At 45.2% G+C, this 206209-nt stretch overlaps 18 protein-coding genes, 2 long non-coding RNA genes and 3 other non-coding genes across 42 annotated transcripts; 14 read left to right on the top strand and 9 right to left on the bottom strand.

The window, feature by feature from the left end:
* The first annotated feature begins 2008 nt into the window (after positions 1 to 2008).
* Positions 2009 to 7332, top strand: LOC100120647 (tubulin polymerization-promoting protein homolog). 5 transcript variants are annotated; one of them, XM_001604213.6, is made up of 4 exons: positions 2009 to 2471; positions 5025 to 5383; positions 5539 to 5671; positions 6230 to 7332. In XM_001604213.6, the coding sequence occupies exons 2-4, from the start codon at positions 5055 to 5057 to the stop codon at positions 6407 to 6409; spliced, it is 642 nt and encodes a 213-aa protein (XP_001604263.2). In that variant the 5' UTR covers positions 2009 to 2471; positions 5025 to 5054; the 3' UTR covers positions 6410 to 7332. The 5 variants fall into 5 exon arrangements, with proteins under 5 accessions (XP_001604263.2, XP_032453570.1, XP_032453569.1 ...); XM_032597679.1 differs by lacking the exon at positions 2009 to 2471 and adding an exon at positions 2579 to 2997; XM_032597678.1 differs by lacking the exon at positions 2009 to 2471 and adding an exon at positions 3182 to 3359.
* Positions 7333 to 7420: 88 nt separating this feature from the next.
* Positions 7421 to 66035, bottom strand: LOC100120672 (protein TANC2). 6 transcript variants are annotated; one of them, XM_032597676.1, is made up of 20 exons: positions 65925 to 66035; positions 64230 to 64601; positions 63649 to 63749; positions 63259 to 63518; positions 60568 to 63187; positions 53080 to 53274; positions 16554 to 16936; positions 16170 to 16263; positions 15945 to 16088; positions 15508 to 15648; positions 14242 to 14625; positions 13702 to 13974; positions 12337 to 12695; positions 11969 to 12247; positions 11223 to 11879; positions 10575 to 11137; positions 10037 to 10491; positions 9662 to 9963; positions 9155 to 9580; positions 7421 to 9064 (listed from the first exon to the last, which is right to left on the bottom strand). In XM_032597676.1, exons 6-20 carry the CDS (start codon positions 53174 to 53176, stop codon positions 8753 to 8755), a joined length of 4869 nt encoding a protein of 1622 aa, XP_032453567.1. In that variant the 5' UTR covers positions 53177 to 53274; positions 60568 to 63187; positions 63259 to 63518; positions 63649 to 63749; positions 64230 to 64601; positions 65925 to 66035; the 3' UTR covers positions 7421 to 8752. The 6 variants fall into 6 exon arrangements, with proteins under 6 accessions (XP_032453567.1, XP_031779287.1, XP_031779289.1 ...); XM_031923427.2 differs by lacking the exon at positions 65925 to 66035 and having other exon boundaries at positions 60568 to 60766; positions 60948 to 63187; positions 64230 to 64596; XM_031923429.2 differs by lacking the exons at positions 15508 to 15648; positions 65925 to 66035 and having other exon boundaries at positions 64230 to 64596.
* On the top strand, positions 18708 to 69798 carry LOC100120699 (nucleoporin GLE1). 3 transcript variants are annotated; one of them, XM_001604257.6, is made up of 2 exons: positions 18708 to 19766; positions 21349 to 24892. In XM_001604257.6, exons 1-2 carry the CDS (start codon positions 19268 to 19270, stop codon positions 22515 to 22517), a joined length of 1668 nt encoding a protein of 555 aa, XP_001604307.2. In that variant the 5' UTR covers positions 18708 to 19267; the 3' UTR covers positions 22518 to 24892. The 3 variants fall into 3 exon arrangements, with proteins under 3 accessions (XP_001604307.2, XP_031779292.1, XP_031779291.1); XM_031923432.1 differs by lacking the exon at positions 21349 to 24892 and adding an exon at positions 68753 to 69798 and having other exon boundaries at positions 18734 to 19766; XM_031923431.2 differs by lacking the exon at positions 18708 to 19766 and adding an exon at positions 19844 to 21270 and having other exon boundaries at positions 21349 to 24902.
* LOC107981372 lies at positions 66067 to 66952 on the top strand. Its single transcript, XR_001729365.3, has 2 exons — positions 66067 to 66578; positions 66672 to 66952. It is a non-coding gene; the product is annotated as an uncharacterized LOC107981372 (long non-coding RNA).
* On the bottom strand, positions 67645 to 69562 carry LOC100120755 (DDRGK domain-containing protein 1). The gene is made up of 3 exons (XM_001604626.6): positions 69367 to 69562; positions 68455 to 68703; positions 67645 to 68276 (listed from the first exon to the last, which is right to left on the bottom strand). Exons 1-3 carry the CDS (start codon positions 69449 to 69451, stop codon positions 67744 to 67746), a joined length of 867 nt encoding a protein of 288 aa, XP_001604676.1. The 5' UTR covers positions 69452 to 69562; the 3' UTR covers positions 67645 to 67743.
* On the top strand, positions 69384 to 71828 carry LOC100118018 (transmembrane emp24 domain-containing protein eca). 2 transcript variants are annotated; one of them, XM_031923435.2, is made up of 5 exons: positions 69384 to 69672; positions 69772 to 69930; positions 70013 to 70233; positions 70723 to 70869; positions 70955 to 71823. In XM_031923435.2, the coding sequence occupies exons 2-5, from the start codon at positions 69795 to 69797 to the stop codon at positions 71102 to 71104; spliced, it is 654 nt and encodes a 217-aa protein (XP_031779295.1). In that variant the 5' UTR covers positions 69384 to 69672; positions 69772 to 69794; the 3' UTR covers positions 71105 to 71823. The 2 variants fall into 2 exon arrangements, with proteins under 2 accessions (XP_031779295.1, XP_001604751.2); XM_001604701.6 differs by having other exon boundaries at positions 69623 to 69930; positions 70955 to 71828.
* A 406-nt stretch (positions 71829 to 72234) lies between these two features.
* On the top strand, positions 72235 to 75786 carry LOC100120778 (eukaryotic translation initiation factor 4E type 3). Its single transcript, XM_031923433.2, has 6 exons — positions 72235 to 72553; positions 73164 to 73284; positions 74012 to 74119; positions 74217 to 74339; positions 74495 to 74594; positions 74661 to 75786. Exons 1-6 carry the CDS (start codon positions 72264 to 72266, stop codon positions 74693 to 74695), a joined length of 777 nt encoding a protein of 258 aa, XP_031779293.2. The 5' UTR covers positions 72235 to 72263; the 3' UTR covers positions 74696 to 75786.
* Positions 75787 to 75900: 114 nt separating this feature from the next.
* On the top strand, positions 75901 to 93083 carry LOC100120802 (rhythmically expressed gene 5 protein). Of its 2 annotated transcripts, none has more exons than XM_031923434.1 (4): positions 75901 to 76024; positions 87347 to 87518; positions 87905 to 87994; positions 91294 to 93083. In XM_031923434.1, the coding sequence occupies exons 2-4, from the start codon at positions 87347 to 87349 to the stop codon at positions 91668 to 91670; spliced, it is 639 nt and encodes a 212-aa protein (XP_031779294.1). In that variant the 5' UTR covers positions 75901 to 76024; the 3' UTR covers positions 91671 to 93083. The 2 variants fall into 2 exon arrangements, with proteins under 2 accessions (XP_031779294.1, XP_001604403.1); XM_001604353.6 differs by lacking the exon at positions 75901 to 76024 and adding an exon at positions 83686 to 85541.
* A 6267-nt stretch (positions 93084 to 99350) lies between these two features.
* On the top strand, positions 99351 to 117385 carry LOC100120822 (hemicentin-2). Of its 3 annotated transcripts, none has more exons than XM_031922908.1 (7): positions 99351 to 101122; positions 106593 to 106722; positions 111447 to 111646; positions 111929 to 112252; positions 113750 to 114262; positions 115230 to 115696; positions 115789 to 117385. In XM_031922908.1, exons 1-7 carry the CDS (start codon positions 100759 to 100761, stop codon positions 116092 to 116094), a joined length of 2304 nt encoding a protein of 767 aa, XP_031778768.1. In that variant the 5' UTR covers positions 99351 to 100758; the 3' UTR covers positions 116095 to 117385. The 3 variants fall into 3 exon arrangements, with proteins under 3 accessions (XP_031778768.1, XP_031778769.1, XP_031778767.1); XM_031922909.1 differs by having other exon boundaries at positions 115792 to 117385; XM_031922907.2 differs by having other exon boundaries at positions 99352 to 101122; positions 115786 to 117385.
* Positions 117386 to 118431: 1046 nt separating this feature from the next.
* On the top strand, positions 118432 to 119513 carry LOC100118051 (signal recognition particle 9 kDa protein). The gene is made up of 3 exons (XM_001604870.6): positions 118432 to 118696; positions 118774 to 118842; positions 119125 to 119513. Exons 1-3 carry the CDS (start codon positions 118625 to 118627, stop codon positions 119218 to 119220), a joined length of 237 nt encoding a protein of 78 aa, XP_001604920.1. The 5' UTR covers positions 118432 to 118624; the 3' UTR covers positions 119221 to 119513.
* A 276-nt stretch (positions 119514 to 119789) lies between these two features.
* LOC100120845 (band 4.1-like protein 4) lies at positions 119790 to 149186 on the bottom strand. Of its 2 annotated transcripts, none has more exons than XM_008203983.3 (17): positions 148761 to 149186; positions 143178 to 143404; positions 128752 to 128856; positions 128376 to 128515; positions 126112 to 126209; positions 124973 to 125093; positions 124780 to 124867; positions 124509 to 124625; positions 123976 to 124212; positions 123592 to 123897; positions 123291 to 123502; positions 123133 to 123211; positions 122924 to 123009; positions 122334 to 122726; positions 120602 to 120920; positions 120299 to 120414; positions 119790 to 119946 (listed from the first exon to the last, which is right to left on the bottom strand). In XM_008203983.3, the coding sequence occupies exons 2-17, from the start codon at positions 143289 to 143291 to the stop codon at positions 119910 to 119912; spliced, it is 2568 nt and encodes an 855-aa protein (XP_008202205.1). In that variant the 5' UTR covers positions 143292 to 143404; positions 148761 to 149186; the 3' UTR covers positions 119790 to 119909. The 2 variants fall into 2 exon arrangements, with proteins under 2 accessions (XP_008202205.1, XP_008202206.1); XM_008203984.4 differs by lacking the exon at positions 148761 to 149186 and adding an exon at positions 148673 to 148697 and having other exon boundaries at positions 119802 to 119946.
* A 1896-nt stretch (positions 149187 to 151082) lies between these two features.
* LOC100120872 (thyroid receptor-interacting protein 11) lies at positions 151083 to 175457 on the top strand. Of its 3 annotated transcripts, XM_001604415.6 has the most exons (13): positions 151083 to 151429; positions 151816 to 151895; positions 153983 to 154057; positions 167483 to 167653; positions 167735 to 167854; positions 167922 to 168258; positions 168335 to 171406; positions 171480 to 171583; positions 171679 to 171778; positions 174243 to 174324; positions 174408 to 174597; positions 174931 to 175026; positions 175110 to 175457. In XM_001604415.6, the coding sequence occupies exons 1-13, from the start codon at positions 151327 to 151329 to the stop codon at positions 175260 to 175262; spliced, it is 4683 nt and encodes a 1560-aa protein (XP_001604465.2). In that variant the 5' UTR covers positions 151083 to 151326; the 3' UTR covers positions 175263 to 175457. The 3 variants fall into 3 exon arrangements, with proteins under 3 accessions (XP_001604465.2, XP_031778415.1, XP_031778416.1); XM_031922555.1 differs by lacking the exon at positions 153983 to 154057 and having other exon boundaries at positions 151121 to 151429; XM_031922556.2 differs by lacking the exons at positions 151083 to 151429; positions 151816 to 151895; positions 153983 to 154057 and adding an exon at positions 157803 to 158131.
* On the top strand, positions 172479 to 172580 carry Mir283 (microRNA mir-283). The gene has a single exon (NR_039013.1). It is a non-coding gene; the product is annotated as a microRNA mir-283 (primary transcript).
* Mir3477 (microRNA mir-3477) lies at positions 173174 to 173265 on the top strand. Its single transcript, NR_039050.1, has one exon. It is a non-coding gene; the product is annotated as a microRNA mir-3477 (primary transcript).
* Mir12 (microRNA mir-12) lies at positions 173786 to 173869 on the top strand. Its single transcript, NR_039014.1, has one exon. It is a non-coding gene; the product is annotated as a microRNA mir-12 (primary transcript).
* Positions 175458 to 175698: 241 nt separating the features above from the next.
* LOC100118094 (protein lethal(2)essential for life-like) lies at positions 175699 to 177507 on the bottom strand. 2 transcript variants are annotated; one of them, XM_001604935.4, is made up of 3 exons: positions 177098 to 177507; positions 176357 to 176708; positions 175699 to 176171 (listed from the first exon to the last, which is right to left on the bottom strand). In XM_001604935.4, the coding sequence occupies exons 2-3, from the start codon at positions 176688 to 176690 to the stop codon at positions 175906 to 175908; spliced, it is 600 nt and encodes a 199-aa protein (XP_001604985.1). In that variant the 5' UTR covers positions 176691 to 176708; positions 177098 to 177507; the 3' UTR covers positions 175699 to 175905. The 2 variants fall into 2 exon arrangements, with proteins under 2 accessions (XP_001604985.1, XP_032453005.1); XM_032597114.1 differs by lacking the exon at positions 177098 to 177507 and adding an exon at positions 176930 to 176965.
* Positions 177508 to 179910: 2403 nt separating this feature from the next.
* On the bottom strand, positions 179911 to 181628 carry LOC100120896 (protein lethal(2)essential for life). The gene is made up of 2 exons (XM_008203989.2): positions 181374 to 181628; positions 179911 to 180964 (listed from the first exon to the last, which is right to left on the bottom strand). Exon 2 carries the CDS (start codon positions 180949 to 180951, stop codon positions 180298 to 180300), a length of 654 nt encoding a protein of 217 aa, XP_008202211.1. The 5' UTR covers positions 180952 to 180964; positions 181374 to 181628; the 3' UTR covers positions 179911 to 180297.
* A 423-nt stretch (positions 181629 to 182051) lies between these two features.
* On the bottom strand, positions 182052 to 183776 carry LOC100118132 (protein lethal(2)essential for life). The gene is made up of 2 exons (XM_001605098.6): positions 183031 to 183776; positions 182052 to 182626 (listed from the first exon to the last, which is right to left on the bottom strand). Exons 1-2 carry the CDS (start codon positions 183367 to 183369, stop codon positions 182339 to 182341), a joined length of 627 nt encoding a protein of 208 aa, XP_001605148.1. The 5' UTR covers positions 183370 to 183776; the 3' UTR covers positions 182052 to 182338.
* A 650-nt stretch (positions 183777 to 184426) lies between these two features.
* On the bottom strand, positions 184427 to 185860 carry LOC100120922 (protein lethal(2)essential for life). Its single transcript, XM_003425322.5, has one exon. The coding sequence runs from the start codon at positions 185433 to 185435 to the stop codon at positions 184803 to 184805; it is 633 nt and encodes a 210-aa protein (XP_003425370.1). The 5' UTR covers positions 185436 to 185860; the 3' UTR covers positions 184427 to 184802.
* Positions 185861 to 187430: 1570 nt separating this feature from the next.
* On the top strand, positions 187431 to 188688 carry LOC100120946 (protein lethal(2)essential for life). The gene is made up of 2 exons (XM_001604488.5): positions 187431 to 187889; positions 188163 to 188688. The coding sequence occupies exons 1-2, from the start codon at positions 187574 to 187576 to the stop codon at positions 188432 to 188434; spliced, it is 588 nt and encodes a 195-aa protein (XP_001604538.2). The 5' UTR covers positions 187431 to 187573; the 3' UTR covers positions 188435 to 188688.
* A 1068-nt stretch (positions 188689 to 189756) lies between these two features.
* On the bottom strand, positions 189757 to 190772 carry LOC100120971 (protein lethal(2)essential for life). The gene has a single exon (XM_003425323.2). The coding sequence runs from the start codon at positions 190609 to 190611 to the stop codon at positions 190036 to 190038; it is 576 nt and encodes a 191-aa protein (XP_003425371.1). The 5' UTR covers positions 190612 to 190772; the 3' UTR covers positions 189757 to 190035.
* Positions 190773 to 199370: 8598 nt separating this feature from the next.
* On the bottom strand, positions 199371 to 200301 carry LOC100120995 (probable salivary secreted peptide). Its single transcript, XM_016987133.2, has 2 exons — positions 200222 to 200301; positions 199371 to 199767 (listed from the first exon to the last, which is right to left on the bottom strand). The coding sequence occupies exon 2, from the start codon at positions 199758 to 199760 to the stop codon at positions 199371 to 199373; it is 390 nt and encodes a 129-aa protein (XP_016842622.1). The 5' UTR covers positions 199761 to 199767; positions 200222 to 200301.
* A 4272-nt stretch (positions 200302 to 204573) lies between these two features.
* On the top strand, positions 204574 to 205427 carry LOC103315394. The gene is made up of 3 exons (XR_511887.4): positions 204574 to 204931; positions 205048 to 205198; positions 205277 to 205427. It is a non-coding gene; the product is annotated as an uncharacterized LOC103315394 (long non-coding RNA).
* The last annotated feature ends 782 nt before the right edge of the window (positions 205428 to 206209 follow it).

The following is a 206209-nucleotide window of genomic DNA, read 5'->3' on the forward strand; positions in this document are numbered from 1 at the left end:
GCATTGCCTCAAGTAAGAGAAAAATGATTTTTTCAATGAGTTTGTCGATTTATCATTTATATGAATGTATGTTTTCAATTTATCGTTCAAATATAGGCAGTAGTGAATTCGTATAAAAATACGTATAGAGCTTATTTTCCAATAAATGAAAACCGAAGCTTTGATCTGCGGGATCCAATACTTCATTATAAAAAAGTATAGTTTTCTGAACATCCTTTGTTATCCGTGCAAAAATTACAATCTCTAAATACTTTGGATTCACGTACGCGAAATAAGAAAATCATATAAGCGCAAACGCCAACTGATTCCTCTTACAAAATGAAAAGAGCACTTGACATTAATATAGCAATAATCGATGCCGTCGCCTGTGTGCATATTTCACACAATGTTTGTATTGGACGACCGTCAGCGCTAATTTACCAACCCTCGCTTGTCACAAAGTCGATGAGCTTGCACGCTCAACGAGCGGCGGGGGTATCGTACGTCCTTGACCGATTTACCGGACAACAAGCTGATGTGTTTAGGGTGGCTCAACATAACACGACCCTTTGCACGCGCCTTTTGCACAACAAAGGAGGAGAATGTGTGATGGAAAAGCAAGTACTGTAAAATCGAGGCCTTCGGCATATAGAGATAAGAAAAAAAAGCGACAGGCAAATTTGAATGCGTTGTGTGAATATGGCTCAAATATAATCAACTCGTGGATATGATCTTTTGCGTGAAAATGAGTATCATTCCAAGAGAAAAGTACTTTTATTATCGGTTGACACGCAAAAGCGTAATAAAATAAAGTAGCCGATGACTAGTAGAAATTTCGAACGAAAACATCTGTAGGTATTTTTGGCCTGACGAAGAATACTGTTGTAACGCTGCACCTTATATTTGCGTGGCTGTTAAAATTTACAAAAATTAATGGTTTATCTCTAAAACGCATGAAAAGTATACGCCTGAAAAAATGTAAGAGTATAATTTGAAGTTAGGTAGAAAATCGGATAGTAGTGTGATAAAATACCATATATAGTTCAAGTGCCAAGTAGTCGTAAGCAAGTGCGAAGTTGACGCGAAGAGGGAGCGCTTTGTGCATAGTTTCAAGCACAAGCGAACCTCGTTCGGCGTACTAACCAACTGCCGAATAATCGATCGACCAGTCGCCCCCGCGAGAAATAGGCGCGGGTGCAATAATCGACTCACCCCGTTCTGCTTTTCTTACCTGAGGACTCTCTAATATAAGACCATAATATTTTGTTTCACGTTTTTGTCGCCTACATAATCAAAGCGTTATTGGCTTTAAGTTCAAGCTATACAATTGCAATTGTTTTTACCCACTCCAACAGAGGGGATAACATTTATCGATTTATTTCCACGAAGAAACGAAAAGAAAGTTTGTGAACAATTACTTCATCGCTCGTTTCTAGCTTTTATACAGTGTTATGTCACGAACGTCATATCAATTAGAAGTATAGGGCTATAAATTAAAGCTCTATACAACGTAAAAGCGCGGCACCCAACGATTATTGACCAGATTCTCAAGGCTCGCGGGTAAAGCTCGGCTTTCATGGCCACATCGGTTAACAAGCGCGACATCAGTCGTCATGATGCATTGTATACTTAGTCTAATTCTTCGCGCAATGAAGCGGCTGACTTTGAGTCAGGGCTACTACCTATACATGCCAGCTGCACGATCAACGTGTAAAGTTAAGCTGTGATGTACTCCAAATCACGTACAAGCCTCGATTCGAAAAATAAAGCACCGTCGCATAATCGACTGGTCCGTGAAGCGAAACTAAATTTCGCGTAACGAGGCGTTGGGTTTTATTAATGCCTCATTGTTTCCGGCTGCACGTAACTCGAGAACGAGAATCAACGCTGCTACCGCAGTTCGATAGAGCAGCAAAAATTAAAAAAAAAACATCGAAGAAGCCGCATGCTGATCGACGCGTAAAATTGCGCATCTCAGCGCCGGCACTTGAACCGTCCACTTATCATCGTGTACAGGCGCAGACAGCATAAGTACATCATCTATCGCGATGAGCGACACGCATCATTTCGTGCCACCGGTAAATAAAGCGCGACTGAAGCTCGGTGATGCATATAGAAAGCGAGTGCAACAGATGAGGGCCCCTCATCGATCGAAAATCAAAACGCATCGCGCAGACATTATCAGGACGCAGGAAAGACTCTCGTATACGTATATGAAAGGTGGGGGAGGAACTCGGTCTCGCAGCTGCTCTGTCGGAAGCGTCAGTCAGTCTATCCGAAGTCCACCGCCCAGGTGGTTGCACACGCGCACATACACAGGCCATCTCACTTTGCAGCTGCTCAGACCACATTTACGCGAGCGAATCGAGTTTGGTTGAGGAAGGCCTTTTTCGTGGGATCGAATTTGTGCAGTGACCTGTGTGTGTGGGTGTACTTGTTGTTAGACAACTTTTCCACAGAAGTGTGGAGCGACTTTTGCTGCAGGGCAACAGGTGATAAGTGCTTTATTTACTTTCCAATAACAGTCGAGTTATACCTCCGCTCATAGCTCTTTCTTCTTATCGTCTTCTCGTTTGTATGATGTAGAGTATAGCGAGTAGCTATTGTTCGCTCGGTGGTAATAAGCGCCTTTACGTGATCCGGTTAAAATAGCGTATACGCGAGGCTTGCGGTTCCGCTGTCTATAATACGCATGACATCATTTCTAAAAGCTTGCGATCCGTACGTCTCTGAGTTTCTCTACGACTCTGGATCTGTATGTGCAATGAAAAACGTTGATTTCGAGAAAACCGCGCAGTAGAAGCAGAAAGTATCCTCTTGACCTAAAAACGCGTTATCGGGGCGTTCTATACACATCCCTGCTGCGAGCGTTCTTCCGGAAATATTATATCACCGCTCATTAGCATGAGAAAACAGCTCGGATTTATGCCCTCTAGTTCCTTTCGGCGATATCGCGCAGTGTGTGTGTGTGTGTGTGCGACGAGACAAAAGCGCGGGCCCCTCTCGGAAGGAAAAAAGGTAAACACGCGGAGCCATTCGAAAGCTCATCTGCATTCAGCTCGCGAGGCTCGTCGCACTTTTGTCCCTGATGTGCCCGCACATGCATCATACACGCGTGTAAGGGAAGCACCAAGTATCAAACCTAAAAGCTAAGAGACGGTGGACGCGGCGCGATAGAGTGAAAATTGAATGAGGCCATTTCTCGCGGAGACGCGGGCACGCGCGCGCGCGCGCACGTGCGAGGGGTGCGAGCTTTGTCCGAAAGCTCCGAGAGAGCGGCGGAAGAGGAGATCGATAGAGGACCTGCGCGCTCTGCCCGAGATTCCTATCCACGCAGTTTCCGGAGAGCGCGCAGCGACTTCGCTCAACCACGGCACACAGTGCGGCGCAGCTTTTCCAGCTCTCTTTCTCTCTCGCTCTCTCTCCCTCTCTCTCTCTCTCAGCTCTCTCTCTCTCTCTCTCTCTCTCTCTCAGCTCTCTCTCTTTCTCTCTCGAGTGGTGGGCGTCCTGGTTTATTCGCCCGCGCTCGCGCATGTGCTGACGCGAATCGTCTCTTTCGTTCGGGACTCGCTGTTTACTGTGTAGTGTGTGTGCTCTGTTTTTTTCCCAATAACATAACCAGAGTGGACTGAGCTTGCGAGAGACTCGTCTATAACGACGGCTATTTCTAGATCTTCGACAGAGTGTGGGATTTGTGCGGATAGGATAAATTATACAGTGTGTTTTTTATTAATACTGTTATAGTCGCTGTGATTGGCGTAGATTATTTCGGTCTGTGCTCGAGACGTGAGTGGCGTTGAGGCACATGCATAGCGTTTGATTAGATTTTAATTAAAAAATTTCATTACATCGCATCGCGTACAAGACCGGTCTAACTACAAAACACCTCATTACTATACCCGACTCGGCGAAGTCGTCATTTCGCACGAGCGCGTTTTTTTTCGCGCGAACGTCGTCGCCGCGAGCTAGCATCACCGCACGATAAGGGGCATCGGTAATCTCTATTTTTAGGCGAGCGACAAATCCGACTTTCCCTCCTGTCCACGAGCGCGCGATATGGGTCGTCGGTCAACGGCGATTTATTATACCGCATGATATAACCCGCAGCCTCCTTTTCCTTCCGGTTTCCAGTCGAAGTTCAAGGGAGGGAAGTGTATAACCTTTCCACCTTTTCTCCCGTTCGCTGCGCTCGTGCTATACACATCATGCTGACTACAGCGAGATTACGCGTGAGAACTGTGTCGCGCCTTTTAAACTTTTCATCAGCTGCATGACAATAAAGCGCTGTAAGGATTATAAGTATGCACGAGCGAGGCTTTGTGCACACACGCGGAGAAGCGCCGCAGCAACGGTTTATAAACTTAAATGGAGATCCTTACGGCATTTTGTTAACGCGTATATTCTACCCCGGCAATTGGAATATTTATGCGTACGCGCGCGTGCGTCTAGCTGAAAGAATAAGGCGTTAATTAAGTTTCGCGTTTTTTCTTTCCGGATTAAATATAACCGTTAGGTCAATTAACGTTTCTTTTCCCCTCGACTCGGCGCTGTCTGGTGCGCGTATTCAAATCGTGATACCTGCCCCCGGATAAATATTCATGCGATATTAATTGCAAGTGCAGGTGCTTTTTTATTGTCAGCCTATTTTTCTCCGGTAATAAGAGGTGAACGGTTGTCTGAGATGCAATACGATAATCGTTGAGACTTCTCGTATCGTGAGATTAGATAATAATAAATACACACCGTATTTTTATAGATAAGTGTTTAAATAAATGTTAGCCGTCAGCCATCGCCGTTGAGCACATATTGAGCAACGCATATACTAAAAAGCTTCGATGTTAATAAGTCATCTATTATGCCAGAGAGAGTTGCCACTTTCACACCTGACGTGCTAAAACTCATTCGCCTTTAACGAGCACTCACAGCAAACACCTTATCTCTGACCGACGAATTTAAAACACCTACGATCCTAAAAATAGCCACCGGACATAACTCCTCTTTGCAATCTAATCGTCGGCAATAATAGACTCGTTATCATTTTCCAGCGAGAGCTTTAATCGTTAACAGCACAAAACATGGAGCAGAACAACGAGAAAAAGCAGGAATCAGCAGTGACCAAGGAGGAGACTGCGAAGAACCTGGCGAACGACGTGGCGAACCTGAAGGTCAGCGATGGCGAACAACGTCCTGGAAGTGTGAGCCCCTCTACCGGAGGCACAGGTGGCGGTGCCGGTACCGGTTCCTTCATAGCCAGCTTCAAAGCTTTCTCCAAGTTTGGCGACACCAAAAGCGACGGCAAACACATCACCCTAAGCCAGAGTGACAAGTGGATGAAGCAGGCCAAGGTCATCGATGGCAAAAAGATCACAACGACCGATACCGGAATTTACTTCAAAAAGCAGAAGTGAGTACTGGAATTCAATTTTAGATCAATTAACTTGAATTATAGAGTACTGAGAATCAGACTCGATACATGCTCGTATTGAAAAGATTGTTTGGTATATCGTTCAGCGATTCAAATGCATCGTATTCTATACAATATTCATTCTTTCACAACAGATCGATGAAGCTCAGTCTGGAACAGTACAAAGCCTTCCTCGGCGAGTTAGCTAAAAGCAAGAAAGTCGAGCTTGCTGAAATCAAAAGTAAAATGGCCAATTGTGGTCCACCTGGGGTATCTGGAGCTCCTGTGGTAAATATTCTGTTATATAAATAGTTTCCAACGTATTCTTTGAATTCGCGTTCTTTTTCTGGAAAAAGCTTTTAGCACGGGACATTTGAAAACATTCTAAACTATTCTAAAAATATTTTCAAATATTCTTCGTATAATTATACATTTTTTTAAGTGCATCGTTTACATGTACAACATTAATATATTTCGAATGAGTATAGCCTTGATGAGCTGTTTATTTTTCTGTCTACGTTGCTCGTATGACGATAAATATATGTACACATAGCTCGATACCTTGTAAATACACCTGATTCAGCTCATCAAAAGACGAGGAAATGGATTAACTAATCCATGATGTAATTCCTTTTTTGGTCGAAGCGTCATTTCACTACAGATTGAATAATAAAAGAGTAGGCGTGTATATCATAAAATTTCCAATTACATTCGCTAACAGATTCGATTTCGCCTATTCATTTTACTGCTCATGAATCATTTTTGTTTTACCTTTATAATATAATATCTTCCATACAGATATTCATTCTCACATTATGTAACATTCCACTTTGTATTTTGCATCAGGGAGGAAAGGCAGCATCGACCGTCGACAGGTTAACAGACGTATCCAAGTACACGGGCTCGCACAAGCAGCGTTTCGACGAGACGGGCAAGGGCAAAGGCATAGCCGGCAGAAAGGATCTGCCCGACCAATCTGGCTACGTCCAGGGCTATCAGAACAAGGACAGCTACAAGGGCCAGTAAGAGCTTTCGCGAACCGACGGCGCGATCACCTCGTCCTCTTCTACGGATGCTCAAAAACCAGAGAATTTTTATGAAACAAAAAATCAATCGCTGTCCACGTTTCCCTCCGTCGCATCTTTGCACGAGTCGTGGAAACTGGGGAAAAGAGAGCGAGCATATTAAAAGAACGTTCGCGTGTATACACGCGCGCGTTAAAGAAATATAAATTATGCTATTTGGTGAATTAAAAAAAATATGTATATTTATTTACTGCAACGATTCGTATTTGACGTTTATTTGACGAATTAATAGCGGAGGAAATGATTTTGAAAACGAATTACGCCTTTGCATAAAACTGTGTAGCGACAAATCATACGTAATAGCAATATGTGTTATATGATGCGATGTATTTCGCTCGAGCTGAATAACGAACATCTTTCCAATCGAGAAGAAGATGGAATGCAAACGAGTTTTTTTCTATGATTGTTAGTTTTTGTTGAAATGTTCATATAGTTTATCCGAGTGATTGTTCGTTTACAATGTTGGTTTACGTTTACAGCTCTAAATCTTAGTGCTAGGTATATAGTCGCAATTTATTTTTCATGGATTTTTTGGTTATTAGCTGGTGCAACAGACATTTTTCAATTTTCTACGAATCGATATAATTTTATGGTACTCAATATTTATAATAACACATTTCTCTGAGATTAAAGATAATAATTATAGTTAAGAAAGAGCTCTTCGATTTCGTCTTCTGAGTCTCGGTCGAATTTCACTTTTCAATCACCTAGCTTCAACTCCATTGCGTACTTTTATGTACTTTTACAACGTATACCGTACTTTTTAAATTAAAAATGAACGTATATATTGCAGAGTCAGATCTGCACTTTACCTGAAATGTTGTATAAACCAAAAGAGAAAAATAAAAGTCTAACATAAGTGTACTTATTTATAATCATTCGACGGGACACCTACTGCCACAAGGATGGGAACAATAAGACAGTAGCATAGACAAACAAAGGCTGCAGCCAATTAAAATTCGAAAGTCGTTTATTCGATTCACCGACGAGTGAGGTCGGTAGAACGTAACATTTAATTATATTCGGCAAGACGTTGCACATTCAAGTAGGCACGTAATTTATTATAAACTGCAGTCGGACAGTCGGTCAGTGAAGATTTATGTAGTATAACGTAAACGCAAACTCGTCGTTCACGCTTCGCAGATAAATTTGTAACGACTCTTCCAGATAAAATCAAATACGTGTGAATCGACGTGATTTTGTCGACGCATTATACAATTTCTGAAAATTCGAATTTCACCCATACAGTGTTAAAAATACAATTTCTAAATGCCTAATGATAATTTAAATAAAAATGTACAAAAAATTTCGTATACTTCATTTCTTCGTGACAACATAATAAACTTCGCACGATTACACATAATTTAAGTATTTATAAATGAAAGAACTCTGATGTAAGCCTAATTAAAGCTTGGACGAATCGGAGGTATTAGTGCTCCAATCCGGATCCAAATAGTGCTAAATATTTTTCGAATCTCATTGTTTTTCCCGTAAACAAACGCTCTTCTAACGTTCGTCATCGTCGCAGTATACGCGTGCAGTGGTGTGCGAAGCGCCAAAAGACAGTATACAGAATGAGGATATGATAGAGCGAGTGCTTGTTAAATGGAAAATACTGCGCCGAAATGAGGAGAGTACGTTAAATAAAATTGAATACATATTACAACAACGCGATAGAAGCCGTATCCTATGCTCGTTTAACGCAATATAATAATATATTATACAAGAATACGCGAGATATGCACGCAAATAGATATATTAAACTCTGAGTTCGATTCTCAATCGAAGCTAAAAATGTCACGCGCGCTTTTCGCGTCGTTTCGCTAAATAAAAACAATCTCGTTACATTCGTCTCTCTTTCCGTTTCGTTTGAACGCGGACAAAAGGAATATTTCAAAATTCATATCGCTCGTTATTCGAAAAGGTTCTACGAACTGGGTCTTTCGAAAGTGGCGTTTGCATAAATAATAAAGTAATAATAATAATAATAATAATAATACAGTACTAGCAGAAAATAATAATAATAGCAATAAACGTGTGAGAAACTTCTTCTCTGCTGAAAAGCATCAAGGCACATCTTTGTTTTCGCACAATAAATCTGTCTCGTCTCGAAATTTTTTCATTTGGTAAATTTTGATTTCTCCGAGAGGTGAATAAGTAGCATAGAGTTAACGTCTAAATTATAGCAGTCTCAAAATATCCTAAACTTAGGCCCGTCTTTGATGCTTTTCAGTGATTAGTCGATAATATCGAGTATGTGCGTGAGTGTAAGATGACATCGGAACTAGAGTTCGGTGAGCGTGTCGACAGAGGCGCGTATCCTCGTCTTGGAGCTGCAGCTCCCGAAGCCGGATTTGCTGCTGCCGATCCCAGTGCCCTCGATCCTCGAGATGATCTCGTCGCGCAGCGACGCGAGGACCCTTCGATCCTGACGATTCTGCGGCGGAGCCACGCGCAGACCCTCCTGGATGTCGTCGAGGGCCTCGTCCAGTCGATCGGCGTCCAGCTTTGCCTTGGCTCGGGCGTAGAAAGCCTCGTAGGAGAGCGGCCGGATTTTCAGAGCCTCGTCCGCCAGTTCTATCGCTTCTTCGCATTCCTGGAGGTCGAACGTCGTTGTTAAGTATACAAGCTGTTTCGTATAGACAGGGCCAAGAGTTACCGCGTGTACAATAGTAGTAGAGCTTACCTCCATCTTGCGCTTGCAGCGGCTGAGGTTCAGCAGAAAGTTCATCTTGAGCTGGGCGAAGGACTGGATGTGGGCGAGCACGTGGTTCTGGTCCTCGTGCTCGGGACCCTGGCTCTGCTCGGGCGAGGTCGGGAACTTCCTGAGCGCGTACGAGTAGCGGTGCGAAGCCTCCTTCAGTCGAGCCTTCCTGTAGAGCACGTTGCCGTCCTCCAGCAGCTTGTTCAGCAGTATGAGGAGGATATCTGGCTTGCCAGCAGCCATGGCCCAGGTGGCCGGTCCGAGCTTCGCTCCTCTGCGTAGGAAACACTGCACCACCGGAATGTTGCGGCAGCCGATCGCCCGGTCGAGCGGTCGCATGCCGTGGAGATCGACGTGCTCGATCGCCGCGCCCCGCTCCAGCAGCAGTTGGACGAGTTTTGGATTACCCTGGGAGAGCAGTAAACGAGACGTTGATCAGAACCGGTTTGATTTTCACGCGAGATCGGTAATCCAGAGTCGCTGGCTTACCTGAAATGCGGCCAAATCGAGAGGCGTCCTTCCAGTCTTGTCGCACGCGTTGACGTCGGCGCCTCGTTCGATGAGAGACTGGGCCGCGTTCAGCCTGCCGCGGACGCAAGCCCAGGCGAGAGCGGTGAGGCCCTCCTTGTCGGTGTCCTCGAGCACGGCGCCCTTGTCCAGCAGAAGATCTATCAGATTCGTGTGGCCCTCCGAAGCTGCCAGCGACAGAGCCGATCGACCCACTGGGTCTCTTTGTTTCAGCAGGTGCGTCGTCACCTCGACGTCCTCCTCCTTGTTCCTCGAGAGCGAGCCTGCGATTCGAGTCGTCGCGTTGTAATACAATCACTATAATACAAAAGTGAATTTAAAGTGTAAAACACGTACCTTCGAGCAGTCTTTCAGCGGTGCCCCAGTGACCCTCCCTGCCGGCGAGCATCAGGGCCGAGAAGCCCTTGGCGTTGAGGGTCGCCGGATCGGCACCTCGGGCGAGCAGTGCCGAGACGGTGGAGGTCGAGCCGTTGGCCGCGGCGATCGTCAGCGCGGTCTCGCCGATCAGGGTGTCCGGTTTGTCGACGACCACCTCCAACATATCCAGCAGATACTCGACGATGGACTCGTGTCCCTGAGCCGCTGCGGCGACGACGGCCTGCTGAGCCGCCTCTTCTCTGCCGATGTCAGGTGTCGTGTTCTCGGCTGCACCTTCGTCGCTGCTGGGCACGACCCAGTCGCAGGCCAGCAGGTAGCCGACGACCGACAGGTGTCCGTGACGCGCGGCGTGTACGAGGGAGCACTGTCCGGCCATGTCCGCGTGACCTAGCGACGCTCCAGCAGCAGCCAGTCTGCGCAAACGACCGATCAGGGATAATTTTTTTGACACGCTATCATTATTTCATAAAAGCTAACTTCAATCATCATAACATACCTTCGAACGACGTCGCAGTGGCCCCGAGCGGCCGCCAGGGTGAGAGCTGTGCAGCCCTGGCTGTTGCTGAGCTCGACGTCGGCTCCGAACTCCAGCAGGAGCGAGACCATCTCGACGGATCCCTCGTGGGCGTACATGCAGAGAGCCGGCGCGTTGCCCAAGTATTCGGTGATGAAGTTCGGCGAGGCTCCGGAGAGTAGCAGCAGTCGCGAGACCTTGACGTTGGGACTGTAGACGTTGCGCAGAGTGCAGAGCGCCGAGGAGACGCACTCGGACGAGGAGGCCAACCAGGCGGCCTGCAGGTCGCGCGAAGGCCAGCAGGGCGTGGCTCCCCTGTAGACGTGGGCCTTGAGGATGTGGTGCCCGAGCTCGAGAGCGCGTTCGCCGTCCAGAGGAGCCTCGAGACGGGAGAGGCGGAAGGCTATCGCCGCGTGACCGAGTCGTAGGTCGCAGAGGAACTTGGTCGATTCGCCCTCGTCGCGACGCATCAGCCATTCCCTGAACGATGGGTGGAAGAACATGTAGGTGTTGTCGAGGCGCTTCACGAGGAAGCCGGAGAGCATCTGTAAGAGTCGAAAGGCGCGTTATCATCGCGGTTGCAATTTAAAGTGTGATATAATAAAGTGAATTTCATTAAGGGATAAATACCTTGAACCTCTGCAGAAAGTCTTCCCAGGAGACGACAAAGTTGTTGTTCAGCGAGTTGACGGAGTAGAAAATTTCCGGCAGAGTCAGCGGGTAGAGCGCAGCGAGACACACGCCCAGCAGAGGCTGCACCTTGTCGAACGAGGCCGCGGTTGGGAAGCGCAGGTTGAAGTGCAGCAAGTAGATCTGCGCCAGTGAGACTGGCAGAACCTTGTAGCTGGCGGACTTGGCGACGAGGTGGCCGCTTTCGAGCAGGTCGAGGGTGAGCTTGGCGAAGAGGAAGCTGCCGTTGGCCAGAGACAGCAGGTGCGAGGCGAACCTGGTCTGGGTGGCGGAACAGGAGGACTCGGCCTTGCCGTTGACGACCGCCGTCACGTTGGCCTGTATCGCCGAGCTCTGAGCCAGCCTATAGTTGATGTAGTCGGCCAGGTCTCTGCTGACGTTGACGCCGGTCGCGTCGTTGTGGTTGATGCTCTTGTCGAGGCATATCCTCGTGTAGGGCAGCTGCTTCGTGCAGTCGGCCAACTGGCTGCGAACCGTGATGACGAGCTTCAGCCAGCTGGGGAAGTTTGGCGCGTGACGAGTCAGGAAGGAGGCTATTGTGTCGCCTCGGTCCGGCCTGTGGTACTCGGCTTCGCACACCGAGTCGATCAGTATGACCTGCGATTCGTCGAATGTAGTTAATAAGTGATCTGTCGTGTCGGTTATTCGGTAATCATCAGAGAAAATAAATTAAAAACGATCCTCACCATATTCGTTTCGGGCAATCGTCCGGCTTTTCGAAGACTGAAGAGGGGCTCGATGATCCCTCGGAGAAGGGCAAGATCCGGGTCGACGGTGCACTCCTTCTGCGACAGAGATCCCTGGAGGTGGGGCTCGGAGAGGAGGTACTCGCGGTACGAGGCAAGTTGGGGCGCTTGGCAGAGCTGGGCGGCCAGGGAATGAATAAGATCAGGAACAAGGCACGTGCTGTTGTTGTCCGCTTGGCAAAAGTGATAGGCCACCACGTGCGAGGCCAATTCGCGAATCTGGAGAACGAAAAATCGGTTTTATTGGTATGCTATGCAGCATAACGGAGATTTAATCGTTGTAATAGAGGAAGAAAAGATCGACAAACCTTCTCGTTGGTCTGCTGAATGCTCATACGAGCAGTACCGGCGGAGGCGTTGATCTCGAGTTCGTGGTCCTCGTCGATCTCTCGCGTCTCGATTTTTCCGTTACCGCCGATTCTGGACGGGGCTCGTTGGTCCCTCTTCCGACCGAAGCAGCTGTGGTCGACGAGCTGGAGGATGAGGGCGGTTTTGCCGGCGCCAGGTGAGCCCGAGATCAACGCACCCGGACTCGAACCGTCCACCAGACTCTTCAGCTCCTGAAGCAGCCAGTGACGACCGGTGAACAGGGGATCGCTCTCGAGGAGCGGTACCTCGAAGAACAGCGGTTTCAGCATCAGCTGGGCGTGTTGCTGCAGGAATCGTACTGGAAAAGTTCAAATGGCGATGTTATGATTATGCTGTCTGTATTTCGATGCAAAGTGTATATGGCGAGAAATCGAAGAATAAAAGTATACACCCATAAAGTGTAACTATGAATGCAGATCGTGGGCAGAAAACTGCGGCATTGTTGTTCTGCCCCATCGATTGCCTAAGTCGATAATCGATACCAGTAGCCGGCGATTGCATAATTACAAGCCAGGACGTGTCGGAAATTTTATTTTCATTCCTCCTAACAGTCGCTTAAGAATATATATTCAACGCAAAGAAAGTCGTTTGCTCGTTCGAAAAAAGATCAAAATAATAATAGACGTTCGTCTCGCCTGCGCACGGTCATTAATAACCTCGAGTACATAGCGGTCGCTCCCGTTAATAAAAGCTGATATCGAACGTAATAAAAGTCAAATTTGCAAAAGCCGCTCGAGCGCGTCGTATAAAAGTCGTGCGCGCATAAAGGCTCGAGCGTTGCATAAACAATGTGATTTGGCGCTAGCGGTGCACGACTTGTACAACATGCACGCGTGACGTGTAGTCGGGATGAAAAATGATCCTACGCGTCGTCGCGATATTCGGAGGTCCACTTTCACAATGCTCGCGCGTCGAGCCGAGTGAAACTTAAGAGGATAATTTATCGGCGAAGCTCTTAAATTATAATTACGCGACTACCGTAAATTAAGCCTCGGGAAAACAATTAAGAACGAGTTTTTGCGCCGCGGACCGCCGCGGAGAGAAGGAGAGAAAAAAGATTGGTATTATATGGGGAGGGGGATTCGTTTTGTGCTTTTTGCTCGCGATCCTTAAACTGTTTTGCCATTTTTTAGTGACTAAGGCGAACGTCGCCGCAACTTTCTTGCGAGTGAAGTGCATAAACTGATGCTGCAGTTTTATTTGGAAACGAGGCTTCGGTAGTTAACCCCTCACTTCGTACAACGTTATGATCAGAGCTTATGGCATCTTGTCAAAATAAATCACAATCATTGAAATAAACTTACTCCTCGAATCGGCAGCCGAACCTTTAAAGTTGGAAGTTCTGGCGGAGCGTCTTGCGCAGGTGCGCCGATTTTTGAAGGCGTTCTCGTCGATCTGACCGGGCTGAGAGGTCGTGACGGAATGTCTCCTGGAAGTCATGGGGCTGGCGCTTCCGTTTGACAAGCCGGAAACCGAGACCGACATGGACATGGACATGGACGTCGAGGCGGACGTCGAGATCGATGCCAAGCTACCCGCGCTGTCGCAGTCCCGTGATTTCTTGCCCTTGCCCTTGCCTGTTGGGATTTGAGATGCATTATTTTCAAGGGTTATTCTGATTAACTGTAAAATACACTGCATAACATTGTTTTTCAGATAAATGCTATGATACTACTAACGTAGTCAGTGATCATTTTTAAAAACTTTTAAAAAAGCTTATCTTATCAATGCAGATAAGATGCATCGAGATGCGGAGAATAAGTAAACCGCGTCACAATCTTATCCTCCAAACTTCACAGATAAAGAATAGTTCCCAGCTGCTCGATTAAAAATTGCTTCATTACCTTTAGATTTCAGAGGACTGCGCAGCGCAACCGCGGCGACCTCGGCTTCGCTGGAGGTCCCGGTGAGGGTGGACACGGGGCTGGTGTTGGTGGAAGCATGAGTCCTGGCCTCCAGACTCGCAAGGCTGGCAATAGAGACGGCCGAGACATCGTGATGGTGGTGAGTCTGCAGATGTTGAGCCGAGGCTGGTCTCGAAGGTGGAGGCCGCTGAGCTAAACTGACGGAGGATGCCAGATCGCCGCCACTCGCCGAGGACGAAGGCCGAGGGTGACCCAGGAGAAGACCCAGACGCATGTACAGGTCGGAGTTGCCGGATCTGCGGCCGCTACTTTTCGGGGGTAGCGCACTCTCAGTCAAAGGTTTCGGGGACACGCTCTCGTCGTCTGTAAGGAAGATTAAGGCATTGTTATTTCAAGTGCTAGATTTTTTTATAAACTTCGTTTGAGAAATTTGATCGAAATGGCGTTTATTTATTTAGAGTGAATAAGTTATTAATGTCAGATATCATTTCCCTTCTTACTTATAATTGTAATACATTTCGTTAAATTTCTGATGATATAAACTCAAATATGAGACTTTTTCAGTTGAGGCTTTTTTCAGTTTACTAAAACCCCACTAGGTATAAATAAGTCGACTGAACTACAAACGACAAACAAACGAAGAAAAAGTGACACTCTTCAACAACATTAAACGTGCTATAAACTAAAAAAAAAATAAAGAATTGTTAAAAAAAATTCGAAAACTTGTTCCAAACATCGAGAAAACAAACATGAAACACACAGCAAAACACATATAATAAGTACAAGGAGGATTGCGATTCATTGACTGAAATATCCGTTGAAAGTGCGTTACTGGAAAGGCGGGATCGGCAAACTGAAGCTTTCTCAAAAAAGTTCAATACTCATTTGAGAGATCCAATCTCTACGAATAAATCCAGGCAAACGCTGATGAACCAAGCCGCTCAGCACTGAAAGCGTTAATAATCGCATTGAAAAACTAGACACGCGGATAATTTATTCTTATGTGCGTGTATAGGTGTACACAACGTGGTGGACATACTCAAATTACGAAACTCGCATAAACTTTAACGAACGCGCCTACGTGCGTGCCATTCGCTCGATGATAATCGCGAAAGAAAAGAAAAAAAGTCATGGAAAAAAGCAAAGGAAAAATAAAACTTCAGTGCTAAGCATGTCTTTCTGGCGCGACAACAACAACTACCACTACTACTCTTGCAAACAGTTCTCGGTAAAACGTGTTCCTGCCTGGGAGTTTGTCCGACGCGTCGATAAGCTGATTCAGGCCGTCGCTCGTCGATCCCTGGCTACTGCTCCAAAGCGATCGGATCTTGCCGAGCACGAGACCCGGCCACTGCGACTTTCCTTCCCAGGAAGCTGTCATCCAGGCTGCGCATGTTCCCGCAAACAGGATATTTTTTTTTACATTATACACGTTCTCAATGGGCTTCGGCTTTTTTGATCCGCAATCGTTACGACGAGGATTTATCGACCGACAGGGCGACCAATGATTTTATTCCTCGCTCTTTTCATTCATTCGGACTAATTTCAATGCGAACGACGTGTTAAACGGCTATCGTTTTATTTTTCAGTTTTTTAACAAATCATTGGTTGCCCTGCACGATCGGTATATTATATACTTTTTATGAAATGATCGTACGACGAACATTGAGTCAGTAACTCACCGGAAAGAGCGGACGGATTTTCCGTCAGGTTTTGTTCGGAAGCTGGAGCCTCTCGCTTCGACAGACGACTGGATCCGAAGGGACTCCTCAACGCTTTTGCATTCAGGAAGAACTTTTTTCGTTGCGCTGGCGGAGTTGGACAACCTGAAAAGTGCATTAATTTGTTGTATATTATAGATATTTGAGCGCTTATTGCCGTCGATTTGGGATTATTTATGAACTTACTTTGTGCCATTCCTTGAGCTTTGTGACGAGACGCAGCGGATTCTGGAAGTATGGGTGGCTTTCCCTTCGGGCATTTTCCTTCGTCGTTCAGTTCCTTTAAACAAATCGAGTTGAAATGTGAAAGTTTTGTAGTTTCTGAACCGCGACATATTCAAATTTATACATCTCGAAGAAAGATTAACCATATAATGCAATTGATATAAGAAGTTGATGCCCTTTATTCAATTAATTGAACTATTTAGAAAAAACTCAATTTTAAAAAAAATCTTCAGGTGAACACCTTAATTTGAACAAGTCTAATAATCCGCAGCTAATAAATTCAGAATCGAATCGCTCTCACGAGAATACTATACAGCCCACTCTAAGATAATCTCGAAAACAAACCTGCGATCTTTGGGTGGGCGTGTGGGTTCTGCCGGCGAATTTGAGCCTGGGCCTGGGACTGCCGCAGAGCGAGTTGACGGTCGACGAGTTCTCGAGCCAGTCGATGCAGTGGTTGGCGTTGAAGTAGTTGAGGTGCTGGAAATCGGTAGCGTCATCGTCGGGCTCGTCGTCGTCGTTATCGTGGAGTCGGCTGCGGCGCGCCTCATGCGCACAGAGCGGACAGGCTTCGCTGCGGAACAGACAGGAGTAGCAGCGCTCGTGGCCGCAAGAGTCGATCAGCCGGCGCTTCTTGCCCTTGTCGAAGGGCATCTCGCAGGATGGGCATATCGAACCGCCGTTCAAAGCGCCTGTTGATTCCACCAGCGCTCGGATTTGCGCCAGATCTGTAATCATGGATTGAAAGATCTGTTTGTTAATTTTTTGGTTTGCAATTAGTTGAATTATATTTAACTTATAAAATATTATAGACGCTTAAAAATGAAATCGGTAATGATTTCGAGCCGATTCTTTTTAATGTATACGGGTAAAACTGCGAAGACTTTGGAAGCGCTTTAAAATGCTAGCAAAGGAGGTCCACTATCGGTTAAAAAATGATAGTCCTCTGGCTTCTTTGTTGGATATCTTGAAGAAAAAATCGCTTACTATTGAAATTAACTGCTCATTGGATAAAATATAAGAAAATGTAACAAATCGTACCATTTTGTACGTTTTTGTTGGATTTGGGACCTTTTTTACGTTTTATTACAGTTTGCTACATTTTATTACATTTTGTACGTTTTATTACAATTTATTACAAATCCATTGATCCAGGATTTTATGGGGGTATCTTCTTTGAAATGACAAATGTAACAATACGTAAAAAAGTATAACAAAATGTAAAAAATTGTCTGCAAGCGTAATATTATATAAGAAAATGGCGACTTTTTTATTTTCTTACTTCTGCTTACATTCTTTTACTTTTTCTTACAATTTCTTATGCATTGTTACATTTTATTATAAAATTAATAATTAAAAAAATATATTGACTATATAAGGCGGTAAAATAACATATATAATAAAATATAATAAAATGTAATAAAATATAAAAAAAAGTTAACAAATCTGAAAATGTAAGAAAGTGTACAAAAACGTATGAGAAAAAGGTCCGAAATCCAACAAAAAAGGTACAGTATCTTACATTTTTTTACGTTTTATTACAATTTATTACAATTTATTACATTTTTTCCACTAGGATAGTAGCAGCTAAAAGGTAAAAAATGTTGATAAACGATTGCAAAAAATTGAGCATATAATTTGAAGATTAAAGAACACGTAGGTGCAAGAATTTTTATAACTTTTTAATTTATAGGTATAGCTTTATCAATTCACTGCAGTAGTAATTATTAATAATTATTTATTTATATTTCTAGCACATCATGAGAAAAATGATAAAGCCCTATATACTATCTCCTACATACTAGTTGAAATCGAGCTAATTAATTTCGGGGAAGCACATATGCTGGTTATAGCGTTGGTTGTATACCTGACTTATTATACTTAGTGTATAGAACTCAATATTGTGTGAATACGATTATCTTGCAACTTACAAAAAGTTCACGAAATTTCTATGCTCAAAGCTTTTACAAGAAAAATACAGGCGCATGCAATTTTTGTGGCCAAAATAGCTTGTACAAACTTTCTATGATAAAAATAATTATTTGCAAACATGGAAAACGTTCAAAATCAACATGATTTTTCTCAGCGCTCGATATTCTATGAGACTTTCTCTCATCAATTTTAATGCGAGGCTCTAATTATTTGACGAACGCGCAGATTAAATGAAATCGCTCGGTAGCAGAAGCTTTCAGTGGCACACGCTACTCGCTTCACTCTAACCTCCAAGCCGAGCGATTTCGTCATAAACATTAATAATCGTAGGTATCCCCAGGATCCCCGGCAAATTTTTTCCGCAAAAGCCAGGAAAGCGTGAAACCACAGGCTTGCTCATCGAGTGCGCAAAAGCTGTCATTGTAAACAAAGCCCTACAACTGCAGCCCACTGGCTGCAGTGGAACCTCCCCCATCGCTCGGGCGCGTCAGGCGTGTCTTTCGATCGCTCGGCGGCAGGCGTCTCGAGCGATGCGAGCGCCGCCAACGTTCTATATATGCATACTCCATCGCTCTCCCGCAATGAGCTCCGCCGCTGCAGTTTGCAAACTCGGCACGCAAAGAAAACACGCACCGACGCGGCTCCCCCGGCTCGATCTCGACCAGCAGCATAGGACTGAAATAGCCAACCGGGCTCGCTTTACGATACCGCAGAGCGTGAAAGTATAGGTACGTACGTGAGATAAAAACAGAGCGAGAGTAGGCTGAGAGAAAGAGAGAGAGAGAGAGAATTCGCGCGCCGCTCTATCGAGCGCAGGGCGCGCTCAGTCGGCAGTTTCACGAAGCGCTCGCCGGTGCGTAGACCAGGCCTGAGACCACGCTTCGACAGCCCGGCGGCGGGCCGTAAGTGCAGAGCGTGCGCCAGTGTTGTTGTGTGTCGTCGCTGCGGTGGCAGGCGTCCGAGCGTTGTCGCAGCACTGCTCGTCGCATCGTTTAATCGCGTCGGTGTACATGTGCATACGTGCAGAAAAAACGGAGAATTAACGAAGTAGAGCGGCCGAGGCTGTCGTGGGTGAAAAAGTCGAGGAAGCGAAGCGACGGAGTGCGGGAGGAGCTGCCGCAGCAGCTATGGCGTCGCTCGACGGCTCGCTCTCGGTGGCGCGCGCGCGTCGTCGCCCGGCCCGGTATTCTCCCGAGCTAAGCGCCGCCGCCGCACTTCAACAGCAGCAGCAGCATCAGTCTCAGTCTGCGACTGAAATGTGCATAAGCGAGCTGCTCGCCAACGGCACGCCGGAGAGCGTCGCGGCAGCAACCTTAGCCCAGAGACTGCAGGAGCAGTTGCAGCAGGAGCGGGAGAACGCCGAGGAGGCGATCGAGAACGAGGAAATGGCGCCGGCCAAGCGGGGCAAGCATAAAGCCAAGAAGCGCTCCAGCAAGAAGCGCAGCAACCTCAACGAGGATGGCAGCAAGAGGCCGAGGGTCGCCAACGTATTGCTCGAGAACGAGATGCTCATCGACGAGATTCGCGCGAGGAAGGCCCTCTGGATGAGGACGCACGAGCATCACCACTCTGGCGTGCTCACGGCCCCGCTCTGGGAAGAAATCGCCAAGGCCCTCGACACCACGCGTAAGTATATATAGCTTTTGATTTTACTTTCAACTTTTTCACTTTACTTTACTTTGCTCTGCGTAGCTCCGCTTTATTTTTTTGTTTTCGTTATCTCTTTCCGCAAATGCGCGCCGAACGCTACGTAGCTGTCGTTTCGGCTGCGAAATTTTGAGGTTAGGGCGGCGTACGCTTGTCAAATTTGGAGCGACTAATGTACACACACACACACACACACATATATATATATATATATATATATATATATATGTGTGTGTGTGTGTGTTGTAGTTGACGCAGACTGCTATCTCTGCGTCGCACGCCATATAGAAAAGTGTAGCACTGTATCTTATAAGAGCCTCTGTTTTGGTTTTGCTATGCCGCTTATGCGTTGCCGGACATAATGTGCATCGGCTGTTTATGAGCACGAGGACAATGCTATATATACCTACCTATACCTATACATTGCGATGTGTTTACTTACTGCCACGCTGCTGATCAGTAATGCATGCAACAGATTCCTATCTTTGAACTGTGTTACTGACATCAGAAAGTTTAAACATTTTAACGAGATAAATTTAAATGATCATTACGAATTATTTAATTTTTTTTTATTTGAATAAAACGTGCGATTCAGGTAAAGATTGCGTCACGATTTGCTGATGCCTGTTGCGAAAATACCTTTACATAGCTATTGTCACTTACGTAATTTTGCTTCTGACCAGAAATAGATCAATAAAATAAATAATAATAATAATATCGCTTGTTGCACTATGGCTTATCGCCGCGCTAAAAATAAGTTTTTGGAGCTGAAAATTCTTGAGTAATCTTCAAGTTGTTAGACATGACAAACGTTATCACAAAAATGCTCCCTTTGCACTATCACGCCGAGGCCTTAAACATACATACTCTTGATAACTTTTTTCCATAGAGCCTCGCGTATTTTTCGTATCTTGAATTTATCGACTTGCGCGTGGAAGCACGTGTTTTACTTAGCGTTACAAACGTAAGATGTGCATAGGGTTCGTAATTTTTTATCAGCAACTCATTCATATTTTTTTTATCTTTCCGCCGATTGTGTAATTTTTCTCCCGCTCAAAGTAGGCCTAGCGCGTTTCGTTCGCGACGGGGAGGAGCTTTTTTCTATTAACAAAATCGCTGCTTGCCTAAGCGACAGCGCTGTTACGCAGTGGCTATGAGCTAATGGCATACGCAGAAAGTGCCTCGACGCAACTGAGAATATTCATGACTTGCACGGGCACGTATATAGATGTGTCAGCGTACAGGCCAATACTATAGTACTTAGCGAGCGCATTTTGAATTTTATTCGCGCGCACTAGTGCTAACCAACTTAACAGCTTTCCCGCTTATCACCGAAACGCAAATTACGCTACGGCTATGTTCAATTACGACTTCCTGCTGGCTCGATTCATGCGAGTTCCAAATCGCAACTGCTAAAAGCACTTAGCTCGAGTCATCGCGCGCAAGTAGTTCTCTCGTTCTCACAGCTGGAAGAAATGAACAAGTACGCTATAGTCGCACGTTATTATTTATATATGTATCGAAGTCTTTGCTCGTTATTAACTTGATTGCTTGTTTGCAGAGGAAAACATTCGCAAAAGATGGAAGAGCTTGAAGGACCACTACAGGCGCGAGCTCAAAAAGTCCATGACAGACGCTACGGCTCCGCCCTCGATCTGGCCGTACTACAAGAAAATGCGCTTCATGAAGAGCCAGATGTTCGTCTCTCTGCGTCGCAAAAACGGCGAGGATCACTTGGAAATCCTCAGCGACGACGAGGAGGACGTGAACAATCAGTGGAACGGCCATGAGATTCGCGGCAAGCAGGAGTGCGGCTCTGACACCATGGACGACTACGAGCTGTCCGAGGAGTACAATGAGATGGTCAAGTACGAGCAGCAGATGCAACAAATGAACCAGGAAGAGATGGACGGTACTCAGGAGGAGGAAGAGGAGGAGGAAGAAGACCAGCAGCAGCAGGACGACGAGGAGCAAGAGGAACAAATGCAGGAGCAGGGAGAGCTGTCTCCCGCACAATCGATGCAGGACCAGGAAGAGATGTCTGCTCTGCAACAGCAGCAGGCCGAACTCTCCGAGTTGTCGAACATGTCAGGAATGCAGGGTCAACAGCAGAACGTCATCACAGCAAACATTTCGACGATAGCCGAGATGGTCGGCATACCCACGATCGTCACTACCACTGCGAGTTCCCTCAGCGAGAGGTTGTCCGACATGCAGCAGCACGGAGATCTGCAACAGCAAGCTCCGGACATGACGGACATGAACGGGGACATCGGCGGAATGCAGCAATCCGGTCGAATCTCTGCGATGCAACAGTCGCGAGATATCAACGGCGACCTGGCACAACAACTGAATGCAAGGCACACGGTGCTGCAGCAGAGAGCCGAGGTCAACGGCAGACTCTCGGCCATTCAGAGGAACGCGGGGATAACCGTCAGACAGCAGAGGGCGAATATCGTGGCGATGCACGAGCATGCCGATATGACGGCAATGCAGCAGAGAGAAAGATCTGAGATGCAGCGAAGAAACGGAATGGTGGACAATGACTCGAACGTGTCGCCTATTACTGGCGATGGTGGCATTTCGGATGACTACCATTTCTTCATGAGTCTCATGCCCCATGTGAAAAACTTCACATCCTTGCAGAAACTCAAAGTTAGACAGCGCATACAACAGATCATCATCGAAGAAGCATCTAATTGCCAGTACGATCCATTGGAAAACTGTTGAGACTAGTGCGTAGTGACAGCAAGTGTTTCTAAGTGAGTATGAGTGACAAGGTGCGTTTATGTTTCTACAGAGAATGTAGGTTGTAAAATAGCAGTTACATTTAATATGTAATATGTACTTGTATATTGAATTTTCACTTGATTTTGAATGCTTCTCAGTTCAGTGAAATTAATTTTTAGCGATAAGACCAGCCATTGGGTTTATCAAAAGAAAGATGTAAAGATGTGTGCGATCTTTGTAGGTTATATTCGATCAGGTTATAAATTGAACATAGCTTTAAATTCCAAACAGAAAATCTATTTCATTAAAATAGTTTTACCAAAAATGACATGTACATAATATAATAGATTTTATGTATATGTTTGACGAGTAAATAACCTTAATTCAGTTGAACCAAGCGTTTTCATAGTTTTTATGGATCGTACGCTAGCTAAGTTTATCCAAAACAAGCTGTCATGAAGAAAAAATTTGTTTTACTGTACAAAACCTTGTTAATACTTAAAAAGTGACAGACTTGTGCAAAAGAAAGCAGAAGATAGAAAAGCAACCGAGATTCTGTAAATTTCCGTTCACGATATTATTGTTATGAGTATGCAATAGCTTTGTGAACCGCAAACTCGATTTTCACCGTTGTTTCTTTAAAATCGCCCACCCTCCGACTACTTTCTAATAAAACGCCGGCCAATCTCCGCTTCGCTTCCTCTCTCTGAGATCACGAGCTCGTAGATCATCGGCATCGCTCACCGAAAATTACACTGCGCGCGCCGAGAGCTATCCTGAAATATTGCCGATAAAACGTCCGAGTTCATTTTCTTCGTGAGGAGCGAGCAGCTCGCCGGCTCGAAAAGACTTAGAAAGCGAGGTCAAGACGAAGCGAAAACCCAAATGAATGACCAGCGTCTTTTCGACGATTAGCCGCGCCAATTCGTTTCGAGAGATGACAAGTGGAAGACAAACGCTCGATGATGAGCGATTCGAATATAATACAAGTGCGTTACAATGTGGAGATATGACAAATGATCCAAAGTGCCGTTGCGAATCCTTAGGTTGAAGAATTGCATGCTTACTTTTTAATAGCTTTAAAATCACGGCTGAAATTTCGCAGTATTAGCTGTCTGTTAATGCTTAAGTTTGATCGGATTGCACACACTGGATGAATAAACGTTTATTTGAAAAAAAAAAATTGTTAAAAAAAAAACATTTTATATTTTTGTACCCGAATGTTACGACATGCGTATTAATTATTTTTTGTTTCGACGAACTATAAACTATATTTTCAAAAGTGCTCACATGGAGTATATATTATTGAATAATAAATTTGTATGCAACATTGATTAAAATGTTTTCTTCGAAAATTAAAACGTCCTAATCTTTATTAGTAAACGTAAGAGTTTGCATATAGATTGTTGGGTGATGTGCGAAATTAAATATTGAGATCTATAGCGAGTAAGAACTACAGCTACGTTGTAAATAAAAAAAATGTTCCAGCAGCTTGCGAGTCTGTATACATTATTACGTTATATTATAATACGGATACTACAAAATTTTAGTTTTCTGTGCAAGTGTCGATTCTCGCGAGAAAGAAAGGAAAAACAAACAATGAGACCATGGGGCAAAGCACTAGCTGTATGCACCCATACGCGACACGCGAGAAAAGCTATTAGGCCGGAAAGGAAGAGGCAATTCCGGTCTCGCCTGACTCTGACCTTATCCGTAGCTCTACGCGACGCCGGGTTCATACGTCAGGTGCAGCCGCCGCAGCCGCAGCAGCAGTAGGCAGCTTGTATTGCTCGCGATGATACCGTAAGAGCATTAGGTCAACGCACCGAGACAAACCTCTGCTGCAATTTTGCACGTCTCGCTTCGTCTTTCCTTCCTTTTTTCTCTCTCTCTCTCTCTCTCTCTCTCTCTTTCTCTCTTGCAACGCGAATATTGTATTTTATATTGTTCTTAATTCGTACACCGTATGATTTTTAAGTATATGGAGCGCTCAGATGTTTATTCGATGTTATTTCACCGGCGCGACGCATGCAAAATAACGGCGATTTATTTTTCGCGACTTTTAATGCGGTGTGTTATTATTTTAATAAATTATACGCTCGACGCTGCAGGTCGAGCGAGCGAGTACCTCCTCCTTACGATTTTTCGTTTTACGTTCCATTTTTTTACCATTTGCGCACGGTCGTGTCCCGCACACGAAACTCATGTACAGAAGAAGAAAATAGCGTGTATAGCGTTTGGTTTTTTGTTTGTGCCAAAAAAAAAATGTCCACGATTCTCAACAAGTTTTGTCATGCGATCACTACCGATGTCCATCACGCACACGATATCCGATTTTATATTTTATAAATAAGAATAAAGAATTTCAACACAGAGTAAAAAAAACCACCTGCATTACTTTCATTGCCGTCCATCTCGCGCGTCGATAAGGCGAAAAGGCCGCCGAGCAAAGAAAGCTCTCCGTCTATATACCCATCGGGGAAACAAAAAGTCGTGAAGCGTTCAGCGACGGCGCACCTGTCAGTCCTCCATCTCCCAGGTGGGTTTCCGTTCGATCTCGCGCTCCGCTTTCCACGAGATCGGCGACGACCCAAATCGAAAAACTCGAGAGAGCGCGGCGCGCGATTCTCTCCCGGAGGCGTCGGCCGCGAGGGGAGAGCTGCGCGTCATTATCGTTGCGTTACGCTGGCTTCTGTCGTACGGGCTGTAACTTTGATAAATTCAATTCGAGTTTTAACTTTTCTACGGCGCGGAGTTTAACGTTCGCTTCTTGTTCTTTTGTTGGATTTTGACAGCTGAGAGTTAGTTGCTGCGCCGAGAGGCTTTACCGTTACGCCGGTAATGAGCGATAAACCATCGGACGCTATTATTCCTTTTTCAGTCCGCGTTTATATGTATAACAGACGTACGGCTCGATCCTTTTGTTGCGCGCGCCTGACGATTTCCACTTTCCGCCGTTGGAAAAATAGCAATCGCACTCGCTTATTTACATCGACGCTCAATCCCAGAGTAGTTTATATTCATACTCGGCTGCTCCAGCGCATATCGAGCTTTAACGATCGCGATATTTCTCCGGCTTTATTAGTTTAGTGCATCAGCCGTCGCTGAGGGACGGGAGAGGAGTGTATAACAGTACAAGTTTGCCGATTTTTTGCTCCACTTTCGCGCAAGAGGAGCCGATTTTATCCATCAATTAGCTTATCATGCGCAGAATGTATATTGCGGGCTCCGTTTAGGCGCGACTCTGCTAATAAGTAATTTCAGCCATTAGGACTATATCGCTTCATACAAACCATCAATTGCAGAAACAAGATTCACGTGCCTGTACATACGTATATATAGACTTTTTCCGGCGGCGCTTTAATCACGCGAGTTTATGAAACTCGTGCGAGCGCGAGCCTTTCGGCGTAAAAATTCAAGCCCATGCCGTCAAGAGGCGTATACACGTACAGAATGTCGAGTATAAATTTAATTAAAAGCGCGCGTAAAAACCATCCGCGAGAGATTCCCGGAATGCGACGCTCTATCAATGATATCTTAACGGAAGAGATTCCTTATAGATCGGCTGGAAAAATATCAACGGCGTAGTACATATAATTCACCGTGTTATTGCGTTGCACATACACACACGCATACGAGTGCATAGGGGTTCGAAAAAAAGCCGAGCCTTATGTTTTCGATTTTTTTTACGAAAGACACACGCGGATAAGTCCGAGTCCCTCTCGATAATTATATCCCCTTCAACAGCCGTGTTCTTACATGCTCGAATTTCATAATGCCGCACTGACGAGGTGAAAAACTGAAAACTGGTCGGGTAAAAAGAGCGCAGTGCATTGCCTGAAGGCAGCTCTCGAGGGATTATAAAATTCCAATAAATTCAAGAGATATCCTTTCTCAAAACTCCCCCCGCACGTTTTACCGTAAATCGCAGTGTATAGTAGGCATAGTAGTCTGATGATTCTCTCACTGCAGCGAGTAATCCCCGCTGCTGACGGGGAGACGAATCTCGCGCGGTTTATCTCGCGCTTATCGCCTCGGCTTATCTCTCGCACCAGCCGCACACGCGAGGATACGGGAAGCTTAGAGCGGCCGCCGCCGCTTGTTTCTTTCCTTACTATACAATACAACAAGGCTCGACGTATACGTTATATAAGGAGTGCATAGTCTTATGATTCGGTAACAACGCCGCGATTATAAGTCTAATTGATGATCGGCGCGCTATTCATTCTTTGACATTACGGCTCTGAGAGAAAACAGGTTATTCCAGTGCGCGCGGGAATCGTCATCGCGATTGCTTTATATTACGTACGAATCGGCAGCTCTTTGTCGAGAGCTGCCTCCCCGTAATTTGTCTTATTTATTTCTTGCGCGTCTCAATTTCACCTGCCCTCCGGTTATTAATCACGCGAACGTATATACTGAGAGTCGTTTCACAATGCGACTAATGAAATCGCACCTATGCTCTCGTAATTACGGAGTGAGAGAATCGAATGTAGATCAGTCGACTACTAATCATGTGCGTGTATCGTGGGACTCGCGCGCAGCAACAGAGCCAATATCGTTATGTTCGTCGGTGCGTACAAATTTTGGCGCGATTTTCAAAATTAATTACATCCGAGAGTGAGTAAACCCACTTTCAAGCTTTACAAGTTCAAGCGCAAGGTGGAGAGTGTGCCGCGCGGCGGAGAAAAATCGAGAGAGATTTTATAGCGAAATTTATGATGCTCGGTTTGGACCTCTCGCCTTAGCGCGGTCGTGTATATATTATGCGTTGTATGTATCGAACGGCGCTCGATTTACGCGCGCGAGCACTTGCACCGGTACATTTACCGGGGCGAGTGTGCAATCGTTATCGAGACTATGGGGCTTTGAAAAAAGTCTATTTTCACTCTCTCCTCTGCAGTGTACTCAGCCTCATTGTTGTCTGGGTTCCGTCGGCCGTAACGATGGTCAATAGTGATTCAAAGGTCAGAGAAACGAATTCCGCCACCGCCGCGGAAAGTTTTCCTCGAAAAACGATAATATAAAACAGTCCATATAAGATAACATGTAAATGATCCTCGAGAGCGATAAAGTCATTTCCTCGGCATAATAATCCAGCAGACCGCTGTGGATCTTCTCTTTTGTCCGAGGAGCGAAAACGACTCCAACATCGGTATACAATCTGCATATCTCCACGTCTCTTCCTCATCCACGCGCGCGCATCATTGTCCGCTTTCCCCTGTCTTATTCCTGCGATCGGCCCTCCTGCACACATTTATACACATATAAGAGCGCGAAGCGTGAGAGATGTATAAGAACGCGGCGACTTTAAATACCGACGCAGCGGGATTACTTTCTCTCTTGTCGTGTGCTGCAGCTGCGGAGTGCCGGAATAACCGTTCATTACACACTGACGCGGTGCGGATGAAACGAGAGGAAAAAAGCGCAACATCCCTGCGTCGATCCATTATAGCTCTTATTCCTTCTCTCGCGAAATTTCGATTATGTATGAAAATTCACGGGGAAAACGAGACGATTGCCAGATAAGCCTTGGATTTATGCTCGTGTTACGGATAACGCTTTTCAGGCGTAAATCGATCGCGCGCCGCTCGATCCTACTATTGCAAATCGGCTGCAATACGTATAGCTGCGGTGTAACGTACACCGGACTAATGCGCGAATAATACGGGGATTTTCAATTATGCTGTCGCTGTTAGAAAGGATCGTACCTCATCGGCTTGCGAAATCTCGCGGTATGCGTGTATAGACGTAAGTACGGTAGCGCGTTCGAGAAACCGCTGCAGTGCGGCCACAGATATGAAATTGATAAAAAGGGGGGGAGGATCGTTGCGCGATCGGCATAAGCGATGCCTACTTTAGATTTCACGCGGTACCTATTCGCGAACTGCGTGGGAAAGTTTCATATCGAGTTATATCAACACGACGTGACTTACCGCCTTGCGCGTTTTCGTTTGTTTAACGAAAGCTGCATATGCGGGTCAGCCGTTTCGGCTGTCGACACTCGTCGCTATATATGCGATCGGACTGCCGGTCAGCTGGCCGAGGGAAAATCACATGCGACTTGATTGAAACGTAAATTGCAGGCGATATCCCGCGACTTTATTGTAATACTGCGTATATCAATCTTTCCGGAACATCGAATCCGTTAACATACCGAGAACTGCGCTCTGTGTACACGCACAAGTGTGCTCGAACGTCAGTCCGATTTCCCCCTCGCGCCGGCGTATACGACTCGACAATAAAAGGCGGTAAAAGAATCGTGTGCGTCGCGGCAGCCCGCCGTAAAATCCTTAATCAAACTGCGATGAAAAACCGTTGCAAGTGCGGTCGCCGCGCGGCGGTGCAGAAGAAAAGAGAGGATTCGTACACACACGCGCGCAGGAGAGTAGCGCGAAGGCTTTTAAAATCTTTTTCTCTGTGCAGCGCGCGGTGCGCAGCAGCCGCTAATTTTAATTAATGTGGGCCACGCGGAAGAGGGTCAGGCACGACGGAGAAAAAAGGGTATAAATAAACCCATCAGTGTACACAATGATTCTTCCCCGAAAGTGCGGAAGGTTATCCAATTTGCCATCTCTCTCTCTCTCTCTCTCTCTCTCTCTCTCTCTCTCTCTCTCTCTCTCTCTTACTCCAGGCGTAATGAAGCAGAGAACGAGGCGGAAGATCGCCATCAATTTGCCGCGAGAAATCGGCCGCCGATCTTACATTCGCTGCGCTAATTTCATTCTTTGTACACGTATACTCTCTCGCGGCGAGCTTAATTTATAGGGCACGTTTACACCGGCCGCGTGGAAAAAACATCGTTATATTATTATACCGTCGTCGTTTATAATTAGCCCGGCGTATCGCGAGGAGGAGATCGGCGTGAAGACCGATCTCCCGAAAAATAGACCCATAAAGTCGCGCGCATCCCTGGAACAAAGAGCGAAAAAGTGGTCGTGCATAGAGTATATACGTATAGGCTTACACATATGTATAAACGTACTGCAGACTGGCCTCTGAAACGATCTGAGCGTCCCGAGAGAGAGAGTTGCTTCTCTCTCGACGCGAAATGATGAACGCCAAGCGCGAGGAGTTAACGAACTTGTGGTTGTGCGTGCGACGAGAGCAGCGCAGCAGCAGAGCAGCAATAAAAGGAGAAGAGGCTGTAGAAGAAGAAGAAGAAGAAGCAGCAGGCCGGGGTATAAACCGGGCGACGCTGCGCACAGACTGCTCTCTCGCAAAAGCAGACTCGAGAAAGAGAGAGAGAGAGAGAGAGAGAGAGAGAGAGAGAGAGAGAGAAGCTGTTGCTGCTGCTGCGCAGAGCTGAGAATCGAGAAGCGCATCGGCCTGGGATCAACTTGGCAGGTTTCTCAGAACAGCGCCCCGACTATACGCTATACTCTCGGGGGCTCGAGCGAAAGAGAGAGACTTGTAGGACTGGTGATATCGTCCCTCTCTCTCTCTTTCTCTACTCCGCTTCCTCCTTCACTCCTTCGCGTGTTGTAAATACACCTGAGGCTGTAGTCCCTCCTCGTAGGTGTATACCAGCGACTAACCCGTGTTGTGTGTACCTGTGTGCGATGCAGCTCTCTCTCTCTCCCTAAACGCCGCGGACGTAACACTATACATATAGCTCCCTCCCCCCTCCCCCCCCCCTCTCTCTGTATGGGCACAATGCGCTCGATTGCTCTCTCGGAGCTTCTTTCTCTCTCTCTCTCTCTCTCTCTCTCAACTTGCGTCTCGCGGTAACCATACGTATATACTGCGAAGGAGAGCCCTGGGAATCGTAGCATACACGCCTCGGAGCACACGGAGAACGAGATCGGTAATGCGTGTATAACCCGCGGGGCTTCGGGTAATTCAGGGCTAAGGAGACCCTCCTTTTAGGCTATTGTATCGCGCGTGTACTCTGGGATGCTGGGGCGCCTGCGAGTCACGGCCATCCTTTTTTTTCGTGCGTGTTCGATTCCGATCGTACAGATCCACGGACGATTACTCTCCTATGTATAAGAGTCGGAGCTGTGTGTATAATCTACTCGGAAGGTGAGAGAGTTTTCGAAGATGAGGCGCAGTGAGAAAGAGAGAGAATTCGCAGGCGAGTCTCTCGCAGGGCAGAAACCTTAGCTGCGCGCGCACAGGAAGTATGACCACCGCGGTAACATTCTTACGCCGCGCTGTGTGTGAAACTTTGCATCTGCGCGGAATGCTATCCGTTGCCGCCGTGAAACAAAGAGTTTTTTGTCCGCAGGATCCGTTGCACTGCGTAAGAGAGTTGTTTTTCGTTCAAGATTTTTTCATTTTTCTCTATACTGCGCGTTCAGATTAATTTTATGCGACTATTCGAAAACCATATATTTTACCTCAAAATATCGTTTAGTAAGAATATTGGCTATGTCTATGTAAAAAATTGCTTGATATACGCGAAGCCCGATTTTAATAGCTCTGTCCGAAGTTTTATTTACAGCCTTTTGAATATTCCCTCGCGCCTTTCCATTAGTTTCTAAAACCATAGCGAAAACAATCACATAACTCGCAACTATCCTTCTATTTTCGACTTCGCAATAACGCTCGCTTGTGCGTATATAACATAACTCCACGCTCATATCGCACGTATTTCGAGAAGAAAATCTCCAACAAGTGTATCGCGTCACACATTCGCGCATATATTACACACACACACACACACACGAGAGCTTTGCAATTTATTCGCACGTACATGCGCGCACAGCTCGTCCTTTTATAAAACCACCCCGACGCAGCTCTACAACGTCTTCTCTCTCGCGTTAATATTTCGTGAGCCGAGAGAAAAAGAAAGAGAAGCGCACCAGCAGCTTCAGGGGGGGTTAGTTTTACGACCGAGAGACCTACTGATGCGGCTGCGGCGGCCCGATGCTTTACGAGCCGGACGTGATGCTCGCGCTCGCGCGCGCGCGGCACAGGTTCGTATCTTAGCTCCGCCTGCAGAGGAATTCGACGCACCTTGAGCTAGTATATAGGTTTGAAGGTCCGAGGCTGCGCACACAATGGACGCACCTGAGGGGAAAATCTTGTTCTGTGGGCCTCGGGATCTGAGGGACACGCGATTAGCATTACAAGCTGCATAATGACAGATAGACACGGGGAGGTCTCTCTGCTTTGGGTTGTGTGAGTGTATTTTGAATTGTTTTTCGTCGCCCGGGCTGGAAAATTTCCCGGCGGACGGTAATTTACGAGATGTGGCCTGGCGGCCGTGTAATGACGCGCGAGAGAGAGCTTGTTTTCTAATTCTTGCCGAGCCTTTTCTAACTCTCGTTCATGGGAACGAAAACTGCCTTCCGAATTTCATTCGCTGTGTTTGTATGTGAGCAAAACTAATATTGAATTCTGAATACAAATTGTCGAAGATGTGGGCTAATTGATCGCGCACGTTCGCGTGTACTGTATACATAGGAGAGAAATTGGAAACTCGTAATAACTCTCGCTCTGCGCCTTTCAATATGCATGAAATTATCGGCGGCTTTGTTCGTGTATCCGGCACATTAGCTGATAGAAAATCAGGCGTGAAATCTTTAATAAGTCAGGCTTCCAAAACTAGTTTTTCGGTGCGCGACCATTAAAGCCTTTTTTCTTGCCTCTATATGCACCCGCTGCGCGAGTGAACAGTCCTAGCCGCGCGCACCAAAACAGTCGATTAATTATCGAAGATTAGACGGACATTATGCTCGAAAGATATTTACAGCCAGAAAACGTCTGTAAATCACGTTAGCAGCATTTTCCCCGCGACGCATTAGGGAAAAAATCGTCCTTTCCTTCTTCTATATGTTTCGGAAAAGAACTTTAAATGATTCATCAAACACGTAACCCACTGCTCGCAGCCGAATTTAATCGCGCCCTATATAAATGGTCATCTCAGCAGCGTCGGGTGTCGATCCACCGCTTGTTTCGCAACGACTCGGAGCACCGTTCGCGAATTGCAAAAAAAGAAAGAGCCGCTCGTGTATCGAATCTTACGCATCAGCTCGCGACACGTACACTCGCGTGGACTATTGCCAAACCTTCTTTTTCGGCAAGGAGCGAATTTCAGGTGCCGCATGCACACGCCTGGCGTCGCTCGTCGTTCGGATACACACACATACTCGGGGAGTTAATTTAAGGCCGCAGTTGTTTTCCGAGTCCCTCGCACTTTATTTTCAAGAGAGGGACTGCTGCTATTTCACGCGAGGGACAGGGGAAGAAAAAGCCGAGCACTTTCTGGTGTACCGATGTCGCCAGCTCGCTTTTATTTTTACCCCCGAACCGTCTCCTCTCGCGGCGACGATGAGAGAGCAATGTTTTTCGAGCAACGGTAAATACGGTTATTACGCACGCGATTGCAGGGAGGGGAGAAAAAAAGAATTACTATTAACGACTGCGTGCGCCCGAGGTGAACGCACTGCGGTGGAAATGACTTTTTAATTTTTCGAGTGTACGCGTGGGTAAAGGTCGAGATTCGGAGAAAACTCTTGGGTTTTATTAGCATAGAAGACCGCCTGTGTGTGTGTGTATCCAGGAAATCACAGTTATAATTGCGCGTATAATCGCGGAGCGAGCGGTGCATATAATTAAATCCAATTAGAGTATACCGCCCGTTATCAGGCGGGTCTTGATCAAATAGAGAGAGGCTAGACCATACAATGAATGGGCTTTTGTATAATCATCGCCGCGGAAAGTCGCTGCCCCGCGCGCGTCATAATTAATTTCAGAAAGTTCCTGCCTCACACTAGTACAATGTGCTATTACGGCGTTAGATTGGAGAAAAAAGCAGATGCCTCTACAGACTCTTATGAGCACAGGCATCGCTGTGATGGAAAATTAAAAAGAAAGGTTCCCATCATCTAAATATAATCGCCCTACGCGTACGAGCCGACCCCGATAAATGCATTATTAATTAGCGAGATCGGCTCATTGTCTCGCATTCGGTCGCAACGATCACAGATTTCGTAATAGACCGGCGCCTGGCAGTGTCTCCTGCTCTGATATGACGGAGCCACAGGACAATGAGATTCATCTCACGACTCTCGCTCTCGAGGCTGTTACATAGAGTCGTAATATTACGCGCGTGTGTCTTTCGAAGAAAACTTTTTCTCTTAAATTTTTTTCCCCCAAACGACTGTGGGTTTTCCACTTGCTTACTGTGTGTACAACACCGCGGATCGGCAAACAAAAATCGTTATCTCCCGCTGTCGTACATACACCGCGCCTTCCGTGACTTAATCGCGACGCGGTACCTGATTTCGTTTCGATAGATATATAATATAGCTGCAGTGTCCATTGACTCCTGGAGAGAAAAATGCAGTGTTTCTAATTACGGTGTTACGCAACGTTTAACTTTCTCAGCATCGGCGCGGACTCGCGTAATTATTCGAAACTCGCGCCGAGAGTTCTTGTGTGACAAAGGGGCGGCTGCAATTACGAGATCGGTAATTGTTGTTACGAAGGTGCGAAGAGTAAAAAGCGTTGTTTATTGATCTTGCGAAATATTTTAGAGGGGAGTATGCGTATGGAAGACTGATCGATGGTGCTATAGAATAGGATTGCTGGCCTGATTTCGAAGAGTACACAGTACGATGTGTACGTATCGCCGTGATGAATTGGGCAAGTGTTTCTAAACAAAGAATGCTCTAAAGCGAGTCCGATCTAGAGAGCGAAAATTCTATCATTCACTTTCTGTATAAAGAAGATCGTCTGTACTCGCGTACAATATTTTCCGTTGCACGCATTCTTTGCGCTTGTCTTGACGAGTCGTTACAGCAGTGTCTAACAGCGATAAAATATACAAGTGTCATGTTATTATTAAGATTGACTCGAGTTACACTCAGCTCCGATATACACAATGAGGCCTTTGATACGCCTTATTATTTACGGTATTACGATCAGACGCGCATACATATAGCCTCGACGCATCACTTCTTCTTTTTATTGTTATTATTTCTTTTTCCTCAAGCACACTCGGCACAGAGGGCTTTGTAATCGTACACCCGCGCGCGCGCGCGCGCGCGATGTGTGTTCAATGGAACTTTGTCGAAGCGAAGCGTCCATTCACGCGCGTATTAGTGATAAGAGCAGCTGCGTTTTAGATGCATGCGCGTGGAATAAGTGACGAGCAAATTAATAACGCGGCCGTTTTTCAAGCACAGAAATAGTTGAAACGTTTCCCACACGATAAGCGCGGTATATACTATATTTTCTGTTCCCAGAATGGAATACTAATTGCGATCGGCAGTAGAGGGCTAATGAATTAATAAAACTCGCGACGCATCGATCGACGAATGACTAAATTGAGATGGAATGCGAGCATAGCGTCGCAGAGATCGTCGCGACGACGTCTCTCGGACATATTGAGACCATATGACACTGTACGCGCCGTTGATTTATATTCATGACATTCAAATTTATTCCAACGGGTTTTTCACACCGTTTTGCACTTGTCGCGCGCACTCGCGATCCCTTTATATACAACACATCGGACACACACGCGAGAGTACATACATTTGCAGCCGAATTTCAGGCGAGAGCTGACTTTCGAATCAAACTGCGCATCGGAGATCGAGGGAGAGAGGCGAAAGAGCCGCGCAGAAACATCGCATGTGCCACATGCGAATTGTGATTCATCGAGCCGTAAATACCGCGTGACGTCGAGTTATCTTTATTAAGAGCCGGCGGTGCGTGCGGGGGCTACTGGACAAATTAATTTTTCGGTCGTACGTTATATACGTACGATTCCCGATATCCCATTTTGATAAGCCGAAATTTTATGCGTTAAATTTAAATTCGACGCCCATACGTGTCTGTGTGTCTGCGCGGATATTTCGCATTAACATGTAAATTTAATTTTGAAAAAGGTCCGACGTTTACAACGCGCTCTCGTTTCGCGCATGCAAAAACAATAACGCGTACGCTGTATAACGGTGAAGCTCGCTCGCACAATGTTTCGCTCGCGCACACGTCAACCCCGAAAGAGAAATACAAGCGCTGTAAAAAGGCCGGGGCTAATTAAAAAAGCGCAAATATAAGCCGCAAAATCCCCATAAAACCGCGGCGAAAATATCGCCTACAAGGCTAAGCCTGGGCTGCAGCAGCTCTTAAAATCAAGATAAACCCGTCAATATAATAAGCCGCGCTCCGTCCGCTTATCATCTCCGCTCGCGTCAAGCAGCAGCAGCAGCAGCAGAAGCCAAATTGACAAGACCGACGTCAGGCCAACACAATGAACTCGCTCTGCAGCAAGACACACATCGGACATCCGCGGATTTCTTCAGCGCCGTCGTAAAATTAGTTATTAATTTTTTTACCCAGCAATAACTTGAGCCGAGCGAGTGTAGCCCCCTCCGAAAAAAGAGCAGTCGATGAAGCGAGCGGTTATAAGCAGGCGCTTTAAATTCAGCTCGGCCTCGCGTCGTCGCGACCGGTCTCCTTCCTTCTCTCCTTGTTCAGGCTGCTGCTGCTAAACTCCGCCGACGCGTCGGTCCGGCGATGATTCATACCTGCAAATGCGCGTGTTGAGTCGTCGGGAGTATAGAGGAGACGCGTAATTGAGGCGAGGAATCGGCAGCGGTGTATACGAGACCGAGGCAAAAAATGGGCGCAGACGCCTGGTCGAGCGAAGAAAAAAAGAGAGGAAGTCGGGGAACACAGCTCTCGCGTGTGCGAGCTGCGATGTGTAATTCGCAGGGCTTTTTCGAGAGAGACGCCGCGAGAAGTGTCAATATTTGCGCGCGATTTTTCGCTGCTGAATCGGTTCGGCGCGCATAACGATTTTTAGCGCCGAGCGAGAGCGAATCGTCGTATTTCTTTTTGCTAATATGCAGAGAATTGTTATCGCGGAGGGAGAATCGAGCACGTAGACGCGATCCAGCCGAGATAAAGCGCGTCAATGTCTCGCGTAGAATGAATTTAATGAAAGCGTGCGATATAATGCGAGGATGAAATATTTCGCCAATTAAAAACTCTCTCTATCTCCGGAGAGATGAAATTTGTTCTCTACGCCGCGTGGTTTGCGGTACGGAATCGAGGTTATATTATGTACCGAGACTTTTGCATGCGCGCTCGTATGCTTCTCGTAATCTTCGAAATAAATTTTTCACGTTAAGTTTCAAGTCAGCTCTCGCCGCTTTCTCAACCTCACCGCGCAACCAAAACACATGCGATAGTTACAATTTACTTTTCATCCCCGTCGAGATTTACAACACGTCTATTCTCCTCGAGCCAGAAAAAGCGTACGTGCATCGACGGTGTATACCCACAGAGCACAAAGAACCCGGAACAGGGCAATTGAGTAGAGAGCCGAAAAACCAAAAAGGAAAAAAGTCTCAGTCGAGAGAAAGAGGCAGCATAGAGCAGCTAGTCCGAAATTATTTATTCAAAGCGCATGACTTGTAAATCCACGCGCGGATGTGTATCGCGACATCGGCGAATTTATTACACCCGCGCCAGGCACACGGCTCGCTGCATTGTATAATATCGGCCGAGAAAGGCACACTGTGCAGTGTACACGAGCGATCTATCCTAACGATTCCATTGACGCGACCGGCGCTGGTGCAGAATTTCTCTCGAACCAGTTTTCTCTCTCTTTCACTCGCGCAGACACTATACATGTATACGTATATAGAAGCCAAAGCGTCGATCGCGGGTCAGACGGCGGAGAGGGTGCGATGAAAAAAAGGAAGCCGAGGAAGGAAAATAATAATTACACGGCCGCAGTCTGGCCGTCCGTTTGGCCTTTTTGTTTAGAGCGCGTGTTCTATACCGGCAACGACTCCCGCGTCGTCACGCTCCGAAAAGCAGGGGTTCGCGCGCAACAGGTGTCCTCGAGCGAGTGCGCAGCGCGACGCCGAGTTGTCTGGTCGCAGGACTTTTCTGCCCGGCTTATATTGGCTATATGTATATCGCTCGATTTAGTCGCGCTAGACTGGCGGGAGTGATTGCGCCGCGCGAGCGAGAGTTTTATTAATTAGCCGCCGCTGTAAGGACTTTGTGCGGGTTCTGTTGTGTCTGGACCCTACGCTTGCTTTTTGAATACGTACGCTTTTCCGTAGTTACGGAAAATTGGAAAGTTCCGGCCTCGTTGCTTCGAGAATAACGTCCTTCTGTGACTCAGGGCATAATGGTCGTTACGAGAGAGAAACCGACGATTAACGTACGAGCCCGAAGGAAACTAACTTCTGAAAATAAGAGAGAACTCGCTCTTCGATTTCCCCGACACCTACGGCAAATTTACAAGCTTTCGTAACGTTCCTCCGCGCTGCAGTTTTGCGATCCGTAAAAAGCCCGTAAACAAGGCTAAAATGCCCTGCTGCGAGATCTCCTCTGATCTTAATGAAGCCCGAAGCCTTTTAAACTAGAATGAGGTCAAGCCCATAGTCCACAAATCACCCACACATACACGTTGCTCGAGGATCATTCCAAATCTTGGGACGCGCGCGAAATTTAAAGCTCCTAAAGCATCAGGACCGTTCTCCTCTCTCTCTCTCTCTCTCTCTCTCTCTCTCTCTCTCTCTCTCTCTCTCTCTCTCTCTCTCTCTCTCTCTCTCTCTCTCTCTCTCTCTCTCTCTCTCTTACTTGCATAACTCAAAAACCCACGCTCTCGCCGCTGCTCACAGCCCTCCGAAGTGCACAGTCCCGCCTCGGCGTTGTTTCCGCGCTGTAAATTACATATACACACACGGGCTGAAAAAAGCCGAGTAGATTTTCGTGGATAATCGGATGCACGCACTGGCCGCGCCAAGATTGAGAGGTGTACGCTACGCCGACAGGCCTGTGAGATTCGTTTTTAAAACGGAGTCCCTGCACACACACACACATACACGCACAGGCACACAAGCGCGATGATGATGCTCCCGGAAGATACGCGATCGCACGTACCGATTGACCCGGCTCCGCGGACTCGACCACCCGAAAATCACCTCGCGGTGCTTTACGACGCTCGCTCGCGGCTTTTGTTTCTCTCTTTGTTTTTTGCTGCTCGGGCCTCTTTTCGGGAGGAGGCAAGCCTTTGTTTGGACCGGTTCCATTATTGAGATTAGCCGCGAACGGGCCACTTGCTTTATTATTACACGCTTCTTCGATCTTCCCTTGAGATCGGTATGCTTTTCATGCGCGGGGTAATTAGATCGTAAAAAGGAGCTTTTGATCTCGAGGCTTTTTTACATTGTCGCGGAGTTTTTTCGCGCGAGAGAGGGTATGGAATAATTAGGTATTGCGCGGTGGGTTATATGACTTTAGGGAAACTATTTTTAACCGTATTTAGTTCATTTCGACGTTTACGCTCCGCGTATAGGAAAACCGTTCATTTGTCGAATAATGACTCCGCGATGATACAGAGCCTACGCTCTGTCAACCACTATTCTGCATGAAAAGTACAAGCGCACTCGCGCGCGGAGTTCGTTATTGATATTTTAACGACTAATGATTAAATTTCTCCTACGGCCGCGCTAGTAAAGCTCCTTTATGCGTCCGCCGTGTGCGCAAATCTAGGTGTTTTCGCTCATTAAGCCACTTTAATGATTGCTTTATAGCATCGGGACTTTAGAAATTAGTATAAGCGTTCCAGTTTACGAGAAAAATGAATAATCTTAAAATTTCGGTTCTCATGCGCGTATACAACACGTTTTAATTGGGCTTTCTATGCTACTCGAGCCCGTAAATTTCAGCCGAGATATTTTTGATCGGCCGAGATACATAGTGTGTAATGTGGAAATCCTGATAGATCGAATCGCGAATATACTGCTTTTCCATTTCTTGGTATAAATTAGAATATGCGTTTAATTAAGAGACTCAAACACTTCGGAGCAATTTGCTGGTTGATTGATTTGAGGAAAAAAAGTACAGAGCGAGTGTACCTCAGAGAAAAAATTCGCGCGTGTGTACTGTGTGCTTTATGTATTAAAATGTAAATCAGCGTTATAAATAAGTGCAATTTTTCAAAATAACAAATGAGCTCAGGAAGTCGTTATCGTTTATAATTTACCCAATACTTACGGCGATTTACAGTATCTGAAAAAACGTATCTTATCGATACGGTTTACATAACTCTCGGCATATGCGGCTTACGTAATCTTACACGAAATGTCTCAAAATTTCATTCATTCATAACGAAAATAAGGTTCCAACCTTAGTTTTCCTGGAAAAGGGCTCGCCTCCGAGCGAAAATCACACCAAGGATGTGACTCGATGATCTCGAAAACCTTCGACCCACGTCCGCGTATACGAAAGTGTGTAATCTCTGCCCAAATACGTCGCGGATCCGAGCGCATTGTCAAAAGCCGGAGCCAAATACGTTTCGACATGGAATCGCAGAATTCATCCCGGAGCGTGACGAACTCTCGCTGTCAAAACTCACGAACGTACACACCACGCGGCAGTATGTACGTATACGTACATACAGTAAGTAACCGGCATGCAAACTCACGTCGAAAAACGCCTGGCTAACGTAACTTCCAGAGGAGAAGAAAAAGACAAGATAAACATACGTATACGAGAACATGTGTCACGCTTGTCGGCTACTCTCTCGACGTGACGTCACCGGCCTGTCATTCCTCAGGTGCCATATAGCGCCAGCAGTGTACACCGCAGATCGCATCTCGCGCACGTTTTCAGAGGAGCACCTATAGTGTACGCGCAAAGCGAAATAGCACGAGACTCACCCAAAACGGAGTGGCTGATGCCATGCTGTTGTCCCGCCGATCTGAGCCTGTCGGGAGGCGCCATGCCCGGCCTTTAAATCGTTAGCAGTTGCGAACCGGTGATCGGCATGTGCTGTCGAGATAGCCGATGACTTCCTGCACACCTGTTTGCTGCAGTGCAAGCGTTGCTTGGATCTCGATCCACTGTGTTAAGCACTGATCGGTATGCACTCGCGACAGAATCGCGCACACGAGGGGATTATTACTGTCACCCGAAGATCCGATGCCGATCCAGACTGCTCACTCGAGGCCATCGCCTATACAGTCTATGCGATGCGATAATCCCACGATCGTCTCGTGTACCGTGCTCGAACTCACTCCGTCTTAAAAAGCGTCGTCGTTTCACACAAACAATCCTCGAAAAAAAGGAAAAAAAAATAGTCGCTGTCGTAGTAGTCGATTTCGCAGGGAGGGAAGCTTCGCGCCACTCGAGATCGGTAAGTGATGAAAATTCACATGGGCCAGATGATGGGAGGGAGAGAGGAAAGTATACGGGAGAAAAATAAATAAAACGATCGCGGAGTAAAGCGCGTCGTCGGCGTGCAGCTCGGAGGAGCAGCTCGCAGCCTACTACTGATTGAGTTTGAGCGGCCGTGGCTGCGGCTACGGAGGAGTCGAGCCGCTCGCCTCTTGCGCGCGCTATGCCGGCCGTCCCATTGGCTCTCGGAATGTAGTCGCCGACTATAGTGTATACCAGAGAGCGCGCGCTCGGAGCGCAGGTACGGAGCCGGAGAACGAGGCGCCCCCGGCGCGACGCCGCTTTGTCGTTTCATTTTTTTCTTTTTCTTTTTCTTTTTGTTTCTCCCTCTCTACCTCTCCTTTTTGCCCTCGTGTGTCGCTGACTTCTCGAGCGCGACGAGGCTTTTAAAGATAGATAGGAGTCGGTCAATCGATTTTTTTTTCGTTCGGTCTATTTTAGGGGGACAGCATCGGTAGATGCATAATAGGCCTAGGAATTAACGTTCGATTACAACTCGTGTATCGGCGATGTAAATTGTCACTTCTCGGTGTTATTAATCACGTATACGAAAACGAGACAGACGCGAAAGAATACATCGTATCTCTGCGTATAATGTCACAATGGCGAATCATTTATCTCAACTAACGCGAGAGTTTTAATTTCACGGCAAACTCGCTGCGCGAGGAGAAGAAAGGCACTGCGATAACGGATGAGCGCGCGCCAACAAATAACCCACTTTTATAACGGATTAATCTCGGCTGAATTAATTGACTCAGATACGTAAGTGCTTTATCAAAGGGAGCGCAATAAATACACAGTGCGCGCCATTCAGTAAAATTTCCGAAGATAGCATAGAAAATGAGATAGCATTATGCGCTGGTGGGAATACGTATATAACAGCGAAAATTTTCGCGCCACTAATTGAAATCTGCATCGCGGGCACCGCACCGGCTGATAAATTCCAATTAACACTCTCCACCGTCGATATCATTGTGTGAACCAGACGTGCAGCTATATAATATAACGAAAGGTGTACATGCCACAAGGCTAATTTTGGATTCCCGTCACGTATGCGGCGAATACACGCGTAAGACGTGTTTATACGACGGGCTGCAAAATTTTCCCGCGAAACGCAATATTTCTCTCATTCAGGTGCTAATGCACGACTCCTACTCTCAGCTCTTATAGAACCTGTGCGCAGCAGGAAAAAAAAGCCGCGTCTATGGATCCGATAACGAAGAGCATGTAAATTCAGCGGAGCGCAAACTCGCGCGCTCGCGCTTCCTTCGAAATATGGAGCGGCGTGTTATACGTGAACAATGCGCCGACCGAGGATTTCCAGTCGGAGAGAAAGGGTTGCGGTGAGAAAACGACCGCGACGTAAAAAGAAGGAAGACGCGGCGGCGGCGGCGGCGGCGCTGCGGAGATGTAAAGGAAGAGGGAAAGAAAGGAAACCGCATCATCGTCGTGACGGGAACACGCGCTCCGAATTCGCCGAGTGCATCGTGATCGTCTCGCTCTCTCGAGGGACGAGCTTACACGCGTCTCTCTCTCTCTCCGAAATGTATATAAGGCGAAAGGGACTCGCACGCACTCGGTTATTTCGTCACACACACGCACGTAGGTATATATGAATTGTTTCACGTCAGGTGAAGAAACGCTTTGGACGGGAACCGCGCGCAGCTTTTTTGTAATCCGATTTTACGATTTCACATTTTTCGGGAGGTCTTTTCTTCCGACTGTAGGATTTTCAGTGTTGAATATTATATCGCATAGCCGTGGAAAAAATACACGAAGGTGCGCGCAGGATCCGTTCCGATTCGAGAGCACCAGCGAGAAACTCGACGAGTTGCTGTTACACATCGTTCGCTTCCTTTTTTTACTTACCCCGTTTCCCGTGCGCGCTCTCACTCGCGCGCGCGCGCGAGGATGTATTAATCAGAGATGAAATACGGCGTGAATAATGAATTTATCGACGCCAAACATTCGCCGAATAAATTACGGAGATTAAGGGAAACGATCGCTGCGCGCGGCTTCTCGCAACGCGCGGACGTATATACCTTCTCTTCTCTCGTTCTCGGTGCGCGAGTGAAAGAAGTTTTTCTTTATAAGCCCCTCTTCGAAAGTACGTATGTTAAGCGCCTGTACACCTTCGTAGCAGCATCAGCAGCTGCTGCAGCTGGCCGAGAATAATGTTCAATCAGGAGGATTATTTATCAATTTGATACTCTCCGCTATACGCCGACGCGTGATTAATGCCGCGTTGTAGGGTTCCACGCTGCTTGTGCACGAATTTATACAATAATACCCGCGAATGTGCTTATGTTATAGGCGCGAAATTGAGCCGTGAGCATGTTATTGCATAAAATAAGAAAGTAGAAGCTTACGCAATTCGACGTACGCTGCACACACACACACACACACACACACATGCGCGGCGTACAGTCCAATTTTTCGATGATTGTTTAAAATTAATATAGGGACGACGACGGCGAATAATGATTGATTTTTCGAAATGACATTACGCAAGTAATCGAGCGCAAATAACGTATTATTATATTGTACACTTGCTGATATCTCTCGCGCGCGAGCGACGGGGCTATCATTATTTAAAGAGAAGGATAATCGCGCACGAAAAGCGCCGGCGTGTCCGCGGTTATTAATGGAACTTTTAAAAATGTATTAATTCCAAATTGTTTAATGCAATAACGTTCCAATATCGTATACACCTCTCCAATAATAATCTCTGGACACACACAATGTGTTGACGTTCGTCAAGCCCTTATTATCTCGGACCGCTGCAATATTATACGGGGTTACGCAAGTCGAAAATCGAAACATAACGTTATTGCCCAAAAACCGAGGTGCGTTTTCATTCCCTCGTAGCTCGAGTCGAGTCGCAAAAGAAGTTCAGAGAAACCCGAACACCTTCGATTTCGTTCGCTGCATTCGACGCCTCGTTCGCATCGAGTCGATTTCTTTACTCGGCCGCACAAAATAGCGCGACGAGCCCCCGCAAAATGAAAATCCGATTTCGGAAGTTCGCGCTCCCACCGCGTCCCTCGATCGCCGCATGCAAATATTATCCGTATGCACTGCGCGTTTCGCGGCCGGGAAACGAACGGATGCTCGTGGGCGAACCGGGCGTTTGTCGCGCGGCTCGCCTGGGCCCACTCGCTTTATTATACATATATACATGTATATAATATACACGCCCCTGTACACGCTGCTCGATGCAGTTAATCCAGTAATTAGAGGCTGCGAATATTGGTGAATGACTTTTCGCGCACTTGTGCAACGCGCCGGCGAGGGCATACGCGCTTTTGACTTTTCTTATATTCGATCGAGAGAGTCTGGAGTGTGTTTTTTTTGCTGCTGTATGGCCTCCTTCCGCGCGCAAGCGCTTGCGGAGCAATTACGCTGAGCGATCGATTTTACTCGATGATATTAAATTATGAATTATTCAGTTACACAAAACGGTATAGGCGCGTCGTGTATTTTTCCCGCCAGAGCTGCCGTTGTCCAACGAGAGAGAGAGAGAGAGAGAGAGAGAGAGAGAGAGAGAGAGAGAGAGAGAGAGAGAGAGAGAGGAGTTTGCAGCGCTGAAATGGATGAATATTAACACTTTCTTCTTATCTCGCGATCTCTCTCGCTCGTCGATGTTATTATGTGTGCGCAGCGCGCGCGAAATCGGCGTGGTCGCTTTATTTTTTGTCGGATATTATTATTCTTTACTTTCGCGGCTTTATTTATCGGAGCATTATATAAATTAAATTGATGATTGCGCCGCGCGCGTGCTGATGATTTTACATAAAAAGGGCATATTTTATTGTGAATTTTCGGGACGAAATTTATGTTGCTCAATCGCCATCGCTTCTCAGGCAGAGGGTATGTACATGCATAATTGTAGATCTTGCGCCTCGGAAAAACATCTTATTCAATGTTGCGCTCGCGATAATGACGGTCTTCAATTCTGCGCACGAGACTTTTCGTAACAATAAAGTAGGCTACTTTATTCGCCCGGAGATCGAAGATGAATTCCGGAGATAAATAATCCACGCGCGCGAATTATAGTTTATTACAGCGAGATATTACGCGGCGTTGATAAACATTATATGTTGGTCTGTCGCTCGCGCGCACGGGGAGCATCGGCTTTATCCAATGTAAAATTTAATTAACGCCTATACTTCGTCGCCTGATGGATAAAATCTAGAAACTTTACGTTCGTATACTCCGCCGAACCTAATACTTAGTCCGAGTGTTTTTATCGAAAGTGAAAAAATGTTTCCAGCGTACGTACTAATTAAATTTACTGTTCCCCGACTGCAATAAGTAATCCCCACATGAGCTATATGCGTATACTCGTTCTCACAATATTTGTTTTTTCAATAGCTGTTCGAACCGCTAATTAGCCATTCTCTTCGCGTCTCTCGGAACGTGAAGCGAGGTGCAGGAAAAATCAAGGGGTTTCGATCTAATTGACGAAAATTGCGATATTTGCATTGGAGAGTTAGAGATCTCTCGTGTCTAGAGAGAGAGAGCGAGAGAGGCCGCGCGCAGCGTTTGCGCAACGAGTAAGTATGCACGCACGCGTCCTTAAATTGGATCAGCGCAGCGCGATATGCGCGAAATGACACCTGGCTATTACCGAGACTGTAATTTGGACTGATTTCTACCGACGAGACGAGATTGTCTCTTGTTACGATTCTTCTTTTTTCTTTCCTTCTCTCTCTCTCTCGTCTCGTTCGCTCAATTGGCGAATGTCACTCGAAGGCTATGCAGCAGTATACGTATAACGTTACAGACCCGACCCCCCACGCGAACATTCAAACGATGTGCAGTTTTTTCTCGTATACACAAAAAGGACAATGCACGGAGGAAGAAACTCTATCCTCTTTTTAAACACAGCCGACGAGTGCATAAATAAATTCATAATACGCGAATTCACGCAACGCCCGATTGAAATCCATACTATGTTATATTGGCCAACAACCACGGAGCGAGAGTTGGGACACAGCTCTGGCTCGCGCGAAATCGCGCCGAGTATTCATTAGAAACGTATTATGATACAAGCTATAAGCGACCGGGAAACCTAACTCTATAATGGACGAATCACACTGGATCCTCCGCTTGGCGCACGCGATCCTCCAAATTGCGGGGTCGCGCAAGAGCGAGCGGATCCGTTTCCGATCGTCCTACAGCGATTAACCGTTAGACGCTTCTACCGATGACAGTGTAATTAAAGCCGATTTCCAATCGGCGCCGCGTATAACAACGTCGTTATTGCTTTCCCGGCGCGTCTCTCGGTCTCGCGAGCTACTTTATCGCCTTGTTAAAGCGCGCCTTGAAGAATCGCGGCTTTGCATGCGCACGGCGTTTCTTTTTTCTCCGCTTCTTTCTTATAAGTATATTCTTCGCTCGGATATCGCGCGCTACAGCGTTCGGCTTTAACGACGCTCTAAACATACATTACACGACTATATCCCCCTGAGTGATTTTCCCTCTTGAAAAGCCGACGGATTATTTTCAAATTTTTTCCTAATTTCCTCGCGCGACGACAATGACGACGTCGTTATTTTCGTAAAAATTCTCGCTTTCATGAATTTCAATGAGAGACATCTCGCGCACGCGTGAGAGATGGCTTCGCCGATGCGATGCGCTATGGTGTCTGTCTTGTTCGATTTCGCGCGTTACCGTTGAGGTGTCGGGGGCTATAAATGGCCGATTTTACGAGCCTCGCGTTAACTACCGGTCATCGGAAAGTCGTACTAGTAATAAGACGCTGTTTTACGGTTACAAGCAGCTGTTGTATGTTATAATGCCGCGGATAGTATCGTGGAAATCGGTAATAAACACACGACGATGCAGGAACAAAACGGTGTCTACAGCAGACGAAGCCGACAACGAATCCGATGAAGTGATACACGAGGCATATTACATTGTTACAAGCGATTCATGCGTTGTTGCGAACAGCATCGCTGAATACAACCTGCGTGTGTACACACACACACACACACACGCGTGCGCGCGCGCGCATACACCTACGCAATAATAAAGCGCGTCCGGAAAACCAGGTCGCCGCGATAGATCCTGCGGCACATATGCGCATACTGCAGTCGTTAGCAATTCCCACAGCGAGAGAATCGTTATATCAATCGAGTTTTCCAAGCGGCAGCTGCAGACACTCCGGCGCGCTTGTATCTACATGCATAATACGTGGGTCGCGAGAAGTCGCGCGAAGAAAGTCCGGTACAACTGCGCGTATTAGCCTGTGTGCGACGAGGAGAGATGTCGAGTTCGCACAGGGCTCTAGATTGCTCGCCCACTGCGCGGAGATGTTTATAAATTTCAATTTCCTGCCATCATCATCCTTTTGTCGTCGACGCGCGGACCTACTGTCATTATGCGCATTCCGCATCGGCTCTTTGTCCGAGAAGCTCTTAAGTACAATTCAGCGCAACGTGGAATTTTAATGGAACGTCTCCATTTCGCGAATTCTCCGGCTATGATTGTTTTTTTCGCGTGTTTTACGACTCCAACTTCGCCGACTGAGTAAAACGATCGCTTAATAACTCGCCGATAAGATATGTATAAATATGTGCGTGTAAAACGCTAAAAGCTCGCGTGGATTGTGCGCCGCACGCATACGAGTTTCTCGGGTGAAAAATTCGAGTACGCACGAGAGCGCGTACATTTTTTTGGCTTTTCCTCGAGGCCGTTCGCTCGGCATAATGTGTGCAAGCTTCTTGGCCGAGTGTTAATTTTACGATTTCGGGATATTTTCACCACTGACTGGCATTTAAATGAATCAGACGCGAGATTACGTTGCGCGGGAAAAATGCACAGGTATAATCGATCGATTTTCAGTCGTTCGCCTTAAGTACGCTTTTAGAGAGAGGCTTGTATTAAGGGTTTCGAATAACAGGTTATAGGCCGAGCGTAGAAAAATTACACTTTCGTGGAATGAGACTCGCTGAGCTGATGTTATAGGCGCTTAAACGCTCGAGATTCGAGTCCGATAATCGACGGATGAGATCGGATACACAGCGCATAAGTCATATGAGAATGGAGGTATTATGCACGGCGGTAAATGGCGCTCCATCAATTCAATTGCCGCTGTGTGACATCACGCGTGTGCATTATACGATGTTCAGCTCTCCGTTCCACATTTCTCAGCGTGTCATATGGATTATCAATTGTTCTCCTCTCGGTGGATGCTAATATGACTTTCATTCGATGAGCTTTGAAAGGCCGTAACTCGCACTATGACAAAGAGAGCATAATACGGGATATCGAAAACAAGAAATATCTATATCGTCGCTTTTAAGTTACGTGCTTTCCCATTCAAACATAGAAAAACATAAAGCGACTTTCACTCCATCCGGCGCCGTGATTTGTCGCTCCATACGCGCAGTGCACTTTTCTCTCTCTCTCTCTCCCTCTCGGCGGCGGCTTTCCAAAAGAGCGCGAAATTCAATCTTCTCTCCCACACCGCTCGTAAATCGAAATCAACGCGCCGCGCGTCAATGATTATCGCAATTAAGACTTTGCTCCCCCCAAGGCGTGTACTAACGCAAAAGCGAATGTCGCGCGCGCGTGGGGCGACTTTTTTCCACTCGAATACACGTCTCGCCGGCGTACGTGTAAGCTCCGGTTTTCTCTCTAGCGTATAAGCGGCGCGGCATAAATAAATCGAAGGCTCGCGTAACGCGCTCTCCAACGGCTAATGTCAGTCCTCTTTTTTCTACAGCTATATATGTGTGCGCGTACACGAGCTCGACGCACAAGTGCAAAGTGCTGCTTGAATGGAGCGCGTGGGCCGCCGGGAACGGGCTCCGTATACGAGAAGGATACGCGTGTGCGTCTTTTTGGAAAAAGGAAGTGTGTATGAGTTATACCGTGTGGCTGGGCTTCGACAAAAGTCGCGATCGGGAGACTTTATAGGTGAGGTAAAGCTGCGCGCGATTCTCAAGTGGGATGCGTGCGCGTAAGGCTTATTAATAGAATATTCCATATTGGAGGAGTTCTCTTGAATAGGTTTCGGTGAAAGCCGTTGGATAATCTAGTTTCCTGTGTTGAGTTTTACACGCGATTAGACGGACGTTTAGTTACGGCGAAATGATATTAGAACAATGGGAATGTATAGTGCTGAAAAGTAAAAAACTTTTCCGCTGGCATATACACGCATTACACGCATTACACGCTTGACCGCTCGAGAGCTACTGTACACATTGTTATTCAGCACACACAGCGCAGACAATAGTCATTCGTTACAGCATCAAAGAGAGAGAGAGAGAGAGAGAGAGAGACAAAGTGTATGCGCGCGGCAGTCATTGTCTCGAATCACAGTGATTATCCGGTGCACTTAAGACTGATTGCGGATCCTTGTCAATGCTGTGTCGCCTTAACTGTAACACACAGTGTCCGCCGGTGTCTACGAGAACAGTTTCTCTCAACCTCCGCGTCTACGCTATATTATCTACCGTAATCACACCTCCGAGTACAAGATGGATAAAAAAACCAGCGCTAATTAGCTCGCGGACACGAACAAACACCGAAAGGGACCGAATTCCGGCACAGTTGCACCCGAATTTTTCACACCGAGATAATCAGATAAGCCGGCGAGGGTTTATTCTCTTTGATGCCGGCGATTCTTCCACTCGTCGGGGGGGAGATGCTCGTGTAACGGCACATTCGTGGTCGGAGCGTAATAATATAACGCGATATCTCCCGCGCAGCTCTCTCGAGAATTTATGCGTACCGAGTCGGTAATTATTATCGGCTATTTTTTCCATCCCGATGCACAGCGCGGATTTAGAACTTTATGCCTCGCGTTCGATTAATTTTCGATTTTTAGCCAGAGCTCCCGTATATGCTAATGAATTTATCTGTGCTCGCCGCCGCCGCTGGCTTATCTTGATACGCCATCGCGCGACAATAAATTTCACTGCTCAACGTGGAGAGAACCTTCGGCTAATTAATCTTGTTCGCCTATATTCACGGGGAGAACGTGCATTATGTACGCCGGCCGATGTATGAATAGAAATCGGAAATTTTCGCCTGCTTATATTTTTCCCTAATTGATCCGAGTTGTCAGTTTACTCGAGAGTATATACTTTCCCCATAGTGATGGATATCGCAACGATGTTTATCCGCAAAAGTGCCTGTATATACACCGATCGCGTTTCGCGGATTATGCATGTCTGCCGCGCAGCTGCGCCGAAGACCGATATCTAACGACATTTTATTCATGAAATAATAATCAGCTCTCGGGCGAAGTAATGAATTTCAATAAAACTACACGATATGAAAACATATTTGATATCGCGTAAATCAACACGTGCACTGGGGACAACGTTTCGCATACCTACTACTGCTATAATAAGTATAACTCAAATTTCGCAAGCCTAATCGTCGGCGCTCTTTCTCTCGTAGATTCCGAACGGCCGCTCTCCCGCAGTGATAAAGAATTAAGTTACGACAAATTCCGGCCGATTAGATTCACTAATACACTCGCTTGTATATTGTAGGTCACTGGGTTAAGGCCATTTAGACATCGTGGCGCACGATAGGTGTAAAATAGCGGAAAAGATAGCAGCCGCGCGCGGCTAAATTAGCCGATTGATCGTAGAGCTAATATAATGTATACCGGTCGAGCTTCCAATACAGGCGAGAAACTCGCGCGCTTCCGATATAAACTGCAGCCACCTACGTGAAAATTGTTCTCCCCCGGAGCAGTGCGAGGAGAGATAACGGTATAGATCGCAGTATACCGAGAGTCAAAGTTCAGCAATCGTCAAAACCCTCCTTCTCTCTCCCTCTCTCGGAATCTCGTTCTCACGGATGATATCTTCGCTCGAGACAAGTGCATGCGGGGCTCGGTGCGCGCGCGCAGGCGAAATGACATTTTACACGCATGCGAGAGAGCCGCTCGCTCGCCCACGCTCGCTCCCACGTCGCTCTCTCGCGAGAGATTACATTTCCCCTGTAGCTTTCGTTCTCTCTTTCTCTTATACACTTGCATAGCGGTTTCTCCGTCGCTTTTTTCAATTTCGATCGCGCGCCTTTATCATCTCTGCTCCTAAGGCTGCGCGGTTTATACATATAGCTTTATTTTTCGCAAATTCACACGCGCTCGGTCTCGGCTTCTTATTTGTCCCTCGTATTTCACATCGCGCTCCCTCGCCCGCGGTTTTTTTTCTCCTTCGATTTTATTCCTACGCTCTCCCTCGTTTATTTATACACCGTATACGCTTTTCGTTCGGTTCCTATTACGACGGCCGGCGCGCGTCTCTTATAGCGAGCGCGTATATGCGTCGTTTCTTTAAATTACACACTCCGCGCCGGCAGACTCTTGATTATCTCCTCAGCGGCGGCTCCTCGTCAGCTTTTCTTCAATTTACCATCGGGAGTCTCTCGTCTCTCCTCGTTTTCTCCGCATGGCTAGCGGAGATATTGTTTTTCGCTGCAGCGCGCGCGAATTAGAGAAATGCAATTTGGAGAGAAAGCCGCAAAAAGATCGTTATGCCATCATCATCATCGTCGTCTTAGCAATTTCGACGGAGTTATAACTCATCAGCGTCGCCAAGCGAACTCATTACAAGACGCATACCCCCGAAATGCGCGCGCCCACGCTCCACTTGCTTAATTCTCTATTATACACAGCGCACTCGTTTTCGCTCATTGACACACTCTCTCTCCGATGTGCCTCTCTCTTTTACGCGTACCGGACAGTCGGGCTAGTGTGTAGGTTATACACCTTATACGAGAAGCTGTGGCTTTCATTCATCGCGCAGTTTTCTCCCCCCAACAAGCGCCATTCAAGCGCCGGATACGGCCGGATGCAGCGGCCGACGACGATGACGATGATCCGAACCGAGAGACCGGCCCTTGCGCAAGCGAATTTCCGATATGCAGATACGCGTGTGCGTATGCGTAAAGGCGGCGGAATTCATTTTATGGCCGGTGCAGCGAATTTATTGTTATTCGAGTTTGCCGTACGAATTAAGGTCGGCGATTAAAGGCGCTGCTCGTACGATCGTCGCTGGGACATGTCAGTTGGATATACGCGTGTGTTGTACCTCGCGGTGTTTAAATTCATATGTAGCCGGGAGATCGATCGTATCTCGATCCCGTGATTGATCGGTCAGGATGATTCAATTATTATACGAGAGAGGATGGCCGTCAGAGCTGCCGCGCAATGTGTGTGAAGCGGTGCTTATCGAATCGAAAAAAAGAGCGCGCAAAGCACTACCGAAATTCTTCGTACGGACACGCGACGTCGATTATTCTTTCTTTCCTTGATTTTTTTTGCACCGACAGCCGTGTCGGCCAACAAATTGATAGACACCGCAGGTCTATAACGTGCTCGAGCGAGCCGATATATCGTTGCGGTTTGTGTTCGTTGAATAATAATGTATCGCTACCGCGTTACTTAATTGCGATTTATTATATCGACGCGCTAGAATAATATATCCCTCTTACGAGTCGATTAGAACTCTCTTATGTCTCCGGCGATACTTTTCTCCCGACGAACGAACGCCATTACCGCGGTAAAGGAGAAATAACTTTCCATATCCGCAGCGCACACTCATCCTTAGAAAACCACAGAGATCATTGATCCAAGTGTCCGGATCGACCGACTGGCGTCGAGTGCGAGAGCGCAAGGCCGTGAAAAAAATCGATAGGAAACAATAATACGATAAACAAGCGTCGAAGCGAGCTATACAGCGGCGCCGGACATCGGAGTGATAAAACCCGCGATAAACCTTCATCACACTCGGCCGACGACGGCAGCCGAGAAAGAGAAGAGGATACTGTTGCTCTCGCGAGCGTAAACCCGAGCATTATCTCCCGCGTTTTATGACGACGAGCCGTACAACTCGCATCAATTTACGGCCCCGACGCGCTAAAGGTCACGCGCCCGCGCATTTACGTATACTCTTTAAAATCCCATCTTCAGGGCTCTCTCCAGGCGTTTCGCCGATTTTTATCCTCCTCGCCCACTCCGCTCGCACGATGCTTTTTTAATATCGCGCACGAGGAAAAAAAATTATTGATGGCTTCCGGAAACCGCGGTTATCTAATAGCGCTTACGCGAGCTCTGTTATTGCGTAAAAATGTTAATAACAATGGGGGGAACGCTTCCGTTTCGCAATCGCGTGTAAACTATATAAGTAAATAACACACTCGATACGCAGACACACGTATGTTCTCAAACGTAGCTGTACAGCGAAACTTTCTCAGCCGAACAGATCCAGCCGGGCAAAACCAGGTTGCAGCTCGCAGTCGAAGGCCATGGCGTAAATATATGTCTTCAATGCAAATGCGCTCGGCGCTTTCATTCCGACGCGACGTACGCTCACGTCTATGCATGTGTACGTTTAAAGTATATGTATACGCGAATACACATGCCACTCACCGTTTATGTAGACTTCCGCATTGACCAGAGTTTCCTCGTCGTCGGTGTCCGGTCCGAGCGAGACCGGAGTGTAGACCATCGAGTCCCTTGACCTCATCTCCGGACGACTATTTTATACACAGCGAAGAGGGAGCGACGACGAGACGCTTTAAAAATAAGCCGCCATCCGTGCACACGCTACACAACTTCGGCCAGCTGAAAAATAAGAAAAAGCCGGTGATTCGGAGATTCGTGATCCGCTCGTGTCCTGCGATTCATCTCGTGTGTCGCCTGCATACACGTGTGTGCTAAATAGCCTTGGTAAAATTGCGCGCTTGCGCGGCGACTTTCTTTTTCTCCGTCTTATGTACGAGGGGCGATCTTGGAAACGGCACGTAACGCATGGCGCTTTATGCAATTTTAATTAAAATATTAAATCACGCGCGCCGAGCTGAGCTTTAATATGCGCAGTGAAATAGCGGAAAACTGCTGCTTGTTATGTATCGTAATCTTAGATAGCGAGATCATAATGCTCATCGATCGGCTTCTTTTTTCCGTAAGGCGCAAATCTTCATTGCCGTGAATCACCGGCGTTAATCTGTTACGAGAACGAATTTTAAATCAATTTTTTGCCCGCTGTTCACGAGCTGCAATCAATTTTGTTTTAACAACACGCGCGGCTTTGCGTAACTCGAAAGTAATTAAATCGTTATATTCCTCGGTCTGTTTCATACTCGCAGTTCGCGCATCAACGATCGGGGAAAACCGCAGCGACTAATCAATTTTATTGTGCTCTTATAAAACGCGTGATAATTGCACTCGATTAGTAGTTATTTTTAGCAAAAAAAAAGCTTTTAGCGAGTTATTGCTTATACGACCGCCTATTAAATGCTTGCAATTCGCGTAAAAAGCACACGAAGAACAAAACATTCCCACGTACAAGCGATCGCGTGCATACCGAGCATCGGCGGGGATCGCGAATGACGTACGAGCGACATTGGTAAAAATGCGCCGTATAACCTTCGAACGTCGAGCCTAAAAAGGGATAAGCTCCTCCTTGCGCTTGAAATTCGCAGCTGAGATTACACAGCCACGCACATCCCCGCGGTGTGCGTATACGAGAATCGCCGCATAGTAGACTGTGCGTGACTCAGAGCGCCAAATATAGAGATCGCTTGCGCCGATTTTCGCTTCCACAGCTGCGACACGTCGCGCGACGATCGGTTACTGTCGTATCGACCGAGACACCTTTACCTTGGGAGTACATAGTTGTAGTGTAAATTCTCGTTTCACGCGGCGGCTTTGATCTCTCGTGGCGCTGCCGGCTTTTCAAAGTTCGCGCGCTTGGGAGCTTGCGGGAGCTTTGCCTTTGATTAAACCGAGACCGAGATAGCTGCTCGCCTGCACGATGCGCTGCCGCGCTTGATTTATATTTTCGAGCGACGCGGCTGTCTCTCCGCAGCGGTTCTGGGGTTACTTTTTTTTGGGAAAGTAGAGTTCAGGCTCTATTTCTGGACGCTGCATGCGCGTATGGGAGAGTGTACCGTATATTAGTCGGATTGATGAATCGCGGATGATTTATGCAACGACGCTTTATTTTTGAACGATATCGGCTGGATTTACGACGGGCGGCTATCGGCAATCTCGTCGTTTACGATAATTTCAATCAACATTAAGCTCTTAAATTCGTAGGCGCTTTTATCGGGCGTGTCCCGGCGCATAAATAGCGGCGCGGCGGCATTAAAAATGAATTAAATAGCTTCCTTAATCCAAAAACAGGTCTCTCGCGCATGGCTCTCTCGACCTACCTTCGCCGCGTAACTCTGCATCGACGTAATTAAACGCGTCGCGGCCATTCATTAAATCGAAGTTTTACGATTTCAGGTGAGATGGAGAGAGAGAGCGAGGAGGGCGCGCGCATTAACCTTTATAAACGCAACCTTCTCCTGCGGCAGCTTTCCATTAAAACCGTTAAATTTTAAGGTCAAAATCCATTAATTCATTAATCCAATTAAATTCATTAACCGCACGGCGACAGCTGCTCGACGAACTTATATACTTGTACTTGAGTTCGCGATTCGAAATAACGCATTAGCAGCCAATGCCGCGCGTCTCTGGCGGGACGCCTCATTGTTTTAGCCGGCCGCAGAGTCGAGACGAGGGGAAAAATCGAGCAAAGCGATGCGTAAGTGCGATGTCTCGACTGCGCTGCAGCTCCGCTCGTCTATTTCCGGCTCCTGCTAAGAGTATCCCCCGGCTAGACGCAATGCATATCTCGGATGGTAAAGCCGCGCTAGACACGACACGACGCTATTCCTTGGAAATCCGGGCGCGCGGTCAAGGAAGCGTAAAATCCGATACTTTTCGTCGGCTCGTCGCCGCCGACTCGACGACGGAAAGGGAGATTCTCATTTGCGTCTCGTCGGAAGTAGCTGATGCGCGCCGACGAGGAGCTGCAGTGTGAATTTTTAATAGCTCGGGGAAACGAGGAGGTGGAGAGCCGGACTGATTGGACTCTGAAAGGCTCGTTTGCGTCAACGAGGATCGTTGACACCTAATGCGCTAGAAGTGTGCGTAGGAGGGCGTCTTTATTGTCCGCAGTCGCGGGAGTTGAGGGATCGATTTTTAAGTTTATGCTTCGATAATTGGAGGGACGGTACTCTTTCGGCGAGTGAAAACTCGCGTGTTGATAGCTCCTAAACGGTCGAAGCAGCCTTTTCGAGTGTGTCCCTTGTGTTACAAAACCCGCGGCTATACCGCGTGATTACGAGCTCTTATTACCGAGCGAAACGCTCCTTTTCGCCAAATACGCGAAATTGAATGTCTCGCGTGAGCGAGACGAAACAATTTCGGTAATATTTATACATCGTTTACTCCTATATACGCGCATGCAAATTGAATGCTTAATCACCGGGTTGTCAATCAATTAGAGACCGATATACCGCGCGTTTTCGACTCTCTCGCGAGCACGCATATAGCCCGCAGAGCTACAATGTCCGTGTGCCTCTTTTCGTGCAGCGCGGAGTTGCGAAGAAAAAGAGAGAGAGAGAGATGTAACGCCGCGTAAGAGGGCCGGACTTTTACAAATGATGGATGATACCGAGCTGTCGAACGGACTTTCGTGAAACTGGTGCAATACCCGCAATATCTCGCCAGTCAAATATACACGTACAAATGCGTGTCCATTTACATAATGCGCGCGGCCGCATTTAAAAGTGCCCAATTTCTCAGGTGCGGTATATAAACGAGGCGCAGTAAAGTACGTTTTCTCAATCGCCTCGTTTGCGTCATTGTGCGATCGTTTTATACTCTTTTTTTTATTCGCACTTCGCGCGAAAGCGAGCTGCTTCGAGGAAATTTCTTTTTCGAGAGGAAACCCCATTCCATCGCGGAGTGTGTACCGCGCGTTTATTCGAATCTCCTTCCGTCTATGTCCCTCCGATAATTACGCGACGCTCGTGACTCTTGTCGGGCGCGCTCGACAAGAGTCGCTTGGGACGAAAAAAGAGAGCTGACGAACGCGCGAAGGACAGCAGTGGAGCGAGAGAGAATTCGTTTATTCTTAGGCGCATTCTCCCACTCGGGTATTATCGTACTTTTACCTTCTCTCTCTCTCTCTCTCTCTCTCTCTCTCTCTCTCTCTCTCTCTCTCTCTCTTCTCTCTCTTTTTCCCTTCTTCGGTGCTGCGCTTCTGAAGAGGCTTTTTTGCTCCGAATTTCTTTTTCCGTTTTTTTTCTTTCAATCCTACTGCGCGCGTATGCAGTCCTCCCTTCGTCGTTGCTCCGGGCGACTTTTTTCGATTCGACCCTCGAAAAGAGAGTGACCCGCTTGTGGTTGCGGAGATTCGAATTTGAAAATAGAACGGATTTTTTTCAATGCGAAGCGTGGTTGCAACATTGAGCGGACCAGACAAATTGAACGATTGGAAGCGAGCTGACACCGCGAAATTGGACCAGCTTTTGATTTTCGTTAGAGTATTCATCTTCGGAGTTTGAATTAAGGAAAGGTAAAATTTTACCAGCTGCTGGCAAACGTGACTTTGAATCAAATGACTCTCGTTCACACGCTTTGAATGACATAAAGAACGATCGTCGCAATGGATTAGCCTATCTCAACACGGCGGACGGCTTTAAATAACGAAAAAAATTGTGTAGAGCAATTATCGCCGGCAATGGTAAAAGCAGCGGTTCGGAGCCTGGTGTACAGCAGTGTGGCAGAGCAACGGTTTTCTCTCGGCGTAAAGAAAAATAAACTTCGCGTCTCATAAATTTCAGAGTCGGCGGAATATCACGGATGCCCCGCTGCTTACGAAAACTTGGATTTGAAGTTAATGGGCTTCTGAACAAACAACTGAAATTACTAACGACTTTTTCAATTTTTCTTAATGGCCCTTAGGAAAAGGAAGGATTACGAATCTTCTGGTCTATTAAGCTCCCAACCCTTTGCTCTAGGCACACTCGTGTATACGTATAGTAGGCGAGAGAAATAATGTATTTTTTTACCGCGAGCTTTATGGGCTTTCAGTGGGAATATAAAATGAAGAAGGCTCATTTTTACGGTGTTTTTGTAATAGACCGTCGTTTACTCAGATTTTTTCATAGGCAATGACCTCTTGATTTTTCCGACGTAGGTAAATTTTACTTTTTCATTATTCGACGGATTCTCTCCAAAGATATACTGATTAAAGCAAACACGCGTATAAGATTTCTCAAACCACGCTTTTCGCGTTACACAACAAATTTTTCACGAAGCTGACTCGAAAAGCGCGTGCGTCTTTGAAAATTCCGCAATAACACGCCGCGTTTGTAAATAATGCTAATTTTATACTGGAATATTTTCCAGCGTAATTAAAACCCATCATCAAAAGAGAAAATATAATCAGAATTCGAATAACTCTACGTGAATTCACGAGTCGATAAAAAAAGTTCTATACATAGCAAATAAAACTCGACGCTGCGTCGTACTCGACGGCATCAAACTTCATTAACCCAACGTCCCCCAAAGCGAGGCGCGCGCCCCTCGCGTCTTTCCAAAATTAATCCCTCCTCGCATTCGTTTTATTTTTACCGCGAAATCCACTGCGAGACAAGCATCTCATCGATGAGCGTCGAAAAATCAGACGAGCGAAGCGAGACAATCCGATATCCCGAGAGTCATCCTGCGCAAACAATTAACCGTCAGCACATCACTCTATATATACGTTCGCGGGGGGTCTGCCGAGGTCTCGAGTTCGTCAACTCCACGCTCGAGTTGAACGAACTCCCGAGGACTGCCGGAGAGGGGAAATTCCTCGGGGGTAGCTCCTCGGTAATGCCTCTTTAATAATAAAAAGCGAGAGCAGGCCCCTCTCTTAGCCGTCATTTTCTAAACAGGCTGCGCACGTGTCGAGATGCGCTGTGGCACGCGCTCCGACGCCCTCCGTCACGTATTTCTTCTGCGTGTCTTTTCCGTTTGGGATTACCGAGAGAGAGAGAGAGAGAGAGAGAGAGAGAGAGAGAGAGAGAGAGAGAGGGGCAAAAAAGAGCAGTTGCTACCGTTTCCTTTACGATTTTCAACTCCTTGCGCGGACTTTTTCTCGACTTTCTTTTCCCGCGTTTTTTAGTTAAGCTTTCCTCCTTAGCCCTGTCACAATCTTAAAAATAAGCTTGAAAAGTAAGCTTTCTCGGATTTTTTCTTGGGCTGTATGCTATGCGTTAGATTGTGGATACAATTTTCATTGGAAGTTTTCGCAACATTTAAAACTTTTGCGCAAATGATTACTGCGAGAAGTCATAAAATGCCAATTTATTAAATGCCTGGGCGTTGCACTTGTAACAGCTGTTTATTTAATTTCATTCCCACTCGACATTAATTGTCAAAAAATGGATGGAATGCGAATTCTCGCAAGCCAACGCATAAAAAATCTGCCGATACCCCGTATAATTTCGCATTTTTCCTTCACCCAGATAAATATAGGACTTTCAAGTGCTACAAAATGAAAAAATTGCCCCCCCCCCTGGAACACAGTATATAGAAGCCCACCAGCGCACGAATTTCTCTCGCAGATTTAATGTCGCACCTCCGGCAACTTAACTAAATTTATATATCTCTCTCTCTCTCTCTCTAGCATGACGATATAAAAAAAAAACGTTGGAGCCGAGAGATCTAGCTGCCCGTAAATGCGTGAGCGCGAGCGAGATAGAGACAGGGAGCTAAATGATGTTTGCAAAGGGTGCCGGAGCATCTCGCGCCTGACGAGTGACTGGTGGCTACGGCTGCTCGATAAAAATAGCCCGGAGGAAGGAGCCCGCGCTATACAGCGCGCGGCTGTTGCTAGAGACACTAACGCGCGCGCTGCTCCGCTGCCTGCTGCACCGGCGACGGGCATCGGGGACAGCTTCCGGTGGAGATTTTCGATTTCCCGGTGGCAGCCGTGGGCGATTAAGGGACCCGGACCGGATTCGTCGCGCGGACGGATGCTATCGGAACTTTACGGGGTGACTGAACGCTAATTGCTTCGCCCGCGGTGTCCTTAACCCCTATAGCTGTGCGGAGGAATTATGCGCTGCCAGCTCGATTGACGTAATGCGCTGCGAAGGATTATACGCGGGCACGTTTCGATGGGCTTTTCGTGACTTTTTAACGACGCGGCGAATGGTTTGTTTAGCGATTTGTCGACGCGGTCAATCCTGTGCGGAGAGCGATCGGAGAGTTCGAGTATTTTTAAAGGCTCCTTGTAAAAGCTTGAAACAACGTTTGGATAGTCCCTTTTTATATTCTAGCAAGTTTTTTATACGCTCTACAGCGACATTAAAGCAGAAGAAGTTATGGAAAAAGTAAATCGACGAGTTAACACTCGTGCCCGTGAACCATGAAGCAAACGCCAAACTCCGAAAACACTTTAGGCTAATTAAAACGCGGATATAATAACACGGCCGAGCAGTCGTTCACTCGTTTGTTTTTCAACTGTTTGTTTTCCCAAGCGGACAGGCACGCGGCGACAACGTGCGGTATCAAAGGCGTTTTCCTTGGCCGTTCTCCCACATTTACCAGCGCAGCGCGCGCATTATATTACAGCCGGCTCGAAGTCGCGCCCCTCGGCTAAATCATCGCGACCTCGAGGGCTTCATTACATGCGCGCGCTGACCACTTAAACTTCGCGGGCGAGACACGCGCGCTTTGAATCGGTTTCCGGAAATGACTCGGAACGATTTCTTTTATTTTACTGCGCAGTGCTCATACGAAGAATCCGCTCTTAAAGGATGATCCGCTTTCTGGAGTCTCAGCCGTCTGCGCGGATTCCCCTTTTAAATCCGCTTTGGATTACGGGCGCTCGACGGATCGGGCTTGCGGAATGTCGATTAGCTCGCGGAGACTAAATATTATCACCCGTCTCGAGAGAGTATGGAAAAAGGAAGGAAACGCGTTCTGCGGCACAGAGAGAGAGAGAGAGAGAGAGAGAGAGAGAGAGAGAGAGAGAGAGAGAGAGAGAGAGAGACGAGCGAAAAGCGAACTAACGCAATTACTCACCGAGAGCTTTTAAAGCTTAAAATAACGGTGCGCTCTTTCCGCGGCGACGCCTGATCCTTTCTTCTCCATGTAGCACTGCACACTCGGCGACGTTTCTGTCCTTCCTCACGATGACGAGTAGCTTTCTATACTGCACATCACACGTGTTTAGCCGAACGACTCGTTAGACGTCCCCCGGAATGAAGAGTATTTTCTATTACTATGATAACGAGAATAAATATTCGCGAAAAGACTCAATGTGGGAATAAAGCGAGAGAATGTTGAGAGTAAATGGAAACGAAATCGGTAAAAAAGTACACGAATGTTGTAGGAACGAAAATGCTTGGTCGTGCTTGCGCGCGGGAGATTCGAACGCGGAGCTGAGAGAGACGACTGCGTACCTAGGAGCGATTCTTCCCTGTGTGCAGACGAGTTTTCGGGAAGACACCGCGAGCTCCGTCTCTCGCGCGGGTTGACGACCGAATGGAAGACTCGTCGTCGTAGTCTTGGGCGTCGCGACGCCGCAAAGCCGCTGCTGCTGCATCCGCTCGCCGGCGCTGCAGCCTCGTTTTCTCCCCTCGGAAATCCTCGTTTTTAGGCATTTGTCTCTTTTTTTTGGATCTCCTCGTTGCCCTCGGTTTTCCCCATTTCTTCCGCACTGCTCTCGAGCTGCTACTCTATGCGCTATATGGATGTACCTGAAAGACACTGGCGCTTGCGGCCAGTGTTTGTATGGAGTTAAAGATAATTTATGTATCGCTTATACGGATGCAGTGACTGACGCGCTTTTTTCTTCGCTTTTTTTTGCTCCGCGCACGCGGAGGAGACATTTTTTCGGCGATTTTCACGAGTTGATGAATTAATAATAATTTACATTTGGCATAGAAAAGTGGAGGTCGTATTTTGTTCTTAATCAGTGTCGCTTATTAAGATTCGTTAACGACTGGAACTTTACGGATATGAATTTCGCGACGCTAATTGGTGATTTTATAATTTTATGCGTTTATGTTCGATAAAGCTTCGCACAAATATAATTTTACAAATATTGAGCAATCGTTAATATCCATTGAATACAGTCAATAATAAACACATATTAAACGTGGGTTTATTTTGTATTTTTGATTCGTCTTTTTTTTATATAAATTAAAATACAATCTTGATAGACTCTCCAAGAATGCATAGACACATCATTCGATTTAAAAGTTTCCTAAATCGCCGACTAGTTCTCTTTCGAATAAGTAAATAACAATAACATATAGTATACCCTAATTATAGTAACAATATTACAAAAATACGACCTAAAATATTATCAATATCCTAAGTAAAACGAAAATCGGATGATATAGTGTACATGGTTGAAAAGAAGTATCACGTGCTCCGATTTTGTTAGTATATATATATATATATATATATATATATATATATATATATATGTCTGTATTTAAGCTCCTCCTTTACATGGACAATCCAAATGGGAATGTGACAAGTTCATGCCTGCATAACGATCACGACGGGGAAGAGATGACTTTTTCTTCTCCTTGCGACTCATTTCTCCCTCCAAAACTTGCAGTCTCTTCCCCTACAGCGAGCATATCCGGCGCGAGAGATCTTCCGGCTTCAAAGCGAGCTTTAGCTTTTTTCTCGCGCGCTGTATGCGCGTAGCTCGCGTGCCGCACCCGGACACTTTTTTCATCGCTCTCTATGCACTTCGATACGATTTTTTAGAAGCGAATTCTCGAATGCACTCGCCGTGCGCGTTATACACAAATTACTTCCACATGGACGCAATTCTTTCACGGATTATACAGAGTTCGTACACCAAAGTGTGCTGCGCTATTGTAAATGTGCGTTGAAAAGTGATATTATTTCATTTTAATGAGTTCAGAAGCTTTACTTTTTTATTTATTTTTTTTTTTTTTTTAAGAAGAAGCTGGCGTTAGTAGAAAAAAAGAAAAAGTAGCAATCGAAACCATAATTCTATAGAAATAGGAATCAATGTGGTTAGTATAAAAGTAAAGATTAATCAAAAAATTTAAAACATATTTTGTCAACGAACCATTGTCATCGTCATCCTCGTTGTGAAATCGATTTCAATTGGTACAAAAAAAAATCGATCTCACAACGAGCTTAACGTTCCTTCTAATCCAAACAATCCTATGCACTCATTTTTCAGTGTTTCCGGCTCAGAGCCATCATGAGGAAAAACTAGCGCATTTACATTCTACTCGCGCGCTCCTTGTAAGCGAAAAATCCCAGAAGCTTTAAGAAAAGATGCGTCTCCAATTTTATCTGAAATATATCTGAATGCAATTGACGGAACAAGAAGAAAGTGAATCGATTTTTAATCACATCGAAGTTCTGTGACGTTTCGGAGATCATGACTATTGTATAGGTATAGCGATCGCTTTCCCGTCAAAGAAAGCAATTCTATAGTAGCATTCTATAATTAAACTTGAAGTTCGGCGTGGTATCGAATATGTATAGGTTGTAGAAATTAATATTTTAAGTTTAACCGCAATGCATATCTACGAAGTTCTGCTTGTTTTTGAAAACTGGACCCCAGGCGCCATACTTGCCACCCGAGGACTTGTTTACGTTCTGTTCGTGTGTTACACTCGAGGCGATGCTCGCCTTCTCTTTCCTGTTGAACATTTATCATCGTTAGAATTATGTTAAAAAAGTTTGCGTTATATGTTAAGAAAAAAGGTTTACTTTGTGTTCTGGAAGCTTGATCCCTTGGTGAGGGAAGTACCAAATCTTTCTTGGACCATTGTGCTGTGGTTGTGTAGATATAGCAGGTTTTACTGTCTACTGAACTTGCGAGTATTGGATAGCCGGGAACGTTGCTCGCGACGATGACAATGGTTCGAAAGCAGCCTAATTTGTTGTTGAGCTAGTAATTTTGTATTCTCAACGATGGTAAAATCACTGTGTAGGCTGCCGGCACAGATGATGATCTGATTTTTCAGAAACTGTTAGAAAAATAAACAAATCAATGTAATGTTTAATTTGAAAGAAATTTTGGATTAATTAAATCCACAAATATTTAAAAAAAAAAAGTAAAAATTATGTCAGAAGGCAAGTTTCTATTATTCAACTTACTCTATGGCACGTGATGCAAATGGACAAGCACTAAGAGCTCCAGGCGGTTTCCAGAGTTGCCGCGACGACTACCTTTGCGAGTTCGGAGATTCTTCGCTAGTCTGCAATTAGAGAGAGAGAGAGAGAGATCATGTTTTTTTCATCAATCGATTTCACAATCACTAGGCAAAGAAGCCAAGACTGGTTTCTATTTCACAGTAAACAGGACGACTCGGCAGCTCGGATCTAATCCATTCATTATAAGTAGGAACAAACAATCTAATGGACCCTTCCGCTATGACGTAAATGTCATGAGAATACCCGGCAATCAACTTCTACCAGTATTTATGTCCAACACGTTCGGAACAGAATTTTTAAAAAATACAATCGCTTATCTATGCTGACGTAAATGAATGATAATTTCACTTAAATTTTTTTAATTTCATAATTGTCAAGTATGGTTTATAACAAATTTGTACTTTTTCAGAGAAAATCAGCAAATAATTTTAAAACATATGCTTAGAAAACTTCAATCGAATTAATAACGGAAGAGCTGCTCAATAAAAATCTAGAAAGCTGAAAAATGAAAGAAAGACACTTACCTAATACTTGCAAGGAATGTAGGAGAGTTTCCTTGACAGTCTAAAACCTTGCTCCTCATGGACACATAAGAAGTATGAACCGAGTTTGTAGCACAAATAAAGAAAGCTTGGATATATCATTCAATGAACGACCGATTTGAACAAATTTAACCAAACGACACAATTAAAATTTGAGCCGAATAAGATAATTTGTGTGCGCGTAGTTCGATGAAGGAATTTTGAACTTGTATTGGACTCGCAGGAGACTGCGAAGTCTTCCGGTGATGCCGGCGCTTTTACGCAGAGCAACTCTTGACCCCCCACTTTGGCTGTTCTCTGGACCAAGACAGGTGGGGGGATATTTTCTCATAATCCAGCCGCATTGAGTCGAAACTGAAACAGCGTCGGCAATTCGTTAAAACAAAATATCTCAAGCTATGTGTATTTTTTTTTCATCGATTTCAGATTCACGCGTCACTATTTGTGGATCCGTTCAGGTAACTGATATAGGTAGTTCTCTCTAGAAATATGCATCATTTTCAGTTTTTGCTGTATCAGCTGAAGTGGGGGTAAGCAAAGGTGGTTTCTTTTTTCATTCTGAAGATTTATAAGGATATTCGAATCGATGAATTCAAGAAATCTAAAAAAAAACTATGTAATACGCTTCACAACGATTTACAAGAATTTAGAACATTGATAAATAGAGTACATTGCTATTGTTACAGTTAAAAAATTGTTAAAAGGAACAAGTGCCTTTGCAGCGAGATTGAACGTATTGAAAATTTGTAAACGTATTTAAATCTATTTTTCATAAGTTTCCACCACGTTCGATTGCTAACGATTTCTCACAGGAAGGGTTTTGAATTTTAACGATTCTTCGTCAACATTTAAACTCGTTTGTTCTTCTTCGATTACGATCTCCGATCTACGATTCAGAAGCCGAATAATTGCAAAGGAACATCATCAATTTCATGAATTTAAGTAAAACAAATAATATCCCGTGGTTAATTTGATATGGTTCGAAAACGTCTATCTGCATATTTCGATCTCCAAAAAAAACGAGAGAAGATCTAAAGTTGTGAATCAGCATTCTATTTCGCGTTTTTTCGTAGGATTCGGCACGAATTCTTCTACTTGGATAACGTTGACGTACCGATTGCTTTATCGATCAATTTTCTGTCCTATAAAATAGCACATCAGACATTTTCACATTAAAACGCTTCAAGGAAAAAGGCACAACGTGAATAGATCTCGTGACATCAACTGTTGTATATTTACTGTATAAATCCATTAGAGTCGTATTAACTTTTTTTTGTTTCCAAGCCAGGCACAAGTATGCATTCTCCATGTTAATGCACATGAACAAAATGGCGAACGCTGCCCTGAACTGAGAACGGTAGTGAAATTAAGATTTCATAAATGTGTGCCATTTTCTCTTCTAAACCAACAAAGAAGTTTTGATTGATAAAACACGTTAATTTATTCGTCATAGAAATTATGTCCGACGCTTTATAATGTGCAGTTAAGGTAAACTAGAATCTGATGCAACTTTGGAGTGAGTGTCGTCAGTGCGCCATGCAGACATCATGGAACATTCTCCTCGGGATCCGTGGTGCTCATATGCAAAATTCACGTTTTTTAACAAAATTCAACTAAAGTTGAACGACTCTGCCTCCGCTAAAAATACTTATGCTATATAGTTAGATCAAGGTTTACCTGATTTGACGCAAACATTGTGACTTATAATTTTTTGCGCAAGGAATCTAAATTTCCTTAAAGGACCTTTTGCTCGTTTATCGTTCGAATTAAAAATCGCATCGCTCGACGATTACCAGTTTTAACGGGTTTCTTGTACTAACTCTTCCAGGAGGATAATGTGTAGCTATGCACGCGTGAATTACCGAGTCGCATGCGATCGCTCGACTTGTGGGCTTGGAAAAATGTGCAATAATCCTGTTTTTATGAATTATACAAAGTAACATTCATGCCACACGCGAGCCTTGCGAAATTTAAATACCAAATCACTAGAAAAGTTTCAGGATAATGTAAGCGCCTGCGAAAACTTCCGTGTATTCTGCAACGACAACGCGATGCTAGATGCGTGCGCAACTTCCACTGTTCGCCGTGGAATACGTGACTATTTTCACGCATCGTGAGGCTCATATTGAATTTGTCACGCAGTGTCCTTAAAATCTCCACGATTACGCCGCACGTAAACAAGATGGAGATTTAACACTTTCGGAACTTTCCTATCTGCTACGATTCATAGACACACATCGTGAGTTTTTGTTTTGTTGTTTCACAAACATGAGAGCTAGAAATGAGGACGACTGAATAATGCAGATGCGAATGTGTTCGAGGGTGTAAAAAGTATATATATGCTGGATTTAATCATTTTTCAGTTCACGTTGAGTGTATATGCATGCATGAGAGTTACACTAATAAAAAACCTTATTTTTCTAGAATTTTGCAAACCTGTTTTTGTGCGCTCTTTAAAATCGAACGCCCAATGCGCAAATGATTATTATTACGAATAGCTAATGCGCTGTTTGTCTCATAATTGACGGAGCGGATACGTGACAAGCGCTTAATTAAGTTGTACTTTGTTCATTCGAGGTGGAGAAGGTGTGCAATTGCAGAAACGTTGATCATTTTTTAAAATACAAAGAATGATTAAGTAGTCGGTGGACTCTAATTTTAAATATGTGAATTATTGATCGTTAATAAAAGATATTTAATTTTAACAGGGATCTTATAATTTATAAATTAATCCAAGATATTCTTTATGTATATTTAAGGACAGGATTCTTACTTTGATATTCAAAGCAACACTCACGTATTTATAAAGAAAAATCTAAATCATTTTACGATCAGGTTACAAAACTGAATTAATAAACGCGAAATATGCGCTACATACCCAGATCGTTTTCTTCGCCTTTCTCAGATATGCAGAACTATATATATATAGTGTAATGGATGCTTATAAGAATTTAGATCAAAAGATTGGTATTAAATAAATCACGTCTTGCTTTGCAAATAACTTGTTAGAGTTAAAGAACTTATACTATAGTCTGATATTTGATGGTCCTTATATAGAGTGCCAAAAGAATTCTCTGCCATTTTTTCAGATATGTGCGAATTGAATAAAAATATACCATGAAAATGAAGAACAATTAGATAAGAGAATGCGTTCACTTACAAATATTAAACCTTATAATTTAACGCAAATGTATAAAGCATCCAGGCAAAAATAAATCGAAATTCTTTTAAAAGTGTATACAATCCGATCTCCGAAAGATGAGAGTTGCTGTCGAGTCAAATCCAGTTTTTCGAATCTCGATCCATTCCGTTCGTTGTTTGCCTCTCAGTCTTAATTTGAAAAAAAGTCTATAATGTCTATAAGTCTATAGCATATGGAAATAAAGTAAGCAACTCGTAAATTTTATCAAAACAGTGTCGTCGTCTTTATTATTATCACATTATCAAAAATTAAATATACACATCTTCCTCTAGCTCCTAGATAAATATAAATAAACTACGCCTCAACAACATTGCAAGCGGTCCCTGGATTCAGATTGATCAGGTTGTTGGAGTGCTCTGCCAGTTCGGCGATGCTGACTCGGCCTCGTTGCCTCACGAATTTCGCCACAGCCTCGAGTTCCTTGTGCGATATGTAGATGAACTTGCCCCGGTCGTCGATGACCCCGCTCAGGATACCGTCAGCCTGCATCTGCTGTACTCTCTCGATCGCGTTGGCGGTTTTCAGGCCGAAGTGCTGCGCTAGATCTTCGAGTATTACGACCTTGTTGGCCTTGATGTGATCGACGAACTCCTGCAGAAGATTCTTCTGCTGCTCCTCGTCCTTCTCCTCGTAGCCCTCTTCCTCGACGCTGAAGGCCGCCTTCAGCTTCAGGTACTCCTCGTGCTCGCGACGTTCTTTCTCCTCTTGCGCGGCCTTCTCAGCCTCTTCGCGTCGTTTTTCCTCCTCACGTTCGCGAACGCTTTGTCTGTCGCGCTCCTCCTGCTGCTGCTGCTCCCGCTTCTTGCGCTCTTCGCGATCTCGTTCCTCTGAAAACGTAATCATATTTTCGATTCATTGTATTCGCCTACTCCCATTGCTTTTTGCTACTAATTTTGCTAACTTTTATGGCTCACAGTTACTTCTAACCTATCGCATTGTACACAGAAAACTATATCTATTGTTACAATGGATTTACAAAATGATGAATTAAGATAAAAATCTTACCCATTTCTCGCTGTGCTTTACGCTCGGCCTTGGCTTCCATTTTTGCGCGCTTCTTGGCGCCTACTTTGCCCGCATCCAAGGCCTCGGCATTATGGGCCTCTTCGGCTCCATCTTCCTCGTCCTCTTGAGGCTGTTCTTCAGCGGCAGCGGCCCGAGGAGCACCGCGACGTTGGCGAACTCCTCGGACTCCAGCGGCTCTTCGAACCGCTGGTCCACGAGGAGCTCCTACACCTTCGCCATCCTGCCTGACTTTTAATTATTTTATTGAAAGAGAGCTTATTCACTAAACTTTTTTCAGAATAGATATGGATTTGGAAAAACGTCAATCGGAAAGGTAGGTACCTGCTCAGAGTATAGGTTAATTAAATAGCTATCATACAAGATAACGTCAGAATAATTTTACTATTCAATAATTTATTATTATTAAACTAAATTAATAAAATAAAACTAGTACTATTTAGGATGAATTACAAGGCACATAAGAATATTGTAGTGTTTTGTTTTTGAAATTCAAATATATCAACATGGTGATATTTTCATTATGTCAGAGTAACTTGTTCTAAATTTAACATTTGGCGATTCTTGAAACTATTCTCCATTCTATATACAAATTATCTAAGTATAAATCTAATATTATTGCTATGAAATGACAATTGTCAATATAAACAAAGTTTTGAATTATAAAACGAAGTAATTCCTAAATTCAAAGTAATATAAATAGTCCAGTAAATGTTGCTGTTAATCAAATTCTTGATTGTTCGTAAAAATTAACAAATTTTACTGAATTACGGAATATTCCAACATCTGTTAAGAATGATTTTTGAGGTTATGATTTAACAAATAACAGATTTTATCAACCCAATTAAAAAATATAGAATTAAAATTATACAGAAAGTGATAACGAAAACTTACTAGAGCTTTTCTTTGAGAACCATGTCACAGCAACAATCAAAACTATAAGTAGCGCAGCAATCGACACCAACAAAACAATATCCATCTTGCTAGCTGCAAGCGGACAGTTGGACACGAGTGTAAAACAGTTTTCTGCTACAATCTTTCACGTGAAGTAGATCCTACTGCCATCTATCGAAGAATTCTCATATCGATTGTCAAATACCACGCAGCACAATCGCCATATACTGTACACAGTTGTGTATAGTGTGTAATCTCATCGATTCTCGCGCCATCTGCGACGGCAATTGTCGTCCGTCTAAACAGGTGACGTGTGCCTTTGCATGTGTTTTCCGCAACGGCTTGTGTAATTAATGCTTAATTTATAATTAATTGTAAATTGTTTATTCATTCTCTGAAACGTAGTACTTAGATTTAACAAAACTACAATGATGTTGAGAACACTGCAGTATTTGATCACACTTAGTGTTATATTTGAGTGCACATCAGGACTCTACTTTCACATTGGTGAAACAGAGCGAAAATGTTTTATAGAGGAGATTCCAGATGAAACTACAGTAATAGGTATGATGGATATTTTGATGCACTATTATTCAATGTAATTTGGTATCACCATGTTTACTATTATTCTTTCTCCATTCGATAGTAAATTACAAGGTTGAGTTGTACGATCCCAGAAGTCAGGGATTCATGCCGAGTAGTCCTGGAATAGGCATGCATGTAGAAGTAAGGGATCCTGATGACAAGGTTGTTCTGTCTCGAGTCTACAGTTCTGAGGGAAGGATATCTTTCACCTCTCATACTCCCGGAGAACATATAATCTGTTTATACTCAAACAGTACTGCATGGTTCAGCGGTGGACAGTTGGTATGTACGCAATTTGAAATATGTTACAAGTTTTGTTTATAAAAATAGCCATAAAATAATATGTACAAAGCTAAATATTATTTATGTTCATGTACGCATGATTTTTCTATCACATTCAATGATGTATGAATCCAGAGATGCGAAATACCAATTTAACCTAAAAAAATGTCATGAATTAAGAGAAAATGAATTTCTAAAGCTAAATTGCACAGTAATTTATCAAAATCATTTTTATTTTTATATGATCAGTTGAAACTTTATTCTAAATTGCAAGCTGCAATTAGATAGCCAGCTAGTTATAAATAAATGTAATCAATACACCAGCTACATATAACATTTAATTTATTAGTTAATTATAGCTACAGGTATTTGTCATGTACGTGTAGAGTACAATTATAAATTTATACAAATGATATTCATATTTTGATTGTATATTATTGATTGGATTATAGTATTTCCCAATCTTAATTTGTTTTAATCCATTTTCAGAGGGTACACTTGGACATTCAAGTTGGTGAACATGCCATTGATTATGCTAATGTTGCACAAAAAGAAAAACTCTCAGATCTCCAATTGAGAATCAAGCAGCTATTGGATCAAGTAGTTCAGATTACGAAAGAACAAAGTTATCAAAGAGTAAGTTTAAAATGTCATAATTCTTTAAAACTAATGAATATGTTAATAATAATATACTAATCAATATCATGTTTTCTTTGTGTAGTACCGAGAAGAGAGATTCAGACAGACATCAGAGAGCACGAACCGAAGAGTACTGTGGTGGTCTGTTACCCAAACTGTTATTCTGGTAGCCATGGGTGCTTGGCAAATGCGTCATCTCAAGAGCTTCTTCGAAGCTAAAAAATTAGTTTGATTTTCTTCTAAAAGTTCGCGTGATAAAAAAGGGACTTTTTCTAACGAAATCGAGTTTGTGTTTGATCTACAGTGCATGATGATGCGTTTGTAATAAAAGTTGATACTTGGAAGTTTGTATGCAGAGGAAAAAAAAACAATAATTTATCGACTGAGAACCGTCAATAATTTTTGTTAAACTTTATGCAAAACATTATGTAATTAAAAGAAATGTACTCGTTACAACTTACAACTAAAAATTGCAAAACTTAACAGTCATTGTCCATTATCCGCATCAGTGTTTAGAGAATGTATGTATCTCCTAAAAATCATATTCACTTTTTTATTTTAAGAATCTGCGCGTCATCGCAATAATTCCATCATGTAGTTATTCTTATGAACGCATGTTGATGTTTAGCATTGCAACAAAAAAGTTCCAGGTCATCCAATGATTCTGGGCAAAGCTCACGACGTCATCTTCATAGAGCCAATAGCGAACCGTGAAAGATGAGGGCGCGCTCGCTGAAGATCACATGATTCGTCTCTCGAGCAGTGTCAACTGATGTAAATTACACAGCGTACATTACAGTTTTGAAGTTTACAAATTCGAAATTTGTTTATTATGTTTCATAAAAATGTACTATTACAGGTAGTTCATGCATACATTCGAGTTATGTATGTAAACATACATTAATTTTCAAGCTATTCTAATAAATAGTCTTACTGCAGTACTTCATGAAATGAGATTATAGCCTTTAATTGAATTAGTTATAATTGTTATAACAAAAAATGCGTCTCTATGATGATTATTGAAGTCGGAATTTATAAATTGTAAAGAAAAGTTTAAACTTGAGTGTACAAATTTAAAACTTGTTATTTTTCCCTTATACTGTCAAAATGCAAGATTCACTAAAATAAGTTTAATTGTCACTGGTGACTATTTGCTTAAGGTAACCATCACGCTCAGCGTTACCGATCATTATAGCGATTTATGCCGATCAAATCGTCCGTTATCTATATTGTCTAAAATCTGCAAGGCCCACCTAGTATTAAAAAAACTTGTTAACGTCAATACCAGCATTCAATTCCTTTGCAGACTAAACAAAATTACTATCAGCAAAATGTGCGGCAAGTTAAACTGCCTACCAGTAAAATACTCGGAGCAGAATACGCCGGTTGGGATGCGGCGCGCGTTTATAGCGCGCTATGATACTGATTCCCCCCCCCCCCCCCGAACTTGTGGTGGACTCCGATGCGCATACACTGCCGCGAGTGTGTGTCGACTGTCGGTCTGTCGAGCTCCCGATCTCGCTTTGAACATGGCTACGATGGAGTGCAAGCCGAATGAAAATTCCAGCTCGGAGATGCTGTCCAAGTCCCCGGCGTTCGGCAGCGAGATCATGGACAACATCAAGGAGCAAGACAACGTCGGCATACCCCTGCAGACTTCCTGGACATTCTGGCTCGACAAGTGAGTGATCATTTTTCGCTGAATTGCCTCTTTATTTTTAACCCGTCGGCCTCAGACTCCGTTTTCGCGAGCTGTCAGCGGTCGAGGAAAGATGGCGCTATGGGTTTCTTTTAACGCTGAAGCTGCAATTTCCCTTGCTCCAAAACGTATTTTAGACGATTATTTTCGGTCTGCTTTTCTTTGACCTTCAAAAGTGGACTTTCATTCAATCAATCGATAAGAATAATATGCATTTTTTGAATGTCCAGTACTTGACACTGCACCGTACATAAACGAATGCCTATATCACTGTGTTTACACAGTTGGTCAGTTTTGTTTATCGAAGCGAAATGAACTTTGCGTATGATTTATGCTCGTTACTGAATAAAATGATCTCGTTTTTTGAATTATTTCTGAATTTCAATGAATTTATAAAGCTTACCATCATTAATTTGAGTAATAAATAAATATATTTTTATTGAACGAAGAATTTTGCGCGACATTCAATATAATTATTCCGTGTACGCATGTAACAAATTTATTTCAAACATAAGTTTAATTTGAATTTATTTTTCCTTCTTTTGAAATTTAGTATTTTTTTCTAATTTATTGCCTAATTATGTATGCACAGAGCAATTTCTGGAACAACTACTGAAGAATACAAGGCCAACTTGAAGAAAATTTACACAGTCAGCACTGCACAGAGCTTTTGGGCTGTTTTTAACAACATTCCTAATGCTGGTGATATGCAGGTATGTTTATTAAAAATATTTATACGAATTGTCTGGTGATTCTGCCACTCTATAATTATATATACCGAAATTATTTACAATATAAGAAAATAACTTGGATGTACATTAATTCATTTATTGAATAAACTAAAATCAAAGGTAAATATTTACGTATAATATCTTATCTGACTTTCAAGAAATCGCTCATACTCAATAATACGAACCGTAAAAAACAAGGTCAACTAATCATTGCAACGTAGAAAGAAAAACACAAATTTGCATTCATATTATTTTAAATTATTTCAGTATAGATCATTGCGATCGTATTTCAAGATAATTGATAATGCTTAAACCGAATAATTGAATAATTATTGAGTTTTGCATTAGCAGTTTTCTCCGACGTTTAATTTTTGATCTATAAATATGAAATATCAGAACAAATAACAGAGAGTGCAGTCAAATAAATTGCACCCATATGAATATACGAAAGAGACCGTATATTGCAATAAATGAAGTGTGCCAAGTCGCATTTAATAACTCAATGAAGGTTGTTGTAACGCTAATGTAATTTGATACTGTTGTTATTTGGAATCCATGTATTGAAAAAAATATGATTACACAATTAAATAGCATAGATTTAAAACCAAGTAGAGCTTATCCGAATCGAGCTTTCGCTCGGTCGGAAAGATCCGAAAGCTCCGCATTCGAGCACAAAGATGCATACTTAAACAACAATACATTGTTTCAGGTCCGCTACAGTTACCACCTAATGCGAGACGAGCGATACCCTCTTTGGGAAGAGCCGGCTAATCAGAACGGCGGTACCTGGCGATTCAAGTGCCATAAGATCGACACGGTGAGTCAACTTTCCTCCTTATAAAACAATCGGACAGTCATCGCTTGCATCTATTTTTGCATACGCATAACAAAAAATATTCTGCTACGCTACGCAGGCAAACGTTTGGAAGGAAGTTGTTCTGGCCGCTATAGGCGAGCAGTTTAGCGAAAGCTTGGACGAAAACGACGAGATCTGCGGCATCACTGTATCCATTCGGGACCGAGATGATCTCATTCAGGTAATGTCTCTTGTGCTTTGTTCTCTGCGTGATAATAATAACTCGCCATTATACCGAAGCTTTTTTAAATTTAGAATCTTTAACGACCACTCTTAACATAATTACGTAGAATTTTATAGATCAGGATACAATGTGATACAAATTTTATTTTTTAGATTTGGAATATTGATGCGTCATTAGCACCAAAGGCTTCTGTCATAGCAAAGGTGCATAGCCTCGTTCCAGAGGTCACGTTCCTTGCAGAGTTTTACAAACGTGAGTTCATCGGAGATTCAAGGTACCCCTAAAAATTCAATTACTAAATTGAAAACATGTTTTCAGCTCACCGTTCTCATCACGCTTACAATCGTCATTGAGGGCTGTACGAATCTCGTATTCAAACTGCTGCTGTAAATGGATGAAGTACAAATAAGAGGTCGCTGTACAGAGCCAATAAGTATACCAAAAGCGAAGAGTAATTTTTTTGACGAAACGCATAGCCCACTTTACCCCACTTGTATGTTATAATTTTTGTTACGTAAGTAATGTATACATACTATTGAATGTGATTCAGCTGTAAAAAGTGTCAAAGTATATTTTTTATATTTATATGTCGCAAAAATATTTCTTTGCATCCCGGCTCCGCGCAATAAGTCGGAGATGTCCCCGTAAATGCGTAGGTTGAGAGCAGTAAAAATCAAATGGAAAAACCTCGGGAAAAGCCCGAAACGAGCTACCTTCCGCAAAAGGAGAAGAACACGTGCGCCTATGTGTCCATCTCGGAGAAGAACTCGTTAATCGCAAGCGCTTATATACTTCTGAGAGAGAGAGAGAGAGAGAGAGAAGAGGACTCTCGCGCCGCGACTGGCGCCAAGAATATGCTCAGCGAGAAGAAAAGATCGCCTATTAATTAACCGGTCGCGCCAGCATAAGTACCCGCGGACGTAAATCCGAATTTCGATCTTGGAACAAGATGTACGTGATTGATAAGGCACATAACGCGCGTAAATGTGACGCGATGAGGCTGGAACGCAATATTTGACGGGAAAACATTTTTACGAGCGTCCGATTCTCCGAAAGTGGTAAACAAATTATGATGAGAGAAAGAGTCGGTGTGTAGGTGCCGTTGCGACGCGCGCATGCCGTGCGAAAAATTATGATTTCTTGCCAAGGGATTTGCATACATTATAAGACGTCAAGACTGACGGTCTACAGCTGTCATTTGTCCAAATTATCGTCATTTCTTCGCAATAACGTGAGATATCGCCGGAGTGCGCGATACGCGGCACACGGGCTGTTGATGTATAGACTCGTAAAGATTATTATTCAATTGGACTTGATTATAGCGCCGTCTATGTAAAACATAATGGCAAAATTTGAATCGATCATTATCAGAATCTATTATTGTAAGGAGAAGACTTCTCCTAGGTGTGCATGTAATAAATAGTTTTCTTTTTTAAAAAAACAATTTTTTTTCGTCCTCATTTGTCTAGTTCAAAAAATTTGATTAGCAGGTTGACGCGCCAAACTCGCTAATTTAATACCTGAGAGGGTAGTATAGCAGTAGGGAGCGAAAAGTTCTACACTTGGTAAATCTTTCCAGGCGTACAGCACTCAGCGTAATTATACTGGGGAATAATTAAGACCACCGACGACGAAGAAATGGCCAAAAGTTTAATCGTGATTATGAAAAAGCCTATATAGAGGTCAGTAACATGGCACATTCACAATTCTATAACGCGGAAGAGAAAAAATCGAACCGCGCAATAAAAACGCCCGTAAAACTAGCATCTGTGTATAGGAATATTCCCAAAATGAAAAAAGTTAACAACGCTCGTACGCTCTAGCTGACATTGCGGATACGTCCAGAAAAGAAATGTTGCATGGAAAACCTTAACCCAAATCCGCTGGAATCAATACGGGATTCCTTGATCCCCGTGTGCGTGAGTGTTTGTGTGTGTGTGTGTGTGTCGCTATACCTATGCGCATACATCGATACATTTTTACTTTCAGCGATTTACGCACGGGTAGCAAGCTCATAAAACGACTTTTACTGCCTGTCGAAAATACCAAAAAGTCGTAACAGCCCGACGGGCAACTGTGTAATAGACCGCTATGTACGCTATATAGAGAGGCATGATCCTCGCCGTGAAAAACGTCATACGCGCGAACTCTCGCGTGTCAGCCGTCACTAAGCTTTAATTATTTCGAAGCGGAATATAATCGCGCCGCCGTTCAAGAATTCAAATCTTGGGGTTTTCAGAGACGAGCGGCGCCGCCACCGCCGCCGCCGCGATTTTCGTCGTCAACATCGCGAGAGATTAATCTTCGGCCAAAGAAAGATATACAGAGAGAGAGAGAGAGAGAGGGGGGGGGGGTCCGCGAAGCCGGATGGCGCCGGAGCGTCGTCTTTACGGCACTTGAGGCCCCGAAAAATTGACGTCATGTCTGACGTGTGTGTGTGTGTGTGTGTGTGTCCTGCGCAGCCAGCCGAAATCCACGACGATACGTAGATGTGTATATCGCGGCGGGCGCCCGCCACCGCGGCGTCGTCGCTCGGGCGCGGAAATCAAAACAGATTTTTAATTCAGGAATCTCGTATCCGTTAAAGCTGCTCCTAAATTATATATTCGCGGACGCAAGCAAGCCAGTTATTTCTGCGCACTCGAATTCGCGACTCTTCGTTTCGGCTTCAGCTGCCTGCAGATCGAGCTCTGATCGACGAGATGAAATAGGATTTCGAGACTTTTTTTGAAAAAATCTATCGCTCGTTAGAAGTGCGGCGGCCGCAGGAAGGCGCATTTGGCATGTAAATGGGTTGTCTTTTTTTGCATCGCCCGAGGTGGCAAGGTCACGCTCCACTTCGTAAAGAGGTCCGCGAGAGATTGATTAGCAGCCGGTGTCCGAGTTATGTAAAATATTGAAATTTCGTGAGCTGGTAAAGGCAGATAGAGATGAGACAAAGCCTGCGATGGCTGGCGTATTATCATAAGCGTAAAATACATATTCAGCGATATGTAAGAGCGAATCCAGTATGGGAAAATGAATGATATTCTCTACTTTACGATGTAGCACATAATAAATTATGCCGATGATTTTTCTACTATGGGGCTTCGATTTTGTTTTCTAACGCTCGCTACGTGACGTTGAATAAATTCGGGTATTAACGGCTGCCTGTATACTTCGTAGCGTGGCGATCTTCTTCGCGAGAAAATGACAGAGACTTTTCAGTGTTCGAGTCTCTTAACAAATGACAGCGATTATTAACTTAGGTCGATAAACATTGAATCACCATATAACATGAAAAAAACTCAAACGTCGCCTAATTAATATAATCGTCAAAATCGCGATCCCGCGATATTCGTTTCGGACGAACGAGTTAACGCGAGAACAATTCGGGCATCGTATAACTCGAAGCGAATCAAAAAATCAATGAATTAACGCTTCTGATCGAGCCGAAAAGCAGAGCGCGAATTATTTTCACATTCCCCCCGCGCGCAGAAGAGTGCGAATCTCGCAGTGAAACTCGAGTATTCCATACCGGCAGCCGAAAGCCCGATAAGCGCTAAAAATCTGGAATTCTGAATTCCTCGCATACCTGAATACAAGCGACGACGGCTCGCTGGACGGAAAAAGAAAGGAATCGAAAAGAAGGAGAGAAAAAAGACAGAGACGTCATCCTGCAGATACCCCGCGCGGCTGCCAAAATTCTCCTGCGCGCGCTTCTTCGCCTTATCGATATCGCGCGTGCTGTATATATAACAGTCAAAGTGCGTATACGTCCTTGTCTCGATGCGATGACATAACACGTGTTCGCCGACACGTTTTATTCTCGCTGCGATCTCATATAGGTGGAATGTCCGCGCGCGCGCGAGTATGTATGTCCTGTGTGCCGTGCGCGCAGCGCGTTGAATTTCGCGCCTCAGAATGTATATTTTATATATTCCTTTATCGGCTATGTCTGTGTAGCGCGGCCTGTGCGGGCCTGACTCGCTGATTTATTGCGTTTTTATTGTTAGCGCGCGGGAATGCCGTGGCGGCGCTCGTAAAAAAGCTCCATTTCGTCCGGGACAATAAAGAGACTTTTTTCGGGCGCGACACTCATCCGAGCTGGATAAAGGCGCTAATAGAAAGCGAAAATGTAAATTCCGAATTTTTTCACCGGGGATTCCCCTCTGAGGAATGATCATTTTTAAATCGCGAATTCGGAACGCTGTGTGTGTTGAGAAAACCAGCCTCTTATCGCCGGCGCTTTATATGGGATGCGCAATTTTTACATTTTTACAGCGTCTTAAATCAGCGCGTCGCTGCTGTAATAGATATTCGGTCAGCGTTATATACGCGAAAATGAAATGGGGCTTCTCGAGGCTTCCGTAAAGGATGTTTCTGTATCTTCATAAATTTCAGTAACAGCTGCGAGAAGTTTATTGTTATGCGGGACAAAGTTAGAAAGCTTTGATGCATGGCTCGGCCTTGCCACACTCGACTCGTTCTACTTAGAATATTTTTTGTTCGTTCTATTTTTGGACGCTTAATTGTGAATTGGGAAAGTCGAATTTTATTCAATCATCGTTAAACACTTAAGTATACGATGCGTCAGTGAACGACAACTTTGACAAGGGTAATTAATGGGGTGTGCGAGAGAAAAAACTCCAGCGGCGGGTCATTCCACTTAGATGCAAAAATTAATAATCCGCTTCCTCGTCGCTTGTAGAGTTATAAATAATTGAAAATCACGGTGTTGGGCGCAAAAAAGCATGAAAATTGATTGATTGATAGGTAGTATTTACTGAATTAGCCTAAATTTTGAGCAAATCTTCCGCAACTTTCTCCAGAAGTAACGGGACCGATTTTTTCGCACTCGTATTTTTTTTCACGATCCATAAACAATGTGTCCATGGAGGTTTCCTCCTCTCGTCTCCCGCGTTCGACCACCGTAACCCGCGCTCTCTCGCAGGCATCTTCCTTAATAAATCAAGCTCTATCCGTCCTTCACGACTGCTACGCGTCCGTGAGCGAGTATCGATTTGAAAATATCGAATTTGAGAAGTAACTCGGAATAACGATCTCGACAATCGGCGCCGCACGACGATAAAAAAAATCGCCGAAAATATTCCACCCTTTACGGTACCGAGCATACGAGTACAATGCGAGCTACGAGAAAGAACTGGGAATTCTGATATCTAAATAAACGGCATTCCAAGGAGATGATTTATCGAGAGAACGACCTTTGGAGGCTGCGTCTCTTCTGGTCGGGCGATTAATGCCTCGCTATACTCACAGTCTGTCTATACACGTTCGAGAGGTGTGTGATTGCGTGCGTGCGCGAACGAGGTAGGGAATTGCTCCAGTCACGTCCCGGCGTCTCCATTAAAAGATAATTAATTCGCTTCTGTGCGTCTGGCGCGGCTCTCGGGATTTCCATCTTCTCTCGCTCGCTCAGCTCTCAGGTGCGAAGCCATTATACATTATAGCTATATATACGGCGGGAGAGAATCCCGGCGTCGTGCACACACGCGCAAGGCGGTTAATCATTTTCTGGAATTCCGCTTCATTTCCATGCCGGCGATTATTCTTCTTTTTCCCTCCCTCTCTCGCGATTTATTATCGGCCTAATCAACGGGCATTATTCTTCGGAAGTAATACGACGAGAGCGATTGTTATCGAGAGCACACACAGAGTTGGCGAAATATCCGACTAGAGCTCGCTGGCGCGGCTTTACGAGCGCAGCTATGCGGGTAAGTATTTCTATTTTAACGGCCGGTGGCGCGCTGCATAAAAAAGTGGAACGAAAGTAAAATTCGGAATTTTCGAAGCTACGCGCGCTCGGCTATAGCTACTCTCCGGAGATTGGCTATCCGTCCTATGTGCGTCTTTTGCGAGAACAAAGCTGCGGCTATATGCGCGTGCATGCGAGAGGGATAACTATTGCCGATGTGTAATTACGTGTAATTGAATTCGAATAAGCGAGATGAAAATTCGGATGCGATTATGCAATATGCTCCGTTACGCGCGCAGAGCTGTTTATGGTGTGTCGTTGAAAAATTTAATCACGGTTTCTTGCGGATAATTGTTGCGGGACTAGCGCAACGGCTGTATGTGTGTGTGAATGCATTCCTGCAAAAACTATCCCTGCTGCATGCGGATAATCACTTAATAACGCCGCTAGTGCAATCTCGACGTTGAATCTTAATCAAGTGCAAATTTCGGGAAAAGAGCTATGTCTATCTATACGCAGCATTAACTGCATCGGTGAATCGAGTTGCAAGCGCAGGCTGTGTATTAAAGGATTGAAAGACGTCAATCAAGGAGAATGCGCGTTTTTCAAAACTTTTGATTGTAAAAACTTTCATTCGATGTATAACCCGAACGGACAAGTGCGAGAAAAGTAAGAAGAAGAAGAAGCAGCAGTGGTAGCAGTTGAGAGCCGGTATAGAAATCGGTTTGAAAAGAAAATGAAATGAAATGCTTAAACTAATTGAATTCAAAACACGAAAGCCAATTTTCCCCGAAAAAGAAACATCGCTCGCAGTCACTCTCGCCTCATACAAAAGGAGCGAAATTGAATCGTTTCCATGCTCCAATGAAGCAAAAACGAACGAACAAACAAACAAACAAGTAAGTAAACTCGCCTGCTCGCGGCGCTGCAGCAGCAGCAGACGAACAAAAAGTCTCTCTCTCTCTCTCGCGCGCGCGCGACCCAATTAAAGGGCAAGCAGGAGCAGCAGCTCAGCCGAGCGCAAGATAAAGCTGGAGCTCGCTCGCGGAGATCCGGAGGACGTGACGCGCCGGAAGTCGTCGTCGGCCGCTTGGTACAGGGGATAGAAACGGGAAATGCGCGACTCTCTCGCGGTCGCGCTCGAGAGCACCTCTATACGTTATACGCGCGTGCACACACACACACACACACACACACACATGCAGTCGTTGCCCTGCGCCCGAGGCGATGGAATTCCGCGTTCCGTTCAACGTAATTCCTAGCCATCCTCCTGCTCCTCTCTCTCTCTCTCTCTCTCTCTCTCTCTCTCTCTCTCTCTCTCTCTCTCTCTCTATAATATCTCTGCGCGAGAGCCGGTTCCCAATCTTTTCTCCCCTTTTTTTTCGCTCGTCGCGTTTAATCTGCGTGCGCGCGGTGACGCAAATCGGAGGCGCGTCTTTTGACATTTCAGCCCGAGCGACGTTTCGATTTCGCCGATTTAACGTGTAACACAGCTGCTGTTGACGGAATCATACCGGAATTCAGGTGGACGTCTCATCGATAGAGCATTATAATGCGCAGTCAGCGCGAGTGCGTGGAGCTCTTTCTCCGAAATCGATGACGAGGCGAAATTCGGTAATTTCATTATATTGCAGCGCTTTTTAACAGTGACGCCGGCTATTTCTGACCCTATTAGCATCCGGGGGAATTCTACGGATTTAGATGGATCGCCGGAATTAACGGGGAGATAGACGACACTCTTTCTCCGGAGTGACTCACGACGAAGGAATGATATCGGATATTATCTTCCTTTTACGGTAGTGAGTTAGGGATGCTGCGCTGGAAATGATATGAACTGCGTTTATAATAATAGTAATCAAAATGTGATTGGATGTCTTCGAATGGACGCGATCACTGCACTGTATACGCTCTCAGTCAACTTTCGGCGCCGATATTTCAATTTTTACATTTCCCGCTAAGTAATTAGATTTTTTGTGTCCGTGTAACCACGTACTAGTTTGCTCTTCAGCCGCAGACAAAAGAGGTGCAAGAGCTTTAGAATACGTTTTTTGCTCTCTCTCTCTCTCTCTCTCTCTCACTCTCTCTCTCGCTCTCTCATCTCTAGCTCTATATCGATTATCAATACTTGCGCGGCGCAAGCCTGAAAGAGGAGCGCGGAGGATATTTCACGCAAGCATCGAGTCGAGCTATTACAATAATTAACAGGCGCCATTAATCAAGCAGCGTTAATCTTTCGAATCGTTAAAGAGAAATAATTTATTAAAATAAAACGTACACAATATGCAGGCATGTTATTGCGAAATCATTTTTGTCAAAAAGTACACGCGAACTCGAAACGAAACTCCCCCCTTTTTGCGACGATTTGCCAACGATGCTGCACTCGATGAAAAAACCATTCGTGCTGTTCGATTCGGTCGCTCGCAAAAAAGCGCTATACGTTCCCGCTCGTTTACGATTTGTTGATTTCGAATTCTTTCGCGGCCATAAATGCAGTGAACAAAACGTCGTTAAACCAACCGCCGCAACAGGATTCTCACTCGAAAACTTCCCGGATCCGCCCGAGAGAGACAGACGGAGAGAGAGAGAGAGAGAGAGAGAGAGAGAGAGAGAGAGAGAGAGAGAGAGAGAGAGAGAGAGAGAGAGAGAGAACTGCAGAAAAAAGCGCGAGCGTTTTTTCACTTTCGCATTAGCTATTCACCTTGTAGACTCGCGAGCATTGTTCTATTTCAGTCAGTGTGCCTCGCTTTGCAGTCCAAACTGCTCCATATACTATCCCACACTGAGGCTCGCCGAGGCGAGAGAGTGTGACACAAACACGAAACGCAGCGTCCTTCTAAAGGACGTGCGTATGAGTTGAAAAAACGCGCAGTATAGATGAATTTCGGCGCTTCCCAGTCTCTCGAGCGACACGTATACACGTGACCGCAGGAGCGCGATATTAATTGGTTAATAAAAAACCAGAAATCGAATCCTGACCCACGTCACGGTCATCCTTGGGACGCACGGTGAATATTTTTCGTAATTATGGCGCCTCTCGTCGCGACGATGTTTACGAAAAAAGTGTTTCCTATTTGTTGGGATTCGCTTTTTTCTTCCGTTTTTCATAATATTACATCACAGCGCGTATAGACGCCCGACGGGCTTTTTGATACGCTGCGGCGCAGAGCTTGGCGACGTCGACGGGCGACTTATCGTGTTTACAATTTTCTTCAATGCACGTCCAGAGAACTGAATTGCTTTTTTATTGAAATTGGACCTCGCATGACATCAACCTTTCTCGACACACACCTATGGTCCACATTCCCAGGATGATTCGCGTCTTGATACGATTTATGTACAAACACAACGTGCGCGGTGTTTTCTGATTTTTATCGTATAGAAGCATGTTTTTATGCTATGGGACCCGCAGGTCTGTTTACATCTTCCGTCAACTGCATGGCTTTTTGCATGAAATTTGAATTGATGAAGTCTGACGCGATTGAATACGAATAAATTAATATTCGGCATTTACATTATATGGCTTTGATGATCGTATAATTGTTTGATTTATTCAAAACCGAAGCATTTTCTGCGTTATTGAAGTGGCTAAGCAATATTCATGATTACTGCAATTAATACATAATACAAGTATATATTTATGGAAAATTAAAATTCCATAGAAATTGGCATTCATCAGAAATGCAACAGCCTTGAGCTTAAAAAACAAACAATTTCTTCGTAGCTGGAATAAAAACAGCGTTTCAACAACAGCTGGAAACGCCGAGATCGACCGATTATTTTTCGCTATTTTTATCTTTTAGAAGTCTCTTGTTCCACTTGCAGAAATAATTGCATTAGCAAAGCCAACCATTTATTGCAAGCCACGCGAGGCAAACAAATAAATATCGTTTACCTTTGGTCTCATGATCGCGGTAACAACCTCGCATGCTGCACCTGACTGTATTATAACGTAAATATAAATGACACATCCCACCGCGAATACTAAAATAACACCAGGAAGTCAATGTCACGTTGTAGAACAAACACACAAAAACATATACAACCGCGCGAAAATGTTTCTCTCTCCCGGTGTTATGTTACAGTATAAAGTTATAAATATAGTCGCGAAGGAAGAGGAAAAAAGCTCTGATGAAGAATTGTAATAAACCTCGGTGTTATTTCTGCACCAATACGATAGACCTGAAAATAATCGTATTATAATATAACTCGCGTACGACTAATAACCGCTAAGTGGCGGCGCGCAACGAGACGAAAGGATTCTCTCTCTCTCTCTCTCTCTCTCTCTCTCTCTCTCTCTCTCTCTCTCTCTCTCGCGGCTCCAATTCATTAGCACTATCGCGCCAATATCGTCATTACAATTTCTCCACGTGCTCACGGAGAGCACCAGGGTATAAAAATGTAGCACACGCAGCGGGCCGCGCATGATGTGTGAAAATCGTAAAAATAGCCTTAACTCATTCGCGCGCATCCATCAGAGCGAGAGATCCCCCGAGTAAGTATCTACATGGAAAACCGTTTGCGCACACCTTGTGCCTCATTACGCTAAAAGCAGCTCACGGAATCATCATCTCCATTTTCGTTCGAGTTCGAGATCGATCCATCAGCGGCATTATACAAGCTCCGCTTTTTAGCTCGCGAGAGCGTACTTATGTCAGTCGCTATAATAATGATCAAAAGCGTATCTCTATATCCGTTCGGGGAAAACCAAGAGAGCGAGTCTCGCTATTTTTCCCACCCTCGAGTCGAAAAAAGAGACGAGGATCGCGCGCATAAACAAGCCCGCGTATCGCACACGACACGCTCATCTCTCTCTCTCTCTCTCTCTCTCTCTCTCTCTCTCTCTCTCTCTCTCTCTCTTTGGCGCCGTGGACGATTAGTGGAGGGAATACGTTGCTCTCTCTCTCTCTCTTTTGCGCGCTGGGACTCACGGTGGGGATCCTCACTTGATCCGCGGGCATAAAACGAACGGCTTGCGTGCCGCTGCTCAGTTGACTTTCGAGAACCGATAGCGAACGCTTGTAACACACTTCTTCTTCCTCTTCTTCTTGAACCGCTGCAGTGATCGACTTTTTCTTCGATTCACCGTTACACATCAGGCCGTACCTCTGCTGTGCTTCGAAAGATTGTGTTTGTGTGACTTTAGACAGCCGAAATAAGGACGCTTTTACTTTTTCTTTCGCCAAGAGAGAGAGAGAGAGAGAGGGAGACTTTTGTGATCAGTGAAGCGGATCGAGATCTCGATTTGGAAGCGTTCCCAATTTTTTTCTTCCCTCGTACCAAGAGAGCGAGAGCATTTCCTCTGCGCCATTGTTCCGGCTGCTAGGAGGAGATTTTTGGATTTCGCTTCGTTGGGAGGAATCAGAGAGAAGAAGAGCGACATGACGGGGAGCAATTGCCGGGGAAGCTTAGCGATCGCGCTTGCGGCCGCCGTGCTCGTCTGCTGCATCGCACGTGCTTGCGGCTCCGCTATTCCCATGTGGGAGTTCCTCACCAGGGAGGAGAAGGTGAGGATCTTGACCCTTTCTATACTTAACGCTCTATACCTATATCTTAGGGTATACAGAGTCCGCCGTTTGATCGTTACGTGCCGACAGCGGCGGAGAATTCCACGTCTATTATAAAAATGTTCGACTCATCGACGGATGCGAAAATACTCGTATAAACGCGCAGGATAAACCTTGTCGGCAAAGTTCAAGAACGAGTTCGGCTCCTTGTACGGAGAGGCTCCAGTTTTTCTCGTTCTCTATAAGCTGCAATCCTCGGTAAAATTTATCGCGGATATAGATAGAGATAGAGATAGAGAGAGAGAGAGAGAGAGAGAGAGAGAGAGAGAGAGAGAGAGAGACCGGTCCAATCAAGGGAAGTGCAAAAATTACGAACTTTTTCGCGATTTTTCGCTTTCAAAAATATGTCTGCAGCGTATGTACATTTGTATTCGAAGCATCACGGAGAGAGGGACGAAGTTGTTTCGAAAGTGCGGACGCGGACGTACGCGTATATTGACACGAGCTCATGGCGAGAGAAAAAACTTCAACGCTGTACACACTATAGCTCTGTGTGTACGTACGCGCATACATATATAACGCCGCTGGCTTTCCGCGCTAATTACGTCTCATCCGCTGTTTGAATAGTTGGCACTGTTTGCGATCGCTTTCTCTCGATATCCGTCAAACGCTCCTCCGCCCGCACACACACGTATTCTCTCTCGCTGTACGACGCACATCGTCGAGGGATTATCGACGTTCCCGATCTCTCTCTCCAGCTCGCTCGCGGATGCAAATATGTATTCGGGTCGTGCACTGGCTGGTATACGCGGCGTGTATTGTGCGGGTGATTTGTCCTTTTTACCCCCGTGCATTTTGCGCGCGAGTTTTCGCATATTATGCGCATACGCGATTCGCATACAGCTAGAGATTTCGGAGTATTATTACCTGTACGCGCGATATACCGATCGCGAGCGATGCGATCGTTAAGGATTCATTATACGGCTATAGCGCGTTGCGAAAACAAAGCGACACTTTTAAACAATTTACAAGCGGTAGTTAGATCGTTAAACGCTTTCTTCTCGTTCTCTCCGCCGAGCTCGTGTAATGTGACGCGAAAAATCGGTTGCGACAAAAGACCGGCGAAGATGAGGCTCGTTGCGCGCTACCGCTGCAATATTGTTTTTGCTCGACGACGTGACGAAGAAAGAGGGAGAGAGAGAGAGAGAGAGAAGGAGAGATAGAGACGCGACGTGCATATAGCAGCAGTCGCGATTGCTCCCTCGCTCTGTGGTAACAAATCGCCTTCTCGACGAGCCGAGAAGTTTCACCAAACGCGCCCGGAATGTTCTAGCGCGTTAACTAACCGCGACGGCGACGTTTTTTCCCTTTTTCTTCGTCCTCCACTCGCTTCTTCGCCTCGCTATACTCTTCGTTCCCGGGCTGCGGCTTCTTAAGGATCCTCTTTGCATTTTCGACATCGGAAATCGGCGGCACGTCCCCGCTGTTTCGGCAATGTTCACCGGCACGTCTTGTTTTCGTTTAATACATATTACGCTTTTGGAATTGCGTTATGTTATACAATATGCGCCGTTTAACAGCTTGCAAAATCCGACGACGAAATCGTACCCCATCTTCGATCGGCTTGCGATTTTTATAACTAGAGAACGAAATGAGCTTCGTCTATTTTTAACGGATGACAATAAAACGGTGCATAATGGTATACACCGCGGTGACGCAACGGTACAGCGCGCGAATGATTCTATAAAAATTGCACTATAGCCTGAAGCGGGAGATTCCTAATCGTTGCGCTCGTTGTTTCGCAGATGAGTCACCTGTACCGCATCTTCAGCCAAGAAGTGGCGCAGTACTGCTCGGAGTCGAGCAAGCCCGACTGCAACAAGAACCTGCTGGTCACTGGACTCAAGAACTTGGCCCACATCGACGACGACAAGCTCGATGAGATGGATCCCTACCAGCGCGGCGCCAAAGATATCAGTAAGCTTATTACATCTACTACGCACGATTACTCATACGCAATTTGGATTTCTCTTCCGAAAAAATCGGCCGATTTCTCTAGAAATTTCCCGATAATCGCTCGTTATTAACCCGACGATTATTGTATTTCTTCGTGTAATTGAGGCGGCATTTAATCGCGCCGGAAATCGCGAATTCTCTTCCAAAAATTATTATTCCCGCGTAAAAAATGCTGAGAACAACGCCGAGCGATTAAGCGGCAGATTGAAATCAGCTGCAGCACGCCAGCGCCGGTAGCCGCGGCGCGGAAAAGAGAAATCTAAATGATCGCGTATACTATGTATGCAGGAGAGAGAGAGAGAGAGATGCCTAATTAAACGCGGATTTTCCGTTCTTTTCTCTTGCAGTTTGGAGAGCCATGGTCGGCAACAACAGGCAGACGGCCTCGCGCCTCGGTCAGCACACCTTCCACACGACTGCCGATGCCGATCCGCTAGGTAAATACACTTCCATACAGCTATCATAATTTCTCCGCGTTTTACCCACTCTCACACACGCTCGCGTCGTGAACATCCTTCGTGTGCGCATGAAATACAGCAGCGGTGAAATTCAGCGCAAAAAAGCCTCGCTTATCGATCGCGCGCATTATACGCTTGCGGTGCAGTGGAAAACTTCTCTCAAAGTTATGCGCGAGACGGAGCTTTCTAATTTTAAAAAATACACCTATAACGTTATAATCCATTTTCTAAAATTAGAATCCGCCTCTGATTTCGCCGGCGATACACCCGCGCTTCTCGAATTTCGCCGCTTACAAGCGCTTCGCGCGGAGATTTGTCGCAAATCCGCTCCGGCGACGCTGTACGGTTTTTAATAATTCATACGCGATACCCGGCGCGCGCGTTCGCGCGAAAATAAACCGCGTACGCGTATAGACGCGGCGAAAAAAGAAAACAGAGCTGCTTCGTTGAAATTTCATCCACGATCGGCTGCAGCACACGTATCGCGCGCTATATAATCTCGGCATCGAAAGCGGAGAGCGAGCAAAAAAAGTAGCAGCAAGAGCCGTCGTCGTCGTGGTCGCTCCTTCCGCCTTCCGAAACGGCGCGTGAGAATCTCGACGCGCACGCGCGCATGTACGTAGCGACGTAAACACACACGTGCGCAAAAGGAGAGAGGAGGATGAAAAAAAGGAAGGGTATACACATAGCAGGAGAGACGGGGTCGAGTGCGCACGACATTTCTCGCTGCTGCTGCAGCTTTTCCTTCGAGAGAGGATCGAACGTTTCCGCGGATCGAGGTCACTTTTCTGTTTTCTTTTCTCGTCTCGCGCGCGCTCTTCTGGGAACGAAGAATGGGCCGCAGCGGCAGCAGCAGCAGCAGCTCGCTCAGCTTTCACATTTTCTCCGCTGCTGCTGCTGCTGCTGGTGCTGCACGTTTTCAGCGACGAAAGGACTACCTATACCTACGTACTGAGAGAGAGAGAGAGAGAGAGAGAGAGGACCGCGCGACCAACGAATATAGACTTCATATAGAAGAACGGTTCGTATAGCGGCGAGGGGACGGAAAGCGATAGTTCGGTACGCTCCGCGAGATGGCGGCAGCCATCAATTTCTATCGTGCTGTCTCTCTCACTCTCACGGCGCCATTCAAATTTTAAGCTTGCAGTCGTCAAGTCAGCCGAATGTCAATCTCCTTGCTACATGAATGTTATAAAATTAAATAATAGCAGCGTAGATGTAAATAATAAATAAATATTATATGTGACGCACTATGAAAATTGTAATAGTGTATAATAGTTTAATTATTACGTGATACTTAAAATTTAATTTTCGCTACAGTGTGCGTAAAAACAATAAATCGGGATACTTGCTCTTAGTTAATATTAGTTTGTTTATAATTAAAAACAGCCATCAAAATAAAAACAATCAAACTAATATTATTCGATGGAAACCAATCGGGAAGGTGGCTAAGTTTTCTTCCATCAGGAAAAGGATAGGATAAAAGGAAAGCATAGGTGTAGGAATGGCGATGATGATACACATAAATTATTTACATTTCATGCAACTATCGATCAACACTCATGCAACTGCTGTTAATGAAGGTATTTACAAATATTTAATTAATTAAAGAAAAGAAAAGAATATGAAAAATCAAAACAAACTATGATTTAATTAATGAGTTAAAATATTTATTATGCGCATGCAATTAAATACAAATGATTTTATATTGATGAGTGATTAAAAGTTGTAAACAAAAATAATTTTAAATAAAAAGCAGTGCTTATTCTATTTAAAAAAATTAATACCGTTTATCGACAATTTATAAGAATTCCTCTGTGAACAAAATAAAATATAAAGTATGAAGTAATAATTGGCTGAGACGACACAATAAGCAAATAAGCACTTTGATTATCTTCGAGACATAAAATGGGAAACTGACAGGAGCTGCGTTTTCGCGGTTTTTTCCTAGTCAGAAAAATATGGTTGTCGCAACCAATACTTTTGTAAAACCTCCTTACACACTCATTATTCATTTTCTTGTCATTTATTTACTTTCATTATTGTTAAAAAGTATATTTTACATAATATACTGCATGAATGATGAATCGTCTGCTTGTGCGTGCTCATATGCGCGCCAAGCTGTAGGAAACTCATAGGTGGCGCCGCCGAGCGGTTGGGTAACAGAACTAACGGCCTGTTACCCAAGCTTTCGTCCCCCCATTTTAACCCAGAACCGTTCTTCTATAGGAAGTCTATATTCGTTGGCGCGACGCTCTCTCCCTCCCCCCCCCCCCGCAATATTTTTCGCGGATAAAAAGAACCACGGCTTTGTGTGCGCGCCCGCGGTCGCATTAGCTTCGCCTCTGACCCCTTTGTGCGCGCTGTGATTTGGCCGTCGTTATGATAAGCAGTTATACAGGCTCTTGCCGAGCGCATTGTTCGATCTTGAAATTCAGCCGGACACACAATGCGGCCCACTTATAAGATCGCGCACTCTAATTTCGTTCGTCAAAGCTGAGCTCACCTTCGGGAGTTTTCGTTGTCACAATTTCGTTGTTCAAACGGAGAAGCGCGAGCAATCACGGCTATTAGCTCATCCGTCTCCTGCAGCCTCGTCGCGAAGAGAGGAAATCGAAGAGGACAAACATAAGAGAGACGACCGTTTAATTTCGTGCCTTGGCCTACATACCTCGAGACTCTCGAGTCTCGCCGGTATAATCGCGGCGTGCAACTTCGATCAGGAAGAAAAAGCGAGAATATAATGGCCGTCCTCGTCAAGGAAGACCTCGGGGGCGGAGTGTAGAGCAGCTGTGCGATGCAGCACACACACACACACACACACACACACACAATACGTAAAAGCGAGAGAAGCGCGACGAAATGGCCCTTTCGCGAGAACTCGAATAAGGGCACGTCGGAAGTAGGAAGAAAGAGGCCTCGAGCTCTCGTGTATGTGTGTGTGCTGGGATGTTGCGCGCCGCGCGCCGCGAGCGGGGGTCGTCTCGCATTAGCATAAGTCGAAGGACTTTGATGGACGTCCGCATTGTACTCGAAGCGAGCTGTCACGATCGACAAGGCCCATTGTTCGACTCGTCACTCTCCGAGCGCCGACGCTTTACACGCTCCCGCTTCGCGATGTGCGTATAATCGAGAGCAGCTCTTTACCCCGGCGAACAGTGCACTCTCACGACTTGCGATTTTCGGGGCCGCTGCTGTACACGCATCTTTCATTTTCGGATCGCTAATGATCATCATACAAGCAGGCGATATCTAACGAGTGTTTATTCTCATTACAGCCGTCGGCGACAACGAGCTCCCGCAGGAATCGAGCTCCAACTACGACTACGTCCACCCGTCGGAGCACACCGGTCCCTACCTCACGGGACCGATGGTGATCCGCGTCTACCCCGACGGCCGTCCGGTACCAAATGACGCTCAGCGTCCTCTGCCCAAGGACGAGGACATCGAGGACATCCGCTATGACACTCGCCTGCCCAGCATCATGGATCTCGAGGCCGCGAAGAAGTCGTCGGCAAGCGAACCCGCGACCGAGATGCTGCCGCCCAGGAAGACTCTGAGATCGGCAAGCCTCTACCGATTCATGCCGCCCGCCAGGTTCTACGCGCGCATCAGCAGACCCAACAACCTGCTGATCCGCGAGAGATTCTACTGAAGCAAACGGGATCTCTTTCACTCGACAGGAGCAAAGACTGATGAATCGACGTGTCCCTGCGCGGACACTCGATCGAAAGAGAACTAACAATTCAACGCATAGAGGCTTCACTCGCTCGACATCGGCTGCGAGCGTTTCGCTCGTCTTTGTTTTAATTCGGAATCAAAAGGCGGCGGCAGCGGCGGAGGGATCGACGAAAAAAAACTTTCACGTGGAAAGGGCAGACAATGGAGCCGAAGAAAGGAGAGTATGACGGATCGAGCCGAACGGACGAGCACGGCATACCGATGTGTATGCGTGCCTGCGTCTCTCTCTCTCTCTCTCGCTTTGGATGCACGTGAAAGTTCCGCGAGTCAGGAGAAAGAGCACTCATTTCCAATTCAATCATGATCCGCTCGATCTTCGTTATGCACGTGGATACCCTCGGGCTTTTTCCTTGGAACGTGGCCATCGAGCTCTTGTAAATATCATCCTCATAGCCATCATCATGCATATTGTAAATAGCCGCTTCATCGTCATCATCGCGTTACACACTTCGTTTGTATTATTTCGTATGTATAGTCTGTATGTACAAGGGGCTCGCTCATAGTACATGTATGCGTGAGTCTTGTGTGTGTGATAAAAATAGCGCGCGCTTGGTGAAATTTTTCGTTTTTGCGCTGAAAGAAAGCTTTTTCACGCTTCGTTGTAACTCGCGGCCAATACGAGTGAGGAGTTATCCGGCGCCAGCTGTTTTTTTGAATATTTACGGAAAAACAGACTGGCCGCTCACAATGGACGGAGCGATTGTTATTTAAACAAAACGCGCTCGAAAGTCGTTTGTTATCGCTACAGCCGCTATACGTATAGCCTGCTTTTAACTTTGGGCCACTGCGGAGCACAATTGAGTTGCGCCGCGTGTGCGTGAGTGTATAGGCGAAACAAGATTTTTTACCGCGCGAGTGCAATTGGTCGCCTCGTTTTACTTTGTCCGACAAACGAGAAATGGACGCGAGCCGTACTGTTTCTTTTTCCGTTGCGACCGAGTGTGAAAAGAGAGAAACAAAAGGGCTGCTGCATGCTCGCTGATGTTCGAGCACTTTTTCGCGTCATGTGTCGTCGTGGCGCGAGAAAAGTGCGCGATTGTCGAATGCAAGAACTAAAGAGCAACAAACGATCGATTAAGCCTCGTCCGTATCGCGGCTACTTTAATGTGATGTCATCCCAGATGTATTATTAGCTTTAGCGTGTTTTATTTTTCTTCGTAAATTATTGCAACTAATTTTTAAGCTGTATTATTGTATAATGTGTATTGGCGTTATTGTTTGTTTTTTCTACGATTCGCGCGCAGTCAGATTTCTATGTATACAGATAGTACACGTCAGTGCGAGTTATGGAATCGACAAGAATAAAACGATTAAATTGAAAAACATACTACAGGATGTTGTGTTCATTGCCGATCGGACTTCCCTATTTCCTCACCGTTATGCAAATTTCGAACGAGAACGACGACAGACATTATTGGCCCGATGATTAGCGAGAAAAGTAAAATTTTATAAAGTTTATCATGGATATTTTTCGTTTGCAGGAAACAAACAACCGAACTGTAAACAATCGAGCCGATCGATCAATAGCCGACTGTCATAATATCGTGCGCAGGTCATGAATATATTGAAATGAAAAATTTAACTAGGTAAACAGGACAATTTATGTGTATAAAAAAACAAAATTGAAGGACGATTAACAATACTGTTACCACATTACCGATTCACTGCAGATCCCTGTATAAATCGGTAATTAAGGCGGTTGTACCAACCGAGCGTCAGAGCCTCGATCGGCATCGCGTCCGTCAGCGCCGATCGTCGGATCGGTAAGGTAACAACCTGCCACAGCTTCGAGAAAGACGAACACACGCGTAAAATATTCAGGGAAGATATACCAAGTGAACTTTCAACTCCAAGCACACACAAAGCGTCGAAACGCAAGAAAAAAGACATTTACACAACAGGTGCTCGCGGTGACGAAATGTAAAATATAATAATGACGAGCGTCGCAAGAAGGACGAATTGCACAGTCCGCACACAATGGCCCGTAATAAGCTGAGCAGCTGTCCGTCTTGACGGGTTTCGCCGCATATAAAAGTATATGCACTAGAGGAAGCAAAATCTTGTAACACACACGAATGCGTTAATTCTATGCGAACGCGTAACACGTGCGGCACTGTCACGCATGTTGTACCTACCTATAACGTCCGCTGTTTTTGTTTCCCCCGTTCATTCAAGTATCAAGTGCAGCGCATTCAAACGGATTAATCGCGCATATGGCGCGCGGCTGTACAGGGCAGCGCGCTCAGCTCCCAAAGCGCCGGAGGGAAATTTTTCAATTTCGTTTGTTGTGCTAATTTTTTAATGAATATTTTAGCCAGCTCGGTAAACTCTCCTGACCCTTTGCGCTCATTTGCGGTCATCACAAACGAATGAAGCTGCAGTTAATTTTGATATTTCTATTATTATATCGTACTTCCCGTTAATTATACGCTCTGTAAAAATATCGAATTCGTTAAATTTTCAATATTCTACACGCGACTATTTACGCGTATAATCTGACAGAGTGATGAATATATTCTTCTCGGTATAAATGTAGCAGGGCACGTATTAGCGCATAATGCAATAATTTTTAAAGGTAGAATTTTAAGTCCGTTAATACATTCAAAGGTATTAGCCGAGAGCAAATACATGCCAGGCTGCAATACCCCGGGCGCTTCGCGCGAGACAATGTCATGTGCCAATGCGTTATTCGGCCGTATCAGAAAAGCTGAATAAAAACTTGATTAATAAGCGGCACACACTATGTACGGCGCAGCGAGTGCATAGGGAAAGCGCCGCGTGTTCTCAAATACTGCATTGTTTGCATTTGTATTCACACAGCTCCGAACCCATGGCGCCGCGAACGCTAAAACATTCGACCATCGCTATATATATATGTATATAGACAGCAGCAGCATAACGCCTGGGGCAGCAACATGTGGGGGGTACATTTTCCTTGCAGTCACGCACAGCCTGCATTTCCATTAACAATGCTCATTAACAATCCACAGTTACGTCGTAACTGAAAAGTAGGTGTTTGAATAGCCTCCGCCGCCACCGCCGCGAGCGTGGATTCAAGCTGAAAGAATGTCGAAAGTATAACGCCGAGAGGCGATTTGAAATTTCTTTTATCGAACGCATAAGCGGATTGTCCCTCTGCGCCTCCCTCGTGAATGATCTAAGCCATTTTTCTCGCTTTGTCGTCCCCTGATGGGCTCCTCGTCTCGTGGAAAAAAAAAAGGGAAAGGTTGTTTGAACTTTATCGAGGGAGAGCTGATAATCTAAATATCTCTCGATTGTGTGTTTACCCTGCGCGCTCGGCGTAGGCGGATGTCCGCTCGGTCTGCGTGAAAATCGAGTGGCTTTATATATATATTTAGTGGCTTTATATATATTTCCGACTCTTGAATATTTAACCAGCCTTTATCGCTCGCGCGGCTGACGAGGATATACGAAATTTTACGAATATGTATATAACAATATAGACATATAGCGGGCGATCGGAAAGCATTTTGATTAATTATCAATTCCATATCGAATATACAGCGAATTTTTTCTCGCATAACCGTGCGCGCCCCGTCATACAGGTATATATCTCGATGCGAATCCATCAGGATAATTATCCAGCGTCGGAATCTCGCACACGTTATAGTGAATCACTAATGTGAGTCAAGCGGCCGTTATAGGTTATATGGGCCCCTCTAAAATCAATCAAAAATGTATAACGAGTAGTCTCGTCGGCTCGTAATGCGCTCGGCAAAAGAGTTTGAAAATACTCGGAACCTCCGCAATCTTGATGGACGTAGCGTCACCCACTTAGTCATCGGCCAGGAAACAAAAGGAAATTCCCCCACGTCGTGCTATATGTTCATAAATATTGAGCTGGCCCTTTAACCGCGTGCGCATATTACAGCGGAGGAATCATATATCGGCTTTCGAGAAGCGAATTTCGCCATTGGGATTAATCGATCCATTTATTCTACGCAGCCGCGTGTGTCCGTAATACAAAGTATATTCTATACATCATTTGGAAATTCGAGTTTCGTAATCGAAGAAACCAACGTGTACTTCTGAATCGACACAAAAGTACAAAGGAATTCAAGTGTGTCTCGTGTGTATTTTGAGGAATTAATTTCTATTACACGAGCGATAAATGCGCTGTATTGTGCGCGGACTTTTTCCCTGGAAGTCCGTCTTAAGAAACCCACACCGCATCGTTCCGCACATAGAACGCGTATTTGAAAAGAAAATAACTTGATCCGCTTACCGCGTCCACAAAATCTGTGAAAATTCAGCTGAAAGCGATACAATGGGAAAAATCACCGGTAAACTGGTAAGAGGATACGACGCGCTTTAGAAAAACTTGCACGATTCGTAATTGCAAAAATAATAAGAAACTTGGTATAAAAGTTCTCTTTCGAATTGTAATTTCGAAAGGCAGGAAAATAAGCTCCGACGTATAATAACCGGGGATCTATTCAAACGTGCAAATACATTCGTGTTTCCTTGCGTAACGAACTCTAAATTACCTTTTTTATACGACTAATAAATTTGTTGTATATCCTCGCACGCGCATTCAGAGCTGATGTAGGCATTATGCGTGGATCTAATTATCGAGTGAAAACATTGGCAGACAAAGCTGATTGAACAGCCGTGACTCCTAAAATCCATCAAAGCAATTTTTTGTGAACGCGCGAGCCCTTTATCACACTGTGCGTATACGGAAAGAAAGCCGAGAATTGCGAAACTCGGAGTAATCGCCGTGAAATTATAAGATGGATTAGGCAACTCTGCGAGTTAATTAGCGAAAACCGGAGAGTATATACAAAAATATTTCCGAGAAAAGGATAAAAAAGGTCGCTCCGAACGGGATCTACGAGTCGAGGTGTCAACGAGGTCAAAAACACGAGAAATCCAAGTGCCCCTTTCTACGCATAACAACGACAAAAGTCAAGCCATGCCGGGCTTAGTCACACAATACGTGCTCTGTGTATGTACACAGTCCGGTTGATGAAACAAAAAAAAAGCCCGAGTAGAAAATTCCCTCACGTCGCGCCATGCTCACGGCGAGCTCTCGTCTTCGTGCGCGCATGTGAACGGGCGCGCGCTTGGTCAGTCGGCAGCGTTTGGAAATTCGGAGCTCGAAATGTGGAACAGCTGGGCCGAGCGTCGAAGAGTGAATGGCGAAAAGCCAAAAGGATATGTATACGTGCGGGGTGGGGTAGGGGGGGGGGAGGGAGAACCGCACAGAGCGGAGCCTAGCGTAGCATGGCATAATGATAACACGCTCGAATAATAAGGATAGAGCCGCGCGCGCGCGCGCGCGGGGCTGTATACGCCCGGAGTAGCGTAGAGGAGACAGGGTTGGATACGCACGCGTGCCTCGGGAAGCCTCGTCTTCCGCTTCCACTGGTTAGGTTCTCCGCTACCGCATAACGCGCCGCTATAAGCTATACTGCTGTCTGTCTCTGTATGCACGACCATCGCCGGCGCGCGGTTCCATTGCTTGGCTATATGGGGGAGCGCGACAGACTTTTATATGCGCGCTCCGTCGCTATACACACTCTTTGACTTTGATTTTCTCTACTCTACAGCGTACACCTCCATGGCACTCCATGTCGGATGTAGCCGCGCGCGCGTTCGGGCTTTTCTTCTTCGTCCTAGCTATACATCTCTCTCTCTCTCTCTCTCTCTCTCTCTCTCTCTCTCTCTCTCTCGGCTTTACGGGGGAATTTTTGGAGCGTGGAATTATTTTCTCTCTCTCTCCTTTTTTCGTCCTTGCCTTGCGCGCACCGAACCAGTCGCTCCGCTGCGGCGGGATTTTCTAAATGAGATTAGGCTAATGCTCCGAAATTGCACGACTTTATCTGCCCCCGCGGCCGCGGCACTGAAATGTTTTAAAGATCAGCCCGCGCGCGCTCCGCGTTTTGTTTATGCAGTCCTTTGTTGCTTTGGTCCGCGCGCGATATATTATAACGGCGTGTGTGTCCGCGTATTGTGTAGACAAAAAGGCGATTCTTCGTATGTGACGCGCTCTCCTTAGCCACTATCTCTCTGAAAAAGGAGCATTCAAAGCATCAAAAGGTAGAGAGAGAGAGAGAGAGAGAGAGAGAGAGAGAGAGAAATTACTCGAGGAAATTCCTACTGCTGCTGCAGCGGTCGTCTCGTTGCCGCGGCAAGATTAAAAAATGGTTTTTCAGATCCGACGACAGAGTTCTGCAGCGCGCAAGAGTTCACACAAGCTTTAGAAATTCTTTTTTAAACGTCTGCTTGTTACTTTTTCTCTTTTTTTCGGCGAGCTGCTCAAAGGACAAACGAATATATACATACGCGAGCGTAATTTTCATTCCCGCCCTTATACACCTTGGGCTTCCTTGGCTTTTTTGTCGAGAAACGCGAGGACGAAAAGTAAAATCTTTCGAGAGCAATCTCGTAATATCATTTTTTCACACTCAATTAGACTATGCTCGTCGACGACTACTATAGGCGACTCGAGCGAGCTGCGCATTATATCCCCGGGAGAAAAATGCGCGGTCCATTGTGCGCTCTTGTCGGCGTCGTAGAGCTGACGAAAAAAAGGCGCATTGTCAGTGGAAAACGGACGACGCCATTAGGAGTAAAATTTGATCGATCGTCGTGTCGCCCTGTCCGCCCGAGAAAATTCAAGACACACGCGCTTGTCGATGTACGGATATACGCAACCTCTTTTTCCGCGGTTCCTTTCTTCCAGTCGCTTTTTTTCACAACCTCTAGCTTGGCCTCTCGCAGCAACAAGCTGCAGTCAGCGAAGCGCGCCGTTCTCTCTTATCGGCGATCGCGCCTACTTTTCGGCCCATGTGCAGTGTGTGTATACACTCGCGCAACGGCCAGCTAGACCGAGCGTTATATACTGCACTGGCCGCTGATGTGTGTACAGTGGCCGCGGCCAAGCGGCGTGTGGAGGATCGATTGACGCTTGGCATTGTTGCTTTTTCTCTTAGCCCCGGCTCTCGCATTGTTCTCTCTCTCTCTCTCTCTCTCTCTCTCTCTCTCTCTCTCTCTCTCTCTCTCTCTTTCTCCGCTTTCCGTATATTACGGCTAGCTCCGATACTCGCAGCTTCCTTTCTTCCTCGTATAGACGCGCGGCTCTCGGAGCTATACGAGGCGAACGTGCATTATACAGCGCAGTGAGCGAGTTTCATTGACCGTTCTTCTTCGTCGATCGCGCGCGTCGGGTACCACAAAGGAAACGGCACGACTATACGACGACGGAGAGAGAGAGAGAGAGAGAGAGAGAGAGAGAGAGAGAGAGAGAGAGAGAGAGAGAGAGAGAGAGAGAGAGAGAGAGAGAGAGAGAGAGAGAGAGAGAGAGAGACAAAAAAGAGGAGCGAGCGAGCCGCTTCGCGAAGCAAAGTCGAGCGCGAGGGTGGTGCAGGGCATGCGATACCCCGTGAACAGGTAATGCACGTAAGCTCCCGTCTAGCGGTATGTGTCTACTCAAGGATATATAGCTATATACGTGCTATACCTGCGCGCTCAGGGTGGGGAGCGTCGCGCGCAAGTTTGAAAAGGAGAGCCAGCGCGACGCTGGCGCCGCCGCCGCTCGCTCGCTCGCTCGCGGCTGCACGAGGCTCTCGCCCGCCAAACAACGGCATTCTGTCATACGAGCCTGCGCCGCTCACAGCCGGCTCTCTCGCGACGAAGCTTCAGCAGCAGCGAGCAGAACTTTTCGAGGGAAACTTGCAAAGGCGAGTGAGTGGATGGATTTGTCAACTTTCATCCGTTTTCGTCAAAGATTTCCGGAGGAGATCTCCTATAACATAACTCTCTGCTCTGTGCGCGAGTGCGACGTGTTTAAACCAGTGTTATGCTCCTACTGAAAAAAGTGGAAAGCCGATCGTGAATATAAAGATTGAGACCGATATTGAAAAGCGCGGGCGCATCAGTGAAAGTATATCGCTCGCCGATCCGTGAAGCAGAATTGCGCGCGAGAAAGCTCTATAATGAGCGCGAGTTATGACCCGTTGCGCGAGCACATAACTCGCGATCCGCCGACTAATAACAATTCGCCCGATACTCGGCCGATGGGCGTTTTCTGAAATAATTGCAAACTCCCTCTCTCGGGGGAGCCAAAAAGAAAGAGGCAAAGTGCAAATAAAGCGTTTCCCGTAGACCGCGCAGCTATCGGTAAGTGCGAAAGATTGCACGGAGGAAAAAGTTGGCTAAGCGCGCGCTGTGCCGGTGCGCAGGAAAAGGCATTCCAATCGCTCTGCGCGCCGCTGAAATTTCCCACGAGCCTCGAACGCTCGCGCGGCCATATAGTCGAAAACAGAGGTAAACGCTCGTGTACGGAGCTGCAGTGTTGTGTGGTGTTCGTACGTGTGTGCAGCGCGCTGAATTAAAAGGAACTAACCACCGCGGGTGAAAGTACGCCAGGCTCGCAGCTTAGATCCGAATCTTTGCGCGCAAGAAAATCAGGAATCAAAGGCCGCGCCTCTATACTGACTGCACACAGCCACTCCCTCGCGGTTCCGTCTCCCGCGTGTAGCTCTCTCTCTCTCTCTCGAGAGAGAGAGAGCTCGAGAGAGCTGTCCAGGGCTGGAAAAAGGGACAGTGACGATATCGCGAGCGAGAGCGAGAGGGAGAGAGGAGAGAAAAAAGGAGAGCGGATCGTGAGATGATCGATCGGCGCTCGATCGGTTCCTGATCGGCTCGTACAGGGAGATCGCAGATAGAGCATAACTCGGCTCGAGCGAGCGACGTTAATCGGCCGGATCGGAGCGACGGATATTGTGTGTAGAAAGCGAAATCCGATCGCGCGCTCGGGGGACTCGGCGGCGCGTACAGTGTGAGAATACACGGCAACATCGGTACATCGTAAGCGCGTCTCCGAGAAGGTGTGATAATGCTCCAGAGTCGGCATCGATCATCGTAAGACGCGGCTGATATACAGGTCGGTGCGGCGATCGGGGCGGAACAGCGAGATAGAGAGAGAGAGAGAGAGAGAGGGAGAGAGGGCGAGAAGAGAAGAGACGAAGGCCGAGATGACGAGCCGTCTGCTGCTGGTCTCGCTGCTGGCGCAGCAGCTCTGCTGGACGACGGCGGCGGAGCAGCGGTTTGCCGAGGTGCCCGCCCAGTACCAGGAGGTCTCCCAGGGCGAGGACGTGAAGCTGCGCTGCTTGGTGCAGGACAAGCGCGGCCAGTGCATCTGGCAGAAGGACCGCAAGCCCGTGGGCGTGCACCCCGACAAGTACGAGTGGGCCGGGGGCCGGGACGGCGACTGCTCCCTCCTGGTCAAGAGGGCCAGCCTCGAGTTCGACGACGGGCTCTGGGAGTGCCAGGTCACGCCCGGGGATTTTACCCGGCAAGACGCTCTCACATCGCCTCCGGCAAGGCTCCTCGTCCGAGGTATGACACGCTCGTTTGTTTTCTTTCTCCTCTATGTGTGCACGTGTGTGTGTGTGTGTGTATGCGCGTGTGTGTGCTTTGTAAGAGATATCGCGTTATCGCGCGGCTTTGCGCCTCGCTGGGCTTGCTTCTCGCGCCCCGCCGCCGCCGACGCCTTGTGCGTCCTTTTTCCTTCTTCGCCTTCTATTTTCTTCTCTCGCTAGCTCTTTTAGTCGAGCTCCGCGCGCACACGCTCGTTCCCGCCCGTGTTGACAGTGTGTTTCTCTCTGCACACCTTTGTTGTAGACACGCTGCGCTGCTTTGATTGAGCAAGATTTTTATGCCGTTGGGAGCGCATGCTATATACCTGTGTGTGTGTGTGTGTGTGCGTGTGTACCCCCGTTTCGGCCGGAAATCGCGATATGAGATTTGTGTCCCCAGCTTGTTTGTACGAGCCGTGTTGCTGCAGCAGGTACACGCCTATACAGATAAGGATGGGCGAGGAGGACCTTACGAAACCTGCAGTCGCACGACGCTTTTGTTTCCTTTTTTTCCACCATTATTTACACGCGCGAACTTGTCGGTGAGCGCGCGGAGTATGCAGGATATTTTATTTCGGGAAAAATTCAGCGCGCTGGAAACAGGCGCGCTTTAATCGTCAGAAGAGGATTTCTGTTTGAGCTCGATGAAAGTGCGGGCCATCAGAGCGAAATGCGCTGTTTTGCTTTTAGCTTTTTTTACACGCGAATCAATATCCAGCGGAATCGGAATTAATTAATCGGGAAACGTTCAAAGTTTGACGTAAAAAATTAAATTACGAAATTCGTGTATAACACAGAGGCACAGAGAGTTTGCGTACAACTGAATTTTACCGCGGCAGCCGTTCATGTGTCGGCTATGCTATACACGTGTGTCGCGCAGTGCGCGAGGGACTGCGTAAACGCCAGCAGGCCGGTATTCTTTAATAGAGCTCTCTATTCACAAACTAAATAAAAGCAGACCGCGTGCACTGACCAAAATTGAAATCGATTTTTCATAGAGCAAAACGTGTGGCTTCCCGATATGGCGATGTGGCTTATACGCGGAACCGATCGCGATCATCGATCGGCGGAGCATCGGTATACGGTATAACGGTTCCATCCGCCGTACGATGGTCCGTGTATAGGATCCGATTCACGCGTAAATTGATTGGGACTTTATCAGAAAATTAGATCGCTAATTGTAGTCCTGCAATTGTACGGTACTTATACCCTGCAATGAATCTCCCCCTCGCGCGCAAAGGGTTGTTCGATCGGAGCGCGATTAATTACGATTGCATTTAAAAGCAAACGCTAGCGCGTATGTCTCATACCGCGCGCGTTGATTCATGGTTTACCTCTCGTTCTCTCGCCAAGTATGCAGCGCGCTCTCGTAAATTCCGGCGTCGATTTTCGCGCACGGGTTCCCATATTGTATTATACAGGGAGAATAGCATTCCGGCTTTTTCGGCGAAGCGCCTCTGTAACGAAATTAGGCTTCGCACGGCACAAAAATCTACCCGATACACGTCAAGCTTATAAGCGACTTTTCGGGCCGTGCCTCGCTCTGCTCTTGTTTTGGGTCCCTGCTCTTTTTTACTCGCGCGGCTCGTCCTCTTTGTTCTTCATTCGCAGAGAGCGAGTTTCGTTGTCGCTTTTTTTCCCCACTCGCGCAGAGTTCGTGATCCTCCTCTTTTTCCAGCGGTTTTTACGCGCGCGCGCGCCGCGATTTCCTCGGAGCGATAAGGACGCGACGAAGACCGGCTCTCTCTCTCTCTCTCTCTCTCTCTCTCTCTCTCGAGTCCGGCCCGTTTGCTCAAGTCCGCGGCTGCAGTGACGAAATACAGAGACATTGGAGGATTTACTCGAGAAGCTCGAGTCGAGAGCTGCGTCGAAAAAGGAAGCGAGCGACGTGATTCGTACGGTTCGCCGTCGGGATTAAACGGACACATGCGCGCAGCATTGTTAATTACCTCCAGGTGTATTATAGTCGAAACCACAGCGCGCGCAGCGGGACAAAGTGGCCCGCTGCAGTACTGCGTTTCGCAATTTCGATGAGGCTACTTTGCCACGTGGCTGAGCCATTGTGTCCTCGCGACGGCGCATGAATTGATGAGAATCCAGCCGCGAGATGTATTCCCGCCGATGCTTACCTATATACAGTATAAACGCACACGCGCACACTTACGAAATGAAACCGCGAGGATATATCGCGTAAAGATATATATCATATTTCAATTAACGCGCGGAACAAACGAACAATCAAAAGCTGCTGCCGTTGCGCTGCGCGCGCTTGCGTCGAGAGAAATGGATTTTCCCATCGCGATAATTGAAAAATTCACTCGACAAAAAAGCTCAGCGCGACAATACCGTCTGCGGCGGTGGCGGGACTCGATTCGAAGTGAGAAAGGGCTGTATATAGCACACGCACACACAGGAGCTCGAGTCCCCGGCAGGCACAATGTACACGAGGAAAATGCTGAATTATCATTTCCATAGTAGCTCGTCGGGAGTCCCGTGGGATCCCCCGCGCAGGAGGGGTTGGAAGGAGTGTACAGGGGGAAAAAAGAGCGGCGAAATGTAAATTCAAACGCGGGTAATTGTTTAATGCGCGCCTATACCGCGAGAAACCAAAAGCGCATATAGCGAGGGGAAGGAGTGTATATAGGAGGTGGAAAAAAAGTGAGCCTTTCCGCGTCAAAAGGCGCGCTGAAAAATCATGCGCATTCGAATGGACGCTTTTCCCTCCTGGGAAAGACCTCGTCTGCGCGTTCTTGTGTACGTGTATACGCCAACAGAGAGTCGCGCTAATTACGAGCCGGCGCTATTCATTGTCTAAACGACCCTACCCTTCATTACCATCGGGGATTTAATGTTAATGGCCGTCGTTTTGCCGTATAGCGCAAGCGCATTATACGAGCGCGCGCGGCTCTCTCGCTTACACTTCGTGTGTGTGTCTGTGTATTCGTAAGTCGTAAGCGCGAGTCTCTATCGGCGCTGCAGCGTAGATGAAGCAAGAGAAACGCATACACACTTGCGAGCAGGATAGATAAAGTGCCGGTAGAAGCCTTTTGGAGCCGATGGAAAGTTAAGCCTAAGCTAAATTATATTGCCCTTAATGGAGCCTGCGCGCGGCGGAGATTTCTTTTCTACGACTACGGAATGCACTCTCCTGTCTATTATTCGGCCGTTTTCCTTGCCGCCTGCGCAACTATATGCACATCCGCGAGGATAGTAGCCGTCGTATAGTGCGTCTTTTTCTCTTTTTGCTTTCTCTCTTTCTCTCTCTCTCTCTCTCTCTCTCTGCGGCGGACGGAGCGGGAAAAAGTTTATTGGGCAAAAGTCCTGCGTACTTTGTATGCACTTGCGGTATATTATACTTACGGCTCGTACACCGCGCTGCGGCTCTCTCTCTCTCTCTCTCTCGGACTAATTCGCTCCCCGGGGAAGGTCTTTTTGTGTCCGGGCACGAGAGAGACGGAGTCGTACACACAGGTCTACCTATGTATTTAGCTCGCGTACGACGGGCACCTATTTCGGCATTTCCGCGATGGGATTGGATGGTTAACGTTTGAAGCTGCTTTCGCGCGTCGTCGCGTATGAAAAATCGATGCGCCCGGTGATACTGCGCGTACGCCGGGCGGAGGACTGCTTTTATCAGGATAATAAATGAAGTTTCGCCCTCGAGCGCGCGTCGCCTCTCCTCTCTCGGTCCGAAAAAAGTCCGGCTATTCGAATTTACAAAACGAGCCCTCTTTTTCCCTCGGTACTGCGTACTCTATACTATACACGTTATACTCCCTCGCGGGAGGAAAAAAATGACACTCGTTCCGTTAAACGCGCCGGGACTATTATACGCGGGCGCGTCTACAGCGTATACAACGAAGTCTCTCGCTGACGCGCGCATTAATAACCCGCTCTGTCCACCCGCGTATAACCGGAATTCCCGAAAAACTCGTGTTAATTTCCATCGCGCGCTGCAGCTCGGGCAAATTATTTATTAGATCATTATACTTTCCTTTAGAAAAGCGCGTACAATGCGCACACGCGCTCTCTCGCTGTCATCTCAATAAATTCCCCCCCAAGCCTGCGCAGCTTTTCCACGGCTGTCCGATATACCTACGTGTATACGTGTTATATTATATATAACAGAGCACACTCACATCCGAGGCGCATATAACCGCGCCCGCACGAGTTCTCTCTCCGCCTAAGGTAGTAGCTTAACTAAATAAAAGGCCAGAAGAGAGAGAGAGGGGGGGGGGCGCATCGAATGCAGCGAAATGCATTGTGCTCTCTGAAAAGACGAACGGAGTCGCGAGGCGCATTGACGTGCTGCTGCTGCTGCTGCTGCTGCTGCTCGGTCTGCTCCTTTTGTCGGGCCCGAGCTTATTCTCCGCGACTAAAAGCGTTTTTGTATATTATTGTGTGGATATATATACACGACGCCGTGGAAAATGCCTCAAGATATCACTCGAATATACATTTCTTGTGCGCCGGCCGGGGGTTGCTTTTATATATGTACCAGCGCTTTATTAGCATGGGACATTATTGTATTATATACGAAATGTACCCTTGCCGCGCTTTCTTCCTTACTCCTCTCTCGCGCGCTTTGTTTCCTCTTTGATGGACAGCGACGTCGCGTGGGTGAATTCCCGAATTTATATATTCGAGAAAGTCAGCGACATACACTGCATATTTTTAACTACCCGTCAAACTCGGAACAAGAAACTGATATTCAAGTATTATTCTCCTGACGTGCGCGGCGCGCCCGGCCACACGTTGTGATATTATGATATAACGTATCGATTAAACGTTGAAATTGAAGCGCTATAAGTACCTATCCGTTATGCGCTCGAAACGTTGATAAGAGCTCGATTTTAAAACGCGTCTAATTTAAATGAAAATCATGGTCGCATAGCGATGCGATCTCCTTATACACGTGAATCATATACTTTTATCTCTCTCTCTCTCTCTCTCTCTCTCTCTCTCTCTCTCTCTCTCTCTCTCCGGGTTATTGAATATTGAAGAGGTTCTCAAGCTTCGCGCTATCTCGCAGCCATAAGTCACGTTCGCTTTGAGCGCTCGGGCACGCGGGCTGCAGGTGGATGACGCGTCAATCTCCCCCATCGGGAATATAGCCATTTAATCTATGCAGCGGCGGCGTCAAGGAGGCAGACGATTTAACGCGCTGCCTTAAAAGTGATGTTACAACGGCGACGCCCGCCGAAAATCGATGCTCCCGTCAAATGCATTATTGACTCGCTCTCTCGCTACGTGTGTCTGTGCGAGTGTGACCTAGTGCGATAATAAAAAAAGATACGGCGCGATGCAGTAGAGGGATCATACAGGATGTGTGTGTGCATGCGAGGGTATTTCGGCGAATAAAGGTGACACGTATATCGAGAGTTGTTTTACCATATGTGTATAGAGATGTGTGCGTATATTCTAGCGATCTGGATCGACTTGTGTTACAGTGAAACCGAGAAAGCCGCAGCTGGAGTACGCCGGAACGGAGCTGACCACCGGGCTGACCCTTCGCGAGGGACAGGAAGCTACGATATCCTGCGTGTCGAGATACGGCAACCCGCCGGCACTCATAAAATGGTAATTATATTATTACGGCCTTTTAACAAATCTCCCTCGCGACCGGCCGCGTTATATTGCCTATACCTACCGCTGTGTAACCTTTCCTCGAAATTCCCATTCCGACAGAGAGAGAGAGAGAGAGAGAGAGAGAGAGAGAGAGAGAGAGAGAGAGAGAGAGAGAGAGAGAGAGAGCAAACACTAACGGCTCGATAACGCGAATAGAGAGTTTTGTTTTGCCTGTGTATACCTATATAACGTTTCGCGTGCGCTCGCGTTCCGGAATGCAGTAGTCGTGATTTTTTTTACGCCCGCGCGCGCGATCCCTCCAAAGCTCTTTATACTCCCTCTCGCTTTAACGGTGGCGAGAGAGGGTTTTATCGCTTTACGGCTTGATTTTTTTATAACTCGCGTTAATACACGCATGAAAGTGGAGAACGTAGCCTAATAAAAATAGTGTGTGTTTTGCATAAAAATGGCGCGGCACTCTCCTCCTGGCCGGCTTTTTTTCAGAGTTTCCTTCTCTCCGCTCTCTCTCTCTCTCTCTCTCTCTCTCTCTCTCTCTCTCTCTCTCTCTCCTACACACCTATATATACTACTATCCGTGATATAAAGCAGCGCTGATGCCTCGTGTATACTCGCGCAGAGGCCGAATATTAAAGCTATACTGCCCGATAAAACTTGCTTTTACTCCCGCTCCAATTGCTCGTTTTATTCGACTAATGATAGCTGTACCGGGAATACACGTCCAAGTTCGCAGCAGGGCTGTATAAATACGACTATATACGCCGCGCGGTTGTATTTTTCGCGTTAAATCCCTCGCGGGCGGAGATCGCTTGAAAAATTTAAGGCGACGAGACAACGACGAGTGAATATTTCAGTTCTGAGTGGAGACGAGCTTATATAGCTGCGCACACCGGAACTTTTTAGCGATACTCGCCTCCTTCTATCTTTTAGCTCTCGAGTGCAGCTCCTGCGCGCAGGGTTTCATATTTACCGCGGCTCGCGTTACGCCAAAGTGGGTGTAAATTCACGAAGCAGGTGGATTTTCTTTTTTCGAGTTTACGTGAATATTTCGTAAGAGCTGTTAGCCCCGGGAAATTGGGGCGCTAATCGATACAAGGACAGCGGCGTGTAATATGCCTCACGCTGACCCGCGCCGAGAGGTAGAGAAACTATTAGTTATGCTTAATGAACACAAATTCATACGCGTTACACGCCCAAATGCAACCGGAGCCGTGCGACCCGATACGTGCATGTAGTCGTGTATACAACGACACGAGGTGTATTATAAGTCTGACAAATGCCTCGAGCTTACAGCGCGGCCGCTAACGACACGGCATTAAAACGTTAGATCTAATTATATCAGCGCGTAGAACGGAAGCGGCCTCTGGTGCTGCTATGGGATTAATGCCTCATTACGGAGGACAGCGATAACCGCTCATTGCGTCGCCTTGATTTATCAATTACCTCGCGCGCGTCGACGGTTATATACAGTAGATAAAATATAGTGCCGGCGAAGCAACGCGGCGTGATTTTCGTCCGGGCGCAGAGCAAATTCGCCGCGCTCGACAAAAAGCTGTCTCTTCCGTTACGGTGATTCGGGCGATACAAAGAGAGAGAATAGGTCTAAAACAAACGTCGGCGGGGAAAAAAGTTGGCGAGCGCCGATCGATTCTCTCCGCTCTCCTTTCCCATCCGTCAATGTCCAGAGATTAAGATTGTAAAAAAGCCATTTAAAATCGACGTGTACAGCGTCCCGTGCCTCTCTCTCTCTCTCTCTCTCTCTCTCTCGCTGGATACATAGAACGTACGCGAGCCGGAGACGCCGAGCGCGATTACATCTACAGGCGCATTTAAAGAGCCTAATTTCGTCGCTTATACGTACACTGTATACCTAAGCCGTATCATCTCGGGCACGGGCCATTTATTCATGAAAGCGCACGTATATCCGCGCAACCTACCTATATGCATGTACAGAGATCATCGATCACGCAGCAGCAGCAGCAGCAGCAGCAGCAGCAGAAGAGCCGCGCGGCCCTTGAACGAAAATAAACGATCGCGTCCATTAGTGCTCGCTGATTGCACATCAGCTGGGGCGCGCGTGTGTGTGCGCAGCTTGCTGGCCCTCGAGAAAACAATCGGAAAAAATCAGCCTCAATTAGCTCCATAATTAAGCCGCGCGCGAGAGCGGGACCACCGCGTGCAGCAGGCCTCTCTGTAATAGTTTTCACCAAAACAGCCCCCCGCACGCCCATAACTCATTGCGGAGCGCGCGCAGAGGAGGGTATAGTCCGCCGCGAAAGAGAGCATCGCGCGCACGCCCGTGTTTCTCAGCGAGCTGCCGCTGCTGCTCTAAATGAAAATAATGACTCTCGATGGACGGACGGACTGCGCAGAGCTCGGCGTAATTTTCCCCGCACACATGCACCCGATTGCAAGGCCCGTACCCCATACTCACGAACCGTAAGAGAGCGAGCGAGTATAGGAGAGCAGCGAGCGCAAGAGGCCGGAACGTCGCCTTTGTGGCAGTCAGCGGAGCGGCTACGAGGAAGAAAAAGGACCGAGAGTCGGACTTTTCTCTTTGCGTTACAGCGCGAGCGAGTGCAGAGAGAGAGAGAGAGAGAGAGAGAGAGGCGAACGGAGGATAAATGCCATATATACGCGAGAGAGAGCACGAGCGCGTCCTCTCTCTCCTTTTAGTTTCACGGTCTGGCGGCTCTGACCGCGCCTTATCTAAGCTCGCCTTAGAGAATAATTGAGGAGCGCGAGTCCCGGCTTTAACGACCACGTCGCCGCCGCCGCCGCAGCGAGTAGAGCACTGCTCCTTGATTCGAGTCAATGTATCGAATGAATTAAACGTCGAGCTCTCGTCATTATGCAGGACCATTTCTTTCTCTCCGTCTTATTCTTATATATTTGTCCCTTTTCTCTCTCTCTCTCTCTCTCTCTCTCTCTCTCTCTCTCTCTCTCTCTCTCTCTCTCCACACCCTCGCGCTCCGGCACACGTATAATACGGTCTCATGCTCGCGTCGCCCCTTTCGCCGTCTACAAATGCTCGTGTCCCTTTAGTGTTTGCTTTCTCTGCTCCTCACTATATACCACGGTGATGAATGGCTTTTGTCGCGCATTGTTAGACAGCGCCGCACACCGAGTATGAGAGAGGGAAAAAATGTGTAATTTTTGAGAGGTGACAAGTCGCGTATAGTCGCGCGGCGTCGAATTTGAAATTATAATGCCTCGAGCTTTCGGGGATTATACCGCCGGCAGCCTGGACCTGACGCGCGCGGCCGTTTTTGCGATCCTCCCTCTCTCTTTCTCTCTCACGAGGCTCGGGATTTCGAACAAAAAGCTCCTGCGCGCGCGCGCACTCGAAATAATTACTCGCGCGATGTTGCGCGCATCGAAACGGAAATGCAAATTTTTCAATTTCCCATTCTCCCGGCAGCTGTGATGGGATCAAAGCTTATAATTATGCTTTTTCGCTCGGCTTTATATATGTATAAAACGGGGCAGAAGAAAAGAGGCGCGCGCGCGTTTCATTCGATTGCCGCACTCAACGAGATTAAACCTTCCAACACAGCGCGTATTTCGCTCGCGCTCATCGGAATCTATAACTAATTCATTGCGTGGCCGACATGCATATAGGGGAATGAAAAAAGTGACAAATTCCTGCAGTATACACTGGCGAAAAATCGAGCGCGCGGTCAATTATACGCATTAATTAAAAAATACCCGCTAAACTCGCGAGGAAAAGGACGACGCGCCTGCAGCAGTCGGCTGCTGCTGCTGGAGAAAAATAAAATTTCCCCATTGAATTTTGATGAAAGCACTTGGCGTCCCTATTCAGAGCCATAGCCCGCGATGTTCATAATGCACTTCATTCACTTAAATCGAGGCGCGCTGAATTTTTCAATGAGGGACGTTCCTTCAAGGCGAGCTTCGTTCCGTGTCGACGGGCCAATGTGTCGTATTATGTGCATTTGACGAGAGCTGCTGCAGCTCGGCGTTTCGGGATTCCTATTTAGTTCCGGCAGAATTATATACCTCTCTCTCTCTCTCTCTCTCTCTCTCTCTCTCTCTTTCCTCGAGCTCTTCGTTTTCAGCTCGTAATTGGTCGCGCGCCGGCTCGTCTCCAGGCTTTTTTTATCTTCTCCCCCCGCGCTCATTTAGTACTCTTTCTCTCACTGGCTCTGCCCTTCGGACTTCCTGAAAGCGCGCTCGTACAATTTCGCTGTTTATGCTTTCGTAATCTTCTCACTTTCAGCCGGAGAGAGCTTCTTCCTTCTTCTTCCTCCTTCGAGCCTCTATATTTTTTCCCCTTGTCTTTGCGAGACAACACCGCGTGCACAGCGGCGGCTCTTACGGGATTTGTTACGGCGTCGAAGATGGAAACGGCGCGTCGTTTTTGAGGGAAGGAAAAAAATATGGCCGTTTCGCGAAAGGCGGTTTATAACGCAGACAGAGCAAGAGCAACTCGACTTGCACGCGATTCCGCCGTAAATGCCGCCGCTGAACTTTATGACTAGTGCAGTCGTCAATCTTTCCCCGCGAAGCTCTTATTTTTTTTTTTGCCGAACATGGCGGCTCTCTCTCTCTCTCTCTCAAAACTTTTGAAACTCGCCGGCAAAAACGAGCGAAAATAATTTAGGACGCTCGCGCAAGTGGGACGCAATTTGACTCGGGAGAGCCATAAGAGATCAGTGCGGAATTTCTAAAGCCGGAAAACCACGTTTTGCGCGCAGGTTCATCGGCGCCGAGGAGGTGCAGCCTATGCGCGAGCAGACCAACGGCACCGAGGTTAACAATCCCAAGACTTGGGCGGCCCACAGCATGCTGCGGGTCCGAGGCAACCGGGACAACCACAACAAGCCCATAAGGTGCCTCACCATGCACCCCACCAGCGCGCTGCCCGAGGTCGCCGAGTCCAAGTTCGACATCCACTGTGAGTATATAATAATATGATCCGCCTTGGATACAACATTTCGTAACGATGAAAATGTGTGCCCCCTCGTGAAATTTTTTAATTAAAAACGCCCGGGCGCTCACACACACATACACACACACTCGCCGAGCTTTGATTGGCAATAGAACAAACTGCAGCAGCAGTCGTCGTCGCGTTTAATAGTCCCTCGCACGGCTGGCCTGTTTCGCCGCGCATCGGCGAAGAGAAATCCATGAAGCCGCCGCGGTGTGTGTACACAATAACTAATCCCTTTCTATGCAGATTCGCCGGAGGTGAAGCTGGAGACGAGCCCGCGAATGCTGGTCTCGGCCCTGGAGGACTCGGCAAGCTTCGTCAGTCTGCGCTGCATCTCCGACTCGAACCCGGCGGCGAGCATCAAGTGGTTCAAGGACAGCTCGCCGATAATGGTGTCGAGCGGCAACGTCATGCCGATCGGCTACAACCGCACGCTGCCCAACAACACGATCGTCGAGTCCGAGGTACGCTTCGAGCCGATCAAGCGAGAGGACGCCGGGCTCTACAGCTGTCGCGCCGTCAACGTCATCGGCGAAAGCGCCCCCGCCAACTACAGGCTCGACGTACAATGTGAGTTGCTTTTTTCGTCTCTCTACTCTCGCTCTCTCACGCTGGCCCTTCTCTTTTTTCTCCCCGAGTCGCGCGCAGTCGGTCGGCCGGTTTAATCTCCTTATTCATAATTCAGGCGCCCGCGCGCAATGAAGCGTCATTGTCATGTAGAAACGTAATTCCATTTGAACTTTTCCGACTACGTAATTGCATTGGCGCTACGCACCACCAGCAGCCGGCGTCTCTACTCCCACGACTTGAAAGGATGCGTCCCTTTGATTGGATTAGCCTGCGCGCGCGCGCGGGGGCTTTCATTTACAATTATTGTTTTATGACCGGCTTGAATAATCCCCTCGTTTGATAGTCGAATTTATTATATTGTTTCTCGCTGTACAGCGCGGCCGATTCTGGGCCGAGTTTATTATATAAAATATATTATATTCTCGTCATTTATTTAACGAGACCTGCGTTGAACGCGAGAGTCGGGAATAAAACATTTCGTTTGCATTGAAAAAAATCGCTGCAAAAAATTCAGTCTTTCGGAGAAAAAAAGCGCCGGGGTGATTACCATCGGTTATATGCTATTAAACGCACCGAGCGGTCTCTTCTTTCTGCGAATCTGTTTGAGCTTCGTAAGGGAAAAAATCCCGCGTATTTTTTCATATTTTGGAGGGACGGTTAAAATTACCCTCGTTTGAAAATCCTACCGCCCGCGTAGTGTATGCCAATTAGCAAAAAGAATTTAATTAAGCTTTGCGCACGCGTGCGTGCGGTACTTGAGAGAGAAAAAAATATGCCGAATTTTTTTGCGATATACTCGTCGCCGTGTTTAGAGCTTCGCGGGTTATATACGGCTTTTACCGCTTCATTAATATCGCATTTCAGCATCTGTCGCTATAAGCCAATAACCATAATTCCGCGCGCGGTGTGTATAGCATGGCGTGTAATACGTCGCGCACGAGCGATGTTAACGTATTATAATTATTCCGGCTTGAAGGGATTTTTTTCTTCAAACTTGAAAATTCAATCTCTCGCAGCCACTCGTTTAGATCCGCCGCGCCGATAGCGAAACAAAGCGAACGTCGCGTATAAAAATCAGCTTTCACCTCGTGCTCGGAATTCTATTTACATCCATCAAGGGTAAAACGGAAGCCGTATTAAATCGGCTCTGTAATAGAAGCTGCGGAAAAGCAATTAATAAAGCGTCGGAAATTAGCGCAGAATTTTCCGCGAACAAGTGTACAGTTTAAAGCTCGCGCGAGTCCTTATCGCGGGGACGTAATTATAATAATCGACGCAAAAAGTAAGTGCACTCGCGTGCTTACGCCTCGGCCGTGCGCATTATCACGCACATGCGCACGCGGCGTTCAAAAGTTCCGAGTGCGAAATTACCGGCCGTTATTCCACGCATGAGAGATCGGCGCCCGCGATACGAGGCGCCTTATACTTTTCCCGCCGATAAGCCGCGGGAGCGATTTTTCAAAAACGAAAAAACAAAAATTCCCCATGTGCGCACAGACGGACCGAAGCCGAGGTCGCTGAGCGACTCGGACATCCAGCAGCACGAGCCGACGGTCGACGTGGTCGAGAAGACGACGTCGCTGGCCTCGAGCATCGAGCCGTTCGAGTGTCCGGAGTTCGACGCTAACCCGGCGGCCCAGTACCGCTGGCTGCACCAGCGTGGCGGCAACACCGACACCATCGACAACCGAGCCAACAGCCAGTCGCCGAACGGAGGTCGCCGACTGCGCCTGGAGAACGTCGGCTGGGCCGACGAGGGCGAGTACCGCTGCGTCGCCTACAACGTCATCAACGGCGTGCGCCGCGAGATGCCCAGCGACCTGCGCTTCGTCCTGCACGTGATCGGGCCCCCGGAGATACAGGCGAGGCCGTCGGCCGAAACCGAGGACGGCATGTACGAGTCCATCGGCTGGGCCGGCGAGCCCGTGCACAGGCTGAAGTCGAGGTTCTGCTCGAGACCGCCGCCGAGGATCGTCGCCTGGCAGTGGGGCAGCTCGCACATCAGAGCCGGTGAGTGATATTCATCTTTATATAGTTGTAATACAGAGACGTGACTTTCGAAAATTCCGATCGGTCGGCGCCGGCTGCCATCGATTGATTTATTGTTCTAAAAAAGTTGTTAGCCCTTCTATGGCTGTCTTGTAGAACAAGCGCCGTGGACAAGACGAATGTGTGTCGGCTTATCTGTTGCTCGTTGTCATTGGGACTTTTTCAGAGGAGGCGCGTACGTCGTGGGACGTAATTCCGCTGTTACGTCTCACTCGCGTGCTCTGGCTGTGAGAAAGTACGTTCTTATCGCGCGCGCGAGCGGCATACGCCTCTATATAACGTAATTCATCGGCGATCGATACAGTTTTGCCGCGGAAAATCGCGGAAAAGTTGAGCGCGCAGATAAGGCATTTCCATACAAATTCGCAATTAGATTTATGCTACGCGCTCGTATGGCAAGCCCCGCTTAGCGCACAAGCACGTCAAAGCGTGAGAAAGATCGGCGTTATGTAAAAGCTCGCTCGACTCCGCGAGATATTTATTACGCGATAATACCTCTCTCTTTCTCTCTCGCGTTCTTTTTGCGATTCTAATAATTTAACGTACGTTCAGCGCGCGAGAGAGAGAGAGAGAGAGAGAGAGAGAGAGCTTATATACATGCGCCTGCTATTATAGCGTAAAAATAATAATACACGACTGACCGTCGCTCCACTTCGAACAAATGTATAATATATACGCGAGCATTCCCCAGGCACGTATTTTGCCGTTTCCTATATCGCGCGCGCGCGCGTTATTTTTCCATCACCCGCGCTCGCGGCCGCTTTGAAAATATACGCGAAATTGCGAATAAAAAGATAAATACACCCCCGTTATATTTCGCGGCTTTCGCGCTCGGGCGCGGATATACTGGAACGAATGTTTAGCTCTGGCAGCGCGGCGCGTAAAAAAAGCGCACACGAACCGTAAATAATCCTACGTGCGATTACAGGCGAGAGCGTGAGCCCGAAGTACGAGGCGCTGCCGTTGGAGCCGATAATCGAGAACAAGATGGTGACTAACTGCTACTGGGCCAAGCTGGAGATCCGCGACCTGCAGCGCGAAGACGCCCGACTATACACGCTGGTGGTGGAGAGCGAGAAGGGCCAGGACTCGACGAATTTACGGCTGATAGTGCGCGACCCCACCGAGCTGAGGATAATCGCCGCGGCCGGCGCAGTGGGGCTGCTGGTCCTCCTGCTGCTCTTCTCCGTGGGTATCTACTCGCTCGTGCGCTCGAGGCGCAAGCACCGCGAGTACCGGCACGAGGAGGAGGAGGAGGGAAGCATCTCGGCCGAGGCCTACTACGGCGCGACGCCGCCCCGGAACGGGACCGCCAACCAGACCCCCGGGAACCAGAATACCGCGACCATCGACCGGAACGGACAGCTCAAGGCCGGCCTCGAGCACCAGCACCCGGTGAGTAGCATCGATTCAAGTTGTTGTATTCAACGCGGCTTAATTCATTGTTCGTCGCTAACCGGGCTCTTGTATCTCGTGTCGCTCAGCAGCAGCAGCAGCAACAACAGCAGCAGCAGCATCACCAGCATCACCAGCAACACCAGCAGCAGCAGCAGCAGCAGCAGCAGCACCCGCAGCAGCAGTACCAGCACCAGCTGCACCAGAACAGCTTGAAGCAGGGGATGATGACCGGCAGCGGGGGCTACGGGAGGAAGCCGCCGAGCGGCGTCGAGGGGGGCCTCGCCGTGATGTACGATTACGATCAGATCGCCTGCAAGTCGAGGACGGCCATGAGCCCAGAGGCGCTGAAGGTGCGCCGCGCGCCGGCGGTTCTCCAGCCTCCGACGATCGTCTGATACCAGGAGGGCAGATTCGCCGTTTTTTACGGCGCCCAAGAGGAGCAGCAGCCGCCCTCCTCTAGTCCCCTTTACGCCGCAACGATGGAATTCCTTGATTAGGTTTTATATATAGCTATAGCACACATACGCTCTATACTCTGCAGCCCCTCTTTTTTCGCCGCGGCGGCGATCGCAACCCACTGGGCTTCCTTCCTTCGCTTATCGGATTTTCCATTTTTCTCCCGACGAGAGCGTATGCGCGGGCTGATTTTTTCGACACTGGGACAATCAAGAGTAAACTCTGCGAGCTCGAAATTCACTTACTTGTTTCCGCAGAGTAATTTTCTTCCTTTCTGTACATACGCCTTTTAGTTGTATCGTGCGCACAATGATTTTCGCTAGTTTTAAGGCTCATACTTATTTTTACTATGATTACGTTATACATTATAAGCGGGCAACGATGACGCGCGACGGAGGACGAGAATTTCAGTTTTTTCAACGAAAGTTCGAGTCTTGCCAATCCAAGACTATAAATTATCAAACTCGAGATAATTATAACTAAGGTGTTCAATCGTTATAATAATACTGTAATAGTCATACGTGTTTATCGCGAGCCTCAAAAGGCCAGCCGACTACGACTCCTCGACTCTATAGGAAAGATAAAATCGAAAAATATACGTGGATGAAATACATAAAGTTATATACGATGATAAAAAAGGCGCTCACGGCAACTCTATATATGTATTATCTATATAGGTGGTAGAACAAGTGGAATACACCATTATCGTTAAGGCTGAATTCGTTCCGATAATAAATACAGTTACCATGACGAAAGTTCCGTTCGCAAACTTTTCGTCCTGATAACAGAATAAAAACAATTGTTGTTCAAGAATCTTTCTTACGGAGGGTCTGCGCTGCTCGCGCGCGAGCTCGGAATACATAAGAGAGAGAGAGAGAGAGAGAGAGAGGAGCGCGCCGGAAAGAGATTCACGCGCGGAGAGTTTCGTTTTATGACTCCTTATCGAGATTCAAGACTCGTTTTTGGAAAACTTTTAACGTAGAATAGACGTAAAAATCTTTTATGTCTGAATTATCATTCGCCGAGTGCGAGCAATAAAATTTCACTCAGACTCTTTTCAACATTCTCGGTATTTCCTTGTTAATTGGACGTGTTCTCCTTTTTTTTCTTCCAGCTAATTCTCGACGACCCGAATTGTTTATTATTATTTCGAACGATGTATTTGTCGGCTGATTTACGTTCATCTGGCGTAAATACGTCATGATTTACGTTTGAAATATACATATATATATATATATATATATATATATATATATATATATATATATATATATATATATATATATATATATATATATATATATATATATATATATATATATTTATATATATATATATATATATATATGTTCCGTTGTTTTAATACAAAGCGCATGTCGTTTGGACATGCTTATACATTGTTATATATGTATGTATACACAGTTTACACATATACGAGGAAAAAAATTTATTTTACCAAATTTATTTTTAATTAATCTGTAAGCTTTAATTTATATTTTATATATCTGATCGGATAATCGTGTTGAATAATCGATAAATATATTTACGAGCGTAAGTTATTTGATCACGAGTAATGTATAATTATCAAACTAATTGTAACAAACTACTTTTTTAAATATAGTTCAAATGACTTTCTTATTTTTTCAACAGGATGTGTAAGAAAAACTTCCCAAAGATATATAAGTAACTTAAGATTATACGATATGTATTGAGATTAAGACTTGTTAATAAAACCATTAAAATCTTATACTAATTTTATTTGTGTGTATTATATATAAGATTGTAATTTTCTTATCTCGATCTAGATTTAGCGTTCGTTCTTACGTTACGTTAATTTTAAGTACTTATAAAATACTTACAGCGAAGGTTCATTTTTTTCTATAACTCGTACTTAAAATTTTATATACGTGGATATGTATAATTTTACAATTGCAACGAACGCAATCGTGTCTATAGCATGATTTAAGTATGTAAATCTTATTTATTTACTGTTATAAGAATTGTTGTATTTTGGACTGATACCCGAAAATAAAACAATATAATAATCCCTCAATCGTATTTTCAATCATGATCCCTTGTTTTGTAAATTTTAATAAATTTTAAAACAAATTTACTTAAAAAAATAGAACGAGAAATCAAGTACTCTTCGATGACTCGATTACCGGTACCAGGTAACCAATGTAACGACGCATTTGTAAGTACCAACAACCGCGCTTATTTCGTAAAGGCGGTGATTCCCAGCATACTGCCGCCACCTAACGTGGTTTACGAGAACTCTTGTACCAATATAGGTAGCCATGTGCCAGGAAAACACCTCAGCTCATTAGCCCCAGCGAAGAAACCGACAACATGACAAGTGTTCAGATTCTCAGCGCATCAGTTGGAAAGTTGTCAATGTAAAACAGATTTATCCGTGTACACCCAGTTTTTATCGTTCGAATTTTGATAGCCGATTGTTCAATATACACAATGACTTACTTGAGTTCGTGGGAAGAGTTCGAGAAATGCGCAGAAAGGTTATATTTGCAAGATCCAATGAAGGTAAATACTGCAGAGCTCAACAGCTTTCGTTCTCCAAAGTTAAATGAATTTGTTATATTTTCCGTATTTTCATCTAGGCGAGATATACGATGAAATACTGCCATCAGAAGGGCGTTTTGTGCTTGAAGTTTACGGACGATCGAACGGTAAGAATTAATTTGATATTCTCCTAACCTCTTTTTCTGTAAACACCTTCAGAAATGCTCCATCACTTTCAATATGTTACTAAACACCATTCATTTTTTTTGTATTACTACCTTCTTTATGAGACATAAACTTCATTTTGATGTAGACCAGATCTCCACAGTCAGCGGCTTAAACTTTAAAAAATAGTTATTACAAATCATTGCTGATGCCGTAGTTTATTTATTATAGAGAGATAGAATCATGTATGAACCACAGCTAATTATGATTATCTTTTGTTCTAGTGCCTACAATACAAGACTGAAATTGCTCAAGATGTGAAAAAAATGGAAAAGTTTATAAAGAATTTAATGCGACATATGGCATCAAAGGACAACTAGAGCAATAATGTTTATTACTAGGACTTTACGATAACCAACTTTTTGTGCAATGAAAAGTTGTATTTTGTGGTACAGCCTTTTACAGTCAATCAAGGTGTAAAATTTACACTTTGCAAAGGCATATACTTAATCTGTGCATTTGAATAATCGCACTGGGAATTTTTCACAACTCAGTTTGGTCGGCTCTAGCATTGTTGAAACAATGTTAAAAACACATAAGATAATGAACATTCTCTTTTGTAATTATTGAATTATAAAATATTTTAATAACTATTGCTATTTAAGAAAAACCACCTGCAGTTCTTTTATTGTCATGTAAGTTTTACCTATACTTTACTTCTATCTGCTTCTATTTGCTTACTATCTGATTTTGTATCTTTTATAAGTGATTGACTGTTTGTTAAAGTTGTACTTAGATGCATAGTCAGAAAGTAAATGTTATTAAATGATCTCATTATATGTTACAAAGCAAAGTTTTCAATTTGTCCTTGATCTTCATTTTCAAATAGAGCATCTCAGTGCAGTATAACTATTAAATCTCGTTGAATCATCGTAAAATAATAAAACAATTTTTTGTGAGGGTATGATTTTTTTATTTAATCGAGGTGTAAAAATGTTCACTTCGAAAAGGAATATACAATATGTGCAGTTGAGATCCATCATAGCAGAAACGTATCGTCCTCTGTGGTTTACTTTGGTCTGGTCCGACGTCTTCTGGTCAACGTACTGCAACAGAAATCATATCGTTAACGTTGAATATTCGTTGGATTTTACAAAACAATTTTTGTGCCAGATATCAAACACTTTAGTATCAACAGTTAGTCAGGTAAAGGCGAATTTCTACTTTACCAACCTCAGTCGATAACGGACATAATCTCTCCGAGGATTAAGATTTTCATAATTCCTCTCATAGGAAGCAACGCAGGGTACATATAAAAACTTTCATTTCTCTCATTCAAATTGACCAACAGTTTAATGAGTTCTACCGTTATAGATATTTACAAAAACTGACTTTTTTTCATATAGACAATCTCATTTTTTGACACAGACTTTCGCGCGTTTTTACAAAAATACTTACGATATAATGGGCTGAAGAACAGCATCCAGAGTCGCGTCAGCATGTTGAGGATAACTCTGCTTGGAAGAATCGGAAGGAAGCTTATAATATCCGTCTTCGTCTAATTGCCTTTGTGTCTACGAGTCAGAGAAAATGAAGAATTTTACTTAAAAACAAATTGAATTTCCCAGATCGTCGCTTCGAACGAAAGAAGAAGAAGAGATGATGAGATGATAGTCGATTGAAGCTCGAGAAGCCAAGATGAAAAATGAAAGAGATGAGCATCAGAGCATAATACAGAGATATAAGAGAAAGAAAGCGTACGGCGCGTGTTTGCTTGGTACTGTCGGCGGAGCTGGAGCAGCAGCTGGAAAAGTCCTGTGTGGTGCTCTCCCCGAGGCCGCTGTCGCCTGCGCTGCTGCCGATCGGTATCCGGCAGGCGCTGCCGGTCCTGATCATTCCAAGGGACGACGAGGAGGAGGACTCCTTCCTCGACGAGGAGTACATCATCTCGTGCCTGCTGTTGTGAGTTATCGGCTCGACGCGGCTGGTTGCGCGTGTCATCACCGAGAAGCTGTTCGCCGTGCTCTCGTGGCACTGATAGACAGTCCTGCGGTCTCTCTTCACCGAGAATCCGACAGCTCTGAAACGTTCCAACAGTTCCTCCTCTCACTACAACCATTCGTCTTCTATGCCTTCTCGCGCTCTCTAAGCTATATGGGCTATACATGACTACGTGCTATCTCCGAGATACCGTACAGTGAGACTCCACTAATGTTCGGAGATGCCTCGTTGTTTTTTTTTTTTTTTTTTTATGTATCCGCGCGTTGCGTCTCCGAGTACATGCTCTGCTTTGAAAAGCATCAAGGGTACACCGCTAGGACATTGCTTCGTATTTAGGCTGTCGATTTACAGTGCTTCGCGGCGAACGGTTTAGCGTACTGCAAGTACCCCTCATGCTTTTCAATTGAATTTGACAATGAAAGGACAAGACAACAACAATAACATTAATCACAATAGTTGGAAACTGTTCACACCAATTATATTATGAGCAGTAGAGTTATTAACACAGAGTCACAAAAAATTTGAATCTCCACAATAGAGCACAAATGAACTACTAAATAAAGTAAAGGTATATATTCAGAGACCATGGATTGTTATACCAAAAAATGAAGAAAAAACTTTAAAAATTAACAGCGGCCGAATTTCAAATTAACTTTACTTTATACTCGCAACAATACCCAATCCAGGATAGCCAATAATAGACAAAAATAAATACACAAGTGCGTTCTGCGCCTGTTATGGCTTTATCATCAAGTGGTTTATTTAGGGACTTGTGTAAAATGATTATACCATGCTTCTCAAATAAATAAACTGAAGAATCACATGCTTGAGACCAAAGTAATTATACATACATGCTCTTACACGTTTTTTCCATAAAATTGTGAATAAGTAAAAAAAAAAGAAAGTATTAATCAAAAGTAACATTACAACTATAAAATATAAGGCATGCACGACGTATTCACGCTTATGTATTATATGGGTAAAATTCTTTCGAATGCTCGAAAATCGTGAAAATTAACAACATCGATAGCACCATTCGTCAGCACTTTCTTTTCAAAGCTGTTTTCGAGCACAGATTCAAATCTTACTTACCACTTTGACGAGAACATCGCTATAACGAGGTAGCACCGCAAAAAGCATCATTGTCCAGTGTATAGCGACGTTCTCGCCAAACATCTAGAACACTCGCATAAATCACACGACAATGTTCGTAGCATATGCATATAAAAAATCTACCGACACACAAACGAAAAAAAAAGAACAACCGCGACAACACATCATTCCAAAGTGAAGCTCGAAATGAGAAAAAATTAAAAAAAATTGAGTAGATAGAATAGTATACCCGACGTCACTCTTTTGGGCAAATATATGTATATAAATCATTCGTGATAAGAAATAAGGGTATCAAACAATGACTACGGATCCCGTGTCATCCTCCACGTTGGAAGAGTGACTGTTTTGGAGCTTGCAGGCCGTCTTGAGATCATCGTACCTAGCCGCCGACGAAGCGGCGTCCACCGCCTCGTCCAGACGCAAGTTGCTCGCCTGCAGCACGCCCTGCTGTTGCTGCTGTTGTTGTTGCTGCTGCTGCTGTTGCTGCTGCATCGGCGCCGCGCTGTAAGCGGGTGGTAGCCCGTGCAACTGCTGCTGGTTCTGGTACTGAGGCGGCAACTGCTGGTAGTGGTGGTTCTGGTTGTGCTGTTGCTGCTGCTGCTGGTGCATCTGAAGCTGTTGTTGTTGTTGCTGTTGTTGCTGCTGCTGCTGTTGGTGAAGCTGTTGCTGCTGGCGGTGATGAGCCAACTGGGACTGAACGACCGTGTAGGCGATCTCGCGCCGCTGCTGCTCGCTCATGCTCGACGTGTCGACTAGACTGAACTCCAAGTGCCTGGTGGTAAGGGATGAAACGGGATGAAACGCTTTTTATTGCTCGAATCGGTGGATTCGGGGAGGCACTTTGTATTAATTTACTGTACGAGCGAACTAATTTTTTTGCAGGGAGAAGTCTTGAATGGCTTTCTCGATTTGTACTACTTGCTCGCAAGTCAAACAACGAGATTTGGCGATCGGGGGAGGAGAACTTACTTTCTGAGTTCGTCCGGCAGGGGATGCTTCGAGGACGGACTTCTGTGTTTACTTCTGTGCCTCCTCCTCGGCTCGGTCGTACTTATCTGGATGGACCGGAAGATTTTAATTTAGCGATCGTTTTTATTTATTTTTTACACAGAGAAGACATCGAGTATGAAAGTGGATAAAAATGGATTAATATTGTTGCAAATCGGTATGTTACTCACAACGGCCCTTTGGATTATCTCGCCTTTCCGTCGCTGCGCCTCCCGCCACTGCGGCGCAGAGTCGACCATTTCGTGCCTACTGAAATTCGAAATAACGTAAGGGCAAGAAAAAAAAAATTGTAAAAGTAGATGATGAAAGAATTCTTTCATTGTAATACCTGGAGTGCCGCGAGCTTCTGTGTCTCCTGCGATGCTTCCTGTGCCCGGACTTCTGCGTGGAACCCCTCGAAAGCTGGGACTCGCAATCGGAATGCCGATTGTGCTTTCGATGACTCCTGCTGTGACTCCGCCGCCGGTGGCCCCGACTGTGACTGTCCCCGGAACTCTGACTCTCCACCGAGCTGCTCCTCCGGTTCAGTCGATTGAGGAGCTTTATATCGCCAAAGGATCGTCGTGAGAATCGAATCGACGACTCTTTCGAGGACAATGAAAAAGCAAGAAAAATCGAAGGATACTCACAGCCGGTGCAGTTCCGCAAGACCTGACGGACCTGGGACTGGAGGAGGTGTAGAGTCCCCTAGGCTGGCTCTGGGTCCAGGGCGCGCTCCTCGTGCTCCTGGGGCTGGGATTGTTGCGCGAGGCGACGCTGCCCCCGTGAGCCAGGCAGTTGGTACTCTGACCGATCGAGCCCTGAACCACCTGGTGGTTGTTCGAGCCCTCGATGAAGCCCGCCACCATCTCCTGGCCCTCGACGACCCTCCGCTGAGCCCGACGACTCGGCATCCGCTGGAAGCTCGGCTGGGCCATGCGTCTCACGCTGCTCGACTGTGGGCGCGATTGTAGTAGCCAATTAGCCGCATATGTCGGTAGAGATTTCCGCGGCGCACGCGATCTCGCGCTTACCTGTTGCTGCTTCTCATTGATGGCCGAGCCGGTGCCGCTGGTCATCGGCGGACTGTAGGAGCGGAAGCGCGAGTAGGGGCTGAGCGGCGGCGGGCCTGTGGCCATCAGCCGGAAGAAGGCCTGGTGGTCGATGCAGCAGCGGAAGAGGTGCCGGCAAGCGCCTCGCGACGGCGTCTCGAAGCCGTGCGTCCGGTCGGCCGAATTCTTCTCGCTCACCCGCAACATGAAGTACTTGCCCTATGGTCGGCATAAAAAAAGAGCAGCTCGGATTACGTCGCGCTTCTCGCAGCTCGCTTTGTGTCGACGTGCGCTGGTATCGGTTTCGCGTGCAGCGCGACCGAGCTTCCTTTGTCTCTTTTATGCATGCACGTTATCGAAGTGGGGAGAGGGGATGACTTTTGTTGTTCGTCGTTATACGTAACGAGGAAATTGGTCGCGTGTGCAATGAGAGACAATGCTGCGGGTTTTGATTTAGAAGCGTTTTCCATCCGCGGAGCCTATACTGTGCATTCTATGTATAGATATAGAAGTACCTTGTGATAGATTTTGTTGATGCGCGGCCAGTAGTAGTTGCCAACTTTGGTCTTGTTCCTCAGAAGAATAATGCCGCTTGGCGTCAGACCGAGAAAGTACTCGACGCAGTCTTCTCCCTGTTCGCGAAAAAAGTCGTCATCGTTATTACAATATACTATACAAAGGCTCTTGCTCCATCGATACGTCTCGATGGATGGAAGAGCGAGCCTCGTCTCTTATCATTGTCATGCACGGAAATCAAGTCTAGAGGTACAAAGCCGATCGTCTTACCAGTACCGGGTGCAGATCGACGCCGTACATTTCCAGCCATTTCACCTTATCCAAGTAATTCAGCTCAGCGGCTGATGGTAACTGTCCTCTGAGAAGAAACGAATAAAATTTGTTTCCCAAATTAGCCGGAGACATTCGTATAAAAGCATTTCTCGCTGAATAGAAGTAATATGAATAGAGTGTATTGTCTTACACTAGAGTTTTATGTAACTCGACTATCCGGGCCTCGAGTTCGGACGTTTGATTCGCCAGAAATCTGAACTCGGACACGTAGCCGTAGGAGTGACGCCTCGGATCGTAATCCCCGAGCTCCGCTGAAAATCAATCGTCATACCAACCGTTAAATGTAGCAAAAATTGAATAAAGCATACTCGAGTGCTGTGAAAGCTCCCGTTCAAGAAAGGCGGTAAAATTGAATCGAGCGAAGCGCGCAGGTGTCTATACGCGTAATGCCTCTTACTCGCAATGTCGGGAGAGAGTAGAAAAGCAATCGGCAGACGACATCTCAAATATGATCAAATAAGTTAAAAGCCGCAGAGGGACCACGCGCGCTCGCGGCTCTGAATGCGGCCGGGCAAACATAAAGCAGATTAGAAACGGCGTAAAACAGACTCTCCTCCATTACTTCCCTCTGCGGAATTAGAGAGAAAGTTTCTTATCTGCAGCGGCGTAGTGTGTTGCGCTAGCGCGAAGAAAAAAGCCGCTCGCTCGCGCAATAAGACGAGAGCGCAGCGCAAGAAACAGGAGCAAAGAAAGAGAGATGGCAAGAGGAAGAAGTCACATAGACACAGCTGTGAGAGATAGAGAGAGAGAGAGGGAAAAAAGGCCTGCAGAGGTATATCTCCAGAGCGAGATTCAAAGTCTGAGCAAATAGAGATACGCGCGCGCTACGTGTTTGCGTCTCATCGCGCGATTCAAAAGGAGCCTACTGCGCTGCGGATGAATGGGCCAGCAGCAGCAGCTTTTTCTTCCGTCTAGCCACGGGTGTGTGTGTGTGTGTGTATACTGTGTCGCGGCATCGTCGCATCGCGATTATTATATACATGGATGTATGCGTGCCGCCGAAAAAAAAGAGTCAAAGACACGAAAAGCTGTCAAAGAGAAAATTTTTTGTGTCAAGTATAGCACTGAGAGCTCGAGCTTGTGCTGTGTGTACCTGGTGATTCGCGGGAGAAAAATTATCCTTTCCTCTACTATCTCCATCGTTTTTGTTATACAATGTGCTATGGGATGCGCCTCTCTCGCTCTATGGCTCGTCGGAGTGCAGCGATACTTATACAAGTTGTCGTAGAGAGGTATACTTAAGCGCTTAAATAGCTTTGAGGTACTTACATTGAACGACGTAGGCACCGAGTTCGGCTGCGAGGTCAAAGGAGACCGGGAGTCTTCCTTGAAGAATATCCTGCTTAACTTGCAGGAAGAACTGATATCTGAAACAAAGCGAGCTTTTGGTTCTTTTTGCTCAGAGCTTTGACGAAGCTCCGATGGAACAAAAAATTGTTCCGATTCTAATCCTCGATGCGCTCGAAGTTGACATTTAAAAATTATTCCTTCGCGCAACGTCAAATCAAACGCGCGCTTCGATCAGAGCTTATTCTCCAGCTAGTCACTGTTTTTTCCTAGCAATTAAGCTTTCCGACAGTGTAACAGCCGGAGAAACTCATTACGCAACCGCCAATTTCCATAATCGCTAAAAACGCCCGGCAGCTTTTTGCTCGTAAAAAGCCTCTCGACGAACTGTAACACACGTCGCCGGCCTCGACTGCACGCACGCAAAAGACAATATAAGCCCCCCTTGACTTTTTCGCCGTCGCTGCGCGACTCCTCCTTTTTTCCTTTTTTCCTCGCGATCCACTACACGCGCACACTCGGACCTGCCAATTTGCGCTTTTTTACGGGGGGAGAGAGCAAACGTAGTGCGGCTCTTAAGGAAAACGGGTAGAGAGAGAGAGAGAGAGAGAGAGAGGCGAGAAAAGCTGTGAAAAATGAAAAATCATAGGGCGCGAGCGCACGCGCCGCCGTGATTAATCGATCGGGATTGATTGATGGAGGCGTTTCTTTTTATATTGAATTTCCGCGAGCGAGAAAGAGAGGGCCGATATTGCGAGGGTCATTAATTTTCCTTCGCGCAAGACTCGTCGGGAATTTCGTGTAATATCTCGAGAGAGGGGCGTCGGTCGCGCGCGGGGCTAACTGCTGTGAAATTGAGTTTACACTGGTAATTGGACGCGATGGCGACGCGAGCAGTTTGTTATAATATTCGCGCCTAGCTTTCCCATCGTTTTTCTTCCTCGACTCTATGCGAGTTTTTGGATATACTTAACGCGCGGCGACGACGAAAAATAATAAGACGAGGAATAAATTTATGAATACACTCGGCAACAACCTTCAACTCGTTCTCGTCTCGGAGTATACAGATAGGAAGAGCTTTCGGGAAGCACATTCCTCGCGCAAATTGATACCCATTCGGCCGGCAACTTCCGTAAATTATTCGAAACGTATAATATACGCGCAGCGGGGTGGCCGAAGTTCGATCGGTTATAATAGTGTGATGTACGCGGTATACTCGGAAAACAAATAAAAGTATTCATAAATAACCTGCTGAAGGAGCTCCCAGAGAGAGTAGTCTCCTAAAAAAGAACGAGGCTCGATCCTTGTCGAGAGAAGGATATAAAGGGTAGTTCGAACAGTTCGGAACTCGTCTATAATTTTCATTTTCGGCTGCAGGCTAATCGGTGCGCTCTGGCCCGTCGCTTATAATTGCCGGTTTCCCCGCGCACAGCCTCGCTCTCGGCCTTGGGGGCTAATACGCGCGGGGAATCCTTTCCCCTTCTCGTGTATTTACTTCGTGTATTATATGTATCTGCCGCTTCTGCTTTTTTCCACGGACCGAATACGGCCTAATAGTGAAGAAGCGGCTCTTTTAGGAGAAAGAGAGAGAGAGAGAGAGAGAGAGAGAGAAGAGACGCAATTTGCATGCTATTAGCGCGACGCCCGACGCCGGCGATATGCTCCTTTGTTATATGTACCATGGAGTCGTTTGACTTTAACGAGGATTTAATTTAGCAGTGTAAAACGGCTTTTCAGAATTCCAGATTGAAATCAGCGCGCGCGCGAGCGGTCCTGCTGGAAATTGAAATTTTGATATTCGCTTCTATAGATATATGTATACATTAAGGGGTGCGTAATCAAACTATAATCGATCAGCGATGAATAATGCAGCCGTCGTGCTTTGAACTATTATATAGCGGAGAATCAAAATCTTGTCAATCATTTCGTAAATTCGCGAGTCGAGTATTATATCTGAGGAGTTATGCCAAAAGCCGAATTTGATTCGGGCGTCGAGCGCGCGAGTACGGGTTTATAATTAGTTCCCTCCCCCTCGTCTCGTTTCCATACGAATCGATACCGCGCACTGCGATGATAATAGTCGCGATTCAAACTTCCGTCCGCGATATTCTAATTATAGATTTTTACCTACTCGTCGCTGCAGCGGCTATGCGCAGTAGCGCTCTCGATTAATTAAAATCACCGCGGCTGCGCCTGCAGAGCCGGGCGTATAAAGTAAACGATAATACAACGAAGAGTATATATACCTGGTGATTTCCTCGATGAGTTTGCAGGGGTCCGCGGCGTAAAACTTGACGCAGAAATAAAGCGTATGGGCGTCGGGATTGAGATCTCCCTTCTTCGGCTTGAGCTGCTTGCCAATCTTCTTACTAGGGTCGAGCCATTGCTGGAAATGCCATAGTATATGCGGACTTTAGGACGAATTCAATTATAAGCCCAGTGGAAGCCCCGAGAGCCTGCCGAGCAGATACGCCGCCGGAAATTGTCGAATTAAACGCGAATAGAAATTTCGCCCCCTACCCCTGCCCATTTTGCGATATTCATCGAGTTATATTCTCTTCAGTCGAGTGTATACTATATGTGTATGTACGAGCATCGATTTTCGACAAAATTGACTCTCACCGTCTGGTTCTCGTGGTCCAGGTACCTCAGGCCGAAGTAAGCCGTCTCCAGGAGGTTGAGGTGTCGGAAGACCCTGTCGAGCAGCTCCTGTCCCAAATTCGAGCTCTGCAAGTCAAAACACATAGGGCTCGGATTAATGGCTGGATAAGCGTCGGACACGTAGCATACACCTTATACACGTGATCCCTCGTCCCTAGTTCGATTAATCAAAACCCCATCTTCGAAGAGAAAAAACAAATCTGATGGAACGTGCGCGCTCGCTCGATAAAGACAGCTTCTCTGAAGCGAGAGAAAAAGACAACAGACCGCGTCGACGGCTAATTCGTTTCAGGAAAAAAAAATAGACGTCCAACGCAGAGGCGCGTGCATATTTATGCAGCGTACCGTTATACACGAGGACGCACACGAGTACAGGAGGGGGGGGGGGCGTCCCTTTGGGAAAGCGAGCGCTCGGTATCGTCACGGTTCGCTGCTGTCCCTCTGGGAACCGGAAAGAGATGATTTCGATCTCGGCTTTTTTTTACGATTTTCGAATCGCGGAATATCTCGGCTGGACTTTTTCTACGGAGCCGCAGGCGAGATAAGAAACGAGACGTTTTGTACGTGACGACGAGAGTCGCGATTATTATAATTACAGAAGGGACTTATACCAGCTGCGATGGATCGTATGCAGGTAATTGATATTCCTTTGTCGGATTCTAATGCTATATCAGAAAAAGTAACTGATGTGACGGATAGATAGATCGCGCGTAATCAGGTCATTTCGTTCGATTAAATATCCGATCAATCACCCGACTAAACGCGTGAGATTCACGGTCGCATACGAGCTGAGCCTGCAATCCCGAGTGCAAAAGATTCGTTTTACTCGCGAGTACGCGACCAAGACAGCCGGCTGTGTACAGACTCGAGAGCAAGAAACCGTACGGTATCGAATCCGAGAAAGCGAGAGGCGGAGACAAAGGAGAGTGCGCCGCGAGAATAAAAAAACAACAACGGAGTAGCACTCGTCGACCGGTCGCGGTCGGCTCGACCGGTCCCTTTAAATCTTCCATCAATTTTTCCGGAAAAACTGGTCGGGCTCTTTGTTTTTTCACGCATCCGGCGCGACGATTTCCATCGGGTACGAAAACTTCGTTATTAATGGCCTAACGAATCGCTGTTCCGCAGAGACGATCCCTGCACGATGCACCGCGGTGATATAACGAGCTGCGAACTCTCCGCGAGCGGCAAGTGCTGTTTTTTACTGGGTTAATCTCTCCACGCGGCGATTTGAAGCGGCAACTAATTAAAAATAACAAGGCGCCAAGTTTGCGGCGTAAGCGGAGCTGACGCCCTTACGGGAGTGTGCGAAAAAAATTCGCTGATACCGCCGAAACGCGGACAGCGGGTGAAAAATGCCTCGTAATTAGGATATTCTCCCGGAGCAAAAAACTTTCGGCTTCTCATCAGCGTACGTCGATACCTACACTCTCCCCGACGAAAGTTGCGGCGAAATAGCACGTCCGAGTACGTATAATTGGAAGCGCAAAACGAGAGCAGTGGGGTCAACTTTTTCCCGGGCGGAAGAAATTTCGAAAACCAAAAGCTTCGGGCCATGCGGGCGTTTTCGAAACAATTTTCCAGCCGAAAAAAAGAGTCGCGCACGGTGAGATCCACGCGACGACGCGGGCATAGACCTCGCGCATACGAGCGGCGCGTGTCCGGCATAGACATTCGAGGGAGAAAGAGTGACGCGCGCGATGCAGGGAGAAAGAGCTGAAAGAGGAAGAGAGGCCAGCAGAGTCGGGAAAGGAAGTGGAAACAATGCACGGCGTGGAAACGGGACGACTGCAGCTCCGTGCGCTCGCGACATTCTTCAGTTATATATCCTGCTGTCCTTTGCCCATTTCCCTTGCAAATGACAGAATTTTTCCTGATTTTCTCCTTATTGTCTCCCGCGCGTCGCCGCTCTCTCTCTCTCCCTCTCTCTCTCTCTCTCTCTCTCTATACACTCTTTTTTGTACAATCCTCCCCCCGCGCTTTTATTGCTTTATCAAAGAAGCGTGTATTTTATCTGTTGTCCCATCCCTCAAAGGCGGGCATTCCTCGCTAGTCGAGACTCATCCGGACGTGAAGTCGCGCGCGCGCTACGCTAGAGCTTTATTTTATGAAAGCTCTTATTATAGCCGCGCGCTCGCGCTTGAAAAATGTATCAGCGCGGCGCGGGCCCAGGGGCGCTTTTTCCTCCCGGATGATTCGCGGGTACAGACAAAAGCTCGAGACGCCGTGTTGTGCCATTGTAAAAAGCCTTATTATGCTTTACTTTCGCGAAATTACTTTGGCCACTCTAGACTCTCGACTCTTACGACAATGCGTGCGTTGTAATAATTGAGAGGTTCCGTAAGTCCGAAAGGGAGCGAGGCTCGTTAATATTTATATGGACTTGAGGAGCGCTTCGGGGAAACAAAAGTCTGATGAGAGAAGTACGAGGTTGAGTATACCTGTGTGGAAAGCTCCGTCATCGCCAGTCACTCGTGAATGGTCATTTATAAGCAAATTAACTTCGTTTCTTCCCGTATCCCATTATAACTTCTTACACCGAATCAGTAGGACTGCGCTGCAGCTCCGGCGATTCGAGATAAAATTTCGCTCGACATTACGAGAATTCGTAGGAGATTTAATTGAGTTTTTTACAGTCGTACAACGATACATTCGAGAGATTCCCTCGGGGCACGTCATTTATAGATTAAACATTTCAGAGCTGGGAAGAGAAATGTTAAGCGCGTTGTAGTACCATTCGTTACATTCGACACTGCACGGATATCACAGCGTCAGTCGCTAAAGGTCAAAAAACTCGCGATATAACATTTACGTTCGTAAAAGCCAGCTAAAACAAAATTTAGCGAAAAAGCTCGATTCTAGATTTCCCCGTCTACACCGAGAGCCCATGCATACCTTGATGCAATCCCTGCATATGCGCGGCCGTGAACCAGCTTATTCACTGAATAATTCCGTGGCGCAGGGATCGCGCGCGGAAGACAGTGGTGTATGGCGTCCAAGACGACGACGACGCCGAAGAAAAAGGAGGATGCGCGGCGCACACGCTCCTTCGCATGTGATATGCGATGCGCTTTCGTTCTGTTCTCGCTACTGGCGTACGTTGCCGCGAAGCGAAGGGACGTATGCGGGAGGGAAATGAAAAAAGGAGAAAAAGAGAGCCGCCGAAGACAAGTCGTGACGGGGGCGTGTCACACGCCGCGGAATACAAAAGATATAATGGCCCGACGCATACCGAGGCGAGCGACTCATATGGCCACCGCGGGAATACTAAATTCGTCGTCGCCGGCGGGGTGAGTATTACATTGTCGCTATGCGCGCGGTGATTCCGCGAGAAACCGGATACGCGATTGTGCACATTCTGCTGATAATTTCGAATGTCTTTTCACGATTATCGTATAACCCAATAACTTTTACACTCTTTCTCGGAAGCCTCCTGGCTGGATTACAAAACGTACATCTCGTGTCGCATTATTGGCGTCGGCAGTCATGCGTGCGCGTTACGTTAGTTTAATTCGCGACACGTTTTCGCGGATTTATACGGACTGCATAACTGCGCACGCGGACTATACATATATAGATATAAGATGCAGGTACACGCAGTGCACATAGGATCGATTTTTATACGTATTCCGCGCATGTAATACATCCCCTGCTTTGCCACCTCGACGTTCCTGGGTAGATAAATTTTATCTCTCTGGAAGCTCTCTCTCTCTCTCTCTCTCTCTCTCTCTCTCTCTCTTTCTCCGTGCGATATACGTATGCCGAGAGAATTATAGGGATTTTATAATGGCCGCGTGGAGTGTGCGTTGCTCGAAGGTATTTTTCTGAATTCCGCGAAGAACAAAAGTTTTTTGTTCGAAAATTCAATAAACTCGCGCCGAGCAAGCTCCAAATTAAAATTCTGACTGCGATATGAAATGGAATACGTGGAAGCGTGGAAGTGCAACTCCGAATGCGATTTAAAAAGTTTTCGAAAGTATCATTAAACCTGTATTAGCGCAAATACTCCAAACTAGGTTTTATTAAAGTAGCAATGCCTGTATTAAAAACCTTGGAATGACGAGAACGTGCCAAAGCCACAACAGGCAAAATTAATTAATTACGTAGATTTCTAAAAATTATCCAGTTTTCACAGCGCGGGCGAAAGAAACACACGAAGCTTCAAAGTCTCGACAAAACAAAGCCATACCTACTATACGCGTCAGTTTTTGCCGGCGCTCCGCGAGAGAGCAACACCAGATTACCCGGGGATTAAGAAATTGAAAGAAATCGCACGGGGATATATAGTTAAGGAGCGCGCGCGCGCGCGCAAGTTGGCGATCAGAAGAAGAAGCCGTCCCCGGAAGCGAGAAATCGCTCGCTAGCGACGCGGCGCTGCAGTGAATCCCTTTCCGAGAAAGTCGCGCGAGGAGAGAAATAACGACGGAGAGCTGCAGATAAGAAGAGCAAGAAGTGCATCGCGCGGAGAAGACGAGCGCGGGAGATCGCTGAAAGAGAAAGGGAATCGCTTTCGAGTGGATGCGCGAGGGTATTCTCGTTATTCGCAGGGATGCAGCTGGAATTTTATTGTCTGCGAATAATTATTTTTGGTTTTTCAGCTGTTTGCTTTCGGTCTTTTGATTAGAATCTCGATTAATTTTTTTTTAATTGAATTATTAATTATAGGAACAATCATATCGCAATATCGAAACTCACTCCCGCTTTATCGCATTATAATCGCACGTTATGCCTCGCAATTGCATCGCTAAATGATGGCTTATAGAAATCGCTGTACATACAGCGCGTCGAGTTCTGTCGAAAGCACAAATAATCACCTGTGCGCGCGCAGCTTTCTCTGAAAAATCCCAGTAATAACGACGGCAACGAGCAGATCCGCGCGCGCGCGGTAAATCAAAAAAGGTTGACCTCCCTAATTACTCATCGTGCGCGCGGGGCTGCTATATAAAATAAAGATCGTTCACCCGGGCACAAAAGGCGATTCGCGGCGCGCATAAACTGCTCGACCGGCAATTAATAAAACGCCCGCGCGCGAGAGAGAGAGAGAGAGAGAGGGAGATAATAATCAGGGAAGAGGAAAAAGATTCTCGAGCTCCCTTCTGCGCTCTCACTCTTTCAAGAGCATCAGAAATGAAACGATATAGCCACTTAGCCCCTTGGCGCTCTCCTAAATGACGGATCGGCTGCGTGCGCCCGCGAATTATCCACCGCGCATTATACACACATATATATCCGACTAGCCGTCCTCGAAAGGGCAGCCGCCGCGATTATGTCGTTACGCGAGCCTCGAGGCTCTGAGCCTACGCTGTTCCCGTACGAATTACACCGGGATGTATAATGGTAATGTATAAGGTATGTATATACAGATAGCTTCGCGCAATTTCAATGAGCGAAGGTATTGCGGCGAAAACGCGTATCGGCGTGTGATTGATGGCCGATCCCTCGTCGCAGACGGAAACGCGCTCGTAATTATGCGCTGGCATTGGCTTTTTTTCTGTCGGACCGCTGCGTGTGTGCGCGCGGGCTTTTCGAGGAAGAGACTTTTAATATACTTGTGCGTATATACTTTGATTATTATATATCAAGGGAACCTCCGCATACAGAGCTTTGGAGAGAATATCGAGAGCTTGCGGTTATATTTTTGCCGGACCTCTCTAGGTTTTTAATTAAAAATTTTTACCGGATGAATAATTTTATTTTTATAAAAAAAAGCGTAATATTCCCATCCCCGCCGTATGAATCACGAGCACAGCGACGCGCACTGCAAAGAAAACACGAGGCCTTTGAAACGTCCGCGGAATAAAAGTCGTCTGGCAAAAACAACGTCACATTTGGAGAAAAGCTCGAAAATCTCGCTATACTATGTCGCGGAACGTCACTGTCTCGCGTGTATAAAACTCGTGCCGCGTGCACGTAAAAAAGCATAAAATCGTACGTGGAGTCCGGCCGCGTACGCGAGGAGAAAAGAAAGCGCATTTCGCTGCAGTGTCCGATGATTAAGCGGTGCGTAGCCATAATCCGCGAAAGAAAAGCTCGCACACGGGTGAATGAAGATTTACGGGCGAATTAATGAGATTAGCGGAGCAAATAAGGGCCGCTCGCGCAACGTCAGGAGCACGTGTTACGCGAGCGCGTATGATATAGCTGTAGATAGGGAAGGCTTCGCTTCTTGCAGGCTTTGACTGATCAGCCTTGGGAAGGATAGTTCGCGCGAGTTTTGTCGAATAACAGTTCCCACCACCGGCGTAGTAGTAGTTTACGCTTAAAAAATAAATGGCATTCCCTTCTCTATTTTCACTTGCACGTGTGTTATTCCCACAGAGAAATCATCGCGCGCGGCGCGCAATCGGAGAAACAGAAATTTAAATAAGTAACGCGTCGGGTTCGCAGCAACTCGAATAGCACGAATCTCGCAGCTCTCGAGAACTCCATTGTGGCGAGAAAAAAAGTCGTGTGTGCGGCGGAGAAACCGCAAAATACACGCGAGAAAGGAGAAGAGCGCGATCGAACTAGGAAAATAATGGGCAATAAAAGGAGCGATATAATTCCGCCCGGCATTGAGCCGCGACTTGCCGATAATTCTCGGGGCAGCACTCGTAAACAGAAGGCGAAAGTATACGGGGCGCAAAAAAGGAAGGAGCAACAGGAGCAGGAAAAAAGCCCGCGATCACACGCGCGCGGGCGCGGGGTAATCAGAGAAAAATGCAAAGAAACGAAGCAGCGCAAGCGAGGCGGGAGGTAGGTAGGTACGAGCGAAAAGTCAGCGCGCGAGTGTATTTCGCTACCCCCGGGGCAGACGAGGCGCAGGCGTAGCCTGGCAATCATCTTTCGGTGCTTGCGTGCGCCAAACGATCGCGCGAGCGCTGTCTCTTGGCCTTCTTTTTTTCAGACCGCGCCTCTCTTTTCTCTCTCCCTCTCTCTCTCTCTCTCTCGCTCGCTGCTCGGGGAGTCGGAGATTTTTGCCTCTCTTTCATTTTTCATGCTTCTGCATATTATACCGCGTGGCGGCAGCGGCAGTTAGCAACCGTTTATTTAGGAATGGAAACTCCGCTCTCTCTCTCTCTCTCTCTCTCTCTCTCTCTCTCTCTCTCTCTCTCTCATTCACCCCCTGCAGCCAATTTCGTCGTGGGAACCGATAGCTACACTCGCGTAGCCGCCGCCACTGCGAATCCCTCCCTTGTACGCGCGCAGCTTTTGCTTTCTCTCTGCTTCTTCTTGCTCTCCTTCGTTATATTCGAGAAAGCCTGACCGCATGCGCGCACGAGTGAGATCGTCGGGACGTTTGGAAATCGCGTCCTTTGTTTCGAACTATCGCTTTTACTCTCGGTCGCGATATTGCTTCTCGGAGTCGCCGCGACCGTTTACTCTGGTGTGACCTCGTACGAGTCTGCTGCGGCGACGAGTACACCCCAGGCACTCGTGCCTATACCTTATTCAGGATTCTCTTTTCCCGGGAAAAGACGATGGGATATTTCGAGTTTGTTATCAATTGCCTCCTGCGAGATTCACGTCCTCGGTACGTATGATGAATTTTGGCTCCTTCCGAAAAATAACGTCGGAAGGTCAAGCGGACGTGAATCATCATCTCGTGATAAAATATCCCTTCTCGGAGCTACTATACATTATTAGCGAGTCGCGAAAAATTTCATGCATATTAAATTCCACCAGTATAAATACGGCCGCGACTGATAAATTCAAAGGGCTACATTTAAAGCGCGCGAATTGTAAATTAGATGAAAATTCGCGAGAGAAAGGGCGTGCGGGAAGTTTGGCGCATAATTGTTGCATAAAATAAGCAAACTTCTCACAAATATCCCCGCGCCGACAGCGCTGACTACATAATTCATTCCGAAAGCTCCCCGAAGCTCCAGATGAAATTTCTTCTCGAAATTCGTATATTGGTTCGTAAAGAAGTAAAAAAAAATAACTTTTAGAAACGCGCAGAGCGGGCTCGTGCTCGAATTAAGCCAGCGCGCGCGCGATTCGTTGTCGGGGGGACAGACGTCGCTGAAATTCGAAAGCCCGAAACTTTTATTCCGCCAATCTCGGCCCAGCTCGTCCAGCGAGGGGGGAAAGGAAAAGTTTTCCGCTGCAGCGCGGTAGTAGCCGGCGAGTCGTTTCGAAATTTAAACGAGAGCGGGCTGAAGAGCGTCTCGCCCATTCGCATCTAATTACCAAACGGCGACTCGAATAATGCATTCCCTCTTTCGCGCTCTATTTGTGTCTCGTTATCGCATTATCCATTGTGATGCGCACAGCTGCCTCTTTGTCCCGCAAGTACCGAGCACTCGGTCGAATCCTCGCGATTGGTTGCGCGAGTGATAATAAAAGCGGGTATAGACGAAAGAATAGCGCGGAAAAAGTTACGTTACTTCATTACTCTCCATTTCTCTGTGCGCTTCTCTCTCGCGACGCCTTTTTCACAGCCTCTGTACAAGTATATAACCTTAACCCGCGACTCCGAGTCCGCGAAATCTCTCGTGGGACCTGCGCAGAGGCGAAAAATGAAAATGCGATGAAGCTCCGCGATTAAATTGTGATTTACGAGCGGCGCGTCAGGTGTGTTCCTCCCTTGCATCCCTCTTCTGTCCCGCGGCTGGCCACTTCTCTCGCGCGCTACTCCTCGGCCGAATGAGGGGCATTTCCTTCACTATTACGAGCTGGCTTGCGCGCGAGAAAGCCGTTGCCACTGCAGCAGCAGCAGCAGCAGTAGCGCGACTCGGAGAATAGGTATATTTATAGAGGAGAGAACGCGAGAAGGTGTGCCCCCCCATTCGTCAAGATAAGACCTACTGCTCGCGGCCTCGATAAGCGCGCGCCGAGGGAAACCGTAAATACCCCTTTTCCTTGTTGCGCTCTTTTTCCACTTTCTTTATCTGGCCCGCTTCCGCGCGCGGCTTTATTGATATAGGAAATAGCTTCTTTGAATTCCGAAGAATTATGAGCCGTTTGCTTCTTCCTGTAACGTTACAGCTGTGCGTCGCTTGAGATTGATTTTCCGATTCTCGATCCGCTGATAACGTGGAATCAATATCTGTCTGTGTTTTTCTTACGTTTTCTTGCACGCGTTCGTTGAGCGAAAATTCCAAGCGACTTGATGTGCTATGAAAAAAAGCTGTTATCGGACCGTACGAGCCTGCGCTTGATGTGCAATATCCTTCAGCGCCAGGGCTGTAGTAACTTTATTGGACTTTCCATCTGTTTTCCTTTTTCTAAGCGCTGTATCGGAGAATTCAAAAAATGCAATCAATCTGCATAGCGGGATATTGCCTTCGACTATACACGCGATGAGGAGTTTTGCACCAGATCAACGAGTACATTACCGAACCGGTAACAATTAACTCATTGTTTGCCGTTACACGCATCGATCAACATCGATTTCCAGCCTCCCTCGTTGTTTTTACGCTTGACCACCAGTAAATTTCGCAATTCCTCAGATGCTATTTACGCTAAGGGCGAAAACACAGAGAGCAGCCAGTACACAAGTTTACAAGCATCGATCCAGCCTTGTTGTTTTCTCGAGCAGCCATCAAAGAACATTTTAGCGTCGATGTAACGTTCACCTGCGCGACGGCGGCGGTGCACGCAAGCGCAAGTATCGGCCTGATTGACAGACTCGCTCGTCTGTCTCCCCTAATTTCCCCGGCAACGACGAAAAAAATATCTTTCTCACGGCGCTCTCTCGAGCGTCAAATCATCGACAGCTCTGAAAAACAAAATAACCCTACACGCTCGTTCAGCAACGCCTCGAGCTCTCTCTTACCCGGTATAGGTACACGCATCGTACAAACTGCCGAGAACACAGTTTCCGAAGAATCTCAAATTATGCAGGAATTCCATTGACGCTTATTCGGAGGAAAAATCACCACGAAAAGGCCCGAATTATACGATTAGGCTGAAACGCGTTGTATTTCGCGGAGCTGCGAACATAATAGGAAAAAAAATGAGAGAAGTGCCCTGAAAAAAGTGAGACATACGCAGAGAACTCGAAGGAGCCGCAGACTCCGCGAGCATGAGAGCTGGATCCATAATTCGCGCGCTGCTCTCCGCCTTTTGCAGCCCCCCGAGGCTGCATCGGCAGCATCACACACGGAGCGTAAAAACGTGCAGGAGTAGGTATATATACGTATATAGGTGCGCGCGAATTAGGAAGCGGGTAATTTTCGTGGGTATCGGCCCCTAATAATAACAGGCCCGTTTCGGGAGTCTGCGGTATGCGAAAGCTAGTGGCGCGCATCGGCGATTGTTCGGAGCTCGCGGCTAAAATTTTTTTGGCGCAGCCGTTTTTCGAGGGAACCCGCGCGGGAGAGTAGCGTGTGACGACGTCTGAATTAGTGTCTGGCGAAGATGTGTAGGCGAGTCTGCGAGCGCAGCCATAAGTGTGCATAGATTTGCGGCATGTCTAGCCTTTTTGAAAGCGATTTGACATCCGCGGATGGGCTTGGACAGTTGCGAGATAGATATATAGTCGATAAAACACTCCCATAAAATGTTCAGCGACACGTATCACCGACATCCCGGTCGAACAAAAGCCTCGCCTAATAATTGCGGATGCGAGACACCGGACCTCGTAACCCTATAAACCCTTTGCCCGCACACTGTGATACAATTATTGCACGCTCAATTAGCCACGGTATTTTTTTTCTTTTCGTTTCAAGGGCATTCACGGCGTACCGCACGAGAGTCGAGAAATTCCTTATTTATGGTACACGCAATGCACTCCCTCTTCGCCGCCGCCGCCGCCGCCGCCGCCGCTTTAATTTTCAGTGATGCGAAATGCGCGGAATTTCGTTGTCGTTATAGAGTCTCTTCACCTAACTCTCTCTTAGGGACGTTCACCGAGTGCATCAACCAGGGCTTTTAGCAATTAATGTTTATTTTTGTTCTTTCATATTCGATACATACACCCATCTGATCGAAAATATTCAAACGAGAGGTTAACAGTTCAACTTGACTCGAAAATGTTTCTCATTTCTCAGTGTATACTATGTAGCCAGTTGCGTAGACGACACTCATGTCTCGTGCTTCTTGACATTTCTCTTTTTTTGAAAATTCGCATTTCGCATTTCGCATCGCTGAAAATTTAAGTACACCTAAATGAGAGATTTCTTGACTCCCGCACGCGAGACTCCAAGTCGGGCAAGTCCTTAAAACGAGATAAAATTATGAAGATGACGGTTAATTGTATCACAGTAGGGGAAAGCTTGGTTTCAGGCTTGTTCTCACATGCGCGATTATTATATGCGAGGCTGGAAGTTCAATAGGATCTTCGAAGCGCGTCGATCTCACAATAAATTTGGACACTCAGTGAGGTAGGAGGAAATAGTCTTTAAGTTTTCGAAAAGGAGCTTTTTCTATAAAAATAGCTCTTTACTTGAGTAGTTATACTGCACGTATTTATAGAATAATAAAATTACGCTAGATGCAGAGAGAACAATAACGTATAAAAATGATGGTATAATAGGTCTATCAAAAAAGGGCGGGAGGTACATCAATAGAGTCAGCAGAAGGGCTGCTTGCACAAAGCTTGCGTAGTTAGAGATATGAACCACGTATACGTCAACAAGAAAAACCGAGGCTAAAATATAAAAAACGACGAGCTGCAGCAGGAAGGTGGACGAGAGGTGGGATCGAGTAATGCCTTTGCTTTTCTTGTAGACACAGGCTCGCTGTATGCCTTTGCTCCTCTTCTTGTGCCCTACTGCTCGAGCTCGAGTCATTTTCGTTTTACGGCCTTTTAATAGCGATTCCCCTTTCAAGATTTATCTTTTGGCCCTCGCGGGCTTTCCGCCGTTGTCATCGAGAAAAAATAATCGATAGTTTGCCCGGAGGGCGACGCCGTATAACCAGCTCATCCGAGAATTCGAAGCTCCGCGTTTTTTCCATCAGCTCTTCTCGTTTTGAGCGCGTACATTGTTTTCTTCGCTGTCACTTTTTACGCAATATGCCTACGCATCAGCAACGATAATACCGTATTGCTTTCGAGGAATAATTTTTACGAGCGACTCGACTTTTAATTTTCCAGCTGCTCGAGTCACTCTCGGATTTAGCCGTATAGTTTTATACGCGCGTCCGCGAAAGTACAATATTTCCCGTGAGCTTTCGAAGAAAAGGTAAACTTATATACCGTCTCTTTTCTGACGTCTGTTCCGCGTCTCTAATAACACGTTGAGCCAAGCTGTACTTTCTGAGGATGATTCATCCCTACGGCAGTGTTTGCTTTTCTTACGGGATAAATGGGAAACGTATTGTATAGCTTTAACTCGTGCGCGAGTGTCGTTTAGCGCGCGTGGATAAGCGAGTTCGAAGGAACGACCGTTATATTTCAGATACACGTGATCAATTTTAAAGCTGTCGATATCATACTTTGCAGTATAGAAAAAAATCTATTGTCGAAAATTTAATCAAAAATCTATTTTATAGGACTATTTTCAAAATCAAAAGTTTTGGAGCTTTTTTAAAATTCTCATTCATAAACATTAGTTACGATGATATCTTTCAACCGATTCAACGTATTAAAAATCAAAAAGTTAATTTTAATTCGACTCTACTCATCATCCGTTTGAAGAGTACTAGAGAGAATCGTGATTCCGAATCACAAAGAGGTTCCCAGAATTTAAACTATATAAACTACAGGAAAAATCCACCTCTCTTGAGAGATCTCTTAAGAATATGGTATGAGTAACGGTAATATACGTACTATATCGAAAGTATGAGCATCATGGCATCATGCACTACTCAAGAGCATTTTGACGAGCGGAAAAAGCTCGTTTGAGAAAATAAACACTGCCGTCTCGCAATACACGACGTACGGCCGAAACACAAAATTGTTTATGCGCTTCTAGGAAGGCATCGGGGAACACGTTGAGACGATGTATGAAGCCTGCGAGGCCGATGCACCATCATCAGACTTCCATTAGTATCTCTCTCTTTTTCTCTTTCTCTCTCTCTCTCTCTCTCTCTCTTTCTCTCTCTCTCTCTCTCTCTCTCTCTCTCTCGCGATATTACACACACATGCGTATGCGCTACTCAAGGTCGTGCGATCGGTATATAATTTGAGACTTTCGCCGAGCTGCGAGAGCGCGTATACCTATATATAATAGCTATATATAATAGCCGGGGGGCGAGTCTCGCGAGTGGCCGTGTCGTTGCGCGCGCGCGCGCGGATATTGCGAATATCAAGCGCTTCGGCTGCGCAGCACCTGTATATCTATATATTCAAGCCGTCGCATACCGACGCCGCACACGTGTGCACCGGAGCGTATTGAGATGTAGGCGCGCGTAGGTGTAGCGGTGTTCCCCGATACGTAGAGTCGCGCGCGCGCGGATATAAGCGAGCGTTCAAATTATTATGATTTCGAGGCCGCTAATGAGAGCTTTAACATCGTTTTCATAATATACTGTATAACTTGCAGCGGCTTTCGCAATTTGCCGCCGATACATCGGGCTGCGTTTACGAGTGATTACATACCGCGTGAAAATTTCCCGAGAGATCGGCTTGATATGCACGACGCTTTGCGCTGTATACTCCTGTTACTTTTATACAGGAAATCGAGCGCGACTGATCGTTATATGCAACAGTTGACCGCGGGCACTCGGTGTGAGTAGGGAACGAGTCAAGATGTTCATAGCGGGGAGTTTTCAAAGTTTTGTTTGAACCTTCGCGAAATTGATTAACTGCCCGGCTATGCGTATAATTACGCACTGTATATATGAGAGGCATGATTAAGCGCCGTTTCGAAAGCAGGTAATACGACCCGATGTGTATGCACTACGAGGTATATACGTCAGTGAAGTTCACAACTGGAGATGCATCGAATGAAAAGATTCGCTCGAAGCTGCAAGAGTCTCTATTCCTCTGGCTTTTCTTCTCCTTCGTTTCATTAGCTTCGTAATAACGAGTACCAGTCTACGAACAAGTGCTTCGTGTATAACTATCAGTGCCGAAACCGAGATAAGAGAGAGAGAGCAAAGAAGAAAAGACCCAGTCGGATGCAGGAGCGATGAAATTCAAGAGGTATATTAGCGAACAATTAAAGCAGAAAAGCTTTTATTGCAATTTTTTTCGAGCTTTACATGCGCCGAGCCAAGGGGAAAATCTCTTTCTGAATAAATGCCTTTTAATGTCGTCGCACAGCCGCTCTCTTGCTCTTATAAAAAAGAAGATCGACATAATTTACCAAGTCAAATGATGGAGTAGTATGAGACTTTTTTGATTTCACCAAATAGACGAATCCAATTAGTGTCATTTCCTAGCTCGTTGTTGCTTGGTTATACACACATCGAACGAATAGCCGGAACGGATTCACCCACGAGCGGACAATAACGCGATAATTGCCTCCCGATATAATTGTCGCGAGCGATACAAGACCATTGCTATAGATACTCACGAGAACGTCCTGGAGGAGCTCGTGCTCGTCGAGGAGAATGACCTTGCAGTGGAGAAGTCGCGGCCTGCGATTACCGGACGGCCTCAGTCCCGGACACAGCCAATCGACGACCATCTCGTCCGGAGCTTCCTGTCTCCAGTCCCTCGAGCCGTTGTCCTAGTCCGCTCGTGTAGCTCTTTGCTCTCTGCGAGCTTGTGCTGCTACGCCTCATGACGGGCCGACATCCTCTGAAATCAAGAAGTGCACAGGGTGAGCTTTATACACAGATAGATCTGTATCGATGTCGACGAGCGCGAGAGCGGAGGAAATGGATTTTCTCTCTGTCCCTTTTTTTCGAGATTGCAGGCCTCGTCGAGTGTAGAGCCCGATGCTACAGAAAAGTAGCTTTGTGACGCTTCTGCTCGATGAGTTCGAACAAAAAAAGCTCGCTTACCATATGGCGCCCAATTACGTATATGATGATTCGGGATCGTTCGTAACCTTTTGACGCGCGATTTTAACGCGGCCTAGTTGGCAATGGAGTTGTTTCAACGAAACCTGCCACAGAGATTGATCGAAAGAAAGCGCTAATCGGATTTGTTGTAATTGCTCGCTGAGGCATGTCGTTCGAGACTATTATTTCTTCGTTTGCTAAATCGTATGATTTCTTGCTCGATTTTGTAGAGCTATATAATACTCCACTGGTTATACCCGTTTTTCCCGTTGAATAACACGTCACGGAGTTGTCAATTGTTATCCGATCGCGTTCTTGCATGTAAAGCATATAATTATTATTTACGTAATATAGTTATGCGCACTTTCTTCGCAAGCACAAGAATAAATTGTAGCTCTTAATTGTCCCAGGGCTTTCGCGAATTTCTAAGAGCAGCGTTGAATTATGCCATGAAGTTCTAATTAAGTCGAAAAAAAATACAATCGAATTGTATAGAAAGTCGTAGCAAAAAATGCTGATAATACATAATTCACTTTCCAGGTAGGAAAAATCTCATGATTTTCTAGTACGAGCGATCGCGCACTTGACGTTTTCAGTTCATTAAATCTAACGAAGCTTCAAAAATCGCCGGAGTCCAGAACAACTCTCAAGTGCTGCGGTCTCTGGCCTGTGCAATTTTTTATCGGTTTATTCCGGAGTCGCTCTAAATTGTTTTTATCGACTTTTTCCGGAAAACTGTATCCTTGACTGTATATTTTTGGTGTAAAATGTTATTTCTTTCTTTTCGTGTAACGATCGTTTTATCTTTTATTTCAACAGCTTTCATGCAAGAAAATACAAATACAAATTTCATAATAATCCGGCTGTACAAGGAAGAGACCATGATGTACGTGTCTTCGCTGGACCACATTTTTCAGGCTCAAAATGCACTCAAACGAGCGCTTACGTACTATACTGCACCAATAACTATGCAGAATATCATCTATTCCAAATTGCCCTTTAAATTCTCGTCAAAATGCGATTTGCGGTAAACGAAGTGTTCTGATCTCACAATAACGTTATATCGTGATCAAACAGTCGCAAAAAGTAAAAAATTCTAAAAATCGATTTCGTTTGTTTATACAACAAAAATGCGCGGCTCCGCGTAACTTGGATCGCGTGCGACCACACGAATATTACTTTTTCCCGACTACTCCACAGGTACGCGCAAAATATCCGCAGCGAAACTGGTTTTTCGAGCTACGTCCGCAAGTACCTTACGGCCATCGTACCGTACACATCAGCGTTAATAAAATTTACAGCCCTCCGGTGCGAAAAAAAACACCGATGATATCGGTCGGGGGCAGCTTTGGCAAGAGAGTGAGGTGCCGAGTGGCTTCTGATAATAATATCGGCTCGATTTGATACATCGCTCGAGCGGCGTGCATCCGAAAAGCTCGCGTATTCGTCAATTAATCGAGCGTCTAATTGACCGATTGACGAGCCCTGTCAATTAGTGTCCTCGAGTGTTGAGTCGAAATTGCCTTGTATATCCTTCCGGCAACAGCGTTACATACGCTCTTATATTTCAATGCTAATACTATCACAACTGTTGGAGGATATTATAAATAGGTGTAGGTGGTCCAACGTGCATAGATTAAAAAGTAAGTCAAACAAGCTTCTAGAAGCGAACTCAATCTGCACGCAAAGCAATAACAAACTAAATCATAGAGAAAGGCATCGCGCGCCTACGCTCTTTAATCTCGGAAATTATTCCCAAAGCACGCGCACACGCATCAGAGTTGATTTTTCGGAGAACGTATCAAAGGCAGTTCGTCTTGTTTCATATGCACGCCACGTGAGGCTCTAAATATAACGCGCGACCCCATCATAAAATGTACAAGCGTATTTTAAGCATTTATAAGAAGCCCCGCGCGTTGAAACCCTCGGCGACCTATCCCGCGCAATAATGCATATCAAAAAGGCATGAAATGCGCGAGCGACCGTGAATTTCCCGGGAACAATATCTGTGAAAATCAATCTGGCAACTCCGCGGCCTGCACAATGCGCGCGCGTGTAGAGAGTAGAAAAAGCGCGCGGGAAAAAAAAGTAAGTCACAGGATGTTCCCGCGCCCGCGTTTCAATGGCTCACAGCCGCATCAGCAGCGGCATCAGCGCTGCGGAAAAAAGTCAGTTTACCGAATTAATCGGACTCGTTATAGAAAACGGCTGCGGCTGCATAATTGATCCGTCTCCAGCCACGCGCGGCTCTTAACGGCAAAACAAACGTCCCGCCAGTCTATAGTAGCTATAACAGCGGATTTTCTCCCGTATTATAGGCGTATGCGCGTGTGTGTTTATAAATCGCGCGGCGCACGTTGCCCTGCCGCCGACGTGTGTGTATACGAGCGCACTTCCGGTTCGCAGGCTCTTTTTGCATGCGCAAGCGATCGTCCTCTCTCTCTCTCTCTCTCTCTCTCTCCATTCGCTGCGCGAGAACGCGATACACGAACGCATTGAGAGAGCCGCGAGCAACGAGCTGTACAGCACGACGCGCGCTGTACTTAATGAGTCATTGTCTCTTTGTGATGCGGCTGAACTTTATACACTCCGCTGCCGACAGTCAAAGATAGCGGCTCTGCAGTGTGTAGTGTACGCACTTAATATACACGCGCGGATTGCTCTCCGATGGCATTTCAGCCGCTTACATTTTACCCGCGCGGACGCGCGTTTGGTATACTTTGATTATTAGCATCGTCGGCTCGCCCTTTCTGTACATACCCTGCAGGCTGTACACATCAGAGATACTTTTTGTGTCTGCGCGCTCATATTTGTTTCTCTGCTCTGCGGGGAAATTGTGGAGCAGAGAGAAGCTCATGGCTTTCCGGGACAATTTACGAAGCGCATCTGGCCACTCTATACACACGCGCCGGCGCACACTGTAAAGAGAAATGTTTACGCGTTTGTTGAACGACGAAAGGCTCGGCGCTTCTTTTTCTCCACTGACTCGCGGTCTATTTCGAAACTGGCGGACTTTTCATAGACTGGGAAATGTTTGACTTCCAGACGCGCCGGACCACACGAGAGAGAGAGAGAGAGAGAGAGAGAGAGAGAGAGAGAGAAAGGTTTTACTTATTATCGTATGCTTATATACGCGATCACACCGGAGGGGGTAAAAGGCCGACGAGACCAGGCGCAAATACCAGGAGAGAAATTATACAACCCTCTATGATTTTATCTCCTTTTTTCGCGTATGCGTATAGGGCGCAGGGCTTATCGCTCCCGCTATCGAGTTCCCACTTATTTACGCTTTCGAATTTGTATATCCGCGCCTCTTCCTATCCTACACACAGCGCAGGGTTTCGGCTGCACGCGCAAATACGAAACGTTTTTCGTTAAGTCTGCAGTAGAACTCGCGTGCAAAATAAACGAACACGTGCGTACTGTCCAAAGCGTAAAAATAGACGCACGTGTGTTTTTTCGTTCGACGGCCGGAATGTTTGTATCCCGAAGAAGCAGAGCTGCTTAGTATATGTTTATCCGTTGATAAAGTTTAGAAAATATGTACCTAAATCGAGCTCGAATTGGAAAGTCATTGCATATTCATTCATCAGAAGGCCCCGGAACAGGTTGCCTGCGTGACAATCCGATCGGGATCAATAGCGAGCAGTGGATTACCGAACTGTGCGAGCGCAGGTAAGCACGGCGCGGGATTATACTGGTTTTAATAAATTCTATTTTTTGCGCACTCGAGCATCCGTGCGATATGCTTTCGAACCAGTCGCGCGCTTCTCGAGTATAGCCGTCAACAAAAACAACTCGACTCCGCGTCTAATGGGTATCATGAGTCTATTTTCAAAGAAAGCTCTGCTCCTTTTTCCAATACAGCGGCGTCATTTTTTCTTCCGCGGCTTAATGAAGTGAATGAAATTAATTATATCCGCGTATGGTATGTACCTATATAGGTGTCTTATGGAGCAACGTTTTCAAACGAGTTTCCGTATTTTCCAAACCAACGTAGCTAAATTTGTGTAATTTAATTGCCATGAACAAACTCTTTTTGCATACATTATATTGAGTTGAGAAACGATTTCTGATAAAGAATTTCTTCCGCGCGTAAGCATCGCTTCAGAAACTTCGACGGATATATTTCTTGAGCAAGAAAAATCTGCTCGCCGAAAGTTAATTCGAGGCTCGCATAATCCTTTGGCATAGATGAAACGCCAAGAGAGGAACTTGCTACGGCTTGTCTATACTATATGTATACACAGTCTACGCGTCCCAAAGTTTTTGGACTGAAACTAGATCCGAGCAGATAGATCGGCTCTACGTGGAACGACTACCGGCCGCTGCATCTTCTCCATTTCGTAGTAAAATTTTCACTCGCTCGCTGTTACTGCACTCTCAATCACACCTGAGTTATCTTCGCGACTGTGTACTATGAATTGTTAAATGTATTCGCTCTCCGAGGGGAAAATCCATAGCTGCAGCAGAAATAATTCAGCCGAAGCGCTAATTAGATACGGATTTATCATCGAGAGGTAACAGGGTATGTTTTTCATTCAAAGATAATCCTGATATTGGGATTTTGTTCGAGAGTTTATTGTACGATATTTCCTGTTAAACGATGTAATATTTGTTCAAATATAATATATACGTATACAGTCGTAGGTTGAACGGGGAACGTACAACGCGAGCGGAATCGTTGCATTATCGGGGATATTGATTTATCGCACAGCGCCTTTCTCGAAAACGTTATCGCGATTGTACGAGCCAACGAGTACAATTGCGTTTTCGGAATACCAGACCGTGAAGGCTCTGCATCGCGTTATAATTTTACGTAATACTATTCTCGCGAGTAAAAATTATTACCGGTATTAAATAAGCCTACGCGCAATAAAACGTAATAATAAATATGAAAATCGAACGACGTTAAAACGTTCTCAACAGCCGGTTTCCACACACTCGAAACTAAAATAAATTCTCTCCGTACCGTCAAACGGTATCACTGACTTAACATACTGCGACTATACATATACATTTGAATATCAAAGCCCGATCGTAAAAACGATCCTCTCCTCACCGCGATATCTCTTCCTTTCCGGTACTACGAACCCACTCGAGTCTCTCGAGCAGCAAACTATAGACACTCAGACGCACACTCGGCATACCTAAAAATCGGATCGCAGCTTCTAGCTATATGTCCAAAATCCTGCAGGACTACGTCACAGGGCCGATGCAGTGCTGGTTCGAGCGGCGTCTTGGCGGGCCGATTCACTTTCACTGATAATAATGGCACCCGAGCCTATCCAGCTCATCGTCGGGTCAGAGCGCGACAAACGATCCTCTCCACTTCCCAGTGCGAATAACGCTGTACGTGCGAACCGTTGCTCGCGTAAAAAATTACCTCAAAATATAGAGGCCGTGGAAAAGAGTCGAGAAAGCGTGTTTACGTCGGCTAGAGAAGCGTATAGGAAAGTACGAACGCACTCGCTTATATAGATAAAAGCCGTGTGTTCCCGGCGCGAAGGACGCGCGTCTGTACGGCGAGCGACCAGGGCACTGGCCTGGCTTGGATCGGACTGAGCGCCGAGTATGCTTCGTACAAGGATTCAGACATGCCTTCGCTCTCTCTCTCTCTCTCTCTCTCTCTCTCTCTCTTTCTACCGCCGCCGTTCGTTCTCTCCCTCTCTTCGCGCTCGAACTCGCGCTCTGCGCGAGCCCACCGCTTCCTCCGCTCGCGCGCCCGTTCTTTAGCCTTTGCTTTCTCGAAAGAGAGACAAGGAGAGAGAGAGAGAGAGGCTGACTTCTCGCTTCTTTACACATGCGCCCTTATGCCTGGCTGCTGCAGCTCTCGCTCATGTGTGTGACTCCTCGGCCGCAGCGCGTTTGATCGCGATCGACTGCCACCGTAGCGCTACTATACGGCCTGCAGGTCCCAGGGCCGTAATTTCCGGGCGCCATTTTGGTCCCCGGCGCGTCTACCTGTGAATACGTGTGCACGCGCATGTATGCGTCGGACTGTGCAGTGCATATGGGCTCTATATGCGTCTATGGATATACACGCACGACTCTGGGCTATATTGATTCAATTGTTTTCATCGACTGTTGCTCTATTCGTGATGAATGTTTTCTTGCCGCAGGTCTTGTTGTTGGGCTGCAATTGCTTTTTTTGCTCTATTCTGCAGCTCGGATGTTTGTTTATTCCATATAGCGAGTGCACATACGATATCAGTGGAATGCAGAAAGTCAAGATGCGAATATATTATATATTTGTAGTTACAATTCGTCGTTTTGTAATATAATTGAATTATATAAACGTGTCTTTTAATGGCGGAATCCAAGCAACTCGTTTATTAGAAGATCATTTTCGATTAAATCGTCGATATACATATACGACACATAAACAGGTGCGATAAACCCTTCGTTTATGACCATCGTAAAAACCTAATCACTTAAATCGATCTTTTCACCTTCTTTTTCAGTTTACGGCAATAAATTATTTAAAAGTTTCTATCAAAAGACGGCATGTACGTCATAATTATATTACTATAGGAAATGCTCTCATCAATTTCCATCAACTTTTCTCATCAAAAATGAAAAAAAAGATCATTTCATATGTTAAATAAATAAGGAACAATAAAAAATGGGGCCACTTTGCAACTACTACAAATTGGTTGTAATTTTCACAACAAATTTCGCGTTTTCCCATATATAATCCTCTTCGTATAAATAGTGAGGCAAATAAGTAGACAAAGCTTCATAAAAGAGCGTGAAAACACGTGACATCAGGAATGACAATAAAATGAATGGTTGCGCACAGTTTCATGTGAACTCACGCGAGATTGAGGTGGTATTTCGTGAGAATAAATTATGCTTTTTGCGAATAAACTCCGTTACTTTAGTACTAATGAATATTTGAACTCTTTGTCAAACTATAAGTGACATTACACAGATACAAAAAACTGCAATAGCTATTCTTTCATAAATTTTATTAACAGAAAAACGTACACAACGTTTTTGAATCTAATTGTAAATAATATCTATATTCTTCACAATCAAGAACACTATTCATTAATGCGCGTATAATGAACAATCTCCCAACATAAAATATTTCATATGATAAATAAGTTGCTGAAAAAAGTCATTTACCTGAATACTTATTCAATTCTGGCGCTTTATAACTGACCATCCATACTGCTAACGGTTGGTAAGAACCACATGCACGAGCACATGGTACAGCTGAGTATGGAGTTTTTTTTCCATACCGACAATCAGTCGGTAAGAACAAACGCCTGTATTACCATCTGATCGCAACACACGAGTAATATAGAATGTGCAATGAAACGTACGTAACTTACAAATACTAAATCAAAGTTAATGGAGAAATTAGTCAGTTAAAATATTTATAACTAAAGTCGTACTCCCGTATGCAAAACTTTTCAAGGCAAGTATCATAATAATCTAGGGAATTCAACCGCGAATGTTGTCAGCTGATCGATTCCCCCAGACGGCAAAGTTATTTTCCGCCTCGGACTTTTGCAGTTCGCAGTGCTGCTGTCGTATGTGTTGCCATTTATTTTCTCTTGTAATAATTTTGTGTATATGTCGTCGTAGTGGGCTCAGCGAGCAAAAATGCGCGACGAAACGCAGCCGGACTAAAGAATCGCGTGTGCAATTGTGCGAGCACGAAAAAACTAGGCTGATATCTCTGTGAAACAAGTGTTGACGTGGGAAATGGCGTGGCTCGGCGAAGGACTTTCCAGCCTCTCCAGTTTGAAGGGGCAGATCACGAATTTCACGAAAGAAGTGCTGTCCGACGGCATCGTCAATGAGATTGGTGAGTAAAACGAGGCACGGACACCGAAAATATCCTCGACAACATCACGTGCAGCGAAATTTTAGGTTACTGGCCACTGTCAAAACATTGATCTGTTTTATCGACCGAGCAGAGACTGCAGTACAGAAACTGCAATTTTCGAAGCCCGCGCAAACCGGATTCATTCGAGTTGTTGACTTGTCTTGTTGTTTTACGTGTCTCACTTTTTCATGTTTCATTCGCGCAATAACAATAAATATTTCCTTACTAGACGTCAATGTTTATCTACTGAACGCACGTCTGGCGATGTTATTAAATTAAATCTGTTTTGATACAGTGTATTAAAATGTTGTTTCTTTATTTTCGCCCTTTTTTCCTTCTTATTGTCAAGAATTAATTCTTTACAGACGAACGATCGAAAGACTTGGAGGAGGCTAATGCGAAATGCACGCAACTGCAGGAGTTACTCAACTCGAAAGAAGCAGAGGTGAGTGGGAATAATATTTCGATATTTGGTTTCAGTATCAGGTTCACGGTTTGCTTTCTCCATAGTCAGGTGCGTTTCGCGTTGAAAATAAATTTCCCTTCTGACTCATATCTACCCCCGTAGATTTATAAAAGGCCCTTGGCCATCTGTGTGTGTCGACAAACTGTAGATAAGCCTTTTTCCTGATAATCGCAATATTTTAACAGATGTCCATTTTCCTCAATAAGCTCGGCGAAGTGCAGAGTAAACACTGGGCTTTCACTGAAATTTATTAAACGGTCAATTTTTTATCGCTGGGGATTTACTAAACAACGTATTCCTCCATTCAGCGGAAAAAATGATTCTTGTTCGTACAAAATATAGCGCAATGGAACGAAACACTTTTACTCGAAAAAGTTTGTAAGAATATTTACGTTTTTCATTCCGTATCATTCAATGAACTATTCAAGAAATTCGCTCGATAAAGTAATATCATAGTTCTATGTAACGCATTGTTGAAATGCACCGAAATGATAAATTGTATTTAAAAACACTGTTACGTTCAAACGATCCAAGGTTTTCAATGTAGCTTCAACTATTTCAACTACTGTTAATTTGTTTCGTTTTCGTTCATTGTGGCGGACTTTAAAATGTATAATCGTTTCAGAATCAGCCACGATATCTAGAACAAATATAAATTAAGCAAGTATGCGGCGTAAAAATAAACAGCGAATAAAATTTGTTCGAAGGACGTAAAAATGTCAGCATTTCTAAAAACATACAGAAGAAAAATACAGGCAGGTCGCTTGTAAAGTCGCTGATATACAAGAAATGTGAGGAACTCAAGCGTGGAAATAGTCGTGGCAACGCCAATTTGCGTAATACGGCCATCGCTCGCTCGCTATCGCGTACCTTCTTCCTTGTTCTGCTATCAGTCGTTTATGTTCATCGCGAGCGCACCTACGCATCGGCCATAAGTAAGCGTAGGGGGATGGTGGGAAAAAGACTAGTTTTTCGAATACGACCGTTCCGCCACCCGAACGATAACGGCATATCTTTGGGAGCTTTACGCGACTGCATAACTAGGGCCGATACTGATATTGTGTTTCCGCGCTCTGTGCATCTTCTAAACTGTCTGTAATATATTTTTGCCGTTGACGTAGTACTGGTATATTCGCTACACAGTGTGTACTCTTTCATGCGTCTTCTTTTTAATTTATTAAACTAGGAATACCAGTTCACACACTCATTATTCTTACAGTCGTCTCGTATTAATAATTTATCTAATAAATCAAAATGTCATAAATTTTGAATAGCCCCGGTCTACTATTATAATCCTATTGCATAAAATTCTCACAAATTAAACGTAACGTTTTGGAGTACATCAGCATACTGCATGTAAAAACGAACATTGTACAGAGTATGTGCTGTTATCTGACGTAAAAATTCCTGATACAGCGTTTTCGTTTGTTACGCGTTCACCCTATGAGGGCAGATGACGTCCCTTTCTAAAAAAAGAAAAACAAGAAAAAAAGGTCGAAACCTCAGCCGAGAAAAAGGTGCGCTTTATAATACACAGCAGGCTTAAACCAACAAAGCCGCACGAAAAAGGTGGAGGCCGCGGCGTTGCTCTCCGCCAGGTTATATACGTTTCGGGGGAGGCGTGCAACTCGCGCGCACACTTATCGCAGCGCAAACTCAGATAAGGGCGGCAAACAGAGCGAGAGAGGGCTTTGCTGGCATCTTCCGAATCGTCGGCGGGCGGCGGCACCGGACTTCCTTCTGCTGCTAGTGGGAGAGCGATTAGTGCAGCGGCGGAGCGCGCACGCAAGTCTAGGCGCTAATGTTTACTCGAAATCGCATTTTTCTGTATTCGAAGAACACACACACACACACACACACACACACACGTAGGCCCACGGTAGCCCTTATCGGGCCGGGCGGAGGCATAGAGCGCACCGGTCCTTTTCAGGCGATCGTTAAAAGAGATATCCGCATACGTCATAATACGAGTAGATACAACGGGGACGTCTGTTTTGTGAAATATTATTTATGGATTTTATTTTTAGACCTGACTTTTAACCTGGCATTTCGCTTGTAATTTTTAGATTTCTATATTGCGAAGGCAAAACAGCGAGCTCCAAAAGGCCGTAGTGGAATTCCGGAGCAAGCCTCATGATTCCGTGAGTATTAAATAATAAATTATTTGTATAACCGACCGACCGATTAATTGGCAGCCAAGTAGTTAGCATTCTTTGGTCAGATGCCGTACACCGTTAGCACAATTAACTATCGACTTATATGCAGCGCAAGAGACACAAACATCAGCGCCGTTTTTCATGCGGGTACCTTTTACAAAAACAGACGCATATTCACTTAATTCTATACGTTTCCACGCATACGACGTCGAAGAACACAGTGTTGACTTTTGTGCCCATCACTGCAACTAGTACTATAATTTACTACTTGACTGAGTACCGCGTTATAGACGACAGATGCAATAAACTGTAGGAAGCTCTATCGAACGAAAATCTGATTTCGAAGAATAATATAATCCTATAGATGCTTTGATAATCACGTCAAGCATATATAGACCGATTCAACATGCGCATATATGTAAATGAACTGCATCGCGTCCCCCCGAGAGATGGGTATACGAGATGCTCGCGCGCGTGTAAACACAAAAAATGCAGGGAATTGTAATTCCGAAAATAGAAATTCAAATGAAACGAAAGGAAGAACGAGAAGTCGGCCAGGAGAGTGTATATAGAGACGAAATAAAAGCCTTGAAATAAGCAGTTTTAAAAACTCGAACGTTCTCGAGAGTTTAAAAGCAGTAAGCGCTCGCGGAAGACGAGGAAGAAGCGGCCCATTTTCGTTTCTCCTCTGCAGCGGCAGCGGCAGCGGCAGCGGCACGCAGCTATCTCTCGGTCCCCGGCAAACAAAGGATCGGCCCTTTGGCGACGACGTGAGGCGCGACTCGGGCCCGTATAGCCGCATACAAGCATGTGTGTACTCGTTGGAGTCTCTCCTCATTCTCCTTTTCTTTCTCTTTGCCGCTTGATGAGGCTCACGGAGAGCATGTATGCGTGTGTTATACGAGGACGCGCGTCGCGACGAGTTGAGAAACGCCGGATACGGTGGACGAAATCCTGAAGAAATTAAGGGCGATGCCCGGGCTCGTTCCCGCGATTACATGCGACGCGCGACCGCCGCACATCGGTTGTGCTCGCGCGCGAGCGCTCACGAATACATGAATTTTACGCCGTATACAAATTGTCACAGGGCTCCGATGAAATTTCCAAATTCCACTCTCTGGTCTATGTTTTATTTATATACAGAGATGGCCGGGCGCGCACGCAGGGGTTTCCTTTTCTCGCTTCGTCCAGCTCGTATCCTGCGCCGATGCGCGAGTGAAAGTCTCTAAACGCGGCTGTGTGTTGACCTTTTAACAGGGCAAATGAATGAGAACGTTTACATGGGGTTGATTTATCGGCTTTGCGGACGAGCTTTCAAGATTTTGAATGCGCGCATCCTTTGAGAGGATGCCATTGTTCGGTTTTCTGTGGTGGCGGAATTATTTAGTGGAAATGACGCGGGGTTACGTAAAATTTTCTAGACTTATTTACATTGCCGGTATAGTATGCAGGTGCTTATAATAGAGAAAAGTAAGGTATATTCCATATTATATAGACACGGGAGGTTGGACTGCGAGGATAGATAGTGCCTATGACTACAGAATAAACTGATAACTCCTGTAGAAGTATAAATACTGCCCGATCAACCCTAACTGCGCTTAGTCACCTTCAACGTTGCTTTTTCGTCGAATCAGTGCTCTCTGTACAGTAGTGTCGTAGGCTTCGAGGTCAGTACTTATTTTTCCATTTTGCTAAAAAACTTGATAGCGTTTTCTCTACACGAGTTTTTACACTACTTTACACAAATATCGAGAATTAAAGGTTCTGCGTAAATACAAAACTGCCTACACATTCGTTTCTTGAAGTGAACTCATTTCACAAGTGGACAGTGTAATTAGTAAGGAAATAATTCCACTGCGTTTTGAAGATAAACGAAAAGTAGCTGAATTATCGAATAGCGTCCAAGGCCTGTTGGTGTGGCGCGACAACAATTACATTTATCGCTTTATACTTGTTTGCAAAATCAACCCATATATTTAATAGATACAGGTATTTCCTGTTTAATTTCAAAAATATACGTTTTATTTTAATTATTCTCTAAAGTTGATGGCACATCGATACTATAACATTGTAAGTTTGTAAACTAAGTCTTGCGCGCTATCGTCGCTTTCGAGAAAAAAAATTGGACAGGAAAGCAGGGAATTAGCATTTGGCCCACGGGTGTTAGAGCGACAGGATGTTTCTTTTAATGTAAATGTTTCCTTCACCTGCCCACCCGCAGTACCCGCTTAAACTTAAACTGAAACTAATCGAAAAAAAGAGCACACGAAAGAATGGGTAGAATGAAATGCGCGTCGAGAAGCAAAGGAGGAAAGGACTTTTGTCACGCGTATAGCGGGAAAAATGAAAGAGCAGGAGAAAGAGAGAAAGAGCGATAAAAGTTTCCTGCTCTCTTGACTTACATGAACACTTGTATGCATATATTAAAATTCACCTTTCAAGTACATTGTAGGCTTTTGCTATGTTGATGCATAAATTACCATATAATTCATCGGTACGTTTTGCTCTTAACGGCTAGTACGAAAGCGAAAAAATCAAATTATTTTTAATCATAGAATTTTATATTTAAGCGCTGTTAAAAATACCGAAGTCAATCATGTCATTGTATACATCTTTAGAATCAACCTAGATGATACAGCAATTTGATGGTACTTGTAAAGCATTTTAAATAGATTAGTTAAAAAATGTGAGATTTCAATATTCAATTAATCACTCTTGTCAATCTAAGTTAATCGAATGCGCAGAAACTGACTTTCTTGGCGGTTTTTATTATAAATTTTTAAAAACCATAGAAATCAGTAGTTTACGAATGCAATTTAAAGCGTTTTTTAAGACACAAAGAAGAGCTTATCGACGCCGATAAGCTAAAACAATAACAACACACGGCGCTGCTAATTGTGTCATCAAGATTGTTATTATCGAAAATAAGTTTTATTTTTAGAAATCTTTTATCTTTTGACGACGTAAGTGACCTGTGACTCAGGAATTGCTTTTTATTCGCAAAATCTGCGTCACCTACTGGCGTTGAACTAATATGATTAAGATAAATTTCGACTGCTGTTAATAATAATTAAAATAAGATTAATTTCAACGATTTGCAACAAGTCAGTATACAGTTCGGAGTCATCCGTTTTGAAAGTTTCGGTTCATATACTGCGTATAGGAGTGTTAACCAGATTATCGTTTCTTCGCATAGGTATAGGGCACCGTTTTTCAATGTTGATTATTTGTTTTGAAAGTGGACGTATTTGAACGTTCATCAAGCAACGCAACCACTCTTCGCAACTTAAGTCTTGCCAACGCACATCATTTTCGATTGCGCACGATCGATGCGCGAGCATATAGAAGCAATCAAAGCGCTCCATTTCATATCCAGCGACAGGTGACTATAAACGTCGCGCGCGCGTCTTGTATATACCTATAGGTCTTGCATTCAGACCGAAAAACGTGGTCGGAACGAGAGAAAAACGACGACGAGCGATATAAGTCGAGTTACGCGCTCTCCGCATGCGTCGTGAGAAACTTCCGACGCCGGCCATCGTCGCGCAGTAGTTCGAGAGCAGCACTATAGCCAGGTCAAAGTGGAGGGGTGAACATAGAGGAAGAGAGAGTGAGAGAGAGAGAGAGAGAGAGAGAGAGAGAGAGAGAGAGAGAGAGAAACGAGACGCCGCCGTCGCCGCTGGTATACCTGCGAGCAGCCGCCTTGGAAGCTACCGACCGCAAGCGCAGTCGAGAGTCGGCGCTCGCGCGGTTCGCCGCTTTTTCGAAAATATAAGGGCCGCGAACGGCGGACAGCGTACTCACCTCACATATCCATGTAGATTCTTTTGCATCGTCGGCACACTGCTCCTCGTGTGTGGACGAGGGCGAGGCGTTGCGAGCGAAGGAGGTGTGTCCGATTGATTCGTCGTCGAGGCTGCGGGAGGAGCGGCCTTCGCGAATTATATTTTCTCGCTCTTTTTTTGCTGACTCGTCGCACACGTAACGATTGTAATACCGCGGGATGCTCGGTTTCCGGAGCGGACACGAGGAAAACTCCGAGGACTGGAGGCACGCAAAGTAAGCAGCGATATTATTTCATTTTTTTCTCTTTCTATCTCTCTCTTTTTAATGGTTTATTTTTTTTTTCGACCTCTTGTTTTTACCGCCGTGACGATTCTTGCGCGAATCGTTGTAGAGTGACTTATGCACACGGTGGTTTATTCTATCGAGTGGGGTCGGGTTGTAAAATTTTATTCGAGAACCAAAGAATTCAGTGGCTGCTTAATCAACTTTACGCTTCACGACTCTATGCGTGCGCTCGAATACGCGAGCAGTCGACGCATCGAATAGTACAAAAACGACGGGTTGGCGAGAACAAATTTTTTTACACCACAGGAGCCTTGACTAAGCGTCGATCATTAATAATTAACTTCCACGCGTTTCTCCGCTCGCGCGCATCGCACTCGATTATAAAACCGCGATGCACGTTATTTCGGCGCGCTTATACTGATGGATGCAAGATAAATGACGGATTGTCGAATAGCGCAAGAATGGGAGAGAGAAGTCCAGCGCGAGCGACGAGTCCAGTCAATTACCATAGTGACGATAGTGTTGCAACGCGGCCGTTTACACAACTCGCTGCCGCGCACCGAGAGAGGAGTCGTCCTCCTTGCGCGCAAACTTTCCGCCGTGTACATAACGACGTTTTTGCCGGTTCTCGCGGCTCGATTTTCTCTCGATTCTGAAAAAGTCTCGGTACTCTGATTGAAACGTCCCGTGCGCGAGGCTTTTCTTTCTTGTAAATTCATCGTGTCAGAGAGAACTATGACGGATCGCCTGCGCGCGCTGACATGTGATAAAGAGAAATGGAAGGACATGTGTGTAATTAATGTTTAGTTGTACCTAGCGCCTCGCGCGCGGGTCCTCGTGCCATTTCAATCATGCAAATTGGCCTTATGTAGCCTCACGTCGACGTTGTTTTCACTTTGCGCGCTCGCGAGGTGCAGTGCTGAGAAATTCCGTTTGCGCGACGTCGGTTTGTTTACAATGATGCGAGACTCGCGCAGTTCGAGAGCATAGCGCGTTGAACCGCTATCTTTGATTATCTTCAGACTCGCGATAGCGCGATACTGTAGCACACGTTGGTGCCCTGTGAATTTCAATAATTAGTAGCCGCGGAAACGGCGACACTGTTCAAGAATAACAGAAAAAATACGCTGAAAAGTGCATGGTATCGGCCTTTCCTTGTAAAAGTCGCGCGGCATGTCAATTTGCAACGATAAAACACAATCTGGCATAATACGCTGCATAATGCGCGAGAGCTGCCAGTCCCGTATCAATATAGCCGAGTCGAAGTCGTCGGCGTTGTCGGCGTTACGTGCGCGCGCGCAGTAGAGCTTCGAGGCCGCGCGAAATTGGTTAAGTAATTCCGATGGTGCATGCGAGTTCGAGGCGTTCCGGAAAATTAGAGATTATAGAGCTCGTTATTATTATACGCTTATACGCATAGACCGATAGCGTCTATTTTCCTCCCTTCGCTCCGCTCCGCTCCGCTCTGCGACATTGTGTATTCTTTCCGATCGTCAAAGCTTGTATTGTCTCTTAACCGAACCATTTTACGCGAGATTAGTAGAGACGCGTGGAAAAATGTATAAGGAGACTCCTTTGGTGTGTAAAGAATTTGCCTTGCAAAATTGCATTTCGCGCGCGCGATTCTCTTATTCGCGCGTCGATGAGAAAAAGCACCTAGATAACTCTCGGACGCGCATAATGCATAGCAATTCGACTGTTATTTACACAAGCTACAGCGCTTCGAGGAGCCATAGTCGAGTCGCGCGAATAAAAATGTAAATCGGCCGGGCGACCGAACGCGCGCTGTAAGGCGCCATAAAATCTAAATTCGATCCGCATCAGCCATCAACGCTTTCCATCATCCGTGAGCGATCGCACAGCGTTAGAAAAATAAACGACTCGCGGCGAGATCTCAGCGTCAATCCATCAGAGCCAGTGTGTGTGTGTGTATACAGGCCGTATCTCGTGTAGCGCCGTTAAACGCTCCCGACTCGTCTCGCGATGCATTAGACATCCGATCTCGCACACTCGATGTACACACGTTGTGGGTATACAGAATCACACTGCACAGCGGGTTCGATCGCGCTGGAGCGCGCGAAAGTATTAAATGGTACAAGGCGAAGCTGCAGCGACGTGTGCGTGTGTGTGTTTGTGTGTACGCGAGGCGCGTGTCGTTTTAACGCCTCGCGGAGCGGCAAAAACGTGGAGGAGAGTGCGCTGCAATTTGCACTTTTCGTCTCTCTCACTCTCGTATATCTTAATCGATCGCGGGATGCGTGTCACGCTGCGACGAGCCATTGCGTAATTCACGTAACGCGGAGGAAATATCGTTATTATACACGCGTGTAATCTGCGTAAATTAGCTGTAACGGTGCATACACGTACGCGCTGATCTAGTCCGGACTAATTGAATCGCGAGTATAATGAACGTCGCTCATTTTTTTTTCTTTTCGTCGTTGCGATGCATTTCCATACACATCGCTATATATGCGCTCGTATGGAAAAACAACAATAACATCGAAACGAACGTCATTGTGTCGCCATTTCGCAACGCGTACGTATATGTAAAGTGCATTTCCTGCTCATCATCCAGGACTCGTCGTGCGCGTCGCGTGCGCATAGTCGTCGTGTGGTCATCTCTCGACAATCGAGTGAGTGCGTATGCATATAGGTACGTGTGCAATGCAATACTTGTGAATACAGGTATATTTTCGTGCACACACGTGCGCGAGCGAGTCAATGGCATCATTAGTAGAGCAGACAATTACGCTCTTGCGCGCGAGTGGATCACTCGCCGACTGACGAATGATCGATTTCTCCGAACGATAGCGAGCTCCTGCCTGTCGACAGCGGGTTTATAATATATTTCGCAGATCAAACAACTCCGGAGCTGTGGAGCGATTAATGGCTGATGTGTCTGCATATCGGTCGACTTTACGAGTATATATATTTGAGTTTGCTTTTTTTCTAACGCGTCTGGGTTCTGCGCTTGACGATGATGGAAATATTTGCACAGCGCCGCCGCTGCTAGGATATTATAGCCGCAGTCGAAATAAACGATGTACGTTATCGTGAACACGCTTTGAAAAAGTGTAACCGTATACGCTGCAGAGCTAAGTAGTCGCGCGGAGAAGGATGAGAATTTTCGTTAAGGGTGCGAGTAGTGCATATAAGAGCGTAAGGAGATGCTCGGAAAAGGAGTAGTCTCCGCTGCAGTATAAGCCGTTTGCGTCGACATCGCGTCTTGTGCTTATCTTGCGGAACGCGCTGACTATTAGATTCTTGGTAACGCACACGATACACGCCATGTTCGTTTTATCGTGTGCGCGCACAGCCAACCGACTGACTGTGGGACTTTTGGACTCAGTGTGATATTCGAATTCGCCTCCTTTTTTCCATAGACCAAGTCGAAGTTGAAATTCAAGCCCGCCAGTCTTCGTCTGTAGTTGTCTTTTCCGAGAAATCGAGGTTTTTTGCTCATAAAGTAAGCGCGTTTCGCAGTGTTGCGGCGACGATTTTTTTATTTTGCTTGGAGAGTGCATAGAATTTTTATTAAACGTTGATTGCAGGTTGTCGAGTGCGGCTGCAATAATTTTTTTTTCAGTTTACGTAATAAATTATCGTTCGAAGACGTTCTTTTTATTCTGGTTTTTTTTAATTAATATAAAATGTCATCTGCCGTCGGCCTATATACGGCGAGAAATAACCGTTACTCGTGATCGCTATATCCCAATAAATATTGAACGGCATAATTAACGTTTTATTTTTGCAAGGGACAAAAAAAGATGCTCGTTCCATGTTTTTTGCTGCGAATCTTGCAACTGTTAGTTTCACAACGAATCCGTATTTTTCTATGCAATAATGATATATTAGAAAATTTCCTATTACTGTGCTTTTATCTGATAAAATCTAAAAAAGAACGTGTACACCCGGAGAGTAAAAAAGTTTTACACAAACGCTTACCCGAAGTAAAATGCTAAACAAACTTGTGTGTGCCAAAGGTCAATGTATGCGCAAATCCAATCGAAAAGCTATATCGCTCCTTCCGCGACGCGAAATCGTTTTAGCTGCGCGTAAACCTACTTCACGTGTATGCTCAGGTTACTTACAGCCAATCTAATCTTCGAACGACATTTCATAAATCGATATTTTTCTATTTCTCAATTGAAAGCAATTAATTCCATGATAGAGTCGATAATTGAATTCCACCGATCCAAAGCCCGTCTTCGGTTTTCAACGTTAGCTAAAAAAAAAGCACGAGCTCGAATCGTACTCAAGAATAATCGAACGATCGTCGTCACGCTGATTAGAAAAACGAGCGCATTTCGCGACAAACCGATCGTCGACGGCGAAGAAGACGCGAGTTCTGTGCATGTGCACACACGCGCGGTGTATTTCCTGAGAACACACGTCGCGATGATATAGGTAATGTTTCATAACTAGCCGGCGCTACGCCGCTGGAAATGAAGCTGATGGCGAAATAGTCCCGCACCGCACGTACATGCTCTCTGTGCGCAGCGCCGGGGACTTTTGCCTCTATGTCGCATGCATGCGCTTCTCTCTTTCTCAGCACACTCGAGAAAATGAACTGGCCGAAGTGATCATTCTGAAAATTCTATTTTTACATATTCAATTAAGTTTTTGTCGGCAGTTGCGAGACGCTTTCCATTGCAAAAGTCGCCGACGGTCTCGCGTTTAGCGCAATCGTAAAGGCCATTATTATATTGTGTGTTTGACAGCGGTAAAGTATTGTTTTTTTAAAAAATAATTCAATATTTCACTACAAACGTGGAATACCCACACGAGTCTTTCAAGAAGCTGAAACTGATAAGAAAAATCATATTCGCGCGAAAAGAACATACACCGCACACAAAAGCTCGTGATCCACTTCGAGAAATTGAATTTTCGTCACGGCATTTCTCCGAACGCACGAGCAAAGCCAAACCGCCATCTTCTCAATAGACATAGTCGTCGCGCCCATCATACGCTTTCTCTTCGTTCGTGCGCGAAAAAAGGTCGTCTCTTTGCTCGCGATAACGAATATCCTCGCGTGGCTCGCTTCGTGTAATTATAGAAAACGAAAAATCACAGGCGTTCGCGTCACAGCGATAAGCGAACAATGAAATTCCAAGCAGCGCGACCTGCCTAAAAATCGTAAAAAAAGAAAAGAAATCCGTCGTAAAAGCTCCTATATACGACTGACAAATACACTACTCCGTCGCGCGGCATCATCAGTGTCCGAGAGCGAGGCACACACGTATACGCTTGGCGCACACTCGCTCGCGGGCTTTGCATAATGCGCATGCAAAATTTTTCAGCGCGAGTCGATGTAAAAAGCAGCGAGGGATACGCGATATGACGACGCGCTTTTGCGACATCCACACGGCGCGCACAGGAGAGATAGTCCCCGCGGCGCGCAGGAAGTGACGAAAAAATCGAGGAAAGTTGGCTAAACCCACAAGCGCCTGGATAAACGCCGATGATTTTATTTTCTTCTTTTTTGAAAGCCTCAGTACACGCGTTGAGAGTTTGGAGAAAAAGCGTGTCGCGCGCGATTGATCGCACTGGGCAATAACGGAAAATGGCGGGAAGTTTAGTTGCCGGAGCGTCGCGCGGGTTTGTGAATAATACATCCGAATCGACGCGCGCGCGCGCGCGCTCACGCGGTCGGGCTTAATAATTCAATGTTTTTAATATTCGCAAATAAATCTATGATGCAGCTTCGCTCAATAATTCACTCGCGCGACGATCGAGTTGACAATGTACGCGTGTAAATATGGACCGAAGAGAGGAGGTGGATAATAACAATTATCGGGCCGCGGCTTTGCAATACTCGTATGTGTGTGTGTGTGTGTGTGTGTGTGTGTGTGTGTAAAACGCGGCAGGCGCGGTCTCTATACTTAGTAAACGAGAGCGTTGAACAAGTCAACTTTCGTAAACTATCGGCAAACGAACGCGAGTGGCCACGGCATAAAGTGCGAGAGTGGAAAAAAATCATGTCACGGAATAATAATTGCGAACGACACATAGACGCTAGTGCTAAAAACTTATTGCAAGAAAGAAATCGATGTATTGTCCTATAGTTGAAAACCGCACGGCTCGAAAAACTTTTCTGCGATATCCAATAGCTCGGCGCATATCATAACCTGAATACGAGCTTTACAAACACACTCTCGCAGTAGGCGTTATACTCGTAAAAAGGCCGCGATTTTCAAGTAACAAAATTTCAAAAAAATACGAACGAGCGAAATAGAACGTGTAAAAGTTACGCGGGATGGCTGCAGGCGTTTTATTACCCGCATAGAATATATTCGCGCATATATGTGCGGATAATTAGCATACGTGCTGTACGCACTGCGCGCTTCTGATGCGGATATATATCGCTGATATTACCAGGGCGCGCATACAGCATATACACACACACAAGCGTGAGAGAAAGAGAGAGAGAACAATATACCCGAGTCGTTTTGTTGTTCCTCCCCACCCCGAGTCGACTCCCCCGCGACGACGACTTATACAACTCCTATAGTCGCGAGCAGAGGTGTTCCTTATCGCTCTCGACCTCCTTTGACCGCTGTCCGCGCGCGTGCGGAATTGATACGGCAACGCGCGCTCATACTTCGCACAATAAGCGCTGCAACGCGTTTACGGGCGCATCGAATGCTGTTCTCTCGCTGCACCGCGGCTCTACAGGCATAAACGTGCACGGGAGAGAGAAAAATTCTTTCTCTCGCGCGATTCGACGCGCAGGTGCGACTGCGGTTGTAAAGCGAGCCTGCGTATCGACGCTTGGAGCTTGTTTAACATATCAGTGTGTTCCAGTTGCTACGATTCCTCCGCGATCCTTGACCCCTCGACACATCGTCCTATGCCGAAATTCCTAGCGCGAGACGATATAGAATACCTATAGACGTATAAGCGCGAGCGGTGGGGCTGGCTGCATAAATTTACAATCGTGACTAATTTGCTCGTGAATCAGCTACCGCTGGCTGGTTGGCTCCTCTTCATTTCCTCCGCTGCATAATCGTTTTCCCCGTAGAGAAAGAGGAACGAAGAAACATAACGCGGCAACGGAACGCACATCGCACACGCGCGCACAAGTATGCACGCGTGTATGTATGAAAGAAGAGAATAACCGAGCGACGACGACTCGCGCAGTTTATACAGTCGGCGGAGATGATGCGCGCGCGACGCGCGTTTTATTGCAGTCTGTGTTGACACAGACCGCGCCAAGATATCGAGTGCTGCTCGTCGCGAGCGCATCTGCAGCGCTGGCTGACGACGTCGCAAATATTGTTTATTGTGTATAGGCAGCGACGCGCGCGTATGAGTGGATTATACGGTGTTGCGCGTCGCGGGAAAACTTTTGCTATCGGATATATATATATATATATATATATATATATATATATATCCGATAGCAAAAGTTATATATATATATATATATAATTGTGTCGTATATGGAACGCGCTCCGCGCTCAAAGTGTTTGTTGCGGGAAAAATCCAGTCGAATTAACCGTCGCTCTTTTTTGCTGCCTAGTTTTGATAAAAAGCTTCCGTTCCCACGTTGCTTATCGAGCGCGTTATACCTGTGTAACGCTGATCGGGACGTCGCGCCGGTATACGCCTGTACAGCGATTAAGCGCAACTCGACGCGTCGGTTTAGCCCGGCTCGCAGCGTTCGCACTTTTTCTACAGCGAGACGGAGGGGTGAAACAGTTCGGCCCGATTATACTGGATACGTAAACGTCTTGTTTACAAATTATCGTTGCTTCGGTTTGAATATTCATCCCGTGCGTTTACAGGACACAAACACGTTGCGTCTATCGCGAAGGCGAGATCTCGGCTCGTTTTTTTCCCTCGCACACAGGATACAGGGAACAGAGCATAAAACAGCTGAAAGCCGCAGGCTTGGTAAAACTCTTTTGTCGCATCGGTTCTCGAGCTTAGCTTATAGCGTATAGGTAAGCGCATGCAAGTCAAACGACGCATTATTCCTTGACCTGACCCAACCAAGTCCCCCCATTCATATTCATCGGCATCGCGTTGACTTTGGACCACGTGCTATACCAGTATGCTCGAATCGTTCCTCTATCCGCGCGCGCATCTTTCTTTCTCCCGCGGCGATGACATCGCCTTCGGAGTCGGTCGGTCAGCCGTCGCGTTATGCAAACGCGGAATTACAATAGACATCGGGAGAGAAAGAGGCTTTATCGCGGGCCGACGATCGTCGAAAACCGATCGATCCGCTATATTCCGGCTTATCTGATCGTTATAGGTATATACATCCCTCTCGCGGCCGTTCACGAGATCGGAAGTGCAAGCAGCTCGTCGCCGCAGCTGATTTGACATTTTAATTCTTTTCGCTCGACGGATAATTTTAGCTCGCTTCTATACTGACAGCTGCGCGCGGCGAATGAATCAATTGTTGCTCCTATATGCTATACACACCGATGTGTTACCGCGGTGTAGGATCGCCGATCGGTACACCCGACTGCGTGTGTATCGATGCCTTTTAACGCTCTGTTTTCACAAACTCTTCTGACTCACAAGAATAACTGCCTGGAAATGTCAGCCTTGTCGCAGCCGATGAAGCGAGTCATAAATTATTTATTTCACCGCGCGCTTTTTGTACACCACTTTTGTCACGAGTATACGACTCTGCCGTTCGCTTTCGGTCTTACCCCCGCTCGTATAATCGTAAACATTGTTATTTGGAGAATGAATTAGCCTTCCGTGCGCTTAATGAATCCTCTCAACCCGAGTGTTTCTTAAGAGAAACATTTGCTCGATGAAAATTAAAATAATCGCATAGCGCATTAACCATCGGGTACACACCGCCGCCAACGAGCGTAGCTCGACAAACACCAAATCGAAAATCACACGTCTCCCGATACATTCATCCTCGTCCTCGTATGCGCCTCCTCCTCCCGGCTCAATCGAAGCCGCATATAAACGCGCGCGTGTCCGCGACGGGAGCATTGTTCATACGTTGCACTATGCGGCACGAGATTCTTATGTAAAAGCCTCGTATAACAATACTCTCGGACTCGCACTAATCATAGAGCCGCGCGCCGGCAGATGCATATCCTGCTCTCGTGCGTGCGGCCCTCTCTCTCTCTCTCTCTCTTGTCCGCGAAGCTTTAGCCTCCAATCGCGTAAACCAGCGGCTGTGCAGCACGCGCGAGAGTCCTTAAAACTAAGAATAACGTTTATGCAATACCGTGTTTTTTCACTCCGTTGCAGAATAAGAGAGAGAGAGAGAGAGCCTTGACGTTTTCTCTCTTTTTCGAGACGAGAGTTTATGCATAGCTATATGCAGGGTTTTTAAAGGCCGTATCTTCGTCTGATTTGCAGAGGAACAATGGAGCGCACCAGGACGAAGACGCGGGCGGAGGCTTCTTCTGGGACCCGCCGTCGTCGAGGAGCCGCAAGGTCGAGAACCAGAGCAAACTGCTGCAGGACCAGCTGGACCAGGCCACCGTGAGGATCCGCGACCTCGAGTCGGAGCTCAATCGTGTGCAGACGGTTAGCTATCGCTGTTGGATTATTATAGCGTGAGTACTTGGGACATTATTGGAAATTAAATTGCCACTTACTCGGTTGCAGCTAAACTCGTCGAACGTTAAGGACGATGCGAATATCAAGGAGGAAGGGGCCTCGCAGAAGGCGGAGCTTTTGCGCGCCAAGCAGGACGTGATGAACCGCATAATTCAGATGGGCGAGAAGGTACGTCCAGCTTCTTGACCGCGTAGATTCTTCGAATTCGCGAACTATAACGGAAAACTCATTGCAGAGCCGCGAGGTGGTGAGAAACGCCAAGCGTCTGCAGCAGGACGAGCTGACGCTTGTGGGCGACTTCCGCAAGGCCATATCGAAGCTGGCCTCGCCCGAGCAGTACGACCTGATCAGGTCGGCTCTGATGGCGCTGGAGAACGAGAGCGAGCAGCTGCAGGGCAGCGCGGAGAAGACGGACTCGGTGGGCTACGACGCCGAGGGCAAGTCCCGAAACGAGAAGGGACGGGACGAGTCCGAGGCCAAACTGCGCCGGAGAGTCGAGGATCTCGAGGCGGAGAACCAGAGCCTGTCGCAGAGCATCGAGGAGCTCGACAAGCAGAACGCCGAGTCCATTGGTATAGCGATCGACTTTTCATTTCGAATTAGCAGCTAGTATACTTCCGAGCGCTAATGAGGAATTTTGATTTTCAGAACGCGTCCTGTCGCTGAAGGAGGAACTCCAGAAGAAGCACCACTCACTCCAGGGCGCTTACGAGCAGCTCTATGTCGAGTACAACCAAGCTCTGGGTAAGATCGAGAACCTCCAGCAGCAGCAGCAGCAGCAGCAGCAACAGCAGAAGCCCGAGCTTTCTAAAGCGCCCAACAAGTCTTCGCTGGACACCGCCGTCCAGACGCTCGCTCAGCTGAAGCTGGACAAGGAGACCGAGATCCGCCCGGCCAAGGAGGACAAGCAGACCGAGATCTCCACGAGCAAAGAGGACAAGGAAGTCGAGGTCGACCTCAAGCCCGAGGACCAGCAGGACCTGGCGTCCGAGCTGAAGAAGGTCAACGACATTCTCAAGAACGCTCCGCTCGAGCCGAGCAACGAGCATCTCAACGACTCCGTCTTCGTGGCCGTGGCCAGGCAGTTCGTCGAGCTCAAGTGGAAGAAGGAGACGCTCGAGCGCAAGCTCACCGAGCAGAGCCGCCAACTCAAGGAGACCCAGGAGCTGCGCGACTCGCTGCAAATCGATTGCGAGGACATGCAGACGAACATCGAGTCCCTGGTGATGGAGGTGCAGCACCTCAAGTCGAACCTGCCCTCGATACCCGAGGCTAGCGAGGAACGCGTCGCCTCCCTCGAGACCGAGACCGAGTCCCTGCAGGCGGAGATCTTAGCGCTCCGTAAATCCAAAGCAGACATGTCCTCCGAGCTCAAGGCCATTAAGGCGGCCATCCGGGAGGATGGCGGCGGCGGTGGCGTCGAGCTCGCCACCAGGATAGAGTCTCTGCTGGCCGAGCAGAACAAGTCCAAGTCGAGCAAGGACCCGGCAGAGCTGCTGCAGGCAACTCTCGACGAGAACACGGCGCTCAGGCGCAGGATTGACGTGCTGGAGAGCGAGCTCAGGGTCTCGCTCGAGCGCTGCAAGGGCCTCGACGAGAACATCGAGCTGATCGAGGAGCTGAAACTTGACCTGGAGAACGCGCGCCGCGAGCTCAAGATCGCGCTGTCCAACAACAAGCGGCTCGAGAACTCGCTGACCATCCTCCAGGAGACCAAGAACGAGGTGGACGCGGACAACGAGGTCCTCTCCAGAGAGAAGGAGCAGCTCGAGGCCGACCTCAAGCTCCTAAGCTCGGGGTCGGACCTCAAGAAAAGCGACGGCGATGCGCTCGCGGAACTGCGCGAGCAGCTCAAAAAGTCCAAGGAGGAGAAGGACGACCTGGAGTACGACATAAGGAACATGAGGAACGAGCTTGACCAGAGCCTCGAACAGCTGGAGGCCAACAGGGCGGAGATCGAGAAACTGCAGCTGGACAACGAGAGATTGGCCAAGGAGAACGGTAAGCTGCTGGACCAGTTCTCCGAGACGCAGAAGGAGAACCTGGACAAGGTCGATCTGCTCAACACGGAGATGACGCTGCTGCAACAGGAGCTCGATGGCAACAAGGATGAGCTTGAGAAGACCATGAGATATCTGAGCGACATGGAGGAGAAGATTCTGACTCTGAAGAACGAGAATGAGAGGCTGAACGTGGAGGCTTCGAAGATCAAGGAGAACGAGATCGAGTTTCTGAAACTGAAGGAACAGTTGGAAGAGCGGAGCCTGGACCACACTAAAGAAGAACTGGACGCAGCTCTGAAGAAACTGAGCGAGCTTGAGGAAAAAGTTTCCATGCTCGAGAGCGAGAACAAGCGGCTGCAGGACGAGCTGATAAGAACCAGCGACGTGGACAGCGAAAACAAGAGACTCGTCGAAGCGATCGAAGAGAAGCAAAAGGAGATCGCCAAGAACGAGGAAGAGGCTGCTAACGTCACGACGAAGCTGAAGTGTACGGAAAATTACATCTCCAGTTTGGAGGACGAGAGCCAGATTCTGGAGAGCAAGCTCGCGCAAGTCGACCAGGAGAACGAGAGCGCCAAGAAAGAGATTGAAGAGCTGCGTCAGCAACTTGAGTCGGAGAGGAGGCAGAAGGAAGCTGACGGCAAAGAACTGTCCTCGACGTACCAAACCGAGCTAGACAAGCTGAAGGGCGAGAACGAAAGATTGAAATCAGAGCTGGATAAATTACTGGTGGAAAAGCGCGACGTCGAAGTTAACACGAGAGCCAGCTCGGACGCGCAAGTTTCTCTGACCGAAGAGGAGCGCTCGCAGCTGCTCGATCAACTGAGCGAAAAATTCAAAGAGATCGAGAACTTGAAGGCGACGATATCGAAGGACAAAGATTCGGCGCAGATGGCTCGCGAAACCGTCGAAAATCTCTCCCAACTAATAAGCTCCAAGGATAACGAACTGATAAAACTCAACGCGACAGTCGACATGTTCAGGAACGAGCGAGACGAGGTGGTAAAGCTCGTGCAAGAGAAGCACAACGAGAGCCTCCAGTACCACGCTGAAATCCAGAGACTGACCCAACTGATCAGCGATCAGACGGCAAATCTGCAGAAGGCCATCGCCGAGAAAGACGCTACCCTGGCTAGTCTGCAGGAGAAGGAGTCGCAGCTCCTCTGGACTCAGAACGAGCTCCAAGTGGTCAAGCAACGACTGCAGAACATCGAGGAGTCGAACAATCACGGAGAACGTTGCGGCATAGCCGAGCACACGCTCCTGAGCAAGCACGTATCCACGTTGGAGGAGAAGAGCAAGGCGATGGAGGCTGCGATTCTGCAGGATCAGTCCAACATCCGATACCTGCAGGAACAGCTGACGGAGGCTCAGAGCAAGGAGACTATCGCCCTGAAAGAGGTCGATAGGCTGAGAAACCATCTCGTCGAGATGGAAGCCAACTACACGGAGGAGGCGTTGCAATCCGAGGAGATCCAGAGAACACTCCAGGCGAGACTCATGCAGGCCGAGGAGAAACTGAAGAACAGCTCGACCATGTACACGTCGGCGAGCGTGAGAGCGAATCAACAGGTCGAGACGCTGCAGCAACAGCTGGCTTTGATCGTGCAGCAGAGAGACGACCTGCAGAATAAAATATCGTCCGCTGAGGACAAGGTCCTGTCCTACTCGGCTTCGCTCACCAATCTCCAGCTGGTTTTGGAGCAGTTCCAAAGAGGTTGGTGAGATAGAATTCTCTTCGTTTGTATATAAAGTCATTGTTTTTCTCACAAGCACAATTGAAATTTCAGATAAGGAAAAGGACATCCAAGCAGCGACGGAAAAGTTGCGCGTCGAGCTGCAACAGTCCTACAAAAAACAGGATGAACTCGTCTCCGAGATTACCTCTCTAAAAGTTTGTTCTCAATGACATTCCGCATACGCTTTGTAAAAACCGTAATCGCTTCAATTCTATTCAGTAAGAAATTAATTTTACATTTTGCCTTCAAGGAGCAATTGGCTGAAGCTAAGGAATGCCTGCGAGCCGCCTCAAGGTTGACAGAGCAATTAGAAAAAAAGTCGGAGCGCATTGAGCTACTCAATCAAGAAGGTGCGAATTTCACTTGGTTTTTTTAATTTCATGCTGATTATTGGACGCATCTTGTTTTTAACTATAATACTCTTGCATGCATGTACTCTGTGTAACAGCTTTTCATTTTTGGCGCTTTATTAATCTGAGCACTGTTTTAATATTTCGTTAATCTGCAATGACCTTTCTACTACGGCCTATTTTAGAACAGTAAAGTTTTTAGTTTTTTTTTCTTAACGTTTCAATAAAGTAATCAAGTACACAGTTGTAGCCTTGTACTAGAATTCGATTAGTATAATATGCAAACCTTCAATCGCATGCATAACATATACTTATGTGCTTAATTCAAATGCTGATAATTAGTTTTTTTGACTATGACATGAAAAATTAATTGAAAGCCATCTTTCTTTCTGCAATACGAGTCTCTCGAGAATCTTTTCCTCTTGTACGCTTATATTTCCAACTGTCTCTCTATTAATTGCACATTTTTCAAGATATATATCTTTAAGAGCAACGAAATTCCAACACACGTACTCGGATTGGCAAGGCTAATTTTGGACCGAGCAATGCCATTTTTACCGCGATCTGCGTTTTGTAACTAATCCACAGAGGCAAAATTATTGCGATTGTTAATCATATAAGAACACCGCCATCTCAGATGATTAAAAGAAAATCAAATTTTATATTCATATGCAAGAGCACAACACACACAAACACACGCTGCTGTCCAGTCACGTAGTCAAATATCAGCTGGTAATTCTGGGATACTTATTATGCAGCCCAGGATTCTTGCTGGTATCCGGTTACGAACTGGCTCGTCGCCTGCCTTTGCACTTCACTAAACAAAAAAGCTGAAACGAAACAAAAAATAATCGCATAATCACCCATTCTGCCATTTCGTCGGTGCTGGTTCTCCTCCAATTTTGGATTTTTTGGCAAAAACGCCTCGACATTGAGTAATGCCTATGGCTGTTTCTTAATCTTCTGGGTTGACTTTTACATGTTCAAAGCAAACTAATAAAAAAATTTGGTGCGATTAGACAGTTTCAATCTATATTGATACGAAAAATCACTTGAACATTTTTAACACTTTGAATCACATTTTATCACGTTTTCTTATTACTTATTACGTGCACCTCTTGAATGTAGCTTAAAATCTACAAAGAATCAGATTTGTTTAACCAACAGCACAACCATTGGAATATACCTTTCATTATTGAATTTTTGCGATGACTTAATTGCTAACAAATGAAATTTGAAATAACATATGGTATTGTGTAATGCTTTGGATAACAAAAAATCAAAATATACGAGATTCCAGAAGGACGAAAACGAGCACAAAGTTGCCTTGGCCGCTGAGTGATTGCTGATAAAGAAAAGAAAAAGACAAATCAAATCAAGTAGTAGGACGATATTGGTAGTGTCTGTGTAGGTAATCTCATGCGGTAACTGTGAGCGTGTGAAAAACTATGGCTCATATTACCTCGTGGGATTTCCCACCCACTACCGCTGTTCTACGAATTCTTAAACGAATATTATTAAGCGCAAACCACGTAATTTAGTTTATGTACTTTCGTAAATCCATGCAGCAATGCGATCATTTATCTGCCTTTGAAATGCATCACTGATATGTTGATTGTAATTTGTATACTTGTGTAGTTACGATGTGCATCAATGTATTTCGTCTGATTCATTAGACAACATAATATTCACAAGTAAATAGTCATAAGTAGTTTATTGGCTGCTATTCTAGTATTCAGTGACAAAGTAGATTAGACATTAAGATCTTATATTATCTACTCTCGATATCCATTCTAAATAATCGTTCCAATTGACTCATCTCGTAGCGATATAAAATTTTGATAAAATAAACAGCGTTATAAATTAACTTAAATTCAGTAATTTGCGATACGAGTTGCTTGTAATGAATAATTCGATTTTGTAATGTTAGACTGTAATGGTAATAATGGCATGAAACTAAACCACAAGGAATGCAGCATGAATCGATATTATGAGAAAAGCATTAATAAGAGGAGGGTGTGAGTATTACATCAGGTACTGGTGTCTTTTTTTCAGCGACCAGTACTTGTGTTATACTTGCGTTCGCTTCTTAACCATCTGCTCGCCTATTGTGCCGAATGAAAACTAATAAGCATAATATTATCCACGACGCCCGAATGCATATTTATTGTAATAAAAGTGCCCCCGCATCTCTTTTAGCGTTGTCTTGTTATCCGAATGATATTAGAACTTGTTGTTATTAATGCGACGTACCAGATTGTTTGGACTCAATCAATAGATTTTTGTAATATTTATATTGTTTGGAAAAAACTTATGTATTCTGTAGTTTAAATACTCATAATTATGTTTATCTAATTTGTCTCTGTAAACGATTGTTATTATTTTACGTAAAACCTAAAATTACGTTAAAAAAAAATTGACAGATTTGATTTATCTCTTTGATAAAGTTATTTTATTTTTACAGTGAACAGGCTAACTGAGCTGGTAAACACTGCCGATCAAAGGATTGAAGAGGCAAAGAAAAGCGGCGAAGGGAAAGTCGACAGGTAAAAAATTGCAATAAAGTACAATAGCACGTAAACATATGAATCTGTCAATCATGTGCTCATTCTTTCTATGTTTCTTGCAGATCTCTTGTAAAAAATCTCTTATTGGGTTACATATCTTCTCCGCAAAACGACAAAACATCGGTCCTCCGTGTTTTTGCCAATGTTCTTGATTTCAATGAAACGGAACGCGAGAAATCCGGCCTTACTGATTCCGCCGCCAAAAACAGTTGGTTTTCGTCCTTGGTCAACAGCAGTCCGGCTTCTAGCAAGGTAATCTTTTTATGAGCATTCGACGCAGTTGCATTTTATCAAGAGCAATGTATCCGCCAATTCGATAAGAACCGTTGCTTGATAACATTTCGGCGGTTTTCAGCTGTATATATATTAAATATATTATATTTCAAAGCGGAACGTATAAAGACAAATATAGAATCTTTCTTGGTTTTTGTATACTTAGTAAGTAGAAATAAAGTAAATACAAATAAAGTAGCCTTTATTTGTAAATCAAAAAGTTTCTAAAGCTACGTATTGAAACTCTGTACACTACAACTTTGTTTGCTATAATTCACGTTCTCTAAAAATATCTATTAATTCTGTTTTCAGGAACAAGAAGCTTCTCTATCATCAGCTTTTATTAAATTTTTGGAAAGCGAATCACAACCAAAGCCCCAGTTGCCAGCTTTGCCTATATCCAACTCGGTAAATAATCAATTTAAGATTTACTTTTTGTATGAGCTTATCAATTTTTATTTCTTATTTTAATGCTTTAATGTATATTTCAGCCAATAAGCAGACCAGGTCACAGCAGACAACATTCGTCTTCATCTACCCATTCGACACTTTTGTTGTCAAATGTTACGCTTCCAACATTCCCAGATTTTGTTCCGGCAAGAAATACAGGATCAATTTTAAAAGAGGTCCTCAAAGATAGCTGATATTAAGTACTGTATTTTTTTGTTGAACCATTCATTTATCTTGTTTTGAGAAAGATATTATTTAAAAAAGGCTTGTTGTATAAATTGATGATTGTAATTACGGCTTGTAAATAGAAGCATTTGGAAATTAAAATTGTATCATAATTATGTATGTATCTACAACTTCATTCATGAATAAATTTTCTTAAAATATAATACTGAACATTTTTATATTCACATATTCGAAATAGAAAATAAAAGCAACCACGTCTAATCAAATATTCTTCAATTGAGTATACTCAATAATGATTTTATTGTATCAAGTGAAATAGAATTTAAGTTTTAATGTTTTATAAAAAAACAAGTGTATTTATTGAATTTACATTTAGAAAAAAGCATAGTAAAGGTAGTATTTTTAGGAAAGGGATAACTAGGGGTTATCGAATGAAAACCACAATTTTTTTTTATCGATCAACGAATGTTTTTTGTCGTTTTATTATAAAAAGATATCTTATTATGAACAAGTAACACTTTAAGTTTAGTTTTCACAGTCTTTGAAGAACGGTAAAAAAATGAAAAGGAACATCCTTACTACAAAAACTTAAATAATACTTAAAAGTTATGACTGGAACTTAAAGAAATTAAATAAACGATTAAAGTAATTTTATTTCTTCTTCTCGCACTTTTCGTCCTTCTTCTCGACTTTCTTCTCAGCCTCACGGATAGCTGGCTTGCCAGTGTGCTCGATCTTCACAACCTTTTCGTTGGTGAGCTTTGGTTGTTCTTTGCGTGGAGCCGTGATGCTGAGGACTCCGTCCGAGGAGAGACTAGATGTCACATTTTCGATGTCGCATTGCTCGGGGATCATGTACTTGCGCACGAAGTGACGAGAGATGGTGCCGTGCTCGTCTTGCTTCTCTTCGTGCTTTCCTGTAATACAAATATAGACATTGTTTTAGTTTTCTGTTCGATATTACAACAAATATATGAAAAATCTAAAAACTCGACAGATCACTGTTTTAAAAATTCAATTTTAAATTCTTTCTTTACGAAATTGACTAAGCTTTCATTTCAAAGAAGTAAGAAACAAACAATCGAATATTAAACATATTTACCTTCGACGACGACGAATCTGTCAACCACCTTGACGTTGATCTCCTCGGGCTTGAACTGTTGAACATCCAGGACGACTTGGAATTTGTCCTTGTCAGCCTTGACCGTCGAAGTGCCACCGCCTTCGGCTTGGCGAAGAAGTTCGCCCCAAGGTCTGTAGTAGAGCAGAGGGTTGCGCCTGGCTGGACGGACCATCGGAGAATAGTATTGGTCCAGAATTCCAGGAACCGCCAGTTGTTCGGGATGGAGTCCAATGCCGAAATCCTGGTCCAGGAGACGGTGTGGGCGGTCAAGGTCTTGCCACCAGTCGGAGAAAAGAAGTGGTACAAGAGACATCTTGCTTTGTTTCTTTGTCTGTAAAAAAACAAATGCTTTTAGTGAAATTGTAGATTACAAAAAAGCTAATGCAGCATACAAAGATGTCACAAAGCAAACGTCCAGAAACACATTTCAAAAAATTCAGTTAAGAAAACGTTTGGAAACGTATACAACGAAAGCCGAAAAAATTCAACTAATTCGAGTTAACGTTTATACTAGAACTGTATTGAAAAAATTGAAACGAGGTAAAGACTTACAGTCTCTGCAAAACTTTATCGACAAGACAAAAAAAGAAAACGTTAGGAAACGTAGCCAAACAAATATTCAAAAGACAACCGATTCAAATAAAAACAAACTAGAACCGTCGAAAAGAGCGACTACAACGGATAATAATACTTAAAAAATTCAGTCGACGAACGACTCACCTTGTAGAATTATGGAAGTCAAAGAATAGGAAGTGATAAGTTTCACTGTAGTAACGTTTGCGCTCTCGATGCTATTGCTTCGCTTGCTCAGAATCAACTGTTGCCGGGCTGCGGGCGCCCCTCCTATTTATAGGCGGGAGCCGGCTCGCGGCCGGTTCTAGAAGCCTCTCGCGTATGGACTGGACTTTTCTTCAACTTCCACAGCCCAGTGACCGTTTTTTCTATTTTCTCTGCCAAAACTACGTTACGAGAAGGTAGTCGGATCCCTTTTGTGCAATTCTATACGTGTGAATTTTATCAATTTTCCTGCGAAACTGGAAAAAAGCGCTTCGAGAGAACCGACGTTTCGCGACGCGTCGCGAAACATCACGAGCGCGAGCGCCATGTCAGCCGTTGTGTGTTTACATTCTCTCTCGAGTCTCGACATATTCGCGAATCTCGCTAGGTGAATCGTTTTTTTTTTTCGATGACCCAAATGGATTTTCTCAAAGAATCGATTACTTTTTTCCAACTTACATACAATTACTCGAACATTCGTTCTTTTATTTTTGCTGTTAATTGAAGTGTCGGAATATTTTCGTTTCGGGTACGTTTGTTTTGGTATATCTTGAGAGTGCAGCTTGAGATAAAGATACTTTTTGTTTCATTCGGTATATCTATTTACAGTAGAGTTCTAGAAAAAACCAGAATGTTGGATGGGAAATTGATTTTGTCGCAACAAAAATTATTGACTTTGTTGTGAGAGTGAACCATAATGTTTATTTATTTGTAAAATGGCAACATTATCTCCAGTTTTTTAGAGATTCAAACTGTTTGTATGTACACCAAGAAAACAGATAAACGGAGTTTCGGATAAAAATACTGTCATTCGTGTGCTTATACACGCAAGTTTATTCTTGTCAAAGTTATCTTATTTTATTCGAGTACTTTTTTCATAAGATATTCGCTTACGTAAGAGACAGTCTATAAATAAATGTTTTTTCCTGTTTAATTTTAATCAAAAGGCGCGTTCTAAGAAAGTAAAATAAATGAATTTTGCGAAATAAAGTTTATCCAAACGTTTATATATTTTTTATAATAAAACACAAAATAATAATTTTTATGTTATTGTTTATAATATATTTTTAATAGTTTATAAGAATACATAGCCGGATCTTAGTTTTCTTCGTACAATTTTTATTCTAAAAACAGGCTTAATTTTTTTATTAAAGTAGAGCACATATGACTTATATAGCATTATGAAAAACAGCATTCTCTAATTAAGTCTTATCTTGAAATACGTTGTTCTAGAACATTACACGGTATAAGGCGTGCAAAAAAAGCTTTTATAGCACACTGTGGCTAAAATCCGCTGTTAAGTCACGAATAGGCGAGACTTGCGGACTTTAGCAGTCTGCGCTATAAAATTTTATACGATACTCTTGACTTAAATGTCAAGAGTCGACATTTAAGCTAACCTCGCTACGCTCGGGTGCTAACTGCGCCGTGTAGAAAAGAACCATTTAAGTCACACGTATCGTAATGTACTATTGTTTCGATGCTGCCATGCAGAGCCCGATTCCTATTACTGTAATAATAAATCCATGTGCATGTGCTTAATTTGTTACACACACACACACACACACACACACACACACACACATATATATATAACTATGGAACAGTCTCGGTCAATCGAGACCACGATAAAAGTATATCATAATCTACAAACGTATTATGCATTAGCATAGTATGTGACATTATAATAATATAGGTGCGTTCTTATACCGTTTGCAAATACAAGGCTCGATAGCATAATCGACCTGGGGTCGTTGACGCTGCAGCAGAAGTGTCGCTCGACTCTTCTAGCCGGTTCCAGCCCCGCGCATCGTGACGCTTCGCGAAGTTTCTGGGTGTATTTTGAACTCGATTTCGTTTTTTTATTCAAAAGATTCATTTGCGTAGACAGTATTGCATGAAATATGACGTATCGATAAATTTACTCCAATAAAAATTTAAAACTCGCAACTGATATCATTTTTGTTTATTTTCTTTATTTAATAATACACATTGATTAGTCTTTTGTAAAAAATCATTAATCGTCAAATAAGTTGCATGAATTCAGGAATATATTTTTTAAATAATTAGGCATTTAAAAATAAAAATAAATTTTAACCATACATTGGCTAATGGCTTTTAAGTCGATAATGAAAACGTTTAAAAACGTAAGCTGAAAAAAGTCATCAAAAGTATAAACCATCATAAATAAAATTGACAGCATTTATGTGTATAGTAAATTATATCTGTATTCAAGATTAATTAAAAAACAGCTGTATTATATTACAAAAAGATGCATGGATGTAGATTATGCATAAAATTAATAGGTGCATCAATTGAGTAATTATATTTTATTTTTATGGATGATTACATAATCAATAAGATTTTCATGTAAAGTATGCACAAATACTTTTAGATCAATTTTCAAAATAAAATAATGCAGGATTAGAACTACGATATTTTTCAATTAACATTTAAATTTTAAATTGAGCAGAAAAAAATATACTTGAAATTTTTTGTATTCTAATTTTACATTAAAAAAATAGAAATGAGTAACTTACGAGTTTTGGCTACAATTTCTTACCATGTTATAAAAATTTACAGTAACATTTTTATTGAAATTTCAACAATTTTTTTCTAGATGAATTTTTTAGAATGACTAGTTCAATACATACACATATTTGTTTCAACAAAATAAATAAAATGTAGATGATTTCTTATAAAATGAATACTCAAAAATTCATACAAAGGAAAAGGTTTATATGAAATAACAAATGTTTTATATCAAAACACTGGTTTATTCATTTCTTTTTTGAAGTTTACATTTTGCTCATTGATACCTACAGAACTAGTCATCAATATATAAAAAAACTTATATTTATTATTTGTACGCAGATGATCAACACTCTTTAAGTAATTGAATTACAAATACTTGATGAATGCAATAGGAAATCATCAAAACTTACATTGAACATTAAAGTATACAAACTATATTAAACTTAATTTAAATTCATGAAATAAATATGATTATCATGTTGAAGGAACATACAATCTTTAACACAAAATGAAAATGAACAAAAAAAAGTATTCCGAACTTAGTTATTTCAAATCTTAGAAATAAAGTAAACTAAGAAATATAGTATACTATAATACAAGTTAATCACTTAAGCAGCCTTGACAGTCGATTTCTTTCCACGCTGAGGTGCTTGGCGTTGTTGAGCACCCTCTCTTACTCCTGAGCTTCCTTCAACAGCTGCATTTTCTCGATTTGTGACAGCTGGTTCTCCAGTGTACCGAATCTTAATAACTTTTTCGTCGGAGTCAGCCTTTGGAGGTTCTTTCTTTGGAGCAGTGATGGTCAAAACTCCATCAGAAGACAACTGTGATTCAACTTGTCCAACATCACATTGATTTGGTACTAAGTACTTGCGAGTGAATTGTCTAGAGATCCAGCCATGTTCGTCTTCTTTTTCTTCGTGCTTGGCTTCCACAATGATGGTGTTGTCCACAACTTTTACGTTGATCTCCTCAGGATGGAATTGTTGGACATCCAAAGTTACAACAAATTTATCCTTATCAGGAGTAACAGTGGACGATCCTCGACCACTTCTTCTCATAAGACTGTGGAGGAATGGATGATAGCGGGATGACCTGTGTCGCAGTTTGCCAGGCTTGTAGAGCAGTAATTCTGACCTTGGTGCAATGCGTTCAGCAAGGTCCTCTGGATCTAATGGCAGGCCAAAATGCTGATCAAACAAATTGTGAGGACGGTCCAAATCCTCCCACCAGTCAGAGAACAATAATGGCACAAGCGACATCTTGATTTGTTGTCTGAAAATATAAACAAACAATAAACTTTAGTTTTCAAGAATGATATTTTTTTTAATAAAAAACGATTCAACTATGAGTAGCCTACCGAACTTTTTTAAAAATACTGTTGAAACTAAACAAAGAACGCCATGACTCGTTTGCTATTATTCGCGGAGTCGCGCACTGATACTATATACAAAGTTATACAACGCGATATCGTAAAATCAATAACGTTAGCTCCGATTTTCTTTAAAAAAAAACCATACAAAAATCTGGGAATAGCTATTTTCCAATTTAGATGTTACCACGTTAAAGACGCTGTTTATCCAAAATCTGATATAATTTGTAAAATTATCACATACTAACTCGAATCAATAATTTGCGAAGTTTACAAGTATGAAGAAGTGTAATAAATGTATAAAAAAAATACCTTTTAAGAAAAAAACTTGTAAGAAACTTCTTTGCTCTCGAAATCGGCCAACTCGAACAACAGTTGCTGTTACTATGTGAAGAACTCGTTGGCGTATAAAGTTTCCTTTTTTTAATCCTTGAACAAGGGGACGTCTCGTCGAGACAGTGCTTCCAGCGCTCAGCTCGGTGTAGAACAAACTGCTCGTTCGAGGCCGCAGAAGGCTTTTATATGGGCGCGCAGAGCAAGAGCGCAGCATGAGGCTCCGCTCGCGTTGGAGCGAGCGAGATGCAACCAGAAGTTTCGGGGAACAACCGGCGAACTCGGCGCTGCAATCGCTGGTGTTTTGCTCGCGCTTTCTGGAAGCGTGTGTGCGCGAACGTATACTACGACAGCGTATTCAGCTGGGGGATGACGCTTTGTGTACATGCTCATGCACTATGCGCCTATCGAGTGACTCCCTAGAAACGTCTAGTTGAGGTCTGTCATATAAGGTCAATGCTCAACTATTTTTATTATTTCTTGATGCAACTGTTTGATTGCAAATGTATTATTCTATTTTACAAGCATCCAAAATGTTACATTTTTTGTTTCTAATGCAAACAATTTTTGTAATAAAAAGATTGAATTTATATTTTATTTCAATAAGAAAAAAAACAGTTTACTGAGGATTAAAGGTAGTAAAAATGAATAGCCTTATTAAAAAAAAGGACTTTCATTTTATTGATGATTTTCTTTTGAAAACTTCTCTTATACAGACAATAACTTAGAAATATTTAGTACGATACGCTGCACGTTCGATATATCGTTCTTTTTTTTGAAAAATGAACAAGTAAGCGTACAACGTTCAAGGTATATTAAGTATTAAATAGTAAAGAAACTTATTCTAACAATGTTAAAGCTTCTAGTAGATTTTAAAGCTTGGATGACACTATATAAATGCATTAGTGAGATACGTAGGAATTATGAAATGCGCGACGAAGATTTTACTTCTGTTCAACCTTCTTCTCTTCGCCTTCGGACTTCTTCTCGCGGATGGCCGGCTTGCCGGTGTGCTGGATGCTGATGACCCGCTCAGTACCCTCGGCCTTTGGCTGCTCCTTGCGAGGAACGCAGATGGTCAGGACTCCATCGGACGAAAGCTTCGACTCGACTTTCTCGACGTTGCACTGCTCGGGGATCAAGTAACGCCGGGTGAACTTGCGCGAGATCCAGCCATGCTCGTCTTGCTTTTCCTCGTGGTTGCCCTCGACGACGACGTACTTGTCGACCACCTGAAATGATGAATGAAAAATTAGGATAATATTACTTTAACGCGAAAGGTTACTTCCATCCGCAGGAAATTAATCAAACAATCAAATACTTAAGTGATAGAAAAAAAGAAAACGTCTGTCAACGTTACCGGCAGCCATTGAGCAGCGACAGATCGATGTCACGCAGAATAGCGTCCATTAAACAAAGACAACAACCGACAAAAAGCCTCTAGAATGAGTATACGAGAAAAAAGTCCCGTCAAAATTAATTCTCGAATTCTCGACAACTATAAATTCGCCGTGGATAAGATTAGACCGATGCCGGTAGGTGGACAAAGAAAAATGCCAAGACGCGCATAGCAAATCGCGAAAATGGCTGAAGTTCAAGTGAAAACGGAAAGCAATGGCTGTGCGTCGTGACTGACCTTGACATTGATCTCCTCGGGCGAGAACTGCTGGACGTCGAGGACGACCTGGAAAGTGTCCTTGTCGGCCTTGACCGTGGAGATGCCACCCTCCTTCTGGCGACGCAGAAGCTCACCCCAGGGCCGGTAGTAGTGGCTGTGGGTGCTCGCGTGATGAGTCCGGGGCAGATGGGGCACGAGGCTGGAGATCGGGTGCGGGGGCCTCGGCTCGAAGATGTCGGTCGGCAGGACGGCCAGGTGATCCGGGTGCAGGCCAACGCCGAAGTGCTGGTCGCGGACGTGGTGCGGCCGGTCGAGTTCCTCCCACCAGTTGGAGAAGAGCAGCGGGAACAGAGACATCCTGACTCTCAAAGTTGAATTCGGTTTCCTCGGGATCAAAGAAGTTGTGACGTCTACTCTCGGCGGTTGCTTCGAAGCGACTGACCGGACTGACTGCTCGCAGATACAGAGACAAAGGACGTGTGTGGCTTGGCAACAGCTATGCCGGTGTTTTATGCGTTCGCGCAGCGCGGTAGTCGACTGTTTGCTCTGGAAGCTCTCCCCGATGGATAGCCCGTAGCCGGCTAGTGGATATGCCTATGTATGTGTATATAAACAGCGCAGCGCAGATGATGCGCGTTGCCGGCCGGTACTACTTGAAAGTATAGTGCGAGAAAGGTGCGCGCGTCTGCTTCTGCACGCGATGAGTATATGCGCGAATTTTCGGGAAGCAACGCGAACGGCGTCGTTGTCTCGTGTGCAGCGCGAGCCGGCTCGAATCTACTGGAACGGCGGAGAGGAGAGCGAAGGGAAGGGGCGGCTCAGGGGAACAAGTGGATACAGAGAGGATGGGCCGGGCGTGCAAACGAAAAACAACGTTTGCGGATAGCGCCCGCATGCCTTTACGGTTTAGTAAAGTTCCGCGAGTATCGCGTTATCCGCCTACGAGAAATATTATCATAATTTTTTTTCGTCTTATATCACCGTTGTTGTGATTGTTAGATTGCTTGTTTTTCCTCGCTAAAATTGGCGCTGTCAGCGCGGTGAGCACCGCGAGCCAGGGGGGGGGGGCCCGGCTACGCCACGCCTGCGCAATGCGACGAGCGAGATGAACTTTAAATTTGAATTGAAACATTTGAAACCCGGGAATTATAGAAAATGACGAGTCACGAACTGTGACTCTATGTTTTCGCGAAACCAAAGTAAAGTGTTAACACATGTCCAATCTCATTTTATGTTTTTACAGTAATTGTAAATATTCTTTGGTAAATGGAAAATAATATTTAAATAAAATTAAGCGAAAGAATATTTAAAAAATTAAAATAAAAATCAAATGCGCTATAGTACGTTTAGTGGGATAACGAATTATTACAGAGGGTTAGTTTTTTACAAGTCAATAAAAACTTACCATTTTGAATTTACTGTGAAGAAATTATTTATTCATTATAAAAATTACTGTTACAAAATATTACTTATAGAGCAAGACTATGACATGTCATTCGAAATTTAACTAACAAGTTTGACTTGATAAATCTGGCACAGACTACATAACCAGTATTGCTAATCTCATGACTTAACAATAATTTTTCAACCATTCGACACTCACACTTCAAGATCACAGCTTTCACACACGTCATACGTATCAGTCACAGCGTCGAAGATCGCTCGCTCATCAATCACAAAGTTCAAATGCAGTAGTTGAATTAAATACATCGCAGTCGCGTACGGGTATAATCATAATAAATAGCGGAATCATGCAATATAATCATTCAGGAATGTGCGAGGAAATCAGTCTAGCTCTTGGCGGTCGTCGAGCCCTGCGCCGGAGTGGCAGTCGTCGACGAGGACGAGGTCGTCTCCTCCTTCTTCTCCTCCTGCTGCTTGTCCTCCTTGGGCTTGAGCGCCGGCTTGCCCGTCAGCTCGATTTTGATCTTCCTGACGTTCTTTTGCTCCGGCTCCGTTTCCTTCACCGGCGCCTGGATCGTCAGCACGCCGTCCGACGAGATGGTCGAGCTGATCTGCTCGGCGTCGACGTTCTCGGGGATGACGTACCTGCGCACAAACTGCCGGGAGATCAGGCCGTGCTCGTCCTTCTTCTCCTCGTGCTTCGCCTCGACGACGATGAACTTGTCGACGACCTTAACGTCGATCTCCTCGGGCTTGAACTGCTGCACGTCCAGCGTCACCTTGAAGGCCTCCTTGTCGAGGGTTATGCTGGAGACGCCTCGGTCGCCTGACTCCTGGCGCAGCAGATCGGCCCATGGACGGTAGTAGACGGACGGCACGTAGTAGCCGTAGCGGGACAGGACCAGCTGGTCGGGGCGCAAGCCCAAGCCGAAGTCCTGGTCGATCAGGCGACTCGACGGCCGGTCGACGTCTCCAAAGTACGCCGCCGACAGGAGCAGTGGTAGCAGTGGCGAAACCATCCTTGTTTATCTTTCTTCGATTTAAACTCTTCTCTCGAGAAACTTGCAGAGATTCGATAGGTATAATTCGCAAGTTTGTTCTTCTCTCTTTAGCAGAGAATATTCGCCAAGCGATGCGGTTCGATTCTAGCTTGAAACTAGCGGAGAGTCGGCGCGCCGCGGTTTATATAGCTACGGGGGGCGACTCGCCACTCGGCGACCGGAGGCTGCTCGTTGCCAAGTTGCGCCTGGTGGGGAGCAACGCGCTCTGCAGAAGGTAGATGAGATACGCGCGACTCGAGCTTTCCAGAAGCGACACGTATGCACCTACCATGCCTCCCGGTTTCATCAGCTGCAATCTGCGCGGCCCTATACGTGTTGTATCCCATCCCCTCGAGATGTATACACGTTGTACTATTGCTTTGGGGCCACGTAGCGATTCACGGTAGGACAACGTGGACTTTTTTGGTTGTTTGCGACGCTCTAATAGATCTTGGTGTACAGTTCTTTTATGAGCTTTTTTTGCCGAATGTGGATTGATCTCATGGTCAACAATTAGATTGGCTCTTTTTCAGCGAACATTGATCGGATTGATTTCTTATAAGGTTAGAATTATCCATTCGTTATTGAATACTTATATATTTTTCCTTCCGATTTCCCAGGTACGTACATACATATATTTTGTCGTTCAAAACGATAAGACTTTTTATGATTATATTTTAATGCTTTATGACTGAACTTTTTCATAGAGCAGATAGAAAAATCTAGAAAAGAACAAGTCGGCTATAACTAAAAATATTGATATTCTAAAGATTGTATTTTTATCCTCTGTAAACGCATCAGTATATTTTTTCAAGTTATCGCAGTATTATCTTACCCCACGTTTCAATTAGGAACGTTAAAATTAAATTTGGCCAATATCGTGAACTGTCTGGAATGTTCATCTGAGAACGACGTCAAGGTAATGTTCGGATCGTAAATATTTGAGTAACCCAAATTTGCAATATTTTAATAAAATGATATATCGTTGATTTTCAAATTACAGTATTATCTCGATATCAACAGTTTCTGATTCCTCAATCCTATACAACCTTAAAGAGATTATTGAATTGCAATTATTTATAATTGTTAAATTTCGATTTTTTTTTTTATTAAAAACGCATATTATAGTTTGTGATATCTATAATCACATGCACATTCTATATATTATTCTAGAAATTTCTAGACTTTTACCGAATATTCTAGAATTACAATTTTTTTACATGACATAATATTTGCTTGTTATTTTAGCATGTGTTCACACTATATGAGATCTCAAATGATAAGTAACATGATGGTAACACATAAGTCATACAATATTAGAATACTTTGTGTTTGTTTATATATTAGAACGAGCATATCCTCGATCCAATAATTTTACATACACATCATTATTATACATTCAAGGAATCATACTGAAATTGTTTGTGAGCAAATGAATGATCAACAACAATGATACTACATTATTATTAGTAAAAATTGTCGTTATTGATCACTAAAAATCAACTATATTGTTACAACCATCATTTTTTTTAATTGTTGTTTTATGCGTATGAAAAGGTATATTATGACTAACATTTTTTATTGATTAGTAACAGTTAACGCAATAAAATTCATAAATTTCGAAAAATATTCATAAACATCCACGTGAAAAATGCACACATACACACGTCCAAGTGCATAAAAATAGTAGGGACAACGTACGATTATATAAGATAGCAAGCATATCGCAGCCTGTATACTGCAGTAACAATGAATATCGCGTGCCAGACCAAAAATAGCTTCGTTTTCCGCAAAATTATTAATATTTCCCATCGCAACTTACATCCCCATTAGTTTATAAGCTAAAGCCCTCATCGCGAATACTGAATTTCCCGAGAGAAAACAGTCGAAGGGCGTAGAAGCATCGCGGCGCAGCGCCCTGAAGCATCTAGAAACGTGCGCTCTGCGTTTTACTTCAGTATAAAAGCCGGCCGGCCGGGCGAGTCCCCTCAGTACTCGACTGCACACTACAGAGTGAATTTCGCAGAGCGCATCTCTACGCAACTTTCTACAAAGCAAAGAGCTTTCAAATTTTTTTCGATTCTCGATCAACGCACACGACAGAGTAGAAGATCAAAATGAGATCACGAATGTCTATCATCCCCAAGTTGGTCTCCCAGATGTGGGAGCAAATGGAGCGACCGCACCGGCTCTTCGACCAGCATTTCGGACTGGGACTGCATCCGGATGCCTTCTTCAACTCACCATCGTTGTTCGAGAGGAGGATCCCGTACGCATACATGAGGCCGTTGACGGAACTCATGCGGGAAGCAGAAAACGGCTGGTCGGTGATCAAGGACGACAAGAGCAAATTCCACGTCGCGCTGGACGTCCAGCAGTTCAAGCCCGAGGAGATCAACGTTAAGGTTGTCGACAATTACATCGTCGTCGAAGGTAAGATATTATTATGAACTTTTGAAATATAGTTCCTTTTGACTCGTTTGCTCATCGATTAAACGTTTCGCGAACGTATATCGGAAGAACGTTTTAATACGTCGAGTTGCACGGTATTCGTTTTACATACGTTGTGCGATATAGATATACACAGATAACAGCTTTCATTGCATTGTTGAAGATAAAACATTTCTTTGCATTATTTAAACGATATTTTTCTAAATTTCGATAAAATCAACACAGTGAGTGATAACAATTGATTTGTTGTTTCAGGAAAACACGAAGAAAAGCAAGATGACCACGGCATTATTTCGAGGCACTTCGTAAGGAAATACATGATCCCGGAGCAGTGCGATCCAGAAAAGGCTGCCAGTACTCTATCTTCGGACGGAGTTTTAACCATCACTGCGCCTAGGAAGCCGGAAGCCGTTGAAAGTAAGAAAGAAAAGGTTTTGAAAATTGAGAAGACTGGAAAGCCCGCTCTGGAAAATAAGGCTGAAGAACAACCACAGATAGAAAATAAGAAAATGGCCCAAAGTCAGTAAATTCGAGTCACAAAGTTCCATGCATCCTTCGCTAAAAGACCGTTTCATCATCTCATTTTTTTATACTTAAAAGTTAGATTTTTTGTAGTTGTAAAAAGTCTTATAATTTTATGTTTCCTAATTATCTTATTTGTGATATTTGTCAATTGGATAATATCACTGAGTCAAACAGTAGAACATAAAAGTGCTGTGCATAGAATTAATAACATGTACTTTTAAGTGTTGATTAAATAAATAAGATTTTTTATAATATACATGCTTTATTGATTTCAAATACCTGCCACAGAACGATATAATTTGTGTCATGAGTTGACAACAATTTCCTGATTTTCATATTTTTTTTTTTATGAACGCGTGATTCCTAATCTGTCCGAAAAAAGTTTTCTTACTTACAGTTTGTGCTTATTAGATATCACGTAGTGTTAACAATTGTAAGCAAAAGTTGATTTCCAATATATTAGGAAGTACAACGAGCTGAAATATATTCATTATTTCTGTTTGTTTATCTTTATCCGACATCCTGCGAATGTTTACTTTGCAAAACAACGAAATTGACATAATCTTTTATTACCGGAATGTTTTTTTCAGACTAAAATTAGTACTTTAAAGCTATATTGATTTTCACGCTTTAACTTAAAAAATTGATGTATTTTCTTTTATGTATCGTTTGTAAATTGTTAAAATAAAGAAATACGCCAGTAATAAAACAAAGTCTCTATTCACTTTAGATTAGAATAGTTAGACTGATAATTGATGTAGGGAGTTTCAAATAAAGATTCGCGGGTAAAGTTGATGGCGCCTCCACTCCACTAATACTATCACGTACGATTTGTAGCTATGTACGTATGTACTTAGATGTAGAATGTATAATATACTTAAAATAAAATAAAATGTCAAAATAATATGCTATAATATAACGATTTTCCAGCTAATTTATACAAATTGTGTTTAACAATATACGTAAATAGATTTAATGCTACCATGTTTGCAACCGGAACAAACCTCTGTCTATGTCTCGTAAGAATATATTTGTTTCAATAGGTCGCAAACATGTTTTAAATTAACATTATACTTATAAATATGAAAAAATATATTTACTGTACTTTACTGTCGCTCAACAATATTTTTTAACATAAGAAGCATATTATAATAAAAAAGTTGTTTTCACTAATTTAACATAAGATAATTAAATCGAAGTTCATATTATCTTGAATATTTAAAGATATAACATTTGTTTCTGTACAACATTATTGTTTACTAAAAGTAAATACATTCTGAAAAAGGAGGTAGTGGGTAAAGGGTGAAAATGAAAACTCTTCAAATAAGTTATTTTACAATTTATTTATAAATTTACTATTTAACAATTATAAATAATGTACATTACAATTATACAAAAGAAAACTAAGTTTTACTAGGATATATTCACTTGAACATCCTCGGTATCACAAACAGTAGTAAAGAAGTCTTATTTATAGTTACAAAATAAAGTAGTGTAACTGGCAGCCTTTAAAAGTATTTTCTAAATGAAAAGAGTTTGTGAAAGGAAATGAAATTTTACAGTGAATAATGAAGTATCAAACAACATGAAATTTTACAAAAATTTACTTTTTATCTTTCTTTTCAACTTCTTCCTTAGCTTTCAACGCCGGTTTTCCCGTGTGTTCGATTTTGATGACTTTCTCGTTCTCTAATTTTGGCTGGTCCTTTCTAGGAGCTAAGATGGTGAGCACTCCGTCCGAAGACAGTTTGGATGAAACTTGATCAATGTCGCACTGCTCCGGAATCAAATACTTCCTGGTGAATTCGCGAGAGATCCAGCCATGTTCGTCTCGCTTCTCTTCGTGCTTGGCGTTAACAACGACATGCTTGCCTACCACTTTGACATCGATTTCTTCTGGTTTAAATTGTTGTACGTCCAGCGTAACTTGGAATTTATCCTTGTCAGCCTCGACAGTAGATACTCCTCCTTTATCAGCGCTTCGAAGAAGCTCTGCCCAAGGCCTGATGTAATTTAAAGGATACCTTTTCCTCTGTGGCTGGATGAGGTATTGTTCGAGTCGTTGTGGTGTTAATAATTGCTCCGGGTGGATTCCCAGTCCGAAATCTTGATCCAGAAGATGGTGCGGTCTGTCCAAATCCTCCCACCAGTCGGAGAAAAGCAGTGGAACCAACGACATTTTCGATATTTTTTTTTAACAACACAAACTTGTTTAAAGCTTTATAAGTAGTATAGTTATTGAGAATTGGCTTTATACTCTTACGAGTAAAAGTTTTGCTTTGAGGTTAAGTTTGCTTCGATGCTTTCGCTTCGAACGTCAGTTTATCACTGGGAAAGCAGTGCCGGCCGAGCTCCTTTTATGCGGGACGACTGAGGTGCTTGGAGCTTTCGAGAAATTCGAGAAGCGTCCAGAACTGTTTTCGTGTTAAAATAATACATATAACAGAGATTGTTTTTAAGATTGCTTCTTATCATGTATTTACTTGCATAAAAACACTAAGTAAACACTTGAAACAGCAAATAAAAATAAAAACAAAGTTATTTCAGTATGAATGGTTTGCCCTGTTAAACCGGCATAGTAAATTGTAAGAAGAATTTTATATAGTTATCGTTTTATTAAACGAATGAATTTTATATAGAAATACTATCTATAAGAAATGGATTTTATACTTGCAGTGTTTGAACTTTTTACAAATAATAATTGTAATAACAAGAATAGATTCCGGCACGTTGCTAAAAGTGTATAACGCGAATGGTATGATAAAGGTACCGTCTATTAATAGCAGTTTTAAGTTTATTACAATATTATTAATTTGCTAACTATATCTGGTAAGGCTTTTATAATTTATAGTAACGTTATATATCAAACTTTAACTAATATTTACTTCAGCTTCAATACAAGCAGTTCAACTTCAAGAAGTAGGAATTAAATAACAAGTTTGGCGTAAACATTTATCTTAGATTTAAAATCCATGGATTAATTTAAAAAAGTGTAGTTTTTATTCCCAGAAATTTCGTTAAAGGGGAGGAAACTACGAGAAAGATCGCGAACGATGACGAATAGCTAGCGGCATCTAGATTATTCCATTATGAACCATGTTCGGAATTGTGAGTTAATGGGTCAAGTAGATAAGCCTATCAACACTGTCGATAGTACAGGCCAGAATCCGCTAGAGAGTACAAGGCAAGTAATTTGTTGTATCATTTCAATAGAGATGGCAGCAGCTGTCGGATACGGTAGCTCTTTCTCTTACCGACTGAGTATCTTAGTTGCTTTGTACTCTAGTAGGGGGCGTATGTGTAAACTTTATATCAGCAGGTAGACTATAATTAACGATATTTCCAAAATTACTTATCTGTATTTTTGTATTTTTTAGTTCGTTTTTGATTGAATATTACTAAGATGCGCAAATTTTCGTAGTCTTGTACTGCTTTACTTATCTAAAAATGTAACACTGAAATAAAATATTATCTAATTTATTTAAAACTCTTAATAAACAAGTTAAATATAATGTCTATAATTCTTTTAGAGATTTCGTTTATAATGAGATGATATAAATTGATAGAGATCGCAGCTTATGCTTATAATTCTGTCCTTATCAAAAAACTTAGTTTTATGTGTACATTAAAAAGACATTATTAAAATAAATGCGAACCTTATTGAGAAGCACTTAATAAACGTTGACTTTATTTATTTAACTAGCAATTTATGATGAGCTGTGACGCATTACTGTACAAATAAAGACAAAAATCTCAAAAAGATTTCAACATTAATCAACAGATGTAAATTTATATTTTGACAAAATATAATTATTGTGTACATCATTATTTTAATGATCAGTAGCAGTAAATTAACTTTATCTTTATTTACGAAAACCATACGAGAATGCGCAGATATACCTGTGTCTCGAACGTACTTCGGCCTCCCGTGGTAATTTGAGGCTTACAATTACGCGATATCGCGCATAAACATAACTCTAAAAGCAATCGTTGCCATGGCAAAGGAGGTGGTAGATGGAGGTTAATTTTCATATCGCCTTTATAGAGACCCTCTACACAGCGATTAACATGCAATAATTCGGTGCGATAAGTAATTTATTGAGATCCTCCCTTATAAACTCGACAAAAATAACAAGCTTTTCACACATATATTGCTCCGTAAGTAGCTAGCACTTATTTTTTTTTTAATAATATTGTTAGATTTTATCGATACTCATATTTTTAGTACGTGCTTTTAAGCTAAAAAAAATTCGAAACCCAATAAAACAAGTAGCTTGCTGATACCCAGAGCAAGAGTTCTCTACCCCTGTTTACTCTCGTTTTCCTATTGTACGGTCTCTTTCCTCTGCCTCTCCACTTTCCATCGCTCTTCTCTTTTTTTTGTACAGCACGTACAGCCGCTTTTCGCACACACACATACTTACAGGCGTTATAAGCGCATATTCCGCAATGCAACGGAAGCGGAAAAAAGGTGAATTTATTTAACGCAGCCTTTGTGGCTAGAGCAGAATGATAATTTAACGTGAGTTTCGCGCGTGCCCTCTCGTGCATTTTCATATTTATGCCTTCCGCTCGACAGACTCGGCTGCGAGAATTGCGTTTTTCAATTTGCCCTCTACGTATGTATGGGTATATACGTCGAACACGATAGGATGCGTTCCGGAAAAAAATTGATAATTACGAACGCGCACATATCTAGAATAAAGTTATATAAACAAATCAAAAGCCTTTGTGAAAATTGATTGTTGCACGATTCTTTTATCCGGACGTACATAACGCGAGAGCTCTACTGTGAGAAGCACGACGCTATTATTTATTAGTGCAATTTACCCGACCTAAAAGGTTCGTTCAATTTGCATCGCATTTTACGGAAAAATATTTACGTGCAACAATGTTTGATTTGTATTCACAAAGCTATAATAAATGTTCGAAGGTATGTCAATTTTTTATTTGCATCCGTACTGTCTGGATATTAATTAATTAATGTGAAATTTATGAAATGAATGCTGAATTTATATGTTATGCTCATTTATTTCAATCTGCAATACGCAAGTAAAATGAACATCGCAAATAATTTCCTACGTTCTTTGTGAGCTTGTCTTATCAATCTTTCTATAAATAATATTCACTAATTAACAAACAAGTCTTTCTGTTCAAATAAGAATTAAGATGTTTGCGTATAGCACACTAGGCCCGAGGACAAGTTCTTCCCCTCACAAGACTTGTCTTATTTCCTTTCGATAACTCGGCGAATCTACGAAGGGATAATTAATTGAATGACGCGTATAAGAATAGAAGAAGAAAAAAGTTTTATATCTTTAGCCTGTCTCGATCGTCGCGATAGATTTGCGAGCGTAAGTATTTACGTCGAACTTTTTCTTTAATATAATTTATATACCATTTTAGCCAAAACGCAATATGTGCTAGATTCGCATTTTCCTCGTTATTATCGAATAAGTATGGATCTAAAGTAACGAATAGCAAAAGGTGTTAGAAGCAGGCTAATTGTTTAAGCGCCTGGGGAGTGAAGTTATCTCAATATAACTTTCTTATGCCCAGGAGGTTTTCTCTCTGTAGTGCAGTTTTTCTTATATAGCCTTGGCTTTATGTCTGCAGAAGTTGCTTAATGTAAATACCCACAGTATAATAAACACTTCGTTTGAAAAAAACTTAATAATCTGATGGTTCAGGAATATTTATCAATTTTAATTCAGCAATTGAATACCTCTATCCATTATAAGCTCCAACAAAGAAGCAGCAATTTGGTACATTTACAATCCATGCGAGTCAATACGCATCGTATAGTATATTATATTTGTCCGTAATAGATAACAACCGAGGCCAGCCACACCTTCATGAGTATTCAGTACAATCCATAATTGATCAGGACTGTCATCGTAGTTGTCAATATGAAAAGGGGGATCGCATATAAGCGAAATATACAATCCAGCGTCAAACGTGTCATATCACACGGTACCGAGATCGCTCGAATATTCCCGTACACGTATACATATACATGTGATATTGTCGTGTAGCTCGACACACACGCGTCATCGACTAGGTATATAATACGTACCATTTTGTCATTTTGAAAATAATTTTCCAGCCCCCGCCCATGAGCCGCGCTCGTTTACACGGCGGGCTAGCTGCCGGCCATGTCAATGGTTGCGGGAAACCGCTCGTTTATTTTCCGTTTTCATACATACGCGCGCCAGGGTTTATTGCAGACCTTTCTCTCTTCTCCCTGCGCCTGGAAGCGGATTTTCGAGCGGTATAAAAAAATCCTCTTTTTTTGCGGGGAAAAAATCGCTACTCCGTCCTTCATCGCCGGATGATCGCTGCATTTGTTGATGCGCGTTACGCGCCGCATAGAAATTCCCGTATTCTCTTCGCAAAGACGGTTATATTCGGTTCTATAAGCGATCGATCCTCGCACTCGGGCGCAAAAGAGCTTTTCCGAATCCCGAGCACACTCTAGCTTTCGCGCAGAGAGATATATGTACCCCTATCTCATCCCTGAGAAGCTCTGATTAAACTTCAAAATCACACCTTTTACGAAGCAATTCCGCAGCTGTCAGCCGGTCTTTTTCCCGCGCCGTCAGATCGCGTCCGACTTCTTATTCGGCGGACACGTAGTCGTCGCCGCGCGGCGGAAATTGTTAGTGCAGCTATAGTCTGTATACGTATGTGTACAGCCGCACGAGAGCGCGGAATAGAGTTAGAGCTCGAGGCTGCTCTTGTTGTTCATTAGTCGAAACGTGTGAAAACAAAGCAAACACAATTTCCGGCGGCTCCTTTCGATTTGAGAGATCGAGCCGGAGAAGGGGAGGGAGAACGCATCAGCAGCGGTCCGGGCCGGTTAACCGGCTTAATTAATTCGAGCTCGCTGTCCATGGCTAATCCTTTTCGCCATAATCGCGGACGGGCCGCGAGTGCAATCAAATTTTGTAAACTCGCGCGGCGGGAGAGAGCTTTGTCTGCTCTATATATACCTATACGCGCGTGTACATCCCGTTTATTTTCCGCCGCGCGGGGGACTGCCAGCTGAGAGAGAGAGAGAGAGAGAGAGAGAGAGAGAGAGAGAGAGAGAGAGAGAGAGAGAGAGAGAAAGCTGCGTCGACCTGTTTACGCGGCTTTTTAAAAGCATCGCCCCGGAGCACTGACTGGCCGCGTAATTGCTGCTGTGGTGCAAAGTTTTTCATTTCGCGGGCGCGCGAGCGGTTAACGAGAAAGAATACGAATTATCGGCTGTGCTGCGCGATTTCGGCCTTTTCATTTGCTTATTGAGTGTACCACGGAATAATCGCGTGGAAATGATCACCACTGTCGTACACGCGATATCTTACACCGACAGCATTAGTATATAATCCTAGGACTTTCATCCGCGTTCGAAATCGTCATTCGCGCCAGCGCGCGGCTGCAAAATACCCAGGTCGCCGTGATAACTCGCGCATTTTGTTTTCGAAATATCGAGAGACAGAGCTGTGCGCAAAGCTAGTATGCAGAGGCGCGGACACGGATGCCGGCGCTGCGTGTTAAAACGATTACGCGATGTTCGAACCATCCGCTCGTTCGCGCGATCGCGCTGCATATCGAGAAAAGAGAATTCCCCGACGCTTTTGATATAGCTGTATGTGTATAGCGCATACGCCTCTGTGTAGCTTCGCTTCGATAAATCGCCGCCGACAGAGCTTCGTAGCTCGAGGTACGTCCTTGTTTTTTTTTGCGTTAATCTTTTTTTTTCTCGTAACGCGCCGGTCAACATCAAGGCTGCAGCATAGGCGCATTTGTACGCGGGAATCCGATTGGAATAAATTCCATACTGGCTACTGTGCGTATACCGAATTTCTTCCGCGGCGAATTGATTTTTACGAGTGTGATTCGATTGTACGGCGGATTATTTACTCCGTGCAACATCATAGGCTAGTGATAAATTTTTGCGATAGTATAATTTCTACCACAAAACGTTCCGTCATACACGTGCCGGTACACGGCCCGGGCGCGTGTGTTTTCCGAATCTTTTTTTCCGCATCGACCGAACGAATTTTCGAGAAATATCGCGTGTCGGAGTGACATGTTAATTAGCCCAAAACGCAGAAGTAAACAGTGAACGACAACTGCCCCCGGCCGTCGCAACATCTGTTCGTAAATGTTAACAGCGCTGCTATACCTATGCGCGCAGCTCTCGCGATTATTTATTATTTAAACAAGTGCGAACGTAAATTAAACGCTCTATTGTGCGTATTTCGGTTTGGGTAGAACCGTGCGCGGGACTCGCTATTTTCTCTCTCTCTCTCTCTCTCCCGCTCTCGTACCCTTTGTCTATTGCTTGTCACATGCAAAACCCACTTATGCCTTCACGTGCGATGGCTCGAATTTTTAAATGTCTGGAGTTTTTTGAATTCGCATGATCCTACCTAATCCTACTCTAAAAAAGCCATGGTATCCGTTTTATTCGTTGTCTGATTGGCCGTTCGTTTTACCAGGGAACGTATGCGTATATTTGTTTGAATCTCGAAATTCGACCCCTACTTATCTACCAAACATTTTTATTCTGATATACATAACGTAGATGCGGACCGCTAGAGCAACAGTATCTACGGACAGTGCGCGCCTGCACCAATGCTACAACTGCCTTGTTTGGCCTGCTGCTTCGACTGCTAATGCTATAACTGCACGCGTCCATAGAGTAGCTGGTAATTCAAAAAGTAAATCAATTCTCCTTATAGTTCCATTAGCAGATATACACAAACAGGTGAAGATCCGCTGCCAGAGCTTTCGATTCGGCAGGCATAATACACACTGCACATGCATCTCGCAGTCTTCGTGTTTCACGCACTCCCCTACACACACACACGCGCGCGCCCGCGCGCGATACACGAAGTGTGACGGTACGTCGAAACGACGAGAATGCATTAGCCTCGCGAGCAAGTAATGCGCGCTCACTCTTTTCAGTATATGTATACAACACGCTATCTCTCGCAGCCACACATTATAATACGCGCGCGCTTTCGAAAAGCCCTCGATTTACGTAGGTATATCCCCACAACCGGCAGCCAACTGAGCGCGATTCGCCTGAAAGTTCGTTAATACTTTTATGTAAAATGGAATTAACGAAAGGACGAATTACAGCGGCGCCCAGTGGCACGGGTTTATGGCATTTAAATGTAGATTCGATCGACATCATTCAATTATCGCGATTTACACGCGCCAGCTCTCGATGTGTTGTTTTTCGGGTAAACACACACACACACACACACACCCACACACACACATATATACCTATATAGATAAGCTTGTTTGGCCCGTTTTTCCGTCTCTCTCCGCATACATACATTGAGGTATTTAACGATGGTTTATATTGATGCTCTCTCGCGCGCGCGTCACATATAATGCTTCTTTCGATACATGTAGATGCGCCCATCGTATTTTGCATTAACTACGCGCACCCCGGCGGATTAATATTATGGACCATTAAAACGAGCATTGCAGCTTGTACTTTGTTATACGAAGATATTTTTGGAGGCGTGTATTTTCGTATTTTGACAGAGCCGCTTACGTTAATGTGTATTCAACGCAAAATCACGGAGATAGGAAGAAAGGAAAATATAGCCGAAGAACCGCGCGCGCACAGCATCGCTCAAACAAGAGGAAAAGGATATAGGCTTTAAAAAATCAGAACACGGTGCAGTGGCGCTCACATTTTCGACGCCTGCGCGCGACCAATATTTGCACACGACGACGACGGTATATGTGTATATATGACGCGACAGTTTTTCTCGCGCGTGTGTATACGCCGGCTGTTTCCAGTCGACGCCGAAGCACAAACGACTCAGCTGCCGGCCCTCTTTTCACGCGACGCTTTTTTTCGGTTCGCGCTTTTTTCTCGCGCTCGCGCGACGATAATGAAAGGCGCGCCCGGCGAAATGCGCGCGAAAAATATGCATCGTTGCTGCTGATATTGTTTGGATTTTGATTCGTGCTCTTTTCAATGCAAGACCGTACAGAATCGTTTCGCGCAACTTGGCATCGGTGCGGTTGACAATTTTTTTTTTCTCGAATTCGCATGCGCGCGCGGTTTTGGACGCACGTTCTCGCGCGAAAAAACAGTCCGAAGAAAACAAAAGGAGGCGCGGCTTAAGAGCGGGAAGAAGAATAAGGTACGGAGGAACAAGGGTTCGTCGTAGTAGGGTGTCGAAGTAACCGAATTATCCTCGTGTCCGCTCGACTTATCCTGACGAATTGGGTTAGTTGAAGACAGGCTTTAGGAAGTGAATGAGGGGAAGGCGTTGCAATAGACTGTGAAAATAAGTGGAAAAAAGAAAGAGAGAAGAGATAACTCGAGCTAACACTTTTTTGCGTCTTATCGATAAAGTTTATGCCCTTGACTAACTCACTTTAACAATTTGAGTAGCTATATACATGGTTCGATGAAGGAATGGGATTGATATACGCGACGATATAACTTGTCTTATCTATAGTTGGGCACTTGTATCAGCGATAGTTTGAAAATTGCATTAATATTATATTTGATTGAACTGATGGGAAGTCTTAAAGCCTTTCCATAATTAAGAGCAATAGTAATCCAGATTCGATATCGGAAAGTGAAGCACAGTAGGGCAGGTTAGTGGTTTTAGCATCCGTCTTATATTGATAGGATTTTCGAAGTAATATATATTTCGAGCTTTGGCAGCTATATGCGAGAGTCAATCAATAGCGTTCTATATATACTATTCGGAGATGCGATTGTGACAATCAGAGAAATGAAACGTTCGACGCACTCACGCGATAAGTTAGAACGCGTTTACACGCAGTTTATTTATTGCAAAAACTTTGGTAAAATAACAAAAGCTTGCTTCTTGTTTGCACACTTTAATAACACTCGTTTCGTGCTAAGCTATACAGGTGAGACTTAAGAAAAAGCAACATAACACTCGCTCATCGCTTTCCGTAGATCTCGACGACGAAGTCGATGGACTGGCTCCTCTGGCTCTTGAACTGCAGGGTGACAAAGGTCTGATCGGGTCCGCCATTGATAAGCGCTACGTCGGCTCCGCTGCGGTCGCTCCTCTGGTCCAGAGCCTGGATCTCGGTGATCTTGGAGATGCCGTCACCGGGGAAGGTCCTGGTCTCCTTGACCACTCGGAACCAGGAGTAGTCCTTCTGCACGTGGACCCGCTGCAGGAGCCGGTCGCCCCAGACGCGGCTGCCGATTATCAGGTGGTGCGACTTACTATTGTTCGTCGAGTTGACGCCGGCCGAGCTCGCCAGGGTCGCCGCTGCCAGGACCAGCAGCAGAGCCGTTGCCGCGAAACGCTGCGTCGACATTTTCTATCTGCGGATGTGCGATTACGTAATTTCAGTGCGTGCGCGCTGTTGTTATTATTATCATATAGATAAGCCTGTACATGTAGAGGCAGCTCGCGCGAGCGGGCTTGTAAAATTAGGAGAGCACGTGGATCGTTAAGGTTTTTAGGAGCCATACGGAGGGTTTAGACGCCAGCGGATCGTGCCAGCGTGCATATTGATGCGGCGCGCAACCAAACGCTCGAGGGCCTTTCGGCGATACAAGCCTTATGAAATATCGCGAGCTTTTGTTGCGTTTAACTGTACTATGCGTTATACGGAGGAAACAACAAATTACTTTTATTGGATCTACTTTCTTTAATTGTATTATTCTAATTAGACAATGGAGTAAACTACTTTGTGTTTACAGCAGCAGAATAAATGTTCAATAAATTGCAGCACAATTATGCATTGAGGACACAAAATATAAAAAGCATACTTACGAAGGAAATACGATTACAAAAATTATACACGATTAATTGATTCAGACTTCTGAAAGCAAACTGTCGAATCCGATAAGAAGCGATTCTTTTTTAATGAGCCTTCAAGAACGCGATTCGTACAGAAAATTCCGCTGATGCGCAGGCCCAGGTGGGGACGAGCCGCTCGAAACTCAAACATTGCTCAAGACGAAATACCCCACCGCGCACGAGAAGCGAACAACTAAAAAAGACGTCATCTTTGACACTATACAGACGATGAGTCATGTTCCGAATAAATTTGATTCTTTGCAAACTGCTAATACACGATGTTCTAGAATGTTATCAGAGTCTCTTATCAAGGAACAATTATTTAACCCGTACACGCGGGCAACGTGGATTTCCGAGTAAACAGCTGCTCGAAAACTGATAACAAGGAAACACTTCGAAAAAAACGTAAAAATAGCCCGTGATCCAACGAGTTGTGGAAATCCAGTATCGTTATTTTTTACGCGAAAAAGTTGTACCTGTAGCGCTGAAATTTCAGCAATACGCTTCGCGTTACTGATTTAATCAACGTATATATAGACCCGATGCGCGATTGTGAAAATGTTCGCTTTCTCCCTCTCTCTCTCTCAAAGCAGCAATTTCGCGAATTTAATGAAGATATTAAATGAATTGTCGATTTCGGCCGCTGCACGAGCCACTTCTCTTTTGCGCGCGGGGCTGCAGCACGAAATTTCATCAAAAGTGAAATTGAAGCGAAAGCGTCGAGCTTTTCAATGGGGCGATGCGCGTCCGCGCAGTAGGATACACACTGCAGCGCTATGTATATGTATACGTACACGCGATGCCGCGACGCAAACCGCAATTTACTAATTGTTTTTCAATTCAGGACAATCGATGACTCTCGGCACTATTCAGCCGGCGGCAATTCGTTTTAAACTGTATGCGCCACCGCCGGTGCCGGAAAATTTCCGGGAAACTGCGGTCGTAGCAGGCGCCGCACTATTTTTCAGATTTCCCCATTCAGAACGTGCAGCGAGCTCTCGGCTTCGGATGAAAGGGTATTTTTGTTTTATTACCGAAACGTTTGTTTACAACCCGATGGCGATATATTTTCGTTGCAAAATTCGCGCGTGTACACGCAAAGAAGTTCATTGCAACTGAAACGCACACACGCACTTCCGCTGGGCCGCGATGTTATGAGCTTTTTCTGGCGCGCGAATTCGAATATACTCTTTGCGCGCTTTATGAATGTTTATTTTGGTGAAAATTTCATGGCACTGGCCGCAAGATAAATATGTGTCGGCGCAGGGGGGGGGGGGTGGAAAGATATTCGCGAATCGTTCTGAATCATCCTTTTCGCGGCGTATATTGAATAAATACACTTTGCACGGTATTCGCTCGCAAGCTTCATCAAAATAAATTCAAGCTCGCATGCACAATGGCGCATAATGAGCCCGGCATTGTCTCGTTCGCGCGAGCGATTATACGAGCCGGAGTCATAATTCCTCATTATCGCCCGCAATTATGATACCAACCGCGGATAATAAGCTGAAAATCTTAGACACACTTTGAATCAATTTCAATTAAATCACACGCACCGCGGGTAATGGTACTGCAGAGTGTACCTATCGTATACAAAAAAAACTCTCGTCCTCAATCAAAGCCCAGCATCAATAACAATCTATCCTCGCGAGCCAACAGCAAAAGCGCTAGCCGCTGTTTACGACTGTCTTGACGAGCGTTTAATCACTCGGGGCAAGCTTCCTTCCCCGCCGCACTCACATCGATAAAAGTATACGAAGCTGTGCCGCGGTCTAGTTAGGGCTAATTTCCGGCAGATTATAAAGCCGCGCGCGGGCTGCGTCTTCCTCGCAGCGAATTATCCTTCGTCAGCGAGCCGACAATGCGCCGCGCGCTAATTCGCGCCGGCCCATAATGGGCTCTCTCTCTCTCTCTCTCTCTCTCTCTCTCTCTCTCAGCGCGTCTCGGCCCATTTATTCGCATTAGCCGTCTGCGCGTGCATGCACTCGCGCGCGCCAATGAAATATTCCTCGGGGATTATATTCGCGCTTGAAAAATACGAACGGATGAAAGCTTCTTGATGGGCCCCTATAGCTCTGAGCGATGCCATTGGTCGCCGGCGAGAAGGAGTGCTGAGCGATGACTCGATCGTCGCCGGGAATTCGAGCTGTTTATACGGAGAGCTCCGAAAGAAATCACGGACGAGCGAGGCATAAATCGCGGCTGCTGCTGTGGCAGATCGTTTCTCCGCTATAAGGAGCTGGATGCTCGCGGTTGCGGGGGATCGATCTCGCGCTATGGGCGGGGGTAATGCGGCGGTGCGGCGGCCGTGGGGATAAAGTATCAGGAAGAGACGTCGAACCGCGTAAGTTGGCTCGTTTAGGGCTAGCAGGATGGGAGGGATATTAAAAGTAAAGTACGCCGAGCTAACTTATCTCATTAGAACAGCTTGTACAAGCGTGCGCGGGCTTTCTCTGCTCTCTCTCTCTCTCTCTCTCTCTCTCTCTCTCTCTCTCTCTCTCTCTCTCTCTCTACCTCCCGTCCTTTTCTATCTTTCGAACTCGCTCCTCTCCCGCAGCGCGCGTACACATCCCTCGGCTTATCTCTCGCCCATACTCTTTCCTCGCAATCTTGCCAACATGCGTTGTAACTCTCTCTTTCACGCAGCTCGCGGAGTCTTGATTTACTTCCTCGGATTGGCATTCTCGGCGGGCGTCAACTTCTCTGCGGCAGCTCAGAGCTTTGTTCTGTGTCTATCGCTTATGACTAGCTACGCGGAGGAAAGTTTTTGGAAACAGTAGGTATAGTGTACGTACGCACCTTTTGAAAATCGCAAGTGCCATTTGTCGGGCGTGCTTTGCAGCGAAACGAAAGTTTGCGTAATTCCAATTCGATATTTGCGCGACTCTCGTCGTGTAATATGTATAAACGGATCCTTACACGGAATAGATAATCGGCGCGAGCTTTTCTCGCCATACACACAGCTACGTGCAGGCGGAGCTCCATGCATTATGAATCAGAAATTGCATAAAAATACCCCAAGCCAGCCGCACATACATATGAGTACATTAGGGGAACAGGTGGCGATATAGATTCTCTCCCGCGGGATTGTTCTAATATTCAACGAGTCGTGATTTATAGGCCGATCGTGCGAGGCCCGTCATTACTTTTTATGCGCGCTAAATCGATCAATCTGTCATATAGCTGCTGCGCTGTACACAGCTTCGAGAAACTTTTTTTCGCGGTACACATTATACTTTTTCGAAACGGGAAATAAGTGAACAAACTGCACTCGTATATATAAGTTCGTTGAACAAAAAGAAAAATGACAGTCTCGCAGCGGATTGAGGCCGTCGGCGAGTGCATACAGGAGCTGCTCCGATTATATTTCCGTGTATAGTCGCAAATCGGTCGCGCGCGCGCGCGGGCCGTGGGCCGTGTAATCGCGTCGGGCCGCGAGCTTGCAAAAACAACAAAATCGACGTCGGGGGCTTACATTCCGGCGGCGCTACTGTGTTTTCACTGCGCGCCGAGAGCTGTGTACCTACCTATATATATATATATATATATAGGTACATATAGGTATCGACGCGCAGACAGGGGATTTGACGAATCCGCTTTTTTCGAAACTCGCGCGCGCCGTACGCTGTGATTTTAAGAGGATGCTTCAAAGTCGATTAATCGAAAATGACGAAGAGAGCTACGCGGAGAGAGAGAGAGAGAGAGAGAGAGAGAGAGAGAGAGAGAGAGAGAGAAATTTTTATTGCGCCGACGCGCCGATCGATCGATCGGCTGCTGCCGAAATTCCGTCTCGGCGCTAATGAAAATGGAAGACCGACAGGTGTGTGTGCGTGTGTGTGTTCAGAATAGAGCGCGCGAGGAGGGCCGGCGAGCGATGCATTATACGCCGCGCGGTTAACGCGTTGCTTAATTTTCTGATTATAGCGGACGACGATAATTCCCATTCAATTCCAAATGCTCGCGTCGCTCGGAAGTGCTTCTATATAATTGATAGACGAGTTTTATATAAATATATGAGTTTTTCTACGGGAAGTGTATGTGTGCGCGATAACTCTCTGTTGGCGAAAATAGGGGATAAATCATGTTTTGGTTGAAGAAAACAAAAAAATATATATATATATATATATATATATATATAAGAATGATTCTTTTAATTTTGCATAAAATACTTATATCGAAATTTCCTTCGTACGAAAACAACAGCATCCAGATGCTGCTATGAAAAATCAGTAATATTGCATAGATTTGGACAATATTTTGTGAGCCCAAGGCATTCTGGGCAGGTACGACTATCTTTACCTCGCGAGCTCAACCGTCAACGACATTTTGGCGCCACGCGCAGCATTCTGCGCATCTATCTGAAGCCGGCTGGCGACAAGGTCGCGGTTACGCGTCCCGCGAGTGAGTACTTATCTATAAAACAATTACGTTGGAATTTAGCTCGTACAGGTTTCGGAAATGAGTACTTATAAGTAATAAGTACATGTCTGTACATGTGGCATCGACGACGCGGTGCCGGATACAGTAAGTCCGTGAGAGTTGAACGACGTCGTCGAGGCATTAAGCCAGTCGCAACTCGCGCTCTACTACCCGGAATTCTTGGTTAACGATGGCGGTGTGTAACAAAAAAGCGATGCAGCGTAATGACAGTTACGATGCGATGTGCGTGAGTATAAGTCTCAGGTTAGTTGGTCAAGGGTTGCAACAGTACGGGAGAAAATATGCAACTCCAACGAGCAGTTTTCGTTTGGAGGTTATCGCCCGGGTTTTCGTGACTAACGTACTCCTACTATTTGCAGCTCCTGCTGTTCCGATACTTATGTTCTTCCATCAAGATGTAGTCTGAATGAGGATTATGCTGTTTCTACTGCCACCTTAACCTTATTCCTGCAGATGCTGTTTTGAACTCTGAATGAAGTTTAGCTACGATCATGACTCATGATCCAAACAGTTACTTACTTTCTTTTTTATTTTTGTCTTATATTTTTTATGAATCTGTCACTAAATCATTGTATGATGTGTTTTTAGACTTGGATCAGTGCCTTTCTCTCCAGCTATTTAGTGCTGGCATATGTTAAAAGACAAGGTCAAATTTATGTGTTGCATTGCTCTCAGAGGACAAAGGCAATTAGCGGCATATTGCTGTCAATGTAACCTTGCAAAGATAACCAAGGAGCTGATTAACACTGTAGAATCTGAGCAAAGTAGGTTGGCGTTGTTGCTGACCACTTCGACTATCTCAAGATAGATGATTCTGGAGCATTTATTGCTATAAACATACCTGAAGATGTATTTGAACACTCTGGTACTGCTTGTTGGCATTTCCTGCTGCATCAACGCCCTACTGGAACTAGATTGACTCGAACGGGCATTCTTGAACACTTCAGCCACCTTGATACAGCTCTGGAGCTGGAATGCACTGGTAAGTACTCAAAATATTGAATCAATATCATATATTTCTATGAAATCAAATAACTCTTTTGATTTGAGCAAATTCAGTATGGCCCCTGTTGTAGAACATCAAAATCTATTACGTGGGCCCCTGACATTCTTTGTTGTGCACACAAAGTTTGTACACAGTTTCCGTATAGAAATACATCAAAGAAGATTGCATCTTCCATTCCACTGACTAATATACATAGCCTGCAGTATCGAGGTCCCATTATTTTCGCAAGAACGAGAGGTGGCGCGTCGTTAATGCGACACACTCGAGCTATATTCAGTTCATTCACAGTCTTTGATTACGATTCTCTTGCCGGCGCAGTACAAGTGCACGCGCGCGGCTTCGCGCAAGATCTTCCTCCACGCACGAAGATGAATTGCGCGGCGCGCGTGAAAGTGCGTTATATTGCGCCCTCGAACGAGGTTAACGAGGCAATTCGCGACGAGTGAGAGTCTCCCGCATGCATGTAATGCGTCCGTAACGAGATCTCTCACTCGAGTCCTCAATTAGTGTTTTGA

This window comes from Nasonia vitripennis, chromosome 2 (assembly GCF_009193385.2).
Source record: "Nasonia vitripennis strain AsymCx chromosome 2, Nvit_psr_1.1, whole genome shotgun sequence".
NCBI lineage: Eukaryota > Metazoa > Arthropoda > Insecta > Hymenoptera > Pteromalidae > Nasonia > Nasonia vitripennis.

Bases quoted from the DNA above. Each gene is read 5' to 3' on its own strand.
- LOC100120802 (XM_001604353.6), top strand. From the start codon at position 85,416: ATGACGGGGAGCAATTGCCGGGGAAGCTTAGCGATCGCGCTTGCGGCC. The intron at 85,542-87,346 runs GTGAGGATCTTG...GTTGTTTCGCAG, and splicing joins TCCTCACCAGGGAGGAGAAG to ATGAGTCACCTGTACCGCAT. The intron at 87,519-87,904 runs GTAAGCTTATTA...TTTCTCTTGCAG, and splicing joins GCGCGGCGCCAAAGATATCA to TTTGGAGAGCCATGGTCGGC.
- LOC100120896 (XM_008203989.2), bottom strand. From the start codon at position 180,951: ATGTCGCTTGTGCCATTATTGTTCTCTGACTGGTGGGAGGATTTGGAC.
- LOC100118094 (XM_001604935.4), bottom strand. From the start codon at position 176,690: ATGTCTCTTGTACCACTTCTTTTCTCCGACTGGTGGCAAGACCTTGAC. The intron at 176,172-176,356 runs GTAAATATGTTT...TTTGTATTACAG, and splicing joins CAGATTCGTCGTCGTCGAAG to GAAAGCACGAAGAGAAGCAA.
- LOC100120672 (XM_032597676.1), bottom strand. From the start codon at position 53,176: ATGAGGTCAAGGGACTCGATGGTCTACACTCCGGTCTCGCTCGGACCG. The intron at 12,248-12,336 runs GTTTGTCGATCT...TTCGTTCTCCAG, and splicing joins TTCAGCAGACCAACGAGAAG to ATTCGCGAATTGGCCTCGCA. The intron at 10,492-10,574 runs GTATGTTATGAT...TCGTTTGCGCAG, and splicing joins CACTGCGACGTCGTTCGAAG to ACTGGCTGCTGCTGGAGCGT.
- LOC100120647 (XM_001604213.6), top strand. From the start codon at position 5,055: ATGGAGCAGAACAACGAGAAAAAGCAGGAATCAGCAGTGACCAAGGAG. The intron at 5,384-5,538 runs GTGAGTACTGGA...CTTTCACAACAG, and splicing joins ATTTACTTCAAAAAGCAGAA to ATCGATGAAGCTCAGTCTGG. The intron at 5,672-6,229 runs GTAAATATTCTG...ATTTTGCATCAG, and splicing joins GGGTATCTGGAGCTCCTGTG to GGAGGAAAGGCAGCATCGAC.
- LOC100120922 (XM_003425322.5), bottom strand. From the start codon at position 185,435: ATGGTTTCGCCACTGCTACCACTGCTCCTGTCGGCGGCGTACTTTGGA.
- LOC100120699 (XM_001604257.6), top strand. From the start codon at position 19,268: ATGGCGTCGCTCGACGGCTCGCTCTCGGTGGCGCGCGCGCGTCGTCGC. The intron at 19,767-21,348 runs GTAAGTATATAT...GCTTGTTTGCAG, and splicing joins CAAGGCCCTCGACACCACGC to AGGAAAACATTCGCAAAAGA.
- LOC100120845 (XM_008203983.3), bottom strand. From the start codon at position 143,291: ATGGTCGTCGATTGGCTGTGTCCGGGACTGAGGCCGTCCGGTAATCGC. The intron at 122,727-122,923 runs GTAAGTTCTCCT...CCTTACCACCAG, and splicing joins CTGCCGGACGAACTCAGAAA to GCACTTGGAGTTCAGTCTAG. The intron at 119,947-120,298 runs GTAAGTATTTTT...TTTCTGTTGCAG, and splicing joins GTTCTTCAGCCCATTATATC to TACGTTGACCAGAAGACGTC.
- LOC100120822 (XM_031922907.2), top strand. From the start codon at position 100,759: ATGACGAGCCGTCTGCTGCTGGTCTCGCTGCTGGCGCAGCAGCTCTGC. The intron at 106,723-111,446 runs GTAATTATATTA...TTTTGCGCGCAG, and splicing joins CCGCCGGCACTCATAAAATG to GTTCATCGGCGCCGAGGAGG. The intron at 115,697-115,785 runs GTGAGTAGCATC...CGTGTCGCTCAG, and splicing joins GCCTCGAGCACCAGCACCCG to CAGCAGCAGCAGCAACAACA.
- LOC100120872 (XM_001604415.6), top strand. From the start codon at position 151,327: ATGGCGTGGCTCGGCGAAGGACTTTCCAGCCTCTCCAGTTTGAAGGGG. The intron at 171,779-174,242 runs GTGCGAATTTCA...TTATTTTTACAG, and splicing joins TGAGCTACTCAATCAAGAAG to TGAACAGGCTAACTGAGCTG. The intron at 174,598-174,930 runs GTAATCTTTTTA...TTCTGTTTTCAG, and splicing joins GCAGTCCGGCTTCTAGCAAG to GAACAAGAAGCTTCTCTATC.
- LOC100118132 (XM_001605098.6), bottom strand. From the start codon at position 183,369: ATGTCTCTGTTCCCGCTGCTCTTCTCCAACTGGTGGGAGGAACTCGAC. The intron at 182,627-183,030 runs GTCAGTCACGAC...TCATCATTTCAG, and splicing joins CCGAGGAGATCAATGTCAAG to GTGGTCGACAAGTACGTCGT.
- LOC100120778 (XM_031923433.2), top strand. From the start codon at position 72,264: ATGCGGCGCGCGTTTATAGCGCGCTATGATACTGATTCCCCCCCCCCC. The intron at 72,554-73,163 runs GTGAGTGATCAT...ATGTATGCACAG, and splicing joins TGGACATTCTGGCTCGACAA to AGCAATTTCTGGAACAACTA. The intron at 74,340-74,494 runs GTAATGTCTCTT...TTTATTTTTTAG, and splicing joins ACCGAGATGATCTCATTCAG to ATTTGGAATATTGATGCGTC.
- LOC100118018 (XM_031923435.2), top strand. From the start codon at position 69,795: ATGATGTTGAGAACACTGCAGTATTTGATCACACTTAGTGTTATATTT. The intron at 70,234-70,722 runs GTATGTACGCAA...ATCCATTTTCAG, and splicing joins GGTTCAGCGGTGGACAGTTG to AGGGTACACTTGGACATTCA. The intron at 70,870-70,954 runs GTAAGTTTAAAA...TTCTTTGTGTAG, and splicing joins AAGAACAAAGTTATCAAAGA to TACCGAGAAGAGAGATTCAG.
- LOC100120755 (XM_001604626.6), bottom strand. From the start codon at position 69,451: ATGGATATTGTTTTGTTGGTGTCGATTGCTGCGCTACTTATAGTTTTG. The intron at 68,704-69,366 runs GTAAGTTTTCGT...AATAATTAAAAG, and splicing joins GTTCTCAAAGAAAAGCTCTA to TCAGGCAGGATGGCGAAGGT. The intron at 68,277-68,454 runs GTAAGATTTTTA...TTACGTTTTCAG, and splicing joins TAAAGCACAGCGAGAAATGG to AGGAACGAGATCGCGAAGAG.
- LOC100120946 (XM_001604488.5), top strand. From the start codon at position 187,574: ATGAGATCACGAATGTCTATCATCCCCAAGTTGGTCTCCCAGATGTGG. The intron at 187,890-188,162 runs GTAAGATATTAT...TTGTTGTTTCAG, and splicing joins CAATTACATCGTCGTCGAAG to GAAAACACGAAGAAAAGCAA.
- LOC100120995 (XM_016987133.2), bottom strand. From the start codon at position 199,760: ATGTCGACGCAGCGTTTCGCGGCAACGGCTCTGCTGCTGGTCCTGGCA.
- LOC100118051 (XM_001604870.6), top strand. From the start codon at position 118,625: ATGACTTACTTGAGTTCGTGGGAAGAGTTCGAGAAATGCGCAGAAAGG. The intron at 118,697-118,773 runs GTAAATACTGCA...ATTTTCATCTAG, and splicing joins ATTTGCAAGATCCAATGAAG to GCGAGATATACGATGAAATA. The intron at 118,843-119,124 runs GTAAGAATTAAT...CTTTTGTTCTAG, and splicing joins AGTTTACGGACGATCGAACG to TGCCTACAATACAAGACTGA.
- LOC100120971 (XM_003425323.2), bottom strand. From the start codon at position 190,611: ATGTCGTTGGTTCCACTGCTTTTCTCCGACTGGTGGGAGGATTTGGAC.